Source organism: Molothrus ater, chromosome 13 (assembly GCF_012460135.2).
Source record: "Molothrus ater isolate BHLD 08-10-18 breed brown headed cowbird chromosome 13, BPBGC_Mater_1.1, whole genome shotgun sequence".
NCBI classification, from domain to species: Eukaryota; Metazoa; Chordata; class Aves; order Passeriformes; family Icteridae; genus Molothrus; species Molothrus ater.
The window spans coordinates 13,054,506-13,340,888 of NC_050490.2; the positions used below are offsets into that span (position 1 = coordinate 13,054,506).

Here is a 286,383-nt window from a genome sequence, read left to right on the forward strand (position 1 = left end):
GGGTTGTGTTTCACATTAGCTGATGCTCCTGTGTGGTTTCCAGCACTAGCCCAAATGCAGAAGCTTGTGGCAAGCAAGCTTGGATGTGCTGTAGGCATAAATCATGTCAGCCTTTCTCTGTAAGGATGGGGAGGGCCTCTTTTCACACTGCTGGGGTGATGGGGAGTTGCTGAGTGCTGAGGATTGCTCAGCCATGGGCTGGAAGGTGTGGGCACTTACCCCTTTCAGATTTACCTGCACTGAGACCTCAGGCTTTGGCTTTTCCCTGCTGGCGTGAGATGTGTCAGGGCAGGGGTGATGCAGGTGCCAGTGTGAAGGACAATATGACACACTGACCAGATGTCTCCAGGGCTTTCTGGTGTCCTCCACTGTTTTGCTGCCCTGCAGTGTGTCCCAGATGAGCACAGGGAGCTCGAGTTTGACCTTGCTGACGCCTGTCACCAGCCAAAATGACACCAGAGATCATTGCAATTATTTGGCATGCTGCTGCAAATGCCTGCAGCCCTCTTTTCCTTGGCCCCCCATGGTTCCCCCAGCTGGCTGCTTCCCACATATGTCCCTAATCCTGCAACTTGCCTGCCCTCCTCCTCTTGATCCTCCATTTTCCCTCCCTGATCCACTCCTCATCCTCCTGCAGCCTCACTGCAGGCCCCCCACCTTTGCTCACCCCACACCCTTGCCTCGGAAGGTTAAAATCAGCTCTACCTGGAGTGTGTTCAAAGGCTAATGTACATCCTCCCTTAATTATTGATCTGTTTATTGCAGACACTTTGGCAGGACGTGGCCACAGCTCACACACCAGGCTCCTGCCCTCGGTTCCCCTTGTGGCTCACAGGGACTGAGGGCAGCGTTGGGGGGGTTGACCTGGGCACCTGATGCCCCACCTTGAGGACAATCCCAGGCACACACCTGTGTGCCCCAGGGTGTCCCAGCTTAACCTCTTGAGCCTGTGGGAGCAATAAAGGGCTTTCCTTTGGAGCCCCCCTCCCAGCCCCTCTTTCTCCCTGGGTGAGCAGAGCTCCTGAGATCTCTTTCCCCCACAGCAAGGCCCCCTCCTGTAAGGTGCTGTCAGCCCCCAGGAAGTGTGGCACAGGGGATCAAAGCACAGTGATGCCACTGAGCCCCAGCTGCTGTCAGCCCTGGGCAGGGAGAGAGGAGATGCTGCATTAGTGGGGCTGTTAATGACTCTGCAAAACCCATGTCGAGAAACAAGCGTGGCAGTGCCTGGAGAGGGGGGCTCAGAGGCACAGTCCTGCTGCTGGAGCTGCTGCCAGCCTGTCACCTTCTGCTCCAGGAGCTCCAGCCTTCAGGTGATGCTGGAGAGGCATCAAAGTAGGAGAAAACAGATGCCACCAGCTGCCAAGGGGAAGCAGCTGGTGTTTGCTTGCTTTTCTCCAGGGTGAGGTGAGGTGGACGGGACAGAGTCCTTCTTGCTCAGCCCAGGGCTGCTGGCCAAGCCAGGATTTGTGAGTCCTGGTTCCTTTGGATTTGGCATGGTCACTTCTCCCTGCATGGTGCGTTGGGAGCGGGACCAGATGTCTCACTTGCACTCATTATGGGGTGAGGAGACATTTAAAGTGATTCAAGGTTTCCTGAGTCCTCTGGTGGACCAAATGACCATTTCAAGCAGCTGTTGCCCCACCTCATCCTTGGGCTGAGAGGCATAGCAGAGTATTTTGAAATGGTGCCCCTTTGGGGCCACAGCCATCTCCCCAGTCAGCTGTAGGGGCTGCAAGTCCCTCATCCCCCTGATGCTTGGGAAGGATATTAGGTAAAAGCTGCCTTCCCTACCCTGCTGTAAGGTTCACAGATTTATTTAGGAAAGCAGCACCCTACAAAAAGATTTTGGAAAATAATTTTATGAAGAGTTGTATTATATTAGTTTCTTCTCTGCTTAACCCTGCTCTGTCACCCAACAAACTCCCCAGGAAAAAAGACTTGGAGGCATTAACAGGCTGAGGAGCTTATTTGAAAGCAGTTTACCTTCCTCACAAGGGTGGATGGGGATATAGAACGCGTTTCTCTGCCCCTGTGCAGGGAAGAGCTCAGGGCAAGGAGGAATCAGTTCTCTAGTGAGCTGTGATTCAGCCTGGAGGCTTGGTGAGGGCCCGAGAGGAGCATTGTTACCTCTCTGATGAGCTGTGTGTCATGGACACTATTCCTTTTGTACAGTTGCCTCCCCAGCATGTCAGCATCAGCCCAAGTTTCCATGGACCAGGCAGGGGCTCTTGAGGGAAGCTCCCAGGGGCACAGGTGCCTGGCTGGAGGATTGGGATGCTTGGATGGAACCTCACAGTGCAAGGGAACAGGACTTGGCAGGGATGTAACTCTTCCTGCTGTTCTTAAAAACATGCTTGAAAAGAAGCTGAAGGCTTGTGGCCTAATTAATCAATTGATTTTGATGAATTTTAAAATCCAGAGCAATTTTTCTTACGCCGAGGTCCCGCAGTGGGGGATATTTCAGGCACTCTGTTATCCCACTGCAGTCCCAAATACTCCACTTGCCTGATTTAGGAATGTGGGATTTTTGAATGAACAGACTTGATTTGGGGGAAATCATGGAGGAACATGATGGATGCTTCTGCTCCTTTGTCCTGGCAAGGGTTGTGCCTTTGCCTGCGTGTCCCAGCCACTCGCATCAGGAATTTCCTGACTGGTACCCACAGGCGAGTGGCTCTGAGCTGTAAGATGCCCCGGGAGAGCTGCAGATGGCAGGACATCAGAGCAGCAATGCTGGGACTGTAATTCCCCTTATCTGCCAGCAGCATGGCCATCTCAAGTGCCTCCTGGGAGCCCTTTGCAGCTCCCTGCCCAGCTCCTCTCCCAGCAGCTGCCCCCAGGCTCTGCAGCCTGGCCCTGCCTCCCCATCCCAGGCTCAGAATTCTCCTCTTTCCTGGGGCTGGAGAGGGACTGGCTCTGCTGAGCACTGCTGCCAGATCAAAGCACTGCCTTGATTCCTTGATGGCAGCTATAATCTGCTCCATGCTATTCTTTTTCCTATTCCTTGGGTTTTCTAAGACCTTCTTCTTTTTTCTTTTTTTTTTTTTTTTTAATTTAATTGCAGACATCCTCCCCGGACCATGTCTTGGACACTGCAGCCATGACCAGCCCTTTTCCCTGGCTAGGCACATTAATTCAGGAGCTGCCTAGGTGGGAGACTGGTTCAGGTCCCAACACTGCATGCAAGCACAGCAGTATTTGTTATCTTCATGACAGAGCTGTTTCTTTAGACCTCACTTGAATATGTTTTCTCCTGATTTTTCGTTCCTGATAATTTGAGCAAACAGTCCTCAGTCAGATGATTTTCCCTACACTTTGTTATCAGCCTTGTGGAGTTTATGGACAGGACATCAGCTGGAATGGCTTCATCCTGTCCTTGTCCCCACATGTCCACAGCATGGTCAAGGTCAACCCAACTTGGAGTCTCCTACCACAGGCTGCTCTCCTGAGCTGAGACCTTGACCTTTATCCCACAGCTGTCACTGCCCAGAAATGATTGTCCCACACACCTTTCCTTGGCTCCCTTCCTGCTGCCCTTCCTGCAGGTTCCCAGGGCCATGCTGACCCAAGTTCAGGGTGTGACCTTCCCTGCTGCACAGGGGTCCTCCTGCCAAGCACTTGCAAAGCAATGCAGACATCAGATCAAAAGATGCTTCTAACCATTTCCCAGGGTGGTGGGAACAAGGAGATCCACTTCAGGGAGCAACACTTTGATGCTTGTGTGCCTGCACGGCTCAGGTGAGAGGCAAATGCCTCTTGGCTCTGCAGGGCTGATATTTCCCTCCTGCAGCCCATCTCAGTGATGCCATGGTGGATGCTGTGCCCTCAAACCAACCCTGACATCCCTCCCTGAAAGCTGACACTTTCTGCAAGCTGGACCCTCTCCAAGGTGTAGCTTTTGGGGTCTCTCTGCAAAGGGGGCACCTGAACCTGCAGTGAATTCCCAAGGCAGGGCATGCAGCCCCTCTCCCTGGCTCTCCTGCCAGAGCTCACACCCTGCCTGCTGTGCAGCTCTGCCCCGGGGCTGGCTGTCTGTCAGAGGTGTGCAAAGTGACCTCCTGTCTGCACATCTGCAGATCCTCCTGGGCGGGAGGGGGCCTAGGAAAGTGTCAGCTCATCATTTTCAGGGAGCAGGAGTGGTGTTCTGGTAAGAGGAGCGAGGCTGGGCGCGGGCCTGTGGATCAATACGGAGATCAGAGGCTCAGTGCCTGTCGGAGCTGTGATGACTGAGCAGATATCAGACATGGATCTCTCTCTTCTCATTCCTCCAGGGGCTGTGGTGTTTGCAGGCCTCAGGAGGCAAGCAGGGCATTGGGCAGCCTTTACCTGTGATGCCGGGTGGAAAGGGGAAAGCTGTCCCCAGGGGATGGCCAGCCTGAGAGTGAGAGGTTAAAGGCAGCTCTGTAGGTGGGAAGAGTGGAACCAAACCCAAACAGCTGCCTTCACCTCTGCCTGTGGTCAGGAGCTCCTCAGGCACTGCCTGACTGTGCTATTTTGTCTGGGATGAGTGTTTCAGTAGCAGTTTGTGTCCCTGTGCAGAGGGCAGCTGGGATGGGGCAGAGCTCTCTGCAGAGGAGCTTGGGTTTAGTTTTGGCCAAGTGCATCCCATGAAATTTCTGGAGGCTCCCAAGGGCCAGAGGAAACCCAGCCCCTGAGCCCCTGTGGGGCAAAGTTCTCACAGGAAGCACTGATTTCATCCTTCATGGAGATGCTTCTTGAAAGAGCAATTTGCCAGCATCCCTCACAGCAACAGCAGCAAGGCCTCTGCTTGAGATACCATCTCTGTGCTCTGACAGCCCCATCACTCATGCCCTGCTCCTGCCTCCCTCTTCCACAGGGACAGGAGTGAGGGATGGAGGCAGGGTTGGAGGCAGGAATGGCGTGTTCCCACCACGGTCAGCTCCCAACCATCCCCATCCTCTTTGGGGTCAGGGTGTGCCAATGGCAGCACTGGGCAGCAGCTCCTCTCTGCCCACGCACAGTGAGGGGTGCTGGCTTTGAGCAGGGGAACAGGACCAGGGGTTTTGAGCAAGGTGGTGGCTCATCTTCCCTCTGTGGCAGGGACTTTGCTGTCACTCACCGATCCCCCTGGCAGCCAGCACCAGCAAGAAGGAACAACCCCTGAATTTCTTTCTCCTGCCTACCTTCCCCCTGCCCTTGGGCACCCAGCTGGGGGCTCTGCTCGTCCCATTCCCCTGCTTTGCCTGGCCACGTTTCCTCAGATTTATCTGTTGGTGACAGAGGAAGATGAGGCTTGGCACAAACCCTTCTCATCTGCTGCTGAAGCAGGGCCTGCCTGACACCAGGTGGCAGAGTGGGGTGGGAAAGTCACGGGGTGGGTGGGCTCCTGTGTCCCCACACTCAGGACAGCCGACCCGAGACGCCCCCACAGCATTCTGTGGGTTAAACCTCGGCTTTGCAAGCAGAGGGCAACGCTGGTAACTAGACCTGAAAATCTCTCTGACTGTGTTTGTGCTTTGCTAGCAGTTGTACTCTGCTCCAGGCCGAGGGGTGACCCCGTGCCCTGGGGGACAGAGGGACAGGATGCTCATGTGTGCAGCCCTGGCCAAGCAGTGCCACCCTGGCACCTCCAGGGGACAGTGGCTTCCTGCAGGTCCCACTGCTGATCTGCCCACAAGAGAGCCTTGCAGGACTGCAGTGGTCCCCAGGGTGGGTGTGTGTCCCTGAATGTGTCCCCACCTGTGACTTTACCCTGTGGTGACATGCCAGGGTATGCTGATGGCCTCGCACTGGTTTTATATGGGATGGGGTGATGGATGTGAAGTGCCACAAGGAGTCTGTGACCTCACACCAGCTGCAGTTTAAAGGAAGCCCTGGTGTCATCCTGGGCACTGGTTTTGGGGGCAGTATGGCATCATTGGTGCTGCTGGGGGATGAGCCCACATGCTGAGTGGGCATTGTGGGGTGCCTGATGTTCCCCATGGGCAGGGGAATATGACATGGTACCCCAACAGTGTCCTCTGCAGTCTGTCACAGGGCTGAGCCACAAGAATGGCATCTCTCTGATACAGGTGGGGAAACTGAGGCAGGGAGTAGAAAACACACCTCAGTGTTTTCCTCTCTGGTGTTCTGGATGGGAGGTGCTTCTCATGGGAGTGGGAATCTACAAAATTCTCCCCTGTGCTCCTCTTTCTTGCAGTGCCAGGCACTCCAGTGACCTCTTCTGCTCCAGGTGTTTCACTTTGGTAATTCAGAAGAGGTGGGGCTCAGGGAGAAAACAGCCCTCCCACCTCACTATTTCTTCTCTAGCTCAATACACCTGCTTCCCCTGGGAGCCCTGGCAGGAGCAGCCCTGGTGAAATTCCTGGCACCCCAGAAGACCCTCTGGGAGCAGGACTGATGCCCTGGAATGAGCAGCTCCTTGCCCATCTCTGCCATTCCCGGGGCTCCTGGCACGGCTGGGCAGCAGTGGGTGAGGACTTGCCCAAGCAGGGGCCCTGCCCGTGTCCCACGGGCACAGGCTCCCTGCAGGGGGCCATGGGTGCACCAATCCCACTTGCAAATCCTCTCGGTGTGGTGGAGTTTTTCCCTCTTTCCCTCCAAATCCTGTAGCCCCTTCCAGAACAGGATGGTTCTGGGTGCGTGTTGGAGTCTGAAGGTGTTGGCTCAGCCGGTGCTGTCTCTCCTCCTTGTGCAAAGCACTTTACTGCCAGAAGTAGACCCTTGAAATATGTGGAGTCCTACACCTGTAATTCCTCCTTTTGCCCGTGCTCCTGCCTGCAGCACCATCCCTTTACTGCTGTGTGTCTGTGCAGAGGAGCAGAGACATGAAACTATTGGGGAGAGGAGGAGAAAAAAAAAAAAAAAGGCATGCAGAAAAGCGCTGTGGAAAAGCAGAGCAAATTAAGCAGAGCTCTGATCTGCTTGGGTTTGTGCTTGCCAAAAATGCACCATGCATCTTAATTCGCTCTGCTGTTCAGCTCGCACTCACTGCTCTCCTGATGCCATTTCGGCGCTCTGAGCTCAGCCTTTTCAACACTTCAGTCTTCCTCTTTCAGGATTTTTTTTTTTTTTTTTTTTGCATGTCTGATTGCAGAATCTGCTGCAGGAGGGAAGGGGGAAGCCAGGGGAGGGAGGACGGGAGCCCCGACCGTGGGTGCTCCTGCCTGCGCTTCCCGGCAGCCGGCTTGGTCCCCGATGCATTTTTTAGGTGCTTGGCGGGGGGGGGGTTTGCATCTTTTCTAGAAAGTCCTTCCTGGATGCTCTTCAGTCGCTTTTTTCACACCCAGCCGTCTGATCTGCCTCTCTCGCTAGGATCCTCCAAAGAAGAAAAAAAACCATTTAAATTGCTGTAATCCACACTGGCTTTTATTCTCTTCCAGTTCAGTTTAATCTCTCTCTCCTCTCCACCCTTATGTCCGGGTTGGGGGGAGGAGGGGGGGAAACCCACCCAACAACCCAGCGAAAGGCAGCATCGTCCTCCAAAAGAGCTTGAGAAAGCAGGAGCCGAGCCAAAGCCCCTCTGCTCTCCCCCACCACAAATTTAACCCCAGCTTCAACTTTTCCTCCGCTCCCGGGGCTGAGCTGGGCTCCAGCAGTGGGGTTTTTCCCCTCTCTACCCCCCTCCTCCTCCTACACTGATTTTTAGCGGAGAGGGAGGGGGGTGGGGAATCCTTTTTATTGCGGAGCCCGGTTCTCTTTGCAAGCCTTCCTCCTCCTCCTCTTCCTCCTCCCCTGCTTTTTGTGCCCGCCGCAGCAGGGCTGGCCAGGCCGGGGGAGGGAGGGAAGAGATGGGAAGGGGAGATCGCCCCCTCCTCTCCTCTCCCTCTGTCTGTTTTTTTTGCAGGTGTGTCAATTTTAATTCTGCCCAGTAGGTGGGACTTGGTGACTTTCGCACCGTTTTTGTTATTTATTTATTTCCCCGGCTGCTTCTCTCTCTCCCTCCCTTCCTCCCCTCCCATCCCTCCCTCCCCAGCCTCCCGTTGCGATCCTCCGGAGCGGCTGCGGGAGCGGCGGGCGGCCGGGCCGGCATGCATCCATCCCCGCCCGCGGCCGCGGCCGCTGCCCTAGCGGGAATTACAGCCTCTCCCAGCCAGCTGCCAGCATGATTTCATCTGCTGGAGGATTTTTGCAGCTGATCGCTTGAGGTTTTGTTGTTGTTGTTGTTTTTTTTTTTTTTGTTGTTGTTTTTTTTCTTTTTCCTCCCTCTGTCTTTGTTTCCTTCCCCCTTTCCCCCCCTTCCCCTCCCTCCATCCCCCCTTTCCTCCTCCTCCTCTTTTTTAGAAGCAGCAATCGGAGATGGATGTCTCTCTTTGCCCTACCAAGTGCACTTTCTGGAGGGTTTTTTTGCTCTGGAGCATTTGGGGAGACTATCTGCTTTCGGTGCTGGCTTGCCCTGCTAATTGTCTTTGCAGCAAGACAGACATCAATTGCAAGAAGCCGGATGATGGGAACCTCTTCCCTCTCTTGGAAGGCCAGGATTCAGGTAGCAGCAATGGCAACACGAGCATCAATATCACGGACATCTCAAGGAACATCACTTCCATGTAAGTGGGGGTCCCCCAGGGCTCCCCCTCCCCGGCAGGGTGCGGGCTGCGCTGCCCGTGCGGGGCTCAGGTGCCCCCGGCATCGCTGCACTGCCTGGGCTCAGCCCGGCTCCCCGGGCACAGGATGCAGAGCTGGCTTTTCCCTTACCCCATCCCCCCTAAAAAAAACCCCACCATAAAAAGCCCAGCAACAGTTTGGCCAAGGCTTAAGAGGAATAAAGTAAATGGGATCTGATTCCTTAGCAGGAGAGAGAGCAGCAGGCAAAAGATGCTAAAGCTGCTGCTTCCTTTAACTGTTTGCTTCTGCAAGGGGAACGGGGACGCCACAGCCACACACCGCCACATATTCACCCAAATTGGGCGAGAAAAGCAAGTTCTGAACTGCTTTTTCTTTCTTGAGACTTTGCATCCAGTTAAAATGTCATTATTTTTTACATCCCCACATCAGAAAATGCTCCCTTCCCTGCCCTGGCTGAGTGTATCAGGGGATCTGCGGTTTTGCATTTTTAAGAGGAGAAAAAAAAAAAAAATAGGAGAGTGAGATGTTCCTTAAGTAGCTTATTTAATTCACATTGTTGTAATTTTGTAACTCGTCGTGGTGCCGCGATAGGATTTGTGTGTTTTAGGTTCGGGGTGGTGGCGGCAGTGGGGAGAAGCATCGGAGCAGCGAGATATTTTTAGTTGAGCACTTTGCGTTTGTTTGCATGCTTGTTTATCTGGAAAATCAAGTTGAAGTTGCATTATCCTTGTTTGGAGAGGCAGTTAGCAAAGCCCATGTTAATCTCATCAGTGTGGAGTCAAGAAAGGAATATATTTCCCTCTTCTGAATCCATCATGCTCTTAGTGTGTGTGTGAAAAAAAAAAATTCCTCATTGCTTCCAATCTTTGCTCTTTATTTTCCAGTACATTTTTGGATGAGATGAACTCTGAGCCATTTCATTATTCTAATGCTAATTGAAATGTGAGCATTTAGGGAAATGTAGCCCCCAGAGCAAGTTGCCAGTGGGAGTTGAGCAGAGAAGAGGTGGAATCCTTTATTCTGGCAGTGAAATGCAGCAAGGTTTGAAATGAGTAATGGAGGGTTATTTATTTAATTTTTTTCACCTCGATGGTGTGGTTGCATGGAGGGAGAGGGCTTTGGGTCTCTTCCTGAGCCTGTTTTATTTGGTCACAGTGCAATTGCAGCAGAGCCATGGAGTAATTGCAGTGCCTCTCTCGCAGCTCTGCTCATCACCTTTGCTGGGTAAAGATGACGGGAGCTGCTTTCCCTGTTTGCTTACGGGTCCATGCGATGCCCAGGCAGGTTTTCAGCAGGTCACTGACCCTGAATCCACAGCCCTGTCTCCCCCCTTCCCAGCAAACCTCCATAAGAACAGCAGGAATGGGGAAAGTAGATGGGGGGGAGCTAATGTAACCCTCCCCTTCCAACTGCCCCATATTTATCCTGCGTCGTGGTGCTGGAGTGTTTTCCCTGTGATGCTGGAGGGATGAGGGTGATGCTGGGGAAGTCGGAGAAACTCGTGTTTTTCCCCTGTGCTCGCTGTTTGTTGTGGTTTAGTTTTAACCCTTTGGGGGCCGGGGAGTAGCAGGAAAGGCAGGGAAGGGTTTGGAAGCCACCAGCGTGAGCGACTGTGCGTTGTCAGATGCACAGACATCTGAACTGCTGGGAGAGGTAGTATTACACGAGCGCTTTGTGCCCAGAAAATGTCTTTGCTGCTTTGAAAATGAAAAATGCTGATAAGCAGTCTGTAAAAAGGAGTGGGGGAAAAAAAAAATGGACAGCTCCAGAAACAGATATTGGGTATTTTTTTTGGAAAGGAGCTTCTCCTAAGTTGGGGAAGGAGAAGAAGGTGCCAGCTTTTGCTGGAATTCATATGCTTCTCTGCTTCACAGTGAGCAAAGCACATTCCTCCACCCCCTGCATCTCTGCTGGACCCGTGCCTCCCTTTTTGGGCTTGGGAGGGCTGAGGCACAGGGCTGGGGTGAACCCCAAAATGCTCTCAGGGGCTGAGACTGTGCACAAATGAAAACTTTCCACAAGGGTCTGTGCTTACTGGGGAGGCAGTGGTGGTTTATAGGGGATACTTATGGGAGCAGAGGGTTGATTTCTGTGGCAGGGATGGTTCCCAGCAAAGGGGTCACTGCTGGGAGCCAGACTTGAACCATGTTCATGCTCCTGTGTGGAAGGCATCAGGTCCTGCACCCTTTCAGGCTGATGTCAGGCCTCTCCTTGCCAGCCCTGACATCATCATGGATGTTGGGGTGAGGGTGCCTAGAAGCCCAGCCTGGTCATGGCTGAATCACTGCTGGCACTGTGAGTCTGATTCAGCTGGGCAAGGAGCAGTGTTTTCCCCCTGCTTGCCATGCTCACAGGGGACTTGGCCTCTTTAGGCAGCTTGTGGGCAGCCAGGGGGCAAAAGCACCTTCTCCCCCTGGGCTGGGGGTGAGCAGGGGAGGCTTAGTCCTGTCCCAGTGGCTGAGGGATGCAGTGCCCCAGCTGGAACCTCCCCACAGGCCCAGGGAAGGTGGTGGTCCCTGCTCCATCTTGTAGCTGGTGAAAAAGCAAATGGAGTGTGGGGTGGTGAAACAACCCTGCGACCAGGCAGAGCCTTATTCACATCCAAAAGAGAGCTCAGCTTCCAAATCAGGGCTTGAATGTTGCTGATGAGAGACAGCCAGAGCCCACTCAGAGAGCTGGTTAAAAAACCAACATAGCCATCTTGGAGGGCTTGTCCATGTTGCCCCCTCGAGGGAGGGCAAGACCCTTCCATGCCAGCCCACCCCAACCCAGCACTGGGTGGAGCCATCAGGAGCTTTGGGTTTTTATCACTTTCCAGGGGCTGATGAGACCCTGTGAGGTGAGGACAACAGAAGAGGAACAGGGTACAGCCAGGCTGTAGTGCTGCCCAAGGAGGATGGTGGGGCAGGCGGGTACCTCAGTGTGATACCCCACCATCTGTTGCACCCTTCAAAGGAATGGCTTTTGCTTTAATTGGTGGTGCTTCTGGCTTCCCACACATCTTCCTTTCAGTAAAAGTCAGGGCTGGGTGGCTCCTGCCCTGGCTGGGCTGAAGGGGACAGTAACACACAACCTTGCAAATCCAGGTGGTGCCAGGTCAGTGGTGAGGCAGGGGAAAGGCAGGAGGCTCCTGCTCTGAGGAGGAGGTTGGGTTGGCTGATGTCTCTCTGCCCTTTCCCAGCATGCCCAGAAACTTACCTGATTTTGGGTTGCATCCCTGGAGATGAGACCCTGCAGACAGATCCCTGTGAGAGCTGCCAGCAGCCCTGTCTAGCCAGAGAGCCAGCTTGGACCTGGCTGAGTTTGGAGTCATGCTCTGTTCTTCCCCCTCCCAGTTTCAGGAGAGGTCACCACAGGGTCGGGGCACATCTATGCCATCGCCTTTCCTGTACAACTGGGTGGCCTTTGCTGCGTCCCCAGCCAGGTGTGACTTACAGAGACGCTCACCCCTGTGACATGAGGCTTTACTCATTGCAAGCCCAGATGCAGAACTTTGATCCTGGAGTTGCTGTGGCACAGAACCCCTTGGGCCCCTGCGTGCGTGTTTGTCACAGCGGGTCCCCAGCCCTGGCACTGTGGGGGGCTGGCAGGAGGATCCCCAGCCCTGGCACTGTGGGGGGCTGGCAGGAGGGTCCCCAGCCCTGGCACTGTGGGGGGCTGGCAGGAGGGTCTCCAGCCCTGGCACTGTGGGGGGCTGGCAGGAGGGTCCCCAGCCCTGGCACTGTGGGGGGCTGGCAGGAGGGTCCCCAGCCCTGGCACTGTGGGGGGCTGGCAGGAGGGTCCCCAGCCCTGGCACACATGAGGCTGGCCGGGTGTTGGGGTGCAGGGTGGCCGGGCTGGGGGTTCATCACCCCGCTGGCAGCGTGGGCAGCGCCTGCGTGCGCCGGCAGCGTGCGTGGGGAAGGACAGACGGAGGAGTTTGCCATCTGGGCCTCCCTACTCCTCAGCTGTTGCTATGGCACTGCGGAGATGCTGCTAGGCAGGCGGTGGTGGCCTGCGTGTGTCACCCCTGGGCTCCCTGGAGGTAGGGAGATGTCCCTTGTATATGAAGCCTCGCTCTTTAGCCAGCTTTGCCAGGGCAGAATGGGGGCTCTTATGGTAAAACACACTCAATAGGTGGATAGTCAGGGTGTATCTGTACAGCTCCTAGCTGCTTTCAACAAGGTGAGATGAATTCAGAGCAACCCAAGAGGAGGTTGGGTTGTTCCTCTATAGAGCAGGATTTTTGGGTCTTACTGGCAGGGCCAAGAGGAAACATCTTGCTCTCCTCCATAGGCTAGAAGAGCATTTTCATTCTTTCCCTTTGGGCTGTCCCAGCAGCTCCGTGCCAGGGGCTGGCCGGGGGTGGCAGCGCCACGTCAGCGCCGGGAGCTGCGGGGGGAGCGGCAGCGCAGCCCCCACTCACTGCGCGGGAGCTGGCAGCATGTGGAGAGGGGGAAGAGAGAGAGAGGGGGTGCTCAGAGCAGCAGCACCCCTTCCCTGCTGCTGCACAGAGAGCTCGGGCATGGGAAAGCTCCTCAGTGCCCGTGGCTGGGAAGGAAGCAAGAAAGAAAGGGCAGGCGTCTTCCTGGAAGGGCTGGAGGGAGCAGAACTTGCTTTGGTGACCCAAACAGCCATGAGAAAGGCTCCTGTGGTGCTCAAATTATTGACTGCTCTGCTTCAGACAGCAGGCACAAACTTTTCTCCTCTCTGTGAATCAGCCACGTTGTGCCCAGTGTGCCTCGTGTACTACTACTCTCCAGAGATGAAGGGCTCTGCATTCCCAAAGCCTTCCATCTCCTGGTCCCAGAGGCTTTGCCTGCTCCAGAGACGATCAAAAAGATCCATAATTAAATCCACCTTGGATTTGCAGGGCTCTTGCTCATGCAGAGCATCTATCCTGAAGGATGTCAGGATGGGGGAGGCGGGCACAGCACCAAGCTTTGAGGACAGAAAAGGGTGCAGAGGTATTTGAGACAAAGAGTTGGGCTGAGATATACGGTTTTGATGCTCTAGAGGTGAGTTAAGCCAGGAGCACTGATCTGTGTCCTCCCCCTTTCCTGTGGCTGGCTGTTGGCTCCTTGCCCTGCTCTTCCTGTCGATCTGTCTGCTGACCAGTCCTGGAGAGAGGCACTTTCCGGGCACAGGTGATGTCAGGTATTTCTTCAGGAAGGAGACAATTTTGGTGCCTGATAGCACTTCCCAGACTTTTTCTGAGCAAAACCTGGGGCCTGAGCTGCTGGCCTGACAGGAGGAGGTGGTGGCCAGATGGTTTAAGGGTGCATGGGATGTGTCCCAAGTCCTCATGTCCTGCAGGTTTTGAGGAGGTCTGAGTTGGTTCTGACTGATGGCTTGTCTCCTTACATTGGAGAGGTGAGAGAGAGGTGTTTCAGGTCTAGGACAGATGTTTAATGGGAGGAAGAAGAGACTGAGGAAGGACCTGCCTTGCTGTCCGTGGAGGCTTTTGTAGAGCTCAGTCAGGGAAAGCTCTCTGGATCTGCTTTGTGTTATTAGCTCACCCCTGGGAAGCAAAGCATCTTCATGTGCTTGAGGTCTCCCACAGCCCTGTGACCGGCCACGCACCCAGCCATGCTGGGCCCTGCCAGTCAGCCTCCCAAAGAGTCCCTGAGATGTCCCATGGGATCACCTTTGGGGAGCCCTGCAGGTAGAGATTGTGCCTGGTGCTGCTTCCCAGTGCCACCCTGGCACACCGGCTTGTCCTGCTTGGTGAAGAGCCCCTGCTTGGTGTTGTCCTGGAGTTTATGGCTGGGTTTGGTGGATCCCATGTAGGGGGCTGCTGACAAGTGGGAAATAAACCAAGTCCTAAGCCTGCCAGGCTTCCAACGTGAGTGTTACTGTTACTAGTGCTTGTAACTCGGAGTGTTACTGCCAGGCACTGTGGAATAGCAGGAGTTTGGTGTTTCCTGCACATGGGGTTTCGACAGGTGCTGTAGGTGCTTTCTAAGCAGGTGTTTGACAGCAGCCTGTGGGCTCTGCTCTCCCCAAATCCTCTTGCTCTCCCCTCTGCACAGCAAAGCTGTTGTCGAGGAGGTGCTGTGGGCGAGTTCCTCACTCAGAAGCTGCCCTTTGTGGTTGGATATCACAGCACTTTGTGCCCACATGAGATGAGGACCAGCAGCTTGCTCACCTCACGTGGTTCTCTAGGTTCCTGAGAGCCATGCAAGCAGCACCAGCACCACAGCTGTCCCCGTTCTCCCCCAGGGCTCCGCACCGAGGTTGTTGGTGCAGGAGCGGTGACAAGCGAGCATCCCCGTGGGTGTCCCACAGCGCCCGGCCGAGCCTTCCCCCCGTGAGCCCCGCTGGGGCTGCCGGAGCCCGGCTCATCCCGGCTCCTCCGCTCCGCTATTGCCGTCTGAAGGCGGCTGTGCCGCTAGAGGGCAAGCGGCAGCGGCAGACAGCCCGGCTCCGGGATGCGGGATGCGCGGCACAGCCCGGCTCCGGGATGCAGGATGCGCGGGCTCCGGGATGCGGGATGCGCGGGCACGGCCGGCCCCGAGCCGCAGCGGGAGCGCCGGGGAATACGGGGGCTCGGGGTCACCCCCTGCTCGCTGTCACCCCCTGCTCGGGGTCACTGCCTGCTCGCTGGCACGCTGGAAAGCCTTTGCTCTGGGTGCCCATGCTGCTGGACCCCTCCTGGGTCCAGCATCCCCATTCCTGTGTGGGCACCCGCTGGTGTTGGATGGTCCCCCAGGGGCTGAGTGGGTCGCTGGGTCGTGGCTTTCTTCTCTGTGCACTGGTCAGTGCATCCCCACCTTCCCACAGCTCTCCCAGCAGTGCTGCAGGATACAGCCCCAGGCTGTCTGTGGATTGAGGAGATTTGCAGCTTTTTGGATGGTATTGGCCCAGCCAATTTGAATGTTTTTGGCCCAGCCAAAGCAGTTGCAGTGAGAAGGTGCTGCTGGACAAGCAGTGCCTGCTCCGGGGTCATGATGTGCCCTCTGTGACCAACTTCTGGCTGTGATCCTGCCAGGAAGCCTCTGATGGGTCTGTCCTTGTTCCTGGTGGGGAAGCTGAGGCATGGAGCAGTGGTGGAGCTGGCCTGCAAGGAGCAGAGTGAGGATGGAGATCCTGTAGCTCAGCATTGGCCAGGGTTAGGAAGAGGCCAAGCATGGAGGGGGGGGGATAAACAAGGCTGTTCTGTTGGTCCTGTTGTGTTTAGCAGACATGAGAGAGGTCCATGGAGAAATCTGGAGGCAGAGACAAGAGGGCACAGGCGGAGAGCTGTCTCTGAGGGCCTCCAGAGTGGGTAAAATGTTCTTTGCTCCTTTGATTAAACCTCTGCTGCACAGGCTGGATGGAGGTCAGAGAGCTGAAGAGATCACATGTCCTTCTCCAAGGGAGGAAGGCTGAGAAGAGCCTGGTGTGAGACAGAGCAAGGGTGAGTGAGGGCAGGAATTTGGCCTTGACCCTGTAGCATCCTCCATGTGCAGCTCCTGGGATTATCTCGTTTCCCCTGGCAGCTGGGCCAAAGAGGGGCTGGTTATTTCCCTGCTGGCTACTGCCAAGGGCTGCCAGCGTGGTGGAAGGGCTGTGACACCCTGTGGTCCTGCAATGCAACAGCAAATGGGCCCCCAGCATCATGGTAGAAGCAACATTTGGGTGGGTGTGTGTTGGGGAGTGGGTGATGGATCATGGGTTAGGGCCATGATACTGCTCAGGGCCTGGCCTTTGCTTCAGTTGAACAAAGGGGGATTAAAATCTCCCTGGAGTCCCCTTGGAACACTGCACTGGAAGCAGTGCCCAGCTCACAGGGCAGCTCCACCAACCCTACTGTGCTGTGTCCTTGGGTATCCCTATCCCCATGTACCACCTGGTTTCCAGACCCCAAGGAACTGGGGTGCTTTCCCTGTTCCCCTCTGCGTGAGAGCTGGCTTGCCTGGGAGGGTGGCACCAGGAAAAGATGTGCTGCATTTTTTGGCTTGTTTTCATGTGCTGTAGCAGCTGAGGAGCTGAAGGAGAAGCCAGAGCCATGTGTACAGCCAGCTTTCCTGCAGCTGCCCCCCAGTGTTTTGGTATGGCGGACAATGGAGCCTGGTAGTGACTGTGCCCTTCCTGTACCTGCATGTGACATCACCCCCAGCTTCGGTCTGCATAAATAAAAACTGCCTTTTTAATTAAAAACAAAATTCCCAGCAGTGGAGCAGAGAGGTCAGGAAGGATTCCCAAGGGAGTTTGACAGCACATGCACAATCTTATTCCTGACTCCAGTGCTTGTTGAAGTGACAGCTAAACGGTCCTGGCATCCCAGGGAAGGATGCAGGGAGAGGCTGAGCCCAAGTGCTGCCCCTCATGCAGCCTCTTGCCTGCAGCTCCATGCTGGGGAGGGGACAGGGCACTGGTGCCTTTGCTGGCAGCTCTGCACTGTCCCTGGGGGACTTAAAAGTGGGTAGGAGCAGATGTGAGCATGGTGAACTCCCCATCCTTCTGGGTTCTGCAAGGCTGTCCCTTAACTAGTTCTCACCAGGAGGTTCCCACTAGGAAATGTTAATGTGGAAATGCTCAAACAGATGCTGGGAATCCGAGTGCTGCTGAGGACCCTGCATGCTCAGGGTTTTGGCAGGATAAATTAGGAATATGAATGCTCAGCTGAGCTGCAGAAATGCCAGGCTCTAACTCCTGACCCTGCCAGGACATGAAGCCACATGGGGGAGATCTCGGGTGCCTGCAGCTGCTGACTTTCCTTCTGCTCCTGCAGCAGCCCTGGCCTCATCCCCCATCCCAGGCTCTCCATGGAAATGCTGTGCAGTGACCTGGGCTGGGAGCAATGAGTCCTGGCTCTCCAGTGATCCAGCTGTGCAAATGCTCCCTTGGGCTGCCTGCCCTCCTCCTGCCTGTTCCCAGCCCGGGCAGGCAAGGCCAGCTTGGGCATCCCTTATGTCCCTCCCAGTGCGGCTGGGATTGCCTGTGGGGAGCTCTGTGGCTGGGAAAATCTCTCTTGTCCCCAAAGCTCTTTCCTCCAGGATGTGGATGGGTGTTCCTGGGGCAGTGAGGTGGATCCTGGCTTTGTCTCATGCCTTGCCTGTGCTCTCCCAGCCAAAATTTTCCCAGGAAAAGTAAAGTGAAGGCCCCTGAGCCATTTGCTGAGCAGCCTGTGGAGCAAACAGAGTTCAGTGGGACACAGGGTCAAGGATGCTGTGTGCTCCCAGCTCCCCTGCCTGCTGAGAGCATCCCTTCCTCCTGGGGCTCTCTTTGTGCCTGTTCAGAGAAGCTGAATCTTGCTCGGGGCTATTTCCTCTTTTGAGCCTCACATGAGCTCTGGACTTATTGGTGTCCAGGGGGACCGGGCAGAGTGGCACAGAGTGAATCAGCATCAGAGCAGCTCCCTTGGGAGGTGTTGTGACCCTCATTTCAGGCTGGGGCAGGTGCTGAAGGGTGTCCTGGGAGCACCAAAGCAAAGCCTGAGCCCGAGGAGTGTGGGCAGGGCACCCAGTGCGGGGATGGGCAACAAGGAGCTGTGCAGGGCTGGCACTGTGGGGGTTAATGGCAAGGTGCAGGATACAGCTGGAGCGGATTTGGGAGAGGCAGAGCCTAATGAGGCTGAAGAGGTATCAGGTGGAAGAGCTGAGAGATGTGGGGGGCTGTGTGGGAGGGAGGCAGCGGTCTCTGTTCCTTGCAAGGTGCTGCGTGTTGGTTTGGAGAAGAGGAGCTGGAGCAGGGATGCTCTCAGGTAAGGAGCTGGGAGGGTTCCCTGTCCTGGCTCTGGGAGGGATGTGAGTGTCTGTGGCTGGTCCCTAGAGCAGCCCTGGCTGCTGGTGGGCTGTGGGGATGTGTCTTGGTGTCTGTGACCCCAGCACTTTGTGGGTTCATCCTCTGGCATTTGGCTCCCTGCTTGTAGCTGAGACCCCATCCCAGAGCTAAGGGGAGCTGCTGTGAGCACCCCTGCCTGGAAATCTTCCTCTCTGTGCCCTGCCCTGCCTGTGCTCCCCTCCAGGGCTTGATGTGTCTGATGCTCCCAGCCTGGTGCTGCCAGTAACCCTTCCTTCCAAGAGGGATGGTGGTGGGACCCTCAAGCTCTGCCCCAGGCAGAGTGCCCAGCACCCAGCAGGTTCTGGCCCCAAGGGAAGGATCCTTGCCTTTCAAAAGGCACAGGGAGCACAGATTTATTTATTTGGAGACTTAATTAGCATCTTTAAATATTAAATAGTAAACAAACTGCGTCTAGTGGGATCAACGTTTACAAGCAGGGATTTTTATTTTTTTTTCCTGCTCTCTGGGACATGCACTTGTTTTTTAAGTGTTTGGGGAGGAGCAGCTGTGTGTGGGCTCTGGTTGATGGGTGAGGGATGGACCCACAGTGCTGCTGGTGAAGGAGGGGAGAAGATAGGGATGAAGGGGTGGGAGGGCTCAGGAAAAATGGGGCAGAGAAGCAGGGGTGTGTGCCTGGAGCATTGATGTTGGGGAATTGCTGAGCCAAGTGCTGGATTTTGGCATTTCCTGCAGGATGTGTCATTCCCTCCTGCCCAGGCACGTGGAAGGGGACAGGCAGGAGATGGAGGCTCCTGCCTCAGCACAGCTAATTGCAATCAAAAGGTGGTGGTCCCTGCAAGGGGAGGTGGTTTGCAGCTGATCTGCATCCTATTATCTCTGCAAATGGAGGCCTGCCTGGTAGCAGATTACACTGGGGGTTATTTATTGGCAAAGCACTGTACAGTTTTAATTTTTCCTTTTTGCTTATTCAGGCTTTAGCTCCAGAGGAAAATAGCCTGGGGTGGCTTTGAAATGGATTCTCTCTGCCCCATTAACTTATTCAGTGAGTTTAATGGGCCTTTTTTTCTCTGAGCCTTGAAGCCATCATTAAAAGGCAGAGATTTATAAAAGCAAAGATACTCCTGAGCTTTAGTCAAACTTTGGGGGAGCGGGAGGGGGGCACTGGTGTTGCTGCTGTCTGTGGTTCTGGTGAGGATGTGAGTTGGGTGCTGCTATTGTGCCTCTCTGGAAGTTTTACAAGGATAAGGGGAGCAGCTTGTTTGGGATGCTCCCCATGGGTCTCAGCTGAGGATCTGTGGGAGCCAAGCAGAACCCTCTGGTTCTGGGCTGAGATGAGTCCCCACCTGCAAAGGATGGGACATTGTCTGGGCTCCTACACACTGGGACATTGCCTGGTGTGACCTGTCTGGGCTGCAAAGCTGTCCAGGCTGAGATAGAGGAACTTCTCTTGCTTTGTGTAGGCTGCTCACAACTTTATTTTCATCTCTTTTATGCCATGCCAGGGCAGTGCTGATATTTTAATGGGTGTCTGTGGTCAGTGCTTGGAGCTGTTCCCCTCCATCCCTCTCTCTGCCAGTGGCATGAGTCTCATTGCACCCCCTAATTGCCCCCCTGTGCTGAGCAGCCCAGTGCTGCAAGAGGCTGGGCTTTGCAGTCCTGCAGGGATTGCACTTGTTCAGCACGTGGCCTCCTGTATCTGTTATAAAATAGGGGAGTCTGGAGAATGAGACTGAGATGAAATGTTTGAGTGATTTCCCCCTTTCTTTGGCTCTTTTAGGATCAACCTCACCACTTGTTTGGCCAGCCTCTTTTTGGGGAGTAAATGTAGGAGCATGCAAGGTGTGGGCTGGATGTCAGCTGGGGGCACCCTGCAGCTGGAATGGCTGAAGCTTTGGTCCCCAGGCCATGACGTGCTGCAAATGTCACTTCTGGAGAGGAAGCAGTGGCAGGGAAGAGCTGGGGGCAGCAGGATGTGTGTCCTGGCTCATTCCGGGACACCAAGCTGAGCTGTCACCCCCTGGGCTGGCAGAGACCAACCATGGTGTGCTCCAAAGTGGTGGTGTCACAACATGGTGGAGTTGCTGTGCTGGGACAACTTTTCCTATAAATTTCTTTCCTTTTTTTTTTTTGCTTCCTGTGCAGTGTGAGCAGGCCAGGGGTAACCCTTGTGTCTCTGTGCCCAGTCTGGCACCAGCCAACTCAGGACAGCCAGAGTTGGGATATTTGTGGTACCTGGAGACCCAAACATGCTGCCACCCTTCACATTTTGTGCTGTGTGCTGAAGAGTGTGTCCCTCTGCTGCAATTCAGGAGTGGGATCCAGATCCTTTGGGACAGGGAAAGAACCTGCTAAACCAAAGTGATGTGCTCAGGGTCATGTGTGGCGCTGACCCCAACCCCTGGCTCCTGCTGGGTGCCAGAAGCAGCTGGGAAATGGCACTGGAGAGTGGGTGATGTGACTTGTTTGTGTCTGTGCTGGTGGCCCTGGGGCTGGCGGGACAGCAGACCATGGCCCTGCCTGCCTGGCAGCCCTGAGCCTTGGCAGGGGGAGAAACCAGGGAGGGACTGTGGGGCTTGCCAGGAGGAAGGAAGGGCCCCCAGCTCCAGGAGGAGATGTCTGAGGGTTTATTTGGATCCTCTCTGGAGGCACTGACCACCAAGGCTGCCCTTGGAACGCTGCCCTGGGGTGGTGGTGGGACAAGGACAGACTGGAATGACCCAGAGGTTGTTGTGGCCAAGCAGAAAACAGCTGCAACGTGCAGCCATGCTGGGATAGGGATGATTCCCCCTGATGTGGCCTGTCTGTGACCTCCAGAAGAAGGGGGAGGCTCCTTGGAGATCCATCAGCTCCCACGTCCCTCCCCAGGTCACAGCGGTCAGGGGAAGGGGACGCTCATTTCCTAATAAAGCCCCATAAAATGCACTTCTCCCCTGCCCCTGTAAATCCTTGCCTCCCCTGTGCTACCTGCTGTGTAAATTGCTGCTGACCCTGTAAATCACCCTCTGCTTTGCTCTGCCTCCCTTGAATCCAGCCCTTCCTTGTAAATCCTCTGTCCCCATGAGTTTTCCACTGCTGACCCCCTTGCTCTGCCTGTGCTGTAAATCGTGGGCCCTGCTGAGGCTGGGGGAGGGATGGGCTGATGGAGGGCAGCTGTCCCAGGATGGGTTAATCCCTCCCACCAGCTCCTTGCCAGTGGGAGCTGGTGGAGGACATTTTGCCTGGCTGCCTGTGGAGAAGGTCATCCTTGCTCTGCAAGCAGGGCTGGGCTGTCATCCTCAGCTGGGCTGCAGCCAGCTGGCTGTAAACTGCAGGGTGTTGGTATCCCAGCCCTCAGCAGGGCTCCTGGGATAGGAAACATTTCTGAGATGTAAAAATAGCTGGGGTAAAGAGAAAAATCTCCTTTTATCCCTTGAGTGCTTGGGGTCATGCCGTAGCTTAGCTTCACCATGCCCCTGTGTAAGCTCCCTTCACTGAAGGAGCTGTGGGCAGCAGAGGTCCCTTGTGCAAGGGAGAATTGTCACCTGGGCTGCTGCTGGGTGCTGATGCCCTGCTTCTGAGCCTTGAGTTGCTGGGATGACCATGCTGTGTTTTTTTTTCCCCTCAGAAACAGCACACAGGTGTGATGGTGTTCACAAGGGTTCTTGGATAAGGGAAGAGACGAGGAATTGACTCTGTGTTTCAGAAGGCTTGATTTATTATTCTATGATAGATATTACATTAAAACTAAAAGAATAGAAGAAAAGGTTTCATCAGAAGGCTGGCTAAGAATAGAATAGCTAAGAATGATAACAAAATCTTCTGTCTCAGAGTCCAAGCTAGTTGACTGTGATTGGCCATTGATTAGAAACAACCACATGAGCCCAATCACAGATGCACCTGTTGCATTCCACAGCAGCAGATAACCATTGGTTACATTTTGTTCCTGAGGCCTCTCAGCTTCTCAGGAGGAAAACTCCTAAGGAAAGGATTTTTCATAAAAGATGTCTGGGACACACAGGAGCTAAGGCAAAGGGTCTGACAGAGACCTGACCTGGTGGAGGTGTGGGAAGCCAAACACCAGCTCAGTGCCATGACCTGGGTGTGCTGGGAGGTGTCAGTGTCTGTGGGAAAGGCTCTCTGGAGCTCATGGCTTGTCCCTGGTACAGGCTGGAAGCGCTGCTGCTTTGCTGGGGTGTGCCAAGGGTGTGCAGGCAGCTGGCACCCAGGCAGGTTTATTTGGTGTACAGACCACTGGGTCTTTCTAAACCCTGGTGAGCAGAAACCAGTGGCCCTCCAGCACAGCTCCTGAGGAGCAGGAGTGAGGGATACCCTGGAATGCAGGGGCAGCTCTGCCCTGCTCCCACAGAGGTCAGTGGAGCACAGTCACAACAGGGATGGGGTCACCCATGGGGTGTTTTGGGGTGGTGCTTTCTGCAAAGCTGCTGTGGGAACACAGGGCTTAGAGGGTTCTGCTTGGCTCACAGGGGAGGAAAACTCTTCAAGAGATCTGAGTGCCTTGTGATGTGGCTTTCTGAGTGCCTCAGTCCTCAAGGTATGAGTGGGAACGTGGGGTGCCAGCCTAGAGCAGGGGAGTGCAGCCTTTCCTGAGCCTTCTCTGCAAGTGCCAGGCCTGGAGGAGCTCCTCAGCTTCCTGAGAGCCTCAGGGTTTGGTTTACAGAAGTGCTGGCCCTGACCCAGCATGGACTGTGTGTGTTTCCCCTGGAAAGGCACTGACCTGTGTCACTTGTGGCTCAACTCTCCCTGATCACCCTGAGTGTGGCTGCCAGAAAATTTGCAAGAAAAACGTGGAGATGCTCAGGATGGCTGATTCAGGCATTAATATTAACTGTTGGTGATGCTCTGTGATGGACCTGGGCTTGACTCAGCTGGATGTTTCCTTATACCTTTCTCCTGCTGCCAAACATTTTTTTATTAGTTTTTTCTCCAGTATCTTGTGTCTGAGCTGTGTATTAACACTGGGCTTATGATGCTGCTGGGCTCTGCCTTTGGGAGGAGGATGGAGGAGATGATGTGTTTGGTGGGAGCACAGGGATGCTAAACAGCAGTGGGAAAGGCAGGGGGCAGCGGAGGAGAGCAGAGGCAGATTTTCAAAATCCATATAAATAGCAAAAATAAATTTCCAGCAAACGCTTCCAGTCCTGCAGTATTAAGAAAGTGAAGCACTAGAGGATAAGGAAAGCATGAGCAATAACAGCAGGGATTTAGAAAGAATAAATCTTGCCAGACAAACCTGATTGCTTTTTCTTTTTGATGGAATCACAAAATTAGTGGCTGAGCAGAACGTGGAAATCCTAATATATTTGGATTTAGCAAAGCATTTGATATAGTGTCTCACCAAATCTTACTCTCAAAATTAGTTCAGTTTGCCTTGGACACTGCCAAATGGACTGAGAACTGGCTTGGGGCCCTAAACTCACAGTGATGGGCTGTGTTTGGGGAGAGGGGGAGCTGTGGAAGCAGAGCTACAACCTGGCTATTCTCACTGAAAAAAAATCCAAAGCAAAACAACAGAAACCCCCAAAATAATAATAATAAAAAAAATCCAGGAATGTGGTCTGAGTTCGAGGCACCTTATTATGGGAATATTGACAAATTGGAGAGAGTTCAGAAGCAAACAGAGCGGGGGAAAAGAGGCATCAGAGGGGTCAGATTACCCGTGGAGGGAGGCTGAGAAATCCCAGGGCTGGAGGCATTTCAGGGAGGAGCAGGTGGGGGCCAGAGGGGCTGGGATGGACATTTGGGACCTGGCAGGGAGCAGGTGGGGGTCAGAGGGGCTGGGATGGACATCTGGGACCTGGCAGGGTCCCCGCACACAGAGACTCACTGAGCTCCCATTTCACAGCCCTTTCCAGATATTATGGGATAAGCTGGGGAATATTCACCGTGACTGTCAGAAAGAACATCCCTGACCAGGGAGGCTGGGCACGTTTCCTCAGGGAAAATCTGGACTCTTGGAACGAGCACGAGGAGATGGCCCTGGGTGATTTGTGTCAGTAGATGGGGATTTTCTCCGGGATTGTGGGCTTGCATGGGAAGCTGAGAGTTGATTGTAGCTGCTTTGAGGTGCTGCCTCCTGAGATATTTATCTGCACCTCATAAGGCATTTATTTATCACTGGGGAAAAGTCTGGGAAACTGCTGGCAGCAGCAGGAATGCTGTGTGTCCCCCAGGGTGGATGGCCAAGTCCCTTCATGTTTAAAGCTTCTGGAAAGGTGGTGACTCTCTGGTCACTTTGCAGAGGAAGGACAGGACAGCTTGATGTTGTTCACTGGACTTTGTGTGAGGAGTTGTCTGCAGAAACTGGGAAGGATGAGGTCTTCCAGGAGGTTCTGTCTGTCCAGCATGCCAAGCTCGAGGAGTCCTTCAGCACTCAGCTGGGGCCTGGGAGGGATGCTGAGGGTGTGGAGGTTCTTGGCATGGCTGCAAGGTTTCCACAAGGTGAGGAGACTCATGGCTGTCAGCAAAGGCTGGTTTGGATCATCTGGGTGCCACCAGGGCTATAGCCCCCACTGCCAGGGGGATGGCTTGGTAGAGCCAGGCTTTTCTGCTTGCCTTTTAAAGCAGATCAGTGCCTTTTGATGCAGCTGCAAAGAAACTTTTGGTATGGAAAATGTAGCTTGCTAGAGGGAATATTGCTTTGCATAGGGAACAGCCACCCTTGTGGGGCAGGAATTAGCTGGGATGAACCAGAGCTGGGGAGAAAGCAGAGCTCCCATGAAGGGCTCCTAGAAGATGGGGTGGCCTTGTGTTGGTGTCCTGGTCTCCCTGTGAGAGCACAGGGGTTTTTCAGCCCTGCATGGTTCTCCAAGTGATCCCCTGCTTTGCATTTCTCCCTGCCCAGAGCTGAGCCTGCTGGGATAGGGCTGAACCAGGCAAAGTTTGGGAGGTATTTTTAGCTGTTCTAATTGTGGCAAATAAATGCCATTCTTACTTGTTGGGATTGAGCTATGGCTAAATCACAACTAGTTCTAATGATGATAATTACCGGATTTCAATATTTATAGAAACGGGTGCTTCCTTCGTATTGGCAGATGCTGCTGTGCTCTCACCTTCACAGATCGAAACCCTGGCTCATTATTGCTGCACCTATTTACTTACTTGCACATTTTTTAACCCACAGATGACAGCACGTGAGAGATCTGAAAAGATGTGGGCCCAGTGCAAGTAATCTTTGGGTAGAAGCTGTGGGATAAATAGGGAAGCACCTTCTGAGGGCCTCTGGGTTGGGTTCTTGTTTTTTGGTGACTCATGGGAGATGTTCTCAGGGCTGCAGGCTTGCCTGGTTCTGCCAGGATTTAGCCTCCAAGGGTGGCTGTGCATGTTTTTGGCTGTGTTAGAGCTGGGGATGCTGCCTGGGGCTCCTGTGTGCACCAGGACCCAGACACGCTGTAACTGGGACAGAGCTGGAAGGTGAGGCTACACGCACAGCTCCAGTCCTGGGTGCTGGACTTGGAGGAGCCCATGGAAAAGGCTCTGGGAGGTTCCTGCCTGCAGCAGCAGCAGCTTCTGGATGTCCTGGTTTGGCACCATCACTCTTGACTCTGGTACTGCAGAAGGGTGGGCACCTTTAGGAGCATGTGGGAGCAGAGCTGTGCATTTGGGTGGCACATGGGCCATCCCCTAAGCCTGGGATGAAGGTGCAGATCTCCCTGGGCTGTGTCAAACCAGCCCTGCTGGGTGATTGCTGCCTGCAGATCCTCACTGGTATCCAGCCCCATACACCCATCAGGTCTGAGACTCCCTCCTTGAGCAAGGTGTAGAAAAGATTCACTTATTCAATTTGCTATCTCTCCAGTGCCACATAAGCTGTATTGATAAATTAATCTTATATTGTTGTGACTAAACAGCCCTGCAATTTTTTACACTGTGCAGTCTAATCTGTCTTGACAGCTGTATCATTAGTTTATATTTGTTGTAATCTTATTCACTGTGCTGGCTGTGGGGAGTTTTTATTTGAGGTGCTGTGCTGCTGTGCAGGCAATGGGCACAGCTCCCTGCTGGGCATCTCAGGCTGCTGTGGGGTGCAGCCACCTGGGTGCCCTCCCCAGGAGTCAGCCCCAAATTCTGCCCTAACAGCAGAATCCTCCTGGTGGCAGCATCCACAGGCCTGGCTGGGCCTCACCAAAGCGTTTGTGCTGCTGAGGTTTTGGTGGGGACCTCCAAGTTGGGGTAAAGACAGAGAAAATGTGGGTGTTGCAGGAACTGCATCTTAGGGCATCCTGAGAGTTCTGCTGTGCTATAAGAGATAAGTTGTTTGCTTGGTCTGTGGTTTAGTTCTCCATGATACAGGTTGGTCCCTGTTCTGCTGCTGGGGTTAGCTCTGGGTCACAGGGGATAAAGGGACTGTGCAGTCTGTCACCCAGGGCTTTGGAGGTGTGGCAGAGGGGATGGTGATAGGTGCTGGCTCAGTGTTGTGAGTTGGAGGTGACAGTGGCACAGAGTCATAGGTGGCTGCTCCCCTGGCCTCAGCCTGGTTTTGCTGTCCTTGGTCCAAGTGGGGCTGATTCAGGTCTCTGCTGATTTTGTAGAGTCCCTTTGCTTTGCAGGCAGCTTTGCCTGCATGTCCTTTCAATAACATCTCCCCAAAACTGTGGAGCAGAATGTTTTGGATTGGTGCAATGAGACTTCTGCCATCAAGGAGAGAGAGAGACTGCATACCCTGGGCATGGGACAGGGGAGTGGGAGGCATTTTGGCTGCTGCTTTCTCTTGAACTTGCTGAATTTGGGTGAGAAAGAACAATTACTGGAGTGCAAACTTCTTTTTTGCAGCATCTCTGACCAGGCATGGATGGTTCCGTAACAGCTCAAGTCCTAATGTCTCTCTTGAGCCCATTAGTTTGGGAGAGCATTTGGGATCTGGCAGGATGCTCCCAAAGCAGGAGTGTAGATGTGCACCCTGCAGCCTGACAGTGAAAATTGTTCTTTAGTCCTTTGAACAGGGTCATGCATCTGTAATGTGGGGTCCAGCAGTGCTCTGTGCTGTGCTCAAATCCACCCCAGGACCAGTGATGGGTGAGCCTAAGGGATGTGCCAGCTCCTGGTGCTGCCTGGGTGATTCCCCCCTTGCAGGCAGGTCTGGGAGCAGAGGGTGGGATGTGCTGTGTGACAGCTCCAGGGGATTTGTGTAGGGCTGCTGGGGGAGTGTGACCGTGTTCACAGGGGTCTGAGGATGAGGGAAGAGACGAGGATCTGACTCCATGTTGCAGAAGCCTTGATTTATTATTTTATTATATATGTTATATTTAAACTATACTAAAAGAATAGAAGAAAGGATTTCATCAGAATGCTAGCTAAGAATAGAAAAAGAAGGAATGAATAACAAAGGCTTGTGGCTCAGACAGAGTCCGAGCCAGCTGACTGTGATTGGCCATTAATTAGAAACAACCAACATGGGCCAGTCACAGATGCACCTGTTGCATTCCACAGCAGCAGATAACCACTGTTTACATTTTGTTCTTGAGGCCTCTCAGCTTCTCAGGAGGAAAAATCCTAAGGAAAGGATTTTTCATAAAAGATGTCTGTGACAGGGGAGGATGGTAAAACTTGGTGAGATCTGCGTGGTGGTATCAGCTTTGAGGGCAGGGAAACCCCTGCTCCAGGAGCCAAAAGCTTGGGAAAACATCTGCAACCTGCTCATTGCCAAGCATGCAGTGATGATGTGGAAGAGGTTTCACACGTGCCTGTCCACCATGAGTGCTGGTGGTGTAAGAGCCCACCATGCAGCCTGGGAGCTCCTTGCTGCAGCCCAGGCTGTGCCAGGTTAAACTGCCCCTCGTGATGTGATCTCTGGTTGGGAATGGCTGGGGACAGCCCTGGCAATGCTGAAACCTTGGTTTGCATTCTGCAGCTGGGAGAGCCTCCTGCAGCTGGTGACAGGGTGGCAGATGCCAGCAGGTTGAATACAGCATGGCCAGAGGCAGGAGGTGTCCACACTGTTGGTAGAGGCATCTCATCCTCCCTGTCTCCCAGCTGGGTGGGTGATGGAGATGGAGATGGGGGTCCCTGGCCCTTACCCTGAATCTGGGGTTGGTGACACTGCAGCACATCTGCCAGCACAGCGGTGGCACTTCCCTGTGCAGGGAGTGCTGCTGCCCTGCTGTCCACTCCCATGGAGAAGACGCATTTCCCACTCAGCTGGCCTCTGCTGCTTGGGGACCTCTCTCCAAGCTCTGCTGGTAAAGGATAATCCATCACCTGCAAGGGCTCTGGCAGTGTTTTCAGCAAGGGATTGACTGGAGGTGTCCAACCTGGACGCTGTGCAGCTGGGGCTCCCAGGTGGCAGGGGGTGACTCCGTGTGTGAAGTGGCTCCACTGGAGCACACAGCAATTGCCCAACTGCTGCTCTCTCTGCCACATGGAAAAGATTTCTGTTCTGCCTCCCAGCCCTCTTCACAGTGCTTGATGGCTGCTGTTCACACCCTGCTTGCTGATTAGCTTCGTGTCAGCGCTGGGAGGGCAGAGAGGGCAGGAGAGGCCTCCCTGGAGGCTGCATCAGTGGTCAGGGATAAAGCTCAGCTCTGCTCCTGCTACTCTTGTTTGGGTCATCTCCTGCTCCAAGCAAGGGTGTTGCTGGGGCCAATTGCAGCTTTTTGCTGTTTATAACCCTCTCACCCCTTAGCCAGCATGAGGGTGTTTCAATTTTCATTTTAACCTGTTTATACCTGGGTGAATTGCAAGTCCCTGCCCTTGACTCCCAGGTGGGTCTCACTCATCCATCAGTGCCAAGCTTTGCTTTAAGTTCAAGGTATTCCCTGTGCAGCTTGGAGTAACCTCCAGTGCTGCCAGGTCCTAGAACTGGTGTCAACTCCCTGGGAGCCACAGGGAGTTTTGGCCAGTGCTGCTATGCTCCACCCATACTGATGAGACTATTTCCATAGCAACTACAGGATTGTTCAAAGGGGACTTAGGGGAAAGATGTGAAAAGCCAAAACCAGCCCAGCTTAAAGCCATCAAGGGCAGAATCTGTTGGTCAGTGTTTGGGGTGGGTGGGTGCTTCAGGAGGTCTTGTATTGCCTCTCCCTCAGAAATTCTCTGGCTCTGTGTGTTTGTGTGGGATCTCGTGTGCCAGGCAGCCCAAAATGTGGAAATGGGAGCTGGTGCTTGCATTGCACAGCTAGGGAAGGTCAGGATACCCTCCTGGGGCAGCTCTGCCAGGGCTTTGGGGCTGGGAAGGGGCAGGAGTGTGCCTGGATGGCTGTGTGGAGGCAGGATGTGCTGCTGCTCTCGGGGGAGCCATGGAGGATGCTGCAGAGGCACAGAGTCATTTCCCAAGCTGTGCTCGCTGTCAGCAGGGTGATTTCAGTGGTGCTGGGGGCTGTGCCAGCTCAGGTGGGAGTCAGGAATGTCTTACACCTCTTCCTGCTTTCCTGTGGGGTCCAGAGTCCTGGGAAGGGAGCTACAGCTGTATTCTTTGTGCAGAGTGAGTTTTCCTCTCCTGATAGCCTGCTGGGCTTGAGCAGTTTGAGGATGGTGCTGGAACACTCTGGGCCCTCCAGCTGCCCAAGAGCAGAAACAAAATTTGAGTGATTCCTTGCAAAAACAAACAAAAAATATTAAAACAACATCTCCCTGGAGGGACTTTGTCTGATGATATCCTTTCTGGCTTCAAAATTCTTCCATGACCTTCAATGGCACCAAAAAGACACGTGTCCTGTTAAATACCTCTTCAGAGCAAGTGGTGAAAGGGCAAGCAATGTCAGGAGGTGAATTGTAACTCCTTGCTCCCTGCCTCTCCTCAATTAATACTGAGCAGGACCTTTGGATTCCTCAAACACCCCTGTGAGATTTTCTACCTGTCAGTTTAATGCCAGCCTCCTGGAAATCCTTCAGCAACAGGAGGCTCATTTTCAGGAGCTCAAAGCTGTTGGGCTCATCGTATTTGTGCTCATCTTGTGGATGTTGTGATGTGTCACTTAAAACTGTGCAAAGCCCCAGTGAGGAACAGCATCTTCAAGTGGTGCAAGGATTCCCTGCTCGGGCAGGGTGGGGCTGTCAGTGCTGGGGAGATGTTGGCCATGTGCTGGGCACACTGCAGTGACTCAGGTTGTGTCCTCCTGCCTTGCTCGTGGTGTAGAACAAATCTTACCTGATTAGCAGCCAGTGCAGCTCAGCAGCAGTGTTTGGACAGTGGGAGCTCGAGGATTTCACCCACCTCTGGCCCTGGTGAAGGAGGTGCCCGTGCTGAGCAAAGGGGTTTGCTTGAGAGAGGCTGGTTTTGGTGCTTTGGGAAGTTGCTTTGGGAACGTGCCAGGCAAGCAGAGGTTTCTCCATGGTTCAGCTATGCCTTTATCTAGAGGAATGGCAGATTGAGCTGAGAGAGGGGATAGAAACTGTCCCAGGATTTGCTGTTTGTGCAGGTGGATCAGCTCTAACACAACAGACTGGTTAGCAGTGTCTCTGGCTGTCAGAGTGTCTTCTGTAAGGTGTTTTGCAAGGTGCTTTATTTACATTTAAAAGAACAAAGTAGAGTGCTGGGAGAGAAGCTTTTAAAATGTCTGTTGCCTCCCTGCTCTCCTTTCTTCCCCTCCCTGCATCTCCCTGCCTGTGTCATGTTTATAGGCATGCTGGTTTGCTTTTCCTTTTCAGAGCCAGCTGACTTCCCACAAAATACCTGTTATCCTGGGAAGCCTTGAGCTCTGAGTCACCATGCCTTAATGAGTACATCCCCCTGCTCCTGAGTGATGCTTCTGTTCCTACACCTCTGCAATAAGAGCCAAGTCTGTGTGTGTGTGTCCCTTGCAGGAAAAGCTTAGTGGAGGGAAGGGGAGAAGGTTTTTTTCATGCATTTTCCTGGGAAAAAGGGGACTGAGGCCTTCTCCTGGTTGATGGAGGAGCCCCTCCACTGCTGCTGGGGAGGGTGGGCAGAGCTGGCTGTGATTTATTTGAAGAGCAGATAAAAGCCTCAGGGGGTCACGGCTGTTGGCTCAGAAATAACCTGTATGGAGAATTTATCTGGTTCTTTGGCTTTATGGGGAGCAGCTGGAAGCTGAGCAGGCTGATCTGTGATGCTGTGGAGGTAACAAGGGCCTTGGAAAGTCTCCTTTCAGGTTGGAGATACCCTGCCCATGACTGTCCTGAGGGCAGAGGGTGAGATCCTGGCCTGTGGCCAGCCCAGCTGGGCATTGCTGCCTGCTTGCCTGAGCTCCATAAACATCTGAGGAGCCAAAATGCTGGAGGATCAAAGTTCAGGCTCCTTGGGAGATGGTTGGGAAAATAAAAAACAACCCAGCAGCCTCAAAGGAGCAGGATCCAAGTGCAGAAAGATTCTCTCTCCTCTCCTCTTTCTTGGCCGGTGGCTTTCCCTGTGTTTGGGGTGTGTGGGAAAGCTGGAAATGGGACGAGCTGCAGTCTGGGGGTGGTGGAGCAGAGGAGGTCAGAGGAGGGTGGGGGACTGTGGAAGGGCCCTGGATTTGGCTGCTGGATGTCCATAACTGTGCAGAGGCTGGGGCACCCTCTGGCACCCATGGTTTGAGCTCTGGGCTCTGCTTTCTGTGCTGCTTTCAGCATCCAGGCATGGAACACTGCCCAAAAATGTGCACCTACATCAAAACAGGGTTGAGACAAAGCTCATAAGGATGTAAAACTCCCGAAATGAGGCTCACACAGCGGCTGTGGTTTTGGGAAGTGTGATTGTGGGTTTGTGTGGGTGGGTGGCAGCAGGTCTGGGTTAAGGACTGCAGCCCCCTCCAGCCATGGCACTTGTACAGCCCCATTCCTGGCTCCCACATCTGCTTTTGCTGGACTCTTGCTCCTGTCTGCTCATTCCCAGTGCCATCGATCACAGTAACAGCCAGTTTGTGGGAGATTTTATTTTCTCCTTTTCCTTCTCCATCCGTTTTCCTGTCTTCAAGCACAGCATGAAGTGCAATGAGTGCATGTGGCTGGCAGTGCTCCCTTTTGGGTCCCAGCTGAGCTACTACAGCCTACCAGAATATTGTCTTGACCATCTCCAAGGCTCTCTGTCTTTTTGGGGGGGTGTCCTTTCTACCATATGCTCTTTGGCATTGCTTTTTACCAAGAGTTATTCCTGCCAAGCTGAACTCTAGTGATCTGGTACCTTTAGTGCATCTCATTGTCTTGCTAATGTGTGTAGGCACTGTGCTTCCCAGGGGAGAAACAGCTGCCTTTGGAGTAGAGCTTGGCAGCCTTTTTTTGCCTGTATTAGTATATTACTATATAAATGTATATATACACTCTATATATAGATATATTTATCTATCTGTATATATATGTATTTATGTACCTATAAAATATATGCATATGTATATATACATATATAAAAAAATTTTAAAAATATTATAGTGTGATTTCTGAAAAGCCCCAGACCTGTTTGGAGATGGAAGTGTGAGGGAATTTGACTTCCAGTTTGAAATTGCAAGGAGGGTTTAATAAAGCAAAATGTGATTACTGAGGCCGATTTTGACCAGGGTGCTGCTTCCTCTCTAAAATGCTGTTTGATCTTTAAAGACCACAAAACGCTGCACACTGCTGGCTCTCCCTGCATATGAAATCCTACAGATAAAGCATCCCTTCCTTTGGCATGGCAGGTGCCTGGAGAGCTGATGGAAAGCAGATGCTCTTTTGCTTTACATGGGTGCAGGAGCCCAAAGGGTGCTGCTTCACCCTGAGTTTTGTGTGGTGTAAAACTCCCAGGGGAAGATTGTTTTTTTTTTTCCTTGTCCTTGGGTTGCCCTCCCATCTTAGCCGGCTGCATGGCTATTTTGGAGATGTGGTATGATTAGACATGCACAGGTTGATGTTAGCAATCCTGAGCCAGGAGTCTCTTCTCCATGTCCCCCAGATCCATGTCCAATGGTGGGAAGCACATATCTGGGCACAGAAGACTGGCTCTGTAGGTTCTCCCACCAGAGAATAATAAAAGCAATGCCCTTTTGGGGAAATATAATTGGTTTTGGCACTCAGAGAAAAAGGGGAGTGAGCTTTGGCTGATGCTGCATGTGGGGAGTGAACTCCCACTTTTGGTGATGATTCACCCAAGGTGTCTGTGTTTGTGTATTTATATTCATGTCTGCGGGACAAAACTGCTCATCCCATTTCACGCCTTCTCACTCTAGGTGGTGTTTGGGAGTGTGCAGAGGTCAGATAGTTGTGGGAATAAATAAGCAAGAGTTAGGAAGAGAAGCCTGCAGGAGCTGGGAGGTGCCAAGGTGGTGGGCAGGGAGCTGGGGCTGGACCAGGAGCTCAGCCCTTACACAGAGGTGTTTTTGTGGTGCTGTCCCCTCAGCCCTGCTTCCTGTGCAGGAGATGCTGCAGCCCTTGGGAGTTTCCTCCTGAGGCTTTTGCACTGCTGCTTGTCTCTGAAAAATGAGTTTTCTTCAGCACTTAAATGACTTTGAACGCCTCAGTCCTTGCTTGGGACCCCAGGGCTGCGCCCTTCCAGGACTAGATGAGTAATAGTGATAGAATATTGGGGCAAGTATTTGTTGTGGTGGCAGCTGTATTGCTGCCCACAGCCCTTCTTCAGCTCTGCTATCCTACTTTACACCTATTTCTTCCTTTCTGAAAATATGTGCCTGGGAATAGTTCCCTACACTGAAGATCTCTGGATGCAGTGTGTGCTAACAGGAACATAGTGCCTCCTGTGTGCTGCAGCCATCTGTCCATGCTGTGTCCAGGCAGCCTGCTGTCCTCTGCTAACACTGACACACTGTCCCTGAAAGGAATGCTCCCTGCTCCATGAGCCAGCATCCAGAGCTGGTGGAGAAAGCAGAGGCTTGAGGAGATCCTAGAAGGAAACTGGTGCATGCACAAACTTGGGGCAAAGTGAGCCCTGAGAGGATCTCCTGTCTCTGGGACAAAAGCTGAGCATGAGGTTCTGGTGGCACTGGCTCTGCTGTCTGTTTTTTATGTCCAGCTCCTGTGCGTGCTATGCAAGGTGGAATAAGTCCAGAGCCTGGGAAAAAAAAAACAAACAACCAAACCCAAACCTATTCAGCTTAAAGCTGTTTCTCAGGGCACCTTCCATTGTAGGGTGTCTCTATGTGACAATCTTTTTAGACAGTGAAGCTGTAGCAGCTCTTCTGCACCCTGTGGATGCTCCTGGCCAGCCTGGGGCCAGGCAGATGCTGTTGGGGCGAACATGAAACTTGTCTGGACTCATGTGAAAAGTGTCCTGTGGGAGAGTCCTCTCTGAATGCTTTGTGTCCTGTGACTTGCTTGTGTCTGGCACTTGGGTTCCTCCAGGAAGATTTTTGAGATGCCGCTGTGCAGTGCCTTGGGGAGCTGTATTGTTCCCACACCTTCCTCAGCTGGGGATTGGGAGCTTTCTCCTTTATTTAGCCCTCCTGGAAGGGTCTGGTTTGGACGGCTGGGTTGGATGTGGCTGGCCCATGGCTGAGTGCATCCCTGTCACACTCTGCAGCCCCCACACACCCTGGCATGACCTTGGCAGGAGCAGCAGAGCAGAGGGAGCTGTGTCACAGTGGTGTTTTATCATCCTTACCCTGACGAATCACAATTACACTGTGGAGTTATGCTCATAATTGTTTCTACAAAGTTGCATTTGCTTTCTCTACCCCCCCTTTTCCCACTGACCTCAAATTATCCTTAATGAGCCACTGCTGGGTGACTTTTCCATGCTCTTTGGGAAGGGGGAGACTGTGCTTTAAGTGGGGAAAATGTTGTCCTTGTAAGTCTTTATTCAGCTGCAATTGCCTTTAAATTTCTGTTACCAATTCACTTTTATAAATTTCATATTGAGGGAATCTAGTCCTTTGTGCCTCTAGTTATTAAATTATGTGATAAGTGCCTTATAATATTGTGAAAGATGTTTGATTTCTTTATGGCTTCCTCAGCCCCAAGTAGCGTGTGAGGGATGGATAAAAGGAGCTGGCAGTAGCCACAGTGGCTGTGCTTAGCCCTGGGTTTGTGTGGGACCTGTGCCAACTCCCAGGGCTTCCCATCAACATCTGCAGCACCTCTGCTTGGAGGAGGCAGCTCTTACTGGTCAGGGGTTCAGACAGGTCTTTCCTTTATTCCCACTGCAATCAAATTCACATTTGCATGGTCTGGAGCTGGTGTGCCAGGAGGTTTGTTTATAATGCTAAACATATCAGGTAATTGAAAGCTAATGTGTCTGTCTGGATTGCGAGGTTTAATGTGCCTGGGTGACGAATTAATTTTCCTGTTGCACTACAAGAGAGAGGAGGCAAATGCTCTGCTTGCCTTCCCTATATATATATATATATATATATATATATATATATAAATTGTGTGTGTGTTGGGGTGCTGCCTAATTGCTGGCACACAGCTTATTCACTGCCCAGCATCCAAACACGAGTGGTGGCACTTGGGACATGTCACCTGCTCAGGCACTGATTGGAGCTGATGGCATCCTTGTGAGATATCCAGTTTGGGATAGACACAGATTTGGGGAACATGTGTACACATGTTGTGTAATACTTGGTGCTTGTCAGGTGCCTTTTGTAGCTGTTGACACAATGTTTGAAAAGCTGAGAGAGGTTAGACAAATGTTGAATGAGGAGGGTGAAGGAAGGCCAGACACATTAAGTAGCCTCAAGTAAATTGCTTGGTAAATTGGCATGAGGCTGTTTCCTCACCTCTGCCTGGTGGGGTGAAATGAGCCTGGCTGTGTTTGAATCCCAGTGGATATTCCAGTCTCCCCTGCTGCATTGGCTCTGGGCTGGAAGGGGAGCATGTGAAGCTGAGCAGTCTCAAGAAGATGACACCAGTCTGTCATCTTTTTGTCAGACACAGGCACTCCTGGGAATGAAAGGAATTGCTGTTCCCACAGGTTTGTTGGCTACCAGCCCCCTTCCAGCAAGCAGGGCAAGGTCCTGGAACTTTCCAGACCTGCTGGTACCTAAACCCTGTGAGTCAGTGACCTTATGGTCAGCAAGGTCACTGATCTGTGTGATGCTGGGCCAAAGACACCTGGCTGCCTTGCTGGCTCCACAGGGGACCTGCCAGAAGGATGAGATGCTTGCAAGCTGCTGAGCTGACAAACAGGGTTTCATGCTTCACAGGTTTGCTGTGAACTGGGACACAGCACAGAGCTGGGGATTGACCACTGGTCTGGCTGCAGTGGCCTACAAGGCTTTCAACAAGTTCTAAAGCATGTCTGTGGGTACCTGAGATGTGATGCAGGGTTGGTGTCTTAAGGTTGGCTTTTGTCATGCTAAGCCTATGCCTTCCTTTGGAAAGGCAGCTGATTTCCTCAGCAAAGAGGTGACTTTGTGATGAGAGGTTGATATGATGCTGCACTACATCACAAGTGGTTTGTTTTTCTGGAGAAGGCACTGTCTGGCCCAGGTGTGCTAGGTGAAGTCTTGGTGGGAGGTGCTGAAAGATGAGAAGTGCTGAGGCTGCTTGGAGGTGATGTTGGCTCATGCTTTTATTGAGATGCTGGCACAAGAGGCAGGAGTGTGTTCATGGGCTTTGCTGCTGGAGCTGTGGGGACACAAAGTCACCTGAGGGTGGCTAACAGCTGCAGTAACAAACCCAAGAGACACTGCAATGCCACGTGGGGTCGATTGGGGTGGATATAAATGTGGGTGTAACAAGGCTAGGAAATCATGTCTGTTGGAAGTCATCTGCTGGACAGAAATGCTGGGGGCAATGCTTAATAACAGGGTAAGCACAAACCCCCTGGCTGATGGGGCTGTGATAAGGGCCAGTGTGATCTCAGGCTACAAATCACGGCTTCTTCAGTGTATCTGAGGAGCTGCTCATGCTGTTGCACAAGTGAGATCTCCTGGAGACTGCTCTGTGTTTCTGGTCACTTTTACTCAAGGAAAAGGGACTTAAACAGGCTGATAAAGCAAATGGCCATTTGCTATGTGTCTGTTGCAGTGGTTCCTCTTGCGTTGATCACCAACTGTGAGCATTAGTTGTGCTGGGTCTGAAATCAGAAACAAAACAAGCTCTCTGCCAGGACTGCCTGAGCAATATATCTGCATCACTTCTGGGACGTGAGTTAGTGTCTCTAAGGGCACTTGAGACAATTTGCCTCACACTTCACAGGTACAGATGTGCTGCCTTAGAAGACCTGGCATCATGCAGCTTGTAAATGATAGCTGGGTCGGCCTGGCTCCTGCTTGTGAAGGGGGGAGGAAGAAGTGCCAGGAAAGAAAAAGAGCTGCTTAAGCAAAGACATCTTTGACACAAGAGAAAATGGATGTAAAATGCAAGCGATTATATTTGGGTAAGGAATGAGAGGTGCAGCGTTTCAATCTGAGTTGGGAAGGAAAAGCCCTTGTTACTCCCAAGGTGGAAGTTGCTTGGTCTGTAGAAGACATGGTATAATTCAGCTCTGCAGAGCAAGCAAAGGCACTTGGACCAGCAGGACCCTTCTAACATACAAGAATTATGAGCAGGAAGTGAGTATTTAAATAAACATGTCCTACCCTCCATACTCCACCCAGAAAATAAGTGAGCAACATCATCTGTGTTAGTGATGCACCTCATATGGTCTTGATTAGAAGTTGGATGTGAGTCTAGGTGGGTCTGCACGTGGTGAGCTCCTCAGGATTTGTGAACTATGGTAATGCTCTTCAAACTATTGGAGAAGAGCAGCTTGCCTTGGTAATAACTGAGGAATGCCACAGGAATATGTACTTAGAGATGTGCAGGGAGGAGTAAGCTGTAGTCCATAGACTGTAATTCATACCTCAATGCCTGCCTGAGGAGAGCAGGGCAGGGCTGGGAGCTGTCACAGCTGTATTTGGTGTGAACCAGGCACCCGTGTTCCTGCTGGGTTAATGAACCCAGGCAGAGGAGGAGGGAAGGTCTCAGTCTTCAGCAGCAAGTGGGAGGATACAGGATTTCTAGGGCAAGCAAACCCTGGAAGGAAAAGAGGGGGGGAGCTAGTTGAGATACTGAAGGACATGAAGGGACTGAAGTTTCAGGGGTGGAGTTTCTCCGCTTGGTTGGTTTGTTTTTCTGTGCAACCACTGTCAATTTTACAATCACAGCTTGAGTCCTCGAGCTTTCAGAATAAGATGCATTTCTGTTTTGTTTTTTAAGTGGGTTCAGGTGAACACAGCCAGTGCAAAGTTACACTATTCTTTCTAAAGCAATAGGAAACCAAAGAAAATATTTTTCCTGGTGTATCTTTGAAGTACCTGTAAACCAAGACTGATTTGTCACTTCTAGGAGCAAGGGTACAACTCACCCTAAGTTGAAAAATCAGAGAGAAAAGGGGAAAAGCAATTTCTGCAAATCCCTGAGAAGGGAGGTGTGTGTTTATTTTAAAGGACTCAAAGACCCTTGCTGACCTGTGCACCTAATTACTTCCCTGCATTGCACTCTACATAAAGCAGCTGCTGGTTTGGGGGATTATCCTATAGATGTGTGTGCATGCGTTTTTCCACTGCTGTTTTTCTTGTCTCTCTATGGGTGTAGTATGTCTATGTTAAATAATGAACTAAAGTATATCTGGCTCAGGAAGCTCTTGAGCTTTTTTTGGGAGGCTGGAATACAATAGAGGTTGTGGAGCTGTGTTTGCAGTCTAGAGTCATGTCACTGGGGGGGAGTTGGGGGATGCCATGGGGAGGCCCCAAGACCCCCATGCACCAGTGCTGAGTCAGAGGAAATTCACGCCTGGGCATGTCACTGGGAACAAGCTCAGGTCTTTTTCTTTCTCTTCTAGAATGCTGCCCACATGGCTTTGAGTGTCAGGTCAAAAATAACCTTGACTTTTTTTAGCAAACACGATCAATAAAACAAGAGACAATCTGGCCGCTGCCTCCTTCCCAGCTGTGGTTGCTCCATAACTCCTGGCTTGGGGCTGTTCCATCCCGCCCTGAAGGTCATTGCTTGGATGCTGTAGCTGCAGCTTGCCCTGGTGGTAAACCAAGACCATCCCATTCCTCCTTCCCATGTCCTTTCTCTTGGAGGACCCTCACTTTGCTATGTAGGAGTTGCAGATAGGAAATGTTTTCGACCTTTGTTTCTGGCCTTGCTCAGTCCTGCAATCTCATGGCCCAGGGCCTGGGCTGGCAGCCCTGCCTTGACTCCAGAGTTTCACTGAGCTCTTGGATCTCCTGACTGACTCCTCCCAGTCTGTGTTTTGTTCTGGAAATGTTCACAGGGGCCGTAGACAATGGCAGGGAACATGAAGTGGCTGTAATAATGTCCTGTTTCTCATTCTGTCTGGGACACAGGCAGTCTCAGCTGATGAGCAGGGCATTGGGGATGAACTGTGACTTATCCTGTCGTGCAGCAGCATGTGGGAGCTTGTGCTGTGTCCTTAGCATAACCCCTCTGGGCATGCAGACAAATTCAGGAACATGTGGAAAGCAGAGGTGACTCTTGTGGGTCTCTCATTTCTTGGATCTGCATGCTGAGAGCAGAGAAATATAAGGAGATTTAGTCCAGGCTTTGTGTTTTACTTTTTTTGAGATGGATGTAATTTGGGGGGTGGCTCAAGTAGGTCCATGTATTTCCCTCATGCTAATTCACCTGTTCTTGTGCAAGCACAAGGAATAGCAAATGCTGGAGGAGGAATTTTGTGGCCCCTGTGACTGCTCTGTAAGTGGTCTACGGTCCCTCTTCTGCTTGCTCACCATGTGGGGTCCTGCAACCTTCTTGCCTAGAATCACAGCATAGTTCTCAGTGTTCTCTCATCACTCCAACCCTTCATCACTTGGAGATGTTTCCCCTCTCCAGGGCCAAGTCCAAAGCCAACTATTGCATCAAGGCAGATGTGAGCTTGGGTGCACATGTTCAGAGACTTCAAAGTTGGGCTTCTTTCACATATTGTCCAAAGGGACCTGCCAGATGTTTTCCCTCTCTCAGCTGGCTTTTAGAGAGGACTACCTCCACCTGCTTCTCAGAAAAGACCCTCTTGAAAATGTTTGTGTTTCTGGTGGGAGGGTGTCTGAGTTTAATCTGGGAGGAAGCCAGAACTGGTCGAAAGCTGCCTGGGAGATGAGGATTGAACTCCTTTCACACCACACAGCATTGCAGCCTCTTAGCAGAGGCCAGTGGCCACAGCCAGGCAGTCCAATGCTGCCAGCAGCACTCCTGTGCTGCTGATAACAGGGGACCCTGTTCTCTGGGGCTGCTGATCTGTCACCCTCTCCCACCTCTAATATTTACTGAAAGTGATCCTGTGGTGACAGATCTATTTCTGTTTTTGTTCTCTGTAACATACCTGCCAGACTGCCCCAGGCGACTGAGGAATTTGTAATAAAGGCAATGTTTCCAAACTAAGCTTGGTGCTCTCCTGCCAGCAGCGTGTCCAGCCAGAAAAGACTAGGAGCCTCTTTATCCACCCCAGCTAGAGACTGGATAAATATATGACTTTTTTTCATTTAGGCCCTAAGTTTTTGTTGAGAGGTTTTATTTGCTTTCACTCTTTTTTTGCAAGACCCGTTTCAATCGTGTCTTTGTTCACTGATGTGTGCAGGGAGGGAAATGATTTGGGCAAGGATATTCAATGGCTTGCTTGCATGTTCTGTGCTTGAAACTGTGGGTAAACCCATGTTATTTGACTTTTCCAAGAGGCTGGGAAAACCGAATGGGGCTGGGTGGTGGGGTATGACATCCTCCCTCTGTGTGCTGTCCCTGGCATGGGCTCAGCAACCATCTGGTTGTGCCACAGCTGAGCCTTTCCTTCTTCTCCACAGACACATAGAGAACTGGAAGAACTTGCAGACACTGAACGCCGTTGACATGGAGCTGTACACGGGACTCCAGAGGCTGTGAGTATGTCCTGTGCATTGGGGTGGGGACTGGGCCTGGGCAGCCCCTTCCTTCCAGCAGAGCCATGGCTTCCTTCCCTCTGCAGCCCCCATGCTGCCAGTTTAAACTGCTGGGTCTGCTGTGTTTTGCTATGGGAGTCCACAAAATGGAGATGAACTGCCTTTTGGTCTTGGCTGGGTCTGTGAGGAGGAGGACTGCTAGCTCCTGACAGCTCTGTCAACACACATCAGCCCTGACCTCTCCTCTCCCCTGCTGTTCTGGTTCTGGGCTTATGTGTTGCTCTGACTCATTCCAGCCCCACAATGTGAAATTCCAGCTGTCTCCACCAATCCTTCATTGCTGGGCTGTTGGTCCTCATTTAGTGCAGTTACCATCATGGTGGTGCTGTGCAGGAAGGGAATTGCATCTCCCTGCACAGCTCTCTGAGCATGGACAGAGGTCAGTTTTGTGCGTCATGGAGGGGAAACCGAGGTCCGTGAGGTTGAAGGGACTTTGCATATGCTTGGGAAGCCCGGCCAAGCAAGGCTGCCAGCCAGTCTTTTAATTCCCCCTCCTACATCCTCAGGATCTGTGAGCACCCTGGATGCTGCATGTGTGAGATGCAGAGTGTTGCTCAGGGCTAATCAGAGACTCTAATAATGTGTTTCACTGGGAGCTTTACATTAAGTACAGCTCCCATGTGGGCTGGAGAGCTGTATGGGGCTGAGCACTCACTAACCAAATTCCAGCAAGCTGTACTTTTAACACACAAAACCCTTGTAAGCAGGCTGGCTGTTGTTCTCTCCTCACGTAACAAAGCAGCAGAGATAGCAGATATTTACAGAATTACAGAACGTGCTGAGCTGGAAGGGATCTACAAAGATCATCAAGTTCAACTCCTGGCCCTGCACAGGACCATCCAATAGTCACACCATGTGTTCGAGAGTACTGACAAATCCTGGTTATAGTACTGATGGAACTTTTCCAAAGTAGGCTGTGAAAAGGATTATTCTCCCTTCAAGATCCAGAATTCCCTATGGAAAATACCCTTCTTTATCAGAGCTGCAAGCAGCAGGGTTTCCTCTTGGGTATGAAGGTGGGAGGTGACTTGCTGTGGTAAGTTTGCTGTGCAGTGCTGCTTGTGGAGATGGAGGGAGAGCAGAGGAGCAGGAGATGGCCTGTGCCACACCAGCAAGCCTTGGGGGATGTGGGAGCAGAGCAATTGTCTGCCTTGACTCCATTGCTGCCCTTCTGCATCTCTCCACAGGACAATCAGGAACTCAGGACTACGAAACATCCAGCCAAGAGCCTTTGCCAAGAACCCCCACCTGCACTATATGTAAGTGCCAATGGCTCCTGTCCCCTTGTGCCTTTTCTCCCTGTGGAAATGTGGTTCCCAAGGCAGATCCCCAAAGTCTCTGTGGGGGACTGCAAGGAGAGGGAAGGGGAATGCTGATGGGGAAGGGAAAGGGCAGGAGATGGAAAAGCAAAATGCACAGGGAAGTGGAATGAGCTGCAGTGCAGGATGGGGAGGGCTCCTGCTGGGAAGCTGAGGAGTTTGGGTTCCTAATGAGTGCCCTGGCTCTGATGGCAGCCCTGATGAGTGCAGCATCATCACCAGCCCCATGGCTGCTGCACATTTCCCTTTCTGCCGAGTTTGGGGGCAACCACCCACCCCAGAGCACAGCCAGAGCCTGCCTTGCTCATTACTTTTTAACCAAGGGCTGCTTTTCTGACACAAATCCTGAGGTATGGAGCTGCCAGCTCTGCTGCTAATTATTGACTTAAACTGCTGTCTGCAGGGGTGTGGGGTAGGGATGTTTTGTGCCAGAGAGGCTGGAGCCCTGTTATCCTGGGACATCACACAAGTGTCCAGCTGCCAGGGCATTGTTAGCTAGAGAGTGGTGTCATGGGGAATTTCCACATCCTTGAGGCCAAGTGCACTGGTTTCTTTTCCAAATGTGTATTTACTTTTCCCAAGGTGATAAAGCAAAGCCTGAATTTCAGGCCACTGTGCAAGGTGTTCCGTGGGCTTGAAATATTTTGTCCAAGTGACTGTGTCCAAGATCAAAGCCCTCTCTGCTCCACTGTAGATATGAAATGTGAAAAGGGTTTGGGGAGAGGCCTTGGCCTTGGGCACCAGCTGATGGGCTGAATGGGAGTGTTTATCCCTGCTTTTTGGAAAGCAGTGCTAGTGGCTTCTTCAGTGAAAAAGTGCATTCATTTGAGTGTGTGGGTGCATTGGGCCATCGATAGAGACTCGTTCCTGGGGCAAGGAGATGGATGCGACCTGCAGAGCATTTGTCTTTTGATGTCTGCTCAGAGATGATGTGAACTGAAAAACCCCAAAAGCTTCCTTTTTGGAAAACCATTTACAGTTGCTAAGTGACAGTAAAGTACTTACTAAATAGAAGATCTGCAGTACCAAAGGACATGAATAGTTGAGGGCATTGTGAACATGAACTGAGCCTTTTTGAGCTTAAAGAATTGCATATTTTCATAATGAACCCTCGTTAATTCTGACCACTGGGATATTCCCGATTTCTGCTCTTTGTTATTTTGATTTGTAGCATTTGTTTTGTGTTTTCTGTAGTTGTTTGTTCCTGGGAAGCAGTTCTCTCTGAACCACTCTGAATTGATTTTTTTTTGACGGTTGTTTGTCAATTGTGCCGTTGCTGTTTATGTATCTAGCAGATAAAATGAATAACATTTGATTCCTGATGAAATTAGTTTGGATGTTGTAGGAGTTTAGAAGGCCATGTATGCTAGCTTTGAGGCTGAATGTGCCATTAATGTGTACACAGGCAATTGTTGCTGCTTTTCCCCAAAGTGTTTGTTTTTGTCTTTTGGAATTACTTTTGTGAGTGGAAAAAACCCCACATCCATCTTCTGTCAAGAGTTAGGATTGGTACGTGGTGATGAAATATGTGTTTGTTTACTGCTTGGGCCCTGTAAAATTGATCATGTTCTTAACATCTTTCTTTCCTTGCCTTTTGGAGCTCCAGGCAAGTAAGTATATTATTTGCTTGGTGTTTGCCAGTGGGTTTTGATGCTGTTCCTGGGGCTTGGCAGTGTGGATGTTCCCCATGAGGGATGCTGGACAGCTGAGGGTGGAGACCTGGGCTTGCAGGGCTGGTGGTGGCTCCCTGCTGCTTCCCAAAGGCTCTCAGACCACGATGCCTTTGATGCTCCCTTGCAGCCAGGGTGGCTGGAGAGGCTCTGCACAGCCTGGTGCCACCTGGGATCCCCTCCATGGCCCCAGCACTCTGCCAGCACATCAAGGTGCCTCCTTGGCTGCTCTGCCTCCCTGGGAGCTCAGCTCAAAGGGAGCTGACATTTTCTGCAGCCTCTGCACGTAGGAGCCAGGGATAAAAGGATTAATGGAAATGTCACTCTGCTGTAAGTCTTGGGCTGCTGTGGTGAGGTACAGGAGTGGATGGGAGTGAAGGATACTGTCCCAATCCTCTCGTGGTGGGGCTGAGTGCAGGGCTGGGACTGTGGGATGGTGCTTAGGGCTTGTTGAGTTACTGCTACACATTCTTGCTGCCACTCAGGTTTTCTTTCTCCGTTAGTGGCTGTTTGGATGGTTGCTGGAACTGAGTCAATAAGATGACAAATGTGTCTAATAAATGAGAGTGGCTTCACTGCCAGGGAGGGTTGGCACAGAGTGGTGGGGGCCCTAGGCTGGACCTTTGCAGGGTGTTACAAGCTGTGTCTGAGCAGTTTTTTTCACTTGAAGCTCACATACAAATTCTGAGGTCTCATTAGCTTATTTCCACCCCACACACGCCTCCCTTCCCATCCTGGGTTAAATCGAAACTTCCTGCTGAACTGAGTTTTTTCCCAGTGCCTTTCATCAAGGTTTCCTCCTCTCAGATGGGCCAGATAGCTCTGCCTTCTCCCAGTAACATCTATTTCTGGCCCTTCCTCTGTGCACGCGCTTGTCTTCAGACCCCAGCTGTGCAATCACAAGCAGATCACTTATCCCAGCTCTAATTGCAGGAGCTCAGGTTTGTGAGGGTTTGGGTGAAGCTTGGCTTAATTTTTCCCCCTTCCCTACCACAGAGTCAGGAAGGAAAGGTGGGAAACCCATGAAGGGGATTTTCAGCATTCAGCTGCTCAAGTGGTAGACCTCAGGGTGCTCCAAATTGCAGCCTGGCAGGGTCATTTTAGGGTTTAGGTCCTTTTAAGGTTTGAAATTAGCTGTATTAAGTGCAAGGGGCTTGAGGCTGATGTAATCAGTGGAGGAGCAGTGGGTGTCTGTGAGCCAGAGGTGTGAATCTAGAAATAGCTTTGGTTTCCTCTTTGGCTTCCTCTTCCTTCTCCTTGAATGAGGACAATTAGGGCTCCATGGCCAGTCTGATCATTGCTGATGTGAAGCCTATCACTGCTATGGAGACAATCCAAAATATAACAGTGGGTTTTGCAGCATGGATCTGCCTCTTCTGCTGGTGGTTGAGCTGAGACAGTTCAGTCCTTCTAGAACAAATACTGGCTGGGTGCTAAATAAGGGTGGATGTGTGTCTGATCTAAGCTGGATATCTTCCAGTGTCGGGTACCCTTACTGGAGATCATCTCACTGGGAGAAGTTGCATTGGTAGGTTCCTGGTCCAATTTCTGTGCATGTTTGACAGCCCTTTGGCTATTACAGGGATGGTCCTGGACAATCTCATTCCCTGGATGTGAGGACCAACATCTCTAGGCTGTGGAAGACTGAGCCTTTGTAGCCAAGGTTTGTGGGTGTTAGTGTTAGCAGGTGATGCAGCTGAGCAGACGAAATGTTTGTGGTGACAGAAAACCTCAGTCTTTGGCTTGAGGATGTACAAGAAAACTCTAGGATGGTATGGTTCCCAAATTTGAGAAATATAAACCATCTGAATACATATTTACTGTGCTGCTGTGTTTAGCACAGCTTAGTGAGGGAAGAGCCTTGCATGCTCTCACTCTCTCTTGTCCTCTTAATGACACTGGAAACCTTTGGCCAATTTATTTTAACTTGATAGAGGGTTGCAAGTCAGGAGGTTATCAACTTCCTACACATATCATGAAACCAGGCAGAGTAAAGAGAAGTTGTTGTAGTGCCTTGTGGGGAAGAATTCAGCATTAACATGCTCCTCATGAGGCACTGGGAAGGCCACAGCAGGATTGAGCTTCACAGTGCACCAGGAACTGGTGCACAGGGGAGGACAGGACTTCCACTGGCTGTGGGACAGTAGAGCTGTGCATGCAGGAGAGCAGGGCCCCAGCAGGCTGTGCCTACAGCCAGACAGGTTGGTGTTTGCAGTGCCTGAGTCACCCTTCCCTGGGAGCAGGTATTTAAGGCTGTGATTCCCTCACAGAATGTTTTCCTGGGCGGCTGCGTACTCAACCAGCCAGTCAGGAGGCATTGCCTTGTATTTGCAGAGGTAATTGTGCACACCTTATTTATTGTGTAGTAAAGAAAACAAATTAAGGCTGTGTAATTACAGAGACAGGCATGCTTTTAAATAAGGCTTAAGTAGTCAGATTTCTATTTAGAAAATTAATAATTACCATTTCTGTCTGCATCAGAGGCTCCTCTTAAACTGTCTTCTGGAGGTTTATACATGCTCAAAATTAGTTTGTGGGCCAGCCCAGACACAGCCTCCATCAAAGAGCACTCTCTCAGTGCTGCCTGCCAGGGTTGAAGATCAAGCTTTCCCTTCCAGTCTTCACCCAAAGGTCTTAAAGATTGTGACCCTGGGCTGGCTCATGCTGTGTGTAATTCTTTTTTTGAGTATGGTGTGGTCAGATGATCAGCTTCCCAGGTGTTTTTATCTGTGTGGTCATGTTGGTCTCTTTCTCCCCAAAATGAGGATTGGGGAATAACTGGAAGGTGTTGGCAGGAATGTTGCAGGGACAGGCTTTGCCTGTTGAAAGACTGAGCTGGATGATCCATGAGCTTCTTTTCATGGACAAATTTGAGCTGTGATTAATCTGGCACTTCCCAGAATATCCTTTGTAGGCTGTGGTGTTTTCTGAGGATGGGGTTGGCTTCAGTGTTGTGGTTTGGTTCAAGGCAGTTGTGCAGTGTCAGATGGGCTGGTACCTTGGTATTGAATGTAGCTTGCAACTCTGGCGTCGGGATTCCCAGAGTTAAGTTACAGGAAAAACACAAGGCTGCATCCCCTGAAAATTAGGGTAGTATGAAGTTGGTGAGTTCTCTCTGTCCTCTTCAGTGCTGTGTCAGGACAGGATTCATAACACTCCAAAAACTGAGGCCTGTGTGCTTTCAGAGGGCTGCAGGCAACCCTCTGCAAGGCTGGCAAGCTTCACTTTCTTTGCTCTGTGTGTTTGGGAGCTTGACAGAGATCTTACACTAAATAAAGAAATAAATAAATAATCAGATGCTGAATTATTCCAAGTGGAACACTGTTTCCTCTCAGTTATGCCTTGGGGTCACTTTCCCCTGCTCAGTGTTAATAATCTGTTGTCTTGCTCTGAAAGAGCCATTCTTAGATATGAATCAGTGTTAAACTCTCTCTCTCTTACTCCATTCCACAACCAGCTTCAGGCCCTGTGCCTGCCTGCAACCCTCCACTTGATTCTGGATGTCCTGTTAGCCTTCTGCCTCCTTCCTGATGGTTTCTTCCTGCTTTGTCCTTCCACCACTGCACTGCTGTCATACCCATCCTGGCAGTCTCCTCCTAACCCAAAGTGTTGTGTTTTAATTGGCCTTGATTTCCCACCCCTGCTCCTGAATCTATGCAGCCTCACGAGGCTGTGGGTACCAGCTGGGCACAGTGCATGGCACTGGGTGAGCTCTTAGTTCACTGGGAAAGTGGAGCAAAATGCATTTACCTAAACCACCTTCTTGATAGCTTAAGGTGTTTTGTTTTGCGTTTCCTAAATAGGAGTTACATTTCTCCATGAATATAGGCAAAATAAGAACTGTGATGAAGATTTAAACAGCCTTTAAGTACTATAAGGTAAATATTTCTTTACTATCCCAAAGCAGGCAGCAGCTTGGCTACCTTTAGATTCCCGTTTGTACTCTAAGGATGTTCCTGCTCCAGCCCCTTCCAAGACCAAATCACTGTGCTGCCATTAACTCAGGGAGGCATTTTCCCCCATATGTCTCCAGCCCTATAAAATTCTGGGCATGCCTACAGCACAGCCACTAAAACAAACAGCTGTAACATCTCCTCTGCTTCCATAAACTTCCCTGTTTCCTCCCCATCTGCTTTGTCCCCTGGATGCCAGTGTAGAGCAGGTCCTTGCTGATATGCTAATCGGCAGCAGGGGTTTGATGGCATGTTTATTCCCACTTTCCTGCCGCAGGTGACTGATAAGCAGCTAACTGCAGCTTCTCCTTTCGCTGCAGTGGCAGAGGTAGGTCCTGTGTTTTACCAGCCATTGTGCACAAGGCCAGAGGAGAGACCAGCTCCCTGCAGGACTGTGGCTTCCCTTCAGGCTGGGCTGAAATCTTTTGACCTGCATTGAGAGGGCTGGGTAACAAATTCCTGGCTGCAGGCTGCCTTGCTTGGCTGTGGAGAAGGGTTTATTGTACTGTGATAGAAGGGGGAGCAGTGAGTTTGTGACTGATGTACTCTAGCAGGACCTGAGAGTTTCCAACTCAAGCACTTCATGTTTTGTGCCAAGATTTGTCCTGCTTCAGTTCCCCACCTTAAAACATGGAATAACATTTATTTTCTCTGCTTTTATTTGATCTATTTGAGGCATAACACCTTGTATGATGTCTAATGAAACCTGAGTTGTGGGATGCTGTTGCAATGTAAGATCAGTTACAATAACTCTGTCACAAATAAGTTTTGCATATTTGGGTTCTTATGTAATGTCTATGACTCTGGAACCTGGGCTCTCAGGATTTTACTCTGGGTTTGTCTCTCCTTCCTTCCTTTGAAATGTTGAGATGCTCTTTCAGTTACCTTGTCAGAGTTATTTCCCTTTCTGAAATTTGATCAATTGTCTTTTGACTGACATGTGAAATGGGCAGCTGTGGTTTTTGAAAAGGTCCTGTTTTTTCCCCATCCACTCTTTAAAAAAAAGTCTGCAGACAATGGTGGGAATGTTTAAAATGAAGCTGTTCCTACAATGATGTGAGGTTTGTTGTTTTTTGTATTTTTTTGTTTGCCTTTTTTTTTTTTTTACAAGATTTGAGTAAAATGTAACTTCAGACAAGTTGGTGGGTTTAGGGGAGTCAACTTCTGACCAAGTCTTTGCTGTGCAACAATGGCCTGATGGATGTGTTGTGGTGAGCTTCCCCTCAAAGAGAGGCACAGCATTTCTCTTGGCTGTGATTCTGAAAATGCGACGTAGTTGTACCTTGGTTAAACCTCACCACATCTCTGAGACAACCAGTAGCACAGATGGAGCTGATTTCTGGAGATTTGGCCATGACAAGGAATGGATCTTGTTTCTAGGCTTCTGAGATCACTGTAGCGTGGAGGGGCTTCAGAAAGAACCCCTGACTGTCCCTCTTGCTTCCTCTTCAAACCCTGTGCTGCAAAGCATTTCTTACCTGCCTGTTCTGGTGTGAGAGGGGCTGCAGGGGAATAGGAATCCTCCCTGGGAAGGGGGTACCTGAGGACATGGAAACCTGCTTTAAAGCTGCCAGGGGAGTGAGCAGTCATGGCAGGATGAGTGGAAGTTGAGTGACCACAGAAGTTATCTGTCCCGGGATTTGTCTTTCCATGATCCTGGTTTACTAACAGTATGGTTAGAGGGCTGGTTTTCCCTTTTTGATATACTGGCAATAAGCACCAGGGCAGAAAAATAGAAACATTAAAATCATATGGTATTTGAGCAATAAGATACGACAGGGCATGAATGATGGGACATTAATTCATGATGGTGTGTGACAAGGCAGGAATTTAAATGTCATAAGTTAGGCAGCCGTGAGTTTTATTGGAATTATAAAATTTTATTAGAATACTGGTCCAAGGGTGGAGTTTCCCACCAACCACTCCCCTTATTTGTATTTGGGAAGGGATGAGTTGTGAATTCCATTGGATGCAAGAGACTGTGTGTGACCGTGTTCAGAGGGGTCTGAGGATGAGGGAAGAGACGAGGATCTGACTCCATGTTTCAGAAGCCTTGATTTATTATTTTATTATATGTATTATATTAAAACTATACTAAAAGGATTTCATCAGAAGGCTGGCTAAGAATAGAGAAAGAATGATAACAAAAGCTTGTGGCTCGGACTCTCTGTCCGAGCCAGCTGACTGTGATTGGCCATTAATTAGAAACAACCAACACGAGCCAATCAAAGATCCACCTGTTGCATTCCACAGCAGCAGATAACCATTGGTTACATTTTGTTCCTGAGGCCTCTCAGCTTCTCAGGAGGAAAACTCCTAAGGAAAGGATTTTTCATAAAAGATGTCTGTGGCAACTGTGGGGTGTTTAGAGGGCTGCCAGTGGGAGACAGAGGTGTGTCTCCCCGGGGAGCTGTGGGTGACCGTGTTTCATGTCTGAAGCCATGCTTGGGCATTCCCGAGGCTGCTCCCCAGGGAGCTGCGCTGGTGCCCGGTGCCCTGCGCCCCGCGGGGCCGCGCTTCAGCACCACGGACAGGGCCGGCGGCTCCTCCGGTCCCTCCCGCGCTCGTCCTCCTCTCCCCGCAGCCTCCTGGCCTCTGACCCAGCTCCCTGTCTGTGCTGAAGGCTCCCGGCTTACCTGCCCTCCCTGCGGTTTGCCCCCTGCCTTTTCTGCCCTTCTCTTGGAACAAACTCCTTCACCTTCCAGCCCCAGCCTGTGCTCTCCTGGCTGCAGCTGCAGGCTGGCTCAGGGCACGGGGTGGGAGCTTGCCTGTGGGGTGTCCAGGCTGGTTTCACTGCCAGCAGTGTGTTTTTTTCTTTCATCTCTCCTGCTGTGCAGCCAGCCTGCCCAGCTGCCTCTCTGACAGCTGCAATACCTGCAATGTCCCTGGAAATGCTCAAGGCCAGGCTGGATGGGTCTCTGAGCAGCCTGACCTGGTGAAAGGTGTCCTGCCCACGGCAGGGGGTTTGGAACAATGTGATCTCCAAGATCTCTTCCAACCCAACCCTCTCTAAGATTTTGTGAATACAAACTTTCTGAGCTGCAGTGATTCCTGGCACTGACTGTGCTCTGCAGCGTGAATGGATTTGTTTTGCAGCACCACTACCCAGCTGCTGTCTGGGGGTTTCTCACATGAGTAGTTCTCTAGGACATCTGCCATCCAACCTCACTGCAACCACAATCCGTGGGCTTTGGCTAAATGTTTGCTGTATCCAGTTGTGCGTGTTGATAATTGTGGGTAATTTGCTGTCTCGGAATAATGAAGGAATGCCTGCTGCACTCTGAAGCACTCTGTGCTTTGTGGTGATTAGTCTTTTCATTGGAAAATATTCCTCACAGTGACCAGAAAAAGATACTTCTTTTTAAGTACATAATGTGTTGAGAAGAATGGGTAAAATGGAACTTTTGTGTGCAGACATTCCTGTTTATTTTGACAGAGTTAACTGTCAAAGGCAAAGTGTGTTTCTGCTTTTGGAGTGGTTATAAGTGTGCAGTGCAGCAAGCAGGCTTCACTGGGCTCTGCCTGGATTAAGTCACCACCAGTTCCCTGCTCCCCTCAGCCCAGCAATCCTCGGGCTGTCGGGAGGCACATCATGCCACGGCTCAGCTGTGGCTGCAGGCAGGTCTCTTCCCAGAGCACGATTCCAAACAGGTTTTTGGGCAGAGGTGCTCCTGTGCCCATGCTCAGGTGTGTCCCAGGCACCTGCTGTGTCTCGCTGCTTCCCATGCCCACCCCACGGACACTGTGGGGAGGCAGCAGCCTGGGGGAGGCAGGTCCTGCTCTCTGCTGTCTGTCTCCCAGGCTGGGTGTTTTTCTTGTCATCTGCTGAGGCGTAGCTGGAGCATGTCAGCCTCACCTCCTGCTGCGGCCAGGAGGCTCCGCACAGCATGGGAGGCGGCAGCTGCCATCTCTGCTGGCTGATGGCATGGGCCCTTCAGTTCCCTCGTGTTCACCTCCCCCTGCCTGTCCCCAGCTCTGCTCCCTCGTGGTGCCCAGCTGCTGCTCCCAGTGCTGGAGGTGCAGGTAGCTCTGTTCCCTGCCGAGGTGGGGCGAGTGCTGCAGGCTAATGGCAGGCTTTCTTTTCATTAGCTGCTGTAAACACAGGGCTCTGGCAGCAGCCTGCTTTTCTGAGCCCAGGAAGACCATTTTTCCTTTTATCTATAATTTAGTGAAGTGTCAAGCCGCAGAAGTTTTAATGATAATAAGCAGCAGATGAAATTTATTTATTCGCTGCAAAGGTGGGTCTCGTTCCAGGGTTGGTTTTTTACACTTCCCTCACAAGAAATGTTGGCTGCTCATGTAACCTTGCTCCCAGTGTGTCTAGGCTGCCTTCCCTGAGAAGCTCAGCACTACAGTTCCTGCTTGGCTAAATGGCTTTCCAACCCCTCTCCCAGGTATGACACTGGGGCCAAGCAAACTGGGAAAGGAGAAGCAAGGAGAAAATAGTGAGGTGGGAGCATTCATGTGCTTGGTGAGGTGTACTGGGTTTCATGAGTTTCCCATCTTCCTCCTGTTGCTGAGCATCTCTTACATCTGCTTCCCAGCCCAGCCTCTGGGATGGATTTGACTGCTGAGGAAAAGCAGGGAATGGCTTTTTTTGGGATGACATGTAGTGCTTGCCTTCTGTCAGCCTGTGAAGGTGCCAGTGCTGATTGGAGATAAAAAGTGGATTTATGTCATGTGGAGGGACCAGGGCTTCTTCCTGAGGTTCAGGAAGGCAGGGAGTGGAACTCTGGGCTGGCCAAAGAGGGGCAGGGGATGGGATGAGTTTGTGGCAGGGCCAGGGGCCAGGCTGGAGAGAGAAGGTTACAACAAGGGATTGGAGCAAGGAGTGTTTAGGGAAGACATGGACAGCAGAGGGGGGGATGGGGTGTAGGGGAGGTGACAGGGAAATGGATCTGGAGAGGAGGGGGAGGATTGACTGGGGTAGGGAAGAAGCACGTGTGTGTGGGAGATCTGAGGGTGGAAGCAAGTGCAAGGGAGAAATGGGTTTCCTAGGAAATACGTGGGAACTGTGCCTCTGAATTAACCAGAACCTTCCTCACCCCTTTCAATGTGGCTTTGGAGGCAATATTAGAATCTTCCTAATTATTTTTCTTGGACGAGTTTTGCTATCCTGATGATATTAATTATTCTTAAAGGTCAACAGCACTCACTTGAATCCCCTTCTGTTCTATCATGTAATCAGTTAATTAATTGGAAACCATTTAGCAGAGTCTGCTGAGAGCTTACCCTGCCGTATGCCCTGTTGTTTTGCTATTGCTGGAGATATATATATATATATATAGTTTTGTATTTATACCCCTTCCTTCCTTCAGAGGCTCTGCAGAGCTCTTGCTACCATCTCAGTGCATCCCAGCCTCTGGCACTCCTCCCTGAGTCAGGAAAATTGGGGCTTGGGCTCAGGCCCAGCTGTTAGTTTTCTCTTTGCTAACCCCTTCGAGGTTATTCAAGGCTCATTGATTTCTGGGCATCTGAGTAGGTGGGGATATTTGAATTTATTTTTTTTAATATCAATTTGATGTAAGAGCCCTCTAACAGCTGAGATCACAGTCCTTGTTCAGGAGGAAGAGGGAGGACCAGAACCTGTCCCAGCACATCTGTGCTCAATGAGCTGCCATTGAGGCTCTTGTGGGGACCCCATCCAGCTCTCCCAGGGTCTGCCTGGGCATTTGGAGTGACCTCCCAGCTGGGTGGTTCCTCTGATGAGCACCTGTCCCTATTGCTTCAAGGATGTTCATAGAACCATTAAGGTTGGGAAAAACCTCTGATATGATCAAAGTCCAATCACAGTGTACTCAGAGATGCTGGGAAAGGCCCTGTAGGCATCACTGTCCTTCCCATGCCATCCCCCCAAGCTGTGCCTTGCCACAGCTCTGAGCTCTTCTCTCACGTAGGGCCATGGGGTTGGCTCTGGGTTCACTGGAAATCTGTGAGCAGGAGGCATTCCCTGGTTGTTCTCTGTTCCCAGCTTGAAGAACAATGCAGTTTGAAGCAAACAGGCTTGGATAAACCCAGCCCCTTGCTGGAGCTGGCAACTGGCAACCCTTGTCCTCAGCTGGCGCACATCTCCTCTATTACTTCTGCATGCCAAAGCAGGAGGAAAGCCCAGTGTGCATTAATATTTCGGTCTAATGGATCTAGAATTGCTGCAGTTTGGGACAGAGGAGATGAGGAGGGGGCAGTGAAGCCCTGAGGACCTCTTGGCTGCAGGAGGGCAGCTGTGGGGGAAGGCTCTTGCCTGTTGCAAGTTGATTTTTCTGTTCCTTGAGCAGAAGACTGACCAGTTCTGTGGATGCTGCTGGACTCTGCCCTGCAGGGAAGCTGGCAGGCAAAGGGAAAGCAACTGCAGGGCTGACCCAGCTTTTAACCTTTCCTCAAGTCCTCTGAGAGTCCAGATGTCTTTGGAGAAGAGCAATGGAAACTGCACAACACAAGGGCAAGATGAGTGTAGTGCAGAGGGCCAGATCCCTGCATCTGCTGTGCCTCGAAGCACAGGGGACAGTGTGACCCACATCTGGTGACGCCTTCCCATCTGTACCGTGTGCTGAACTGAAACTGTGAGCAGCAATCAAGTCTGAGGGGTGTGATCTGTCTCTGAACAAAGCTTTGTGCAGCTGGGAGATGCCTCAGAAGAGATGACTTGGAGAGTGTGCAAGTGTCATGGGGCAGGAGATGGCCTTTATTTAAAATTGGGTTGGGTTGAAGGCAGCAGCAGGACATGGCTGCTGCACTGCAGAGGCATTGGGAGGAGAGGTGTGGGGCAGATGTGCTGCTGTGGGGTGGCTGTGGGAGCCCTGTGACCGAGGGGTGGAGCCTTAATGCCTTCCCACTTGCAGCTTTTGTTTTTTAATGCTTTTGTTGAAAGAACAATGCAGGAGACCAGCCATTTCTGCCTCCCTTAGCCCTGTTTCAGTGTGAGTTTGAAAATCAGGGACATGCAGCTGAGAAATGCAGAGGGCTTGGTGGTTCCTTGCTCCAGTTCCACACCTCCAGGAGCAGTGATGTGCATGTGGAATGGCAGGGTCTCTTTTTCTGTGTCACCCACCATGGTGCCTCTCTCCTCTCTGGTGCAGGGTGCTCTGAGTCTGGGAGATTATTGCAAGTTCTGACTGTAGCCCTAGAACAAGAAATAGTTTGTGGGGAATGAGATGATTATGTCATGGCACATGCTGTGTGACACATGCCTTACGAGGGAGGTACAGGGCTGAATCTGTGGACAGGAGAAAGGATAAAGTTTTGCTGCCCAAGTGCACAAAGGAAGATTGAACCTTGGAGACTTTTTGGTTCTGCTGTGTTTGGGGTCAGAAAAGCCCTGGGGGTGCTGGGGTGTTGCTTGAGGAGCAGAATGTGGGTAATGCCAGACCATGGCTGAGTTAATTGTTAATTGTCTCACTCCTCCACAGCACCAATATATGTGTCCTGGTGCTGAGCCTGCACAGGGAGCAAACCCAGGAGAGCTCCTGGCAGCCATGAAATCCCAGGCTGACCAGTCTAATGGCACATCCTGCTCTGCTCACTCTGCTTTCTGACCATCTGAGGCTTGCACGCACTTGGCAGTGCCCAGTCCTTTCCCAGGCTGTCTCAAACGTGTCCTGCTGGGACTTGGGGCTGAGCTGTTGGAAATTCCAATCAAGTCTAATATTTGCAGAGCCTGATTTGTGGGGAGGCCTGTCCTGCCACAGCTTCTGGGACTTGTTGGGGTAATTTTAGCACATTCATTAAGGGAGGAGAGTACATTTTTTCCCTTAATGAGCAAAGCTGCTTACTAAACAGGAAGAGGAGGGAGGGGGACAGGGAAGGCAGGGAGGGTACTGGGGAGTGTAACAGTGCTTTTAGAGGTCGTTGGAGCTACCTAGCAGGGATAAGCAGGCCTGAACAGAGCTGCCCCTACAGCAGCGTGTGAGGCTGTGACATTCTCCTCTCCTGTGGCCACCAGCACCCAGCTAAGGCTGCAGTGAGCTGTGAGATGATGGGAAGCACCTGTTGTGCCCAAATAGCAAGGGAGTCACATGCAGTGCCACCAGCACATCCAGCACTGGGGACCACAGCTGAGGATGTGCATCTCTCCTTGCATTGCTGCCAGGCACTCGCTCGTGCTCCCTCAGCCCCAGCTGCTCTGGCAAGTTAATCCCTCCCAGTCAGGATTTTCATAGTGGCACCATGTTATTAAAACGTGTGAAAAACTTCTCCCATGCAGAAATAAATGTGTCAGCTTGGAAACAAGGGCAAGTGGAGGATGGAGCTGCGTGGAGGAGGGACAGGTGCACAGGGTCCCTCCCCAGCAGCAGCGTTTCTGCCATTGCGTCGAGCTGAACTGCATAAAATAACTTACAGTTTAATTACAGGGGCTCCTGCTTGTTGGTGTCATTAATGAGGCAACTGGCTTAATTTAGCTGAGTAAAAATGGCTTTAATAGTGGAAACACTTTTGGCTGCTGGGTAATTAAGGGAAAGGGAAAAAAACGCTGTCTCCACTTGCATTAAAGTCCACTTGTTCTGGTCCGCACGGATCTGGGCTCCTCTTTGTTCCACCTTCACCCATCCCTTTTTTAACCCCAGGAGCTCGTTCAGGACTCCATGGGGCACTCCTTGGCCCCATCTGTCACTCATGCTATGACAAAGGTCACCTCCCCTCCCTGTCAGTCACCAAGGCAAGGTCTTGGCAGTGCCTGTGGGAGCTGTGGGAGAGTGTGTGGGACACGGTGTGTACCCCCTGAAGTGGAGGGAGAGAGCAGGAACTGGGATTTAGCTGTCACTCAGTGGTGACAGCCTGTCCCTGAGGTGTGCAGTGAGGTGCTGATGGAGAGGGCTGCTGGGGACAGGAGCAGGGCCCTGGGAGCACGGCTGCTGCAGCAGGAGGGCTGTGGAGGGGTGTTGAGCCTGAGCCATGGCTGGGTTGGGTGGCTCTGCCCTGGACCTGGTCCAGGTGAGCTCTCTCCAACCCCCTCTCCTTACTCAACTCTTTTTGGAAGCAAAAAGCACCCTGGCAGCTACTCCTAGAGACTGTCTCCATGGAAAAGAGCATCTTGTGAGTGATGGAGAAAATGTCCCATGGCAAAGAAGCACTTTGAATATGTTCCAGGAGTGCTGATGGCAGATCTGTCCTGGGAGAGACAGGCTTCTGTTCATTGCTGAGAAAAATGCAGGGAAGGCATTTTGCTTCCCTCTGCCTGTGTTTCCTTGATGTGTGATGTGCTGTGTTTTGTTACAGGTGGAACTGATGGATAGTCTGTTATAAAGGTTGTCTGGCACACTGCTACAGGACTGCTTCCACTTTCCTATAATTCTGCCAAATTTTAATTGCTCAGACTGAAGTTTTCTGTTTTGGGTGTCTGCTCCTGGCTGATTCTATTTTTTCTTATTTCTTTCTAGTTTCACATAGGAGCTTTCTCAAATGTTTGAGATGGTAGAAGGGAGGTTGGGAAAAAGCTGTTTTGTTCAAGCTAGAAAATGCTGGTGATGCTGCTGTTACAGAACATTTGTATCCACCTTTTGTGGAGGGAAAGAAATCTTGTAAAAGGGCAGATTTTGCTTGGAAGACTTGGTTTTGCTCAGAGATATCTTAGGTCAGCAGAATGGCTCTTGGTCCAGTTGGAGGGGAGAAGTTTTGCCAAGGATGTTCAGGAATGAGTAAGGGAGAGGAGTAGCAACTCCTCTTGGGGCACTGCTGTTGGTGTGGGAGGGTGTAAAAGTGGAGAAGATCATAGGAAATGTGGGCATGGATAAGGAAATTGAGGCTGAGAAATATTTGTGAGTGGTTGGAGAGCAGTGAGTAGTGCAATTCAGCCAGCTAGGAGGGAGAAGGAAATGGGTCAGGAAGGAGAGAAGCTGGCACTGCCCAGCCACAGCATAGGGTGATGGGGTCCCTGTCACACCAGTAACAGGGATTTGGAGGGCTCAACAGGCTTGGAAATGCTGCAGGAAGGCAGAATGGGCCTTTGAGAGGCCTTGATTTGGAGCTGTGAGAGGACTAGTTCTGGATGTGAGTGCCTTGATTTTCCCCAACCCTCCCCATTTGTGCTGTACAGAACACTGGGAAATTTGGTATGTGCAGCTGAGGTTTGTGACTGTGGGGAACCTTGCAATCACCAAACAGGAGTTACAAAGTGCTGGAGCTCAGAGCCTCACCTGTGGAGCCATAATTTAATCTCCTCGTGTGCATGTACTGTGATTCCATCTCTAATTACAGAATCACATGCTCCCTTCCCCAGGAAACCTGTCCCATCCAGCATGTGGGATGGATCTGTTCTGGGGAGAAATCACTGCTGTGCAGTGAAGTTTCTCTGGAGGAGCTCTATTTTCTGCAGCACAAGTCAGTAGCTGTACCCTTTTGTGTGTGGAATCCCAGTGCTGGCATCTCTGACCTTTGGAGATTTTGTGACCGAAATGGTGCATTTTTAATGTGTGTTTGTGTCTCTGTGCTGAGGTCTGTCTCTGAGCCTGAGGAAGGACCTTTGTGACGTTTTGGAGTACCCAAGGTGTCAGTTTCCAGTGACAGACATGTTCCTCCCTGTGTGTGTCCAGGCTGATCTGAAATGGAGCCGTGGGTGTGTGTGCCCCTGCCCAGCCCTGCAGAAGTTGATGGTCAGGTCAGATCAAACCCTGGCTTTGCCCTTTGAGTCTCCTGCCAGATGTGAGCAAGGGAAGAGCCATCTCCTCTGTCCCCAGTGCTTGCTGGAGGTTATTGTCTGGGGGAGGGAGGAGGTGGTAGGAGCTTGTTTCCAGGCACTGTGGGAGATGAGGAGCAGAGCACATCTGCCTGGCAAAGCCCCCTGCATTAGTGAGGATGTATCCTTTCTCCATCTCTCTGTGTCCTAAATTGTAATAACACGATCATGCTATTTTTGATTCCCTTATTTGCGTGGAAAGCCTGTTGTTTTTTCTCTTCTCTTTCAGAATCCAATTTTCTCTTGACATTTCTGCCTAATGTAGCAAAACATGACCTTTGAGAAAGGACATTCCAGCGAGATTCACTCCCTCCTCTGCATTTCTGCCTCTCTCCCACATCTTGCTGTCTCTCATGCATCCCCTTTACGCTTCCTTCTTCTCCCTGGGCTGGGGGAGGGAGTTTACTGTCTCACTTTTCAGTAACAGTGAGTTGCTCCTTCCCCTCCCACTTTTCATCTGTCTTTGCAAAATTTCCAGGTGCTCAGTGCTCTGGGGTGGATAAAGGAGGGAGTCTTGTAATATTTTTCTTCCCCCCTGCTTAGCTTTACCTGCCATTTTTGCCACCTTTGTCAGAGTCTGGAAACAGTTTGTCTACAGACGTGGGAATGGTGGGATCACAGTCATGTGAAATGAGGAACCTGTGGTTTGCTGTGGTTCCCACAGCGGGATAGTCTGATGTGAAGCAGAGCCAGAATTTAAAAAGGCAGCACTGTGCCATCATTGTGTTTGGGCTTGTTCTTCTGCCAGGCTCGTGGAGAGCCTTTGGGACAAAGCTTTGCTGTGTGAGCAGCTTCCCCACTCCTAATTGCAGACTTCTATGCAGGTGGGACAGGACCAGAATTGCTTTTCCCTTGCTGAAACTCAGTGTAAGGGAAGAAATGAATCTGTCATCCCTAATCCTCGTGCATCAGACCTGTGCCAGCAGGAGCCATTCAGGGCTTTGCTGTCTTGGTTTTAGCACTTATTTGCAAATCAAACAGGGTTTGGGGGCTGAGCCCTGCACAGCTGGACTGCCTTGGGTCATTCCTCCTATTTGGCCAGCCTAGAGCTGAACAAACCTCAGGTGATTGATGCCTCTGACTCTTCATTGCTCTTCCCTGTGGGCCAGGCTGAGGCAGAGGGGCTGCCCTGCCTGCCTGTGGCTCTCAGCAGGGATGGATTTGGTGAAGGATGTGAGGCAGCACCTCCTGTGTGTTCTGGAGGCCAGCAAAGAGATATGGGGCATATGGGGTTCTCCCAGAACTTGTGATCACCCATTCCTCTGCTCACTCACCCACGGGCTGGTCACTGGTGGCTCTCAGGCTGGCCAGGTGTCCCTGGGAAGGCTGGCCAGAACAGAATAAATTTCATTACCATCTTTTTGTGCTGTTAGAAACCAGGGGCTGTTCTCCTTCTGCTCACCCTACTCCAGACACATTTCTTCCTCTTGTTTTTATTAATTCAGTTCCTTTTACATTCTTTCATCCTCTCTGGCTTTCAGCTAAAGAGAAGATGTCTGCTGGGTTGCAAAGCTCTCCCAGGTAGATGAGATTTATGTTTTTGCAAGTTTGGGCAGATGGAGAGAGGGATGGGGAGCTGTTGGCTGCTGTAGCAGTGGTACCCCTGGGTGCAAGCAGCACACAGCCATTCTGGGACACCTGGAATGCACAGCTACTGCAGATCATATGATAACACCTTGGGTAATCATCGTGCTGTCATTTGAACCTGGCTGTTACTATTTTTAACCTGAGGTTTGTACTTAATTTTTTGTTCAAGTTCTGAAATTAGACTTGCTCTTTTCGCTTATGGTTGGTTGAGCTCCAGATTCATGGGCAAGAATCAGACATTGGAATTTTTTTTTCCTTAACATTGCAGTAGGATATAAATCACTTTTCTCCTTAAAAGGAAAAAAAAAATAAAAGAAGAGAAACTTTCATTTGGGTTTGTCCTCATTAAAATCTCTCATTATGAAATCTGAACTTGGGTTCTAAACTGCTTGACAGCCTCCCCATCGAGGAGGACGATGAGCTCTGTGGAGGTGGTAGGGCCATGTGCAGGAAGAATTATTTACAGTGACTACTTTATTATTTTTTTTTTCCCCTTAATTTTCAGAGACCTCTCCGGGAACCGGCTCACCACTCTGTCATGGCAACTCTTCCAGACACTGCGACTCTTTGAACTGTAAGTCCCGCCCTGGGGGGATTTCCTGGGAAAAGACAGGAGGCTGAGAGGAGGAACCATTTCCAAATAGAGTTATTTTGAAGCCAGTAAATAATTACCTAAAACTCCAGTGGGCAGCAGCATCCTTGGGAGGCTTTCCTGGGTATGGGAGCACCAGAGCAGAACTGCTTCTCTTTTAACTTCACAGCAGCTGGCTAATTAATGTTGGGATGATGAACAAGTCATGCTTGGAGTAGTAAATGGCTGACCAACTCTGGGAGCACATTAGAAATACTTACTAGGCCAGATTTTGAGTGAATCTCTTCAAACACTTGCTCTCATCTGTCGCAGGGTAGGGCTAACTGCTTTTCTTTAGTTGGTGCACATGCTTTACAAGACCTCCCTGCTTTTTAGGCCCATGATTCCCTTTCTCTCTAGCAATGGAGACACCTCCCAGCTCTGATGTGGGAGATGATGAGATAGTTGTGCCTCCTGGGGCACTGGTGGCCTTCAGCCTGCTGAATTATTGATAGAGCATTCAGCATCGTGCTTGAAGAATAAGTGGACACGAAATCAATGGAGCGTTGCCCTGATGACCTGTTTTGTTGAATTTTAGGAATAGTTGTTTGGTGGGTATAAAAAAAATATATATGTAGGATTTGTCCCAGAGGATCCTGGGAAGCTCCATTCATCCTCGCTGATGATCAATAGAGCTGTAAGCTAGAAGTGACTTATGAAAGAATAAAGACAGTCTTTCAAGTGGGAGTAAGTGTGTTATCACTGGTGTTACTGCAGTGTATTTCATTTCTGTCAAATTGTTAAATGAAAAATACTAATAGTGATATTAGAAAATGGAGAAACGCCCTTCTAATGGGGAAATTTGGCTTGCAGAGTTAAAATGCTGAATTCAGAATTTGTCTCCTTGCTGATTACAGCTCTAAATATTTTTCAAGCCTGGCTCGGGTTTCAAGTTTAATAGCATGAGTCATTTGTATTCTTAGACCTTTACTTATTGTCATTGCACTGTCTGGCAAAACTCAGATTGATGGTTGTTACCCAAGAGAGACCCAAGAGTGGAGGAGCAAATGGGACTGCAGTCCTGAGCTGGAGGCACTTGCAGGGCCTGGGGTAATGGTGAGCCTGCAGATTAATGGGAATACTTCCAAAGGGGGCTTGTTTTTATGTGCTTTTGCTTCATTTGGTCATATTTTGTTTCTTCAGGCACGTCCCAGGTCTGCCAGCTCCAGCCAGGCTCAAAAGACCAATACCAAGCACAAAGGGAATTGCGAAGCTGCTTTTTGGGCAGCAAAGGGTCTTTCACCTGATGAATACATCTGTGCTGTCCTGATATGATGGTCCTGGCAGGGAGCTGGTGTGCTTGGGGTGGCTTTGGATGGTGTCACCTGGGGCCAGCACTCTGCAGCTTGGCGAGCAGGAAGGAGCTGAATTACTTGGCTCCAGTTGGAGCTGTGCTCAGAGCAGCTTTCTTGGAGATAACAAATCCCAGTGAAGCAAAGAAATCGTGCACAAAGAAATGTGGGAGATCACAGGGCTGGTTGATAGGGAGCCATGGTGGGGTGGGAAAGCAGTTCTGATGTGGTGTGTGTTGTCCACAGGGAGGCTTGGCATCGTGTGGGGCAGGAGCCTCAGCTGAACCTCTCCTGCTGCAGGCTCTGGAAGGGGTCTTGGCAAAACAACCTCTGGCACCAGCTCCAGTGAGCAATTTAGACCTACAAATGTGCCTGCCCACAGGGACTGCCTTGCTGCTGGCTGGGCTGGACTAAGAGCCTGGTCAAGTTCATTTTTCCTAAAGAATTGCTTTAGGTGCCTTCTGCAAATGTTCCCCTCTGAGTAACTAAGGATCCTTCATCCACATAATCATGGCTAGGGTGGAGATTACCAGAATAATGTGTGATGCTGATCCCCAGACACAACAGGAGAGGGGCATTTTATTGGATGTCCACTGGGATGTCAGTTTTTAAGGGGCAGGGGCATGAGCCTGCAGCATCCTTCTTAGGGCCATGCTGAACCTTGGAATTGTTGGAAAGAAGGCAGCACAGAGGTGTAGCCTGAGCTATGGGCTCTGAATAATCATTCACATAAGGATGCCGGGAATTAAGGTAAACACACTTTATCTACTGTCAGGTGTTTGTAGTCCTGACTGCTAGAAGGACAGGACCTGTTGGTGAGGAAGAGCAGATCTCCACGTTGGGGAGAAATTACTAATGAATCCACAAAAGTGGGAAATACTGTATTTTTTTTTTAGAAATGCAGAGGATGGGTGAGTAAGAGACAGTTTTTTGGCACACTGAGCTCCAAGGAGGCTTCCAGAACCTGGGAAGGAGACGGAATACATGGCCCACATAAAGCGAGTGTGAAACACTGGTGCAAGCTAGAAAGGGAGTTGCAGATTGACATCAGCCAAGGACTTGAAATTGAGCCCAAAACTCTGTGGAGAGGGAGAAGGTGGTGAGCAGCAGAGGCCAATGCAGAGACACCAGCCTGAGGAAGACAGGCTGAGCAGCAGCATTTGTGCACAGCAGTGGAGAGGCCAGGAGACTTCAGGGACACAGAGAAGCTGGCCAGAATCTCTTCTCCATGTCTGTGTGGAGGGTTGGTGGAACAAGTGAGTGCAGAGGCTCACCAGAGATGCCTTATACTGAATTCCAGTGCCCCTGTGCTATCAGGAAATCATGGAAGGAAAGCCATCCAAGCCAAAACCATGACTTAGAGCGAGGCAGCTCGGAGCAGAGGAGCATGTGGTGAGGGGAGCAGTGGCAGGATTGTCTCCAGGACAGTGCTGGGAGGAGAGGAGCTACAACTGAGTGTGACATGGAGATTGCCAGGGAACGTGAGACCTGACAAAGCCACTCACAGTGAACAATGAGGAGTAAAGATCAGAAGAGTGCTGGGCAGGTGGATGGCAACTTGGGGCTTGAAATTGCTGCTTGGCTGCATCCAAGGCGTCGCAGCCTCGTGAACGTGGTAATGCTTTAAAGGAGAATTTCTTGTTCAGCAGAGCTGAGATTTTTCCCTGCTGACTCACTGAAGAAAGGATGGCAAAAATGAGGCACACTTCCAGAGAGTATTATCTCTTGCTCGTTCTGGCCAGAAACAAGGCTTGGAATTGTTTCCAGTAACTCCAGCCCTAATTCCCATGGCATGGGCTGACCTTGACCAGCAGGGCTCAGGCTAATGAGTGCACAACTCTCCTAAGTCTGAAGCTGAGTGTGTGCAGGGAAGCATCTGACACATGCAACAGCTCATAAATGTTGGACTTAGAGCCTTTCTTATCCAGAAGTCACAGCTGGTTTCCTCTGTCATGTCCTTGGCTTCCTTTGTCATATCCTCAGAGAGCTTAGAGCTGACATTTCAAGAAATTCCTTCCCGGAAAGACCTAAGACTCTGGATCCAATTACGTCTTTGGTTGTATAAAACCTTGTAGTCCTGAACATCTTGCTGCTCTGCCCAACCCATCAGCATTTCTAATACCAGCAGTCCCTGCCAAGTTGCCCTGCAGTAAATTTCTGCAATGCTACAGCAAGAGGCTTTGGTGGGGATGGGGCACAGCAGCATTTCTGTTAATGTTGTGAGACCAACTTTACATGGTCTGTGCCTCCAGCTTTGAAACTTATCACCACCAGCAGTCCCAGTAATAGAGCTGTGGCCAGACAGTGGGTGCTGCCTGCTCTCTGCATTAGCTGAACCAGCTGTCAGATAGCACACACCACTCCCTGACCCAGTCCTTCCCTTTCTATCCCAGCCCCTTCTGGCAGGGGTTCAGAAATAACAGTTTTGGTTGGTCCACCAAGAGAAGCCCTCGTTCTGGGAAATTAATAAATAAAAAAATAGATTTTATTCTCTCTCTGCTGCATGCTCTGTTTCTCAAGCTTAGGGAAGTGGCCTCAGTCCCAAGATAGGAAGAGCATTTTAATTGTAAGAGTATGAAACCTTGGCAGGAATTTCATGTGAATTGAAACAGACAGAAGAAGTGTGGCAAGGATCTCTGCTGCCCTCTGAGAGGTTTTAGCTGCAGACAGCTTTGCTTTAGCTGATGAGTAGAGAGGCATGGGACGGGGCGTGTGTCTCATTTAGCTGCCTAGTCTGGAAAAAACTGCTTGTGTGTGTGAAGTCCCTGACTGTTCCAGAACACACTGGAGTGTTGATGGCATCTGCCTCCCACACTGGTCCACCCTGGTGAAGGCTGTCCAGGCAGTTTTGGGAGATTGTGGGTACAGCTCTCTGCAAGGAGCAAAGCTGGGCTCAACCAAGCACCAGCAGCATCCGTTTTGTTGAAGAATTAATTTGATGCCTGCATGTTCTAGGGTTTCAGTTCTGATGGGTCATTGTCTCATCAAATAACAGCTCATAGCATGATTGCCACAATTTTTCTCTTTCCCAAACACAGTGTACCTGTTTGGGGAAGGGGCTGTGCCCTGAGTGCACCCTACTATCACTCTCTGCTTATAGTGCTGGTGAGTGGCTCTTTCTCAGGTGCAGGTTCAGTCCCTTTTTGGATGAACTCCTTGAGTGCCAGAGCAGCTCTGCTAGTGCAGAGAGCCCAGCTCCCTTGCAGCTGTGACATTTGCTATTTTCAGTTTTAAGGAGGGCTGAAGAAGGTGTGGGGGTGTACACAGCTCCTGAGTGCCTGCAGCCAAGCACAATTTGGCAACAATTGCAGCCTGCATGCAAAAAATGCCCTTTGGGTTTGTTTGCTCGTTCCAGGATTAAGTTGTGCTGGATGTGTCCCACAAAGGGCCCCTTGCCTTGATTCCCACTGGGGTGCTGCTGCACCCATGGTCTGCAGCCCATGGCAGTGTCCTCTGGTCCAACAGGGTGTTTTGTCCAAAGGGCACATCTTCTTGCAGGAAGAGAAGGTGCATTTATATGCAGAGGCAGGGGTTTGTAGGTAGTGGAGTTGTGTTACACAAAAGCAAGAGGAAAAGTTGGAAGCAGCTGCAATGGTCCCTGCAAGGGAAGGGAAGGGGCCTGAGGAGAGAATTGGAAGTCCAGGTTTTTGGGCAGGTTTAGGACAATGTGAGTGTGGAATTCCCTATGCACCTCTCTGGGGAGCAGAGGCAAGGAGGAAAGGGTATTTTCTGCATGTTAGGAATGCTTTAGCAATGCATGTGAGGGACAGTGGGTGTACATGTGCCCCTTCTACCCGCAGAGCTGTGCCAGCTGCCTGTGGCACTCAGCACATCCAGCCTGTGATGGGAGTTAATTTGTGCAAAGGCCCCTCTGGGGGTCTCGATTAGAGCGAGTTACACTGCTGGTGTTGGGGCAGGTTGTGGGGAAGTTCTGCCCTGAAGCCCGTGGCTCCTGTATTATTCATGGCCCTTCATGAATTAACAACGGGCCAGGAAAGCTGCTGTCTATTACTTACAGAGCTGCCCTTAAGTGCCAGGACAGCAGCTCTCCCAGCAGCCTCGTTTTGTGAGGATATTTGCAGCAGAGCAGAATTTCTCCCCCATTGCATCTGAGCTCCCCCAGCTCCCTGCCAGGTCCCAGGGTACACCCCCGGTTACCTGGCCTGCCCTTTCCCACTTGCCATCCCATGTCCTGTTGGCATCAGTGATTCTGGAGGTCTTCTCAGAAGGAGATTCATGGTTGTGTGGAATAGGATGTAAAGCCTGTGCAAAGCCCTGGCAGTACCTGTCAGAGCACGCAGGGAATGTCTCATCACTCAAATCACTGCACTAATCTGCTCTGCTCTGTTAAATTTAGTGCTTTGGCCTTTGAGTTGCTTGTCTGAGCCTTGTACCTGTGTCACAGAGGTTTATATGCTTTTGGTGGGAAAGAAATGAACTAATGAAAAGCCACAGAGTGAAGCTTAACTCAGTGTTTGCTCTGAAAAAAAAAAGGTCAGATGACATCTTGATGTATTAGAAAATGCAAAGTGGTATCATTAGGGTTCAGGTTAAGCAACCCTGGGTGCTACCAGTTCCTCCTTTTGCAGCACTGTATTGACAAAACAGCAGCTGCAGATGTTTGGAAGGTTGTTTCCAAATCCTGTTAGTGGGTGAAATTAATTTTGTAAGAGCAAGCATGAATTTTGCAGTAACACGTGGAACAGAGCAGGAAGAAGGCTTTCCTCTGTATGATGGGGGATCTAGATATCACATGAAACAATGGTTTGACCTTTGGAGATGCCCTTCTGCTTTGGGATGACTGAGCTCATCTTTGGCACTGCTGGCTCTGCTGATCCCAACTTTCTTTGCTTTGCAGTTGTGTGGGGAGATATTTTGTTTGTTCAGGGTGTATCTCCTAGTTTTGCTCAAATTATTGCAATCAGCTTTGGTAGCTCAGCCCTGGCTGAGCACTGGGCTATTCTCCCTGCTGGGACTTGGCCTTCTTGCATGTCCACAGACACCTGCAGAGCTTTAAAAATGTAAATGAAACGGTTAATAGGTTGGAAAATCAATTATAATAAACATTCCTGGTATATAAACTATGTGTAAGTGTGTTTTAAATGAAGTACATTAAAGGCAGTGCTTTTCTCCATTTCTCCTGGCCAGGTCAGCAGGGTCTCAGCACAGTGCTGATTGATTTGATTAAAATGCATGTTCCCCTGCACATTAGCTTGTGTTCTGGGTCACCAGGAACCTGTGTTTGTACAAGGAACTTGGGAGAAGAGCTGCCAGCTCCTCTGAGTGCTTGTGGGGGCTTGGATTGTGCTTTGCCCAGCAGAGTCTAGGACCACCGCTGAAGTGGGATTTGAAGGTGTAAATTGATATTTTAGGACAGTAGAGAGCTGTCTGCTCTTTTGCTGAGGGGTGAATCTTCTGAGTGTCTGGGTGATAGTGGAACCAAGCCACAGCAGTGCAGATCTTGTGGTGAGAGACAGTGACTGCACCTGGGAGCTGTAAAACCTTGTGTGCACTCATGAAGGAGACTGTGAATGCAGGGGTGTGTGACTGTGGCAAAGACAGGAATAATAAGTGCCAGAAGACCCCAGGTGGATAATGCAGAGAAGATTCTACTTCAGCTCTTACACATGCATGGTGGCTGTCCTCCCTGGGGATCCCAGAGCCAGGTGACAGCTCTGCTCATCCTTCCCCATCCCAGCATCCTCTCTCACCTCTCTCTGCCCGCAGGAGACTAGAGAGGAACCTTTTTAACTGCAGCTGTGACATCCGCTGGATCCAGCTCTGGCAGGAGAAGAGCGAGGCAAACCTGCAGTACCAGGATCTCTACTGCATGACCATGGATGCAGCCATCATCACCCTGAAGGAGATGAACATCACCCAGTGTGGTAAGGATCCCTGGGATGGACATGAGGGAGTCCTGGAGGGATCCCTGAACAATTCAGCACCTCAGCTTCAGGAACCTGATGCAGCAGGATCTCAATGGTGTGGTTGAGAACACAAGAGAAGGTTAAAGCTGGTTGGGATAGTTTGTAGATTAAAAATAGAATATCTGGGTAAATGTGAGGCTGCAATTAATGTGCTTATGAAAGGTATTGGGTGATTTGGGGCATTTTCTTCACTGCAATACTGCTGCCTGACAAAGTGTCTGTAGTGAGGCTGTGTGATGTCTTGAAAAGAGCTGTTTCATGTAGATCTTCCTGTGCCTAACGAATCCTAGAAGCAGCATATTGTTAAAAGACACTGACACAGAATCTTCTGTAATTACTCTTAGGAAATACATGTCTCTATTAATTTTCTTTTGTTTTATTTTCCAATTGAAATCCCATATCTGTGGGGAAGAGCCAGAAGTGAATTTATATCTCTTTCTATTTCCTGCTGATGTTTAAAAGAGTCCAGCGGCCCCAGGAGCAACACGAGGCATGTTCAATAGTTATCCCTTTTTCCTTCACCTTGTTCACACGTCAGCTGCCTGTTTGGTGTCAGGTTTTGCTCTGCTATTGCTATTACTGGAAAGCATCCCTTGCAGAGTAAGGAAAAAGAGATGTACCTTCCACAGAGCAATTAAACTGTCTGTACACAAGCAGCTGTCAAACTCACAGGCTGAAAAAAGGAGGAAAACCAGTTTTGTTTTTTTTTTTTTTTATATACAATCATCCTCTGTACTAGGGATTTGGGCTTGTTTCTTGTAGCAGTAGTAGACAAACAGCATGCACGTTTGGATTTGCATGACTTGGTTTTTTTGTTGTTTTGTTGGTTAGTTGGTTTTTTTTTTTTTTTTTTTTTTTTTTCCCAAGTTCACCCTGTCCCTTTAAGCTCTGGAAATTGGCCAAAGTGTGCCTTTGTGTGGATGAACTAAAAAGATTTGAGAGTGCTGTAATTTCCGCCCCACATGGGATGAATAAGCTGCAAGGATTAAACAACAACAAAAAAATCCTTAGGGATCAGGAACAGGAGAAGAGATGGCTCCATCAATAGTGGCATTAGACTATAGGGGACAGCAGGGTGCTGATTTGGGAGAAAAAATGTGCTGGTGTGCAGGGTAAGCATCTCCCCTCACCATGCAAACTCTTGGAAGGGGAGGGAGCCAGAGGGGTCTGCTTTCCTCCAGAGGAGCCCGAGCCCTTCTGTTCAAGCATTAAGACTCCAGGGATGTTGATTTATCCTTGTCCTTTGGTGCTGAGGGCAGGCATGGCTTGGTGTGGCCATGTTTGGTACCAGCTCAGCCTGGAGAAGACCATACATGTCCTTCCCATCTCTCTCTCCACTATTCCTGCCACCTACGCAGCTTTGCCAGGTTTTGACTACTGCTTTCTTTCTTCTGGCATCATCCTAATCAGTACAACGCTCCTTCCTTCCTGGTGTCACTCTCTGATTGCCATGAAAGGGTGTGTGTCCCCATCCATGACTTTGCCTTGGCGTGATGGATGCTGCTGCCCTATGGTGGGATGGGACCCCTAGTCAGTTCCTCCTGCCCTGCTTGCTCAATTTGCCTCTGAAAACCTCCCCTGTTCAAGAAAACTCTTTGGCCTTCTTGCAACCAGCACTGTCTTGTTTCCCTTCACAAGGATATTTGGTGCCTGTGGCAGCAAGCAAGGAACTGGTGTAAATCAGAGCCACCATAAATCAGTGAATCCCTGTGCTACCACTGAGGAAGAACAAGGGCACCTTCTATTAGGAGAGCTGCGGTTAATATGAGGACACATCCTTGGTCATCTTTTCTTGATTGTTATAAATTAGAGGGACACTTCCTTCACCTGGAATGCTGAGTGCTCTGTGCCTTGTCCCTGGGGGTGGGCATGCCTTGGATCCTCTCCCAGCACACACAGTTTTCTCATCCCAGGTGATTGTCCTCGTGAGCAGCTTCTGTGGGAGTAGAGAGATGGGTATGGGAGTTGTGTGAGAGGAAGAGTGGCCAGGACTGGACAGCAACTTTTGGATTCAAAGCTGATGAGAGCGTCTGCTCAGCTGGTACCTTTCCAGTGTCTACATTTTCCCCTGTCTCCAACACCCTTCCTTTTCTTGGTAGGGCATAGACATTCTGTTGCCTCATGCTACTCATCTCAGGGTGTTGGAGGCTGATTTGGAAAACAGCTTGGTGCGATCTGGGTGCACACACTTCCTGTGGCTGTCTGTAGAAAATTCTGCCCCAGACCTGAGTAGTATTTTTGGCTCCTCTAGACCTTCCTGAGATCAGTGTGAGCCACGTGAACCTGACGGTGCGGGAAGGGGAGAACGCGGTCATCACCTGCAACGGCTCAGGATCGCCGCTGCCGGACGTGGACTGGACAGTGGCTGAACTCCACTCCATCAACACCCACCAGGTAGGGGCTGCAACACCCCAGTGCTGCCTGTGCCGGTGCCAAAGCAGCCCCCAGGGTTTCCCAGGTCCCTGCATACAGGGTGGATGGTTTGAGAAAAGAAAACTTGTTGTATCCAAAGGAAAGCTGGAGCCATGCTCTAGCCACGTGAGAAGCTGGGAACCCCCAGAAGGGAGCAAAACCTTCCTTCTGTATGGCCAGAAAGTGAAGATGACAGAGCTTCAGAGCTCAGTGCTCCCTGATTGAATTAACTCATGTGTCCTCTGATGGAACTCCAGTGAAACGATCTGTTTGCAATAGCTAAGTAAGATTTTCTAGAGGCTGGCCATGTTTATCAGTGCTACAATTACATGGCTCTCCCCATTGCTGTGTTTGATCAGGTGAGGAAATACCTTCCTTCTGTCTTTGGATTTTGGGGACCTCCTCACATGGAAACTGTGATGCTCCTTTTCTGGGGATGATAGAGGGGAGTAAAGGACCCACCCAGATACCGATTTCTGTCTGTATTTGTCTCTGGGATTTTTAGACCAACCTCAACTGGACCAATGTTCATGCCATCAATTTGACCTTGGTGAACGTCACCAGCGAGGACAATGGATTCCTGCTTACCTGCATTGCTGAGAACGTGGTGGGGATGAGCAATGCCAGTGTGCTGCTCACTGTCTACTGTAAGTACCAGTGGAGAGCCCTTGTCCATGCAGAGCCCAGAGGGGCTGCCCTGGGAGCTGTTTGAATGCATGGCCACTTGCCATCTGTCATACTGGTTTTGTGGGTGAAGATTAGGAGGAGCTGAGCACAGTGAGCTGGAGGTGGATCCTCACACAGCTCTCCCTCTTAAATGTTTGATTTACTGATGCCTCCATTAATCTAGAAATGAGCACAAGAGCAGGGAAGGAACAGCAGTGCTGCAGTGGTGGTGGTGGGAGTTTCCTGCCTGTGTCTTGGAAGATTCAATAGACTAAAGGAAAGCCATAGAGGGACTAAAAATCTCTTAACAAAAGCAAAGTTTCTTGTCTTGGTGCTATGTGAAGGTTCAATGGCACCCCTGCTAAAGACAGTTTAAAACTTGCCACTAATTTCAGGGATGTTGGGGCTTCCTCTCAGATCAGATCCTACAAAGTTAAACTTCAAATGTCATATGAATGTGCACGTGTCAAATATGATCTGTTCACTTTTATCTGCAAGTAGCTCAACTTTCTTTGTGCTTTCTAATATAACAAACCCCTGACCTTAAAAGGAAGTTTACACAGCTTTGTGGTCTCAAGCAGCTGAGATTTGCTCTATTTTGCTGTGTCTGTAATATTTGCCCTTACTCTGTAGTTTGAAAATCTGCCCCCCACCTCAACCTTGCCGTATAGAGCAGAGATCCTTGTGGGATTCTGGCTACTCTTGGTAAACCTATTCATCCTGTGTGATGCTTTACTACTTTCATCTTCCTCCCAATAAGTGCTATTGATGGACTGAAGGATGGAGGTAATTAAAGCTCAGCCCAGCTCAGAGCTGACTGGTCAGCAGATGGGTGTTTTTTGCACGGTGTTTTAGCGTCTGTTCCTCCACCCTTTTGACAACACTATGCCCATGCTTATTTTCACCCGTGAAATCCTCTGAGCTGCTGACAGTTTCTGCTACCCTTGCTCTTGTTGCACAGAGCCATCACTCAGGCTGTAATTTTACACTGGAAAGATCTGGGTTTGTGCATGTAGGTGGCTGCCTGTTTTGAATCCCCTTGCCAGGAAGAGATGAACAAGCCACTTGCGGATCTGGGCTGGTGAACGAGAGAGGGTGGCTGGGACGCAACTCTGTGGTTCAGGGTAGCTGGGCGCTGCTGGGAGAATTTTGCTGAGCTCCAACCAGCTCTGCACCTTTCTCTCTTTTGTCAACTTCACTGACTTAAAAATTCACTGTCTTTTTTCACAAAGATGGGTGAAATTTGGTATGTTGGTTTTCTTCCTCGTCGATGCCTGAATGGATTGTCTTTGCAGCTGGATGGCAGCAGGAAAAGGAGAGTTTTAGGGAAGACATACATCATTGTGTCATGTATCTTTGCACAAAACTTGTTCTTCTAGTTCAGACCTTGCCAGCCTTGGGGTTTGGGACCTTAGGTGTAGGCGTTGTAAATGGGGTTTCAGAAGCTATAGCAGAGCAACATTTGAATTCTCGGCGTGTCCCAAGGGGAAGACAATGCATATGTAATAAATTGCAGGTGGAGTTTCTGCTTTTCTTATCCTTCTCCCACTCTACTCCCTTTAATTAAAACACCCCTGGAGGCTGTTCGGCGAGTGAGAACTCCTTTGGGATATTCAGGCAGTCAAAGCCCCCAAGGACAGACAGTCTCTGAGGGATGTTTGCTTCCACAGCTATGCAATCCAGAATTGCTTGGTGCGACTGGAGATCTCCCACAGGCACCTTGCACATCTGTAATCTAATGTAACAGTGCTACGTCACTGTGTCCTCCTTAATGGGGACAGGCAGTCTCCCCGGGATCCCTTGAGAGAAGGAGAGCAGAAGTAGATGTTGACAGGACAGTTTGAGCTTTATTGTTTCTGGGCTGGTGAAATTTCCATCCCTGTCTTTTATTTATACCCCAGTTTGGAAGGCCAAGAGGCCTGGCCATGGCTCAGACCCTCCTTTGAGGGAAGGTGGAGTGGTTCTCATGACAGCACTGCTTCTGTACAGGCATCCACGGGAAGAGTGGAAGGCACAAGTGATTTTGGAGGTTCTCAGTGCTCTTAGTTTCTGTGGTGTGCACAGAGTGGTGACGTTGGGTGGAGGTTGCTGTGAGCCTGCCATGTTTCTCTCTGCTAGATCCCCCTCGCATCCTTACTCTGGAGGAGCCGGTGCTGCACATGGACCACTGCATTGCGTTTGCAGTGCATGGGAACCCAGCTCCCACCCTGCACTGGCTGCACAATGGCCAGGTCCTCCGCGAGACCGAGATCATCCGCATGGAGTTCTACCAACAAGGGGAGGTGTCTGAGGGCTGCCTGCTCTTCAACAAACCCACCCACTACAACAATGGCAACTACACCATCGTGGCCACCAACCAGCTGGGCTCAGCCAACCAAACTATCAAAGGACACTTCCTTGAAAAGCCTTTTCCAGGTAGGATATTCCGTTTATCTCATCAGGGCTCCTTGCAATCCGAAGGTCTTACTATGGCCCTGCCAGGAATGCTTGCACCTCAACAAGGCCTTGACAACCCAAGTTGGCTTTGTCTGAACATCAGGTTGAAAGAGGTGACCCCTGGCAGCCTCTTCTTCTGACCAGTATGATTTTCCTCCACAATGGTGTCATATGAACTCTTCAATGCTGGGAGAGGTGCTAACTCTTTTAGATAATTTTATTTTGTAGCATATTCTGCATTAATACTTATTTAAGAGACCTTTAGGAATTTCCCTGTGAATAGGATGTAAGTTTGCTCAATTATTTTGGATCTCCTTTTGTGTGCCCCAAAGACGTTGCTGAATTTTTTCTAGAGAAAGTGTTCTGCTGTGTGGTAGTCATAAGCTATAGAAAGGAGAAGCCTTTGAAGTGATGCAGCCTGTCCCTTTGTTTCTTTTACTTCTAGCTTGCATCTGTGAAATGATTAAAGCTGGATGCAGCAGTGTCAGGATTGTTTTCTTTCCAAATGCAACATGTGCAATTCCAGGATGACAGGGCTACAAAAGATGCGACAGCTCAATTAGTCACTTTGCATCAGTTTGCTGGGATTTCTTAACTGATTGCTTGGAATTCCCTGTTGCACTCCCTGGTGATTCACAGCTAAAGTGCAGAAAAAAAAAACATTTGAGGATATGAGGATCTATCTCTGGGAAGCACTGTAGAGACTTTTGTGGTGGCCTGTCTGCTCTGTAGGAGCATCCCTGACAGTGAAATACCATGCTGGCCATCATGGAGTTAAGATCTCTGCTGCCTTCAGGAATGATGCCATGAGAAAGTGGCAGCTCTAAATTGGCCCCTGCAGCCCAAGAAAATCCAGCAAAATAGGGCGTTTGCTAAATATAGCAAAATACCAACGGTACTCTCATTTATTATTTATATCACACCATATATGTACATAGAATTTTCCCGCAGGTCAAATATCATAAATGCAAACCCAAATCTCTGCCTTGAAGATCTGACAATTGAACAAATGAGCTGATATGGATGGGAGTGGAAAATTTGTATTCTGACTTCAAGGATGCTGCCCTGTTTGACTATCTGACCTATTTATGTTTCCTTCTGTCAGGGCAGAAGAGCTTATCAAATGTAGGTGGGTGAGGAGAGGTGCACAGGTTTGCAGTCTCAGGTCTGTCAGCTCCCACCTTTGTGACTCAATTTCCCCATCTGTGAAACGAGGGCAGCTCCTGAGTGCTGGACCTGCAGGAAAGGGAGGCAGATATGCTGTTCTGGAGAGCTGAATTTGGAAAGGAATCTGAGCCACGCTGTGGTGTGAAAAAGCACATTGATGTTTGAAGAGCATCTTGTGTTAGGGGCTCTGGGAGAATGGGGTTCTGTGAATATGTGTAAAAATTGCCCTTGTGAATGCAGCTCCGCCCATGGCTCATGTTGGTGTGGGATGCTTACTGACCATGAACCATCTCTCAGCAGCAGCTGACCCATTTCCTTTATTTCTTCTGATCCAAAGTCCCAAGCCATTCCTCACCCTGGCAGACCCTGTCAGCCCAATGCAGGATGTAATTTACTTTCCTTGAAGCTTGTTGCTTTGTCCACTACCACAGCTGGCACACACATTCACTGCAGCTGACGTTTATAATTTCCCATTTGAAGGTAGATTCCTTCAGAAAATGCCACACACTGGAGGTTCCCCAGCGTGGCTCATTCAAGCCCCTTGTTGCTTACAGCAATTCACACATGCAAGGGCTTTGCTGTCACTACCCAGGGTGAGATTATTATTCTTAATTAATTAATGAAAGCACAGTGCCTGGAAGGCTTTGTCAGCAAAGAGAAGGAACAATGACCATGTATTTTAGCACTCCCTGGTCAAAAACCTCTCATTTGGTAAAAGGCCACACTCTGCTTTCCAGGCTGAGAGGAGCAAGGTGCTGTTAGAAGCTGGGATCTGCGACATGCCATATCTGCCTTCTCTCTGATGCTTTAGGGCAGTGGCTCCCAGGACAGATTTGTGTCATTTCCTGTAAAAATCTCATTGCATGTTGTCATTGGTATCTCTGCCACAGGCTACCAACTCCTTATTTAATCCACAAAGGTTAATGTACCTGTGATGAGTGTTCAGTTCTTTGAGAACTTCTCACAGAACTCAAGTTGGCTGAAATTCCTTGGCTATTTTTTATGCTTGGAAAAATAGAGTTTAATGGAAAAAGGACCTTTTTGTGCATTTCTGTTGAATTTGCTTAGTCCAGCAGAGAAAAATGGAAAGGGGAAAATGTAGAGGCAGCAAGAATTTTATGACTAGACTCTGCCTTAATAGAGAAGAAAAAGTCTCCAAATAAAATATTTTCTTTTTTTTTTTCCCCTCTTACTAGAAAAAGCCAAGGAAAGTTACTCTTTTTCTTGACTAAAAAAAAAAAAAAATTGTTCAGGTTTTTTCCCCTGGTTTGGAAAGCCATGTTTGTCACCTGGGGTTTATTTTACACTCCCCTTCCAAGCCTCACCCATGCTCCAGTGTGAGCATTCCAGCATCCTTCCAGGAGCCCTCTGCCAGCAAAGCTGTGCAAACTCCTGTTAATATCGGGCTCAGTTTCTTACGCGGGCGAGTGGATTGGAAGCTGACGTGATTCTCACTCTGTGTAAACTGAGTGTCACCGAGGGCTTTAGATCTCACTGTCTGGGGCCTCAGGCACCTCTGGAGCTGAAGGAGCTTTGCTGAACAGACTGGAGCAGCCAGCAGGCTGACAGCAGGGCCTGCTCTGCTTGTCTCAGGCGAGAGGCAGCTCTTGGACAGCCACAGCCTCGCTGTCCAGCTCAGAAGCTATCAGCTGTTCTGAGTGGCTCATCAATAGCGAGTCACAGGAGGTCTCCTCTAACTCCCAGCCCCAAGCTGGGCTCTCCTCCATGGGAGTTAGGCCTCATCCTTGAAGGATTTTATCCGTGGGTGCACACTGCCATGCAAGGCAAAACCTGTTTCTGTCCCCTCCACCTCCATCCTGCAGAGCCCTGTGTGTCTGTTGAGCTTTGCTGAAAGCAGGGGTGTTTACCAGTCATTCAAAAGTGCTACTTGTTCTTCATTTTGGCCTCAGAGTAGTATCCCTCCCTCCTCTTTCAGCCCAAGGTTCTCCATCCTGCCCTCCAGTATGTCCTGCTGGCACATCTGCTGCAATTTCCAGGAAGAGCTTCCCAAAAGGAAAAAAATATGAGAAGTTTTTTGCCTGGGTTCTTTGGGGTGGTGGAGTATATCTGAAGTGGGTGGGGAAGGAGACCCCTCTCCCTTTGCTGTGCTGCTAACTGTGTTGCTTCTCTCTTTGTCCCTCCCACAGAGAGTACGGACAGCTTTGTCTCAAGTAAGTGTCTCCTTGCCTTTTGAATACTGTGGCTGGTTTGTTTCTGTGGTTTCCCCTTCCCTTCTGTGATTTACATAGCAAAAGGGAGGAAGCCAGAAGCAGGTTGGTGGAGGCTGCACCAGCCCTGGCTTCCCTGTGCATGAACAAGATTGTTGGGGAGCTTGTGGCCAGCTTGATAATCTCATGAGACCAGGAGATGTTCATCTGCCTCCAGTGGTTCCCAAAGATGGTCCTATAAAGGAAATGATGGTTGGTTGTGCTGTAGCAAAAGGGATCTTAATTTTATGCAGATTGGGCTGTCCCTAACAACAACATCTCTCTGATGTGGGCTGGGATGAGAAGCAGGACTCAATTCTGTCTTGTTTCTTCAGCAGATTCTTCCCTCCCAAAGCACCACACACCACAAAAAGCATTCAACTTACTCTTTGTTCAGATCAAGTTCTGCTGGGGTCAGCTGTGTTTTAACCCGACTTAGCTCAGTAGATTTCTGAAAGCCAGGAAGAGGGCTCAAGGGTGGTGGGAACCTATTCCAGGACACCAGGAACCCAAATGTTTCTCATTTGTGAGGCTGGAACAACATCAGCGTAGTGCTGGTCTGTGTTTTCTCTGCTGATGTGCTCTGATGGTTGATTTGTGCCTTTTGGAACAGAAAGTTTCAGCCTCTTTTAGGGGTGAACTGAATGTCCTTCGGTCAGGCACTGCTGTTGGAATGTGCTGGGAGTCCCATGGGAGCCACACTGAGTTTTCTGTCTCTGGTGTTTTGGTTTCAGTCGGTGATTATGAAGTGAGTCCCACCCCACCCATCACTGTGACCCACAAACCAGAGGAGGACACTTTTGGGGTGAGTCCTGGTCTCTTCTCTACAGAACTGCTCAGTATTTATATTTCTCTGCTGTTTTGAGATGTTTGCAAGGGAAATCTCTTCCTTTATGACTCAAGACAGCAATCAGAAGGATTTTGTGGCTTGTGTTGGGCAGGTAAAATACTGACACAAACCATCTGATCCTCTTGGGTCTGCAGCGTGGAACCAGGGAACCCTTTGAAAATAAGGCATCCTGTGAAGTCTCTGCTGGCAGGGTCAGGAATTCTCACTCTTAAAAAGTAGCGCCCAGAGAACAAACAAGCAGGAAAATTGTGTGTTTTGGACTGTTATTGATCTGTTAAGCTTAGCCTGGTGAGGGACCTGGGTTTAGTTTGGTTCAATTCTGTCAATGTCTGTTTGCCCTCTCTCCTGCTGTGTAGGACATGCCTAAAATGAAAAAGGAAAGTAAGTCTAGGGTTTATCAAATCTCAGCATTGTCTTCTCAGAATCCTAGTAGAAAAAAGAAAAAAGTGTGTATAAGTATTAGAAGAAAAAAATTAGCACATTACACAATTGCTCTAATTCTGTGAAAGTTTTAAGATACTGAAATCTGTGAGGTGTCAACAGAATAAGCAAAGCTCAGTCCACCCTGGTTTCAGTTCTCATCTAACAGAAAACCTCCTTTAACTGAAGTGGAAGCTTTGAACAGCGAGGCTGGAGTAATAATGTGCACTGATTATTAAATATAAAGCACAGAAAACAAACTGGGGATGAAAATAGAGTGTAAATAAAAATTTAAAAATATTATAACAAATGTACCGAGAGCAGGGAAAAGGATTGCAAAATGAAATTACTTCTTCTTAGTTAAATGATGTATTTTCTATTATAGCAGAATACAGTTTTGTAAAAGGAAGCAGTCTAAATGCATCACAAGACCTAGTACAGAACAATTGGACACATGCCAGAGAAATTGTTGTTTACATCAATGCAATAAAAAGTATTTTGAGCAAAGACTTGAAGGAATAAATATTCATAAATATTAAAATGAGCCTGGGATTGCAAACCCTTTAGGGCAAGGAGGTTTTCTTTCCCTGCTTGTACACTGCCACAGTGGAACCACAGCTCCAGTGAAGGGCTTGGACATTGCTCTACTATAAATATTTACTAATAAAATTACAATCAATAAGGAACCGTTAGAGGCCTTTGGAAAACTCAGATGTTTTACAAGGAAAAACTCCTTAGTTCTACTTAATTTCTTCTGTTTTCTCTTTTGGTTGTGCTATTTTCCCTCACTCTGTCCTGAGGGATTTTTGGATGGAGGCAGAATTGTGCTTCCTGGCTGAGCTTTGAATAGCTTCAGTGTTGTGATATCATGGCAAAGAGCTGATGTCAGAAATGGAGGCTTGGGATGCCATGCAGTGAAGGGAGAGCCCAGGCATTGGAGCAGAGGCCTTTTTTCCCTGAAGATATATGGAGTGAGAGGCTGGGAAAACCTGGTACCAGAGCAGCATCACTGATGGGAAGATCCCAGACCTCCCAGTCCTGCAAAAAGCCTGCAATGCCTCCAAGCTGTGCCAGTGCCTGCTGCTTTAGCTTGTGTTTTCCTCCACAGCTGATATCCACAGGGCTGCAGCTGTGGATATCACAGCTATATATGTGCACAGATAGTGTGAGCCTGTCACTCTTGCACTGAGAATGACACAGGAACAGGCAGGAGGCAGTACAGGAGGCAGTATTGTAGAAAGAGCAAAGAAGGCTTTATTCAAGAGAACCACACAGTTTTTATAGAGTGATACATTGTATTTGATTGGTTAGTTAGCAAAAAAAATTCCTCATAAACCATCCTTGAGAAGAACAGAAAGACAAAGTAGAAAAACACCACCTGCAGATTGTTTATACTTAACAAGTTATCACATCCTTACAACTCCCTAACAATTCTCACAAGCCACTGTGAGAAACGCTGCTGTTTCTCTCTCTCTCTGTCCCATGGCATCCACGTGAGCCTGTAGAAAGGCCAAATGGTCAAGGAGGTGCTGTATTTCTGATTTAGACTCCTGAATTCCTCTGTGTTGACTCTAAGGCTTTTTCCTTCCAGGTTTCCATAGCGGTTGGGCTGGCAGCTTTTGCTTGTGTCCTCTTGGTCGTGCTCTTTATTATGATCAACAAGTATGGCCGGCGCTCCAAGTTTGGGATGAAAGGTAGGTGCAGTCGCCTTCCCCTAGCAGGAGGCACCTTCCAGGATTGCCCGGCTCTTATAGCACACATGGAAAGGTGGTGTGGCTTTATTCCTACAATGCAAAGCTCTCTAAAGGCCGTGCAGTCCTCTTCTGCTTGTTGAGAGAGTAATGGAGACAAGTGGGCTGGTGGTTCTCACCTGTGTGAGCTTCTGTGGGCACAAGTGTGGATGTGTGTTCTTTCTGAGTACATAACTGCATCTACAGGTTGTCCAGGAGAGCTTTGAGTCTGCTCCCTCCAGCCCTGCATTGTGTTCAGGACAGCATGGTCTTGGGTGAAATCTGTTTTATGGACTTGGCAGTGCACAGGCTGTGCAGGGGGGACAGAAGGATGTGAAATTGGTTTGAATTCTCTTGGGAAAGCAGGTGCAGCCACTCTGTGCCTATCTCTGAGTGAGGACTGAGATGCTGCTGTCACGTCATGTCCATACTGGGAAGGCAGTCGTGTGGAAGGTCACTTTCTGATGACTCTCTGATGAAAGGTTTTCTCCTCTGTGTCATGAATAATGACTTTAGAAATTTATTTCAAGTGTCACTGATAGTGACTGCGAAGTGAGAAGGCATTTGATGTTTGCCAGGCAGAACTGGTCTCCGTCCTAGGGACACCAGCTCTGTGGTGAGACAGAGCCAATGACAGAAGCAGATAATTCTGTGCCATCTGCTTTTTGTGACTCTGCTGGTATCTCCAGCTGGGCAGTGTTGGTGGTGCCCAGTGAAGGCTGAAGGAAGAGCTTCACATGACAAAGTAGTTCCCAGCCTAACTGGTGGCTCATGCATGCACTGTTTGAAGGCAGGCTTTGACAAACATGAGCTTCTCCTAAGGCTCCAGAATCACTGCCTATTTCCTGGCCTTGCTGTGGTCTCTGCTTCAGGGCAGGTTGATAGGTTTGGGAATGTTCCCTGCACTTGCCTAGGGCTTTGTTTTCTTCACGTAGACATTTCCTGAGTGGGTCCAGATGGGATTCTGGCTGGAGTTTCTCCTATGCATCCTATGGAGATAGAGGACAGGACATTTAATTAAATAGTGAATCTTCTACACCAGCTTAGGAATATTTAGTCCATATGTCCAATGATAAGAACCATCTGGTGGAGTGTACTGACTGGTGGGTGGAGTAGAGGAATGGAAGACATGGTTCCTGGGATCAATTCCCAGCTCTTCTACTGACTCACTTAGTGACCATAGGCAATTAGCTGTCTTAACCTCTGCCTCTGCTCTAATTTCCCCATCTGTAAAACTGGGATGATGTTATGTGCTTTCTGGAGGGATTTGTCAGAACACTTTGGAAGTGCTTGGGCATGTGCCACTGATGGAGCTTTGAGATATAAATATGAAAAGGAAAAGTAACATCTGACTCCAGTGGAAGAATCAAAGGGGAGTGAAGTGAGCCTAATGTGAGTAACAAGTCTTGGTGAACAGATGTGTGTATGTGTTTAGAGGTGTTTGGATAAGTATGTCAGTGGATATTCTGCATTCCCAGAAACCAGAGGGGGGTGCCATAATGAGCCCTTGTGTGTGAAGTTTAATGGAGGCAAAAAATTGTTTAGCTAGAAAAGTCTGCTTTCCTCTTCATGCCGTGTTTCTTCCAATTCTGATAGGAAACCACAGCCCTGCAAATTTTCTACAAGTTTTATTGGCTTTGCTTGGGCAAATGGAGTTAACAGAAGACAAATATATATATATCTTCAAAATCAGGGAGATTGAGTCACAATTGCCATGGGCACCACCATAGCCTACTCACACTGCCCAAACCCTGCTCAGTTAATTCATGGGCAGGAGACATCCTTTGTGGCACCCAGTGTGTTATCATTTACCAAGGAAAAAAAATTAAAACCAAACCCTGAATCTTTTTGGGCAAGTGCATCCCTGATTTGGAGCTGTTTGTTGCCAGCTGATATATTGCCACTTGTTGTTGAAATCCCAGCTTGGCAAGCCTGCAGGAGCAGGTTTTTCCTGTTGATTTTGTCAGATGCAGAACATTGTGTGCTCGTGTTGGACATGTTACCTAAAGCACCTCATGAGTCTTTCTGAGTACATCTTTTTCCTTCTGCTTCTCCAAGTGCTGAGCAGATGGTTTATTTCCTCGAGAGAGGTGAGCGCGGACTGACAAAGTTGGATGTCACGTTGAGTTTGAAAGGCTCCCTGGGCCAGCCTGATGGATTGCCCACCAACCTTAGAACCAAGTGTCCAACATCCCAGATGCCTTTGTGGAAAGAAAGATGCTGTGGCTTGAGGGATGTGTGATGGGAGAGGACTCTGAGGGCATGGTCTGTCCACTTTTGTCTTCTTCTGGCTGGTGGCACACCCTTGGAGCACTGCAGCAGAGCCCTGCCAGAGCCAGCCCCGGTTGCTGATCCAGGGTGGGAAGCCTGCAAAACTGAGCGTGCCTTGACTAGGCTGGAGCTCTGGCACCAACAAAAGCTCCTTTGAGAGCAGCTCTGACGTGCTGTGCTCCTCAGCTGGGCTCGCCCAGCCTGGCTCTGGGCCATCCTTCTCCCTTCCCCTGCTCCCTCCAGAGAGGGCATTCATTACCATGGCGAGGTCAGAGCCCCTTTCTGGCTGCTCTGGCTGGGAGGGAACAGGGGTGGGCTGAGGCAGCTGGGGGGAGCCGGGAGCTCACTGGAGCTGGGGTGGTGGAGGCGGCAGGGAAATGGCAAACAAAGCTCCTTTTTTGTGTGTGGAAAGTGAGCAACAGAGAGGCACTGGAGCGAAAACCACTGGGAGAAATGAATGTTAAAACTGAGGCTCGTTGAAGTTGCAGAAATGCAGCCACTTGCTGAAGGGTGTTGTATCCAGAGGAGGGGCTGGGATGCTTTTTAAAGGCCTGTGTTAGTGTGGGAAAAAGAAAAGAGTCTTACCAAGCAAGACATTGAAATTTGGAGTCCTTTGGTTTACTCTGTGTCCCAGGGGGGTGGGTTTTTTGGGATGGGGTAGACCACATGGGAATAAGGAGCCTGATATCCTGCTCTCAGTCACTACTTGCTCCAACTCGGGGGCCAGTGTCCCCTGTTCCCCGAGTGCCCACCCAAGGTGGAAAGCTTTGCACCTCACCTGCTGGGGTCAGGCTTGTCAATGCAACCCTTGTAAACAGTGTCTTCCAATCCAAGTTTAATCTCAGCAGATGACAGGAAATGAAATTTTGTAGTATAATAAAAAAGCCACATGAAAGTCCCAGGACTAAGAAAAATTAAATTTCATGAAAGAATAATAATGGCACAGAAAAGATCTGGGGCATACAAAATGTTTGGGTGGCAGAGTGATGAGACTGTAAATACTTAGGTTGATGGACTAAAATATATTCCCCTTTTAGCTGTTTTCTGTTACATTTGCAACTGCCTGGGGAGGAAGGACGTGTACTCATGCATATCTGTGATGTATCCCTGGTGCTGCACAACTTCAATAAAAACCAAATGGAGTTAGCTGAGATATGCAGAGAAAGGTGCTAGGGAAAATCTAGAGACAAGAGCACTTGTAGTTTTGCTGAGATTAACTGTTTTCCAGGCTGTGAGACTAAAAACTACTTGCATTGTCCAAACAAGGTTTTCTTCCTCGAGTGGAGCCGGTGCCAGCTGATGGTTCAGACTTGGTTACAGCTGGCAAAGACTTGATTTGGTTTTTAGTCTGATTTCCTAAAGAAATAAGGCGTGTGATCGTGCTGCCTCTCTGCTCACACACACAAGTGTGTGTGCACAGCTCTGCCTGTCTGCATTTCCCCTTTCTGTGCTGCAGCTTCTGTGTGTGCTGGCCAGTTCCACACAGAGGAGAGGGAACAGGACTTACAGATGCCTTTACAGGGATCATGGAATTAAGGGAACTTAATAGAATGACAACTCAGGTGACGTCCTGCTGCTATAAACACTTCGAGACTTTCTGGACATTGCAGAATTCATATGGAAGCTCAGCCTTGGACAGAAAACACAGGGACCAGGCTTTCACAGGGTCTGCTGTGGTGGGTGGTGTGCACGTGTGTGCACATGCATGTATGTGTTTTCTTTCAGAATAAACAGAAACAGCAAGGAGGTGGGGGAGAACTGAGTGAACAGTAAACAAATACTGCCCACGCTTTCTGTAATGTTTCAGGAATCCCATTGCTATCAGTTTATTTGATATTTGCTCTAATAGCCCTGATCAAAGTGCTGGCACTGCTGATGTGCATGTGGATGTCAGAAATACTTGCAGAGCTGTTCCATTGTAATTTAGTGTTAGTTAAAAGGTACTTAAAGCAGTTGCCTATTTGATTATGATTGGGGACCATTAACATTTTTTTCCATAAACAGATGGTTACTGTCCGCTGAGTTGATTGCAGAACAATTCCAGAGTTCTAATTCAGGAGGAGCTGCTCCTGCAAAGATATCTTGGGTGCCTGGCTTTTTGCTTTTGTTGATTTGGATTTTTAATTTCTTTTTTAGTTTTTTTACTTTTCTTTTTTTTCCTCTTTCAATATGTAATTATTGCTACAGGTTCAAAGGGGGGGAATATATATATATATATATATATATATATATACACATACATATCAGAGCCATGATCTGCCTTTCAGATGAGGCTTAATTCTGTCCCATGTTGCCTTGGCCAAGCCTGGCTGTACTCATACACTGATTTTATTTTTTTCTCCCCTGATTATTTGTTGTATAGGCGTGGACAAACCCTCTGCAGCTTGGAGAGCCTGCACATCAAGGGTTTGCTGCTCAGGAGAAATCTGTGATCAGGGCCCTTTCATTCCTTCCTCCTGGGATCCTGCCATGTAGTGGGAGCAGGAAGAAAGAGCAAAGCACTATCAATCTGGCACAGCCACAGGAGAGAAACAGCCATACATCAGCAGCCACAGCTAATTCCAGGGATTTGGGGATGTATGGCACTCCAGAGCAGTGGGCTGGAAATGGGAACCCATTGCTGCTGTGTTCTTTGAGCTGGGTGTGAGATGTGCTGAGCCCTCTGAAACATCCAAGCAGAGTGGCTGCATGGGACTGATGGAATTCAGGGGTTCTCCTTGCTGGTATCCTTCAATTTGTTTGCAAATACCCTTGATATACTTCCACTCTTCAATATTACTTGGGTTTATTTGCCTGGGAAGTGGATTGAAAGGGCATGTGGTTTCACTGGGGCTTCCTTCTATAAATACCTGCTTATGCTCTGCTGAAGTGCAAGCTGTGCTATTTTTATGTTTATTTATTTAATGCCTTCAAGGTGATAAAGCATAAAGCTCTTTGAGCTGCTGAATATTGCTTTCTATGACTGCCTGAAAGTAAGTTGTAGACTGGTGGGGTCAGTGTCAGTTTCTTCTCCCAGGTAACAAGCAACAGGCCAAGAGATCAAGGCCTCAAGCAGCACCATGGGAGGTTTAGATTGGGTATTAGGAAAAATTTCTTCACTGGTGGGGTGGTCGTGCATTGGAACTGGCTGCTCAAAGAAGGGGTGAAGGAAGGGAGCATGAAAAAAACATGGATTTTTTAATGCTTCATTAAATTAAATTTAATCATTAAAAAACCCACGGGCACTTAGGGACACATATAGTGGTAGAACTGACAGTGTTAGGTGAATGTTTGTACTTGATGATCTTAGAGATCTTTTCCTGCTTTAATGGTTTTATGGGAGGTGTCTCCCCCCTGCCATGCCATGCAGACTGTAACTGTGTGGTGGCAGCAAGGGACAGCTGCTATGAAGGCCTGGGTTCCGTGGCAAACCTTTGAGAGATCCCACCTGTCCCCTGAGCTGCTGTGACTGTGACAGGCTTCTCTTTCTTCTCTTGCATAGACAGATCCCTCTCACTCCAGCAGTTAAACGCTTGCCCCCCTTGCTCCTCAGTTCAGGTGGTGCTGGTCTGGTGAAGGTTTGGGGAGGTCACACTGAAGGGGCAGGGAGCCACCCTTGGCTGGACAGGTGCATTGAGTGACCCTGCAGGAGAAAAGGTCAGGATTTATTTAGATCTAGAAATAAAACATTTTCCCACTCCCAGAAGTATTGATAGGTTATTTATAAAGAAATGTAAAGTGCACTGACCAGCCATTATTATTTCGGTTGCTGTTACAAATCCCAGGTGTCTTTTCTAGGCCACTGCTGAAAGCAGAAAAAGAATAAATCAGTGGTGTTCAGGTGACCCAAGAAGCTCCAAGTCTCCTTCACAGCATATCCCTGCAGGCTCCCCCTCCCTGTGCTCCCCGTGCATGACCTCCCTCACTCGGGGTTTGCTCTGGTCCCTGGCTGGGTGCTCGACGCCAGGTGCACCACTCACCCTGAGGGAGCCCCAGGGCAGAGCTGGTGTGTGCCCAGGGCAGCTCAGCACCAGCAGGGTGTCCTCTCAGACTTTTATAAACACTTCTCACGTTGTGGTGTTAAGAGCTGCATGAATGACCCTCATCTTACCTGTGATTCTGCATCAGCTGAGGTGCTGGAAAGAGATTGGCACTTATTTATTTTTTTAATGCATTTTTTAAATTGAAGAGTCCTATTTCCAGCCTCAGAGCATTGGCTTTTCCACCAGCAAAGCACTATCAATTGGCAGTGCTGGGGATGCTGCTCCTTGTAGCACCGTGCAGGATATTTTGTTTAACCAACAGGACTAAGTCTGATGAAGACCCACCATCTCCACAAAACTTGTCCTCTGCATGCCCCTCTGCAGGCAGCCAAGGACCAGACAAAGGAATGCAAACTTTGATGTGCCTTTAATAAGGTGCAGGGCAGTGTTGGAAGGACCAAAGGACTTTAATTAATATTTTAGTTGTGGTTTGTACTGCACTTGTCCAGCTATTCTTTGAAAAAGATTTTGCTGCTGCTAATGCTGATAAATGGTCCTCTGGGAGGATGCCCCTGTTGAGTTTATCACCTCTTCCTCCTCATGTCTTGCTGCAGGACTGTTGTTCATTTATGTGGTATTTAGCCAGGGATGCAGAGATCTGTCACTCTGTCCTTACACCCTGGAGCAGGAGAGCTCTGCACTTTGTCAAGGGACAGGTGACTCTGATGTAAATGCAGGATTGGCAAGGGAAACCTTGGGCAGCTGTGAAGGCAAATGGAGAGAAGAAAAAGAAAAATGCTGCTTGGTTTTGAACCTGGGAGGAATGTGCTTGAAGGAATGCCTAGAAATTCAGAGGCAGTGGAATAAACTCCCAAGGGAATAGATAAGAGCTGTCACCTGGGCTGTTCAAGCTTTGACTGGTAAAAGCACTGGGGAAGCAAATTGCAGAGAGCACTGGAGCATCTGATGATCTAATGGGCTTGTTCCATCTCCAAGTTCTATTTCTTGTGGTGCAATAGAGAGCCTATCTATGTCCAGGACAGTTCCAAAAACCTCCATCAGCAGCACCAGTATTTAGCATTTGTTGATGGAAGCTGGATGCGCAGGCATCTAATTTCAATCTACAACCATGCTATTAAAAATCAATGGACCAGAAGATAATGCCTGTACACAAAAGCAGCTGGGTAGTATTTTGTGCACAGGAGAAATAAATCACATTTGGAGGCTCATATTTTGTGTCTGAGGAGCAAGGGTTATAATCCAGTTTCTGTTTGGGACAGTGGTCTTCAATTTAAGCCCCAAAAACTCATCCCAGCCTCATCATCAGCTGTCAATGTGCTCTGCTCCACAGCCAGGCTGTGTTGCAGGATCTCCCCTCTGCTCTCAGCCTTTTGGAAGGAGAAGGACTTGGAGCTGGGCATCTTCTGTGTCTCACAGTCCCACTCCTTGTATCTGCTGGAACCTGGTGGCCCCAAAAAAGCTTTACTCTGGTCCTGCACCCACAGGAGTTACAGCCTCTTCTGGAAGGGACTGTTTCACATGAGGACCCTCACACTGCAGCCCAGCATCACATGCACCTTGGTGTTGGGGAGGCTTTGTGGCTCTGCTGGCTGCACTTGGATCTTGCTGAAAGACCTGACTTTGTGACCAGCAAGGGGTTTTCCCTACCAGAAATGTGAGAAAGGCCATGTTGGATCAGATGCCCGTTTAGGAGCAGTCTCTGGGTGGGTGGTTTTGCCACATCTGCCTTCGATGTCACTCAAACTAAAGTAATGCACAGCCTCAAAAACTGCAGAGGGTGAAAAACCATACAGTTAAAGAAAGAAAAAGGATGTGTCTGCTTGGGTTTTGGATTAAAAACTCTCTGGCTTGCTTCTCATTCCATGTGAACAACCTGTAAGAACCTCCATCTTCTTTCCATGCCAGTTCATGCTTCATCCTCTCCAGCAAACCACAAGCTCTTCCCAGCCTAACACAGTCAAAAGTCAGACAAGAGGCTGTGAATTAGTGTGAGAGGAAGAACATTGTTTTCCTTCACTCTGTTTTTTCTTCATAGTACAATTCACAGGGCAGGAGCTGAGATGTGGGTGCCACAGTTCTCCAGGGTGAGCAGTGCCAGAGGGGCTCCCTGGCTCATACCTCTCCTCCTCCTCCTCCTCCTCCTGCAGGAGCCTGAACTGGCCTTTTTGTTGCTGACAACACAATTTCATCCTGGTTCTCTGAGAACTCTTGTGACATCACCAATTTTCCAGCTGGATAATGAAAAAACCTGCGAGCAGGGCGGCTTGCGAAGCGCTCGCCTGTGGAGCTGTGTCCATTGGTTTCATATCTGCTGACAGGGCTTAATAATCATTACACTGAGTGAGGCTGGCACTTGGGGAGGCAGGTAAAGACACTGCTGCCCTGGGGCTGAGACACCTTTCTCACCATTCAGAGGAGAGATGGGAATCAGACCTGGAGAGGCTCATCCTGATGGGCCAGTTTCTGCCTCTCCTTCTCCCAGGCAGTGCAGGAGATGCTGGCCAGATCTCCTCATCTCTTGCTCAGGAGCCTCTTGGCACCCTCTCCTGGCATCCAGGGATGCCCTGAGTATGACCTAGGGGCTCCCATGCTTCCACTGGGCCACTGCTTTGGAAGGAGCAAAACAGCCAAGTTTTATCCAATCAGCAGGTGCAGAGTCCATGCAAATAGCAAAGCATGTCTTTATTATAGTGGCTGTACTAATGGTATGAAAAAAAACACCTACCTATAATTTTGAGGTAACAATGGTCTAGGATCAATATTTATTCCTATTGATTTCTTAATTTCTCCAACAAGTTTCCATTTGGTTTTTGGGTAAATTCCCATGACCATCCCTGTGCACACAGCAGTGGGATGCTGCAGCAGGCCTGAGCAAGGAACCCTGGAACTGCAGGGCAGGGCAGACACTCCTGCTGCTGGTGGGGAGCAGTGCTGGGGATGTGGCTGCTGAGACCTGTCAGGAGGATGTGTGCTGAGCAGAGTCTCTGTGCTGGTCACCAAAGGTGCTCTGGGGCTGGACCCAGGGGCAGGGCAAGTTCCTGCCAGAGAACTGCCCAGTCTGTTTATTTAAGTTAACTCATTACATGCTTTTGCACCCCATCCCCCTGGCTGTTCATCCTTGGGGCTGTTGCAGCTGGCTGTTCCTGCAGCACTAAACAAGGACATGAATGCAAACCCTCCTTCATCCCAGCCGAGTCCTTCCAGCACCACCATCACATTTTTTTGTTGTTTCCCTTTGCTGAAGCTCCCTGGTGTGTGGGAGTCTCCTGTCCCTGCACCCAAAAGAGTAGAGGGTTACCCCAGGTTTGGTCCCCCAGTGCTGGATGGGGACAGCTCCTCCCTGTGCAGAGCTTGGTCCCTCTGTGCTGCTCCCCTGCAGGCTCATAACCTGTTTGCAGCCTGTGGTTGCCACCAGCCCATCTGACATTAACTGTTTTCCAGGTCCTTGCCTCCCAGTAAATTGGCAATTTACCACTAAAACTTTTTATTTCGTGTTTTTGAAGTCTGCATCTTGGTTTTCTTACTTCTGCCCGTGTTTGCTGGCTGAGGGATGCATTGCCCCTGTGACTTTGTGCTTTTGGTGACTCTTGACTTAGGAGAAGGCAGCTGAGCCACTGGGAATGAGCCAGCTCTGCTCAGTCACTGAGCCTCATCTCAGTAGTGGCTTCAGAAATTATGATGGTCCCACCTTATCCCTTAAATAGACACATATTGCCATGTAGACTGGCTTAAAGCTCTGCCATAGTTATGCCACCCAGACTGGCACTGGCAGGGAAGAACACTGTAAATCAAATTTACTGTTATATTAGTGTGAAAGTGCTCATATCCCAGCCAGTTTGAATTAATTTTTCAAGAAAGTTTTTCTCTGAGACATTATCAAAAATATTACAGTCTTCATTGACTAATTTTGTAATTCAATCAGGGGAAAATAAGGCATTGAAGGTAGTTCAGCATGATTTGTTTTTATAGACCAACTGCTTCATCCTCTTGATTCCACTATCACTTAGCCTCTTAAATATTTTTTTTCCTTTGATTTTTCACTATAAATTTAAAGTTAGGTTTATTAATTTATTCTTCACACCAGGCAGGATAACAAATATAAGTTTTATGCATATATGCGTATATAAAGAGAAAAATCTTTACAGATTTAGAGAGCTTCTGCCTTCTTGACAAGTTCTTCAGCCTGGAATTAAATTGGTTGCAGTGCCTGGAAATGAGACTTCATGCCTTTTGGGCTGCTGAGTGTTTTTCAGAGTATCCTGCTCAGGTCTATCCCTCTGTGTGGGACAAAGAAAGCAAATATTGCCGAATTTTCCAGTAATAATTTTCTTAGCTGTTTTAACCATTATTTAATTTTCTTTCCCTCTGTTTTTTATTATTTTATTTTGGTTTATGCTTTAATTATATTTAAGGAGTATTAATTCTTCTACATCCTGTTTATTCTCAATCTCCCTTGATCTAAGGAATTGTGATAGAAATTGAAATTAGATACAGCCTTTTACTTCTGAATGTCTGCAGAAATCCTATTCTACCCTCCTGCTGCAGGGCAGCTGGATTTTCGCTATTTCTTCCTTTTTTTTTTATGTTGTTATTTAATTCTTTATAACAAAACATATTGTCTGCCCTATGTTTCTTTTCTATCTAAATTCATTATGCTGGTGGTGTATTTAGGAGCAATTTGGGCTTTTTCTGTCTGCTTAAAGATTTCAAGTAATGCCTCTTGGCTGCTGCTGTCTGTTAAGGTGCTATTGGAGTTAATGGGATGTCAGCATGTGCCAAAACCCCTCATCAGCAGAGCACAGTGCTCCACTCTGGCATATTAAAGCTGAAGTCGTAAGGGTAAAGCAAGGCACTTTTTCTACCTTTTGATATGTATAGGTAAAGGCATTGATTTCAGTTCTGCTGAACCCACTGTGATCAAGTTGCACCAAAAAAGAGTCACTTCCTCCTAAATGCATCCCAGTGGAGCAGCTGGAATCCGTGTTGGGTTCTTGGGTGCTTCAGCAAAGGGCTTCTCACTTGGGTTTGCTCCTGCCAGAGCTTTGCCAGTCTCAGGTGAAGGTTCTGGGACCAGCCTCATGGGCAGGATTTGTGTTAATCTGCCAGAAAGGAATGAAGTTCTGCTTTTCTGCTAAAAGAGGAGAGAGGTGCTATTAAATTTTGTTGATTGAGTATTTTACTAGGATGTGCTACTGAGCCTTTGAATGCCTGCCAGGTGCCTCTCTTTTTTTAATACCTTGCTTTGTTATTTCATTGAGGCAAAGCCTGGCATTTATTTACCTGCTATTAGACAGCTTGCAGAAAGCTGTGTAAGCTCTCCTTTTGCAAAAGGCACATTAGTTCAAATTCCTGGTTGCTGTGCTGCTCTGCTTTGATACCTGCCTTTGGAAACCTTCCTGGATGCAGACAGGGAGGCAACATGCTGTCTGAACCTGTGCCTTGAGGATGAATCCTGGTTTCCAACCAGTGGCAGAAATGTATACACTATCCCTGGATCAGGATTTACCTTTAAATTTCTTTTTTTTTCTACAAAAACAAAATTTGTGGTTTTCAAAACCAGCAGGCTTTTGTGCAAATTCAGGATCCTCTAACATCCCCTATTCTTAGTGGAGAACCTTAAGTTTTGAACTCAGGCACTTGAGTGCTTTCCCCAAGAGCCATTTCCAAGTATTTTACTGTCAGAAGTCGGTGCTAAGCTGGCATGTACACACAAGGCTCTGTGTGCTTCAGGACCTCTGAACTCTCCTATGGCACACGAATTCTGGAGGTTTTATGGCCCTTGCACCATCAGTGTCTGCAGTGCACTATGAATACAAAAGTGTAGGGAAGTTCCAGGCAGAAGAAATGAGTGTGTGGATGGAGGAGGGAGAGGCAAAGCAGCAGTCCAGGCTCTTATTGGACAAATCCTTCATGTCACCCTTACCAAAGCAAGCAGAGAAGGAGGAAACTCCTCTCTCTTCTCCCACGGAGCACAGGCATGGAAGGGGGAGGTACAGGTGAGGAGGGGCTTTATGAAGCTTTTAATAGCTGGTGGTAAGTGCCTATTTGTCTACTTGGAGCTTCAGAGCCCAGGAGTGGCTGGAGCTCCCATTTGCCATTTGGCAGGCTCTGTAAGGATAAATAATCCTGGCTGTAATTTGCACTAATGATTTCCTAAGCACGCTGGCATGTCTTGATCAGTGGAGGAGGAGGGAAAGCAGAGCTTCTGGCTTTTTTTGGGGTGTGAATGGGGAAGGCAGGAGGAGGCTGGGGAGAGGAGGGAGCAGCAAGTGTTTCCCGTTTTGGTTAGTGGTGTGGGAGATGGAAGGTTGGTGGCTGAATTTTAATTTCTTTTATTGGTCTGGTAAGACAGTAGCTATGGGAGATGCATAACCCACGGACGTGGCTGCAGTCCTTGCAAGTTTTACTGAAAGATCTTTTCTTGATAAAGAGGTTTGGTTGATGCACAGACCAGCACAGGTCTGTCAGGTTAAATTATTGAGAAGGTATATATGACTGTCTTGATTAAGAAGGTGTAGAACAAATGCAAAATACACAAACTTATGCTAGTGCAGAGCAGGGGGAACTGTGTGTGGAAGCCCACAGTTATTAACCTCATGTCTCCATCACAGTCAGATCAAATTCAACAAAACCATCTCAGTACCTTCCTGAATTATCACAGTTGGAAGATTTGAATTTGAACTTACACATTTGGAGCCTGGAAATAGTTCAGCACACTCCTGCATGTGTTTTGAGTGAGCAGAAGCACTGCGTGCTCTGTGCTCATGCCTCGAGCTGCAGCTGTTGAAGAGCAGGGGGTCAAACACATTGTGGTACCAAGAAAAATCTTCAGCTGTAATTTCCTAGAAGCTGTAGGCCGAGGGAAATGTTTCTAGTAAATATTGGCTCCTGGAAGATAAAGAAACTGCGAGTTCTCATCTGTCTGAGGTTGTTTATCCCTGTTTCTGGGGCGTATCACAAATGCACAGATCAGGCTTTTGCTGTGGCTCTGCCTTTCCTTCTGCCTCAGACATGGGAGATGTGGGCTGGGAGGTGGGGAGATGCTGTGTGTGCACTTCTGGAGGAGTGAGCACCCAAGGATGCACCCGTGTTCCAGCCTCCATCAGCTGTGACAGCAGCTCTGAGACTTGCCATCTCAGTGGTGCTTTTTTTTTTGTTTTTTTTGTTGGGGGTGCTCCTCTCACCAGATTAGCTGAGCTTTACTGAGAAAGCAGCTGGCAGATAATTTTATTACTGGCCACCTGTTGAGAAGTACATATGTGCCAGCATTTTTCTAAGCATAGGAGTTTAAAAAGTAGCAAAGGGAATTAATAGACAAATCCTACTGAAATTCCTCTAACATCCTTTGTCAGTCCTGGGTTTAGTGTCTAACAAGTGCTGGGGTGGGTATGATGGGAACAGGGGATGGCACTTAATAAAGTTTCACTGGAGAAAAAGGGCTTTACTCACAGTAACTCAGTGGGTAAGTTTGTATGGTCTTGATGAGAAGACTGGGACTGAGACAGGCTGGGGGACTGAGACAGGCTCCTGCTGTGGCCAGCAGACCAATAACCCATCCAGAGCATGCAAAGGGCTAAGGGTCAGCCAGGTAGAAATGATGCCTTGTAGACTGTTAAAATAGCAAGGCTGGATTTTTATTTATCCTCTGCTAAAAAGTCTGCCTTGGACAGTTCATCAGTTTGATGTTGCAGGGGCTTAAGGAGAGGAATCACTGCAGACTCCCTCCACAGCCACCCAGGAGGGGTGGGCTCCTCATTAGGTGGATGCAGAAGCATTTGGAGCTGTGGCTCTCTCACCTCTGGTAGCAGAATGAGCCTCAGGACCATCCATTAGACACAGTAAAAGGCTGGGAGACCCAAAGATGGAGCATGCTGAGGGCTAAAGCATCCTGAAATGCTGTCCTGAGCATCTCCTGTGAAGGGCAGGTCTGAGTGCTGACCTCCTGCATGGCCTTCAATCAGCACAGGCTTGCCACAAAGTGGAACATGGGAGCTTTGGAAGAGGTCTAAATGTCTTTGGAGATGCATGTTCCTGGCAGATCTCTGGGGTCTGCTGGAGAAAAGTGCTTCCCGTGCTCCTTAACTGCTCTCTTTGTTGGAGATTGTTATTATTAAACTTCTTTGTTATGGTGTCAGCTAGAAGAGATGAGGTGTGAAGGAGGTTACATTATCAGAGCCTTCTGCAGGCAATAAAAGGTAGAAAGGAGAGATTAGAGATGTTTTCAGAAGATGAATAGACAAAGAGCAAAGGCCTGAACCTCAGGAAGATTTGTGGATGGGTTAGGAGAGGTTTTGGCACATAGAGGAGGATGGTGTCCAGCAAGGGGGAATTCAGGGTGTGGACTGGAGAAGTGGAGCCAGGTTTCCAAGAGGTTTTGTGTTCTATGACCCCAAGGGTCCAACGCTCTGCTGTGAAGGACAAACTCCCTGCCGAAGGTGGCAGAGGGCTCGTGTGGAACAGTACTACTGTCCATGGGGCAGAGTGGCTGTGCTAGCTCCTGCCTGCATTCTCCTCCATCCTCTCTCTCTGTTTGGAGCTTGCCTTGCTGGCTGGTCCCCTCCCCTGCCCTGTTTCCCCCTGCTGTCAGGCGCTTGGTCCAGCTTTCAGACTGGAGAATTCTCCTCACCCTTTGGGGAATTGCCCAACTCCCTTCAGTGCGAGCTCTGAGCTGCATCCCTGCTCTGGGAGCTCGCACAGCACGTTGTTGGCAGCCCCTTGGATGTTTTTCTCCTGACAAGAGCAGCATGTGTGGATTCTCTGATGCCACCCTGTGAGCTCTGGTTGTTCCCTGAGCCCGAGTTAGTTACGGCAGCTTCCAGCACGCTCTGCGTTGATCATCTCATGGTGGACGTGGGGATTTCATGCAGGAAAACTCCCTTTTTTTTTTTTTTTTTTCCTTTTTTTTTCCTGGAGAATGACTGAATTAAGCCATGTGTTTACTACCACTTGAGCAAAGTGGTCCCAGGCTGGGCTATAAGATATACGACTGGTGTTTAAAATTAAGAGAGCAAACATCAACAGAGAAAACTACAAGAGGGAAAAGGAGCCTGGGTAATGGAATTACATTACTTCCATGCTAATATGACCTTGGAGATGGTCTACTGCTCTGCAGGGATTTGGGAGAGTAATGTATTTGATAGCATCATCTGAGAGGGTGCATTTATCTGAGCATATTTATATCCAAGCTTACATATTTGTGTGTAGGTGCACGGTGCTTATTCTTTCACTTTATTCTGTTTTACCCATGTTCTACCCATGTCTTTACTCACACATCTCTCTGTGGGATCCAGGTGATGCTTTGGGGTCCTCCTGCAGTGGGTTTAGATACTAAGGAAGGCCTTAATGCCTTCTCCTTTAAACTGCCACCTGAAAAGCCAGAATAAAAAGCATTGCACCCCTTAAAGTCAATGCACAGTGGCACCCCCCTCAGGGGATCTTCACTCCTCCTTATTCTGATGGAGCCAGAAGGGCAGGGGATTTCAAAGGAAGGAGCTACTATTTGCTAATTTGCTCTCTTTGTGCCATTATTAGTGTGGAGAAGAGCAGCAGCATCCCTTTTTCTCTCAGCTCTTGGGGTACCACATTGATTACTGAGGTATCTGAGGCTCTGGCTTTGAATGGAGAGGTTTCCATTCCAATCAGAACCTTTTTGGGTACCCGTTGGTGGCCAGAGTGCTGTGGTGCTGGGCAGGCTATAAATTATTAAAATCAATCTTTTATAATCAGCAGTCACAGTAGAAGTGAGTTATAATGAAATGGGTCCAGCTGTTTACAGACAGGCAGTGTGGGAGAGGTGAGAGAAGAGCAGGATTTTCCCTGTACAAAATGATCTGTGGGGAGTTGCTTCTCTGGGTCAGGCTAACCAGAAATGTGCTTGAGTCAGGGGCATCTCACCATACCCTTCAAACTCTGTGGCACTTTGTTTTAGGCAAGAACAGTGATTTTTTTGCATTTTCAGCTTTATTTTTTGAGGTCAGTTTTTGTTCTGGAGGATGTGTTCAAATAGTCATTATATAAAAAAGAAAAATAGGCAAGTTCATGGTTTAGAGGGAGGGACAGCCTTGAGTGATGTGGGAGCTTTCTGTGTGAGGGTGGCAATTGCTCAAGGAGAGCAGGTAGCCCTTCCCAGTCTTCCTTGGAAATAAAACTGATGTGAAGGGAATGGGATGACAAAAATGAATCCTTTAATGGCTCTAGTGGCTGATGAAGCTGTGGAGTGGATGTGTTTGCTGCTGAGGCTGCTTTAGCCATTTTTTGGGGCCTTCTGCTGATGAAAATCATTGTTTGTGGCCAGTTATAACCTCACTCAGCACCCTCAGTGCAGCTGGGTTCTCTCCAGTCACCCCTCACCACTGCATGCCCCAGGTCCCTCCAGTGGTTCCTCACCTCTCAGTCCCACAGGCCCTTTCTGTGAAATGCAGCTTTTTCCCTTTTATTTTGACACAGTTTACGGTGAAAGAAGGTTGTGTATCCAATATTATGTTTAATGCTGTTGGTCTGTTGCGATGATTCTGTCACATCCTGAACCTCAGTGATCGTGAGGTGACCTCATGGAGGGATGGGCTCTGCTGCCCTCTGAGGAAGGGGCTTTGAGCTGGTCTGGGGCTGCTTTGAGCTGTTTTGGGGCTTTTTTGGGCTGTCTTTGGGCTTTTTTGAGCTGTTTTTGGGCTGCTTTGAGCTGGTTTGGGGCACCGTGGGCTCGGTACCTCCTGTGGTTGTAGGCAGCACATAGGGATGAACCTTTGCTTGCAGTCCATAAAACACACAATAGAAACTCCTATCCACATCCAGGCAATTAAAATGTCTGCTCAGTGCATAAAAATAATCTAATAATAATAATGGTGAAATTAATGAGATTTCAGATGTCTTTGTTAACCGGCCTGGGTTTTTTTGAGTTCAAAGATGCGTCGTGTTGCAGCCCCTGTGAGTTGGGGAGTTTTGTTCCCCCAAGTGCTTCAGGCTGTGATGAAAGTTGAGCATCCCTGATCAGGCAGCCTGCGTGGGGTATGCCTCATCACAAGGGAAACAGGCATTAGTCAAAATGCAGCCCGGAAGGGACAGGAACAAATTTGCAAAACACTCTGCCTGACGCCTTTTGGAAGGAATTCAGAGAAGAGCAACTAAAATGATTAAGGTTCTGCAGGGAATGTATTGTTAAAAAAAGATTAGGAAAAAGAAAAACTAAATATATAAAATGCAGCTAGACCAGATTGAAGGGAAGCAATCCCCAGCGGTGCATATTTAGAAGAGTTGAACAATGAAGAACTAAAAGGACTATTTAGGATGCTGGAAGGAAAACATGGGGTATGTAGAATCAATTAAGCAATCAAAAACCTGGGGGCTGCATATCCAGGCCCCTTTTCCAGAGGAAAGAGGCTCTTCCCTCTTTGGAGCATGGAGGAGTCTCTGAAATAGATGCTGCAGCCTTTGGAAAGTTTTCAGTTGGTCTGGGGGCAGAGGGGGAAGATGACAAGTGCTCACCACATGTCACATGGGTGGAGATGCCCTCACTGAGGTCCCTGCATGGGGGGATGTGGGTATGGAAACCTCCTGGGCCTGTTGGGCTTTTCTTTTCTCCTTAGAGAGAGTGGAGGGGTGGCTGAGCAGCCACCCAGCCCTGGACTGCCTTCTCCCTTCCCTGCTGCTGCACGAAATAGCAAAACCTGGAAGGTGTGATAGGGACAACTGGCTGCAGTCTCCCTGCCTTGGCTGATTAATTAACTCTTCAGATTAATTTCCTTCCTGATTACCGCTTGATTAATTCCTCCTAACTCTGTGAGACCTCCTCACCACTTAATCCTCTTTATAAGCCCTCAGAGTGCAATGCTTGAAGTAAACATCAAGCAGGAAAAAAAAAGCAAACACTCTGAAATGCAAACACAACAGTGCTGCCAGCAGGACCCCTCCCTGTGCCAGGAGCTGCCCCCGGGGGCTGCCCCATGGCTCCCTGCCCCAAGGGCTCCTCCACACTCCCCTCTCCTCCCAGCCCCACTTTTCTCAGCAGCTCTCCAGCGTGTCTGTAGCAAATTGCACAATTTCACTTGTTGAGCCTGATAATTAGTGACAATATCCCAGTAATTTGCAGAAGGGGCAGGAGGAGGGAGCTGTGCTCAGCTGCGTTCAGCAGCAGGAGAGGAGAGGTTTTTTTTTTTCCTCATCTCCTCATTAAAAGGAGCATCTGAACTCATGAAGCAGCTTTTGATGTAGGTTAGAACACGAGATACTGTGCTGGCCATCAGGGTTTGTGCTGTCTCACCACCCAGACTTGTGGCACTGGGCAGAGAAAGGCTGGGGATGGCAGGAGCCATCAGCTCAGAGGAGAGGGGTGAGGGGTTAGTGAGGATACCAATTTGTGGATTTTTGGTGTTGCAAGGGGAGGCAATGGGGTCAGAGAGAGAGAGGGATGATCAGGCTGAGCCTCTGCTTGTGTCTGAACAATCCACAGGCAGAAGGCAGCAATCCTGATCCTGCTGGGATTTTTAATTTCATTTTACTTTTTTTTTCTAGTCCTGGGCATCAATTCCCAAAGGCCTCTAGATGCTTTAATAAAATAGAAGCAAAAACATAACTTATGATGAGGAAAGAAATGCAGCCAAATGAATCCCCAAACAGGAACAAAAGCTTTTCCCCATCTTCCCCATTCTCAATAACCCAACGTTTACCCCTGGGAAACATAATGCTTAAAGAGCAACAGCACTTTTTTTGAGGAATGTTTTGTGGTTGGAAACAAAGCTGTAGTATGCACCAGCTAAGTTCTAGTGAACTTGTTGTTCTTGTGACCTCAGCTGCAATGGACACAGGGAGAATGTTTTGCACCCAAGAGCCAAGCTTGCTTTTTGTTTCATGGCTGTACAGCATGTGTCATCCATAAACGTGACCTAGACTAATGAATTTGGCTGAGTTTGAACCAGCAAGTGCAAAAAAAAAATAAAAATAAAGATGGTGTGTGTGTGGATAGAGTGACAGGGAATTATTTATTTCTGTGTTGATGGAAAACAAAAACAGATCTTGGAGGTTTTTGGGGCTGAGGCTGTTCTTAGTCTGCAGCCTTTGCTGTCTTGTGCTGCCCTGTGCTCCCTGGTGTCTTGCCAAAGTCATGATGTTTGAGTCTGTCTTTGGGTCTGTTGGAACCAAAGGACTCTGATGAAGGAGACTGCACACAGAGAATCCATTCTCATATCAGAGCTGCTTTAAGCACAGCCCTCCAAGGTTATTTCGGTGCACCCCATAATCTTTGGCCATGAAGTCACTTGGGCCTGAGATTGTTTTACTCTGTGTCACTGCCTCTAAAAAACACTCATTTTGGCTGTGTGAGCTGTGTGATAGGTGGCATATGACAAATTACAGCTGTGCTCTGCTGCCTCAGCTTGTGTAAGTCTGCAGCCCAGCCTGGGGTTCCCTTTGGTGCCATGTCCCAGTTCCTGAGTTGCAGGAACAGGTTAATGATCTTATTTGACTCTTTTTGAACTCGTGTGATGATATTCCTGCTGGGATAGGGTGAGGAGCTGTCCTGATAGCCTGCATCCTTGGGAGATGGCAGCATGGGAGCTGTGCAGGGCTGAGGTTTCTGGCCTGGGAAGTCCCATGTGTGAGTACATGCAGGTAGTGGTGGATTGGGAGGCCTGAATGAGCCTGAATTCAAGCCTCACTATCCCCCTTGTCATCCATTTGGAGTTGAAGCTAAGGGCACTTACAGCCCCCATGAAGCTCCCCATATTCCAGGAACTGGAGGTGCTATCATGGCCTGGACAGTGATTGTCCTTGTGTCTAAAATCTGCAGAAATCTCCTTTTGGGTGTCAACAGGCAGAGTCCTGCATGTGTGACTTTTGTGTGCTTGTCACATTGTTCATTGTAAAAAAATTCCCTTTATTTGCCTTTTAATGCTACTAATAAAGCTTTACTGCCAGCTGATCTTCAATTCCTACAAGGGATGGGGGAGAGTAAATTGGAATCTTTGATCTCCTTTGCTCTACTTTCCGTGTCCTTGTATCGTCTTTAGGGCTCTATTTCCTTGGCTGCAAAAAAAAAGTCAGCATGAAAGTAAGAGGGAAGGGGGAAAAAACCCTGAATTTATTTTGGTAGTAGTGAAGGAATTGTGGATCCAAGCAGCAGTAACAGCCTTGAACCCTGTCTGTGGATCAGAGGTGCTCCCAGATGCATGAGGAGGGGGGGATTGTGTTCTCAGGAGGGCAGCTAATGGTGGGGAGTTCTCCAGTGGTTTGTCTGGGCTAAGACTGCCGTCTGAATCAGAGGAAATTAATTTCTGAAAAGGGGGGAAAGGGGAAAAAATAGCTGTTCTTACTATTTACTGACAATCTAGCCAGAGGCAGCTGGAATAAGGCTTGGTGGAGCAGCGCTGGCACACTTTTGTGATTTCCTACGCAGCTTGGAAACAGCAGCAAGAGAGAGCTGAAAGGCAGACTTGTAAGGAAGGTGGTAAGTCTGGGAGAGAAGGGAAAGAACATACTAAAAAGGATGGATGAATTTCTAGCTCATGCAGAGCATCCAAATATGCACGTAAATGGTTGTTGAGCAATGAAACTGTAGTTTTAAATGACGCTGCTGCAAAAATCTGCAGAAAAGGTGCTTCAGTGCCAAAGGAAATTTCTCATTTTGTAAGGTGACCAGAGGGCAATTGCACAATTCTTTTGGTACCACATTGTGCAGAGCCTCCCTCTGCACACCCCCCTCCCTCCATCCCTCACCCTCGGGTGACTTCACCTCTGAAGAGATGACTTAGCACATGAGGGATGTGGAGGGATTGGATCCTAATCAGATCATCACTGCAGCTGTGAAGGAATATAATTTCCCATCCACAAGCCATCACCTCTTTCAGCATCTTCCTTATTTATTTCTAAATAATGTATATATATTTCCCCCCCATGTGATCAAAACTAAAATCACTCTGTGTAAAAGGCAAGAGAGAAGTCAATCAAGTTTAGACAGTGTGCAAAATGTTCTTTTTTCAGAACCAAACTCTTGCAAAGACCCCAGATGATTTGAAATTTCTGAGGTAGACACATGCAGTCTTTACTGCCAGATAAATATTATACCATTACATCCAGATTCCAGGTACTGAACTTGTCTGTTTAGCACAGTGGGCTTCTATGGCCAAAAGGAAACAGAAGAGATGAGAAGTGAATATATTGAAAAAAAAACCCCAAATGCATCAAAGCCCAGCACCAGTGTTGCTTTAGCAGTACAGCTTAGGACACAGGCAACACCTTTGGGTGGTGCATGTTTAGCCTAAGCTCCATCACCAGTGCACTGCTCCAGGTATTGGTGACATTTGAGAGGAACTCAAGAAAAGGTGGTTTATGAGCAGAAAGTGCAACCTTGATCACCCATAGAGCTCCTTGAGATATAGCAGAGAGCAAAGCCTTTGGTGGGTGCTTTGGCCTCCTGTCCCTCCTCTCCATTAAATCATTGCTTCCAGGCACAGCTGACTTTTGCTTAAGTCTGCACTGGTAGAGCCACTGGCACTGGTGAGTCTCAGTCCCCAGGCACCAGCTTTTTGAGTGGTGTGGAGGGCAGTGGTTGGTTTTGCTCTTTCATGCCTCTGACTTGCAGGTGGTCCCTGTGTGGTTTCAGAAGCTGCCCTGGGAAGCGTTTGAGCTGCGATGTTGTACTAATTCCATAGACAGAAGCTAAATGCTGCACGGGTGGCTGAGGAACATTATATGGTGTCAGCTATAATCTGGATGAAGCAGTTGAAGCATGACTTGTGCAGCCTTTTGGCAGACTCTGGGGTGCTGCTACCACCAGAGTTTTGGGGAAGGATTCTGACTTCCCACCCAGACTCAGGCAAAAACGTTTTCATGAGATGTTGGAGAAACTCTGGAGCAGCCAACGCTTGAGACAACATTTTTTTAAAAACTTCACAGGTGACAAAGAACTCCAAAATATCTGCTGTTGTGCAACCAGCACACCAAAAAAAGCAAAAAAGTTTGTGCAAAAGCACGAATGGGAAGACAACAATTGCATGAACCCTCTGTAGTGGCGAGTTGTCAATGCAGACTGATTGCAGGGACTTGTTCTTAATAGCCCTGCCTAAGAGCATCCAGCTTCTGGGGCTGACACTGTAGTCTTTCATGCAGAAGTCTTGCTCTGCTGGCAGTAATTTTGCATGCTGTGGCTCCATCCTGGACTGTCAAACCACAAGATCTTCTTGGTGAAAGCCTGTGTGCAGGGAGCTGCATTCATGTGTGTGTACTCTCAGGTAACTGTCTTGGAAGGGCATTGTCCTGCTAATGGAAATACAGATTTCTGTGTTTTGAGGCATCTGCTAGACAAGGTTATGGCTTTGTTTGTGTGCTTTCAAAGGACAGGAGGAGGAGGCTGGAGTGGGGAGATCCTGCTGGGTGGCTTGAGAGTACTCTGCCTGCATAGAGCTGTCTCAGCAACATCACCATTCCCCACTTGAAATGCTAAATTATTCTTCTCCTCTGTTGTGCGATTGTTTTATGTGCTTTTCTCAGCAAAATCAATCAAGAATTGATAATTTATAAGCTCCTATTTGCATTTTTTTTCCACTCTTCAAGGGGAAAAAAGAGAAGGATAAAGCAGAAGGTATTGCCACAAATAGAGGAGTGGGGGGGATGCAGAGCTGAGCACCACCTCCCTTGTCTGTGGGTTTGGAGTATGCTCATTGCTTATGCTGGTGAGGGGGTTGGTCTTTGCTGCTGACTCCTGAAAGATCTGCCCTTGCTGCCCACTGGAGAAATGGTGATATAAGGGGTGATGATAGGAGGTGTGAGCTTGCCTGTAGGGAAAAACAGGGGCTCAACCTTGAGAGGTGCCAGGCATGGTCATCCCCAGCAGAGTTATCTGAGTGTGAGTGAGAACAGAGCGTTGCCAGGTTTGTGCATTCCTGTGTGTACAGAGTGCTGTGGAAAGAGAGAGATTGGACTAGGCAGGTAGAAGGAGAAAGCTGGGTTAGCTGCCATCCCAGCTTACACTGAAAAAGAAATACCCTGTGGCAGCATATTCCACACTTCTAAGCCTGAACCCTGCCTGCTGTCACAGACATCCTCACGCACACAGGGATGAGTCCTGCCTGCCCACCTTCCCACAGCCACTGCCACCCCGTGGGCACACGTCCCATCCCCATCCCACCCCACCACCCTGAACTGCAGTGAGGACATGGGGGGAGACAGCCATGTCCCCTGGGAACTGCCCTAATTTGGGAATTTTGTGGAAAAAAGTAGCTGCATTGTCTTAAAGTAGAGATAAATATTATAGCTTTGCAGAAAGAGAAATAGAAGTAGCGAGAGACTGCTTAGATAAATAAAAGAATACATACTTTGGTACTGTAAATAACTGTGTAACATCCATCTGTGTAGGCAGATGGATGCACAACCAGCCCATAGCCATGGATGTTATAATGATGCTTCTGCACAACAGGAGACACATCAGTTATATGGCCAGGACCCTGCTCTGAACTCCTTGTCCCCTTCACCTCTGTTCCTGACAGAGGAGTCATTTGCATGGTGAGCTGCTGCTTCTTCCTGTGAAAGCTTGATTGCTAGTCTCCATACTCTGCAGCTTTCCAAACATTGCATCCTAAAGTTGGAGAGCACCCTTGGAAAAAAGAGGTTAATAAAATAATGAAAATGAATATATGAAAACAGTCCAACTCAGACCTGCCTCTGGTTGAGCTCCTGTGGTTCCTGTTCCAGCAGGACAAAGGGAGCTGAGCTGTGGGTGAACCAGCCCCAGTGGTTGTCTCTGCCCCTCCAGTGCCCAGGTATTCATGGATGCCATGGCATCTGTTGTGCTGCCTCCTCTGCCTAGCAGGGTTTCATCCTTGAGCAGATGATCTAGAAACACAAAGCAAACCCTCAGAGTGAACTGTTGACACCCTTCCTTTGTAAGGTGCTGAGAATTTTTGTCAAGTATTCTATATTTGTCCTGAGTGTTTCAAACCATGATTTGGAGAGTTTGGCTAGGGAGGTCTGGAGGATTGGCTGGCTCCCAGCATTTCCCATTAGACACTCCTGTCTCAGTTTTCAACTCTTGTTCTTCTACTCATTACCTGAAGCAAAAGCTCTGTAGTTGCTTAAATGGAGATGTGAGATTCTTGCAGTTTCCTAGAAAGACTTGGGTGTTCAGCCTGTCTTTAGAAATGGCAAAGGTGGGTGATGCATCTTCAAAGCAGTTCTGTCTTCACCTTTCTGCCAGAATGACCCTTTATCTGTCCCAGATTCCTGGTAATACCAGGTCTATCCCACTTGACTCAGTCTCTTGGAAAATAGGTGTTACTAGATGGGTCAATAGCTGATACAGTTCAAAGTATAGTCTGTGGTTGATTGAGTGATTCTGAAAGCTTCTCTTAACCTGTTATATTTCTGGCTGCAATTTAGACAATCATATAGTTTGGCAAATGAATTTATGTCCCAGTCTCTTCCTGTGTGATAAACTTTCCATTTCAGCCACTGATGCCCATCTTGAAGGAAAGCCAGCAAGGTTTTGTTAACATTTTACCAATCACCTGCTTCTTAGCAGGGAGGGCTGAGACTTGACCACACTGCTGAGAAAAGACTCCACTCCCACCTTCAAAGTTCTGACTAAAGGGTGAAAAATACTCCCGATTCTGTCATTCCAAGCTTTCTTCTGATAGGCTGCTGGCAAAGATGTGTTGGTTCATCACACTAGCAGAGACTGTGCTGAGAGCTGTGTTAAATATAGCAGAGCTGTGCACCACCCCCGAGTGCTGGACGTTCAGTCTGTTCTCGCCGCGTGCCGAAGGAGGAACGCGGGGAAGCGGCTCGCTCTTGCCTCTGTTTGGCAGAGGATGCTTCTCTATCTTTGTAGCCTTGTGAGAAGAACGTTGGTGCTGGAGAGCATGTGTGAATCCCCTGGTGAAGATTGCTCCCAGCTGTGGGAGAAAAGGCTGGGTTGATTTGTTTGGGAATTACCAGAAGCTGGGTTTTCTCTGTAATGCCCTCAGATAGTCAGTGGCCAGCAGAAACCCCTCTGCACCCACCTCTTGGTTTATGCTGCTTCTTTGACCATTCACATTAGAAAACGTGCTTTTGAAGAACTGTGTGTTTCCAGCAAAATATCTGGGGGTCTTCTGGTCCCACTTTGCCATGACTTTTGTCCCCCCACTTCCCACCCTTCTCCAAGCTCTCATTGTATCACAGCTGCAGGTGAAACGAGCAGCTCCCCGCACCGCTGCTAATGGGGCTGCAGATTGATTGCTCCTGGTTGCAGAAACACTTGTCACAGGCTTGACAAGCTGCTCAAGGTTGCCTGATGTTGCAGGGTGGAGGTGGAAGGAGGGAGCTGCCGAGCTCTGTGCTCGTGCTTTATGGCCCTCCTGGTGGGACTGGTAGGCAGCCTGGCATAGCAACCGCTCAGGGCATTTACTAAGTGATTTATGAATTTGTATATTTTCTGAGGCCCTGAAGAAAAAGTGCCTTTAATTAAATTTTTATTCTCTTCCCTCTTCCCCCCTTCCCTTGCCTTTACCCTCCCTATTTTTGTCCCTGCCTGTGGTTTGTTTACTGAGACCCAGCAAAGCTTTTGGAGAACAGGTAGGAGTCTGTGAGCGTAGCCAGGAGGAGCAGAGGATGGCAAAGCAAACAAGCAGATGGCGGATATGATAAAGCAGCCCCCGGCCTCTCTGCCAGGCTCAGAGAGGGCTCTGCAATGCAGTTCAAGGGTCCCACAGCAAGAGCTTCCTGCAGCCCTCTGCTCCAGACTCAGATTTGGCAAGGTGACCGAGACACCGATGGCCAAGCTCTCATTTGCCATGTGCTCAAATGCTGGCATTGTTTAGGGCTACCTGGAGAGTCAGGGTGCTGGGGAAGAGACAGCCTTATGTTGCTCTGCATTGCCCTGCTGCCTGTGACACACACGTGCAGCCACCCATCTCCTAGTGATGGCCCCTCCAGAGGGGGAGTACATGAACCAAAGGAAAGGAGCTTTCCAATATTATTACTTTGTTTTTCTTTGAAAGAAAGTTCTAGAAGAATAAAATGAGAAGTTGGCCTCGCCTCTGTCATCAAGGGACTAGAGGCAGCTACCCCAGGAGACGATGCCTTGGCATTGCCTAGGACTTCCCCCATCACCAGTCTTATTTTGTGATCCCTCCCCAGCCACTGACTCAGTGGCAGTGTCCTTACCCAGCCAAGCGATGTCAGTCCTGTGAATAGATTTCTATCAACCCACTCATCTCTAAAGAGCTGCAGTTAAAAGGCTCTGGAGACATAATTGTGTCTGCGTAACAGCAGCGATGATTTCCTTGAGAGGTAGGATGAAAAGTGGCTCCATTCCACTACTTCTGCAGAGACTTGATAGCTGCTTCTAGAAAGGGACTTGGTTGTGGTCCAGCAGCCCCCACCAGCACAGCTTTCCCTGCCTTGTGCTGCCTTCCAGCTGCCTGCTTGTGCTGTCTGCACACTCGAGCCATGGTCTGTGGGATGTTACCATTCCCATGGGTACTCCAAGCAGGTGAATTTGGGAATGGGTTTGGCAGGGTCTGCTGCAGGATGGTCTGGGCAGCCTGAAGTGGGCTTTCTACAAGGGGTACTTGGCCTGAATGCTAGGCAGACACGTGTTACCCTCAACCAGAAAGCCACCATCCCTGTGCAAGATCACATTTCTATTTTCCCCCCCTTATTACCATGCTGTGGGTGAGGGTGCTGTTTATCCTACTTCTTTCTGCTTCCTTGGTGGTGCAGATGGAGAAGTCACTCGACCTCCACATGTCTTCAGGTCTGGCTTCTCAGAGTGGATGTGTTGCTGTGTCACTTGTCGCGAGCTACAGAGCTGTTGAGCCAGGGATGTGTTTTGGGGGCACGGGGTGTGGAGCAGGGAGACAGCACTGACTCAAGGAGGTAAATGCTGAACGCCCCATCTTTCCCTGCCCCTGTGGCTCACAGGCTAACGTGAGGCAGCTTCCCTCCCACCTGCCTTGGGGATTTTGATGAAATAGCTGGGGGAGAAGGATGTGAAATATGTATAGAGAGACAGGGATTTGGCTGGTGGTGCTTCTTATGCACTCATGCTTTAAAAGCTGGTGGCTGAGGCTGCAAGAATCAGCAGAATCAGAAAGATTTGAGTCTGAAGATCTTTCTTTAATGTCGCTTAATATTGCCAGGTCATTGCTTGTGCCGACCATGCCCATGATGACTGTTGTGATACCAATCTCTTGCATCCACTCATGAGTCCTTTTTAACATTTTTCCCTTCTTCATGCCTCTGTACTGGCAGAAAGAAGATGTTTGTTTTATTGCCCTGCCTCCAGGGCTGGCACCACATTCAGGTGCTGCTGGTCTCACATGGGGCTTCATGTGACTTGTCCCCATTCCCCAACCACCCACTGAAGCATGTCCATGTGGTTGACTCCCACCCTTTGTTTCTTTTCCCAAGCTGCTCTGTTCCACTGGTGTCTTCCAGCAAGAAGCCACTGTCCTGGTTTTCTCCTGATGTTGTAGAGGACAGAGGTGGATCTGGGAGTGACTCCTCTTGGGGAAGCTGGGAGAGATGTGCTCTGCCCCAACCTCCACACTCATGTTGGGCACTAGCTGCTTTTTTTATCAAGCAGAATCAGTAGATGCTGCATTTCTACTTGTTTTAATTGATGATTTAGACTCTTGATGCAGAAAAATGGCTCTTGAACAGCATTAGTGTTGAGCTGACGTGGGGCAAGAGACCAAGAGTTTCTGGCTGGGCACTGAGGGAGCAGGAAGGCACTGGGAGATACAAAGCAAGCTCCTTGCAAGGTCTGTGAACAAGTCCCACCCCAGGACTGCCAGCCCAGCATTGAGGTGACAGGTGATGCATTTGTGAACATCTGTATTGAAATGCAAGTAGTATTCCTCGCTGACCTCCAACAGGAGCCACGTCCATGCCTGGAGCTCACCGGTGAGGAGGGGAGTGTGCTGTGCTCTTTAGAAAGGGAAATATCTCCAGACCTTGGAGAGGAATTAATTATTTTGTATGCTGGACTCTTGCCTTCTGACAGATCTATCTGAATTACAGATTAACTGTCAGTGTGGGGACAGAGGGAGCCATTTCAATGAATGGCTCTCTAATTTATTACAGGGGTTGTTTGGGCTGGTGGATCGACAATGCGGCAAGTTCTCTGAGTGGGGAGCTATGTTACATCCTTCTCCACATCTCCCAACCTTTTATTCCTTGCTTGTTTTATCTCCCTGTTCACAGAATCTCTCTCAAAGCTAATGAGGGTCTCAGCAAGGCCAGTGGAAACCCCAAAACTGCAACACTTTACAAATGAGCTGTCAGCCCTCAGAAAGCTGTGATTTCAGAGCCTTTCTCCAGGGACTACTTCTGTGACTTTTAAACAAAACCATCACCTTTATGACCAAGGGCTATAAATTTTGGAGAAAGGCACGACATCCTGGAAAACACCAGTGCATGGATGCAGCAGTTGGTAATAGTTGAGCCAAAAAGTATCAGTTCCTTTCCCATCAGTTCTGCCTGGAGAATGTCAAGGGCTTCCCTCTACTCTTTAAGTCTACAAAGGTTTTTGTAGAAACCTCCAAAACTCATTTCTTGTTGATTCTGGGTCTTGTAGCAAAGCTTAATACACACCCGACACTGTTATTGATGTGAGAATCCTGGGCTAGGGAGCACCAGGGCTACCTAAACCCCAGCCTTACTTCCACTTCCAGTTGTTCAGCATGAAGGAAAAAGGATTTGTTTATTTGTTCATGGATATTTCTGACATGGACTTCATATTCCAGAAGAGTCTCATAATATTACGGGAGCAGATTCGGGATTTAAACCATTATACAAGTTAAATACGTTTTGATTCTGTAAGCAACACACTATTTATCTTGGGATAGAATAAATCTGAGAGACTGATGTCACTGCTGGAGATCATCTCAAGGAGGGCTGTGGAGGGAAAAAAAAGTGCATTGACTTTTTGAGAAGCGTAAGTTTTAAATTTTCATTGCCCTCATGCATGAACTGAGGCAAACTATGAGTGCAAGGATTTTTATTATTTTTTTGACCATGTAAGGATTTATCTTTTGGCCTGAAAGCAAACATCACAAGTCTGATTTTTAATTTAAGTCTACAAATTTGCACCCTGAGTAAATGCAGCCGCCTGCTTGCTGGCAGGGACTGGACACATGAGGTGTCTGCTGGAAGTGAACTCATTGGCATCTGCAGCCTTGATGGCTGCTCAGTGTTTTCATAAAAATTCCATTTCAAAACAAAAAGGTCAAAAGTTGACCAAAAAAGCTACAGCTGAAGACTATTTTTGTTTGAAAAATTACAAGCACTATTAATTACTGCATGAGAACCAGATGGTACTGACCAGTTTACTTTCATGGTCCAAGCAGGATCTTGAAAGAAAACCAAGAAGAAAAACACACTGCAAAGACAAAACATGTGTTGTGCCAGGTACTTTACATTTTGATCACTCCTTCCATTTGAAACCTCTGAGCAATGCAAAGTAAGGCACTTTTTTTGTTTAATGGCTGATAATTTTATTTTTTTTTTAGCTTGACAGAATATTAAACCAAAACAAGGAGGCCTGAAAATTAATGTCTTTTTATGACTGCAAAATCCCCCAGTGTCTTGAGAGTCTCATAAACTGGATATTTGGAGAGGGGATGTGCAGCTCCCTGGGCTTGGAAGGATTCTGGTTACCACTGGAAAAAATAAAATCTTGGTGCAGGGGCAGCTGGGCTCCAGGGAGAAGGCAGTGGTGTCAGCACGAGGTGATGTGGCTGCAAGATAGCCTTGTCAGGCTAATTGATCTGGAGCCTTTGCCTTTCCTGCCAGGGCTGCCTGTCTCCTTACCCATAATCCCCACTTTGATGGGCTGTCAGGAATATGGGACTTGGCCCAGTTTTGCATTTATCCAATAACATTATGAAATTGATAGTGACACTTCCATTGGCACTAATTTCAGGAAGAGATTGGAGCCAGAGGACAAGCAGTTTGCTCTCATGGCAGCTAAGCTTTCCAAGTGGATCAAGATGACCCAAGACTGATCTTGCAGTGGCCAAGGCATGGGAAGGGAAGTGGTGGGAGGCGGCTGGAGGCAGCTGGTGGACTCAGAGCTAATGAGAAACACGCCTAATGCTTGTCCTCAGCCTGCAGTGGTCCTGGCTGGTGGGAAGCATATTCTGCTGCCCTGGCTTGTGCTGCAGAGCTGCTGCTGGCAGGGCTTTTGCTCCATGGATGGTGTTTATTAAGCAGCATTGGGCATCAGTCTCTGCAAAGGTCAGGTAAAGCCTCAGGCAGGAGGGCAGCAGTGGTCCCAGCTGTTTGCTTTCAGGCCTTTGGTGATTCTCACTGTTTTAAGCATTTCCTGGCACAGGGTCAGGCTCCTGCAGCATCACGCTCTTGGCTCAGGTCAGTGATCCAGCACCAAGCTGGACATGCTGGTGGTGGAGCTGCCAGCAGCCCCCTTGCCAAATATCACTGGGGGCCCTCTTGTGCTAAGGGAGCTCCACACTGACTGGGTTAGATAACACATTCCAGAGCTGGCCACAGTGTGGATGATGCAGTTGCCACAACCTTAATGCACACCATGTGCATGTTCTTAGCAACTTGGTCTAGTGGAAGGTATCCCTGCCCATGGTGGGAGGTCAGAAGTAGATGATCTTTAAGATCCCTTCCAACCCAAATCATTCTGTGATTGTATGATTAAACCACTTCTCCTTTCCTCTCTATCTGGCACCAAGGTTTGGTTTGAGGTGGAGCAAAGCATCACTTTGGTGCTGAGCTGCAGTTTGCTTAAGATGACGCCTTGGCACCTCGTCAGGCAGCCCTTTCCTCATTCTCGTGGTTCATTTGCATTTTCACCCAAGCAAAGGCTTGGGGGGAGTGTTTATCAGTTTGTCACAGTCCCCCTCTTCGGTGGCTGGAGGCCAGGAGAGAGATAAAAAGCCTTAGGCTGATGATAAATTAGAAATGCAGAAAGAAAATGTGTCTGCTCGGTGCTGAGCAGGTAGCCCTGCTCCAGGCTTGGGTCTTTGTGTGGTGTCACTCTGGATGCTCATGAGGAGGTGAAATGGCACCGGGGCCACGTGTGATAAATCCAGCCATGAGGTCCCGAGGGTGCTGCTGCCTTTCTCATGTCCCCTGTGTCAGTGGGACTGTCCCCCTCAGTGGATCTGGGCACGCCTGGCTGCCCATCAGTGTCCATCACAGCGGGGTGTGAGCGGGCGAGCATCTCCCTTCTCACAAGGGCTGATGTGACCCTGGGCTCAGCAGGTGCCACTGAGCACTGCTCTTACACAGCCACAGCAGGTTCCTCTGCGAGATCCTTTCAGAGCAGAAGGAGACCTGTGCTTTGGACCTGCAGCTCCTGAAGCTTGTCCCAGGAGGGGCCAGGAGCAAGGAAGTGGCTGCACGTGAGGGGTGCGGAAGTGCTGGAGGCTCCTGTGGAGAAGCTGTAGGAAATGCTGCAGTATATAAAGCGTGTCTCGCGAACAGAAGAGATTAGAAAGCTGATATGATGTTATTCCGATTGATTTTGCTGTTGTATTTATACCTGGAGGTAAAGAGCAGACATACTGGAAATCAATTGGCCCCATGCTCTTCCCAATCTCTCTGCAGCGCCGTTCGAATGAAATGCTTATATCATTTTTACGGTGTGTCTGTGATAGGGATGAGTGAGCCAAGAGATTAATAGATGCTGGTGAGGCCGTTGCCCAGGCACTGCCTGGCTCCTGCCTTGTGAAGCCTGTGTTGCTCTGGAGTTCAAGGTGCCCCTGAGGTGACAGCTGGGTGACTTTGCTTGGGGGGGGGAAATAAAAAGAAGCAAATCTAGTCAAGAGGAACAAAGGGTGGCAAAAGGTGAATGGCAATAAGCCTGTGATATGGGGCAGGCAGGATGTTGCTCAGCTCTGGAGCTGATGGGGCTGGTTGGAGACCTGGGAGCAGGAAATGAGATTTGCTCTTCAAAGGGAGCTGATCCCTTAGAGGGGGAATTGTGCATTGAGGATAAGGCAACAGGGATTTGTTTTGATGTACTGTAGTGTATCCAGTACCCAACAGCCACCCATCCTGCCTCACCAGCCCTTCCTGCACCTCAGCCTTGGGGCTGGGGCAGCAGGGCCATGCAGGGATGTTGGCCACACACATGCTGCATTCCTGGTGTCCCTGCTCGCTCCTCCTGCCTTATCCAGGTGCGAGTTTCTCTGCTGCTGCTGCCTCTGCCATGCCAAGATGTCATCACAGCAGCATCCATTTCTCTGCAAGAATGGATGTTTGGTTTGCAGCTGGCTCCTCCTCACAACCTGCATGGAACATGCATGCCCAGCAGTGGGAAAAACATCTTGTTACCAGCAGATGGGAGAAGATAGGTGGGAGGAATGGTGGAAGGTGACTGGGTATGGTCTGAATGCCAGCACCAGCATTGCCAGACCAAACACTATCTCCCTCCTTGCAGTGACAATTGAATAAAAATGACTTTTCTCCCTGTCCTGTTGCCTGTACTATTTGCTGGTTGTTTCACCTGATCTCAGCAGTGAAAATCTTTTTATCTTGGCAAATGAACCAACTTCCCATACGTTATAGCATGGGAGTAGGTATTGGCTTGTCAATCCCTCAGGCGTCAGCAAATCCTTGCATTGCAGGTTCTAAAATATTCTTCTGGTTATCCTGTGGTCTGTTGGCAGTTGCTTTGCTGGTCGGACACTTTCTGAGCTGAAAATGTTTGGTAACACTGGGCTGGACTTTAAGCCTAGATGAAAAAAATTCTTGCTTTGCTTTCCTGTGAGTGCTGGCTGTCTTTGCTGTTATGCTGGCTCTGGCTTGTCAGATTCCACCCTTTTTAATTACCAGATTGTATTACCATTTTTACTGTAAGCATTTTCTGTTTCTTGTTCTGCTGGATTTATGCATTTGTGCTGTCATATGCATTGACTTTATATTTTATATGATTTGATCTTAATGTTTCCATTCCTGAGTGTGAGTGCTTATAGGATTGGTGTCTAAGCTCAATAAATAAACTTGAGAAGGAGTGGTAATGGAAGGACATGGGAGGAGTGAGGGAGTTTGGACATCCTCTACAGCAGATGGAGTGATGCTCCAAAGAGGACTGCCAGGATGGCTGGAGGCTGGAAAGGGTGAAGGGAGCATGTACAGGGCTGCTGCACCTCCTCTGCCCTCATGCACTCCCTTTTGTAGCAAGAGCTGCCTTCTCCCTGCTGCAATCACCCTGAAAAAATCAGAGAAGGAAATGTCAATATGTAAAGCTGGAAAGGGGCTTCTGTAAATGGCAGTATTTTGGCAGCATTGCATCAAGAAAGAAAGTGCTTTAAGGATTGCCTGTGTAGGGATCGCCCACTGACAATGGATCTGACCGCTTTTTTTATATGATAATGCATCTGCAATGTATACGGGGCTGGAAGGTGCAAGTGTGGGAGGAGACACGTGTCCAACCCAAGCAGGGGTGGGTGCAGAGATCCCAGGCCTGTCCCTTCCTTTTACCATAAAGTTCAGAGGGATCTTCATCTCCTTGAGATCATCAGGATCTCAAACCCACCATGTTGTTGAGAAAGGAAAAGGGATTGCTGTTTGCTCCTACCTTTTTTACTGGAGGGGCTGAGGATTTGGAGTTTATCCCTTTAAGAGTTCAGATTTATGTTCTTGATGTCTTCACCTGCCTGCAAAGCTTGAGGATTTGATTTTTTGAATGTGCTGTTTCCCCAAAAGCTGATGTCAGAGTCTGTGTGCCCTGGGCTATGGCAGAGAAGGGACTGGCACCTTTGCAAGCTCCTCAGCCACCACAGTGGTGTTCAAGCAGGGGTTGTGCTGTTCCAGCCAGCCTCTGCAGCAGTGCCCTCCTGGTCCATTGGCATCATGCAGGGATAGCTGGGGGGAATTTGGGCCATGGAGATAGAATTGAGCTGTATGGATGTGGGAAATGCTACTTGGACACGGTTGAGGTGATGGCAACAAAGAGGGCGCCGAGTGCTGGAATTAGGAGGGAGGTCTGGAAAAAGCCCATTGTTTTGCACAAGTGAGGGGTTTGCTGTCGCTCAGGGGAAGAGATGCCACATGATAGACCACACTGTGGTTGGGACTGGTGTCTCTGGGGAAGAGAAGTGGCTGCTTCCCATTGTAGGAGGGCAGAGAACAAGCTGGAGCCCGTGGCAGGCTGGCTCCAAACAGGCCCCGCCTAGGCACCAAGCTCTGCCTTGGCTCCCTGCTCACATCTGTCAATAAAAATTAAGAAATTGATTTTCTTTTGTTTGCCTGAAAGGACAAGGCTCTCTTTATGAGACAGTAAATGCAATCTTGCTCTGAGCATGGCTGGATTTTTAATTGTATTTATTGTGCTTTCGCTTATTCTTTTATGAGTTTCAGTTCCTCTCATTGTTAGTGCAGAGATCAGCCCTGGGGTGTGGGTTGATTTCAGCTCCAACAAAAGGTTGGTAATTTTTTTAAGTTTCTTTTTAAACTTGTTTGTTTTCCTGATAAGCTGAAGTTTGAGGTTATTTTTACCCTTGTTTATGTGCGTGTGTGTAGCTCTGAGTTCTAAAGCTGGGCTGAGAGATGTAGCCTTGGAATCATCTACTTGCCAGTTGGTGATATGACCTTTTGAAGAAGAGAATTTAGGATTATGATTGGGGAAATATGGAAGTGCCAACAGGGGTTTGGAGTCAGAGGAGGAAGGGATTTTATATACTATATATTGGAACTTAATGAGGTCTCTGCTTGCTATACAATGCACGGTGACCCACTTTATTAGGAGAGCTTGTTTTTTTTCCCTAGTTATGGGTCATATACAGTTCCTAATTAAGTAGGTTAATTATATGGCTTCTTTCTATTACAAAGGAAAGTGGAGATGGCACAATTAGCTCTTGCAGTGATCACTTTTGATCAAAAAATGGTGTTCTGCACGACAGCTCCCAGAGGTGTGGGTGGGGAGAGGGGATTGCCCTGTGGCCCTGAGCACTCACATCACTCTGTGCCTCAGAAAAGTTGTTTTCTCTCCAGAGCTTTTGGCCTGGGATGTGCAGGGAGTTGTCCTTTCTGAAACCATGCTGGAGACCAGAGCTACACCCACAGTGCCTCTGATGCTGCCCAAACTATTCTGCAGCACTGCAGAGAGCCCTCCTTGGAATTTCTTTGGAAGCACCAGGAAGGGAAGATGTTGAGGGGCTCTGGCTCCAGGTAAAAAGTGCTGCAGCCTGTGAGGGCTCTGAGAGCATCGCTCCCTGCAGCTAAACTGTCCTTGAAAGAAGTTTCTTTAACCTCTCCCTCCCCAGCCTGGCAGTGGCTGAACCCCCACAGCATCCCTGGGTTATCTGTTCCAGTGCTCAACCAGCCATACCATGAGGCATCAGGGAGAACATTCACACTCTAATCTCCCTCAGTGCAATTTAAACCTATTATTTCTTGATTTATCCCCAGTGGACGTGGAGAACAGCTATTATATTTCTCTTTGCTGCAACCTTTTACATGTTTGAAGGCTGTTATCACGTGTCCCTTCAGTCTTCTCATCTGAACACAAAGCATAATTCTTTCAGTTTTCCCTTAGAGGTCATGTTTTCTTCACCTTCAGTTGCTTTTGTTGCTTTGCAGAGGTTACTGTAATGCCAAGCTGGAGTTTTTGTTGTTTCTTCACCTGTTTGCCTTGGGGCATTCATTCTGTTACAAATGTGTGAGAAGTGACCATTATCTTCTCTAATCTGTGGTTATTTATACAGTACCCTATATTCCTGAGCCTGTTTTATCATAAAGTATAGCTCTGAGCCTTGATAAATAATTTCCCACTATGATATGATCTTTCAAACAGGGGTCCCTAAGCTATTTATTACTATTATTATTTGCTTTATTTTTCATGAGTAACAAGCTGTTTGTATAACACTGTGAATGAACCAGGCAATTCACAGAAATGGACTGAAGGCTGTATCCCGTTCACAGAGCTTCCAGGTAAACAGGGAGGTGAAGGCAAACACCAAGCCAAACTCCAGTTTAGCCAGGGGGAACAGTGCTGAACAGAGAATGAGAGATTTTCTGAAAAGCAGAGATTTTGGGGGAATCTGGAGGAGTGTTTACAGAGATGATAATGCCAGGGTGGATGCAAAGAGGTGAGACGAGATGGAACATTTCTGGGATGGATGGATGGATGGATGGATGGATGGATGGATGGATGGATGGATGGATGGATGGATGGATGGATGGATGGATGGATGGATGGATGGAGTGCAGCCTGGCTGGGAGGCTGGGGGAGAACAGAGGGTGGAGATGAGGCTGGGAATGGTGGTGTTTGAGTGAGGTGTTTTTCTCAGGAAAGAGGAGTTGGCTGTAGGGGAGATGTGGGAGGGAAGGCAGAACAGAATTGCTGTTTGTAGCATTTCCAAAAGTAACATTTCCAAGCTGCCTCACTGCTCTTTGGTGATCATCAGATGAATTTGGTCCTGATTTCCAGGTCATTGTGGCTGACTCTCCCACTGGTGCTGTGAAGGGGCTGGAGCAGTAGCTGCTTCTTCCCTTGGGGTAACCCTGGGCAGCCCTAACATCTCCCCAGCCTTTCCTCACAGGGAAAAGGAGTGATGGAGTGCCTTCATCACTGCTGCTGGAATTGCCTCCTTGTCAGGAAAACTGCATGAGGTTAGCATGGAAAAGAGCTCAGTTGTTTCAGACTTCTTAAAGTTTTAACAAATAGATCCTTTTTATAGTTAATATCTGTGGTACGTTTGTCCATAATGCAGGCTGAGTTATTCACAAAAACAGACACTGTTCTGAAAAGCTCTGAATTATTTTATATAATGTTTTAGAATCACATGATGGTATGTTAGGAATTACTCCAAGCCACCTTTTTGTCTATTATTATACATTTTTACTATACAAAACTGTCTTCTTTTCTATCTCTCTCTGCACATTTCCCTGTCAAATGGAAAGTAAAGTTAAATCTCTAAAATCTGTACTCTCTTTTATTTTCTGCTTAATTTTTTTTTCCTTTACCCTTACCTGGAAAATGTACTGGTGAAACCAGTGAGAATTCTTCCAAATAAAGCTATTCATCAGCATTAGACATCAGAAAACTGGACCTCTTTGTCTACTTAAAAGCAAAAAAAAAAAAAAATGCTATTGCCAAGATAAATTTAAAAATTTGAAGTTTAGGTAGCTGCTTTATTTCCAGGAATTGCTAATGGCAGAGTATGTTTTGAGTCAGGGCAATAGTCACACCTATAAAAGTGATTGGTGGCTGTTTGATATCCACGATGTTTTTAAAGTGTGTCTCAGGCTTGCACAGTGAGTCCAGCACTCATCTGAGTCTCAGAGTGACAACACAGAGGCTGTGGGCTTTGAGGGAACTGGATCTCAGCAGTGACCAGCTAGAGGAAATGGGAATGGGAGAATTAATGGGATAAAGCAGCACGACTGTGGCCGTAGGAATTAATGTTGTCCAGATTTATACTCCCCCACCAAACCCAAAAACCCCACAACCTAATAGGAGAAACTTGGAGAAGTCCTCAACTGAAAATTGCCTTTAATCAAATTATATCTTTTAGAGGATATTTGGATTAATTATATGTTCTAGGGCATGTCAAATCAGTGCCTACAATCACCAGAACTGTTTTGGAAAGCTGGAAGGCTAATGCAGTGAATGTGTTGTAAGTGTTCCTTAGGACTCTTGGGACTGATTTATTTCAGTTTTTTTCAAGACCTGGAAGTACAGTTGGAGGCAGTAAACTGTCCCTGGATTACTGCAAGGGTAGAACACACTTTACATGTCGTGTTCTCCCTGTGGTGCCTCTGCCTTTGCAGTTCTTGGGGTTTCCCACTTTTGCAGAGATGTGGAGGGGTTGAGATGGAGAATCAGAGTTCAGCTCTCAGGCTTTTGAGGGTTGGCAGATCTTGTAAATTGATAAGCTTGGTGACATTGACCTGAACTGGATGACTCAGAGGCTGAGTCCATTCAGAGGACACAATGTCCATTGTGAGCATTGTGAGGAGTGAGGATGCAGCTGTGGATCAGCTGAAATGTGGTTACCTCATGCCTCAAAGATCTTGGATATGTTTGGGGCATGAAACTAAGATAACACATGAAGAAAGTCCTCCTAAGAAGTAACCCACAGAAAAAACAACAACCCTGTGGAGTGTATAGAAGGTCAAACTCTGTGTCTGTTTATTGCCTGGGAAATGGCCACAAGAACATTGGCTAATAGATGCTTGCTGTGCTTATTTTCACAAGTACCCAACTTCCTGGACTGTCCCCTGCTCTTTTAGATGTAGCTGTGCCCTTTCAACCTGCCTGTGCTAGAGGGACACTGCCATGATCTGTGTTCCCTAAAAATGAGGAGGTGCTGAGCAAGCAAGAACAGCAAGGGTCAAATGTTGGCAGGGATTTGTGAGTCTCTGAAAAGCAGATCCTCAGCAGGGTCTGTGTCAGCCTGGTGTTTGTACCATGGTTGGTTACATCCTCTTTGCTCCTTGCCACAAAGGTGGGGTTTCTGCTCTCAGAATAAAGGGCAATGAAAACTTCCTTCACACAGAAACACAGAGTGGTTTGAGTTGGAAGGGACCTTTAAGATCAGCAACTCCAACCTTCCTGCCATGGACAGGGACACATTCCATGAGACCAGTCTGCTCAAAGTCTCATCCAACCTGACTATAATTCACCAGAGAGGCCTTTCACATCCCCTTGCCTGATGAGGTGCCATTCTTTGGAGCAATGACTAGGCTTCTTAAGGAAAGCAGTAAGCCCTCAATAGCCTCTCCCACTGCAAGGAAGATCTTTACGGTCTTCCCTCAGACTATTTGCACCAGTCTATACCAGTTGATATTTTTATGATTTTTTATTTGAACTGCATTTTGAAAAGCAGAGTTCTTTCCCCTTCCCACCACAGCTGGACCAACCAGCAGTGCAGGGTGTGGCTGAAGAAATGTGCATATCATGCAAAACCGAGTCCTCCTGGTTTGTCTGCAATGAATTGACATTGCAAAGGAACAAAAGTCATTCAAACCAAAATTGCCCATTTGTCTTTTGTGTTTGGAGAAGTACACCATGTGTAGTCCCAACAGAGGCATCTTGCATCATGAGCTGAATTTTGCCTTTGCACCTCAAGAGCTGGAAAGTCACGCGGGCCCGGGGAGTAACATTAAAAAAGCCAGAACCTGCCAGAAGGAATTCACAGTAAAGGGCGAGAGCTTTCTTCCTCGTGACTAAAACACCTGTCACAGCTGCCAAGACTCTGCTAATTACACAATAACTTTATTATATCCCACTTGGAAGAACAAACAATACTTGAAGCTCCAAAAATGAGCAGCCTTTAGACTAGATTAATGCAGGCAGAATGGCTGCATGGAGCCGGTGTTCGCCTCGTCCTCCCAGTAGCTCTGAAGAGCAAAATGGCTTGAAGAGTCCCTTCTTTGTTGCCAGTGCTACATAATAAAGTAATTGTGCAATTAGAAGCACATTACTGATGGGAGATGAGCATTTTTTATGCAGTGTAGGTAAAAGGCTGGCTGCTCTGAATAAGTTGAAAGCCTAACTGCAGCATCTCTGCTCCTTTTTACTCAAGATTCTGGTAGTCCCTGGTAACATCCAGACAGGAGAAAAGGAGTGTCACTTGTTGAGTGTGGATTTTCTTCTCTTGTTAAAATATTGAAAAGGCCTCATGCAAGATTTCACAAGGTGCCTACCTTGTCCAACACCAATGCAGCAAGAATGTCTGAAACATGTATTAGAGGGTCTAATACCAAAATAAAACATAAGGCATAGAAGCCTTCCATTGCTCCTATATTGCATGCCTTACTACTTTGCTTCATTTTCTTGCCTGTCTGATGGCGCTGTGAATTTTGGGGCTCAAGAGGGTAAGGGGAAGGTGCTGCCATTTGTGGTGATGGTGGTGGGAATGAGCCTGAGCTGGGCAGGATTTGTTCCAGTACATTGTGGGTCCCTGTAAGCATCAGCCTGACTGAAGGGCTCGGTGAGTTTGCTCAGGTGAAGCTGCAGGAGAGTGAAAAGATGGGCAACGCACTGGGCAACAGACATATCACAAATATGGATTTCAGGTGAACTAACTCTTTGGGGGTGGTGTTTCTTCAGTCTAAGCCTGGTTATGATTTCTGCCAAGCTTGTGATGCCAGAGTATACAAGCACCACAGCAACTGCTCTCTCATGACAACCCTAGGAGAGGACTTTTTGCATGACTCACCTCTGATGCAGTGTCACCTGTAGCTGCTTAACCCTTTGGGATTTTTAACCTGGTACCTCAAAGCCAGGAAGGAAAACTTGAGATGTCTTTCCTATCCTGTGAGCTGCCCAAAGAAACTAAGCCCGGGGATGAGACAACTGGCAGGAACGCTAGGACAGGCTGGTGGTGGCTCATCCATGAGCACGCGATCAACAGGCCTCCCTGTCCTCTGCTGTCCCTGACGGGCGTGTGTGCTGTTTGCAGGTCCTGTGGCAGTGATCAGTGGGGAGGAGGACTCAGCCAGCCCTCTCCACCACATCAACCACGGCATCACAACGCCCTCGTCCCTGGACGCCGGCCCGGACACGGTGGTGATCGGCATGACGCGCATCCCCGTCATCGAGAACCCCCAGTACTTCCGACAAGGTCACAACTGCCACAAGCCAGACACGTGTGAGTGCCCCCACCAGGGCTCAGGGGTGGGCTGGGGGGCTGGGGGAAGGAGGGCGGGGAGGGAGAGGTTAAGAGGATGAGGAAGAAGAGAAGGAGGTTTTTGAGGAGAGTGGGTCTTGGTATGGTCCAGAAACCAAAGTGAATCTCAGGTCTCAGAAATCACAACATACATGTAGATGCTTCCAGAAAAGACTTTCCACTCTCACCTTCACCTCCCTTCACCCTCCCTCTGCCACCCACCCGTCACCTTCCCCACCCCTGCCTGAAAGTGCCATTCCAAGCCGGGCTCTTCCTCATCAGCTCCAAGCATGAGGTCCCAGGTGTGAGCAAGAGCCCCCTGGGAGCGTGGGGATGGATGTGACCCCTGCTTGGCTGGGGAAAGGACCTGCCTCCCCTTCCTCCTCCAGCAGTTTCCCAGTCATGGGGCTGCCTCTTTGGCTCCCCAAAGGGCCATGGGGAAGCTCAGGATACATGGGCATAGGTGTGGCAGATGCCTGGAGCTATCTTTGTCTCCAGGAATTTTAGATGCTGGATGTCTTGTTTTTATGGGCTTCTGTAAATCTTCTGCATCTTTCCTGTATAAATTTGGTTCATGAACTGGGCTCATTAGACTAGCAGGAGGTGATCAAGTGTCCCTCTCCATGTTGTGTTTCTAAATTCTGAGCATAAAAGAAAAGTGCTGTGTAAAAGGATGCTTTTCTGGGAGTCCTGCACCACTTCCCACGCGAGTGGTGGGATGCAGCCTTCCCCAGCATGCGGCTCACAGGCGGTAGCTGAGCTCTCCCAGGCCTCTTACCAGCTCTGACATGCAAGCTGAGCAATGCAGGAGGTTTGGGTAACATTCCTCTCTTGCTATTTTGCATCCTTTTGGTGTGTCTTGGTTCCAGGTAGAACTGGAAGAATAAAGACCCTGCAAAACAAAAGGTGAAAGGCCCTCAGCTTTTGCTATCTCTGTGGCCCAGCCAGAGGCAGGGAGTGCTGTGCTGATGTCACCTCTGCTCTTCCCTTGGCTGCTGCTGACTCATGGGGGCAGGAGACTGACCTCAGCCTCTGCAAACAGGGAGAAGGCCCATCTCCCAGCCTGCAGGAAGCCATGTGGCATTGAGTGCTCAGCTGGAGCACGCTGCTCCTGGCCTCCGTCAGGGGAAGGGGAGCTGCAGCTGCTGCTCCCATGGAGGTATCCCTTGGGCAGCCCCCACTGTGCACCCTCGTGGGTCCTGCTGGCTTGTGCCCAAGCCCTTAGCACTGTCCTTCATTTGCCAGAGCGATGGGATGTACCCAAAGAACGTGCCTGGCTTTCCCTTGATTTTCATTTCAATGTGCTAAATTTGGTCTGTTTGTAGAGAGGGGAGGAGGAGGGCGGTGATTAGGCAGGAGTGGAGAAGCTGAATGTAGCGTGGTTTTTCTGTGCTGTTAATTATATATTTTACATTTCTTATAGCACCTCATCTCAAAATGATTTACAAACTCTGATGGCTTGGGAGGGAGGGCTCCCCCGCTTTACTTTTTCTTCCTTTCCCTGCTGTGCTGTCTCAGATCTCTTTAATCTGCACGCCGACCAGTGCAAGATGTGGGTGCTCTTGAGGCTGTAGCAGAGCTTAAACCTCAAAGGATTAAGTTTTGCTCTGAGCCTTTGCCCTGTGGGACTTGTCAGAGCTGGATGGGCTGCAGGGGAAGTCACTCACAGCAGGATTTGACCTCAAAGCTTCACGGGGCTGTTTGAGTAGGATCTGAAGGGTTCACAGAGATGCTTGGGGTGGCATCTGGAGGCGCTTCTCTGTGAAGGGTGCCACGGGAGGGAATGCTCCAGGTTCTCCAGGACTGCAAGGCAGTGGGGCTGAAACCAAACCCCACAACACTGTTACTCCCTTTGGGGGATAATAAGAGGAAAACTACAGATGGGTGCTTTCATGTTAAAAACCCTAATATTTTTAGATTTGTCATTCATGGGGCAAAACCCAATCCTTGACTCCTCAGGCAGAGTTGAATTTGGTGTGTGTTTTGTATTTTAGTCCCCAGGCTTTAACTTGGTCAAAAACTTCTGACTTTACTGGTGGCTTTGCTTGAGGCTGGAAAGTTTCATAATTCACCTATTAAATTAACCATGCTTTGGGGAGCTTTTGCTGTAAGGGGTTTGTTTGATCTGATGTGCTCTACTCAACATAAGCCCGGGCTGCAGAATATTTGTTGCTCCTGTTCTCCCCGTGGTTGTCATGCTGGAGGGTTTTTCCCTTCCCCTGTGCAGAGCTTGGACACAAACACTTCTCCCTTTGCTGTCACTTCTAAAGAGAGCTCCTCTGGGCTGGGGAGTGCTTCTATGCCCAGCTGAGCCTGTACAGATGCAAACTCCTCACTCCACCACCTCCCCCAGAACTTCTGCCCAGCTGTGAGCAAAGGTGTTCCGTGACACCCAGCATCTCTCCTTTGCACTGAGCTGTTGCTAGAGCAACATCTTCAGCAAGCATTTTCCCTCTCCAGCATGAAGCTTTTCTCCTTCCTTCCTCCTGCAAGCATCTCAGTGCTCTTGGATGCTGCCTGGGTGGAGGACATGCTGATACCCTGTGCCGTGCTGCAGCGAGGGGAGCAAACTCTGTGTGCTTAATGCAGTATTAATAGTACATTGATGTGATATAGATTTCTGTCACCCTCCATACTAGCAAGCATCACTTATCACGCAGGGATGAGGGATGTTTATTCCCAGCCACTTAGCTCTGCATAATGGAATTGCAGCTGAAGTATGGAGAGCAGCTCCCTGCCCGTGGAGCTGGAGGCCTCTCGCTCCCTCTGTGCTGTGCTGTCCCATGGGATCTTCTTCTCAATGTGTCCCCAAGGAGACAGAGACCTGTTCTTCACTGGGAACGTGCTGTCCTTGTGTTGGTGGGATGAGTGGCACAGGAACCAGCCCTCACTTCTGCCTTTCTGGGAGTTTTGCAGTTGTCTCACCCTCTTTCTGTTACTGCCTGACTTAGTGCAGAGGGGGAACAAGCTTGACTCAGAATTCTTTCCTTTCCTGGGTGAGGGGTTCTCAAAGAGCCATGGAAGACACCAGAATCACTGTGTTTTCTCATGTTGAAGCATTTGTTTGTTGAGAAGATGCTCCCCCATCTCTGTGCTCTAACTCCAGGCCGTGCTGGATTTGCATCCTGTCCTTACTTCAGCTGTCCTTGGCCCTACCTGGAGGGTTAAGAAAAGAGTTCGGCAACGTTGACAGTCCAGCCACAAGTGGGTTTCAGAAGAATAGGCTAAAACTGCCTTTTTCTCCTGATCTTGTGCACGTGGAAGGGAAATCAAGTTCATATCTGCTTGGCAAAGAGCAACAGGTCGTGATGAGTTTGCACCTCTATATCTGGAAATAAACAGATCAGAAGAGAAGAATGGGACTTGTGGCAAGCGCAGTGGGCAGAGAAAGTGATGGGGATGAGAGTTTAGGACTACATAACATCAGCCAATGGTCATAGATTTTGGTAATGCAAAATATGATCTAGTCTACCCCCATTTCTGTCCAGAATGTGGCTGTTTGTCCTTCTGGGCAGGCCCATCAGTAACAGCAGCTTCTTATGTTACCTCCCTCTCTTGAAGTTCAGGATTTGAATTCCCAAAATTCAAGTTTTGCAATTATGAGTAGCTGGAGATTTCTGTGGTGAAATATTGGTAATGTTTCAGAAGAAACATTTTGGAAGGTCATTTTACTTTAATAATAGTAATTAAGTAGTAATTAATTCTAAGCACAATGCATCAGATGCAGATTAGTTCTTGGATCTGATCTCTTGAGCTTTACTCAAATGCCACAGCACAGTTTTGGAGTTGTTCAGTTCCCTTGTATTTCTCATCTAACAAAACAGGTCTTCTGGAGAATTACACAAATTGGAGACAAAAATCCAAACCCTGATGGAGAAAATTGATCTGGGGGGTAGATCCCCACCTGCATCCCAGCAGTGGATGCTCAGTTGCAACAAGTAATGTGAAGCTGAACTTTTGGGACAAATTCTTTGATTTTGGGGGAGGATTTTGCCAGCCAGGACTGGAGCTGGCTGTGTTTTCCAGGACTGGCTCAGTCTGGGGACTGGGATGCATTCTCCACACGGGTGGAGCAGCCGTCCTTTCCTAGAGTCCTAATGAGGGTTTTTTTCAACCTCATTTATTACAGGCTGCCCTGACATAATTACATATTCAAAGTTAGTAATTACATGTATTCATGCTAATTAAGTAATTAGATATAATTACACTAACTGTAAATACGTGGTAATCGGCTAAAAAGAAGTACTTCAGAAAAAAAACAAGGCAAATCACACAATAAAAGCGCCATCAGCACTCTTTCACTCAGTACCCTGTCTTTATCTTTTATTTCAGTGCAGCTTAAAAGGAACATTGTGGTCATTTCAAAAATCATAATTCTTAAACAAATAGATTTTCTTAACTCTGCTTTCAATAGATCTCCAAAACTAAAATGAAAAGGATATTTACCCTTAGAACTGTTAATTTTTTTTTATTTGCCTAGTGTGTTTTGTTCATCCTGGGCATGGGAAGATAAAAAGTATGCAGCATTTCTATTTTCGGTCAGTTCATGGTCCCACTTTTGCCAAAAACAGCAGCAACATAAAACTGAAGTCATAAGTGCTTGTAGTTTTATTGCCTAAAAAAGAAAACTGAAACAGTTGGTAGTGGAAAAGAAACTTTTCCTTTTTTTTTTTTTTCCAGGGACAAGATAATTTATCAAATATTCTTTTTATGTAATATAAATGTGGAGCTCAGGGTGAAGTGACAGCAGCACTCTGCTTCCCCATGCCCTGCCTGAGGCCAGGCTCCACAGGTTTCAGTCCCTCACACAGAGCTCTGCTGTTTCTCCAAACTATTCTTTTCCTCTTGTCTCCTCTAAAATGAAGTCCCCAGGCTCTTCTCCAGAAGGACCCAGCTCCCATTATTCTTCTGAATTAGGCACTTGTGGGTGAAGACTCTTCTGAGCTGGAGCTCTCATGGTCTCACAGTCTTGTCCTCCTCACTCAGCTCATGTGAGGTATTTTAAGGGTTTTAACGAGGACCTGTGAGTAGCTGTTTACTCATTTATGTGTGTTTTGCTGCTCTGTGCTGTGTCTCCTCACTGTTCATAGCAAAACCTGAGCTTGTGGCTGGGGGCTGTGGAGGAGCCCTGACCTCAGAGCTCAGCTGCCAACAGGTGAAGGCATCGGGGGTCTCTGCAATGACCTTCTGCCTCCAAATTTCCCTCCCTTCTGGTTTGCTGTTGGCTCTCATGGAAACTGCTCTGAGCTCCAAGGTTTGATGTGAACATCCTGCAAAAGATTTGGGTATTGAAGAAGCCTTGTGGGCTCTGGCTGGCTGCTCCCAGAGCAGGTGTTGTAGGTGTCTGAAGAAATGTGTGAGCAACCAAAATTACTGCTTCTGTCCCCCACCAGAGGAGAACTGAACTTCCCTTGTGCCCAGAATGACCTTCTTGTCCAGGCTGCAACATCTGACCAACAAGAGACACACCATGGACAGTGGGACTTGAGCCAACCTTCCCAGCTCTCAGCTTTCCTGCCTGGAGCTATTTTCTGCTCTGCATCATTTCTTCTATCCCTGAAAGAGCAAGTGGAAGAAATAGCCACATTTTCCAGAAGTCCAACCTACTTTTGCAGAAGTGGAGTGCCCATCCCACCTATTGCACCTGCACTTTGAGTTGCAGTCTCACACTTCAGACCTTCCTGCTGTGATGGTGCTGCAGAAATGAGGTTTTTTCACGATGTCCTGGAAAGGCTGGCAAGATGCATTGCCTATACCTTACCCCTCAGGCAGCTCTGGAGATGTTGTCTGTGTGGTTGTACCATGCAGGAAGAAATGCAGCGTGGCTCTGCCTGGTCTCTGCCTGCTTTAGGAGGAGCTGAAGTGCAGCCCTGCTTGCTCCAGATGGGATGGGCACCTGACTTGGTTTGAGCACAAGAAGATCACCTCCTGCTGCTGTTTGGATTTTAGATCCATTCTCTGTTGCTTTAATGTGTGTTTACTGGAGATATTTGTACCAACACCCAGAATCAAAGGGGAACCAGCAGGCTCCAGCCCTGGAATGGAGAAGTGACACTGGCAGCACAGCTGAGTGATGATACATTGGTTCCTGGTGGTGGAGATCCATGAGGAAGAGGAACCCTTAAATCAAGAAGAATGTGGCTTTGGGCTGCTGATGGAGACCAGCCTGTGGAGAGACTGCTGGATACAGACATCAAGGGCTTGACAGGGAAGTATTGTCTGGTACAAAACTCTGCTTTCTCCTCTGCCTAAAAGCATCCCCACTGGACTGTTTAATCCTGATGTCTGTGGGGCTAGGAAGCAGGGCTGGCTCACCTGGGGCAATTTCAGGAAGGGAGCTCATGATGTGTGGACTGTCAAGAACTTAACAAGCCAGATGAGAGGAGGTCCTGACCTGTTTTCCTACTGGATTTGGAGTGGCTCTAGTGCAGCAGGCTGCTCTTTTTGCCTGGCAGCCTCATCCCTGCGTCTGTTGGGTTGGACCAGAGTGCCCAAGAATGCAGCATCTCATGGAGGATGTGTATGTACACCCTGACATTCCACCTTCTATCCAGCCCCCTGCTCATCTCATACAGGGAGATGAACTCCCCACTCCTCTTGCAGCATTCCCTGGCTCCACACACACCCCACTGTCCCTGTCCACTCACCCACGGTCTGGTACAAGTCCAGGCTCATCATGGCAGGGTGAGAGGAGTGGGACACAACAGGGATAAATCCAGGTTTACACTCCCTCTGTTACCAGCTGTGTGTCTGGGTCTTGGTGCTTCTCCCTATCCATTTGTGCTTGTGGTGGGCTTAAACCTGAAGGAGGTGTCTGTGCCAGAGAGAGCAGGGCTCTGTTCACCAGCCAGCTCTCTTCATGGGGGTGGTTTCATCCCTGCAAGACAAAAGGTAGCAACACAGTGCTCCACCTGAGGCTATTGCAGACTCAGGCAGCCCAGGTGTCAGGAGTGTGCTCCTAATGGCTCATGGATTGTGTGAATTTTGCTGTGGGTCGCTGTAAAAATAGCTGGTGTGTGTATGTGTGCATGGGCTGAGTGGTGGTATTGATTAATTTTGGCCCTCATTTAAACATTTGTCTTGGTTTTGAATGAGTTTTTTTGTGGCTTATAATGATTGGCAGCTGGGGTACTTCTGCATTCCGGGAAAAGAGCACGTGCCTGTGGTACCTGGCCATGGGGTACCCTTGAAGGAACCAGGAGTTCCCAGAGTTTGCAAGGACATTGTGTTGAGATTTTTTAGTCTCCCCAGGCTCTTTGTCAGGTTTAAAATCTCTCAGAAGTGTGTGGGGCCTCACTGTGATCAGGCAGGAAGTGTCTCTCTTGTTTGGAGGTTGGAGGCTCTCATTGTTTGATCGTTGTCTGGTTAAATTGTGATTCCTAATTTAAAATAGCTGCCATTGTTTAGGAGTTGGAGCAGTTTTGCATGACCACACATACAGTAGGAACATTATTAGTGGTTCTGCCCTGTGGGACAAGAAGTACAACCCAGAATGTAGCAGAGAACTTGCACGTCAGTAGAGGTTAAAGAACCTCAAACCTGTGCTTAGTGCTGCTTTTGGGCTAAACAGCCCAAAACATCCCATTCAGTCCTGAAACTTGGGCAAAGATTCATGTAAAAAAAATATTCTGCCTAAGGAGTTTCTTGTGTGGAAGGAGGCTTTTGTTTCCCAGCCTTGTGTGGGGCTGGCTCTGAGGAGATGGGGTGGGCAGACAGAGATGGCTCCCAGCAGCACGGGGCAGGTGGAGCAGAGCACGATTGCTGCCCATAACAAAAATGCAGAAATTGTCATTTTTGATTGCTGGACACTTCCAGTCCACCTCAGCATCCTGCAGTCTGTCTTGCTCTTGGTGGGTGCAGCCAAGGAGTGTCTCAGTGGGGTGAGGAAGCTGCTCATGGAAGCTCCACTTCTGCTTGTGTGCTCCCAAAGCCCTGACCTGAAGCAGCTGCTTCTCACCGTGGCTGAGAGCAAAGCACTGTTGAACATGTTGAACAAGATGTGATTTGCTGAAGTGAACCTGCCCACTGGAGAACCCAGTGAACCCATTTCCATGTGCAGCTGATGTAAGGTTTGTATGCAAGCATCTCGAGGTGAAAAGTACATTGGAGTCACAGCATTGCTCTCAATGCCTGGGCTTGTCTCCCATTAAGGCAGGGGTTATTGCATAATCAATTTTTAGATTCCTGCACACTCATTCCTAAACACACTGCAAGTTACCTAGTGCTGAGCCTGGCTTGAATCTGTTCAAGCCCTCTCTCCCTGCCCCTCCCTGGATACATCTCTTTAAGAGATGGGAACAAGCTGAGACTCAGTGAAAGCAAGAACATTTCTGTGTGTACCACACCCAGGACCAGGCTGTCCTGCTGTCTGCAGCCAAGCCTGGTCAAGATGGGTTGCAGTACTCAAATTAAGTGATGATTTACAGTTTCATGTCGACTCAGCTTTTTCTGATGCTAAGTTCCTTTGCTGATGCTCTGCAGCAGCACCTGAAGTTTTTTGTCACCACTGTGGGTCTGTAAAAATGTCACACCTTTCTTCCAGGCCTACTAACCTATTTTTTCTCACTGAATGAGAGCACTGAGTCTGAAGGCTACTATACCTACCTATTTTTTATATATAAATCTTATATATGTGTTTGATCTATTTTAAATGCACTGGTTTATAATGTATGGACACCTGCTCTTATCTTACTTGTACTTTTAACAGGTTTTACATCATCCTTCCCTGTCCAACCACCATACTCCTTTTTTCCCTTTGTGAGATAAAAGGGAATTTTTTTTCTCCTACAACACAAACATCTCTTAAATTCAGGACAAGCAGTTTCTCTTGCTCCCATAAGTGTGACAGGAGACAGCTAAGTCTCTTAAGTATATATGGCAAATTGCAATTAGAAGAAAACACTGGAACAAAATTTCTTTAGTCCTTGTCTCCCTTCTCCCAGCCCTTCTCACCCCTCCACCTCCCTCTTGCAGGATTAAGCCAAGCTAATCCTCAGATGAGCAAGATCTTGGGAAAGCAAAGAGCCAAGGGAGGAGAAAGAAAAATCCTTCACACTCAACACTAATAAGGAAATTATAGGCATCCTACATTATGAATTGGATGAATTTTTAATGGTTAGAAATGCAGCTGATTTATAATACATCCACCCGGACTGCAGGGCCTGTTGCCAGCTAATAAATAAATGACAGGCTCTTTGTATTAAAAGTATCAGTCATTTTGTGTCTCTGCGCTGTAATTGATGAGGAGCATTGAGCAAGGGAGGTGCAGGCCAGCAGGTGTATGCAAGGGCAAGGACCTTGTGTTTCAAGCTATACCTGGGGGCTTGGCAAATCAGAAGGTTACAGCCCAGTCTTCCAAGTCTTCTCTCAGATGGGCCATGGCTCCAGCTCACATTCCATAACCAGGGAAATAAGGGACTTAGCTGGGGCTGCATGGTTTTGAAAGGTCAGTTTAAGCCCAGCTTAGGGCCCTGTTGAACATGTCTCATGCTCTAGAACAAGTTAGTTACCCTGGACAGCAGGAATGGCTCCACCTGAGGTGGCTGCCCAAAGATTCCTTCCTACATGTGGGTTGAGGTGGGAGGCTCTGGGTCTGCCTCGTGTCAGGCTCCTGGTGAGGGTGGGGGAGATTGTGCCCTCCGTTCTCTTGACAGTCCTGGCCATTGGCACAGTCAGGGTGAGACGAGCTCAGAGTCAGGGATCAGCATGAGTTCATACAAACCCAACACAAATGTTCACACTGAGGCTGTGTTAAAAATAAATTCTGGGCAAATCCCAGAGATGGGGTGGGGTGGAGTGGGACTGTTCTGCTCTTGTGCCAGATCCCAGCAGAGCCCAAATGTCAGGGGAACGTTACTGAGAGCACAGCAGGCAGCTGAATATCTGAGGCATGGGGTAGATTTTAACCTCTTAATGAGGAGAACTAACCTGGCATGTTGTATCTACAATGTTTCCTGGAAAGAGGCATTTCTCCTTCCAGCCCATCAAGGGGCTGCTGAGCATCTTCATCTCCATTTTATGGATGAGGAGAGGCAGCTGGAAAGACATCAATTTGCTCAAGGTCACGCCAGGTTGCTGACAGCTAGCAGCCTGGCCCATGTTCAGCCCACTGGACCATGTTTATGAGTCCCCACCTGAAGTCCTTTCACAGCCAGTCTTTTGGAGTCAGGGGTTTAGATGGATAAACACATCCTTGGAGCTGTCAGCTGCATATTATGATCCCAGAAAATGGCAGTTCTGAACTTTTCCTGCTCTTTTCCAGATAGCTTACATCAAATTCTTCCTTTCACCTTCATGGGGGCCATGCTACAGTCTTAATATGTTCTGCTTTGCTCTCTTGACTACTTCTGAAGAGACCTCTCCTTGCAGGTCTCATTCCACCTGGGCATTGCCTCCTCCAATCATTGGAGTGTGTTGGAACCTGAGTGCTGGGCTCAGAGGAAGAGCAGTCATTTTTCAACTTGGCTTTAGTTCCTGGCTGCAGGAATTAGGCAGGGAGGCTGGGATATGAACCTGGCTGCCCAAGGAAAGCACTGCTCTCTAAGATGCAGACTTTCATCTTGACCTGGAGGAAGAAAACGCTTATTGCCTTATTTATTACATTTCCCCATAGCAGTGTAAATACCATATCCATGATAGATATAGATCTTATTAATAATATAGAGATTTGAACTAAGTAATTGCTGTGCTTTTTTAATACAAGAGATCCTCAGTGTCGAGTGGTATTAATGATCTGTCTTGACATGGGCTCTGCAGAGGGCGATTGCAAACCCCAGTTCCGTGAGAATTTGAGAAATTGGGGGAGAAATCCTAATGTGCTGTTCATCCCCTCTGCTCCCTGTGGGACACTTCAGAACAAGTATCCTGTCTGCTGATTTTTTCTCAGCTTTCCCTAGACCCTCTAAGGACAGGAAGGCTAAGTGGGTTTTTGGGAAAACAAATCCCTTTTGTAGGCAGGCTGGGCTGGGCTGTCAGAGGAGGGAACTTTTGGAGGAAATGTAATACAAAGATCCTAGCAGCTCCCTGTGGTCACTAACAGTTCTCCAGACATTTCTAGAAGAGTAAAATGATTAGTTACAGTGAAATAGCTAAATTCAGGCGGAGGTAGTGATATTTTATGTGTCTGCTGATCTGAGCCTTGTCTCTTCTCTGTAGCTTTAATATGAAGCTCTCCTTTCCACTTGCACTCTGAAACCCTTGTGCAGCCGTGCTGCTGTGTGCTATTAAACAGGTGGCTATGTTACTATGAGAAATTCTCTATAAAGTCCACTCTTTAATGCTTTAGAATCTTTGGGGATGAATTTAAAATATTAAGAACTATAGAGATTTAACACCTTTTTTGCAATGACATTGCGGGGGAAAGGATAAGGGGATAGCAATGACAGGATGTGGTGTGAGTCACTTTGTGCCTTGCATCACTGGTGGCAGGGAGCTGGTAGTCACACTGGCTGGTCCTTCTTGCTCCCTGCTGTAGAGGTGTTGGTGTTACAGCTGCAGAGCTCCAAGGCCTCTTTAAATAAATGGAGCTGTCTGAGAAGGCTATGAATGCCTTTTCAATTTATTTTTTCCCCCCCAAACATACCACCTCAAGTCTGAGTAAGGCTGTTAACCTTTTTCATTCCTCTCTTTCAAGCCACATCCCGCTTTAAGGTTATTCTCATCCTTCTTCCACAATCACCCTTTTAACAGGAATAAGGGCAGGTGAGACCAGTGGACTTTTTAGCTCGTATTCTCACCTTGTCAGTTCAGGAGGAGCAGGTCTTGCTGAACTCTGTGGGCTGTGTGGAGCAGGGACCATGGGCTCAGATGTTTCTTTGATACAGGAATGGTAATTAACACTCTGTGCCCCCCAGATAACTTTTATTGATCATCAGTTGCTTAATCAAAAACTCTATCACAGTTAGTTTCGATTATTTTTTCCATCTCTTCATCTCTGGAGAATTGTCTTAGCCAAAGTTAATGTACTCATTATGCAGTTGGGAAACCACTGCTACAGACTGCTATGTAAATCAGGAGTATAGGAAGGTTTGTGTCCTCCTTCCCACATCTAGCAGGATGAATACAGTGGGTGCATATTCCTCTGCCTGATGGGTGAAACAGGCATGGAGGGAGTTTGGCTGAACTGGGTTTTGACCAGCCTAGGGTGGCAGAACTTGCCTCCCAGGTTGCACAGAGCCCAGGCTCCAGATCTACATGCCCACAGTCCTGGCACAGTGAGGAGCAGCCCTGCTGCTGTACCTGGTCCTGTATCTAAACAGATCTGAGCACCCCTGAAATCAGCACCCTGGGCCGTGCTGTTCTTGGGCCACAGCTGGAAACTCTGTGGACAGTGGCTTTACTCTCTTGAAAACTGTCAGAACTCTGGGGAAGGGGCTGGGAGGAAGTTATGCAGCAAGTGGCAAAAATATTTCCCAACTTTTGCCATGTCTTTAATGACCAGCCCTGAGAAGTGTCTGGCCGGTTTGAGTGGGAACACAAGAAAGAATTGGGAGGGAAGCCCCCAGACAGGAGTGCTGCTTGTTGTGCCACTTCAACTTATTTCTTACTCTAGTTATGATGGATGTCCTGATATGATTCATTTTCCTTTTGTCTTTTAATGTTTACTGCATAAAATCATTCTCCTTATTCCTATACCCTGTCAGGACTACACACTCCATGCTGGCTATGGTGTTGCAATGTCCTAATTTGATTGCAGAGGGTCGTGTCCTGTATAATGTTGTCTCATTTTCTCAGTAGTCAATACAAACTCAATTTTATTTTCTTTGAAAAGAAGGGAAGAGGAGGCAGGAGTCCAGAATCCACAGCTGAGCCTATACCTGCAGCACTTACCTTGTTGCTTGGCTGTAATGGCCCATGCAGTTCAGCTTGGATGGGACCTACGGGTTTGTTTTATTTATTTATTTTCCTGATGGTGCTGAAGGAGAGAAAGGATGGAAGCTACAGCAGAGAAGGGCCCTCATTTGTAGGTGCTGGCACTGCTGATTAGCCTCAAGGAGTCATTAATCCAACAGGCTGGACAATCTCTTGATGGAGCTTATCTCAGGAGGGGAGGGTTAGCTGTGGGCTCACCCTGTGGGCCCCGGGTGAGTGCTCAGCTTTCTCCTCTTGTCTCCAATTAGATGCTGGGTGCCCTTGTCCCACTGTGTTTCACCTGCCTCAGAGACCCTTCACCTGCCTTCCGCCTCTGCAATTCACGGGTAGCTCAGAGGGGAGAGGGAGGGTCTGCTCTCAATTTGTGTGGCTCATTTGCATGTGAAATGAGCACGTCCCTTCGGCAGAGCTGCCAGCAGCCTCCTGGCCCCGCTGCTCTCGTTCAGCACGGCTCTGACAGCTCCAAGGCTGTGGCTCGGTGAGCGGTGGCAGGGCTTGCTCATAAACTGGAAGTGTCACTGTGTTTTTGCAGAGCTCGTCCAGAAAATGGTGTTTTTCAGCAGCTCATAAAGGAGGTGTCAGCCTGGGATTTGGTCTGTGGAAAAAGAACCTGGTTTTGCGAGCTGCAGAGAGCACAAGCTCTCAGCTCTGGCTCCAGGGCCATCCCTGCTGGCTGGGATTGCTGCTGGGGCAAATTATTCAGCTGATGGTTTCATTGCTAATTTCCTCATGGGTCCTGGACTCTCTGACTCTGTTTTCATCTCAGGATATTCCTCATTCTCAGCCCTGTCTTTTCTTGTCCTGTTGGGCTTTCAGTGGGCTTTTGATAGAAAATGGATCTGTTGTGGTGAGAGAGGAGGAGTCAGAGAGGCACTGGCAGGCAAAATGCATGTAGCAGTTGAATGAATAAATCAATAGGTCTCCAGGTGTGCCACCAAACAGGCTCTCTTGTCTTGATCCAAGGATTTAGTGGGAAGAAGCCAGGCAGTGGAGTGGCAGTGGTCTCTGTGGCTGGACAAGGACCAAGAGAATAGAATTGTAAGTCTTGAGGACAGGAGGAGAGGGAGGAGACTGGACATTGGTCTCTCAAGTGATCCTCCTTGGAAGAATACCAGGTTCCATGAAGGAAGCACAAATCTAGGCCTGATTTTTTTTCTCCATTTTAAAATATTTAATCAGAGAATCAAATATGAATTCTGTTTAAGAGGAGGCTGGCACACGGCAGCTGGCTGAGTGTTGCAATCAATGTATCCGCTGTGGAATGTTTCCTGCACAAGTATTACATCCTCTCTCATTTACTTGATGATCTTTGGGGTGAATCAATCAAAAGATGCTGCACACAAATAGTTCAGCCTGTGATCTCGCGGGTGTCCATTACAGAGATATTTGCTCCATGTTAATGGACCTGTTGATTAACAAAAAACCTGCCTTTTTTAAATGGAAAGCTGTTACTTGATGGCAATTGTTAGCATTGGTTTTTCTGCCTTCCCACCTCCTCCCCAGCGCAGCTCTCATTCTGTGCCAATGCAGGTGACTGCAACAAAACCCAGGTCTGCACTGCTGGGGAGGAGAGACTCACACCTCACCCAAGCAGATACCTGAGGAGAACCTTCTCTTGGAGGCTGGGAAGGGCAGAGAGAGACTTCTCTGTACTCAGTGGGTGATTTCACCACTCTGTGTCTTGTCCTGTTAATTGTGTTTCTGCACCCATCTACCTTGGCATGTGATGTCCTGTTTGGCTTCAGGTACATCTGAAGAAGATATTCCCCTGAAATCCCCATCAGACCAAGGCTCAGCAGCTCCTTGAGGAGTCTGATTGAGTTTTACACTAGCTGAATGCATGGGAAATTTTATTTGGGTCTGTAAAACTTCTAGTCTGCTGAAGCAGAAGTGTTCATTTTGTTCCTCTACAACATGGACACTTGTCAAGTCTCCACATTTCTGGGTGAAAATGTGCCCATGCTGCAGTGTTAGCTGTTGCTTTTCTGATGCTAGATGACAAGAACCCCAGCTGGAATTTTAACCATTAGAAGATCAGGATGGTGCCTCCTGCATAGATGTCCTTACCTTTGAAAGCCAAATCTGAGCAGACACAACCCAGTGATGCTTGAAGCTATGCAAAGGAGGGAGCAGCATACCCAGTGCTGCCAGAGCTCTGGTGTGGCACTGGGAGCGCATCCCAGGCCAGAGCAGGGTGCTGAGCTGTGCGACACAGCTCCCTGCAGAGGCAGTCACACAGCAGGGCTGAGCAGCCCAAAAGGACCAGGCTGGTGCCTGTGGGCTGTGTTCAGCCTCATGCTGGTAGTTGCCAGCAGCTGTTCTGCTTTCTGGGAAGCGTGTTGGGATCTTTTCTGCTCAGCTGGAGGCTGTGAGAGCATTTGGTCCTCTCCCAGGCTGCTGGTGCAAAGCAGCCACTGTTCGGTTTGGTGGGCCAAGCGTCGCTTCAGGCTCCACTGCAGAGGGGACCAGCCCCCCCCGTGTCACTTGTTTATCTCTGTCATTTATTGCTTCAAAACAGCTCACCCAGAGCTGTCCTTTCCACAGCTGGTGGGAGTCAAAGTGCCGAGGCTGTTAGTGGATTAGGGCAGCAGAGTGAAAACCATTTGGCGTTTCTATCCTGATTCTTCTGGGTGCCTTTAATTAGCATGATTGCTCAGCACAGATTTTGCCATGTTCTTTAGCTCCCCTGGTTAGGATAATTATTCCCCCAGCTCCTTTTGTTCCAATTCCTGATCGCTTACAAAGTCTCCTGTTAAAAGCCATTAAATCCGTAATGTGAGAGTAAATGTTCAGCAGCCGTTGTGCTCTCAGCCCCACACGTGTGAGCTCCAGCTCTCGGCCCCTCTCCTGCACTCCTCTGCTCCCTGCCACGTGCTCCGTGCTGTGGCATCGCTCCTCTCTGCTTCCCTCTCACGCTTCCCCCCCGCCAGCCCACGTGTCCCACGCACAGCGGGGTCTGTGCGCGCTCTCCTGCCTTCTGATGGTGCTTTGGGCATCACTCAGCCTGGGCTCCTCTGTGCAGACTCACTCGGGCACACTCGCACACACTCAGGCACGCTCGCGCACAATCAGACACACTCACGCACACTCGGGCACACTCATGCACACCCAAGCACAATCGGACACACTCATGCACACTTGCACACACTCGGGCACACCTGGGCACAGTCAGGCACACTCATGCACAATTGCGCACACTCTGGCACTCTCGTGCACGCCCATGCACACTCAGACACACTTGCACACACTCGGGCACACCTGTGCACACTTGGGCACACTCAGACACACCCAGACACGCTCACACACACTTGGGCTCACCTGTGCACACCTGGGCACACGCAGACACACTCAGACACACTCATGCACACTTGCGCACACTCGGGCACACTCAGACACACTCGCGCACACCTGGGCATGCTCGCTCACACTTGGGCACACCCGTGCACACCTGGGCACACTCAGACACACTCGCACACACTCAGGCACACCCAGACACACCCGTGCACACTCACACACACTCAGGCACACCCAGGCACAATTGGACACACTCATGCACACTTGCGCACACCCAGACACACTCAGACACACTTGCACACACTCGGGCACACCTGGGCACACTCATGCACACTTGGGCACACCCGGGCACGCTCACACACACTTGGGCACACCTGGGCACACCTGGGCACACTCAGACACACTTGCACACACTCAGGCACACCCAGACACACCCGTGCACACTCACACACACTCAGGCACAATTGGACACACTCATGCACACTTGCGCACACCCTGGCACACTCAGACACACTTGCACACACTCAGGCACACCTGGGCACACTCATGCACACTTGGGCACACCCGGGCACGCTCGCACACACTTAGGCACACCTGGGCACACTCAGACACACTCGCACACACCCGGGCACACTCAGGCACACCCAGGCTGGTTTTGGGAGTGAGGCTGGATTCTGGGCTGTGATCTCTCACGTTTAGTTGCATGTGCAAACGTGGAGGTGCTGTTAGAGGTGTATGTTCCTCTGTGTTTTAGTCATGGTGTCAGGGAGTTGTTGCTTCAAGGAGCAGCTAAAATAGAGGGGGAGATGTCCTAGCTGTGGTGGAAAGTAGGATTTTTGTTGATAGATGATGGAGGAGAGGAAAGACTTATTTTTCTTATTTTTTAGTAAAGTTGTTTTCCTCTTTCTCAAGCATAAAAGCCTTCAGTGGAGGGAAAATAGGTTTTGGATAGCTGTGTTCCCAGGCGTTTCCATGTTGCAGTGCCTCCCCATCTGGAGGCCTGTGAGCTCCTTCACTGCCCCATCTCTGCTGATGTTTGATCAGCACATGCCAATGGCCCAAGTGGGGCAGACACACAAAGGCTTGCGCAGAGTGACGTGGTGTGAAATAAGCACTGGGCTCCAGTGCTTTAAATGCCTTGTGCATTTAGGTGAGTTGATGTGAGAGGAAGAAGGGAGAGAGGGAGACTTATTTGCAGACCCAGAATGAAACTGGGGCAGAGAAGGGTCTGGCAAATGTGTAGTTTGTTAAGCTCAGAGCTGATTGCTTGAGCAAAAATTCACAGCTAGACCACTAGCTGGAAAAAGCTTGTCAGAAAGGATTCCTGATCCTTCCTCCCTCCTTTGAATGATGACCCCTAATCAACAGCAGACACACATTTTGGGCTTAGATCTTGAATTGCTGCCCTGATGTGCTGTGCCAGACCTTCCCCACTCTGCATAGCTCACCCTCTGCTCTGGGGTGGAGTGAGGGCTTCCTTGCACAGCAGCAGCCCCCCACAGGGCTCCTCACTCACCTCATCGGTGCTTTACTGGCTGAAAGGAACTTTCCAGGCATTTCATACATTCTCTTGCAAAAACCTACCACGTTTCATGTGTGTTTGGTGGGAGCAGAGCCCCTGCTGCAGAACGAAGGCTGCCACAAATACCTGACACTCGTTTGGTTGGCACCATCCAAATAGTCCCACAGGAGCTCTGTAGTATCAGCATAAACCCATGTTTTTCTGTCTTCCCCTGGGAGAGCACAGCCTCCCTGTGCCCTGGGGTGTGTGTTTTAGAGCTTGTGAAATACTGAAAGATACCAAGACATGGTCTCAAAACAAAATCTGGAGCTCGGAGCTCTCCCTTGGGAAGTGTAATAACACCCTTTGACATATTTTGGTGCAGAAGACAACTTATTTTGAGAACCATCTATTGGGGCAATTATCAAGAGCTGAAGACCTGTGGTGGCAGCTTTGTTTCCAAAGAAATCAACAGAGCGGGAGCACTGGAGAGACACAGACAAAGAACAATAATTCTGGACAACACAGCATCCAAACAGCCTAAAAAAAATCAACAAAATCTTGTTCCTCGAAACTCCCTGCTGCTCTTGCTGTGTTTTAGCCCTCAGCTCTTCCTGTTCCCATTTACAGCTCCTCTGTAGTGCTCAGTGCCTCCTTTCCTGCTGAGATCTCCTGTGCTCCTCAGTTTCCATCCTCGGTTTGTAAACTCCACAAAATCATGTTTTCCCACAGGATGTTCTTCCTGACACTTCAGACTCTCGGGCTTGTACAGCTCCTGGGCTTCCTGGAGGGCAGCTTTGGCCTTTCTAGATGACATAAGGTGCTGCTGGAGCAGATGGCAGAGTAAAGAGACTTGAACAAGCAAGGATCTATTCTGGGCCTTGATCAGCTCCTCCCATCCTCTGAAGAGCAGGAGAGCATCCCTGGCACTGCCTGGGCTGGGGAGGTCCCAGCTGCAGGCTGCAGCAGTTGTGTGCAGTCCTGCCCACCATCTGTGTCTCTTCTTGATGTCTGCTGTGACATCCCAGCCCTCTGGCTTTACCAAGCGCTTCTGTCCCTTCCAGAGCCCAGAGCTCCTGCAGAGGATGGGAGCTGAGGCTGTTCCCTGTTGGATGTTCAGGACTGTCACTGGTTCCTTTGGAGACCTTGGAGAAAACGTGGTCCTGCTTTGTGACACCGTTTTGCCGCCTGTGTATTAAATATAACAGCTCCTTCCTCCCCAGGGACTGAGTGAGGCATAACAAATTAATGTTTATGAAGCACTTTCCAGCTAAAAGGAATTTTTGAAACAGAGCTGTTGCTGTTCTAACTCAGGGGCTTCCTTTACTGGTTGGCTCTTTGATGTGGTGATCTGTGGTACTGGTGGATCAGCTGTACCATAATTGGAATTAATCAACAATTAAGGAACACGAGCCCAAACCAGATTCTTTCCCAGTGGATATTCATTTCTGGGCACATTAGTCAGTGGTTTCAATAACTCTGTAAAATGCTTAGGGTAACTATTGCTATCTGAAGAAGCTGGGGAACAGAGGCAGTGTCACAGGGACACAGATACCTGTCAGGCAAAGTGGAAATAAGAAGCTCTTGTAGCACTGTGCACTGTGCTTAAATTGGCAACACTCCGAGGGCTGACTTGAAAAAAAAAAGTAAAAATTGATATAAGAATATATTTGAAAACCAAAGTGATGAAAATGATGTATTACTTGCTAGGATGGGATCTTTCATGCCAGGTCCCTTGGGCTTTGTGGAGTGCAGAGGCAGTGAGAGTGCATGGTGGTGAGAAGTGGAGGCCTGTGGAGGCAGGGAGACAAGTTTTTTCCTTCCAGCAGTGAGAATGGTAGAGGAGAAGGCTCCTGGATGTGTCAGTGTGAGCACAAGGGGAGGCAGAGGCAGGGGAGCAGCTGGACAATGCCCACGATGTCAGCTACCACCAACTTTGCAAACACTTTCCTGCAGCATGTTCTCATGGCTGACCTGTAACCCCTGAGAGTTTTGCCACATGTCTTTGCATGGCTGTGGGTATTTCAGGGGACAAAGGAACCATTCTCCTTGCTCAGGGACCTCCTCTGTGACCCACTGCCACTTAAATGAGGCAGAGACCAAGCTCTGCGTGTCGTGGGTGAGACTGCTGGGTGCCCAGCCTTCCCCCCTTCCCTGGTCCTCTTACAAGTCATTTCACATACTCTGGCTTCAATCTAACAAAAACAAAACTGATGAGGCCCAACTGATCTGGCTGCTTTCCATCATGCAGTGGGCCTCTGAGTGGCTTTAAATAGCTGTACCTCAGTGCAGGCTGTGCTTCTGGACAAGAGGGTAGCTTTGGCTTGAATCACAGGCCATCTCAGACCCGAAAATAGCCTTTTTTTTTTTCTTTCACCCTTGGTCTTAAATAGCTTTTTTTTTCTTTTTCATTCTTATTTTTTATTTTATACCCTGTTAAGTGCTTTCCTACTTTGGGACTTTTCCTAAGGGGGATTGGTGGGGAATCTTGGAGCTCTGCCTCTTGAACTATCAGGCTACATCATTTAGTATCTTGGAACTACTCCATCCATGAAAGAGTTCCAGAGAAAACAAACTTGTGATCCTGGCTAATACGGACATGGCCTACGTTAGTGGTGGCAGCAGTGGAAACGCAGCGGATACTGGAATTCCTCCAACCAAAGGTTTAGTGAATCTTACAAAGCCCTCAAGAGTTCACCCTGTGGAAAGCTGTGAATGCTGCCCTTTCCTCAAGGAAAAGATGTCTGGCCATTGAGTGCCTGTGGAATTCTCCTTTCCCTTCCTCTGCTCTAGCCAAACATTAGAGAAATTGATGTGGAAATGGGATCTCCTGAATACACTTGCTTCTGCTTTTCTCTTGCTCTGAGCCCATCTCCTCCTTTCCCTGCCCTCCAAAACACTCACAGTGCTGAGATCTTCTGTTTGTGATTTTGGGTTGTGGAAAAGCACAAGAAGATGGCACAAGCTGTAGCTAGAGCTCCATCTAGCACATTCCCAAGAGGCTTCCTGTGACGTCAAATCTCTTTGATTAAAGTGGGAGACTCTTATGCCAGAGGTTTAACCATGGAAAATGAAAACAGATGCAAGGTGAGCTGCTGTGGAGGAGAATAAGGACCCTGTTTACATGAAAATGAAAGAATATAAGAATTTCTCTAGCTCTCAGAGCCTTTCTAGTCTGAGAAGAGGTGTAATCTACTTGAAGATCTGCTTGAAGTCTGTGTATCAGTGTGAAATTCGTCTGTGGACTGAATCTGCTTGAGGTTCTCCATTGTGGTCAACGCTGTTGGGCTAGTGTAAATGAGAGGAGATCTGGGCTCTTTGACTTTGCCTTGAACAGCGAAGGAGATGATGTGGTTATCTGCTGCTGAGAGCATCAGGGAGAGCCTCACAGTGTGTTTCTGCTGAGCTTCTGTGACCTGCTTTGTTGTGGCAAGAGAGGCCTTAGGCTGGGTTGCATCTCACCCTGTTACATACTGTGAGAGGAAAGGAAAAAAGAGGATTTTGTTTCCTAGCCCAGCAGATGAACCCATCCATGACAGGAAGCCTGGGTTGTTGTGTTGCTTACCCCTCAGATACAGACACAGCAGTGCTGACTTTGACTAAAGGGATGGCTATTTCCTTTGCTCAGGATGTGGGCCAGGCTTGATGATTTTCATGCTTTCTTTGATGCTACTCATGCTTCATATCTGCGCAGAGAGACAGATAAAATGTACGCTGTTGTTGGAGTCTCCTACTGCTTTTCCTTTATATCATAAATTCTGCTGTAACTCAGAAGAGAGCTCAAAGCTCCTTTGCCTAATGTGAGCTGTGTGGATAGCAGAGTTATGTTTGGCCAGCTTGTTGCCCTTAATTTGCTATTTTTGTTTAACCCATTTCTGCCAGGCGTTATATAGCATCCCGTTGCTTTTCTCATCCGTTCCCACAGCAATTTATGTTGCTGTTTCAGAAGCAGTTTCCATCCCTGGGTTTCAAAACTGGTCTGCATCACTCCTGCTGTGGCAGATAGGGATGCTGTGAGGAGTAGTGCATCATTTTCTGCGTCATTCTCTCGCCTCCCCATGTGACAATCCCTGCAGCTCCTCTCAGGTGATGTGGAGCAGCCTCAGGTCTCCAAGACTTTAGAAGCAAACTCTATTTGAATAGCAGCAATTTTACCAGAAGGCACACAGGGAAGGCAAGGTGAAAAGATCTGTTTTTTCTCCTTAGTTTTGCTCTCTCAGTGGAGGAAGTGTGTTCCTGGCAGGGCACTGTCCATAGACTGGATTGGTATGGGCATGGGGCAGAGTGGCCAAAACCCACTAGCCAGGGTGTTGGGAAACATGAGACAGCTCTGGAGGACTAAGTGGATGGCCAGGGTTGAGGACAAAAACTGATTGCATGGTTTGGTTGCATTCAATTTTCTTGTCCTTTCATTGCCACATCCATCCAGCCTGCTTAGAGAAATGTCCCATCTGCTCCCTCCATCTCAAGCTGTTAGAGCTGCACAGCAAATCTGAGCTCATTCCTCCTCCCCTGTTCTCCAACACTCTCCATACATTTATTCCACTACCATACAATGGCTATTAGTAGAGACAGTATTATGTTTTAATTTAAAAAGCATTATCACTATAACTGGGAGAAGCACAAAGTTTAATTTGTCAGGCCCTTTCCAATTTTGTTGGTCTTTGGAGATGTTTTTGATTTCAATCTACAGGGTGGGGATTTTTACCTCCTTACTATTTTCAGGCTTGCATGTTGGAGTTTCCCTACAAATCTACAACCAATGTCAAAGATAGTATTTTTCCTCCCATTTTCCAGCTGGCACGGACAAATGTGAAACTCCACGAAAGTTATTGTTTTTAAAATTTCCTGAACTGTTCTAGGAAGTTGAATATTTCTATTTCTCCTTTTTTTTCATTTTGACAAGAAAAAAAAAAAAAAAAAAGTAAAGCAAAGCCCCACATTTTAAATGATATTTCCAAGCCAGTTTTTCAGAAGCTAATAGCTGTGATGGTAGATGACATTTGTCATAGCAGCATCCAAACTCTGAACCTGTTGAGATTCACCCATTTTAACCCTGGACATCTCCGTGAGCATCATCCATCTCACATGTGTCAGCGAAGACATAAACCTAGCAAGAGCCTCGTTGGTTTCTGCTCCATACAAGAGAACGGGGTTAAAGATAGCAGCACAATAGGGGAAACAGCAGTGAGGAAGAGAGAGAAAACCAGTCAGGAGAGAAGCATGTTGTTTTTCAGATTCTTTGGGGACTTTTAATAAATCAGAAGGAGAGGATGCCAAAAGGACCGGTGCTGCCTTGCTCTCCCAAGCCAGCGGGGATGTGTGTTCAGCCCTTCAGCTCCAGAAACGTGGGCTGTCCTCCTGCCATGCTCCTCGTCGTCCCTCGGCAGCCCCTGCATGTCAGTGGTGGGCTAACACCACCGCAAAAACCCTGCTGTCACTGGGATTCACAGCACAGAGAGCAAAGCCCTTGGAGTCCCCAGCCTTAAGTCTTGCTGATCTTTCACATGTCCCTTCGCTGGGGCTGTGTGTCCCCAGTGGGTTTTTAGGTCTGTTGGATGTGGCCCGGCAGAAGTGAAATTGCCTTAATTTAGCAGAGCTAAGAAACGCAAGGAAAATAAAGCAGACAGGAGTTCTCCTTGGAGATACTTGGTATTGTTGAGGATAGACTTTCCCAGCTATCCTTTGGCAGCCATAAAATGTATTTATATTATGAAAAACAAAACACGATAAATAGTGACGTTCAGGGATGCCATGTTTATTTGTGTCCCAGTGACTCTGATCACTTTAAACCATGAGAGTTGAGCTGGGCTCTTTTTCACTCTCATTTCGTTTACTAATGATATTTCATCACTTGGAATTTGCCTATGAATCTTGTTTATGACACATGAACCAGAGCTGAGCCTGGCTTACTCTCCCATGTGGATCAGCCCTTAAGGGCCGCTGAGAATAACAGATAGTTTCCCCCAAACAAGTTAAACAGTTCCAAACCAAACAAACAGCTTTTGTCTGCATCCCCAGGTCCATCAAAGGAAATGTGTTTGATGTGCAGATGGAGTAAGATAGTGCAGTGGAGAAACATAAACTGATATAAAGACAAAATAGAAAGAAGAAATAGGAAAAGAAAAATCTTCTGGCTGGTGCACTTTTGGTGTGAGAAAATTTCCTAGCCTGTTTGAAAATACTCTTCCTATTGAGATCAATTCTTAATGGCATCCAAGCTGCTCCATGCTGCCCTAGTGATGCCAGACTTGAATTAACTTAGCTGATTAGTTCAGGATCCTGTGACTGTATGAGGCGCAGGAGTATTTTCTAAATCTTAGAGCAGTTATGTAGACAAGACATCCCAGTAGTATCTTGGAAAAACCCTTTAAACCCTATGAGAATTTGCTAGAGATGAGAGAAATCCCCAAGATCCTGCCATGCATGTCTTGGTTGTGGCAAAGAAGTGAATTTCCCTCACTGGGGCATCCCAAGGCAGATACATTCTGAGGAGATGTTTGATACAACCCTTTAAAACATTATATTTGCCCTTTAAGTTTGTTGGACTGAAGGAAGGAGCTTGCCTATGATCTCTGCTCCCCTTATTTTTCTTTCTCATCTGGCCAGTGTTCCTGGCTAATCCTAATCAGATTTTTTAGAGAGGTGGGGTTGTGTGAGGAGAAGATGCCTCCAGCATGCAGGGTTTGGTGTAGATGGGACACCTGGGGTGAAGAAAAGTCTGTGGGGTTATGAGAGTCAGGTGTCCCCAGCCTTGAAATGGTACTTTTTGGCTTCAAGAATGTTGTGCCAGATTAGATAAATCCTGAGAGAGAAGTGGGCACAGGAAGGAGCCTCCCTATTCCTCACTGTCTGCCTAGGGAAAAGATGGACTAGGTAGGAATTTGGACTTAATGGGAACCTCTGGAAAAGAGTTGTTCCCAGTTGTCTGTCCAGACCTCTTGCATGCCCCTTGTCCTCAGAGCACTCGTGCCTGCACACTCCACATGAAATGATTGCCTGTTCTTTATGGAAAGACAGAGTGAGGCAGCCCTGCCTGGAGAGGACATTTTGGCTTTAATTTAATGGCAGCCGTTTGCTAGTTATTCATTTGGTTCTTTTTTATATAATCACATGTGTGTCGATATCTCTCTCTTTTTTTCTAGTTTTGCTCTTTTTTGTTTTTTCGTTTACTTTATTTTGCTTTTTTCTTTTTTCTGTTTTTTTTCCCCCTTTAGGTTTCAGAGAAATTATGTTGAATCCAATAAGCCTCCCTGGACATTCCAAACCTCTTAACCAAGGCATTTATGTTGAGGATGTCAGTGTTTATTTCAGCAAAGGACGTCATGGCTTTTAAAAACTCCTTAAAAGTCCCTGTTCTGATGTCAAGTTTATAGGCTGTGCCCTCAAAATGGTGGGAAGCAGTAAGCGTGGTCTGTATGGATTGAGGTCTCCTCCTAATAGGACTCTACAGCCCTGCCTGTACACACGTTAAAGCCAACTGAAACTGTGGTTTTCTGTCACCAGATAACAGGGTTGTTCTTTTCCTCCAATGGTCGCTGTGTTCGTTAAATATTCCTGCAAGGCACAACAGCAGCAATGAGAGCAAAAATAAAGAGAATTAAAACCCAATTGAAAGGAGTCATCCTAATAACACAGTAAATAATTGTACTTTTGCTTTAAAATAAAACACAAAACTAAAAAAAACCAAACAAACAAACAAAAAAAAAAAAAACCAACCAAGCCAACCAAACTGACATCTTTAGTCATGTCCTCCCTGCTTGGAGTTTTCCTTGTAAGCTTGTGTCTTCGCAACACCCAGTGAATGCTGCCATCACCTCTTACGTGGCACCGCCATGGGAGGTCTCCCAGAGCGAGCCGAGGCGGGGAGCCTGGAAGAAACTAAAGCAGAATGAAGACTTTTGGTAAGAACAAAGGCAGCCCCGCTCCCAGTTCTTGCACAGAAAAAAATGTTGGAAGGAATGAGGATGGAAAGAGGAGAAAAAAAAAAAAAAAAGTATCTTACTTCTCTGACAGGAAAGAGGTGGTTATCTTGAAGTGCACATATTCTAGGAGGCTTCTCTTGTTTGTCTGTCTGTCTGTGTGTGTTAGAGCGGCTCGTTGGATCTGACTATCTTGTTGTCGTACTCTGGTCTCTCCCTGCTGCTTAAATGATGAGCTTTATCTGAGGAGTTGCCTGCACTTCCCACATGGATGGAGAATCCATAGCGCAGGAGGGTCTGTGTCCTTGCCAGGACTAGAGCAGTAAGCAAAGTGGAAAAGCATATCAGACACACGCAGGTCCCATTGCTGGGCCTTCTCCAGCCCCATTTAGCTCTCCCCTCTATTCCCACCCTGCTAGAGATTGATTGTAACCCAGTTGCATACCTAGAACCATCAGCTCGAGGCTGGCTGACTGAAGGAGAGGAAAAAAAAAGTATTCTATTGCTTCTTCTCTGGCAAAAACAGGAGTATCAGTCCTGTTCTGGCCAATATTTGTATTCTCTCCCCCTCTCCTATCCCACTGTTGTCTTACTTCATCCAAAATCTCTCAGATGGAAAAGTAAACCCTTTCATCCTGTCCTTAAGAGAAGCCAGCTGCCCTCGTGGCAATTTGTAGGGCTTTCCTTGGACTCTGTGGATGTCACGTGTACGGGAAGTACAGATTTGCTCACACATATCAGTGATAACCTATAAGCAAAGCAAATTTTCTCTAGGGGACAAAAAATATTCCAAAAGCTTCAGGTGTGGCCAGATCCTTTTGAGAGAAATATTGGACCAGGAGCTTGCTCACCAGCCACTCAGCTTTGCTTGCCTTCTTGGTGGCCTGAGGTGACCTTATCACATCAGGGGTGTCTCTAAATCACCAGCCCTCAAGGGTCACTGCCACTGGAAAGAGTCACAGTCCCTCTCCACCAGAACTGGGCAGAAGCCTCAGAATGGATGTTCTGCTTCATCCTGCCTTTACAGGTGACCTGCATGAACCACCCTGGAGGTTGCCAGGAGGTTTTATTATCAGCTGTCCCATAGGGATATCGCTGGGAATATTCCATTCTCTTGCTTCTTCTCCTGGTTCGTTTGCATAAAAAGGTAAAGTGCAATAGAAGAGTACTGGAGAGATGGTGGCAGATTGCTTTAAGTTAATGGACATGCCTTAGGGGGGCATCTGCGTTAGCACGAGGAGACCTGGCTCAGGTTGGATGGCTTCAGAAACCATGACCAAATCTCCCAACAACGTTTCCTGCCCGCATCGGAGCTGGAAATGCCAGAGGTGCACTGCCAGAGAGGACCTGCGGCCGTGTGCCATGGACACCTCAATTCTGCAGATTCACAGAGTGAGGAGGAGCTTCGCCGAGCGTGTGAATCACTGGGTGCTTGTCTGAACTGAATTTCCCCATCTCCTGGAAGTTGCCCACCTGACCTGGGGATGTCTTGTCCGTCTGAACTGTCTCCTCTCCCTAGCACTGTTCAGGGGACTCTGCTCTCAACTGTGTGTATCAGTCGTAGAGAAGCATCTGTGGGCCTGGACCAGAAGCCTATATCCAAACACCCTAGCAGAGGAAGGGTTGAATTTTGCAGCTCAGGTCCATCTCTGCTTAGAAGAAATCCTCCGGACTGTACAACATAATTAAAAGCAGTTCTCCCCACTGTGATCGATGTCTCAATTTGTTTAACACCAATTAAAGTCTCTGGTTCCTCACTGCTGAAAACGAAAGCCAGTCGTGGCTGTTTGCGATTGGTGGCTTTAAGTAGCAAGTCTAAGGATGTTTCTTTTTTAAATTTTATTTTATTTTTAATTATTGTAAATCATTACCTCATTTTCTGTCAATGAGATTCCTCCATCTTTGAGCATTCTTATCTTGCCATAACTATCATCCTGTGCTAATGGGAAATGGGACGGTCCCTTTTCACAGAGACTATAGGGGTGTTCAATGTCTAGTTTCTTAATAAACACTTTATTTTCTAACGAAACAGCTGCACCAGGCCTCTTCTTTGAAGACAAAATAAATAAATGTTCAGAATGACATGTCCTATAGTCTACTTCTTCATGAAATGATCCACGTGTGGGGAGTTTGGTTTGTTTTCTTCTTTGGCGGGTGCAGAGGGTGGGATTTACAGTTGTGATGGGAACATTGCTCAGGTGTAGCTCTTGCTTCTGTCACTCTCATCAGGCACAAAGATATTTTCTTGCCTGGGAGCTTAGCTGCTAATGGTCTCAGTTGACAACCTGTTGGTTTTTGTAGCATAAAATGGTCATATTCTCAGGGACAAGCTGGTACTGCAGGAGATTGTGTCAGGATTTGCCAAGACAAGTTTCTATAGTTAGTGGAAAAAGTTTTATTAGAAGCCTTATCTCTCAGGGAGCCTGACAGTAAAAGATTGTTCTGGCTGAAATGCTTTTGTTTCAGGATATGCTGTTGCTTCGGGTCTCCTTGCTTGGCTGTGCAAATTGACAAAAACCAGCAAAATTGGCTGTTGGGTGTTGGATTGTTGTGCTCTCCTCAGGAACAATTCACCTCATGTTAAGCTCTCAAGGGCGTGTTTGCTGTAGAGGCAGTGGGGTACAGGTGAGCACTGTGTTCAGGTTCCTCATTAGAAATTCATGTCCAGGTGGTTGGATGCTCCAGGAGGAGAGAGGAACCATCCTGCAGTGTGGGGGACTTGGCACGAGGGTGTGTCTTAGTTGTGTCTTAAGGTTGTTCACAGGAGATGTCACTGATGTAACTAAAAGCTGCTGTGCCAACCTGCAGGTGACAGTGGGCATGAGGACGGGGGTGTGTTTGAGCACATATTGGTGGATGGTGCTGGAACCCTCTTAGAAAACCTGGTGAGAGTTTTGATGAGCAAATTAAAAACATGTTTTCCAGCATCCTTCTGTTCCTATAACTTTCTGGCATGACTTTCAAGCAAATGTCTTAAAATGATGCTGTGGGTGAATTTCCGCATGACCTTCCCTTCTAATGAGCGCGTCTCTAGCAGTGATGGGGTGCTGTGGTTCACAGGATTAGGTGATGGCTGAGATCTTAACCTTTTCAGGAATGTCTGCAGTGCCCAAGACAAATGTCTGTCTTCTAGCATAGCCTTACACAAGGCATGAGCAGCTGGGCTGCATTGGATTCCATCCCTGTTTCCTTTTTCTTTCTGAGGTGTGGGAAACAAACATGGGGTTTAGAAGCTCTGTCTTTTCTCCTCCACTTCTGCAGGGTCTGTTATGAGATTTCACAGCCCAGAAACATTGCAAACAGTGGTTGATTAGCCAATTACTCAGCCTGCTGCTATGGTCAGCTTTGGTTCACTTTGCTTTGTGTTTCAGGGCAACTGACTTCTTACGTATGAGTTCCCATAATACTTTTAATGCTGTCAGTTCAAAAGGAGCTGGTTTAGCTAAGGGCCCTGACAGGCATCACAGAAGGGTTGGGTTGTTTCTTCTTGTTCTTTCTTCTTGGCTGTCTCTGTTGCCTGATGTACCCATGTGAAGGCTCCATGCTCTTTGTGACAGCTGGACCATGGGCTGATAATGCTGTGCTGCTCTCTCTCCCCACTCTGGCTGCACATGACTCTGCAAATAAAGAGTTATTACTGAAGGAGCTTGGGATGCTGGCTTGGTAGGGTTGGGGCAGAGGACCTCTAGCAGGAATGATCAGCTCCTCCTGAACATCACAACCCTGCCTCCTCAGGGCTTGTAGAGTGTGGAGCCCGTGTGTGAATAAGCAGAGAAACAAAGCTTTGGCTCATTGTACTTTGACTCTAAAAAGATGGAGTCACCTTTCTTTCAGCTCCTGCTTGGAGGGAGCACGATGGGCACAGTGTGTTTCTGGCACTCTAGCTCTCTCCAGGATGGAGTCATTGTGTGGGACCTTGGGCTCAGATTTGCTGCAGGGTGTGTGGGATGCTGTAGGTCATGATTGGGGTATATTGAGTTTCTGCAGCTGCTCATCCATATTGTACTGAGTCCTGATGTTCTTTGCTGCTCTTTTGTCTATTTAGATATGCTTTTGAGGAGTCATGCCTTCTCTCCCAAGAGGCTTGAGCTTGTTTTGAACGGTGGTGCTTTGGTGTTTCTTTCTACCATCAGGCCTTTGTCCTTTCCCTGTGTCCATGTCCTGCTGTCCAGGGAATTCCTGGGAGCTGTGGGGAGTCAGAGGAAGCTGCTTCTGCTGATTCAGCTCTGCTCTGATTTGTACCCAGAACAAGCTGCAGATCCTCAGGGTTAAGCCTGGCATTAGCAGAGGATAAAGAGGCCTAGACACAGTAGTAAAGCTAAAAACCACAGGTTTGGAGGAGCAGCAGCAAAGAGAGCACACAAGAAATCAATGCTGAGTGATTTCATTTTTTTTTCTTAACATTTGGAAGCACTTCTGGTGCTGTTTGTGCAATAAGTCAAAGAGTCCATATTAACCATGCATTTACCAGTGCCTGCAGAGTCTGAACAGTTGGAAGAAAATTTAACAAACTGTGGGGAAGTGCATATAGCTGCTTTGAAGGTGTGGGTGTAGTTTGATGAGAGACCTGCCCACTCTCAGCCGGAAAAGGTGCTTTACCTGGTGAAGCAATGATGTATCTTCTGCTGTTGTGCTGCATTTTGCTTTGCCTTTATCTTCTGTGGTTTCTCCAGTGCTGTCCCCACTACTTTCTTTAAGACAGGCAGGCTCCTTGGTGGTGCCAGCATGTGGTCTGATGGCACAGAGCTAGAATAAATCCCAACCCACACACCAGTAAATAACTGCAGGAGGATTCCTTCGCAAAGAGATGATGATAGTTTCTCCAGCAGTAAAGCAGAGTGCAACTGCAAGACAGCTACATTTGAATTTTGGTATTATTTTGAACTTGTGAGTGTAATTGCTGACTAATCAGCAGGAATAAATTTTGGTTGTTCTATACAAAGTGGAGGGATTTGTTCTAAGTGCTGGTTAAGTGATTTACTCTGCTGTTAGTGACTCATTTGTGATCTGTGCCTGATTCCTGCAGAGAAGTTGACTTTTTGTAAGCATTTGTTTATTATTTCAGAGTATTTGGCCTTTTTTCTCCAAGATTTTGCTTCAAATATTCATGTTGTGTGATGGGTGTTGGTTTTGCTCTTGGATTGGGTGAGTGAATGTTTCAGACAGGTAGTTAGAAATGTAACATGCAGAGATACCCTTCAATCATCTGTTATTTGGGGTTGTCCCCAACCCCATGTTTCTTTTTCATATGTTGGGATTAGTACCATCCTGACAGGTCTTTCAGCAGGCAAGAAAAACTGTCATTGTCTGGGCCTCTGGAACAGTTAAGAGCTTGTTTTCAGAGCAAGTATCTTTCCTGGCTCCAGTCAGAATCCTGGGAGCAGCCTGTGTCTGACCTGTGTGTGGGTTTCCATCCACTGGTGGCAGAGCAGCCACTGCTGGAGGTCAGGCTCATTGATGAGGAGTCAGGGAGAGCCAGACTGGAGCTGCATTAGGCTCAGTAAACTGCCAGGATGTCTGAATAAACTGATTTTGGCCAGGTCATCATTATCTTAAGTGAGTCAGAGATGTGACCAGGCTGTTTATTAAGATAATTAGGAGAGGGAAGGAGGGAGGGATGCTTACAGTCCATGGACTAGGCTGGTGAGGTGGTGGAGTATATTACAACATCTGATACAAGAGAGAGAGCTCCTGGCCTTGCAGGATGATGTATCCAAGGCCTGATCCTGCCAGGATTCAGTCCCTGGTGCCACAGTCAGGCATGTGCAGTGACATCATGCTAATGCACATTTCAAACATCACTGATGTGAGCTCATCTTGCCAGGCTGAAGAGTCATACCTCTGCTCAGGTTTCCTCATGAGGCCTTGTTGCCTGGCAATTTTAGAGATATTCTGGATCAACAGAGCATTTTGGGTTTGCTGTATCAGTGCCAGGCACTATGTGGGGATGAGAGGAGCAGCTGTGCACGGTCACTTTTTTCTTGACAGTGCCTGGTCCAGCCTCCTGTAGGCTTCTGAAGGTGGCTGCAGGTTTGCTTTGAGCTTTCTGGACACGTTGGTGTGACAGTGTTCACAGGGGTCTGAGGATGAGGGAAGAGACGAGGATCTGACTCCATGTTTCAGAAGGCTTGATTTATTATTTTATTATATATATCTTATATTAAAACTGTACTAAAAGAATACAAGAAAGGATTTCATCAGAAGGCTGGCTAAGAATAGAAAAAGAATGATAACAAAGGCTTGTCACAGCTGACTGTGATTGGCCATTAATTAGAAACAACCACATGGACCAATCACAGATGCACCTGTTGCATTCCACAGCAGCAGATAACCACTGTTTACATTTTGTTCCTGAGGCCTCTCAGCTTCTCAGGAGGAAAACTCCTAAGGAAAGGATTTTTCATAAAAGATGTCTGTGACACGTTGGTTTATTGGGTGGTCCCAGAGGGTTTGGAAGTTTAAGTGTTTAAGCTCCAGTGACATGCTCAGCACTGCTGGAACACCTGCAGAGGTACGAGTCCCCAAAGCCAGCATGTCTCACCACCCTCAGGCGTTGCAGGAGACTGAGAAGGGCCTCCCTTAAAGACAGGTAAGTGCCAATTTTTCTCCTTCTAGGGAGCTATTGTGTGTAATGTGCTGGATTCAGACCTCTAGCAGGAGTTATTTTGATGTATCTGCTCTAAATGCATCAATGATAACTGACTGCATTAGACACTATCAGTGGGAAACTGTCAGTCCCTGCTCAAGAGAAGGCAGGGGCTCTTCTGGCTGGAAGTGCTGCAGGTCTGGCACTGTGTGGGAGTGGAAAACCAGAAGAGCCAAGTGCTCCTGGGGGCCAGGGCTGCCACCCACAGCTGCTCCTGTTTGGCCACCAGGTCAGCTGTGGTGAAGGAGGATGCAGCCCAAATGCCAGTAGGTATGGCAGAGCTGTGGGAGGTGTTTGGCATAGCTGCTGACTCCTTTACAAAACCTGAGAGCACAGAACTGCAAGGGTGGCTATTTGATGATAGTGCCAGTCTCATTTTCATTAGCAATCAGCCAGAGAAAGGCTGTGGTGTGCCTTAACCCTCCTGCCCAGGGCCAACAAGAGAATGCCTTTTCTGCAGCCATGTGACACGCTTGCCACTCAATCCCAACAGAAGATCTTATAGCCATGGCTTCAGAAGAAGGTAACAAAATCCCTGACAGTGTATCTTGGATGAAAGTATCATCCTGTGACTAGACTGAGCTCAGTTTAATCCTGTTAACCTCACAGTGGACTACTGGGAGTTGGGTAAAATTTTCTGTAGGTCCTTAAGCTTCTCTCCATGGCTGTAATGTGTAAAGCATCTCATGTTTTGCCAAATTTCCTTCTCTGGATTCAGTGGTGCTGGCATGAACCTCAAAAAAAAGGAAAAAAGGGCAGAATGATATCAATAGCAGTGTCACAAGGGAAGGCAAATATCTCTCACCAAAAAGACAGAGTCATTCTTAGAAAACAAAGAAGACTCCTCAGCATGAAAGATATTGCCATATACACCCAAATAGGTAAGGATTGACAATGTCCCTTCCAAGGAAGATCTCTAAGACTCAAAGAGCAAGGAAATGTGGTGATCATGAGCTGTAGATACAGCACAGACTGAAACCTGTCTCTTTGATCTGAAAGGGCCACTGAAATCAAAGGGCTGCACAGGAATCTGTTTGGATGATGCCTTGAAGGGCTGGTTCAAGCCTTTGGGGCATATCTGTGCCCTTAGTTAATAGCAGTGTGCTGCTCAGTCTGTCATCCAGCTGGGCTCTTGGTGTGCCAGCACAGGGAGGGAGCCATCCACAGCTTGCTGGACATGATCCACTGAGGGCTCCAGCCCTCCCTCTCTGAAACCTCTCCACCTCTCATTTCCCTGTGCTCCCTGCTGAGTAAGAGCATGTCCCCACTGGTTGGAGCTTTCACCAGGTCTCACCCAGCCCCATGCTTAGGTTCCTCAACAAGAAGCCAGAGGATGGTCATCTCTGCAGTGGGAAAGGAAATGCCTTTGGCATAAGAGCCCTGGAGCTGTCCCGAGTGGTGTCCTTGTCTGGAGAAGTAAGTAGATGCCTGCTGACCATGATGCAGGGGGTTGTGTATGTTTGTGTTTGTGTGTGTAGTAGGAATCAAATATTCATGTTGGAAAGGTGGTGTTGGATTTCCAAGGGAAGAAACACATTCATTAAATGTGATCCACAGCCCAAGGCAAAGGACTGGAGGTCGGGATGGTAGAGCCTTGAGGGGATTAGGCTGTGACATGGAGGTAAGTTTTTGCTGCAGTTCTGTATAAATGATTTAAGTCCCCACAGTCCACTGGCAGTGTCCATGCACTGAGACTGCCAGGGATGGATGAGAACAGCCTGGCTCTGAGCTGGGTGTGATTCCACACAGCAGCTCTGGAGACCCTCAGCAGCACATCCCTGTGTCCTAGAGACTGAGCTGGGGTCTCTCACAGAGCTCAGCTGCAAGCTCAGAACAGCTGCTCGGGTTTGAGAAGAAACAGGGAGACACAAGGGTCCTCTCCCAAGGGACATCCAAGCCCAAGTGCAGGCAGCACACATGCTTCTCCCTGCTCCCTTAAAACCCCCTGAAAAAAAGACTCTTTGGTCTAGGAGATATAGATTATATATATTTTAAGGCTCCATGAATCATTCATAGCCCAAAGATAAAACTGAGCATCAGAGCCAAGGAAAGGCTGGGGCTGTGAGGCGAAGCAAGGAGCCTTCCATTATGTATTGTACTCAGACTTGACCTGGCAGTACCTCCTTGAAATCTTGCCTTGGCTTTGAGAAGCCCTCTTTTCTCCTAAAAATCTGAACTACTCACCTAGTTTCAGTAGATAATTGTAGGAGGAGCATAATCAGCTGCTTCCCTTGCTGTGCAGCTTGATGGTTGGTTTTTGAAGAGTTAAAGTGTATGTCCAAGTGAGCATGTGAGAGCACAGTGGGGCTGTCAGGAAAAGCAGGGATGTGTTGGCTTGGAAGGAGAATGAAAGAATCCTAGGGATGCTATGGGATCAAGCAGGGTTTAAGGATTAACAGTTAGCCTGGCAAACAGTGTCAGGTAGGGATTATTGAATGGCTTGGGAAGAGAGTCTGGGTGTTTTCTGACTGAGCCAAGCACTTCCAAGCTCACTGTGGCACAAGCCAGCTGTGAATAAGGGCTCCTGCTTGCTTGTGGTCACTTGGTGGTCAGCATGAAATGAGTTTGTGAGTGTGAGCCTCGTGCCTGGCGGGCAGATGTCCTTAGCCCAGAAAACATCTCTGGCTTCTTGGATGGAAGCAAATGCTGATGATTAAATCCAGAGTGTAGCTGTATGGCAGTGATTTGTGGTGTCCTGACCTCTTGGCAAAAATAAATGTACAACACAACCTGTGTGGATAGCAGCAGAACTCACAGCCAAAAGGGTGGAAAGCGAGGAAGAGGGACTGGTTGGTTGGTTTATTTTCTTTGTGCTTTGCTGTTGTTGTCTGTTTGATTCTGTAATCTACGAGAAGGGCTGGAAGTTGAGCTTTCACTTTAGCAGATCATGGTTTTCTTTCCTATATCAGTTGTATTACAGTAAAAATTCATGTTCTTCATGTCCTGATTAAATGGCAAAATGTTATACCAGAGCAGCAGGAAACTCCCATGTTGCTTTGCTATTTCCTTTTTAATTACTCTCACCAATTCATTGGCAAGAGTAATCTTATTGCTCAGAGCTAGAGACACCTTCCCTTTCCATTGCTATACAGCCCCAGGGCCTGTAAAATGCACTTTTGGCAGTAAGGTGAAATAAAGAGTACTTCATTTATTTGCTGCATTTCATTTATGCCAGCACAAGAGCTTATGAGGCCACAGTCTAGCCTGAGTAGCTGGTATTGTCCAAGTTAAAAATAACCCCACTTTTCTCGCTCAAAAGTTGTTTTTCACCCAAAACTTTTCAGGGTACTGCTTGGCCAGACAGCAGTGACAGAATTAGGGAGAGAATGGCCAGGGGTGGGGTGGGGTGACAGGCACCCCACAAGGTCAGGTAAGTGGCTGAATCAGAGCATCAGGGCTGGCAGCTGATGGTTTGCAGCAAGCAAGCACCATGACATGCAAGATGTCTGCTGCAAAAACTGGGAGAGAAATTATTTGGAAACACGTGCTCTTTCTAAAGCTTTTATTTTTTAATAGAGAAAACCTTTCAGGCCCCTTTTTAATTCATAATAAAGAGCAGGTTGAAAAGAAGGAGAGGGCAAATGAAGACAGTGAGGCTTGCTAACTTCCTTTAAAGTTGGAAGGTCACCTTTAAAAATGGATGAATGCAGCATTTGGAAGAAGCTCCAAGGCAGCAGGCCTGGGGTTCAGCACTAGAATAGGAGGCAGAACAAAGATGAAAAGAAGAATCCAGTTGGGATCTAGGAATAGCTGCAGAGCTGCAGATCCCCGTGGTGGACTGGGGTGGAGGCGGTGTTTGAGGGAGCTTCTCTTTCCCTGCCTGCTCTGGGAAAGCTGCAGTGGTGCGTGGTGATGTGCTGGGAAAGTTAAATTTGGAGCTGGATAGCCAGCTGGACTGCACAGGGGCACATGGATGGGTGCTAGCACTGTGGGAGTGAGATTGGGATCTGGGATAAAATTAAAGCACTGCCTGCCCATTTGCATTCAGGGATGCTGGGTAGCTCTACAGCTGCCTTGCCTGGTTTGGCTGTGTCCCTGATGACTTTTCCCCTTTCCTGGGACTCTTCAGGGAGTGGGAAAAGGGTGATCACAGCAGGAATGCTGGTGATGGCGTCCTGCTTCCCAGTGCCAGCCCTTCCCACCTCTCCTTGACACAGCCTGGGAGCTGTCTGGTGGGTACAGGACATTAGGGGAGGGGTGGTGGCTGTATTGAGTGACCCTGGTGTTGGTCTCAGCTGTGTCTGCCCTGGGCAGAAGTTCTCTATGTCAGGGGAACAGTTCTGAGGATTCAGCTAAGTACTGAACACATTTCATATTTAAGCAATTGCCTGTCTTTCCCTCTGAGCCACGACGCAGGGGCATCAGACACATGCTATCTATTGCTTATTAAGTGGTTTAACAAGCCCAGCTAATTACAATGTACTCAAGGATTTTGTAGCTTACGAAGGCAGTCCCTGTTTGTTTGTGTCAGTGCTTTAATACATTAATTCACCAATTAAGCCTCGGGAGGTGTGTGTGCTCACACAGCTTTACATATGGGGAAGCATGTTGATGGTTTTCATGTCAGCTGGGGCTTCTCTGGCTCTTGCAGCTTCAGCTCTGAAGGGATGCTTGTGGTTTTACAGCCTTGTCACTGGAGGAACATGCATCCCCTACATAAAAACATTGTTCTCCCTGCCCAGAAATATGTTGTTTTACAAGACTCAGGCAGACATGGGCACTCTGTTATTAAGGTTTCCTTCTCTCAGACAGGCCTTGGAGATTTCTTGGTCTCTTTCCTTCTCAGTGCTGATAATACAGGCAATTTGTGCCTGAAAGTGTTGTCTTCTCTGCCTCAGTTAGTCCTGAGAGGTCAGCAGTGGGAGGTGCTGCCTGTGACACATGCATTTGTTTGCAAAGGGCCCAGCACATTCATTAAGCCACATGGTAACGAGCAATAATCAGTGCAGAAGGAGCCCAGCGTGAGCCAGTGCAGGGATGGGCTGGAGCAGGCAGAGAGGGTCAGAGGTAAAAACCTCCTCAGAGCACTCACAGCTCAATGAAAAGAAAGCAGTCATGGGGGGAGGAGAAGGAGAAATAACAGATTAAAGGAAATTGAGCAACTGTAATAAATACACTTGAAATTGAAGTGATTATATTCCCTGTGGAGCTGAAGTGCTGAGGAGGGTCTGCAGAAAGGGCAGCCACACAAAACCAGTGGCCTTTTGGAGAGCTGGCTTACAGGGAATGCAAAATGAGTGGAGGAAAGATGGCTGGGCTTTAATGCAGGTCTTTCAGACACAGTTGGGAAGGCTGCCCTAAACATTCAGTCTGGTAGAAATAAAGATAATAAAAGGCAGGATGATGGGACTGACATACACCAGGCTGGCTAAGCCAGAGACTGGAACCATAATGGAGCACTGCTGAAGTATCACAATGAAAGGAGAGGGGAGGAAGAAGTGTGCAGGAGAAAACAAAGGGGTAGAAAGCAGCAGCCATACAGATGCTGAGGGTGTATTTCTGGCAGGGAAGTCCTTTTGCACATAAACATCTCAGAGACAACAAAACTAGCCTCACATCAAGGAGGGGTTTGGGGTTTTGAGGAAAACAGGGATCTGGTGCAGAGGATGTGGAGAAGAAAGTGTTTATCTTGAGAGTGATATATGGAGTACTTACACTGATGACAGAACAAAAGCCAGCCTGAATCAGTGATAAGAGGAGAGAAAGATTATTAAATATTTTTCATCTGCCAAAATTGCATCCAGCTTTATGGAGGATGAAGAGTTCATATCAGTGACCAGCTGTTCAAGGGCACGGGACCAGGTGAGCATCCTCTACAGATGGAGAGCACATCCTGACGGTATGCACACAACTCGCCAAGCTCTTTGCTGACATTTTAATTTGCCTGTTTAAAATTGGGCAGATGGATGACAGTTGGAAAGTGCTGGACATAATGGGGACAAGAGACAGACCAGTGAGTTTGGTGTTTGCACTGGGAAATTCTTGGGAAACTTCTTAAACTTTAAAGGACGTTGTGGGAGAACACCTGGAAAGCGAAGCTTTGTGAAGGCCAAAGAAATGTGGCTTGAAGGGGTGGGAGGTCACACTCAGCTAATCCTGAGGAGCTCACTGCCACCATATCTGAGGGAAATTCAGTGGATAAAGTACATTGAGGCGTTCCACAAGTATGTGACAAGAACCAGGCATCTGAAATTAATGACTAGGGGTAGAAGCATTGACAAATGCATCGACAAAACAAAGAACCCGTGTAGAAATCTGCCCTAAGAGCAAGAGACAGAAAAGAGATGTTGCTAAAAGTGTTTCCAATTGGAAACAGGCAGAAAGTGATGTGTCCTGGAAGTCACTGTTAATCACCTGTGTTTTTCTTGATGTTTGCTAATGATCTGGAAGAAAATGCTGAAGGCAGGACCCAGAGTCCTCTCTGCTGTAGCATCGTGGACTGAGGGATTTTTCACCAGCATGGACTGTGCTCAGGGTCCCAAACACAGCCAGAGCCTCCCCTGATTTGGGATGTGTTTGAGAGAGGAATCTCTAGAGAGAGAGATTTATGCAATTTATGCCACAGAGAAACAGCACTGTCCATTAAGAAAGGATAAATGAAGCAAACTGGGCAGAGTAGGAATTTTTGGTTTGTGGAACTCTTTCCAGAAATGCAGATGTGATTTTTAACAGCTCGGTAATTATTCATTCCTTCTTTATTTTTTTCTTCTCTCTCTACAAATCCAGTTTCTAGTTTGGAGACCTCAGATGACTTGATGTGAGCTCTGTTTGCAGGAGAATTGCAGCCTGGCTGTGTAAATGCAAGTCTGAGTGAAGTTTTGAACTCTGGGTGCTCATATGCACTCAGATATTGATCTGGGTATGTTTTCCTACTACCTGCTTAAAAAAATCTCTGCCCTGGGAAAAGGTTAAAAGACTTGATTTAAACTCTGATTGATAAAGAAAAGACTTCAAGGTGACCTTTTCAATACAGGCTGAATTTGGGGTCACTTTCCAAGCTCAGATTGCAATAAGAAAACAGGATTTGTAGGGAGATTGATGGATTGGATTAGTGGCCTCTCATTTTGCCATGTTACCCTCCCAATATCTGATACTGGCCCTTCAATTAAGGCAGTTCAGGAAAACAACCTATATAGTCTTGTTCAAGGTATTTTTGGATGAAATGAGACCTGTCCTAGGCTAGTGAGGAGAAACAGCTTAAGGTATTGAAGATCTTTCCACCATTATACCCCACTCAGTGCTCTGCAGCATCACCTACATATATTCATCTACAAATTGCTGTTGCCAGCTTTGGGAAGTTCTTTTTATGCCTCTGCATCCTCAAGTAATTGAAAACAGTATTACTCTTTCCCACCTTCCCCAGAAATCTTGCTGATTTTGGGCCTTTCCGCTAGCAGTATGTTCTTGCTGTAAAACTTCATAATACACATTTAAATTTAAGCTGTTAAGCCATATATGACATATATAAAAAGTATATGTGTGTGTGTGTGTATATATATATATATATATAATATCTTGGTTTTGTAGCTGAAGATCCTCATAGGTTGCCTTCCCCATGTGCCTTGAATACCAACTTAAGAATCATCCAGTCTTCAAACAGAGTTCAGTTAAAGCTGAACGTGCACCTTTTCACCATCTGCAATTAATCATGTCTTCTGAGGCTACCAGCACTGCAGAATGTTTTCTTGAGTCTCACCAGGGCCTTTAAGAAGAATTAACTGGGTATATTTCCTCTGGTGCAGACACTGATGTTTGGCCACAGGAGAAAACTGTAGGATTCTTTTTGTTTTTTCCCCCTCTTGTACTCATTGAAATTTGTGCAGGATTTTGTGAAAATTCACCCCAACCATCTGGCTCGTAATCGTGTGAGACATTGCTGAAGGATGACAGACAGAAAAATGGACAAATATATATTGTTTTATCACCCTGTGTTCTCCCCGTGCTGGGTGTCAGAGACAATAACCCAGGATGGATTCTCCTTTATAACCACAATAAGGGATAGAGTGAAGCAATCAGGGAAGGATGCTCTAACAAGAGCATGTGGTTCCTTAACCAGTGCTGACCTCCTGGTGATGAGGGATTTTCAAAGCCTAACCCAAGGAGACCTGTTTCTGGTTCAGCTCTCACTTCTCAGAGAGGTTGGTTTGTGCTAAGGAGAGGAAGGTTGTGCTGGCTGGACAGTGCTTCTGCACAGCCATTGCCTGGGGAACAAGTTGGATCCCACAATGGAACAGCTTTGGAGTCAATGCACAGATGAGCTGCTGCCTTTAGGGATCCTCTTCTGCAGGATGGACTCAGGGTGCCGGTGGGCTCCTTTCTCCCCTCTTTTTTTTTTCCTACAGCAAGGGGAACCTTGGAGGAAAAGTGGATTTCTCTTGGTGTGCAGCCTCACAGAAGCACCAGCACAAAATTAGTTGCTACTTGTGAGTCAGGCGCAGGGCAAGGAGCACAATCATGCACAGACCTGGAGGGTTAAATGAGGACCAGCTGCTCTCCCCATCAGATTAGTAATTCCTTTGTATGATCCTCCTCCTCTTTATCCCTCTCTGCATAATTTGCTACCTCTTAACAATAGCCTAAATCACCCAAACCACAGTAATTTTAGAGCCCAGCAGGCAGAGCTGTCTCACATTACTCCTCCTTCAGGGGTTTCCTTCTTCAGGAGGAGCTGCTGAGATGGAAAAAGGGATGTGCAGACAGAACAAGCCAGGGAAACCTCAGGCAGAAACAAAGACAGAGCAAGGTCCATTCGGGGTGGTAGGAAAACGTGGATCTGAGGGAACACCTCATCAAGGCACAGACATAAAAACAGCTCCTGTGTCGGTCCTGTGAGAAAGGGAGTCGGAGGAGGTGGGAAGCAAGGAGAGAGATGGAAATTGGGCAAACTAGAGAGAGACTTTCTAACAAAATCATAACTTGAGTCTGAGATCTGTCTCTCAACACCTCATGTTTTTGCTCCATATGGCCTCACTTCTGGAATTTTCTTGTTCCATGGGTTTGGCTGCATTAGCCACTCATTTAATGACCACCAAGCAAAGTTGTTGGTGGGAAAATGACTGGACATGGGGCAAAAAGTGATATTACTACCTGGAGTTTATAGACACACACACAAAAAAAACCCAGATGATGCTACATTTCTTTCAAATTGTCCTTTTCCTTTTTTTCTTTGTGATGGTGGTGAGGACAGCAACAATCAGCAGCACTTCCAACCTGCCTGGAGCTCTAGCTGGAAAATGCAGAACACAAGGCTCTTTCACCAAATTTTCTGCTTTGAGACGGTCCAGGAATTCTGTCACAACAGATTTTTCTGAAAGTCTTTATGCAGTTCCACATCTGGAGGAAACTGCACTTTGTCTAAAAATACTTCTTCATTTTGCACCCAGCTTTGGGGTCAGCTCTTGTTCTGTACTTTATAATGGAGATCACAGTTTTAGTTTGAACCATTACCAAGCCATACTTCTTTCTTTAGTGCCACCCTTCTAATAGTCACATATTTTCCAGAACATATTCAATATATCTGGAATTTTTTTTAGCAATTATGGTGCAGGCTAGATCCTTCAAACTGTGAATAAGGGCAGTGACTGAACAACACTGAAACAGCAGTATCAAAACTCCCTAAATCTTCAAAATTAGAAGGAAAATCTTAATGCTGTGACCTGAACCTGTGCTGCAATATCTGCATGGGTGTGCAAACAGGCACTGAGGTTGATGGCTGGGATGGGAATGACAGCAGCAAGATCTGGCTGCTGAGGCCAAAAAGGGCAATGATTGACCAGGGGATGTCTGTAGGGCTCAGTACTGGCTGGGCTGAGCTCTGCTGGTACCTTTTGGAGAGAGCAGTGGTGGTGACTGGGACACTTTTGTGTCTGCTTGGGGTGAGGGGGAATGCAGTCTAATCAAGGCTGTTGCAGAGATACGTGAGATTTTCAGTGCTGCTCCCAAACCAAGGAGTGTGAAGAGCCAGTACAGGGACAATGGCTGGGACAAAGTCTCATGTGGCACCAGTTAAGCCAGCCCTGTGTGGCTATCTGCCTGCTGGGACACTGTGGGGATACAAAAGCCAAAAGCCAAAGCTCAGGCTGAGTTCAATGTTAGCAAACTCCTCCCTTCAAAGGACCCAGGAAGTCATTTCTGGCCCTGCAGCAGCTCAGCCATGGAGGGGCTTCTCCCTGGAGTCTGCTCCATCTCTGCTGGCTGGGGAAATGTGAGGCACTGGACTCTGCTCCATCTCTGCAGTGGAGCTCTGGCTGGGGAAACGTGAGGCTGCACGCTGCTGAGAGCAGATTCTGCCAGGCTCCTGGCCCTGCTGTAGCAGGCAGAGCCATTCAGTCAGCTCCCAGGCTGGGCAGTCCATAGCCCTGAGCCCCTGTGACTCGGGGGTGGAAGGTAAGGCTCTGTGCTCCTGCTGGCAGACGTTCCCCAAGCTGCCAGGCTGCTGCTGAGCCCCGGACACTTCCCACTTTCTTGTGATTATCCATCTCGGCAGTAGGATGCTGATAAGTGTCTGATTACTGTGTTGTGGAAGCCTTAAGCCTGAAATCTGACTATCACGTGGTGCCTCGAGGGGCAGCCAATCCCCCTCCAACCCTCCACCAGTAATCCTTCCTTTGCCCTGGAAAAATAGTAAAACAGAAAGACAAGTGGTATCTGTCTGCAGCAGCACTTTCCAATCAAGTGAAAACTAGCTGGAAAATCAAATCAGCTGGTAAGTTGCTGCAAAACACAACTCTATCTCCTTAAAATCTCCTGTTTTCAAGGGATGAGCTGAACAGCAATAGCTGCTGATGTAAAACAAGCCATTATGCCTCCTATCTCCTCTCCAAGCCCCCTCCCTGCAGACGTATGAGTCTGAAGGAGGCAGATGCTCTCTGAAGACTATTTTCCTCTGTTAAATAAATTCACTTTCAAATAATGTGTAATTAAATGTGTGGTATTGAATTAATGTTTTATTCTGAGTGCTTTGGCAGCAGGGGACCTAGGCCCCTGTTTCCAAGAGCTGCTGGAGTGTATCAATGAGTTGGTGAGGACAATGCTTTGTGTAAGATCCCTTTTGTGATACGTTGTCATGGGGCTCTTGGGCATTCACCCAGTGCAAAGACCTCTGCAGCCCACTCCTTTCCCCCCTCTACCCATGTCTTGATATTCTTAGTCTTCGTCCTCAGAAGGTGCCAGCTGTCTGCTAACCTTGTATACAAAAGGCAGAGCCTGAGTGTCCCCTCAGGATGAGAAGCTGGTGCTGGGTGCCTAAGGAGACAGAAGCTGCTGAAGCTGGAAAGGAAATTTATCCTTCCAGCCTAGTGGCAGACAGAAATCAGGAAGGTCCAGATGATGTTGGGAATCACTGGATGGTTTTTAAGCCTTTACCTGGAATGTTAGTAAGGTTTTGGTCCCATCATCTGTGTTTGGTGTTCCCCTGGGAGCCAGCTGAGGAGTTGGTGCATGCAGAGACATTGTCAAGCACAGGGTGAACCTGTCCCCAGGCTTTGCAGGGGTGACAATAGCAAGGGGGACCAGAGGGACTGTCTTAACCTGAGAGGATCTTGAAATGTGTCTTTAGCATAAGCAGTTTAAGCAGAGACTGAGTTGGGGCACAACTGGGAGCCCATTTACAGCTGCCTGCTGCCTAACCCCAACCCTGGCAGCCACAGGGAGCCTTGGGAGCATTGGGTTTCTTCTGGTAAAGTCTTCAAGGTCTCCATACTAAAGGACATTTTAGTCATTGACAACAGCTCAGGTGAAGAGATTTACCTTGTTGGATCAAGGGAAGGTCCTGTTGATATTAACTCTTGCTTGACTAATTCCAGATAGTCATAAATCTGCAGGAAGAGGAGGAGATGGATTCTGACTCAAAGGCAAGAACCCACTGCTGTGCAAGGCATGGATGTGCTGAAGGGTTCTTTCATTTGCTGCTGTGGTCATTGTCAGGCTGGGGGTGATGTTCAGGATCCTTCCTCTTGCTTTTTCTCCTTTTGTTTAGATCTCCCCAGGATAACTTGGTTCTGCAGTTGGTTCTGCAGGACTGTGCAGTGTTGTGCTTCCTGGTTGAGACTGCTCAGCATCCATGAGACACTTTGTATTGCTCTCTTCATAAAATAATTGCTAAGTGGTTTGTACTCAGATTTATGGGACTGAAATGGATGAGAAGGGCTTGAAGTTGTGTGTTTTTTCTAATAGGAATGTCAGGTGGTTTAAGGTCAGAGAGAAGTTTTTGCTTAAAAAATGAGCGTGGAATAGTGCCGAGTGCATTCTAACTTTATTATTTTTCAGATTTTTTTTTTCCATGAAGTAAATGAGAATTTGCTTTGGTTTGGGTTTAAACTTTGCAGGTTTGTCACACCAGGTAATGTCACCTGCTTCCAGGTGGTTGTCAGGGTGTTTTGCTGAGGGAGCCTGGTGGGCTCTGGAGTTGCTTCTGATGAGTTGTTGGTTTAAGGGGTGCTTGTGCTTTGCCTTTCTATCAGTTCTTTTACACACACCACACACACACACACAAAAACTCCCTTTCCATTTCCCTACAGCTCCAAGAGCACTGTACATGAGCACTGTTGTTGGTGGTGGTCTCTGTGTGTGGCTGCTTTTGGAGCTGGTGCTGCAGCTCAGAGGGTGCTAATCCAGTCACTGGATTAGCTGCAAATCACACCCCTCTGTGCTGCTTGAGGGCTGTTCTGCAGCATCTCTCCCTCAAATCAGGGCTGGCTGGACTCAGCTGGAAACTGAAAGGCAGCACTTTGGGCCAGGGCTTCCTCTCCATCTGCTATTGCAGCAGCAAAAGCCAGAGGAGCTGGTGATGTCCTGATTGCCAGAGGTATGCTTGGAAATGGTGGATGTCAGGTATTTCCAAAGCTCCAGAGATCTGGCATGCAGAGGTTGCTCCTCTCCAGTTTCCCTGAGCTCAATTGCACTGAACTTTAGCTCCTGGTGTAGATTGGTATAACTGGATCATTCTTTTAGCCAAGATTGTCCAGCTAAGTGCGTCAAGGCCTGTTATTTTTTACCAAGGTCCATTTAGCAGCATGTAGTGCATTAGCTCTGGGTCTGCTGGGTCAGCTGAGCAATAAAGCCTCCTTCCCACCTGGGAGCTGCACTCATGCCTTGTGCTGCTCCCAAGGAATGAAGGGGATAGTGAGAAAATGAAAAGAACTGCAGAAACATAAAATAGCTCTCTCTTAAAGTCTTTATGAAGGAGTACGATCGTTAACTGAGCTGAAGGCTGTGGTTGCTCTACCAAGGTCCCAGAGATTGAGATACGCTTTACATAAATCTCTATGATTTGTGTCAGAACTGCTTGGTGCTTATAATCATGACTTTTTTGAGTCCAAGTCCTTGAAGGGTGCCTTACAGAGGAGCTTGGCAAAGACCCAGTGTCTGGGCACCGTGCCGAGTTGTTGGAACGTGTACCTGGGCCCTTTCCCAGAGGTGGCTCATGTCAGAGCTGGGACAGAAGCCACCAGAAGTGAAGGGCTACCTACTTGGAGTCCAGGCAGAGATAAGAAACAGCCTGTTTATGTCTCCATTTTTTAAAATGATGTGGGACTGATTCTCCCTTTGTTTACATGTACTTCACAGCAGTCCATGATTGAAATCAATATCCTCCATTGACTTTGATGGATTTGCACCAGTTGAGGAGGGAGACTCAGGCTCTGTGCAGCCCGCCTATGTGTTATCCTCTCTCCCTGTGAGACAAATCTGTGAGAGAATGCCTTGCCAGCCCTCCAGTGGCAGGGCTTTTTAATCTGGTCCTGCCCAATGCGCTCGCTCTACCCTGGTCAGGGTACATTGGATAACTCATTGAGTTTGGTTCCCATCCAGGCTGTGATTGACTGCCCGACATGAAGGGCCCTCTGCTTGGTACTTACATGTGGTGGTGACAAGATTTCCAGTGTAAATTTTAAGCTTTGTTTATTTGATTTTAATTGTGGTGGAGCAGCGGAGCTGTGCAGCATTTATTCACAAGAGTTATTCCAGCAGTGTCGAGGAAGAAATGAATGAATCACATTGACTAAGTGAGAACTTTGCTACCTTTTTGTGGACAACTTATGTAGAAAGAAAAGAGAAAATTCTTTGGCATAAATTAGTTGTTACAGCAAATGACTCAGCCACTGCTGGAAAATGTCATTGTTGTTATCATTTATAAAGTGCTGTTGATGCAAATGAGGCATTAGCAGCTTATGAAAATCAAGACCATATCTACAAAGAGCCCAGGATCAGACCCAAATCAGGATACCCTAGAAACAGATCTAAAATAAGTCAGGTTTAAAACAGGGCTTGAGCAGCAAGAGGGGCAAAAAATAGAGAAGAAGAAACAGAGAGAAGAAATGCCATGAAGTGAAAAAGCAAAAGGAGGGAGGAGCTGGTGATGGAGAGGTGCAGGAAAGAACCTACCTTTAGGAAAAACAGAGTCACATATTGGGGGAGGTGAAAAATTTATAGAAAATTGATATTGGTCTTTTCTAGGCAAGAAGAGGAATCTTCCAGTAAAGAGGGCAGCAAAAGTAAAAGTGGAAATGTCTATAATTTTGGTCTATTCCACCAGCAAGCTACAGGTTGCTTGTGAATTAATAGTCCAGGGTCAGAAAACCCACTAGAAATACAAGAAGACAGACTGCTAGCTATTTGGGAGTTTGAAAGATGATGTGAGGAATTAATTGAAATTAATTTAACAATTGAAACTGACCTGGTGTAAATGATCCAGCATTAGTAGTTTTGCAGTTTGCTCTAACTTAACTACTGGCACTGCTCAGGCACTGCTCATGGTTTACTCTGGAGATTGATTTGTCCATTTTCCTCCCACTGTAGTCATCTGTGACCAAACACAATCATGTGCATTCAAGATTATTAGTAAACCATGGTTTCAAAGATGCTGGTTGTGATGGGAATTTGAAATGCAGAATTTGCAGTGTCACTGAACCCATCTCTTCTTCATCTGATGCCCAGGACTGATTTAGAAATGAGACAGTAATTGGAAAATTAGATTCATGAAATGTACTCATACAGCTTCCCAATATCTGCTCATGTGATTGAAAAGTGGTGGTTATTCAAAACAAGGTGTTTCCATTGCACACAGTCTATTGCCAGCTCAATATGCTCTACCTGGAATTTGGAGGTTGAGTCAGGGTCTTTTTGTCTTGACCTTGCCTTAAGATAGAGAGACTCTGCAATATGAGAGTAAAAGATGGGAGAAGAATCATTGAATCAGTGATGGAAGTAGAAAAGTTCTGATTTTTCCAGGCTCTGTCGCAAGGACCAGTGCAGAAGTGACCCATTGGGACATGGCAGACTGATGTTTGAGGAAAGCAGAATTAATCTTGTTCCCTCTTCTTCTTCCCCAGTATCCCATGGCTGTGTTGGGTTCACAAGTTTAGCAAACCAGAAGGTGTTTGTCTCGAGGAGAGGAACAGACATGACTAAGGACACGTGGGAGCAAGTGATGGGGAGGAAGAAGTTTCTGGTTTCAGACAGTCACTTTTCTAACTAAATTCACTTTAAGCACAGATCAAATCATCTGTCCTGCAAAAGGTTCAGAGGTGGTTAGGTAAAGATCCCTTTGCAGATCCAAAGCTGCCATCCTTCTGCCTTGGCTTTTCCAGAGAAAGGAAAACTTTCTGCATGTGTAAAAGTGGGTCCCAGACTTACATTTGTTAATGCTCTAACCTACCCCCATGCTGCCATCATTGAGCTAAAGCCATGGGCCATTTCCAACTAGCTGCAGGTCAGGTGCTTTCTGATGTGGTTAATGGGCTACTCAGAACAAAATTGAAGGCAAAAGTTTGAAACACCTTCTCGGTGTGTTAAATCTTGATGGACAAGAAGGAAGGTGGGGAATCTGCCCAAATTTTCTTCTGTGTCATGAAAAAATATACTGGACTATAAAAGGACTGGAAGGTGTTTCATTGTAAAGTGGAACTACTTCAGTGTCAGGCACTCACATCCTTCCTGTAGGTACAGCATGGCTTTGAATGAGTTCACATCATGCTGTCAATTCTGCTTATTTTCCTGTCAGATCTTGCTTTGGCTTCTGCATAGGATCTTCTTATGAATTGTCTTGTTGTCTTGTTTTTATAAGTAAATAGTACACGGGGAGGAAAAAAATAAAAAGAGTGGTTCTTCGGGAGAGGCAGTTTGCATACACCTTGTCTACAGGGCTGACTGCAACACAGCCGAGACAGATTAGCACAGCACTGCCTGCCTAAAACAAATAAACACCAGCTGTTTATCAGACAGGGCCTGGCTTCCTCCAGGAGCAGGTAAACAGATTTATGCAGATGAACCTCTGAGGTGCCCTTGCAGCACAGCATCTTTCATGGCCATTTGGCCTTCCTCGTGAGTTACAGCCAGGGTGGGTGAGCACAGTGGTGCAAGGTGAGCACAATAACGCTGCTGGCCACGGGGGTTTGTCACTGCCTTGTGGTTAAACCTGTCTTTTATAGTGGGTTAGAATTAATCATAGTGCTGATCTCGCCGTGAAGGGAAGAATTTGATCTAAACTTCACTACTTTAGGCCTCTAGCATGTGGAAAAGCAATTTATTATAACTCACTTATTATTCCATTTGTGCCTAAAATACCATGAAGCAAAATTTATGTCTATTTGAGGTTGAGAGAAATTGCCATCAGGAAATGTACTTTTCTGATTCTACATTAAGATTGTCCAGTTGCTGTCAAACTACTTAACTTCATGACCCTTTTATTTTTATTGCCACCCAAGTTAACTTTCAATCCAACAGTGCAACACAAGTCCACCACTGCAAAAGAATTGCTTCTCCCTCAATTTAACTCTGTCTGCCGTAATACCACATTTAATTCTTCATATGAATTTTCCCTGAAACTTCTCAGGTGACTCTTAAGAACTAGCTGTAAAATCTGGTCTCAGAGAGAGATGGGATATTATTTTAATAATATAGATATAATTACACAGTTTGGATGCCAGCTCTCAGAAATGTCTGATAATTTATTAAGATGTTATTGGGAGGAAACATTGGGAGCTGAAAGTTTTGGACAATACCCTGGAGAGTTTAGAAAGAGAGGTTTGCCTCAGTTCTCATGGTGTTACTCATCAGAAGTATAAAAATTCTTAAATAGTATTGCTGTTTTTTCTGAGACTGTTTCCTATTTAACTTCATCTCACACCAAATGGGACAATCCTATTGTAATCGCTACATTTCTGAGTTTTTAAAAATATCCTTGAGCTCCTCTTAGTACAAGATCATTCCTCACAGCTTTCTTGATTGCTGCTATTTGGGAGACCAAGAATGCAAATATGTGGTTTGACAACACAGTAAGACCAAGGTAATGTAGTGGTGAGTGCTATAGAAATGCTTGCCAAGCCAAAGAGGATAAACCCCTTTTCCTCTACTCTATTAAGTAAATTGGTGCCATTTGAGCTCTTCTTATATTAGGAATTTCCTCACCCAAGTTCATTGCTTTACATTTCAACACATTATATCTCAGATTTCTCCAGGTAATCCTTAAACACTCAGCTAAACCAGGTGGAGAAGGCAAAGTCCACGTGTGATTTGTTCTCCCTGGCTGCCACTGCAGGTTTAAAACCAAAGTCATTTTGGATGTGCCTACCAACATGGGCCTTAATGTTACTAATATTATTAATATCGGTAAGAAACAGTTTTCAGCCTATTGAACAATTAAGAAAGGTCAATGGGAATTCCCAGAGAGGTGTCTTTCATTACAAGGCCCATTGCTTGTGCAATCTTGCAGCATCCATCTTCCCAAGCAAGCCAAGGGCCCAGGGATGGCAGCTCCATAAACCTGCCTCTGAGCTCCTAATTAAAAAGCTTAATTGCATGAAAGTCATTAGGATCCTTGTGTTCCATTAGCTTTTTGATGCATTAAGTGGTACCTCTGTGATCCCTCAGGTTGATACAGGTGCTTGCTCAGGTGCCTGGGTGGCAGGAGCTGGTGGCAGATTGTGATGTGTCCCTGCAGCCAGTCTGAAACCCAGAGTTAGTCACTTCCACCTCCTTCATCTGCAGAGAAACCTACCTAATCTAAGGACACATACCTTTACAGCTCCTGTGGCATAAGGAAGAGATGGAAAAGGATCAAAAGTGGTCAGGTTTGTGAGCAAATAGATTCAGGGTTATGAACAACCCACAGGAGTGGAAAGAGGGCACTGTCCCATGTAATGAGGAGACCTCTCATACATCAGCTTTTGCTAACTGGGCACTGGAGAGGAGTGCACAACTCTCCACTGGCCTTCAAAACCATCAGGCTGAGGCTGTGAGTGGTCTGTGCTGCCACAATTCTCATGGTGATGGAAAGCTCCACTGAAGGACAGTTCATAGAGATGAAGTTTTGGCTGCTGTCCCTTCAGAAAATGCTGTAGTGGCTGTGTATCTCTAACTTCTTCTACAGTTCATTCCAAGCATTAAAAAAACTCTTTTTTTATTGCTGAGGAATTCTAGGGGTGCTGTGATGCCACAAAGGTGCTTGGAGGTTTGCTGTGCCTTAGTGCTGTCCTCAGAAGAGAGCAAGTTCTCCCAGCAACCTGTGACATTTGATGATGGCACAGAGTCAGTGGATATCCCACAGTCACTAACCTGCCCCTGTAGGTGCGTGGTATCTGGGCAGATTTAATCCTCAGGAATGACCTGTTAGCTGAGCAAACCACTTTTCATTGGCCTCTGTACCTCTGGTAAATTAAAGCTACTGCTCTTGTGATTCTTCCTGAATCCTTGGTTGCTATTCTCTGTCAGTGCTCGCTGTCCTAAATGTCAGTGGAAAGGATCATTGAAATGAATGGGTTCAGCTCATCTGTTGTGCCAGTGATGGTATCCTGGGATGACCTCCTTTCTGAGGGAGCACTCATGTAGGGGAAGGCTGCAGGGTCAGGGTCCTGCCATGGGGCATTTCCAGCACTTCCAGCCAGCTCCTGCTAATGCCCTAAGGAATGTTGGGGTCACTGCTCCTCCTCCTCCCAGGAATGCTTTGACTTATCAAGCTTCAGCCTCAAAAATCTGTCATGTTTGAGTTTAAACTAATCCCAGTTGAAATACAAAATGCAACAGGGCCTTCTAATCTCACCTGGCCTTTCATTGGAAGGATGTGACCTTTGCTACACCTCACAGGAGATAGATTATTTCCAGAATCATTCCAAAGAGATTCAAGTCTTTGTAGCAGAATTTACCCCTGAGTACAAGCTTGCCATGAGCTTGTCATGAGAACTGATAAACCTCAAGTACTTTCCTCACAGATGTTTTGCATGAGACTAACTCCATCACAGAGATGGCTGCCTTCTGTGGGTGGGTAAAAAGATCCCCGTAGATATTTTTGCGAAACAATTTCAGTTCCCTTGCAGCTTGCAAGAAAATTGAATTAGTTGTTTTCCATTCGCTGAATTAACCCTGATTCATTCTTCCCCTCAACCCTCTCCCTCTTCCTCCCCTCCCTCCAACAGATGTCCAGCATATTAAGAGGAGAGACATCGTTTTGAAGAGGGAGCTGGGAGAAGGTGCCTTTGGGAAGGTGTTCTTGGCCGAGTGTTACAACCTCAGCCCCACCAACGACAAAATGCTGGTGGCAGTGAAGGTAAATGCTAAGGGCAAGAGAGAAGGGCAGGGGCTGGCCAGTGAAGGGAGCCTGGATGAGCCTGTGTGGGAAAGGGAAGCAGGGGAGGGCTGGGGGCCAGGGGTGGAGATTTATCTGATGCTGGAGATTGTGGTAAATCCAATTAGTCACACAAAGTTTCAGTGTTTCACTTCAAGGTTGTCTGTTCTCAGCAGTGCCAAAGCCGCCCTTCCTGCTGACACGGCCAGGAGACAGACAGGGAGGAGAGGCTGGGCTGGGAGCTGTGAGCTCCTGTGCAGCTGCAGCAGCGCACTGTGGATCCAACTCCCTCCAGCAGGCACTGCGGCCCTGCTCCTTCTGGATTTTATCTTTTTGTGTAACACGCAGAAGCTAAAACATAAAAAAGCCTCAGCAGAAATGAGCAATGAAAGCTAAGCATGATGAGCCAATTTTCTGGGATCAATTTGCTGCAAGATGGGCAAAGCAACTCGGCTTGGCTCCACTCTGATTAGCCACAGGTTGCTCCTGTTTTGAGTATTTTAAGCCAACACGAGTTCAGCTTGGCTTGTGCTGTGCTGCTTGCATCCTTGTGATATTCCTGGTGGGAGCTGTGCCCCATCAGTGTGGCTCAGGGCAGAGGAGAACACTCAGTGCAGAACTGTGCTCTCCTCTCAAGTGGCACCAGTTGGCAGAGCCACACTTTAATCCCTTGGATTTAACCAATGCTTCCTAGCTCCTTGGAACAAGGTCTGCATTTGAACCGATGCTCTGCAGGGAGGAAGGATCCAGCACTGTCTCCAAAGTGCTGGAGGCATCCAGTTACTTGTGACTAGTTCTAATCATTGGCAGCTCAAGCCTTTATTTTTTAGCTCAGATGTCCCCTTTTACTCCAGCAGTGAAGTGCAAGATTGCACCTTTCACCTCTGAGAGTGGTTAAAGCCGAGGACATGCAGACACCCACGTGATTAATTGTTTGATTACAGGGTTGGTACCTGCCTGTCAGTGCCAGCCATCCCCCAGCAAGCCTGGCTCCCGAGTCTCTTCAGAGTTTCATTTGCATGTAGGCAGGAACAGCATCCGAACTTGTTTCTGTTAATTGCTACTATGAGCTTACATCTCCAGAGTGCCTTTCATCCTGCAAGATCATACAGCTCCAGCTCTGGAGCAGGGCCCTGCAATCTGGCTTCTTGCCAGCTCTGGGAGTGGCAGGGAAAAAAATCCCTCTAATTTGGGCCACGTTAGAAGTCTGAGGGGAAGAAAAGGGAAAAAAAAAAAAAAGAAAAAAGGCAGGAATAAAGGCTTTACATATTAAGTTGAGATTTGGCTGCAATTCCTGAAGATCTCATGCCCCCAGCTGAGGCTGAGAGCTACCTCCCCAGTCACTGCAGCTCAGGGCAGCAGCAGGACTCTCTGGTTAGGGGCAGCTGAGTCCACAGCCCAGAGCCTGCCTCTGCCCTGCTCCCAGAGACTCTCTCCCAGGGCCAAAGGAAGGAGCTGTGTTACTCTCTCGCTTAAATGGACTCAGATTTTTAGCAGATCTAAAGGTTGCAGCCCTGCAGATAAACTGAGTTTTGATGTGAAGGCATGGACAAGCTTCCTGTTTTATTCAGCTTGCTTCTAAAAGCATCCTAAGAAATGCACAAACACTATATCCAGCAGAGTGTTAAGGTGACAAAGTCAAGTACTAGAAATGATGGAGGGGCTGTGTTCAGGGCTTGTCCTCTGAACACCTTATTTTTCATTTTTCTGTGGCTGCTCCATTGTGGGGATCACTCCTGTGCTGGAACTTCCCTAGATGTGAGTGTACCCATTTTCACAGCCTCCCAGCAGGTTACTGGGGTTGTATCATCCCCTTTTTCAGAGGGCAGAAGAATGAAAACTGAAGAGATCTGCTTTAGGTGAAGGATGGAGTTACCAACCTCTCTCTCTCCAGCCCCATGGACAGCAGATACCTGACTGAGAGTGAGCCCTGCTGCGGCAATAAACACATGGTGCTTGTGGAAGCCTGGCCCTGAGGCTGCATAAGAGGGGATTTTCCAAGTAATATTAGAACAACTGGCACTTCATGATGACAGCTGCAACCTGCAAATGCTCAGGGACCTGCCAGAATTTATGGAGGAATTGTGTGATGGAGACACACACAAAAAAAAATAATCTACCCTGAACCTTCCTGAGAGAGGCATTCCACTGATTTTACTGAGACATCCCTTCTCTTTCTTTGGTTCTGGTCTTCTTTCCCTGTTCTATCCCTTCCAGCTCCCTCCTTTCCAAATGCTTGGCTTTGCAACCTTAGCAATGAGGAGGGGGTTAAGCATTTTTTTTTGGTGTGTGAGATCAACAAACTTACTTACAATCTTAACACCTTATAAAAATGATTATGTGTGAAGGAGATGAAACCTATACTCACTGCATCTTGAAATATTATGTGCAACCACAGGAAAAAGGGGGGAAAAAGAGTCATGGGGGAAGGGACTATTTTCCTGCAGAAAAATAGGGTGGCATCAACATTATGAAGATATTAAATGACTAAAAGTAATTGGGTGCCTGAGATAAGGATGGATGCTTTGTCATCTGCACCATGTAACTAACATTCATCTAAATATCTCTAGTCAAGCTATCCCAAAGGGCAAAGAATTAAAATAGATTTATTCCATGTGAATAGCACTTTGGGGGCAGAATCAGATGAGGCAGTGTCCTAAGGCTTGGGGAAAAGCCTCACAGCAGGTGTGCTCCAAGGGGAAAAGCACTTTCTCTGCAGGAATCTCTAGAGGCAGCAGCACCATGGGCCAGCCCAGGTGCAGTAACAGAGTGCTGGGCTCCTCTCTCCATGCACAGCTTTCTGATATTTAGCACCCCTTTCTGCACAGAAATTGCAGCCTGCAGCTGCTCAGGCCACCTCTGCTGTCTGTATGGGGAGATTCAAGGCATGGGGAAAGGGGGAAGCTCTATTTGTGTGTAGGTAAAGGGAGAGCTGCCCAGTGCCCCCACCACTGAAGGGCAACTGGTGCACATCAGACTAACACAGGGTAAGTGGAACAAGTTTCTTTGAGTCCTTTTCAGGATTTGAGTCCTTTTCAGGATTTGAGTCCTTTTCAGCTCCTGTGAGGTTGCACAGTTAAAGCCAGAATTGGTCCTAAACAGTCCTGGCGTGTGGAGGATGCAGAGAATAAGAGGCACAACCAGCAACTCAAAACCAGGCTCTTCATTTTCTTAAATTTTTGCAAAGATTGTGCTGATTCTTGTGGCCATTTCATCTTGTCAAATGGTCTGGACTTAAACTTTTTTATCAAGTCCCCTCCCTTGATACCCTGAGATGACAACAAGCTGCTTCCAGACTAACTCTCCAATGCAGCTGCACAAAAATGCACAGACAAGCCAGAACCCAGCCCTGGAGAATCCTCCCTTGTCATCATCTACAGCCACAGCAGCATCTTCATGACAACTCTGCAATGTAGGGCTGGCCCACACCACCTAAATCCTGCAAGCTGCCTTGCAATGGTAAAACGGCATTCTCAAATTGTGGGAGATGAGATATTCTCAATAAGGATACTGATTTCAGCATCAGTCTGCCAGGGGAGTTGTTATAAACAGCAGGGAATAAAAACATGATTTTAAAAATTATGAGAAAAGACTTGACAGTGTCCTTCTTCAGAGGCAGTTTGAAAAATCCACACAATAACTGCACAGCCAGGCAAATCCATCTTCTGAATAAAGGCAGTGTAGTCAGCTATTTCAAAATAAAAGACAGATAGCAAGGACTGGCTGGCTCAGGAATTTAATAATAATGAGATATGAAGCCATTCACCCCTAGGTCACCAGTATAAATTCTGCCCAAGCTGGGAATAATTGGAAGCTATTACCCTCTGAGGTATGTTTGCTGCTGCCTAGGAAATGAGTTGGGGAGCCCAGTGGGACAGTAGCTACAGGAATGCCACACAAACATGGTGCCACCAGCACAACTGGGTGGTTCCTCTCCCCTCCTTTCCTCATCAGCTCCTGGCAGATGCTGTGACCCCGTTGTTTTGGGTTTTCCCCCACCTGAGCCCACTCTGTGTGTGTGCATCTCTCAGGAGTTTAGTTGTTAATTGCAGTCTCAAGATATGTGAAAAGTCTCTGTTTCGGCCCGCACGTCCGAAGAACGAGTCAGAGCTCTTCAGTTTTTGGTCTTGAAGTTGTTTATTAAATCTTATCTTTAAAATTTTCCTCCTGCCCAGCCGAGGTCTGCTCTGCAGGGCAGCCAGAGGCACTCTGACCGTCCTCGGGACAGTGTTGTCTTTTTATACTACAAACCTAATAACATATTTACGATTACTTTCCAATACCTATCACCTATGTTAGACAGTGCACTTCTGTTCTAAACCAATCCCAAAGTGCCAGCATCACAGCAGAACATGGAGGTAGAGAAGAAGAAGGACTGGACACGCCCAAGTTCCTCCATCTTGTCCCCAAAACCCCCATACTAAAAATCGCAAAATCTATCTTTTCATCCAGTGATAATTTTACTATTACATTATTTAAACTTCTGTGACTTTCATGTCCTCATGCAAAGCTGGTAATTTGCTCCAGGGGTCATAATCAAATCCCCAGGTGCTCTGGGCTGCGTGCCAGGGTCTCTGAGCCCCCCGGCAGGGTCCCAGGCAGCTCTGGACACCCAGAGGGATGTGCTGAGTTCCCACACTCATCCTTCATTGCAGGCTCTGAAGGACCCCACGCTGGCAGCCCGCAAGGATTTCCAGCGGGAGGCAGAGCTGCTCACCAACCTGCAGCACGAGCACATCGTCAAGTTCTACGGCGTCTGCGGCGACGGCGACCCGCTCATCATGGTCTTCGAGTACATGAAGCACGGGGACCTCAACAAATTCCTCAGGTCTGTGTCAATGAGGGCAGGGGAGATGCTGTGGGGATGCCCCACAGCCTCGGGGAAACCTGTTGTAGCTCAGTGGTGCACCAGTGGTGCCATTATTCAGTGGGGGATGGTTGTTCCAAGCGCAGCTTGGAGGAGGTGATGGTTCTCACCAGATTTAGGGCTTTGGTAGCCCTATCCCAACATTTTCTCTTAGGCAATCTCAGGAGATGTGGAAATCAGGGTTTTCTTCTCCCACCTCGGCAAGTTTGAAGCTGCAGGGAGTATGGCTGTGATCCTTCTCTGCCCTGTGGGGATGGAAGGACATGAAGCCAACAGCTCCAAGTGCTGCACATCAGGCAAATCCATGTCCCACTGAAGCAGGAAAGCCACTTGCCATCACTCCCTCAGCCACTGGTCTCCTGCTTCAACAGCACAAGAACCAAAATATTCAAAACATTCCTTTGAGAAATTTGTTGGTGTCCTTGATCTGATCTGCATCCCGAGCATTTACTGGTCACTGGTTCTCATTCCTGCATGTGCAGTAATTACCTTCTCTGTCTCTAGAGAGATGCAAATCACCAGAGCTCCCAGTGCCCCCCATCATCGTTCAACCATTCCACCAGCCTGAGGCAGATCACTTGTGTGCTCTGCATCCAGCAGCAGCAAGGGCCAGGGAGCAGCTGTGGGAGGATGCTTATGGTGCTCTTCTGCCACAAAACAGAAATTCCACTCTGAAACCTGTGTGCAAGTGGAGTGGTACTTACCTCTTGAAATAATTAGTAGCTTTATTTCCCAATATTTAGAAAATTGGACCCTTGATATTTTCCTGTTTTGACTGCTAAGTGTGGATATGATTGCAGGGGGAACAAGAATCTTGTGCATGGCAGGTCTAGCTCTGGGGTTGGGATACACTCACTGAGAAAAATATTTCTGCCAACACAGTTTCTGACCAGGAAGCACAAGCTTTTCCCTGAGGTTTTCACCTCTAAGCAATCACCCACACCAGAAGAATATAAGTTAGGATCCTAGAGATTTCTTCTTTCCTCTGCCAAGTAGTGCCAACCTGTCTCCAGCTTTGGGGCATTTGCAGGGCAGTGGGTGAGCTGGGAACCTCCCTGCATTGATTTTCATCCTCATTTTGGTATAGCTGTGGGTAGATTGAATAGGATTTTATGGCTCAGTCTCTGTCTCAAGCTCTGGATAGATCCAAGACGTCTTTGTCAAGGTAGGATGAGTGAAGGCTGTTGGCTTTACAGAGCTCCTCAGACCCTCATTCAAGGGGAAGCAGCCTTGCTTACCTGAGACCTTCTTTTGTCATACTTGGAGGCCTCAGCGACCTCCCAGCAGCAGCAGATTGAGCTCTGCCACCAGCATGAAACCAGGAGCTGGGCTGAGAGGGTGTTTTAGCCCAGATTGGTGATGCAGTGTTAAGGACAATGCCTCAGCCTTGTGACTGAAGGCAGGCAGTCTGAAAAGAGGCTGAGAGATGTTGCTCTTCAAGTGCTTCACAAAGGAAAACTCCAAATTGACCTATCCTTTTTCCTGGCAGAGCCACCAACCTTATTTGCTTAGAGGAGTCAGATATTACAGCTAAGGAACAACCTCTCTCACTGCTCTAGTTAACCTCCCAAAGAGTACAGAGCAAAACAGGCTCTCTCAGTGTCTCAGAAAGGTGTCATGTGCCCACTGCCTGATGGAATTGCTTCACTCAGCAGTGTGTTCCTAAGGCTGAAATCATGCTGGAGCCATGAACCTCTCACTCCCATGTCCCAACTCTTTCTTGGGACATGTCTGAGAAACACTCATGCCTGATGAAATTCATCTCCAGTCTCATTGGAAAAGAAAGCTTGTTGTATTATCTTTGGCCTTTATGAAGGAAAAGAAACTTTTCAAGGTGTGTGGTCCCTGGGCCTGCAGCTTCTCATCTTCCAGCTGTGTTTAGCTGCCAGCTTCTCCTTCCTGTGCAGCCTTGGAAAAAGCAGCTCTGTGCTCCTTTGCCTGCATGCTTGAATGTGGCAGGCAGTGAAAAAGCCCTTTGTGTCCCAAAGGAAGATGGCTTTGGGGACAAGGGAGCTTAGACCCTGCAAAGAGACACTCAAAATGCCTAAGGAAATGTCATATGAAAAGAGATTTGGGCTTTTTCAGGTAAGGTGTCTGCTGGTGGGGAATGGGGGCTGGAAGGGGATCAGGAAGGGTTGATGATGCAGAGCTGCTTGGGATCCCTCAGCAAGCAGCAGTTTTTATTGTGGAATAATTCCCCCAGCCCACAGCAGGAGACAGTGACTCCCAGACACTGAAGGCCAGGGACACTGGGAGTCTGTAAGACGCTCAGATGGACTTTTCCTCGTTTAACTGCAGAAATTGGAAAAACAGTAAAATGGAAGAGACTCACTTTAGACCCAGTTTCCTAGAGAAAAGCACAATAAATAAATTCCCCTCAGTGTTGTTAGACCTTTGCGTGCTTCCCAGAGAACAGTGAGTTTTAGTGGCCTGAAACATCAACTGGTGTGGCAAGGGGAAGCACAGGATCAGCAGGTACCTGCTGGGTTAGTGGTGGTGTGTGCTGGCATGGCTCCTCGTGCCTCCCAAAGCCACAAGGCTGGTGGTGCCACAACAAACCCTGATGTCTGCACCAGGACAGGCTGCAATGGGGCTGTCCTGCCTCAGAAAATACTGATAGAAAAGGTCTTGGCATGGGGAAATGCAGGCACGGCCTTCCAGGGAGCATCCCTAGGAATGGTGAGCACAGGAGTCCGCCTGCAGGTTGGGTGGGGGGCAAGGCTGGGTGTTCCTGGCACAAGCCCCACTGCCTTGGGGTCTGCAGTGACCACATCTGCCACTAAGGGTGTCCATCACTTCCCCCTTTTCCTCTGGTTACTGGTTTTCCAGCTTTTGTTTCCTGTCAGCAGCAGTTTTGAAATAGGGGTAATGGCACATTGCCATTGTGCAGCCTGCAATAAGTTGTTGCCATTTGCTGTTAGCTCAAACAGACAACAGGGTTTGTTAGAAAACTTGCAGAGTTCTGGTGTTCCCCTTCCTGTGAAGCAGCACCACAGTCAGACTGTCATGGGACAGAAAAGGAATTTCAGAAGAGGAAGCCAGAATGGTGACTTTTTCCCCCCAAAGCCTCAACATCCTGGTTTTTCTCAAGCCTTTCTCTGTTCCTTTCCACTGGAGCTGTGTGTCTGTCCTCACAGTGCAGAGCTGGGGGCTGTCTCCATCCAGCAAGAGCAGTGACTGTGTGGGATTCCTGTCTCCTGGTCACTCCTGAGACCCAACCCTGTGCTTTTTGCTTTTTCTTCCCTCTAGGGCACACGGCCCAGATGCAATGATCCTGGTGGATGGGCAGCCTCGACAAGCCAAAGGGGAGCTAGGGCTATCCCAGATGCTCCACATTGCCAGCCAGATTGCCTCTGGAATGGTGTACCTTGCCTCCCAGCACTTTGTGCACAGAGACCTGGCCACCAGGAACTGCTTGGTTGGAGCCAACCTGCTGGTGAAGATTGGAGACTTTGGGATGTCAAGAGATGTCTACAGCACTGATTACTACAGGGTAAGGCAGCTGCAGTGGCATTCTGGTGCTCAGAGCAAAGGGAGATGGGAAATGTTACAGTAAATCAGTTTTTGGAGCCCTTGGGCTCACTTGCTTGGTTATTACCTCATTGAAACACAGAAGTTGATCAGGCATCCCTAAACCACTGTCCTTACTCCTGCTCACTCATGGCCATGCTTGTAGTTCAGACACCCATGCAGATGCCTACACACAGACTCTGTGATACCCCAGCACACAGTCACATGCTTTTGGATGGCTCTGAAATCATTCCATCCTTACTGCCTATTTTTATTCCTTGTTTTTTGAAGACATTGACAAATTAAAGGTAATCCAGAGAGATGATAAATACTACAGGCTGTGACCTCTGATGTTAGATTAAAGAAACTTAATACAGGGACCCAGAGGGAAGGCAACTGAAAGACTGACTGATAAGTGCATAAAATATGGAAGAGGAAATAATAGTCAATTTAGGTTTGACCTCAGAACATTTTTTTTTCCAGCAGGGTCATAATTTAAACAATGGAATAATTTGCCAGGGGTAGGTTGCTGAAAGCCTGTCATTAAAGAAGTTCAGGAAGCAAGTAGACAAAAATGCCTGGGTTTAGTGTAGAGGCTAATCCTGTACTCATCTCTAGGGAGAGACTCAATGAGCCAGGAGTGCCTTTCCAGCCTTTTCTCCTGTGATTTGTGCTCACACTGTTCCCTTGTCTTGCACACTCCCTCTGTACCTGTCTGCGCTGTCCTGCCTGCCTGATGGCAGCATTCCTGGGGGAACAGCATTTTTCCCTTCCCAGCTGCAGGAGAGATGTGATGTGAGAACTGTTTGGAGCACACTGCAGTAGGAGTTTGTCTCTGGACCATCCACCAGCAGGGAAAGGCTTCTCAGGCTAGGGAGCCATGGTTTCTAGCCTGATGCTTGCACAGGGCTGATTTATTTCTGCTTACAACATGTGTGTTTGGCATGGAGGATGATTTCCCCCAGCTACCCAGAAAGGGGTGGCCTATTGTCTTGATCGAATTCAGGAAGTTTTCATGATGTGATGGCTGCCAAGTGCAGTTACTGCGCTGGGGAGGAGGGAAAACCTGATCAGATTTGTGCTGAGATGCATCACCCCTCCCAGGCCACAGCACTGGATTGCCTCTGGGTTTAATTACCAGTGAGGCAACCAATCCTCACTGTGCAGCAGAAAAGCCCCTGCTGGGAAAAGGTCTCAGTGCAGTTACTGGGCAGTGATGAGGAAAGAGAGGTGATGTGGTCCCATAACTGCTGAAACTTCAGGAAGGAACAAGCAGGAAAGAGAAGAGCCCAGGGCAGGATGAGAAGCAGCACATGTGATTACCCAAGTTCTTGCCTGCCTTCTTCCCTTCAGCCCTGCTAATCCTGCCCCAGCCACAGGCAGTGTCACACTGCTAGACACAATCCCAGCTGAGCTCATGCTCCTGCAGCCCCAAGAGCCCTCTGTGCAAGGGCAGAAATTGCTGGCTGCTGCCACAGCTGGGAGGGCTGAGCTGATCTCCACAGGCCAGTCTATTGTTGTGGGGTTTTTTGTCTTCTCTGTGGTGGTGTCCTGTAGCCCTCATCCTGTCTGTGCAAAGTGCTTTGCTGAGGACTGCTCTGTGCTGTCTCATGCAGTGTGCTAAGGCTCTTCATTGAACTTTTCTCTGCATACACAAATTGCCAAATATGACTAAAGTAGTAAACAGTTATCACCTACCTGCCAGAGCAAGAACTGAGTTTCAGACCATCACAGCCTTTTGTTCTTAGTTGATTTTCCTTTCTTTGTTGTTGCTTACTTTCAGTATGTTTAAAATTTTGATCATGAAGTTAATTCTGTGTTATATCTATTAAAGTCCAAAGAAGGTTTCTAGCAAAATAAGGTTCTGATTGCCCACATTTACACTGGTGGCATGAAGGGCAGAGGGTTTACATCACCTGCCCAAGGCCAAAGCAGGAATTGGTGACAGAGCTGGGAAGCCTCTCCAGGCCAGCAAGAGCAAAATTCTAGGGACCAGGTGTCCTTCATTCCCCCCTCCAGGCACAGTCCAGCCACAATCCTCCCAGAGAATGAGCAAACAAGCTCAAGTGAGAGAACCAAACTGCTCCTTGCACTCAGCTCTGAAAGCTGGAGGTTTGGCTGGAGAATTGAACTTTCAAAGTCTTCAGTGCTGTCCCTGGTCACACCCATGATCTGCCTGGTGACGTTTCCAAGTCTGTTTCCCAGTGTTTGTGCATGGCAGCTTTCCCCTTTAGACAGCTGCCATTGCCAGCAGTGGGATCTGGAGCAAAGTTCTGCTGCAGTTGGTTCCAGAAAATACTGCTTGGTGTGTCCAATCTACAGCCCTGGGAGAAGCTGTAACTTGTCATCTTCTGGAAACACAGGGAGAAATCCCCCCCTCAAGTGACACAAAGTGAGAGGACTGGAGCTCTCTGCAAGCACTCTCTTCAGTCTGCTGGGTCTCTGTGTTTGCTCCTGCCCAGGCCCTGCAAGCCTGGATTGCTGGGTATGTGGCTGTATTACCGTGTTCCAGGCTGAGGATTAGTTCCTAGCCATTTCCTTTCTTCCCCATTTTTTAATCTTTTAAGACAAAGAAAGTACACCATCTGGCTCCTGCGTTTGTGGGATGCGAAATTGCTTTAACAAAGGTGAGCGGATTAATTTTCTGTTACGCATTTGGGTACAGAAAACAAACATTTGTGTGACAAAAACAGCAGAGAGGCTTGTTCCCCCTCTCCACAAGCTCTCCATGCTCTGCCTGAAGACTGATGCATCCTCTTCCTCCTCCATCACAGAGGGATCCCATCAGCTGCTGCCTTTTAACCTCCTTTTGAGAAGACAGCATGGACAGAAAATGATTGTGGAGGTGGAAGTGGAGAGGGGAGGTGGAGCAGCATCTGAGTGGAGAGAGGAGGAAAGTGGAGGAACTGGGGAGCCAGGGAGAAGTTGCCCAGCTCCTGTGAGCAGAGGGAAGGAGGGGCTGCTGGAGGAGCATTTCTGTGCTGTGTTGTGTAACGTGCTGTGCAAGCTTTGGTGTGGGTCTCTGTGGGAAGGCGGGATGGAATATATCCACGCTGGAGAGGAAAGGTTTGGGCGGATTTCATTTTCCTTGTTGTTTTCTCTGAAAATCCGTGTGGGTAGGTGATTTTTTTGAGGTATGACTCAGGACTGTGACAGCAGGTGGTGGGACGCTGCAGGTCAGGGACACGGTGCCTCAGCCAAGCCGAGGGTGGCGTGGAGACTGCAGCAAGTGAGGCACTGGGGGCCTGCCCAGTGCTGTCCTGGAGGATGTCTCAGTGGCTCTGGGGGAATGTCAGAGCTGGGGGCATCACCAGGGCTGAGATCAGAACCCCCAGCTGCTCTTTCACCCTGCACACTGGGGTTTCGTTGCTCCAAGAGCCCTTCTGTGGCTCTGGACCCACCCAAGCTCCAGTAATACCAAAATAATTTTCCATTTTTTCCCCCCAAAATGTGTCATTCAGGTCCAAAACAAAAATCACGTGGCAGCTGTCTAGGGACAGGGCAGTATTTCTTCATCTTCAGATGAGAACACAGTCTTAAATTGTACTCAAGACTCCTTAATAACTCCCAAGGGGATGTCCTGACATGGGTGGGACATCAGCAGTGAAGTCACATGCCAAAGAGAGGAAGGATTTATGTAGACATTAAACCTCATGAAGACATTCCTCTGTCCGTATTTCCTCTGTCCTACTCTTCTGGCATCCTGCTCCAAATCCTGGGCTGGGCTTGACCCTTCTAAGGGATTTAGCTCCATCCTTTCACAGACATCAGTCCTGAGTGTTCTCCTGGTCATTTCATCATGCAGAGCACTCCTGCTTGCAAAAAAAGACATATGCAGGACTTGAAAAGGGCTCTGGAATATTATTATTATTATTATTATTAGTAGTAGTAGTAGTAGTAGTAGTAGTAGTATTAGTATTAGTATTATTATTATTAGTATTATTATTAGTATTATTATTATTATTATTATTATATTTCTAGCGATGCAGAGATAATTATAATGACAAAAATGCTCCCTGTTTCTGTGTCCTCATCACTCTGGAGCATTGTTTGGATTTGGGAGAAAAAAGGTTTGCAGGAAGAAGCAATATCTTTTAATAGAACATGTGATATTGTTGGAAGGGGGAGAAAAAATGAATTTTAGGTGAAAAAACCCTCTCTGAGTTCTTATTTTTTATTGTTATTTTCTGTTGTATCAGTTGGTTTAATAAAAGATTAATATCTCTTCCCATGAACCTTGGCTCTCACACCCTTAGACCATCAGAACCAAAAAATTTCTGCTATGACTTTGGCCTTAGGTCAGTGTTCCTTGAAAAGCCTGGGATCCCTCCTCCTCTGAAGCATGAAGGTTTACTGTGCAAACAATTTATTTCTTCTCTTTCTTTGAAATGGCCAGCAAACCCCCCATATTCTTGATAATTTTCAGTACCCATTTAAGGTTGCTTTCCGATGACCATCCCCCATGTTGACCATCTCTTACTTTTCCTCTGCAATTCAAGATTGGCTTCTTTCTCATGGATACAGCCAGTTATTTTTCCACTGAGGTTTCCCTGTGTGCAATAGGTCACTGAGATTTAGCAGCTGCCTGGGTCGTGCTCCTTTGGAGGCTCATCCAGCATGGTGGGTAGCAATAACAGACAAACCTTGCATTGGAACTGGATTTAATCTGACCCACAGTTTTCTCCTTAGATGGCTCCAAAATAATCACAGCATCACTGGTGCTCTGCTCCCAGCAGCAATGAGCTCTGTGCAGAGGGTCAGCTGGACTCTCCCAGGTCTGCCTTTTTGTGCAGACTTGTCAGAGCCCCTTTAGAGCTCCTGTGGATCCCTCAGCTGCACAAACACCCACTGCCAGCCCCTGGTGTTTTCTTTGTGGTTTTTGCTGTGCAGCTCATGCAGTGTGGATCCCAGCACAGGGGAACAGCTGCCCAGCCCTGTCAGCACCAGGATGGAGCCCTGTGATGAGCGTGCTGGGGCTCTGAACCATCACCTGCTAAGGGAAATGCCAACAGGCACAGGGGAGGAAAACTCCCTCTGAATTCCTAGCTGGGATGTGGTACTACCTCACTTTGGGAGGGAGAATAAGCTGCCACTCTCAGATTTTATGGTAGAGCCAGTGTATACAGTAAGTCAGCTGTGGACAGAGAATGAGCCAGGTGTGCACTCAGACAGTGTCCTCAGGCTCAGCTCAGTGCTGATGGGGGGCAGCAAGCTCAGCCCCTGGCCACACTGGGTGTTGGGGGGGATCTGTTGTAGAAGATAAAATGTGTGTGTCACATTCAACCTCACAATCAGCACCTTTCCCAGCACATCAGTGCTGTGCAGATGCATCTGTGCACCACCTTTTCCTCTTCCAGCCCTTCTCTGAGGAGGAAAATGTGATGTGCTGCTCTCTCTACATCCTTTCTGCTCAGGTTTTGGGAAGGTTTCATATCTACAAATGTATGTTCTATTAGGAAGAGGACTTAGAAGTGAAAAGTGTTTTAATTTTCTCCTTCTTATCTGGGATTATGGAAATATATCTTGCTTTGTCAGACCTACAAGAGTAGGGGAAAAAAGGTCTCATAGTGACCTGGAGATGTGACTGATACAGCCAAGCAGAGCCACAGTCCTCCTATGTGCAAGAGTCTGTGTTTGAAAGTATTTATGCCCTTCTCAACATCTGTTTATCCCATGTATCCCATCACCCCAACCCCTGATTTATTTCTTTCCTTGTTCTTATTGCCACCACTCCTCCTAGATGACATCTGTATGCCTTTTTAGGTGTGGGTGGCTCATGCCATGGTGCCTCACAACTGTCCTGATTGGGGTTTTGGGTGCAGAGAAACCAGACTGCTCCTAAGCTGCAGTAGGGTTGGCAAGGGGAGGTGAGGGAATGGCTCTCAATGTGGGTGTGTGGGTGAAGTGTCTCTGTGCCTGTCCTGGTGTGCTCTGCGTGCAGGAAAAGTCACTGTGATATTGAACGTGCTGGTCTTTGATATCTCTGTGGCTCCTATAAAAACCTCTGCAAATTGAGTTTGTGGCACAGCTCCTTATCTCCTGAAAGGAAGATGTAACAGCATCATCTTGTGTTTTAGCCAGACATTTTCCCTCAACACTTCCCCATTTCTACACTGAGGGAAAAACAAATGTTGAGTCTTTTTTTTTTTTTTCCTCCTGTTTGGAACCTTAAGAGCCCTTCACACAAAGCAGCTCAAGTGCAGAAGAATTAATTGGGGAAATTAGGTTGTGCTGTATTCCTGGCATTTCCTCAGAAACGGTAATTGCCCTAATTCTCCACCCTGTCAAGACCTGCATCTGCACCCTGTTTTCTCCCTCCCTTTTTTCTCAATGTCTACCTGTTGTTCTCCTGCTTGAGTTGCTGTTTTCATGCTGTTGCCATTTATTTCATTCCAGTAATGAGAGGGATGTGGCAGGGGAAGCTCTCTCACAATCTGGTGACATCTTCTTTGAAGCACAGGCACAAAAGAGCAGTTTGTTTTTGGGAGATAAAAACTCACTCCCTGTTCTGGTACTTGACCTCCGCGCTCACCTCTTCTCCTGCTTGGGGTATGTTGCTGCTGTCACTGCAAGTCATTTGGCTCAGAGTTTTTGTTTAATACAGTCTCAATATTCACCTAAACACTGACCTCCAGCTAAATCCCTGTGTTCTTCCCAAACCCTCACATACCTACTGAGAGCTTATCAAACTTAGGATCTTTCAATCAAAGCTCAGCCCCATTTCCCAGGCATTCGAATTGAGGCTTTTGATTTCTCCCAAACATCAGGCTGAGATCCAGAGGACTGGGAGTTCAAAGCCTTTCATTTTAGCTTCCTGATGGTTTTTAACCTTCCATTTGCAGAGGTCAAAGATGTAGCCAAACAGGGAGGAATTGTTTGTTGTTCAGTATTTCCTGACCTAAAACACCTGAGGATGTCTAGGACAAGTTTGGATTCAACAGAGACGATTCTTCCAGTCCATGTCCTGCTGACTGGACTTTGGCTGCTCTTAAAAGCTGTCCAGGCTGATCTCTGCTTTCCTGGGATCTGGGGAGAGTCCTGGGAGTAACCAGTCAAGTGCTGGAGCCATCCCTGGGGTAGTGACACCATTCCCATAAGTTAGAGTCAGTTCAGTTCAGAAAGCTGGGGCTGTTTCTCAATGCAGCCAAACTACCCAAGCCTCTCACCTCTGCTGTAAAAACTTGAAATAGCAAATTTCCTGCAGGGAAGTTCAGGGACCCTTTCCTTCAAAGCAATTCCCTTTGCATAAAACTTTACTATGGAGGGCAGGACTCTTTTCTATTTTCAGTGTTCCCTGGCTGCAGCCAACAGATCTAGAGAGACAAGAGAAGCTACTTGTGATCCCTATCCATCCTTTAGTTTTTCCCTTCCCCCTGACTGTGAGACTGTTTTTCTTTCTCCTCTTTTAATTTGTTTTGTCCAAGTGTGGTTCCCAACACCTACTAGAGGTTGCCTGCATGCAGTGTGCTCTCTTCCTTCTCCTGTCCCCATTTGGAACATCCCATTAGCCTGAAAGCTGTGACAGACAGGGAAAAGAGCTCAATGCCTCCTTTTAAGCAAGATAGACTCTCCCTTGGTGGAGATCCATCCACAATGAGTTTCACTGTGGTGTCACCAGAAACAAGAAAGGATTTTGTACACAGTAGGTCAGAAACTCTGATGGTTCTGGGTTTTATCAAGGTGGGTACAAATTTAAACTGTATTTAAATTTAAACTGATTTTAACTGCAGCTAGAGCAGGAGAAGGTAGAGAACCTTATGCCAGCATATTATTCCAGCTCCATGAATCCAGAACAGGTGGACCAGAAAAAGTGTGGGTCCTGAACTGTTCATGCTTTGGGAGGAGCACTGCCACTTACAGTCCAGCAAGACTGGAATGTACAAATGTAAAACCTTCCCCTCTCATCTTGTCTAGGTTGTTAAACCCATTTCCTCACTGCAGTCCAGCTGGCCAGTGGCCTCTTCCTGCCTTCCCACCTGCAGGACCATGATCTCAGCTCTCCTTTACCATGGGTGCAGCCAAGAGGTCTTTTGTGTGGTGACACACTGATCAGGAAAGGTGGGGAGCACCCCCAAACCTCAGTGTGATCAGCAAAGAAACTGGAGGCAGAGAAGTTTAGTGAGATCATGGATAAATTATGCTTTGCTTCATGACAAACTGAAGGCCTCTCTGAAAAAATTAAAATGCAAGTGTCTTCATCCACATCCCTAATTAAGATGCTTGTATGGAAGGAAACCACTGCTTTTCTTTTTTTCCTGCTGGTTCCTGCATAGTCAGAGTTTCTCCAGGCTTTCCCCTCCTGATCCCCCAATTTCATAGTCCTGCCTCTCCCAGCTCCTTCTGCCCTCTATCTGGATGGAGAAAGGCCCTATTTTGAAAGCAGCTTTAATACCCAGGGCTGTTTAGGGCTCTGCTGTCAAAGAGAGCCTGTTCAATGTACAATCAAGGGGCAGCGATGCACAAAATTGCACACACACACGGAATGGGAATCTTTTCTCAGTGCGTGTTGAGCTTTGAACGCTTAAGTGATTCCACCTCTCTCTTCCCCATCCAATTATGTGGGCGACACATGATAAGATTGCTAAAGGCATTAGTGAGGGAAATCTTTATACTGCCTAATCAATAGTGTTCTGCTCAGCAGAAGGCATCTCCCCACTCTGGCCTCAGCCTTGCTCCTGTTTGCCTTCTGAAAGCACCTGGAGTTCACCTCCTCTCTATTTGGGCTGAGGAGACCAGGAGTTAAAGCAGCAGTGTATCTGTTGAGAATGGTTGTAGTTAAAAGAGTTTCTTTCTTTCTTTAAAAAACCCCAACAAAACAAAAAACCCAACAAATATATATAGAGAACCCTGCCAAACTCACATATCAGAGTTTTTGGAAATGTTTGCTGCAGAGGGACCTTCTGCCCCTTTCTGCTGTATGGTCCTTACAGGAATGGCCAAAAACCTTATAAGCAAAAGAGCTGGATGATAATTTTTCTGAGCATCACTGAGGCAAGACGCCAGATTTTATGGGCCACTAGACAGATCCAATATAGCAAATCCTCTGTTCCACTGTGGATTCTGAGACCAAATTATCAATTAATGTGAAGCATTAAAAAATCCAAATCCCTTTTAGTTCCCTGCAGTCATTAGTGACAAGATACAATATCTATAGCTCAAATGCTGTGCCAGCATCCCCTGGCAGCAAGGCAGAAACTTCACTCCTATTTTTTCCAACATATATGAAAAAACATATGAGATCAGTGGTTTTTACACTCAAATTCGGCTGCCTCTACATATTTACTTAGATGGAGAAATAAATCAGGTTTGGGTTACTCTCTGGGTTAGTTATTTGTTATTGGAATAAATGCATGGTAATAGATCTGACAGAGGGAGATGTTTCCCTTTCAGCTCTGTGTTTGAGGTAGAATTTGCTTTGTTCTGCACTATATTATATTGATGTTTTTCCCCCACTGCTGGATGACTTCATTTGCTCTACTTCTTTCCAACATCCGTGCCTCTGCCACAGCTGGCTTTAGGATGCAGTTTTATGCACAGACTTCTCTTTTGTTTTCCCCCAACTGTAACACAGAGACAACTTAAACAACCATCATGAAACGATTTTCTAAGCCTTTCCTCCCCCCAGTTCCTACCTCAACTTTTTGGGAAGGGAGGTGAGTCAGTCATCCAATGGGCAATTCCCCAAGCAGAATGAGCTGTCAGCTACATTCAGCAGCTCAGTCTCCACTGCTGATGCAGGGTGGCCAGGTGCCCAGGGCAATGACCAGCTGGACACACTCTGAGGCTATATTTGAGGTATTCCCCAGGTAGTTCTCAGCCTGAGTTCCTCAGTAGCACAGTTAGGAGTGTACCCCCAAACCACTGTGTTCACCAACTGCCTTTCCATCTTGGAATTTTGTCCTCGTGGGAACACAAACATCTCACTGGAAAGTCAGCAGACTTTATGCCTCTCATTCACTCCTAATGTGCTCACTGAGATCCCTACCCCTTTTCCTCGCTCCTATTCTGCAAATCTTTCCTACTTTGCTGCAGAGGAAAATGTAGTGCTGTATTTCCTGCCCCAGAATTTTTCTTTCCCCATCCCTTTCTAAACTTCAGGTTTCTGATTGCTGGCAGGTTTGTGGGTGATTTGGAGCTGTGGGATCAGCTATTTTCTTCCCCAGCCTGTGACAGTACTGATGGGACAAAGACTTTTGGGCCAGTGTAGGGTGATGAGTGAGATGCTTCACTGGGACATTTGGCCAAAAATACCCTTAACTCTGGCTGGTCTGAGCTTATTCAGTGAAGATATCAGGCCTAGGCCTTATTCTGCTGGCAGAGGCAGATGAGTCCCTGCACCATGCTCAGGAGGGCTGGCAATGAGCAAGAAGTAGGATGCTGAAGTACCAGATACAGAGCAAGTGTCAAGCATCCGAAAATTTCTCTTGTCTGGAGAAGAATTCTGGGTCCGCCAAGGGATGACATTCTGTGTGAGCATTCTATGTGGCCTCACAGTCCAAGAAGAAGTTTCAGGAGGCTGAGTGCCCTTGACTCATGCCCAGTTCACCCTCTCTGTGCACTGGTGCAGGTGTGGGGAGCGAGGTGGTGGCCACAGGGGCCAGAGGGTCTCACCTGCACCACGCCCTCACAGCAAAGGCTGAGCAGCGTTGGGATGTTGCAGCCAGCAAAAGCCTTTTGGTTCAGTTAAAGACACACCCTTTCCCTTCTTGTCCCCTTGCTTCATCCCCCCCATCCCTCCCTCCCTCTCTCACCCTTCCCTTCTCTTTTGTTTGTCTCCTTCCCTTGTTCTCACCCATTCACTGTCAGGAAGGGCCGCGTCTGAAGGGCCAGCTCAGCGCAGCGTGGCAGCGACAGAGACTGGCACCGTCGGCAGCTGCAACAGTGAGTGCATCCCATACCCTGCAAGTGGGGGACTGCTGCTGCTTGGGCATGAAATGACTCCTGGGGCGGAGGGGTTTTGGGAACAGCTCGGGTTTTGTGCGTTTGGCAGTGAAGGGGCTCTGGACTGTGATGGGAACTGCACACACGTCTGCTGTAGCGGCTCTCTGGGGCTCCTCTGGATGGTGAGGTAATATGGGATGAGTGCAGGAGTCCCCAGTGCCACCTTCCTGTGGGGGTGTTCAGGATGTGTCTGCACTAGTGGACAGTGTGGGCTGGCCTCTGATGGCAGCAAGTACAGCGCGGTTTGTCTCTGTGCAGCTAAACCACCCTGCGGCTCCAAGCAGGGTGGCATTTGCACTGCTCGCTGGGACTGTCCCTGACCCGTGTTATCCTCTGAACAGCTGCTTGGACAGTCAGACTGGGTGGTTGGATTGTCACATGCCAGCCCTGACAGCTTTTGTGTGCTGGTCTGAGCACACTCCGGGTGTCTGCAGCTGTGATTGAGTGGATGCACCCAACACTTCCCACTGCTGCTCCCATCCCTTGGCCAGAGGGGTTGCTGTGAGTTTGAAGCTCTGACAGAGCAAAGGAGTTTGGTTCTGCCAAGGGTGTGGCTGATGGGAGCCATGTGAGCTGTGTGAGCCCGCTGAGGGTTGGTGACTCCTCTGTTCACCCTGCCCTCCTCCCACAGAGCAAAGCCAGCATCCCGTGGTGCTCTCTGCAGGATCCTCAGCTCAGTGTCCCCTCCAAGAAGCTGCAGGGCTGCTGAGGCTGAGCTGCAGGAGCCTGAGACAGGAGCAAACATCCAGCTTGGTTGTCCTGTGGGATTTTTCTGCTGGCATACAAGGAAATGCTCTATTGATCCAGAAAGTTAGGGAGTCTTTGCTTGAGTCTGTTTTGGAAGTGGATGGAGCTAATCCACCCTAAGACACTGAACAGAGCAGTTATGACCCTTCATGGTTTAAGGCAGGAAAGTGATGACTTCCACACTTTATTTCCCAATAACTTCCCTGTGCCAGCAGTCCCAGAGATGGGCATAAATATTTGCAAAGTAGACATGTCTGGGATAAATCACCTGGGTCCAGTTACTGCAGCCTCCCTGTGGACTTTGAGGGGAGGTGTTTGCTCCTGGCCAGGTGATGCAGGATGAGTGTAAGGACCCCTCCTCCTGCTCCAGAGAACACCTACAATAGCTGAATGGATCCTGCAAATCCTTCCTGGGGTCTGTGACACAGCAAGGCTCTGGCACTTCCTGACTGTTGCCAGAACCAAATGGGAGTGTGAGTTTAGATATTGCTGATTTTGCAGAGGGTATGTCAGCAGATAAGAAGATTTGCCACTGAAAGGTGATTTTGTTACGCTTATGCCTTTCTGAGCCAAAATTGAATTGTGGGGTGTGGATGGGAATTTAGTTCTAAGCACTGATGTAATTTTGTATCCTTGGCCCTGAAGGCAGTTTTAAAAAAATTATTTTCCCCTGTGCCCTGACACTATTTTGTTGCCTTTGAATCATGTCCTTATGACAGAACAGATACTGGGGTTGACCTTTGCAATGTGACATAATAATATGTGACTTCTTCATAGCTCTTTTCATTCAAAATGCTTGGCACACTATGAATCTGATCTTGCAACCACTTGCCACTGGGCCTAGCACTCACTGCTCCAAGCAATCCCTGGGGAAGCCAGAGGAGCACAGAATTGCTACACCTGGTATTACTTGCAGGATCAGGCCCTGGAGAAATGCAGCACATCTGTGAATAACCACATCTTGGAGAGAGAAAGCCTTACCCTCCCATTTATCATTTTTATTCACTATCAGAATGCCATGCCCAGCACTAACATGACAGCCTCCCCTTGGCTACAGTGTCATGGCAGGTGATGCTGGGGCAGTATTCATAGCTATTATCTACCAACCCTCTTGGCTTTTTTTTATTATTTTTTTCCCATCTCTAAAAGCCTGTTAATTAATTAATTCCTTTAGCTTATCCTGCACCATTTGATCCTGCAGAAATCACAGCATTTTATCTTATTAGCAAGTGGGAATTAAAGAATTAAAACTACTAGGGGGGAAAAAAGAACATTATCACTTTCCCTGGGCATCACTTCTGAAAAAACCTTGCCCTGTACCTTCAAAAACCCCAAGCTCAGCCCCCAGGGCTTGACAAAGGATGGGAATCTCAGATCAGTGAATGCTTGGGCAGAAAAGTGCTTTGTGCTCTGCTCTGCCTGTTTTGAAAGGGAGGGCAGAGCCAGGCACAGGGACAAAAGCCCAGCAGTGAGATCCCAGACCTGCACTGTGCTGCAGGTCCCTTTCCTGCCACCATAGGAAATTACATTAGTTCTCCTATGCCTCAGTTTGCCATTGTTAAAGAGTGATCTCTGTTTGTGCTCACCAAGGATATTCACATTAAATAAGATTGCAAGGGACACACTGCAGCATTGGGAAACAGGTAAGTACCTTAGGAATATGTAGGCAGTCTGTGAGCTGAGACATTTGAGGTACTGTTTTACAGAGAGTGAATTTTGGGAGTACTCAGTGGCTGGAAAATGCAAAGAAGGAAGCAGGTAGGATCCTTGCACCCACCTCTGCTTGGTTTGCTCTAGATCAGTAGAATCAGGAAAGATAACTGCTCCATCCTCTTCTTGATGAGAATTGGTTAAATCTGGGGATGGGGACCCACTAACCATCACCAGGTAACTACACTCTTCACCACTGTTTGCCACCAGCAGAACACTGCATCCCCACCACACCCTTAAAAACTGCTTTGAATAATTACTTCATTAGGAGTAAAGAGATCTGGAAAGGATTCCCTGGATCATCAAATCCAATCCCCTGTTGCATCAATCACATCAGATTTATCTTTTTCATAATCAAGCACCACTATTAACTGTGCTCCTAAGGGGAAGAAGACAGTCCCAGAATCTCATTGCTTTAAATCATAGCTGCCCCTGATTTCCAGTCTATGCTTAGTCATGGCCCATTTGTTAAACAGCAGGTACCTGGCGTGGAAGCAAGAAATTTAACACAGTTTTATTAAAATATCCACCCAGAAATCCTCACCACAAAAAAATGCTGAGGCTGCAGAAGAGAACGTGCAAGGTCAGGTAATGATAAGGGGGAGGCCTGAGCTCAGTCTTGCCTCTGCCTTGTAGAACAGACTTCACATCATCTCTTGAGTGGTCAGGTGAGGAACAAGGCAAAAGTACTCTCAGCACAAAGGAACCTTGTTGCTATTCTTCACCATCATATTCATTGTGTAACCCTCTGTCTCTCTTGCCAGGTATAACTAATGCTGAGCTAAACATTTGGCTATTTTTTTCCTTTTGCTGACAGGCTTTTCCCTGCCATTTATAGCTTCACTGTGCAAGCCATTACCTGCACAGCATTTTTGAGAAGTCAGTGAGTTCACAGAATCATGAGATTGTTTGGATTGAAAGGGACATTAAAGACATCCAGTACCTCTCCCTTGCAGGAGAGGGAACACCTTCCACTGGACCAGGTTGCTCAAAGCCTCATCCAGCCTGGTCTGGAACATTTCCAAGGGTGGAGTTTCATTGTCCTGTTTTGCAGATTAGGAAAGGAATTCCAGAGTTATCAGCCACAACAACCCATGGTGCTTCAAGGGCAACTTTTCCCCTCCAAAATGCTCCTGCTTTGTCCAGTGCAGTCTGACTGACTCCAAACCATGCTGGTGCTGCCCAGGCAGAGGAAGGCGCCTGGTGCAGGAGCCTGCAGTGTACATTTCATGCCATGAAAATTATGGGAGGCTCTAAACTCGTGATTTATCCAGTTAGTTCATCTTCATACACAATGGATAATAATACAATGAATGGAGAAATTGGTGAGCACAGGCTCAAGTGTAAAAACTCAGTGTAACCCATCAGGTGTGGTGACCCAGGCCAGCTGTGACCTGGTGGCACATGGAGGTGGTGCTTAGCTCAGGCCACTGCTGCACAGAATGGCCAGAGTGACTAAGGAGGAGGGTCCTTTGCCAAAACCAGGTTTGGAACTAGGACACTGCAATCCCATGTTTGCTTATTTAACTTGGCAGGTATTCAAGTGAAACAGGCACAGAGGGGAGGTATCAGAGCTGATCTCAGTACCCACATGTGGGATTTTAAGTTTCTATTTCAGTGCTCATGCTTGGAAAAGAAATGCAAGCAGACCCCCTCACCCTCCTTTTTCCTTTTTCTTTTTTTTAAAGCACTATTTAAATGTCATAATAATCATATAGTGCCCACCTTAATGTGCTGAACAAATTAAAATATTTTATTAGTCTATAATCTGAAAATCATTACTGTGCTTACCATAAAAAACTGCAGGTCTTCAGAGGGAATGATGTCAAAGAGTCTGAATTGAATGCAAATATATTTTGTTGCTGTGAAGGTAGCAGGGGTCAGACAGGCAGCCCCCAGCCCCAGGGCAGCAGGCTGTTAGCAGGAGAGGGAATGAAATGCCTCTCACAGTGGGGAGGGAGAAAATGGATCTCTTGGCTGATTTTCCTGGAGTTTTGTGGGGTGAATGCCTGGGTCTGGGCCTGGCTGGTTGGGATGGTTTCAGAGGAAAGCTTTGGTGCTGCTCCCACCCACCTGCCTGGGGTAAGAAGGTGCCCCAGACAGCTCATCCCAGCATGGCTGAGCTGCTCAGAACCTCTGGCTCCATCCTGCTTCCACTGACAGCCCAGGTTCCTGTTCCCCTCAGGCATCCACATGCCCCTGGTGCCCCCTTCCTTCTGCAGATGATTCTGGATGTGTTTCTCCAAATAACTGCTGTGTCTCTTCAAAACACAGCTCTTCCAGCCCCAGGAAAGCAGCCTGTTCCCACAGCAGCCTCTGGCAGCTGGCTCCCAGAGAGGCCAGGTGACAAGGCAGTCCCTGCTTTGGCCAGGTGACCCTGGACACTCCAGAGCAGTGGCTCCTGAGTCCCTTGCCCTGCACAGAGCCAGTGGGCTTCCGCTGGTTATTCCTCACTCGCCTTGGGCGAGTGTCAGATGGTTCAAAGATTAATTACCTTTTAACTGGCTGTATTTCCATCTCTGCAGAAGGCTGCAGCTGAAAAGACAGGAGTTCTGGGATCATTTACCCTGGTATTACACAGCAGATTACCCTGTACTTACGAGGTCACCAGTTACTGTGTAATTAGACCTCCAACGCAGGGAAGTCTGTGATAGGCTTCCACACCACTCTTCTTCCTGGTGCCAGAGAAGCAGAGGGATGGCAGCAAAGTGCAGGCTGAAGCCTCATTAGGTGCATTTAAAGCTGTTAAATAGTTTAAAATTCAGGTTGGGGGAGGTGCAATGAGAGGGTAGCAAGGCCACCTGTACCTGTCAGAGAAAGGGAGCAAAAAAAAAACCAAAAAAACCCAGAGCAGTTTGTCTAAGAAATGCAGGAAAGCTAAAACAGAAAGGAGGGCTGTGAGGGTGATCCACGTGCCAGGTAGCTGAAAGGCAAAAAGCTCTTCACGTGTCACCAGGGACAGCTTTGCCAGTGGTGAAGGACTCTGCTGAGCCTGAGACCCTGTCCATGTCCCTGGCCATGGTGTGGGATGGTGTCCATGGAGCCATGGAGGATGCTGCAGTGCATCAGGACAATGCCTCTTGCTCCAGATTGCTCTCCCCCACTTCTCACGTGCACCCAAATCAAACACCTACTCACAGAGCATTTGGAAGAATGACAAATGCCTTTGATTGTCAAGCACAAATTCCAGTGGCAGCACATTGCATCTCTTGAGTGGCTAATAAAGCAGCAAGCCCATTCTGATCAATATACAGCAAGTAGTGCTGTAAAGTGAGGTTGTGCCTGCCCCAGGCCACGTTGCATTTTGTCTTTTTAAACCATGTCCTCTTCAAGCCAAGCACAGTCTCTTTTCAGTGGCAGCTCCCTAGAATTTCTGGCTTTCAGTGAGCCAGTGAAACAAATGCTGTTCTGAAGCCCCTCCATGTAAAGAACCCAAGTTAAAGAGCAAAGTGTTTCTACAGCAATCATTAGTTTAAATACTCTTTTATTACATGGTCACATGTCTCCAATTCATCCCCACAAAGAGCATCCATACAGTCAACAGCTTCTGAAGAGGTGAAGCAGAAACAAAGACAGTGTGAAGCCATTGATTACTGAGGATAGAAAGGGCAGTATGTAAATAATTTGTCTGAAGGATGACCAGAGTGGGGAGATGTGTTACCTGATTGCAAATATTTACAAAGTTGTGAGCTTGAAGGTTAGAAAATGTTGAGAGAAGTGTATAGAAGTTAGCACAGGGATAATGTGGTGAGGATGAGTGGGGAAAATCAGTGTGGCAAGCAGGAAATTTCCGTCGTGTAGGCAAGATTTGTTCGTGATTTCCTGAGGGAGGCTGTGGGTTGTTCACTTGGTTATATATGGATTGGCACCCATCAATACCTTAGCAAATCCTTTAGGGCCTGCTCTCACAAAGGAAAGGGAGAAGAATGAAATTTAGTGGATGTTTTTTTCAGCTCTACTCTCCCCCTGTAAAGCCTTTTCCTAGGCAGGTGTGTGTCATTGTGGGGGCATGGCGCACACACACCCCTAACACTCCTGGACTGGAGGGGATTATCCAAAAGAGTGAAAGCGCCAGGGCTTTAAACCCAGCATCTGTAGTCACGTTTATCCTTGAAGTAAATGCTCCAGCAGTGACATAATTGAGGGCTGTCCTGGCTGCTCAGCATATGTCTGCAGGGGTCATTCATCCTTTCTGACACTGCAGAACATTAGCGGTTTTTAGACTCACTTTCTCCTTCCGTCCTTCCGCTTGTGGCTAACCCTAATGGAGAGCTGGTGGCTAGAGACTCCTCTAGGAAAACTGGCCTGTTTGGAGAGTTGACTGTCTTGGAGCAGTCCTAAGTTAGGGCAAAACCAGGCAGATGTGTCCTACTGGGTGCTGGGTTTGTGCAATGGCCCCAGCGGGGCTGGTTGGGGTGGAGGGTCTGGCTGGCTGCAGGAAGGGGAGCAGAAGGCAACTGGTGATATCTGTGATGGCCACTTAGTGCTCGAGGGCTCTAATGGCATCTGGGAACCAGGTTCCTGTGTTTGTGGGTTTGCTTATTTATTTATGCTCCTGACTAAATAAAGTAGGGAGGAAGAATTTTAACACAGTGGTTGAATTGCATGGGACTGCAGCAGCTCTGTCCTACTCAAGGGCATCCAAGCAACTTGATAGAGAATGGAGGGAACTTCAATGCACAGAAAGTCTTAGGTGGAAAAATAGAGAAGAGAATGCAAAGCTTGATTCCTTCAAATTTTTAAAATTTATCTTGTTTTCCAGCAGAATCCTGCAGCCCAACCCCAGCCTCACCATTTGCACATCACATTTTATTTATTCCCCTTCCTGGTGCCACTGCTGCTCCCCCATGACAGCAGTGCTGAGGTGCTGTCTCTGTCCTCTCCTGTGCCTGTCCCTTTGGGGCTGTTGCCACCATCTGCAGCCTCTCCCCTGCTTGCCACACCAGCTTTGGGCAGGGATGCTTGAGGCAGGCACAGAAAGGAGATGTCCATGGCAACTTCCCCTAGTTTAGGTCTCAATAAGTTTAGCCAAGACCATCCTTGTCCCCAGTGTGTCCCTACAGTGCTCTGACTGATGGAGGGTGGGGGGTTCAGGTTGGGGTTTGCCCTGCTGTGAAATGCAGGGCTTCATTCAGCAGTGCCAGAGCTGGCACAGCTTTCCCACCGGCGCTGATGGGTTTAATCACATCATTAGTAGGTGTGACACTGCAGCCTCCGATGATGAGCTCTTTATTCTAACACAGCTTTCAGCGTGTTTATCTGAGATACCATCTGTGCCTGCACTGCCTTCATTAGGAGAGAAAGCCTCTGTATCTTCTGACATTGGTCTGTATTTCTGTGATGTTTCCCTGCTGAGAAACCACTGTTCAACTAGAGGGTGAGAACCCACACCTGAAGGAAAGCAATATTACCCAAAATGCCTAAATGGGCCAAATAGACCATTAGGAAGTGCGCTGTTTGGAGGAATCCTCAACTGGTACACAAAACTGGCTACAAGAAATGATCCAGCTGTTTTATTCCTGAAAAATTTTCATCTTGGTAAAGCATTTATGCCCCATGCTTAATCTAAAGTGCTGTAAGTTTTCAGGCGAGCAAAGAACAGATTTTAATTTTTAAAATACTTTCTATTTTTGTACCTCCATACCATGCTTGCACATAGAAGTTTTTGGGTTGCTTGTCCAGGTTTTAGATACAAAATCATTAAGATTTGTGGGTGCAGATCTGAGTATCTAGCCTTCCCCCTTAAAAACTCCATGGTATATGTTGTATATATTATTAACTCTATACAATATATGCAGCTATATATTTTTGCAGCTGTCGATTGATCAACAAAGTGGCAGCATGGTGTGCTCATGGTGTTCTACTGCTCTTGACAAGATTCACAAAACACAAACCAGGCAGGAGCTGCCACATCACAGTCTATCTACACATAGAAAAAGGGAATGCTTCCATAGAGAGGTGGCATGCCCTGGCTTGTATCAGTTTTCTGTCTGCATGCTGCCAGGCCGATGCTCAGCGAATCTGACATTAACAAAAAGTAGATTTCCAAACAATCTTGCCTAATGAATTTTGAATATTATTATGATTAATGCTAAGGCAGTTGAACTGATTATCCAGTATCCAGAAGTAATGGAGCCTTATCTACATCTTGTGTAGTCCTCAGTCAGGAATGGCTTTGGCTGCAGACAAAGATGAGTGTTGTTGGTTACCCAGAGGGGAGGCACTGGCAGGACAGAGATGGAAGGGAGATGATGAGATACCCATCTGAAAGCATTTCAGCACGGAGTGATCACACATGCAGGTTCTTTATTGCTGCTATTTCCTAAGCTACATTTCTCAGGCCATTTTCAGACTTGACTTTTTTACCATCAGGTTAAGATTTATTGGGCAAATATTTTTCCTCCTTCCCAAAGCCAGAAACTGGGTTGATTTTCATTCTCTGCATCACCAAAAGAACAGAATCCTGATGGATGTGTTTCTTGCATCATGATGGTTTAACTTGACTTCTATCCTATTAGCTTTTGAGCTATTAAACATCTTTTGTAGCATTACCAGCGAAATGATAATGCAGATCATCCATGGACAGCTTCTGTTGGCACAAGCAGTCTTTGCAGACTCCAGATCCCCCTTAAAGCTGGACCCAGCAGAGAGCTGCATTGTCTCATGGGTATTACATGTCTCTGAGCTGGCCTGTCCTAAGAAAGTGTGTTCTGATGGAAGGGTCTCCAGCCTTGTGAAGACAGCTGATAAATCTGTGAGGTGCCTGACAAACTATCTGGAGGCTGTAGTTTGAATAGCTTTTGGTGGCATTCCCAGCCTCTGCTGTTATCTGGGCAGTGACCATGGGAAAGGTAGCTTTTGATCAGCTGTGATGTGTGCCCATCATGTTGTGTCTGTGACGCAGAGGACTTCAGAGGCCACCACTGGCACACACAGGTCCACAGCTGCCCTGTGCCCACCCACAGCTGAGCAGGGAACTCCAGACTCTCCTGGAGAGCTGACCAGAGAATCCTCCCCCAGGGCTTTGCTCTCTGAGTTCCCAGTGTGGGGCTGTGTCATTCTGGACCACCAGAAGGTCTCAGTAGGTGGCCCAGGGAATCAGTTTGGCCATGTCTCCTCCACCTGGGAAGGCTCTGGCAGCAATCTTTAGGAGAAGGGTTCAGGACCTGCTAGGAGCTGGTGCTGCCCTTGCTGACCTTTTTACTACAGGTTTTACAAACTACAGCTCCTCTGCTCCCATAGCCCCCCCTGGCTGGATAAGGCATGGGGGGGGGTTTCTCACAGTTCATATCCTGGTGTTGGAGATCATGGCTTTTGGAGCTTTTACTCAGATGAACATGGAACTGGCCATCCCTCTGCAGGCTGGTTGTGCAGCTGTTTGCAAGCAGTGAGTGCAGATGCTTTGAGTGTTGGGAAGAAAAGGTGAAGAGTGAGTTGTAGTAAGGTGCACACCAAGCAGATTACTGGCAAACACAATTAAAAATATATGTGCAATTTCTCCTCTGTTTCCCTTGTCTTAGCCATCTTCTGCATTACCTCTGGCATTTTTAGACAGTAGATAATATGGCTGAGAGGACTCTTGGGCACAGGCAGCTCTTAGAGCAGCAGTGATTTATCTCAGACCATTTTGAGGTAGAAGAATTTACCTCTAGCTACAGCCACCCCTCCATGTCTGCCCTCCCTCATTTGCATAAGTAATTGGCAGCTTGTTAATGGCTCATTAAGAATGCTGAAAACCGTGGGATTAAAACACACTCAGTGGAGCAGAGATGAGGGGTAGGGGGGGAAAGGTTGCTGTCCCTGCTTGCAAATTACACTGCTTGATTCAACGTGATTCAGAATTACAGGTCATAAAGCAACTAGATTGTTAAATGAAGTAAGAAAAAACAATGCCAATGGCAGGTTTTATTTTTAGACTCATGTTTAAACACAGTATGTGCATCTAGGGGGAACAAACAGTCCCTTGCCAAACAGTCCTACTGACAGCAGGAAGCTCTCACCCCTGTCTCGGTTTCACATTAACCCTGCCTGGTCAGTGTTTCCTGCTCCTGAACCAGTCCATCTGGCTCCTTACATCACCTCGTGGCAGGGACATTTGGTTCCTTTTCCCATGTTCTCTCTGGGTAAATCCAACCTTCTCACCTCTAGCAGCAGGCAACCAGCATGTTCCTTTCCTTGGGCACGACTGGGACACCCAGCACAGCTCCATGCAAGTAGGAGAAACAGCTCCAGGTTGCTTTGTGTGTTCTGTACATCTCAAAAATCCCTAGAAAACTGCTGTGAGATGTCTTTGGTTGCTGACACGCAGGGAGGCAGGCAGGCAGCCTTTTGCTGTGGCACTGCCAGAGCCTGCAATGCAGGAGATGGTTGGTGTTGCCAGTGAGAATTGTCAGAGGATCACATCTGCTGTTCCTGGAGAGTGGGGTGTGCTGAGGACACAGCCAAGTCAGTTGAAAAGTTTGATGGAAGCTGTTTGCTGACTGTTTAATCTCCCTTTCAGCACTGGCTATGGCAGCAGTGACTGCAAAGACACAAGAGGTGAAGGCAAGGACAGGGCTATGATGGCTTTTGAGTCACTTTGAGGAGGCTCAGCCCATGGGCTGGGGCAGCCACAGCACACCATGCCTTTCCATCAGGAGAACACCCTGGGGATTTTTGGAGGCCAAGGTGATTCTGGCAATGGTTCAGTCTCAGCTACAGCTAGGACCCTTCTTCCTGGATAAGCTGAAAGGAAATTACAGATAAAACACTTGGGAATCACATCCAGTCATAATTTGCAGTTAAATTCAGCAACCTCTGATCTAAACTTGGGTACTTAAGAGCCTACTAAGGTGACAGTTGAAACCATGAAGTGGGGACAGCTAAGGTCAGCAAAGCTCAGCTCTGTCTGGCATGTCAGAGTTAATCCCTCTGCTTTGTAAAAGGTGCCCAGGAATCTGTCAGGACTCACAGAGGCAAAATACTGGCACATCTGAAAAATTTCTCAGTGCAGCTGGATCCAGGCTGAGGGCAAGGAAGGAGTGTGTTCTCCTGGATCCCCAGCCAGCAGCATGTGCTGCTCTTTGCATCACCCTGAGAAGTCACCTCCTTGTGCCCCAACCTGAACTGACAAACATTGACTCACAAAGGCACAATCTACATCAGCTTTGTTTGTTGTTCTCCAAGAGCTCAACTTAGCCAAACAGAGCAGCTTTTCCTCCTTCTTGCTTTCATTGCTTTTTTTTTTTTCTGCCCTTACATCCTCTCAGATGACCCTGAGAGCCACCTGTGGCTCTTATTCATACAAGGCTGTCCAGAGCTGCTGAATTAACAGCACATCCTGCTTGCAGCAGGAATCAGCATGTCCTGATGGGGACTTACAGCTGGCTGCTGGGGAAGGCTCAGAGCTGCATCACCCAGCTCCTTCAGTTGAGCTCTAAAGGACATAAGATTTACTGTGGTCCAGGCTGGGATGGCATCCAGGCCTGCAGGGAAAGAAGATCCCAGGTCACCCCTTCCTACAGCAGCAGGAACAGAGATGGCAATCAGAGAATGTGTGTCTTATCACTAGGTTGAGTGGAATTTCCTGGAGAGGAATGGTGCCAAGGTCTCCACAACTGCTATGTGATTCTGTACAAGCTCAAATGTCTCTGCTTCCTGCACAAAAATGGAAAGTTCAAATAATGCTGCATGATGCAAAGACGTCTACAGTGGTTCTTGTGATCTTCCCAAGGCAGGAGCAGAGCCTCCATCAAGTGTGCCAGGAGCAGGAGGAAAGGTGTCAAATGACCTTGGAAAGCAAATGTCAAATGACCAAGGAAAACAGAAGCACTGGGGTTTTTTTTTGTTGTTGTTGTTTGTTTCTTTCTTTCTTTCTTTGGTTGGTTTGGTTTTTATTTCAACATTGCAAAGGAAACTGCACAAAACCAAAAATAAGACACAGGCTAAGAACATGCAGGAGACAAATCCCGTTCTGAGCTGAGATCCACGGAGGTGCCTTCCAGCTGTGGGTGTAGAAAAGATGGCTCAGTAGTTCCCCTTTGAATGCTGTTTTTGACTACAGCCTTGATATGTGAGCTGGGAAGGGGGAAAACAGTGTTTCCCACCAAAAGCTGCCTTTAATGTGCTAGTATCTGTATTCCCACCAGTCCTAAATTTGCATGAGGGTTTTTCAGCCCTACTCTGGTTTTGATTTCCAGGTTATCTCTGCTGGTGGCCCAAACTGTGGATTTATTGCACAGTCTTTGCTGAACACTGCTGCTCCACTACCTGCTGCTGTACTGCCAGACTCACCAGGGGATAACATGTCATCTTTTCCTTTCCTAATCAGCTGGATGTCATTCAGGAAGCTGGGACAAGGAGAACTTTTCCCCCAGACACCAGCTTTCCTTGGTAGCAGACAAACCTCAAGCCTTATAATACTACATGTACATAGAACTTATATAGCTTTACATCCTCAAAGTGCTGTACCAGCATTAAGTAATTATCTCTCTCCCTAATGGCCATTAATGCTGGCCTTTCATGAACCTCCCCCAGCTCCCTGAGGTTCATATCTAATCCAGCAATAAGCTGCTCAGAGGGAGGGGCTGGATATCTTGCAAGTCCAAGGTTTTGGATGTGTAATGAGGCTTCAGAGCAGGGGCCAGGTGCCCTGGAGTATCAGAAACACAGAGCTGTGGACCAGGTCATGACCCTGGGAGCATCCACTGGAAAGGGATGGAATCAAGTAGGTGATACTGTGATCTTGAAATGGAGAGGAAGAAAACTTTGGCTGCTCAGAGGATGTGCACTGATTGCTCTATTTATTACCAGGATAGCATTGTGAAGAGAAAGAGCAGAGCAGTGGGAATAGCGTGTCAGTGTGGGCATGGGGAGTTGATCTAGGGAGAGAAAGTTAGCTAAAAATGTCAAACAAAGCTAGACAGCCATGGCAATGGGATAAAGAGGCCAGTCTGCAGATCTGTGAAGCATTAAAATAACAAGGCAAAAGGGCAAGCTGGGCAGCATCATAGGATTTAAAGAGAGGAGCAGAAGAGGATTTACTTGTCTTATTTGCTTGCAAGCAGAGCCCTCTTCCAAGCTATGGAGTGTCTCCAGGGGAGATGTTGTAATGCCACTGTTTCAGGACATTTTACCCTTGGGGAAGGGGAGGCTCCCTGTTAGCAGGGCTCTCCTTGCCCTAGCTCCCAAATGGAGAAGATGCTGTCAGAAGAGGACATGGCTGTTTCAGAGAAGTCCCAGAAGTAGCACCTCTTAACAAACACCAGTTCTGCATGATCACTTATTTCTGAAGCCTGCTAGACCCAGCTCTGAGCAAGCAGAGGCTGAAATAAACTTTCACCTTCTCCCTAAAGGCATGGTAATGATTCTTGCCAAAGCCAAGGCTATGCCTTGTAAGCAGGCTTTGCAAAAGAAGAAAACAGCACCCATTTTTTCAGCCTGATTTAATAGCATCATTTTGGTTTTATGCTTCTGGCAATGGCTGGTCCTGTAAAACAAGTGTGTAGCTGTGGGAATCACGTGCCAGTCTACAGTGGCAGAACACAGCTCACAATCACTACATGTTGTGCAAAGGATTTCTGTCACCCTGGACACACTCTGCTTCCTGTGGCATCACTGGCGCAATCCCTCTGTGCTCAGCTCTAAATCATTTTGCTACATCATCAAATAACAGGGTATGGCTGACTGCAGGCCAGGAGGACTTGGTGTTCATTTTCTGCACAGCTTCAGAGCAGGGCCTTCCCCTGCTCTTCCTGCATCTGTTTTCTCATCTGTGAAATGGGAATTTTAATCCTAATCAGTTTGCAAGGGAAGCAGTAAGGGATAGTCAAAGGCAATCCTTTAAAGGGTAATAGCCAGTCTTATGTGCTGGGTTAGACATTGGAGTGGGTTTATGGTAGAGTTTAATTGATGCCTGTTCTGCTTATGGCTGGTAAGTGCAAGGCTTAATCTTTGCTTTTGAAAATGTGGCACCCTGTTTGAGATGCAAAGGATGCCTCTGCAAGGAACACCTCATCTCTGAGCATAGCTGGGCCGGGTTTTGGGACCCACAAATTTCTGGGCATTGCTTGTTTGAATTTTCGCTCCCAAATTAATTTGATTATTAATTGTTACCAGATTAATTTGTAGTAAAAGCTGTGTCTCACATGGCTGGGAGGAATGCTTTGGCTGTTCCTGAACTTCAACCTATGAGCTAAGCCAAGATTGTGTAGTCACATCCTTGGGACAGCTCTTGGCTGTGTATGTCATTTTGCTGGCAGGTCGTCACCAGAGTGTGTCTAGAGGTGACCAAAGCCCTTGACTTTATTTTAGCTTTATTTTAGTGCTTAGAGATGGCACTACTGGCTTCTCTGCTCTGTTTCCAGGGCCAGACCCTTGAGTGGTGTAAATCAGGATCCTCCCTTTTGAGCAGTGCTGCTGTGATACTGTCTGTGTAAGCTGAGGACCTGGTTCACACATTCTGAGCTGCTCTGAGATCTCTTCAAAAGGGAGTTGACTGTGCTCCGTGTGTTGTACTGCCTGTAATCACAAATGATCTTGCAAGATTCAGGATATTGCAAGCGTAGACAGCTTTTCAGCAAGTAATCATTTTGAGATTGCTGGAAAACTGAAGAGTTAGTGCTACTTAAAGGAGAATAAAATAAGCATTAGCACAAAACAGTTTTTGCAACAATCAAGTTTGGTGTATGTCCTGTTCTGCTCATTACATTTCCTCAGAGCCCTTTGCAAGAAGGGGAAGCAACCTGTAAAAGCTGGGAATGTAGAAAAGAACTAAATTTGCGGCCAGGGTTTTGAAGGAACAAACAAAGAAAAACATATTTCCATTTCCATTACAGAAGAACATTCTTGGGAGTTCAGAGCAGCAAGCTGAGAACACACCAGCCAAGCCACCTCAAAACAGGAGGTGTGGAGCTGCAATGATCTTTTTATCCTCAAGCATCTGCACTTAGGAAAGAAAGATCTTCCTGAGACTTTTAAAAATCCTCTTTTTTTGAGGGAGGGTCTGTTTCAGAGTAAGGGAAAGGGCTGGTTTGCAGCCCTCTGAATACAACCCTTCAAACCTGAGTTTAAACTCTTCCGAGAGAAATCTGAACCACTCCATGCAGAAAGCCAGTGGAGCATCCTACCCCTTTCACACCCCATTCCAACACACCTCCCTCTTGCTTCCAAGCACTGCAATGTCCCTGTACTGACCCTTCCCCACACCAGCTCTGCTTCAATCAGTCAAAGAGACCTGTGGAAAAACCGGCAGCTCAGAGGAGAGCTTTTGTTTGTAGAAGAAATGTTTTCATCTGAGCGAGCACAACAATCTCATTACTTGGAATTGGCACACATATGCTGGAATCCTAGACAGCAGACACTGTCTCCCCTCATCCTTCGTAGGACCAGAAAGATTTCTGCCTGTTTGATTCAGCTGCAGTGCTACAAAGTTATTAGCATTGCTTTTTTGGTGTCCCTAATGAGACAAGCATCTTCCAAGCAGCTTCACAAAAGCACTTTTCTCATCACTGCTAAAGCCTTGGACACTTTACCCTCAGCAGAAAAAAGTGTGGAGATTTGCAGCCCTGCTGCTTCCAGCACTGGTTGGTCATAGCAATTAGCTCTTTTCCCACAGATGGAGCTTCTTGTGCAGAAAGACAGCACAGAGAAAAACTTGTCCTGCTCAGAGAAACTTATTTAGGAATCTCTAGTGAATCTGAAGGTAAATCCATCCATTTTGGAACTGTTTGCATGTATCCTGCAAGCCTCCTGTGTGCCTGCTGGATTCATGTGCCTCACAGGAGGGCTGACTCTTACCTGAGGAACTGCCTTTCCCTGGCTTGACATACCCCAATTTTATACACCCAGTTCCAAACTCTCCAAAGGGGTTGGCTTTCCTTCCTCCATTAATTGATGGGCATATCCCTGCCTGAAAGAGCCTGTTCTATACCTACAGACCACATTTTGCAGGGTGGTCTTGCAGTTATTTACATAGGAAAAGCAGTCTCTGAAAAGGCTTGTAGCACAGTTTTGTGAGCATAAAACCTTTCATGCAATTAGGTGATGTACAGATGCTTTTAGAGAACCTTTCGAAGAGGGACAGCCCTCATGCTGTATCTCTGGTGGATGCCTTAGAGTACTGAGGCCCTGAAATGCTTTGCTGAGCATTCTTGCTCTGTGTCCAGGTTCACCAGACTGTGGGGCTGGAGTATGTTCTTGGCATTTGGCATTTGATTGCCTTACCAGCCCATTTTGGGTGGAGAGGATGTAATTCATCTTGGTACATTTCACTCCCTGTGCATCATGTTAACCAGGTGGGATTGCTGGGTAAACCCATGAGTGGTGGGGGGGGACAAGAGCCAGCCCAGCCTTTTGGAACGGTTCCTTGGTGCTGTAGTTCACAGGGAGGCCCTGATTTTGTGCACATCATGTCACAGCTGACATGACAAGGGGTGCTCAGGCACCGGAGCAGGCTCCACAGGGAAGTACTCACTTTCAAGTAGCATTTCGACAATGCTCTCAGGAACATTTGTGTGATTATTGGGGTGTCCTGCACAGGGCCAGGAGATTGACTCAATGATCTAATTGTATGACCCCTTCCTCAGGACTGTCACCACTGAGATTTCGCTGTGCCTTTGTCCTCACCCAGGTTGGAGGACACACCATGCTGCCTATCCGCTGGATGCCTCCTGAGAGCATCATGTACAGGAAATTCACCACAGAGAGCGATGTCTGGAGCTTCGGGGTGATCCTCTGGGAGATTTTCACGTATGGGAAGCAGCCCTGGTTCCAGCTCTCAAACACAGAGGTACAACAGTGCTGAGACACCTCAGCTGAAAACTGCATTTTTTGCTGTCTCTCCTTTCCAGGTGGTTTGCAATGAAATTTGTACATGGATGGCCCCCTCCTTGGAACTCCCATGGTGAAGCCATAGGAAAAGTGTCATTTTCTCAGTTTAAGAGCTGGGAAAAACTGAGGCCTGCAGGAATCAAAGAGCTCTGCCAAAGCCACGTGCTGGCTAATCCTCAGCCCCTTGCTGCTAAGTTCCTGACGTATCTTTCATATCTTATAAACTCTTGGGGTGCTGCCAGAACTGGGGATACCCAGATTACTGCTGGGATCTAAGTCATGCCTTGAATTTCCCTGGTTTCTCCTTTTGCAGCTAAAGCTCACTGCAAGCTCCACTTTGTGAAAAATTGTTTTAAGCTTGATGTATCTCGTGTGGCACGTTTCCTTGGGGTTTTTGCCTTTGGGATATCTATAATATGGTTTGCCCCAGTTCACTGAGGGTGGAACCCATGGAGGTTGTCTGCCCTTGTTATTTCTTTGACTAGCAAAAGTTGCAGCCCACCAGGACAGGGCTGGCCTGTAAAAATGTTGAGGGAAGGCTAGCTGGGATTAACTGGGTATCACTGCTGAGGTTTGAGGCACATCAGCAGAAATGCATTGGAAAATTTTTGCTTGGAATAGCAGGAGGTATTATAGAAGAGGAAAAAGATGCTTTGACATAGCAGTGTGTGGGAACCTTGAACATTTTTATCCTACTGTGTATCTAATGGATTTCAGAAATTTCACCTTTTGTAATGAAAAATGTGCATTTTCTGCTTTCTGGATACAGATCCCTTAATTAAGTGAGTTGCAGAGATGGCAAATCCAAGGTGTTGCTTTACAGCTCTAATGCTTGCCCATTGGTGTGCTCAATGGGGCCTGACTGTACATCCCAAAGCAGCACACGCAAACATTTTAGAGGCACAAACAACGGAATCGACAGCGACACAAGTTATTTGTCACGCTATTTAATGAGCTGCTCTTGCATTTCCCTGTGAGGGCAAACACAAATACACACAAATGAGCACATGGAGCTTGAACACGGCAGCAGGCACGCTGGAGTGTGACAGCTCAGCTTTGCCCGTTCATTCTGCCTCAGTTTCCTTTGCAGGGCAGTAGGGCTGTAAACAACCACCCTTAATCTTGAGAGTGTATGGGTTTTCTACCATCCCTGGGATAAAATATGATCCCTGCCTTACCTCTTGGTGTATCCAAGAGGATCCACTTCTTTCTGCCTGCTGACCACAGTATCCTGGTGGAATACTCCTGTGGGAGGGAGCCACATTAGCTCCCATCAGTATTATTTTTCACAGTTTGTGAAGGGATGGGCAGAGCCTGTGTAGCTGCAGAGGACTGACACCTCCACCAGCTCCTGGATGCTGTGGCATCAGAGCAAATCCCTGTGGTGGTCCAGATGCAGTGCCAGAGCCCCATGGAGAGGCAGAGCCCATGGAGGGACAGGTCAATGCCAAGCTCCTGGCTGCCAGGACTGGACCAGGAGCAAGCACCAGGCTGGCTGAGCATCCCCCCTGCTGGGTGATGGCATCGGCAAGGCTGGGATGCCCACTCCCTCCTGTGCCACCTGCATGGCCTCATACCCCCACAGCATTTTCAGCAGGTTGTTCCAAGGCTGGGAGAAACCCTCTCTGAGCAGAGGAATGAGGCAGGGCACCACTCAGCCAGTCCATTAACTTCTCTCTGTGCCTTTCCTTTGCCCTGGAGAGACAGAGCCCAGCACAGGGCTCCTGTGCACGTCCAGCATGTCTTGGCAGGAACCATAACTCACCCCCTCCTCCCCACTGTGAGCGTCCAGCAGCTCTGTGGCAATGCAGGCTTCTCTTCATGCTGTGCCTTGCTCTCCTTGCTTTCAGCTGGTCCTAATCTCTGCCCTCTGTATTTATATGCAAACAGCACAGTGATAAGTATCCCTTGAGCTGCGTGGTGGGACCATTACTATTCATAAATGATAAACTCCAAACACCTCTTGCTGGGTGGCTTCCCTCCACACGCTGCCTGGGACTGGTGTTTATCTGCAGAGCGTGGCAGGCTGCTCACACACTGCAATGCTGGGACTCATCAGCCCCAACCGAGGAGGCCAGGCAGTAATAGCAGCTCTCTGGAAACTCATATTTCCCTCTCCTTTTCATTCATTCCTCCAGTAAACAATACACAAAGAGACTCTTAGGGGAGTCCTTTCCAATGGCATCCCTCTGAAGAGACTTTACTGTTATCCAGGACCTCACATTTTTCTCATTAGCAGCACCAATCTGACCCAGAATAGAGTGATAGCACTGTAAATTTTTTTTCTCCTTCACAGATGTGATTTGACATGAAATTTCATTATTTTAGTTGCTTTTCTGTGTCAGAAAGAGGGAAAGTATGTAGGAAAAGATGCTCTGAACTCTTCCTTATAAACCTCTCCTGGGCTTTGCAATGGAACGGACTCTTGGTTTTCAGACAAGAAAAATATCATTTCAGCTGTGCAAAATATTGCTGCACTGTGGAGACTTTAAGACTTTTTTCCTTCTTCATTTAGCAGGAAAAACTCACATCAAAAATTAAAACCTATTTCATTTGCTTGTGACCTCCTCTTTGGAGAGTGCATTGAGGTAGGTAGTGTCAAACAGGGAAGGTTTTTGAGATCTGAAAAGCCGCAGCTGGAGGCAAACTTTTCATGGTAAAATCATCATTAGCAACAAACAGGTGATCATTGAGGATGTGCAGATCTGAGATTTGGCTTCTCAGTGCTCCCCTTGACTAAATGGTGCCACATCAGCCAAGCAGTATCAGGCACAGGACATCCTCCATAAACTGCCCAGCTGGTATTCAATGTTTCTTTTCTTTCTTTCTTTCTTTCAGGTCATTGAGTGCATTACCCAAGGCCGAGTTTTGGAGAGGCCCCGAGTCTGCCCCAAGGAGGTTTACGACATCATGTTGGGCTGCTGGCAGAGGGAACCTCAGCAAAGGCTCAACATCAAGGAGATCTACAAGATCCTCCATGCTCTGGGCAAGGCCACACCAATCTACCTGGACATCCTTGGCTAGCAGTGGCCACTTGTTGGAAGTCCCTGCTCCTCCCTCCCATCCTTCCTTCCCTCTCCCCCTCCCAAACCCTTTTCCCCTCAGCTCCCAAGCAAACATCTTCATATAAACTCAAGTGCCTGCTACACATACAACACTGAAAACAAAAAAAAAGCAAAACAAAAAGCAAACCAACAAAAAACCCACAGAACAACAACCTGTAAAGCAGTTTGGCTTATATATATTTATAGATATCTCTCTCTATATAACTTCCACACCAATACAGAAAGAAGCTGCTGTTACAGAAAATTGTGAGACTATATATAAAAAAAAAAGAAACAAAAAAAGGGAGAAAAAGTACTTAAAAATATATATATAATTAAAAAGAAAAAAAAAAAAAAGAGAAAGAAAGGAGAAGGTATCTTTCCCCCGAGCAACCAAGCAGTGAAATGTAACCCTGCTGTGAGTATGGTTCGGGCAGCTGGGCAGGGCTCTAGACTGGCTATGGCAGCAATGCCATCCTGGGTAGGAGCTGCAGGAAGAAAGCCTTGCCCTGGTTGTATGATATGCACTGAATGTGTGAAATCAGTCCTCCCTTTTCGTCCTTGCCTCCCTCCCTCCTTGCCAGCCCGCAGGTGATGGGCACAAAGCCAGGGCAGTGCCCCTGGATGAACTCTCTTTTACCACCCCCTTCCTCTTAGTCCCTCCTCATCCCTTTCTGCCTTCCTGCCCTTTTCCTCCCTCCAACATTTCAGGACAATTTTTCTAATTTGCTGATTCTTAAATGTATAGGCTCTAGGCTTTTGAACACACAGTCAAAGGATTGTGGCACCTACGGGTAAAACACACCGGGTAAAACACACATGGGGGAGCAGCCACCCTCCTGCAGGCTGCAGGCTCCTGCCCCAGCCCTCCTCTGCCCCAGCCCTCTGCCAGTGCTGGGAGAGCAGCAGGACCAAAGCAGCTGTGCCTGGGACTCAAGGCGGGGTCCTGGGGACCTGGTCCTGAATCATCCCCAACCCACTCCAGTGTGTGAGACAGGAGTGCTGCTCACCCAGGGCATCACTTTGGAGGAACAGCCCCACTCCTCCCTGCCCTTATGGCTGTCAGTGGCCATGGGGTTGGTTAGTGGCCATGGGGTTGTTCCCCTGCCCTCAGCTGTCTGCACCAGGGCCAAATTGGCCCCCGGTGTAAACTTTTAGTGAGCAGGGTTGGATCCTTGCTCTCCTCATGGGGGAAAGGCAACAGGGTGCAGACAGCTGGGAACAGGCCTGCAACCCTGCTGGGCATTCGGTGGGGTCAGCATATCCCAGTGCTCTTCCCCCCCTCATCCTCTCCCCTTCCCCATTCCTGCCCCATGCCTCAGCCCAAGCCTCAGGCACAAGCCAGCGGGGGACAGGGAGGGGGACCAGGCTCGTGAGATGGCTGGGAACCTACCAACACCTGCCTGCAGCTCCCTTGCCATTCTCCTCACGTCCCCATCCCCTGAAAGGATTGATGCATCTGCCTTTGAGCTGTTGTGAAATGCAGAGGCTGAAGAATAGCTCCACAGGCAGCCCCGGGAGGAGGGGGGAAGGAGGGGAAGGTGCCTCCAGGAGCAGACGGCTCAGCGGATGGCCACAGCAGGCCAGCCTTGCATCTCAATGAGGAGAAAGGCCTGACAGGCAGCAGCAGGGCGTGCTGGGGACAGCCAGGGAGAGACAGCAGCATCCTCAGTGTGGCTGATCTCCCCGGAGCAGAAAATAATCCTGGCCTGGGGAAATACTCAGTCAGATGCTGGATCCTGCTTGTCCGGACTGGGCTGAGAATGCAAAACCTTTCTGGGCCTTTTTTTCATATGGGTAATGGAGGATGAGGGGGAACCTCAGCTTGGCAGCTGCTCTCAGGAGGCAGGGAACGGGCGGCACAGGCATTGTCAAGGCGATTTTGAGAAGGCAACAACTGCCAGCACAAAAATAGCCTGCTCGGATGTGGCACTTGTGGAAGGCAATGCAGATGGGGGAAGAGGGGACAGAGAAGAGATCTTGGTTCCTTCCCCATGGCCAGAGTAATTCATGTCCAGGATGCAAGGGGAGCTAGGTGGCTTGCTATGGCTTGCACTGAAAGGGAAGATCTTGCATCGTCTCCCCATTCCCCATGTCTCCTGACAATCAATATCTCTCACTCATGGCAGTGGCATGGCCTGTCTGATGGTTTCAGATAGAGGCAAGAGACACTGCTAAAGGAGGATTGTGGTGGCAACAGCAGCTGTAGGTTTATTCTGTGTCTGTGTAATGAGCAGTGAGAGCCTGGGGTGGGAGATGGTGGGTGGCAGTAGCCACGTGGGAGTGAGGACACAACCTTCCTCTGCCTGTTAGAGAGATCTGGGCTAGTGGGACAGACTCGTGCCCGTGGGGCCTGGACAGACTGCCACTGAACAGGCACCAGGTGCTCACAGCATCACCAGTGATGGCATGGTCATGGAAAGGCTTTGGGTCAGCACCAGGACTCCACACATAGGAACGCTGTACCATGCTGCCTCTCCATAGCAGGACCTTGCTCTTTTGGAAGAGGGTATCCTGTCTATTTAGGTCCAACTTTGAAAGGGGAAAAGACTGGTTAAAAAGTTGCTGGCCCCAGCCTGGTTCCCTTTTTGTGCAGTCTGCTTGGCTGAAAGGGTTGGAGATTCAGCACAGGGAGAGAACAAGCATGGCTACTAATTGTCCAGCATCTCCAGAAGAAAACCCTTTCCTAGAGCAGCCTGTCTCTTACCCCAAGTGGTTTCTTGCTCTGGTGGCTCCCAGGCAGTGTGCCAGGTTGTGCAAGGCCACAGTTATGTCCACCCCTCTCTCTCACTCCCACGTTGTCATTTATTTTTTGGCTTTTACACTACAAAGTCACCTACAGACACTGGTTCCCAGCTGATGAGATTCCCTCCTCACAGCAGCTACATCCTCCCCTCCTCACTTTCCTCCTTCCCCTCTCCCCAGCACCACCACCTTGTCCCCTTCACCACCTCTTTGTACTGGCACAATGACAAGGTGAGCTCAGGAGCCAAGGGTGACACTGAGCCTTGATGCTGCATGTTTAGGATTAGGTGGCCTCTGAAGAGAGCTTATGTGTCCCCAGAAGATGGCAAGTGGCTGAAGAAGGTGGTGAGATGCTCAGGCTCTGGCTGCTTTGCTCTAAGCCCCACCACGGGCAGGGACTGCCTTGGAGAAAAGTCCTTTTATCAGAGTTAATTGTGAACTGTTGCTCAGAAGAGCTGGATAAGCTGCACTTCTGTGCTGTGACATCTGCTCTGTTGCTGCTCTGGCCCCCTTGGCCTGTCATTGTTGGATGGAGATTTGTTGGGAGCAAGGAGAAGATTGCTTTGTGTTCAAAGACATGACAGAAACTGCTGCATCCCTTTTTGGCATGACAGTTTTGGAGGGGAAGAGGGAAAGCAGCTGTGCTGCATTCCTGGTGAACACCCTGAGACCTCGTTTCCAGAACCACCTTTCCTTGAGCAGAAGAGAGCTTCCATCAGCATGGACTGGGGATCTTCCCTGTAGGAAGAGGGGCTCTGCAATGAGGCTATGTGTGAGGAGAAGAAAAGCAGATTTTGGGGGAAATTCTCACACAGTATCAACATCTGAGTGTTTGGAGTCAAAGAGAAATGATTTCATGCTTCTTTATTTCTCAGAGAGATACTTTGCTATGCCCTGCCTCTACTCAGAGCAGAGAGCTATCTCTGCTGCCTGGGAACACGTCTCACCCAGCTCTGGGGCAAGCCAGGCCAGATTCCCAGCACATCCAGGCAGACCTTCCCACCACCCAGCCCCTTCCATCTGCAGTTTTCTCAAGGGACTTGTGAAAGGGAGCTGGAAGGAACACCAGTCTGAGCACAGCTGAGAAGGGGCCATAGGGTCTTCCCTGTCCCAGCTCCATGCTGCTCCCTAAAAATTAAAACTGTTTGCACCAACTCAGTCACCCAAGGGTGTCACTGAAGTGATGCTTTCTTGGAAGTGCAGGTGCTATTTTGGTGCATGGTACAGGTGGAAATTTTGTGCCAGGGCTGCAAACTGCAGGCAGTGAATGTGGCTCCAGCCTCAGGGTCTCATCAGTGACCTGGTTTGTTTTCTCCTGCCATTATTTTTCTTTCCACCCTAGTCTGTCAGGTTGCAAGACAGAAGCTGAAATGTAGCAAAGGGAAGATATGCAGAGATCTGCCAGACTGAAAGTCCATCCTGTCTCCCTTGCCCATCTGGCCTTTTTAGATGTCCCTCAGGGCATGGATTTTCGGGGGGTGAAAAAGTCTGAACTGCCTGTCCTTGGGTCTGCAGGGTGTTGAGCTGCAGCTGGGTGACTCTGGGAACTGTGCTGCCCAGACCAATGTGGAAACTGTGGAATGCCTTTAAAGAGGGTGCTTGCTTGAGAGACACCTCAAGCTTAGAGACACCTCACCTTAGCTCTGAGCTGCTTGCTTGTCCCAAGGAGTGGGTGGGACAAGGTGAGAAAACGTGTGGAGGAATAAAAGAGGCAGGGAAAGGGAAAAGCTGGTTTTAGAAGGCAACTGAGTATCTTGGGTTGGGAAATCAAGACAGATTTGGGGAGTGTGGTGTAGAATTTTAAGTAGCACAATGGATACAAGCAAAACCAAAAGAAAATAGCAACGTACTGCAGCTCCAGGAAAAGTTAGCTATGAAACTGGGCAAATACTGGTTTAAAAAGGAGGCAGAAACCAATAAAATCAAGGGACCGATTATGCAGGTGGGAAACAAAATCACTAGGCTTTGTGCTTTCCTGTGATTTTTTTTTTCCTCAACTTTTTCTCAAAAGTTCTGCTGTTTCAGGGGCACAGACAGAAGTATCATATGAGCTGTTTCCTTTCACGTGAAAGGCTCTTATTTCCCAGAACTCAAATGTGTAGGTTTTCTTACTTCAGGATATGGGTTGAAGAATGCAGACATGTTCACCACAAGCCCCCAAACCCAGAGGTAGTTTGGAACACTTGATCAGCATTCATTTGTGTGCCAGTCTGTGTGAAAACTGTTCAGCATACTATCCTAAAAAGTTTTTTAAAAATCTTTCTAATTTCCTCCCTCCCTGTGGAGTATTTACACCCTTTCCTGATCTGGCCAGGAATCAGCTGAAGCACTACAGCCATGGCTTGTACCCAATGTTTTTGTAACAGCTCTAGGTGTGTTGTCTGGTTGTAAGGCAATGATGAGAATAAGCAAGGGGAATAAAGGAGATCCTGGCTGTGATACCACGCTGTGGTGGATCCTCTGATAGCTGGAAGGCTCTGGACATCAACAGGGCTCCTCTATGGGAGGAGCTATGGGAGCTATGGGACTCAGAGGCACGGCCATGTCTTGGTGCAACACAAAGATTTTGTTCTCCATTTACATTCAATGGCTTTCTGATGAATGGTGGGCTCATGGAGCCTTGGCATATGGTGGTGCATCCAAATGAGTACCAAAAGCAGAAGAAGAGAAAATTGCCCCCTCAGCGCTGCTTTTCAGGAGTGGATAGACTTGCTTAACTCTAAGGTAGCTTCTCCACTCCCGCACCAAGGCATCTCTTACATCAGTACCCATTTAATGTTTACATAGCTGCTAAATCCTAAAAACTCTTTTCCCTTTGCTGCTGTCCTTGAAAGTACAGATATTGAGTTTCAAGCCTGGAGAAAGCAGGTGTTTTCAAAACATCTGTTCTGGCTGGCAGTGTCATAAATGACAAAGGCAGAGATGTCAGTCGCTGCTCTGGCAGGAATGGAGGAGCATTCCAACTCTCCTGTTCCTCTTTTTCCTTTCCAATGCAATACTGAGCCATGAAACTGCTCCCTGAGAGAAGTGGAGTCCTATTGCTTGCAATTTTGAAAAAGTGAACCGAGGAAAGAGATAAGAGACTGAAGAGAAGGAAGGATAAAATATTCCAGCTTTCCCCAACAGTTAAGTAAGCTGGTAGGTTGGTTTCATGTTGGTGGCTTGGGTTTCTCACAGACCCAATCCGAGAGCTCTTTTCAAACTAAAGGAATGACCATTGATTCCTCCTCCCTTCTGCTAGTCCCACAATTTTAGCATCTGTGCAAGGGGAAGAGGCATCACAAATCTAACCATTGCTTCCCCACACTGTCAGGAGTCCTCCACAGGAACTGCCCTCCCTCCCAGCACAAGTGACTGATCCCACTGCTGAAAACTGGAACAGTTCTTCTGAGGGGGAGTTTAACTGCTGAACTACTGGCAGCTTAGGACAAGGTCCCAGCAGGGAAGGGCTGAAATACCTCTAAAGAAAATCATAGCTCTGGGCGGTCCAAATGTCTTCTTGCATGTTTTCTCTTGCTCTCTGCTGGCTTCCAGCCTCTCCAGTCTTTGCTGCTTGATACTCAGAGAACTGAGTTTCTGCATTCCCTCCCTTTACTGAGCTCAGAGGATTGGTGAAGCAGTTTGATTTCGACGCGGTAGGTGAGATCAGATTTCTCCCTCCATGCCCTCTTCTTTTTCTCCCTGTGCAGCTCCTGTCCTTGCAGTTCTCAGGACTTGACTAGCAGAGTTTTTAAATGAAGTGAAAGTCTTAATGTGAGGTGAATCCCAAGACCACAAACAGTTTGGACTTCAAACAGTGAGAAAATTGGCGCCGGATGATTCCGCACACAAAGCAGAAAACTTTCATTTCCTGCAGGCAGGATGGAATTGACTGTTATATTAAGACTTCAGAAGGAGCACTGCCCTGGAGTAATTTCACTGCTGTCAGGCAGTGTTGACATCTAGATTAACCTCTGTGCAGTGAATTTTACAGCAACGCTCATTGTAATGCATGTGGGGTATCTCCTGTAAATCCCAGCTGAAGCCCACAGTGTCCCACCCTTCTGCACAGGAGGAAGGGTTGGGGAGCAGCTGCTATCATTTTTGACCCCAGCAAAGCGTGACTCCAACCTCATCCAGGCCAGTTCTGCTGAAACTGATTTTCTGCTGTGCTAAAGTGACAATAGCTCCAGCCCGTATTTTTTTTTCCTTCTAATTCCCCAAAGAGGTTTACATCACAAGGCTGAAATTTTTGCCAGTGACAAACAGCTCCCTTCATGTATCCAGCCAGCAGTACAGTCCTAATTAAAAGGCACTAGTTAACTAGAGGCAATTAGCTGCTTGCACTGATTAATTCCAAGACATACAATCCCCAAACACAAAGCTCTGATCAGATGTGATCTAAATGGCAGACAAACTCCCAGCTGATGTGAGATGGTGGCATCCAATCCTACTCACCAGCACACAGGCACACAGTGAATGCTGCCTACCAAACCAAAACTGCATGAATTTAAGAAATTCACACAGTTGACTCAGTGCAAGTCAGAGGACATTGCAAAAGAAGCCCTTTGGCTCCAGAAATGAATGCTCCTGCAGAGAAGTTGAAAGCATTGGCCTGACCCCAAGTCCTTCTGTCTTTTGCTGTAGGAGGAGATTGAACAGTGGTATTTCCCAGGCAGGACCACAACAGCTTCTTCACTTTTGTGCTGGCAGAGACAATCCTGTCTGTGGTTCTTGAGATGCATCTCTGAGATTCACTTTGTGAAAAAAAAGCACTAGCATGTAAAAAAATATGGAAAAGGAAGGGAAGGGTTCTTTGTGTGTTTTTGCCACACCTGCTTATTGATATATTTATTTTCCTACTCAGTTGTTGCTCTGCAGTCATCTGCAGGAGGTTCTAGGCAAGAGAAAAGCTATCAGGTGCTGAAGAGATCAACCACTAGCCCTAAGGGCAAAACCCCAATAGAAATCTCTTTCAGAGCCCATCTCTCCTCTCACCCACACCTCTTCACAGTAGCCTTACCATTCTATTTGCCAAAGGTTTTGAACAGCCTGTGAAGAGGTGACATATCTTCAGTTTCTCCTCATCTTCAGGAGGAATTGCGACATTTCTGTAATTTGACCCATCAGGAAGATTCCTTCAAACTAACATTTATTATCTCCAATCAGAATACAGCTGAAAAGGCTACCCAAGGTTATAGAAAAGGTCAAGCTCTTGCTTTGGACTGGAGTTTGCTTTGGAAGGAATTTGATGGACCAATTTAACCACCACAGCACATCAAAACCTGGTGGCTTCATTTAAAAAGTAATCAGTATTGTATTTCGCTTTAGACATCCGTGCATTAGTGTTCTGCAAATATGATTTCCTCTTTGTTTGCATTATTGATGCCATAAAATGTCAGACACATTAAAGAAAAAAAAAAAAAAGAGGCCAGCCTTTGGGGTTTGGAATGATTCTAGCTGAATTGCAGTTGGGTTACTTTCCTTTTTATTTCCCATGGCAGCGATGCACTGTTACTCATTCTGCTATTGTTTTACAAAGAGTTCTCAGTAAGTGTGTTTATTCAGCCAACCATATTTCAGGAAACACATAACCTTGATATTTTTTCCTGTATGTGGCAGTGTGTGTGAATGTGTGTTGGGGAGAGGAGGGGAGGTGGAGCTTTTGACAAGAGCCCTCCCATGTCTGGTAGTGTGTTGGCTTTGTGCAATGCTGCATGAATCCCTCCTGCTCAGGTGTCTGGCTTGATTTAACCTCAAGAACTGACTTTTGTAATCAGGATTTGAGGTCTTCTGCTTTAGCACTGCCCAGAATCTGTCATCTGCTCTCACCATTCAGCAGCCATCTGCTATCCAGAGAGGTTCCTAGATGTCTATGCCACAGAGATTACACAGTAATTGAGTCTCAGGCATGCAATAGAGGAGTTTTAGCTCATTCTGATCCTGGACCAGCAGCAAGTTTGCTGATTTAGCTTGGTTCCCACCCAAGGTTCACTGAATACAGTTCCCAAGACAAATACTCTTAGCTGCTCAGTGCTGTTTCTCACAGACCATTACAAGTACAGGCCTTGGAGGCTGTAGCTCTCTGCCTCACCTCTCTATAATGAATGTGGATCCATTTTTCAGTGATCCTGGGAATTTTTTTTAAAGGATATTCTCCCTCCTAAAATCTAAGAAATTCTCAAGCATTCTGTCTTGTTGAAAAGTGAAGAAATGAGGTGGAAATATCTCCCCTGTGTAGAGATTTTGATCAGTGGTAAAATTTCAGCTTTTCCTCCCAGTGACAGCAAGACTTGGGTGCAGGAGGAGAAGAATACAGTGGAGCAGTCTAGACTCAGCTAGGACCTGGATTGAAAAGTCATCTGTTCACCTACTGGGCCACGGCCAGTTTCATACAGGAAGAGATCCCCAGCTTTTCTTGAGCTTCAGATTCCTGCCCAGCTCTCTTGTTCCTACTCCAGTTCTGAGGAATGACTGTCAGATCACCTTCAGATCTCCTTATCTTCACAGATCCTTCCCAGGGCTATCCAAACAGCCCAAAGAAGTGATGACAGGGGCTGAATGGGTGTGTAATTCAGTGTCTTTCTCTCCCTTTTTCATCAGGGGCACAGATAGTGAAAGTGACAGAAGAGAAAAATTATTTTCCCCAACAGCAGTGATCCAGTTTCCTTTTAAACTCTGATATTTAAGATGCCATACAGCAGTACCTATAAATATGCCTTGAAATGTTGAATGAGCACACGAGTATATTTGATTTTGTTTTTATGCCTATAATTTCTCTCACCAAGAATTCAGCTGTTACTCAGCTCCCAGCAGGTTGTTCTGATTGCTGGAGAGATGGTTGGGATTGATTCCGGCTGTGACCTGCTCCAGTCCAGCCTCATTCTTATGTAGCTAGATTGAAACAATAGAAATCAGCAAGAGACTGAATTGTTGTTCCTGTGAAACTGAACCCTCTGTGCAACTCCAGGCTAAATGTAGAAGGCGTTGATGACCCACAACTTTGAACTCAGTAAAGGCTGCAGGTACTGAGAGGCACTGAACAGAGGTTAGGAACAGAACGGCGGGAGAGAGAGAAATGCTACAAGAGGAAAAAAAAAACCAAATCAACAAACATTACATCAGAAAAGACAGTGGTTGGTTGACAATATAAGAAAATCCACTGCTGTACATGAGAAAAGACACAGAATACTCACCCTGGTAACCAAGAACATTGGCCACCAGGACAAGAGCAGCTCAAACCTCCTCTCACTTTTAATTTCCTTTTTCTCCTTCTTCTGCTAATACAGAACAAATCCTGGCTTATGGCCTTCCAGGAAACTGAAATTAAGAGGCAGATTTGGGAGAGGATGAGTGGGACTGGATCGTGCTGGATTGTACAACAGCTTTATAGCCCAGCACCTCTCAGTAGCAAGTGCCTGGTCTGCCCTGTCTGCCCTTTCTTTGATTTTTTTTTTTTAATTATAACCCTTAATTGCTTCAAGTAGTGTTCACAAACAGCCTACAATAGTTCAGTCCCCAATCTCTTGGTAAGATGGAGATTTCAGCAGACGGACAGACGTCGTGAGCGGCGTCCCTGCAGATCAGCACCGCGGACAGCGGCACCGGCCCGGCCGCCGCTGGAGCAGGAACCCCGCCTTCCATGGGGGAGCACCACTTCTGAAGGAATCGTGCCCACACTGCCCAGGGAACTGCTGTCCCACCCTTCGTTCCTTTCTCCCATGTCTTTTTCCAGTGTGAAATCATTATCTGGGATCTTGTTTTCCAGTGATGGAGGAGGGATGGTTTAAAACACAAACCAATCAGTCCGACGCAAGAGAGAACCATTTTTTCCTTCAGAGTTAAACTCTCTGCCCCACTTTTTCCTGCACTGGTGTTCCACCTGCGAAGGCTCCATCTCTAATTTGGATTGTGAAAGGTTCTTATCTTCTCATCCATTGAGACAGTTTGACAAATGGAGAGATATTACGCTGGTAGCCCTTTAGAAACAGAATCCTTATTTTATTGGAAGCATCATGTGATTGAGATTTCAGCCATCAATTGCATTTACTGTTGGTAAAGGGCAAACAGACAAATCTCTTGGAAAATTGCAAGTAAGGGACATATAAATGACACTGTGGCCACTGGAAGTTATGTTCACAAAAAAAAAGAAAAACGAAGAAGCCACATTACTGAATAGTAGAGGGTTGTCAGAATCATAGAATGGTTTGGGTAGGAAGAAACCTTAAAAATCACCTAGTTTCAACACCCCTACCATGGACAGGCATATTTTCCACCCAACTAGGTTGCACAAAGCCCTGTCCATCCTGGCCTTGAAGAGACAGACAAAGATGAAGAGCTACAAAGACACCAACAGGCAGAGCCCCAAATGGAGAAGCAGTCTTATTTCACAGATTAAAAAAAGGAAAGTGTCTCAGCACTCATCTTGCTCAGCCTGCATATTTGGGAATTCATTCCACAGGTATTCCTGGATCACACTAAGGAAGCTATACCCTCAAATTAGGGTTGAATATCTCCTGGACCTATCCATCCTGGTGAGAAGCTGTTGGGCAGGAGCATGCAGGCTCATTAACATGCCTGAAAAATTTAGTGTGAAGAAGAAGAGCCAGAAAAGTAGGCCAGAAAGTTGGGCTATTCCCCCCACTCAACATATGCTGCTTTCTAGAAGCACTTTTCTCTGTATCCCACCTCCCACACACTCCCCAGCTGTGACTGGAAGTTACTACAATGGGACATGTGGATGGACACTCAGAGACAGAGAGGACTGGAAGTGTCTGAGACACAAGTCTTCAAAACTTGTAAGTAGCAATACTGAAAATGAGGGGTTAAGGCCAGACTTGTGGTGCTTAGGGCTGTCTGGGAGTCAGAAAGGATAAGCTTGCAAGGGATGGCAAAGATAATTTAATAAGGGGCTTGGAGAACAAATGATGCTAAGATGAGGGATCAAAGAATCCTACTGGGACACAGGGAGAAGAAGGAAATGGACAAGGACTTGATTGCCAGTGAAGGGTCAGTGATCAAGAGGGTGGTGAAAGTCAGATAGGACCTGTGGTGAAGCAGAGGACAGCCCTGGTTGGGGAAGAACTATAGATGTGAGGAAAGAGTCCCTACAGAATGATGTGTGCTCATCTGAGTGGGTCCTGAAGGTTTCTCCAAACCTTCAGTTCTGCTGGGCTTCCTCCAGGCCCACAATTTCTGCTTCAAACCCAACAAACACCATAAGTTTAACTGCATTCATTTTGCTCTCTGACAGCTCTGGTTTCAGTACTAACAGTCTAAATTGTTTTAGTTCCCCCCAATCCTCCTGTTCAACCCCCACAACCAGCTAATTCCTTGTGTGAAGGAGAATTGGCTTTTTTTTTAAGTTTTCTATTATTTTTTCCCAGAAGTGTCCATTAAATTTTCAGCTAAACTGGAAGGCAATTTTTTGCATGAGAGCTTTACATTGATAGGCTTAAAGCAGAAAAAAAAAAAAAAGACACTAAATTACCTCCCCCTCCCCCACCATGTCTTAATGAAGTGCTGTTTTACATAAGTTATTTCAAGAGAAATGAAGTATTTTTGGGCAGGCAAGAAATCAACATTTATTTAGGTTTCCAGGAGCGTTGCAACTCCCTCTGAATCTTCTGAGTCAGGCAAGGAGGCAAGTTTTCCCCAGGTAAAGACTGAGGGTACACAACCTTCTTGGCTGAAGGCTGTCTTGGGGTCTTCAGGCTGTGCTTGGGAATGTTTTTAGGGGCTGCACTGGTTCCTTGCCTCTGGTAATTTCTCTAAGGTTTGTGTATTGAAGCAGTGCTGTCTATCAGGGGGTTGTGTGGCAGCGTGATGGCCTAGGCAGAAAAATCACTCTGATTTCTTGTGCTGGCTTCAAAAAAAACCCCATGCACCTTCCAGAAATCTGCAAGGGTAGACTTAATTTCCAGGCAACTGCTCCTCCTCCCAGCTGAAGTGCCCTTCAGCAGTGCAGGCAGGCCTGGCCCCAGAAGGTGCAGCTCCAGAGCTCACTCTGGCAGGTACCAGAGTACCTCTCTGGTACTGAGACGGGGATGGGGCTACAGCTCAGAGCAAAGACATTTTGATGGCATTTGTGTTGTTACTATTATTTAAACCAGCTTATTTTAATCTCTGCTAATGTCACGGAAAGACTGCATGAGCAGAGAACAATCCCTCTGGTGATCTATATGTTGAATTGATTTCTATTTTTTTGGCATACTTTTTTTACACTATGCACCAATCCACATTTGCTTAGTCTGGGGCTTCTTTTGCACCTTTTGAGTCGTATTTGCCATTTTGCAAGTGAATTGATGGTTCTCAACCTTCTCCAAACTGCAGTTTCCCCTTCTCCAAAGCAAAATTCACCATTTTCTCCTGCTGGGAACAAGCCAGGTTATCCCTTCAGGGAGAATCTGGTGAGAGCAAGAAAGCTGTGATCTCTGCCTGCCCACCCCACCTCCACTGGCTCCAACTCAGAGGATGAGGAACTCTGACCTGAGTTTTGGCCAAGGTAGGGTCCCTGCTTGTCCCTTACCTGCCACATCATGTTCATCGAGCTACCCTGGAAGGGGATGACTGATACAGCTTTAGTCACACTGACATGAAGAGTTTTTAAATTAAGAATTTGCAGTGAGGTCCAGGGACCTGTTAAAGTGCTGAGGTATTTACCCTCCCCAGACCTTCCCTTCCTTCCTGCCCTGCTTTGGCCCTCCTCTCTCCCCAGCCTTGAAATGAAACAGAAAATTATTTTTTTAAAACTGTGTCAATAATTTATGTTTAGTATAAAGGATGATTTAATGGCATCACCAAAGGTCATTTTTTTCATCTCCATGTTACTACCCCAGCCCCAGAGGCTGTGCATCCCCTCTTTCCCATAACTCCACTGCCCTCCCTTTCATCCACCTCACCCATCCTCTGTCACCACCCACCCCAGCGTTCCACTCTCCCGACACCCGCTTCAGGTTCAGCCGATGGAGAACAGAGATTTCAAACTGAAACCTCCACTCCAGACCACCCCCAACTGAAACCATCTCCACCCTGAAAACAGTCAGTTGCTGCAAACGACAGGCAGACTCATTTCTTGAACTATGTAAGGTTTTTTTTAAAGCCTTTTATACCTATTTCCGTGTGCGCGTGCGTGCACCGAGTGTGCACAGTGGTACCTGTGTGCACAGAGGCACACGAATCTCTCTCTCAAGTATAAATATATTGTATGTTAGAGCTGTAAATACTCCTTGGTCATGTGTCTATGTCTTCTTCAAGGTATCATATCCTCAGTGTTACGTTAACAACTCCATTTATTGATTGATGAAACTATGTGTAGACCTGTACCCTCCTGACATAGTTTATGTAGCTCTCTCTTCTCAAATAAAGTACAAAACTACCACCAGCAGGTCCTCCTCTCCTCTTTGTTCTGTGTTGAGCATTCAGCTTTAATTCATAGAAGCCTGACACTTAAAATTTATGCAGTTTTCAGATATCCCAAGAGTACAGAAACTGTCACATGATGTTTTAGGAATTTTATTTGCTGGTCAGGCCAGTAGGTACAATGCTGTCCCACCTGCAGTAAATGATGATCTCTGTACTGATCCGATTCATCCTTCCCACCTACCTCCAGCTGCAGTCTGCACCAATCACAGCTCCCTTCATCCTGGTAGAGACAGCAGGAGTCCATCCTCCTCCTCCCCTTTTGGTGGATCTCTGCACCATTACATCAACCAGCCCTCTCAGAGGGCAGAAATTTCCTCTTGGCTTAGAAGGACCCTGTCTCTTCCCTGTCATGTTGTTGGCTTGTTGCTGCTTGGATTGCTCAGCACCCAAACTCAGCTCCAATCTTGGGGCTAGGAACAAATCTCAGGATTATGGCAAAATCCACTGCTGTCATTTGTTTCCCCTTGATTCCAGGCTTCATGCTGAAATCACAGGAACCAGAGGATATTTACCATTGCAAGCTGAAAAAATGCCTCTTTGCACAGATACACTTACTGTAAAAAACTATAAAGATGATTTGTGAAGTAACACTTAATTTACTGCAACTGACACCAGACTCCAGATGCCAGAAATTTGACTGACAATTTCTATTTATTTATATCCTGCTATACAATATCTGCCTTAATGCTGTAAATTTTTCTGATTGGAATTTCACAGTGTCTGCCTGGATATTTATTGATCATAAAATAATCTGCACAACCCGTTAAAGTCAAGGCAGGGAGGATGGATGCCAGAGAAATCACTCGACGGGATCTGGGTACCAGTGCCCAGGTAACAGGAGATGCTCAGATGCTACTTTTACAGCTTTCTGTATCACTGAGAGCCAGTCATTTGAACTGCTTTTCTGTTGTTTCTCGAAAACCCCTTCTGAAATGCTTCCAAGAGCCTGGTATTGAGTTCCTACCAGCAACTCCATATGGACTCTGCAACATGCCTCATTTGCAGCTCCTCACCGTTGAGAAATCCCACCTTTACAGTGAAATCTGGTGTTTTCACAACTGCTCTTTCAGACAGCCCATGAGAGAAATGTTTGGCTCTTCCTGCAGCAGTAAGACCACTTTTTTTTCAACTATTATTTTTGGCAGGCAAAGACAGAAGCATTCAATTTCTGCCCACGAGGGAAAAAAATGTGAAACTTGGTCCCAGCTGGGAGTTTCCGTATTGCCTGGTGAGGAGAGTCTCTTACTTCATTCACAGCTTCAACCATGCAGCTTTCCAGTATCTCCAATGCATTTTGCCTTCTGAGTTTGGACTTTTTTTAAATTATTTTTTTGTTTCATTTTGGTTTTTATTCTCCTAAGGGACACCTATTCTACCCTATGGAAATTAGAAGTGTGTGCTCTCCACGTGTGGGTGAACACAAAGGCATATTTTGGTCATAGCTAAATCCACCCATTCTCCCAAAAGTCAGCACATCCCACCCCCAATCCAGCACACACCCACTTTCTCACCAGTAGCCTCCCAGTGTGACACCCCTCCCTACCCTGTGCACACATACCCCTACTCCAGCCCACCATTCTTCTGCCTTCTCCTGCTCTTGTTCAACAGGAATTTGCTCCCTTCCCTGGAAATGTGGCCCCTGCCATTCATTCCTGCTGCTTTTTGGGGTCCCAAACCAGGCCTCACTCATCAAACACAGCTCCCTTTCCTTTCTCAGCATCAGAATAATAAGCCAGCAGCTGAAATGCAATAAAGAAAAAAAAAAATCCCAGTTTGACCCACTTCCCTTGGAGTCACCCTGTTGTGCCTGCTCCCAGGACCTGCTGCAATTTGCCTTTGCCTATCCAGGATGAGGTGGTTTCAGGAGCATGCAGCAGCTGGTGGAGCATCTAATGGGCTGCAAATAAAACTCCACCAAAATAAAGAGCAGCCCAGGAGGCTGTCAGGCCCCAGGCACTTGCCCCAGACTGGACAGCATCCCTGTGGGAAGTGGACAATGGAAGGACTCGATCGGCTCAGGGCTCCCCATGACCTTTTCAAGCTCCATAAAACCCTTCACAGATCACCCTTCAGAAAGCAGGGAAGGCAAGCAGACCCCTGCATGGCCTCTGGGCAGGGGCAAGGGAGAGGTCCTGGCCTCCCCCCAGGTTGCAGTGAGAGTCAGATGAAAGGTTAACAACAAGATGTAATCACAAAGTAAAAGCACAGGGCAGGAATGGGACAAATAATTTCCTGTTGAGTTGTGGCTTCTGTTATTCCCAGAGAAAAGCAGCAGGTATTCAGGAGCTTCTCATTAGCCAGCATGATTTCCATTAGGCTTTCCATTAACATCTTGTGGTCATAATAAACACCTACATGATTAACACACAAAAAAAGGAGCCTATTCCAGTTGCCACAACAAGCTGGGAATGGCACAGGTAGGTCAGTTCCTGTCTGGAACATTCTTCTTGCAAAGGAGTTGCTCTTTACACTTACCTAGGACAATTCCCTTGCAAAGAATTAAGTTTTAATGCTTCTGTCCTCCTGCTTTAGTCTAGGAGGACACCTACCTCTGCTTTGCAGCTGGGAAAAAAAAAAAAAAAAAAAAAAAGAAAAAATGAGAGAATATGGTAGAAATTGTCCCTGGAGAGATTCAGGACACTCCAGTATTCCCTAGTCCTTTGTCATGGCTCTGAGGAGTCTTTTCCTACTGAAAACTGACAGGGAAAGAAATCCTTTAGGAACACATGCATGATCCCAGACAGCAGATAAGCCCCAGGAGCTCTTCAAAGTCCCCATGGAAAGAAGATGGAGCCACTACAACCTGGGCTTGTTTTAACCATGAAGCACACCAGCACTTTATGTCCTCTGAGAACTGATGAATTATGGGGAAAAAAAATAGACACAGAGCTAAAACATGACCTTCCCAATGCCAAGTTACAGGCTCTCCATGCTTTATCCATCCTGCTAAGGGCATGCACATCATTTCTGAGCATGGAACCCACAGTGAGAGCTCACAGGTAGCTCTGGCTCCTCCCCAGCCCTCGCCCTCCTTGCCCATTGCCAAAGGTACCACTGCCAAACCTGTGCCCAGGAGATTGAGGACATGTCATTTTGACAGGGCTGCCTGTCCCCCCTCCTCATTTCAGACTCCTGCTGCTAAGAATTTGTGTGCCCTTTATCGTAGCTCTGAAATACAGAGAGACACTTTGGAATTCAATTAGTCAAACAGTTGCCACAGCAACAAAAACATATAAACCTAAATGATTTATACTCACAGACACCACTTCAAATAGGAATAAATTTAATACAGCAGCTGGGAATGAAATGCATTGTACAATAAGAAAATTGTATTTTTTCTCTCCCTGATGATAGGCCTCAAGGTCTTAATGCAATATAGATGAAAAAAGATATTTGGGCAGAAGGAAGCAGAATCTGTTGTGCTGTATTTACAATGCCTGCTTGGAGAGTATAACACATAATGAGCATGTACATCTAATCACAGAGCTGTGATGCTGCTTGCAGACAGCCACAGATCAAAGATTGAAGATACCAAGTTGACTGCTTGGTTTCACTTTCTTTCTTTGTGTCTCTTCATCTCATAAAACTTCTCCTGTTGGTCTCTTCCCAGGTGAAAAACAAATCTACCCTCATTCCAGCAGATTCTCCATCCCCTACAGTGCCAGGTCCCCACCTGGTAAAGTGAGATTGTGCTTTTTTTCTAAAAGAATAAAAATTGCTTTAATTCAAATGTAGTCCTGGGACTCAGAGCAGAAATTAATTTCAAGAAATATGCAGGAAATATTTTCCTCTGCAACATCATTGCAAAACCTTGCAAGAAAATCCAGGATAGTCATTCAAGTGATGGTCACCTGCAGTATTTTTTTCCATAAAAGACTGAACATGAAGTGAATGCCACAGTTCCTACAGTTCTCCTTTGACTCTAAGATTCCCTGGAGAGAACTACAGGTACATGGGATGTGAGATCACAGAGAAGATAATGTGATAATGATAATGTACAAACCTCTGGCATTAGCACAGTTTCAGTGCATCCTCATTCCAAAGCATTCAAATATATCTTTTTCCAACCAGCAAAGGTTTCACAGAATGAAAGTGATGTAGGAGCTTAGAGGAGACTTATGGTTAGTTTCAGCAAACAGGAATTGTCCAGAGGTTTTGCAGAAACTGCGTCATTCCTTTCTAAAGGCACAGCAGCTGGTTTAACTCAGAACTGTGGAAAGTTGTGTGCTTGTAGCTCATCTGCCTTTGTTGAGGTGCCAAAGCCAGCTGCCTTGGCAGTGCCTGGGCCAGAAACAGCCAAGCAGTGCCTAGACTGCAAAAGAAAGTGGAAACCCAACCACTGGCTCTTCATTTTCCCCTAAGCAGGAGTTAGCCTGACATGCAAGGAGGTATTTTGGAATTCGTCACCTGCCTCCACAAAGCCTGATCAGCAGGGCCAACCACTCCCATCAGTGGGAGCTGAGGCTGCCAACACCCTTGGAGGGCTCAACACTACGAGCAATTGTATGAGATCTCTCATCTGACCTGCTCCACTAGACAGCGTTTATGGTGGGAATAAGAGCTTTATTTCCTGTCCAGATCGTGCTCATAACACCTTCTCCTGCACTTCACAAGAACTCAAACAGGACGAGTCTCACGCACCTCGGGGGCCTTTGTGCAGAGAGGCAACCTCTCTGGCTCAGCCCGTGTTTTGAGTAAACACTGCAGATCCAAGAGCAAGAGGGAAAAGCCAGAAAAGCACCTTTGAGACAAACCCAATACTTTTGTCTAAGTACAAACAAACAAAACCACAGAGGCCACAGCTCTAACAGAGCTTACTGGCTCCTCAGCGTAAAAAAATTACAGGGGTGAGTTTTCATGGGTTGTTTTAGGCAGGAGGTCAAGAGTGCTGCTCATTATTAGAGTTGGCAGGTGGGGTAGAGAGTTCAGGATGCTTTGGGTGCAAATTGAGATCAACACCTGCAATTCTCTTTGGCAGTTTGGGAAAGGAAAGCACACAGATGCACAACAACAACTAAACAAAGCTAATAATGAAATCATATTTATGTAGGCAGGAAGGAAGCTCAATTGCCAGGAGAGTACTAAAGTCTACAAGTGTAAATACATACCAAATAAGTCAGCTTGATGAGATGCCAAGTTTGTTCAGCAGAGTATGGCACTTCACTGCTGAAGTGTTCCTGCAGGAGGGAAACCAGGAAAATGTCAAAAAGGTCATTGGGTGAAATGTGTGGCTCCACCAGAAAACTGCAAACAAGCTCATGTCACTAGATTCAGTGGTGTCTTGCAAAGCCCCTGTTGGCGCCGTCACATTGAAGCACAAGCATTTGGCTCCTGAGCTGATCTAGAGCTCACTGCTCTCTCCACGTGGCAAAGCAGAAACCACCACAATATATGGGTCAGATGTACTGCATTTCCCCCTTGAAGGTTCTGGATTTCGAGTACAAAATCAGGGAAAAAATACTGACATCCTGAGGGATATGGTGGGGCAAGTGTGTGAGGATTTGTAGGACTTATATGGCTAATATTTGACAATGAAAGATCCAAGACAATAAAGGAAACGAGCAGCTTTACAACATCTCTGAGCCTCACTCTCAGACCAGACTATTCACATATTCTGAGTCAAGAGGGGAAAAAAACCCTACAAAACAAGAACAAATAGTGCAAAGTATCTCTGGAGATGTTTTTAGAGTGGAAATCAGAGACATCACAATATTTAGATCCTGGATCAATCTTCCACAGACGTTGCAAAAGGCAAAATCCTTAACAGCTGAAAGATGGAGCTGAGCCAAAAGTATTCAACCTGTGACAGCAAAAGTCTTGACTTGGCTGGAGAGTCCCCTTCATCTCCCTTTCCCTGTGAAGGTAACATCTGTTCTTCTCTTTGCCTGTTCAATTGCTCTTTGGTAGGATGGCACAGAGAACAGCAGGCTGGTGTGTCCATTCCCGCTCCATTCCTTCTGGATTAGGGGATGCAGCAGTTCAGCAACCAGCTCCCCAAGCCACAAACTACATTTATCATCATCTTTACACGCCTTTACACAGCTGGCTCTCCTGATGATAATGTGTTCTACAGTTTCCCTTGCTGGCGTGGCTTATGTTAATACTCCATTAACATTGCTAATCAGAGACAGACTTCTGGCAGCATCTCCAGGGGATGAGCAAATGTTGTCCTATTCCTTTCAGTTTAGGAGATCAGACTTTCAGATGAAATCCATTCCCAACATCTCTGATTTCAGCAATTAAATGGAGCTGCAGCATGTGGGAGCTGTTCAATGCTGGATGCATGTGGTTCCTACTGCTCCAAAGTAAGACCTTTTATATGCCAGTCCTCAGATATGTGACATTTGGAACTTTTATTCACTTGGGAAATCAAAGACTGCTGGAAAGATGAGATGGATTCAAATCAAAGATAAAAGGTACAGAGGTCCTGAAGGTCTAACAGTGCATGATCCCAGTTCAGCTTACCCCATCCAGAAATCTATACTTTAGTTTGATCTATTCCTTCTCACATTTCAGGAGCACATCCAAATCCACTTTAGCTGTACAAAAGGAGTCGACTTTTATTTGGATTGAGTAGAGTCACCGTGATACATTTGATCTCAAGAAAATGTCTGGAAGTTCTGCTTGTGTTGGTAAAAGGAAAACAACTGCTCATTAATGCAATTTTCAAGTCACCTCAGATTTTAGGTGGGCTGGCATTCTCTACAGGATTCAGAAAGATTATAAAATTAACATTTGTCAAACAAAGCCTACACTGTGGAAATAAACTTATTTCCAATCCAAATATCATAAATGAGGCAGAATGAAGCACAACTTTTGAAAGGAGATGCAAAGCCTTTATCCTCCCCAACTCCTTCAACAACTAGAAACAGCTGAGCAGGAGGATGATGCAGTTGAGCCAGTGAAACAGTGAGTCTGCTCAGCAAATTTATACTCTCATTCAAACAGATGCACCAATCCAGTCAAAATTAGGACAGGCTTCTTCTCTCCTTTTCCCTTTCCTCTCCTCTTGTAGTCTCCCTAATAACACCTCATGCCTTGTTGCCTGGAATGGGAGGCACTTCCATGGCAGGAAGCGATGCCTGCTGCTGCTCCTCACTGATACAGACACGAGGAAGAGCAGCTCAGTTTGAGCAAGCAGCTGCAGACCAGTTACATCTGACAACAAAGCCAGTGCTTGCCTTTCCCCCCAAAAAACCCCAATTCAATTTACAGAAACAAAAGGAGAACTCAGAAACAAACAATGCACATCAGTATACCTAAATGATGAAGTGGTATGTGACTCACAGCCATTTGGAAAGGCTTCTCCAAAGCCCTAGGGAGCTCACCAGAAGCTATTTAGATCCACAGCTCAGACATGCAGTAGATGCAGAGTTTATTTCAGACACCTCAGGAGTGTGGCTCCTATGCCCACTCACTTTGAAGGTCTGAATTCCAAATTCAGTTAACGATGTACCACACTCACTGAAGATGGAGAAAACTGTGGGCATTCGTGCAAGGTCCATGGCACATGGATATGACCTTCAGCCACTTGTTGGAAGTGATTTATAATGCATCAGCTCATTGCTATAATGATGTGCTTTGGAGCCATTAATTAACTTGCTGCTCTCTGAGGAAATTCTCCTTTCCTCCATCATTCATATCTGCTTGGAAGAGCTGCAGACCTGCAAAAGCTACGTGTGAAAGCCTGAGATGTGTGGGATGCAGCCGAGCAGACCGTGGGCAGGTGCTATGAAAACTTCCTCATACAGTGAGTGCCTCAGTGCAGCTCCATCACATCCCACAGCACCAGAATGATGCTGCCACAGCAGCCCTGCCAGGCCCCAGAATCACTGCTGCTGGGACATCCCAAATCTCAGCTCTGCCATCTTTGGCTCTCCAGCCTCCTATTCTACCTTAGTGGAAAATGCCAATAAATGGAAGATGAATAAAAATTGTGAAAATATTTACTTGTTTCTTCTTGGCATAAATTGTCATCTCTCTCCTATTTATTCATTATTCAAATATTTTCACAAGGCTGATTATGGATTTTTACCTTCTTGGACTAGATGCAGGTAGTTGAATACATATTCTCCATATTCAGTGCCAGAGCATGAATGAAGAGCCAGTCCACAGATACTGCAACCCTCCCCTGGTAGGATGAGGCTTAGCTGCCTTGACTGAGGACTGAGACCCAAAAAATAAAGATGATATGTGCCTCCTGTGCTGTTCTACAATATTAACTATTCTGCAGTTCACTTCTGTTTTGTTTCAGCAGCTTCCCTCACTGAATCATCAGAGAGCAAAATTGCCTCCAAATAATAACCAGCTACATGGAGTGTTGTTTGGCAAGGGAAAGAGCAGAGTTTGACTCTAGATTTACATAAATCTCAGCTCACACATTTCAATTGCCAAGTTAAGTGTTCAGACACCTCTTTCTTCAGAGCCAGCACCTTGGGAACCCACCTTCCCAGCCTGATCTCTGCTTCCTCTCTTTACAGAAGAAACACCCTCACTTATGTAACACAGATATCACTTCTGAAAAGACTTTCAGCTCAGGAAGGCAATTTTTCCAGGTTAGGACAGTAATGAATGGATTTTAGGCCAACTCAGGTCCCAGACACCCCATTTAATATCGTGGGGCTGCTGCAGGTTAGTACTTCTGAAACCCATAATTGACTGGTCCTGTCAAAGCACATAACATCTCTGGCTCTGACTAACGTCACTGCACACTCTGGAGCAGCTCTATCCAGTGGAGAGAATGTACATTTGTCAGATTTCCACTGCACTTGTCTCTCTCTTTCGCGCACACAAACGAGTCTTAAAGTACAGATTAATATTTAAACAACCAGGGCTGCAAATATCTCCCAACCTTCCTGGGCAAGAAAGTTCTTGTGTGGAAAAACAGAGTGGGGAAAATGCACAGAGGAGGGAAAAAAGCTCAAGTGGGAATTTGCTTTTCATTTCTGCTCCCTTTGATATAACCAGGATTAACTGCATTTCATCCCTTTCTAAAGGACAGGTTGGGTCTCCAGCTGTTTTTCCACTATCAATCCCAGGAGAACAAAGCTTAGGAAGTTAAACGAGCTTGGGAATCTCATCTTCACTTTTAATTAATTTGAAATGAATGCATGCTAATGACAGCACCACAGCAAGATTGCCAAAACTTTCCCCATTGTGTAAGAAAGTGGTGAACACCAAAGAGCTTGGGACCTCACCAACAGCTTTAACCCTTGCTTGCTGCAACTACAGCCAAAACCTTTGGGCAGAACAGGTTCTGAAGGGTTCAGTGATTTTCATCTCCATGTGCACCATGGAGACATCCTGACTACCTCCACTCCAAGCAGAGAAGCCCAGTCCTGCTGGCTGTCAGAGTCTCTGCCAAAAGGATGACAGTCAGAAATGCATCTTGGTGGGTTCAGACTGTGAGGAGCAGAACTGCTGTTTCCCTGTTCAGAGTCACACTTGCAGCTCCTACTCTTGGCTTTACATGAATTATAAAACTACAAATGCACTTCAAGTTCCTCATGTGGAAAAAAAAAAAGACAGAAAACAGCCTGGTGGACTTATTTTCTTACCATTATTGTCACTCATGGGTAGCTTTACCAGTGGCATATTAGAAGAAGGTTATTTGCAGATTTTTAAAGGCAGAGAGTGGGGTCAGGTTGAAACAATGAGTGTTAGGTTGCTCCTAGTGCTGACAAGGTGAGCTATGGCAGGAATGAGTGCTGGGCCAGGGATGCTGGAAATCTGTGTGTGAAACTGGAGGCTGTTAAATCTGAGAACAGCTAACTCCAGTTTTGGCACAGAGCTCACAGAGGTTGGGGAAACCATTCTGCAGAGACCACAGCCCCAGCTGTCAGGAGTAATAAAAGCTCAGCTCAAGCTGTGATGCAGACATGGTTGAGGGGAAGGACAAGCTGAAAAGTGGACTGGATTTGCTGATCTTACTAGAAGATTTGTTTATAGTCACCCCTGATAAAATGGAAAATAAAACAGGGAGTCAGGCAGCCAAATGAGAAGAGAGTGCAATGTGAAAGGAAGGATTTGTACCCATCAATATATGTTAAGGGTCTTCAGGGGAGACCTTAAGAACATTGTAGAGGGCAAGGAATGAGTTTAAACAGAGCGGCTCCCACTGTCCCAGTTCACTGGGAGCCATTCATCCATCACAGCTCTGGTTGGCCTCTCTCATTTTGAGCCTACAGCTTTGCAGGAATTAGGCTCAGGACATCTACCAGTGTCTCCTTGCTTCCCTGGAGAGCTTCTGTGTCCAGGCTCCTCCTCCAGACCCCAGCTTGTCCATCTTCTCAGTGTCACTGTAAATACAGAGCACTCCTTGCTGTCCTTAAGAGGAAGGCTGCCAAAACAATGAGGTTCAGCATGGGAACATGGGTTACAGAGACAAAGATTACCACAGATAGGAAGGAGGTGAAGCAGTTCATTAAGCAAGATTTGATATCTCCCTGCTCTGGACCCTGTATGTGTTATGTAGTGGAGCCAGATATAGGCACACACATTTTGTAACCATAAACATTTAAAAATACCATGCCCAGAGGAGGCTTTTGTTCAGTTAAGACCTAAGGCATTAAGGATCTGAATCTGTGATCTGAATCTGTGCAGGTAACCACCCTGCACTCTGAGGTTAACATTAGAGTGCCTTTACAGATGAAGGAAGCAATTACCTCATTTAAATTAAACAAAGATTCCTAAAGCTGCTGTTGTGCAGTGCTTTCCCTTCTGTAACTGAGCACCAGCATATTTACACGGGGGCTTTTGTGGTTGGGCATAAGACATTTGCAAGATATTTTTACTGCTTGCAGGAAATCTATGAAAAAGGATGAGGCAGAATGTCTTGGAATGCAAAGTACCAAGCTGGATTTTAACCACTGCACAACAGCAAATGGGTTATGCTTGGCTTTTTTACTATTCAGCTGGTAGCAATAAAACAGTGCTTGGCTTACTCCTTTACAGAGCCAAGTTCTTTATCTTGAAAGAACAATAGTGAAAAAAGGCCTGTAGAGGAAGGAGGCAGCCTTCTGAAAAGTCCCCTTAGGACTTCCTCAGAGCTGAACACAGAAGGCTTAACTCCTACAGCTCCAGCCCCCTGGCACAGCTCTCCTGGTTCCTCAGTGCTCCCAGGGTGGGAAAAGATGCAGCTCAGCCTTGTCTCTGCTGAGGGAGATAAGCACATTCACAGCTCCCTGTCTTAGGGGAACAGGGGGGACAACTTCAGCTGCTTCTCAAGGCAGTGCTCAGCCATAAAGTGCAGAGGAACAGCCCTTCCAGGTGATCAGGGTGTGCAGCTTTGCCTCGGCACTCCGGGAGCTCTCCTTGCTGCCTGCATCACTGCAGCACAGGTATCTGCAAGGATGATGATGCTCTCCCAGAGGCTCCTAATCATAGCATCCACTTAAAGGCAGAGAAGAGACAGGCCTCAACAGCAATGAATAGAAAGGGCTCCTTAATTAAGACTGATGGTCACAGACAGATCCTCTGGTGCTCTGCTCCGCCAGCTCCCAGATCCATATCAGCACCACGTACATTATATGGTTGTCTCCCTTCTTGGCCAGGGACACAGCCATGGCTCAGGGTTTTAATTAGCCCACTCCAGGCTGTCTTGGGCATAAAGGCTCGCAGAGAGGAAGATAAACATTATGCAGAAATCACGTTCATTTATAAAAGATTCAATTAAAGAAAACAAACAGCATAAACTAAGATCGTCAGAGCGAGATGACAGGGAAACCATCCTGCTGGGAGTCAGCTGCCTCTGGCCTTGGGCAGGCAAATATGGTGCTCCTCTGCACTTCTTGCACCACAAGGGGCCAGGGAGAACAGGACCACCTGGGAGGTGAAGTTAAGAATTTGTCCTGCAGAATATGTCCTGTTTTGACAGCTGAGCCCAGGGCCCCTTCACCCCTTCAGGGATCAAAACACTTGCCTTCCCCTCATATTTTCTTCAAGGCAAGGAGAGGCACATTCCACCTCATTTTCATTAATATGCAGCAAAATTCTGTCATTTTAAAGCCCAGTCCCACCATTTTCAGTTCAGTATCTGTAAACTGCTGAAATGCAAAGCTGACTCAAGGGCTTCTCTTGCACTCACACCAAACTGTGACCTTTGAACCCTGCTGAGGAAGGACTATTTTCTAATGGGATGTGTGAAATGAGAAAGAGGATGCTGGGAATGAGAGCAGCAGCATGTTCTGCCCCCAGGGTTGGGCACACAGCTGCGGGAGCAGCAACTACATTCAAGGCTGGATCTCATAAAGGAAATGAGGAGTGGAGAAAATCACAGCATTTAGGGATGGAAAGGTCCATTTGCTGTCTTTCCTAGCCCAACAGTGACAGATCCCTCCCCTGTGCTTTGCAATGAGTGTAATGACCCAAGCAACCAGGGCTTCTAGTCACTCTCTCAGGAACAGCTCCACAGCTTCAGGAATCTCCATGACAGCAAAGCTGAAGAGGCACAGCCTGGGTTTACCTCAGTTAAAAAAATGGGGTGGAAACTAGGTTTGAGGTTAAATATTGCCTTTAGCCAGTTCTGTACATCTGGGGTACTTGGGCCAGGTTTGCACCAGACCTCCCACCATTAGTGCTCCAGTGAAGTCCTTCTCAGCAAGCTGCATCTCAGCTGAGAGCTCAGCAGCCATGCCATGGGCACTGGCCTCCTTTCCTGGTAGCCTGTGAAAACAGAATCCTCCTCCATGTGCCCATGCTTGTGTTGTTGGCCCTTGGCATTTCTCTGGCACCTTTTCCCAGCCTTTTTCCTGCAGGGCCATTGTTGCTTTCAGGGAGGGGAAGGAGGCAGTGACCCTGTGAGTGTTACAAACCATTAAGCCTCACCCTGGGGAGTGGAGGGACAGGACTTCTCTGGCCTCAGTAAGTTGTGTTGCTATCTGAGATTCTCATTATCTCCAATGGGAGCTCTGATTTGTTTCTCAGTTCTCATTTCTCTTTGTACACAGTTGCCTCTCCTCTTCAAGGCAGCTTTTTGTGGGAGCTCTAGCCTCAAAGGTTCCTTTTTCTTCATGTGTGAATTACAGATGTCACAAACACCTCCGACATGGTGCAGGATTCCTCATTCAAATGCAGACTAGCTGAGGGGGAAAACAAGTCTTTAGATCTATAGCATCCCCTGGGGATATCAGCATAGGACACATGCATGCCAGTGATAAGCCAAACTAGACACTGGATGTCACCAGCACTCCACTGGAAACACAGAGGAGGGAGCAGGTATCTGGCAGTAAAAACCTCCACTCTTAAAGCAAGCACTCTGGTTAGCTAAAGGAAGGGTTGGCTGGGCATGAATGAACAAGGATCATCTAACATGCTCTAGAACCAGAATAAATCCAGCAAAAGACATCCAGGTGAGGAGGTGAAGGAAGGGATGGAAGGAAGTTGCTATCCCAACTTGGAAGGAAAAGCAAGACCAAGGATGATGTAGGTCTCCCAGATGGCCACCAGCCCACAAACCTTAACAACTGCCAAGGAAAAGAAGTGGTGGGATGGAGAAGGCTGCTCCTCCTCTGGCAAATCCTGAATACCAACATGCCTGAAGGGCTCTGCATGCCAGTATAAATGAGAAATACCTGGCAGCTAAATGGACATCTCCCAGTAAAGAATGACTTCCAACACACATGAGCACCTGGAATTCCATGCTCACAGAATCCTTTCACTTCCTTTCACCTGACCAAACACTCTTCTACCCCAAGGCCCTGTGAGAGAAGAGCAACCTTGACAAGATCCCAACCTGGCTGCTGTTCAAATCCCAGTGAGGGAGAAGAGAAGACTTTGGGAAAGACCCAACTCTTTCTCAACCAGACCTTTGCTCTGAGGGACACAGAGAGGAAAAAAAGTGCTTGAGGAGAAGAGGAGGTGCTACACATGTAGTATCCCAGACCAGCTGCTCAATCCACAATAGCACATTCAAACTATGTCTGATGGTTTCTGGAAGGGTCCCCACCTCACAAACACACGTTGCATAGTTGATCTGGTTGCTTCCTGCAGAAATAACTGGAATTACAGAGTGTGCAGCACCTTGAGTAGACATGACCCAGGCTGGGCTGCCAGACATATGGAACTCCTGGACAGATACAAATAATGGACCTCCCTGTTAGTCTGCAGGCAGAATCCTCCAAGAGAGCTTAATGTTCCAAAATGCTGTGCAGAAACATGGATTCACACCTTTCTGTGTACATTGACAACATTCCCTCTGGATAGAAACAGCACAACTGGGTGGAAAGAAGCAGCTCAACTGCCTGTCATAGACTCAGCCCTGCCAATAGGCAGAGTGGAGTCCCTCATGAGTGGGCTGTGTTTTGGCAGAAAAAAGTGGGATTTTGATCCACACCTCCCTCCCAGCTCTGCAGCAAGGATTTGGGTGGAGGCTGTGAAATACAATGCAAAACTTGGGATGGTGATGGCTTTATTCCAGTCTGGGAAGGAAAGGCTCCCACCACACTTTTCCTAACATGAAGAGCTCCCGCCTGGCTGCATGATTATACTGCTGTGCCCAAGATGCTTTGTTTGTTGCTTGTTTTAAGATCTCCTCTGTTTAATACCTGGCTTTGCTGGAGCACTGAGGGAAACAGGCACTTGAACCGACTGCCACCCTGCTTTCTCTCTCCATAAATGAAAGCATGGGAGTGCTTCACTGACCTTCTAAATACAGAGGCTTCAAATTAAATTATAACATTGCTGATAATCAGCAGACCAGGGATTAAACTGATTGGGGCCCTGCCAGACCAGATTTAGCTTTCATTAAGTTCTGCCCACAAATCAGACTTACCCATACCCTCGCTCTTGAAGTTATAATGGGCACAAATGCACAGAGGGAGAGCAAATCCAAAGTACTTTACTGTTTAGAATTCTAATCCTTTCAAGGTCTGGAAATACCTGGGGTCCAGCTACCACGTTGTCTATCCACATCTGCTGTCAGAAGTAAAAACGTGAAAGCAAGTCATTTACATGAGGGTTTAAGAGAGAAATGACAAGAGCAGGGATGTAATCACTAGCACAGGGAAAGTCTAAAAGGAGCTTGTCGATCCCTATGAAATAGAGCAAGAGGCTTATATATTTTTTTTTTCTTTGTGTGTGTAAATTTCCTAAACAGCTGACCTAAATGAGTTCTTACCACGATCAGATGGCCTGGGACAACAGAGTAATCCTTCTAATAGGATTACAGGCTGTGCTAAAGGAGACTTCAGGCTTCTCTGCTCTGCATTGCAACACGTACACACAGAGATGGACCTGGTACCTGTAAACCCAGTTTTCCCCATTCACCCCCTGCATTACCCAGCCCTTCTCACCCCACTGCCTGCTCTCTCCACAATTGCTGTAAAGTAGTCACCAATATTGGATTGGAAAAGGAGGAAGGAATAAGTCAAAGAGCTGAAATCATAACACTGGACAGATGGAAGTGTGGGGAAATTGGCAACCAAAAAGTCTAGTTTCACTCTAATTCCAGGAGTATTGCCTGGTGCCAGTCAGCCTTTCCAGTGCTGTTCAGCTAGGCAGCATAAAAATCCCTGCCATTGAGATTTAGAGACAACACAAAAGCTGGTGAGGAAGCACACAGCAATTCAGCAGGAGGCTCCACGGAGCTTTGCAGACCTCCTGGTATGCTGGATCTGTCCAAGCCAAACACCTTAATGGATGTAAACACAGAGCTATATGCAAACAAAGCAGGAAGATCTATGTCCCAGCTGTGGGTGGAAAGCTGTAGGGAAGTGTGAGGGAGTGTCTGTGCCCTGAGAACAAGAAAAGAAAGCAAAGCACACACAGCAAAAGGAGCTATTTCCTAATAAAGAAGTAACTGACTGTGAGCTCCCAGAGAAGGTTGTAGTCAGTAGTGTCTGGTGCAGCCTTTAGTCACATGCAAAGGGATGGAGAATGTGCCTTGTAACTTCAGACTGCCTGAGTGAAACCAATGCTGGTGTGCTGATAACAGCTCTCACAAATACATTTTTCAAAGGTTGCTAAGAAGCACTTAGAGATGGTGCTGGAGAGAATTACAAAAACCACCAGATACAGTGGGGAAAATGCCTGGCTGCAAGGGACTAAGAGGAGCTCAATTCTCTTTATCAAAAAGATAGTTATGGGGGATAACAACTTCCAGCAGGAAAGATCTCAAATATTAGAGAGGTATCTGCTCACACACAGAAAGGCATAGTGAGAACCAATGGCAGCTGAAAGATGAAGGCAGATGAAGCCAAATGGGAAATCAAACATACATTTGCAATAATGAGGAACAAGAAGGAACTACATGCTCTCTCTCTCCCTCTCTCTCTCTTCCCACACACCCCTTTTTTTATAACGCCTTTAAATTAAAACTTGGAAGACACTTGGAATTATCCCTGGGAGGCATCTTTCAGTCAAACACGTTCCTGCAATCAATGCAGGAGAAAGGAAATAAAAGGCACTGCCCATCAGTACTCCAGAGTGCAGCCTCGACCAGGTGGAGCTCTCTGGACCTGTCTGTGCTTCAGTGTGACTCCATCCCTCCTGCCCTTCCCTGGGAGTGCTGGTCCAGGCAGAAACATCCCAGCCAAACACCCTGCTGGAACAAATGTCTCCTCCTGTGTTCATGCATGGACAGACAGAGCAGCCCAGCCCTTTTGGAGGGTCCATCTCTTCTGAACACAGGCTGAGATGTGCTCCTCACTCACATCCTCACTCACACATGTGCCCCTCTACTCACAGCAGCTGCCACAGCTGTGGCTCAGAGCAGGTGTCCCAGGCCTGGGGGAGCCCTGAGGTGGTATCCCAGTGCTGAAGGCACACCTGAAGAGCTGGTTCTGTTCACAGCTCCTGTTTTGGGCTCTCCCTGGCAGGACACGTGCCAGTCTTCCAGGAGTTGTGCTCATCAGCCAGGTCACCTGCACTGGACCCTCTGCCAGCTCCCAGGCAGCACCCCCTCACCCAGAGATGGAGGAGCTGGGCTCCTCCACCTGTTACCAACCAGAACTGGCTCTGCAGAGAGGCTGATTTTTATTATAGTCACTTATTTTTAAAGAGAAAATTGGTGAAAAGCACCAAAACAGATTCTGCATTTCTTTCAATGTCCTGGACTTCACTTGCCTGGAACCAAAACGAGATCTCACAGCAAAGCAAAGGGCTGGCAGATGAAAAGTTAATCCCAAAACCATCAGGAAAGGGAAAGAGGTTTGAAAGATTTAGAAGTGACTTGTTGCTTGACCTGGAAAGAAGATGCTGGAGCCCTGGGTCAGCAGCTCTCCTGGGCCTGTGATTGAGTAGGTGACATAATACAGATGACTGTGACTGAAAATTAATTGATGTTACATCCCTTATAAATCTGGACTACCTGGCCAAAGCATAATGCTTTCAGAGTGACTGAGACCTGCTGAAATATTTATAAGATTGAGATATTACTTTGGCTTAGCTGGAGCAGAGGATTAACTTCATCACTCCCTCCTTTCTCTTCCCTTCTCCTAAAAACACGAAAGCTGCTTCAAAAGAAGGAAGCAAAACTTTCCGGTATCCACTTGAACAAAATGTTATTTTGAAATTAGAATGAATTTCACTTTTTGGAAGTATGAAATCCCTGTGAGACATACATATATATATACACACACACAAACACACATATATATCTATATCTATATCTATATCTATATATATATATATCCCACACAGTGTGCCTGCAGTATATAACTAAAACACAGGCTGGTTCCCCTCATGTCCCTCACAGAACTCTACACCTGACCTCCCCCAGCAGCAGGACCATCCTAATAGAATTCCTTTTGAAGGAGAAAACTACAGGAAGGTCTGGGATCCCTTTTGCAGCCCTAATAAGCCCCAGGATCCTTTCTGGTGGCTCCAATCAGTAAGAGGTCAATCACAGGAAGGGTTATTGTCAAAATATCCCTTTTCCCATTGTCTGGGGCTCTTCCACAGTTCAGAGCCACACAAAAGCTGCTGGCTGGGAGGATGACAGGGCCAGGTGAAAAGCTGTCCTGCCCCTCTGTGTGACGGGCTCCACGTCCAGCAGGATCAGCACCTCAATAGCAATGCAGGGAATTTTTAAAGACGTTTGTTTATCACGGCCATGTGCCACCACTTGATTGCCTGAAAAGCCCAGGAGGGCACCTCAGCACAAAATCTCCCAGGGAGTGACAGTCAGGGCAGGCGTCAGCTGGAATTAAACAGACACCTTCAATACAGCTGGAAAGGACTACAAAAGAAGCATTAAAAGAGCAGTTACATCCCTCCCTTGCCCGTGGTCCCTGTTTCAACTGCTCAGGCTGTCATTAGGGACTGCCAGGGGGGACAGTGTCACAAACGAGCAGCACAGGCAGGCACAGCAGAGAGCAGCTCCTGCTGCAGCAGGGAGAGCCTCCACAGCAGCACAGGGCACACCTGCAGCTACACCTGCATCAGCCAGAGACCTCCCTTCTTCCCTGGAGCTGATGGTAACACATGGAGAAGGAGGTTGCCCAGTGTAAGGTAGGATAGGAATTATTGTAAGCTTACTTTGGGATTTCTCTCACTGTTCCTAAAATGCACCTGTTCCCAGTTGCTCTTGTTGGGAAAGACATGATGGTTTCAGCTTCTGACTACAGCTTATAAAGCCAAAATTTTAAGTCCATGCTACTTCTCCAGAGAGCTGCCCACCCACCCCACCCCAGTTTGTCAGTATTATTTTCCAAGAGAAACCAAAGACAGGAAAATTATTTTATACCAAATTAGAGATTTCGCCCTTCTCCTCTGCTGCTTGGATGGAGAGAAAACACCAGAAAATTCTCAACTGTCCAAATGAAAAACATATTCCTCTTATGAACACTCTGGGATGGTTTAAAGCAAGGGAAAAAAAATCTTCAAAATCTGCAGACTGTCAGAACTCCTCACAGAGTCATTTTGACAAGCTCAAACCATAAACCCCGTAAGGTTCACTGCCCATTAATATTCTCGGATGATTCCTTTCTCTATTTGATTGTCACCAAATGCAAATATCAGTTCTTCCAGACATTATCATGTCTTGTAATGAACAAAGAAAAAAAAAGTAACGTAGAAAAATAATCCGAATATCCAAAATCTTGCAAACGAGCACTCAATCTGCCTATAACTCGATTTTCTAAGTTCATCATCCTTCCTGACAACTCTGCACAGATAAACAAAATGTATTTTCACTGTTTTGCACGAGGAATTTTGCACACAGTGAAATAGAACTCATGAGGGCATCTACCCCTCCAGCTTTTAGCATGACATACCTAAGCTTGCCCCACCAAAATGGACAGGGAGCCAGTGTCCCTGCACCAGAGTCACAGGGATCCCCCAGAGGGATCTTCTCATCCAGGCTGTCTGGCTAAGGAAACATCCAGCGAGTCCCACCAGCTCATCTGATCCCATGAGAGCTCCTGGAAGGGCCCTGTTGCACCACCTGGAAATATTTATAGATAAGAACAGTGCTTTTCCCCTGTGCCTGAAGATCTATGCTTTGCTCTCCCAGGCACTTTTGGGCAGTGTGGATGGCTGCAGGATGGACCAGGAGTAGCACAAGTCCCTCCTGAGCCCTGGCCTGTGCTCCCCTGGGAGGTTTGGCTGCCAGCCTCAGACAGCAGCATAGATCAGCAAGGCTCTGCACTCCTGTGACACTACATCAATAAATGTGCAGCTGAGACAAGGAAGTGCAGGGACATAAATATATATGATTGGATTCCCATTGGTTTGAAATTTTCCCCACAGAGTCTGCCTCTGGGCTGCACCTCCCCAGCTCAGTTGGAGCAACACTGTCAGGGCTTTGATATATTAAAGCCAGGAGGTGTCTGAGTGCACTCTAATCCTCTTCACATGGCTCATTTTTAACCAGGCTTTCTCACAGAAGCCATCCCAAGGACACCTCCTCCAGCTGAGTAGGGGGACTGGCATGTCTGCAATGCACCAATGATGGAAAACTGAGGGAATTGTGCAGAAAAATGCCTTTTCCTCTCTCTCCCTTCCCAAACACCACCCATGACTGACTGCTGCCACTGCAGCTCCAGTCCATTTGTGCAAACACTAGACCTGATCTGGCTGGGAAGAGATACTGCCTCGATGCTGCAGGAACAGATGGAAATTTCACCTGGAAGAGCAGTGCATAAATAAAACTGATAAAAAGTTTTAGGACTTGTGGAACGTGCATAATGTGCTTTATCAGAGATATCAGCTCCCATGCTTAAACACTGCCAGTGGCTGCCAGGGAAAAAAAAAAATGAAAGGTCTCTTATAAAATTATTATCCTGTCACTTAAGTCAACAGCAGTGATACCACGATAGAAGCCAGCAGTTATGTCACATTGTTTTATCACTGTAATTACATCAAGAACACAGTAACTGTCTGTGAGAGATAAGATGATGGAAACAGCTCTGCTGAAGCTTCCTGCTCACAGTGCTGGGATTTGCAGGCTGGTTTGGGGTTTGGACATTACATTCAATTACTGTCCTTGAGTGCTGAAGAGCCATGTCAGTGAAGAAATACAACCCAGAGAGCTCCCCTGGCTCCTCCTGCTGCAGGTGGGGTTGTAGGAGTTATCAGGGTCAGTCTGAGGATCACAGAGGACCAAATTAATGGAAATTGGCCTCTGGAGGATCCCTGGGTTTCACAGGCTGCTCAGGCTCCTAAAAATGTACAGCAGGGTGACAAGAGCACTCCCACAAATTGGTGGAGGAGAGGATGTAGCCACATTTGCTGAGCAGGAATCGATCGACTTTTCCCCAGGCAGAAGGAATATATACTAGAAAAAAAAAACCATTTTGTAGGCTAAGAAAGGACTTGGCATGAGAAAGGTAAGCAATTCTGTGCAGCTTGTAGAGTTTCAGGAAAAGGTGCTGAAAACTCTTCTGCTGACCCCATAATGCCCTGCAGTCCTTGATGCAAAGTGGCATAATCCCTATGGAACCCACTAAATTCCCAAAAAACTGACACCCTCCAAATCCTTCCTTCAAACTGGTAAATTCCTAATGCATCACGAGGTTGTCACTATTTGATGTTTTTTCCATCCCACTTTCCCCCTTGCTCAGTGAAGGGAGCAAGTGAGCAAGTGCAGTGAAGTTCCTTCAGGAACCCAGAACACTCCTTGCTCCTCTCTCTTGGCAGAAACCCACCTGTTTCTGTCCCTCTTTCCCATGGATTCTGTGCTTATTGTAAGTTGTTCTGAGGCAGCACTGCAAACAGCATGCAGTACAATGGAGCCTGGGAAGCTGCAGTTGTGGCAGCTTCTGATTGTCAGGTGAAAAAACATTTGTGAAAACAAATAGTAAAAGTGAGCTTCAGAGAGTGAGTAGTTGTGTGGGTTTTTTTACATGGAAAAGACAAGCTAGGTCACAGATACTTGTAAAAAGAGAGAAGGTGCCAGACCAGCCTCAAACCTGTTTTCCTACCATCCCAACCTGCCTCTTACTCAGAAATGCATGGACTCATCCAGTTCTTAGACCTTCCCAGACTTGGACATACAGGATTCAGGCAAGGAGTACACACAAAACTCCTCCTGCATTCACTGCAAGTGTGCTTTGATTTCCTCTGCTTACAGCAGGGAATGACCCTCACCATGGCACTGCCCCTGTTATTCCAGAGCCACTGCTTCTCAGGGCTGGCTGGACCATGACAACTCCTCAGTCCCCTACAGAACAAGCACTTTTCAGCACTTCATTGCTATTATTGCAGGCTGCAGAGAAGTCCTAAGGGAACCTCAGCACTGTAAGATGGATGCAGGGACCATCTTCTCTGCCAGACAATGCAGAGGAAGATGATGCTGGGGAAAACAAAACTGTTTACTGTTTACTACTCTTCCCACAATAGCTTGAAATAAAATATCCTCTTGTCTGCAGCCAGGAGCAGCAGTGCCATTAAGGATGATCCCTCATGCCACAGAACTTTATCAGGGTAATTACATCAGGAACAAGTTTACCATTTGAGAAAGAAGAAAGATTACAAGAAGCAATCCACCAAAACTGCTGCAGTGTCACAGCTGAGAGATATGCAGAGAAGAGAAATGCATTACACAGGAGCAGTTGAGAGTGAATTCCAGGTGGGAAGGGCTGTGAGTTCATGGATTGTGTTTAGAGCACTGGGGGAACGATGCTTGCAGCCACGTGATCAGTGGTCCTGCAAGCACAGGATTTTCATTTGCATGTGCAACTTTTGCTAATCATGCAAATGGGTTTCCAGAGGGCCTTCAGAGAAACACAGAATCACCCATGGCTTTTTCAAGATTCCCAAAGAAATTAGCCTAATCAAAGTCCAACACAGGCTGGAACTGGCACAGATCAAGGGAAGACTGCTTGCATGTCCCTTGACATCTCACATTCACTGCACAGCCATCAGCCTGAATGCTTCACCTGCCAGCAGCTCAGGGAAAGGACTTCTGCTGTTCCAAAGCCTTGTGGAAAGACACAGGGGATGCTAAATTGAGATCTTGTGTGTGGAGCCTGTTGCCAGTATGGCAGGAACAGACACCAATGAGAAAACATCCTTTCTTTCCTGCAGAGCAAGGGTCACGTATCACAAGCAAAAATACCTTTTTTTTTTTCTTCCTTCTTTTTGACTCATCAAATTATTGAGGGGGAGCATCACATCACCCTCCTGAGAGAAAATGAAGGTCATTACAGCCATTACCATTACAGTGCTAAGCTCCCAGCAGCAATATCATTCAAGGCTGTTTCCTCTAGCCTGGAGTCACTCTGATGTCTTGCCCATCCCAGAAACCTGCCCTGCTCACACGTGCTCTCCTGTTATGTAGGAGAGAGATTTGGAGTGAATGGCTAAGAGGGAAAACACCAAAACAACTGAGAAAGAGCAGGATGAGAGAGCACAAATTGCTGCTTTCACAAGGAGATCCCTGTTCACACAGGTCATGGGTTGGACAGTCATTGGCAGGGCATGTGCCCTCACCTTCCTGGCACAGGCCTGGACAAAACTGTCCTACAGCCTGCAACAAATTATCAGCCCAATCATAAAGATTGCCCTCTTTTCTTTATGCCAGCCCTGACCTAACTCTCTAAGCAACTCCAAACAACACACACACATCAGTCAGCAGACTCCAGCCTCACCTGCTGACTGCTGTGATCCTGGATCCTTTCCAGACCAGCTCCAGGCCACGGCACAACACAGAGAAAACACCCATTGCTGGGGAAATTGTGCTATTATTGTGACAGATGGGTTCACTTATAGTCCTCCAGCTTGATATTTCCATGGTGTCTCTAAACACTGGTCAGCCAAGGATTCCCAGCTCTTCCGAGTGCCCAGGAATGCTCCCTGCCATGGGATCCATCCTAATCAGAGCTACAAAGACTCATCCCCTCTGATCTTCAAAGCACTTTATCTCAGTGCCTAGGCAGAGCTCAGGGTGTGCAGATGCAGGCATTCACTTCTGCAAAAGCAGCATCTGGAGGAAGGCACAGAAACACGGAGCTCCTATGTGATAGAAATGCCACTGAACTGGAAGCTGAGCCAGGGCCCAGTTTGCCCAGGAAAAAAGCCCAACAGCCATTTCATCCTCTCACTGGGAAGCCTTTGTTGATGCTATTGCAAGTAACACTTTGATAGTTATGAGAAAGCCCTTCAAAGGTGTTCTAATTGGTGGTAATAACTTTTAGATGCCCAAAGAAGTTGGTAGAAAAACAGAGAGGTTAGGAATAGAGTCAGGACAGGTGGGAGGGAAGTTTTAGGGGTAAATTGCAAAGGACAAATATTTTGCTTTGGTTATTGCATAACATTCTATTTAAAAATCATCATCAGGGAAAGTGCATTCTGAATATGTGTGTGTTCGCAGAGGATGTAGAAAGTCAGCTCCCCGGCAGGATGGCTGCACTGTTCATTTATTAAACACATGGTAGACTGAGGGAGGATGTTACACCAGGTGTAAAATAAGTTGAGAGAGTAAGACACCAACCAGCTTTCAAAGTCATTTAAGAAAAGGTACCCATGACAACAACAAAATGAAGATGAGGGACCAGTTCTCTAATAATCAAGCTTCAATTATGGTACCCTGCCCCAAAATGTAGTTCCCCCACCTCTGTGAGCAAACCACTGCTACAGTTGTGGCTGGGTTCAGGTTATAGCTGGAGCTCTGCCGAAATCCTGATGTGCCCTGAGGGACAGCTCAAGGGCTGGGGCTTTATCTCCATGCCTGTATTTCCCAGACAAATGCTCAGCAGTGTTTCTAAGGTGTCATCACCCCCAGCACAGGGCTCTTGGAGCATTGGGCAGGTACTGCTTGCTGGGGCAGAGGGGAGAGCAGATTTTCTACAGAATTTTGTTTGAGTGGCAGGTGAAGAACTTATCCAGTCATGACATGTGCTTGTAAAGCCATCACTGTGTTCACCCAAGCATTCAGATGGGTGAACACTGAAGAAACGGATAAACACCTGCCACAAAAATGGTTTCTGCTTCTTCAAAAAATCAGATCTGTCCAACACAGCAGAGGCTCCACTGCAGACTGAGTTACAGCAACACCAGGACACCAGGGTCTCTGCTCTGCCTGCATCTGTCTGTGAGGGACAGATCCAAAGTTTATGAAGCCTTTCTTGTCTTCAGTGCTTTCTATCTCAAGCACTTAGCTTCTACAGTCCATCGAGCTTGCAAACACAATGTCATATCCCCCATAACAACATCACTTGGACTAACCAACACTGTCCTGGCAGCCTCTGGTCAGGGCCCAGGCAGGCTGGCAATATTCTTCCCATGCACATCCTTTGACAAAAACAGAAGCAATCAGTACCCAGGGCTTTCAAGCCGATACTTTCACTCTAGCTTTAATCTCCAAAATCAATTAAAAGCAAAGCAAATAAACCCAAGAGATCATCTCCCCCCCCACCCTGTTTCTTTCAGCTTCACAGGCAGGAGAAAAAAATTATCCTTCATGATATTGCATTGAAAGCACGTACCACAGATGGCTGTCACTCAGTCATTAAGTGCAGTTTTGCAATTCCACCTATCACTCCATGAACCAGGATGATTTGTGCATACTCGATGCATGAGAAACATACAGGAGCCATCCTGCAAGAAAAGTCATTATAGATAAAACAGCCAGATCCCTGATAAGGCTTCAAAGGGGCTGGGAGTGCATTGCCTTCAAAAACATTGCCAGTCCCTCCTGAGATAAGTCCTGCTTGAACCTGACTTGCACCCAGGCTCAGCCAAGCTCGACTTCACACTCCAGAGCTCTGCCTCTCTCTGCTGTGGCTAAACAAACAATCTTGTCTGCAAAGCAAGGATGTCTGAACAGGGCAGAGGGAGAGCCCTTACAGCAAAATGCCTCTTGAGTCACGCACCAAGCAGACTTTTGTGACCTCAGGATGCAAAGGCAGAGGTTGTCAGAGCTGGTGGATTTCCACCTGACACTGAGCTGAGTCATTTTACCTCATTCTTCACCTTTGGGTGCTGCCAGGCACCATCTCCTGGGTAGTTTGCATGCAATGCTGCAAGATAGCAGTGTTGAGTCATCCCATTCATTGCACCTTATGCTGTGACCAGCCTGCTGAATTTTTTATTTGTGTGGATGCCTGTCCAATGAGTCTGTGAGTCACCACTCACAGAGCTGCCAGCCCCAACTACGAGGAGCATCTCATCCAAAAAGATGAAGACTATTTCTTGCTACAAGAGAATGATCAACCAAACCTCATTGCATATCAAGTGCTGGAGGAGAGAAGAGTTTAACACAAGAAAGTTGATAGCAAGGCTTCTTTTTTGGCATGGTTTTGTTGGCATGTTTTATAAGAAACCATAATAATTCAGCAATATTTTAGATATCTAATATTTTATGAAAGGAGCCACAGTAACAAAACCCCCATCCTCCTTAACACATCCATAACACATTTCTGAGCATTCCCTCAAACCAGAGCCGCAGAGACACCAGCTTGTTAATTATATTAAGATAAAGGGGAAATTTGGCAATTAAGCTCCCATTTTTTTGCATATGTCCCTGGTAGGCTTCTGATAGCACTGTCTGCTGCCTGAAGGCAGCATTCCCCCACACGAGGTTTCCTGGAGACCCGCTGCTATGACTAAGCCTTCCATCACTGCCGTGTAATCACGAGCTCTCACCAGGAGGTGAAGCTGCTCAGACTGTGGCTGCCATTGTGACTTGAACTTTTCTCACAGGGCATCTTAGGATGGGTTTCTCTGCTGCTGAAAGCTCAGCAAAGCAGATTTTAATGACTCTGCCAGCAGGAGCTGGTGGGGTTTTTTTGGCCCTTCATCTAAGGGAGGTGATTCTCAAGGACCTGTATGTGTGTGTTGGCTCTGGTAGTTGCTAAGGCTTGATCACTGGAACAGGAGAGGAGACAGAAAAGAGCAAAGCCAGTAATTTCATTCTGCTCACATGCACCCTGACCTCCCTGAGCACACATGAACAAGCAGTTAAGTGTCCAGCACATGCTGATTCCACTTCTGCCAGCACATCCCTATCCAAGTTTAATTCTGAGACCATAAAAGTGACCTGAGTATGGTATTTAAGCACTGCTGTACTTTTGCCAGCAAAGGCCAGCCAAGCACAGAGGGCAGTGTGGGCAAAGAAAGATGCCCAGTAGGGATGGGACACAGCAAAACCCCTTTCCATTTCCAGTCCCTACCATGGGCTTCCCAATAAAAGAAAGCAAACTCTGAACTGAGGCAATGGGGCTTCGATGAAATGTGAGCCAAAGTGATGGTTAAACCTCTCCACATCCCAATAACACTAAAGACTTGTTGCCTGTGTAATTCCACATAAGGTTTCATGGTAAAGCATCAGCAGCATGGTTTGTTTCACCAGCCCAGCAAAGCAAAAGTCTGTTTCTCAGTTTATTACCTCCACCCATGTGCCAACCCTCACCAACAGCTCAGAGACAAGGAAATGTTCCTTTCATTACTGCAGAGTATTCCCCAGACACATTGCCTTACCTCAAACAGTATTTCAGCATTAAGCTAGTTGCATCTCTTGTCTGTGTGTGGAAGGTTGACTTTTCCTCTGCTCAGATGAATTAAATGGCTTTTGCTGCTCTTCCTGCCCTCCAAATCCTCACAAGCAAACAATCAAATTTCTGAAGAGCTCATCTTTTCTGTTGGCTTCACCTGAATAAATTCTGAAGTTTGAAGCTTCTCCTGAAATCTGACCTCAGAGACAAGTGGCAAGTGAGGCTGAGGAGAATGTAGGGAAAACAGGCTTAATTAAATGAACTTAGAAATATCAAGCATCATGATCAGAAGGTGAGATTTATTCTTTTCTAAAGATTAGGAGAAAGAGGACGGAGAAAGTAAAAGAAGAGATAAAGGCTTTTGGTATTGAACAAAGTGGCCATCAAGAGACCCAACTAAATTTTCATTATACCTTGGTAGTAACTATAAAAGGAGAGGGAATTCACCATCCCAGAATAATGAGGAAAAACACTCAATTTGAATTGTCCATAAATACCCTGCGCTTGGAGGCTTTGCACTTCTCAACATTTAAATGGCAGTTTAAAAAGAAAATAAAGACATGAAGGAGAAGGGAAGAAGTACCCTTAGGGAAAAAAAAGCAGGAAAACAAAGATCTTTGTATCCATTCGACTTGATGTAAGCATTTGCCCTATCAAGAACTAATTAGCAGTGGAAAAATAAGCATCGGGTTGCCTGTAAACTGGTGGTTTGTTACAAGCACCATTTATTACGGAGAGATTTGACTACACTAGAGTCTGTCAAGCACAAGCCTGATCCACCACCTTGGTGCTGCACAGGCTGCTGCTTCCAGCGGGGTTCAGACGCCTCTGCTCACTCGAACCCAGCGGCACTCGAGAGCCCCCGCTGGGATCAGGGGCAGGTGCACAAAGCTTTGTACAAAAACTCCACAAGGAGCGCTCCTTGTTCACGAGCAGTCAGCCAAACAGGCAGAGCAGACAAAGGCAGGAGGAAAACTATCATGATCCCTATTTCTTGTACAAGGAGCTGAGCCACAGAGAGGTGAGCGTGTGCTTGGAGCTCGTGTGCTGTGTCAGTGATACAACCAACATGCCTTTCTTGTTTACCTGTACGTGCTAGGAGGTCCTGATGCCCTAGTAATTCCCTGGGTTAACTGCACAGGCTCCCAGGACTGTATTTGTTCACATTTAACAGCAAGCAGCAGCCCCAGCACCCCCACACTCACGTGATTGCCACACCACCAGTGACTGTTGGAAAGCCAGCTAAATCAGAATTGAAACACACCAGTGACATCTAAACAAATACACAAGCCTTTGTACTCAGAGCAGAAATGAATCCTTAAATTGTTCTTCAACTCTGTCCATATTAAAATTCTCTCTGAAAGACAGCTATGGCATCCTGCTGCCCTGATGGGGAGTAAAACTGGGCTGTTCTGGGATGTGCTGAGCAGAGATTTTCCAGCAGTCACCTACCATTTACCCATCAGGGGATCACATTTTCCCAGTCTAAGCATCTCTTGGGGAGCATCACAAGTGGGACAGGCTCCATTTGCAAGTTTCGGGACATTTTTGCATCACAGGTCACACACACACACACACACACACACACAGAGATCAGCATCTTGTCTGTGAACTGTGATGCTGCACACCCTGGTACAAAGCAGCTTAAAGGCAACTTCGAATTTACTGCATGAGAATGTCCTGCTCAACCTGCTGGAAGGAAAAAGCCTCTCCTCTCTCATGTAAGGACACAAGGAGCTACTTGACCCTTGCAGGGTGCCCTCCTATAAATCAGGCTCTAGATGACATGTTGTGTGGTGCAAACAGGCTCTTTAGCCATGACTTGAAATGGGGCCAAAGTCATCAGACTTGAAAGGGATGAAAAGTATTTCCTCTGTAGCAGATTTATTCTTGATATGTCTCCTCACAACCTTCCATTTCATTACATTTGCACCAAGGAGTTCTCCCACAAAAGTCTCAGCTGCAGAACCCATGTAAAGAAACAAATCTGTCACTGCATTCATCTGTGCTGATACTTGCAGCTAATTCCTTCCTCTCCCATATCCTCACATTGTTCAAGGGACAGTAAAGCAGCCCTCGAGATCTTAGAGGTGCATTTCCCCCAGGAAAAGAGAAGCCTTGCACAAAGTTCAGCCCAGGACTCATGAACCAGCCCTCCTTCCACAGCCTCCAACCACATCAAAAGCTTCACATAACTGGGAATACCCAGGAGAGCCGATAGGTCTAATAATCAGTCTCACCTTTCTTGCAATTACTGGAGGAGTCAGGGGCTCTTATCAAGCTCAGCTCTACCTTATCACCCCCTCACTGCCTCCCTCTTGCTTCTGACATCCTCTCCTGGAGGTGTTTCACTGTCAGCTTCTCCAAGCCAGATACTTCACAGACCTAATAGGAGCAGACAAACAACGTCTCTGTCTGAATGATTAGCTGATAATCACAGACATTGTCTTTGCCAAGTTTTTTGAATAGAGAAGCCCAGTTCAGCCTCCCTTCACCCCAGCATCCCTCTGCCAAAGCCCACAAATCACATCAGCGTTAGGGACGGGTGGAAAACAAAACCCAGCCCATATTGTCTGCCATCAAAAAGCTGCTAAATAATGCAAAGAAATGAAAACAATTTGGTTTGGATGATTGATTACAGGGAAATTGCTCATACCTCCAAAACGTGGCACTTCCAATCACATCTTTGTTTCATTTGTCAGCAAGGAAATTAAGTTCCTCTGCTGGCACAGGGCCTGTGCTGTCCTGTTAGCTGCCTTTGGCACACTGCATCCCTTTGCAGCAGTTTCTTGTCCCTCTTTGACACCTCACCTTGCCCCACCTGAGCTGCCAAGCTGTGACCCTCTGGGCCATGAGGTTTGGCTCCAGTTTATCAGAGTACAGTGGCTCAGCTCTTCACTGAGGCAGCTCTCCCAGCTGCTCACATTAACCCCAAATGGCACTGACCCAATCAGCACAAAGTGCAGCCTAGGAAAAGTCAAGAGGACACCCAGCAACTGAGGATTTGCAGTTCTCTCCTAGAAGGTCTTCCCAAAGTTGGAGTTCCCTCCTTCACCTTAATGCAATTATGTAGTTTTAAACAGAGATTGACCTTCAGATCTTGAAAGGAATGTCAGTAACTGCCTCACACATGAAAAAGCAGAGGGATGAAAGAGACACATTTGTGTCAATAAAGAGCAGAAAACAGTCCCACTGGCACAAAAAATACTTCTCTTCCTCTCAGCTCCTAAAATCCAGCAACAAAAGGGATCTCCTAGTCCTGCACTGTGCTATGACAGGCAGTAGTTCTCTATATCCTTTGAATTAATTTAGCAAGCTCTATTTTAAAAACAAGTTCTGATATTTGCCTCTAGCATTCCCATTATGAAAGGCTGTTTCAGAACATTGCTGTTCTGACAGTTCGAAACTTTCTTTCAATTTCCTGCCTAATTTATGCCTGGCCAGTTTTATACTCATGTTGTTACAGCAGTGCTGTTCTTTGGTTTAAAGAGTTCCTTCTCCTCCTGATGTTTGCTCCACAATGATATATGAAAAGAGCTGTCACATAAGGCACGTTCAACCTAGTTTTACCACTAAAAGATGAAGACTTTATCTATTTATAGATGGGTTTTTAACTCCTCCAGGAAACGTCTGTGTTTTTATATTGGGCTTAATTATAGATACATATGGCAGAAAGGCATTCTGTGGGATCATAAGAGGGAGGATCAAATATATTTAAATAACTTAAATAATAGTTGTTTGTCAAATATACTTAAATAACAGTTTTTTGTCTAGCCTGTTCCTAAAACTCACTAGGAAAGGAGATGCCACATCTTTCCTAGGCAGCCTGTTTTAGAGTTTTACCTCTCTAGGGATTAGAAGGGTTTTCCTAATAAACATCTTAAATCTTCACCACAAATCCAATCACCTTCTTTTTCTTACACCAGCAACCATGGAAAATGACTCATCATCAGCCTTTTTATAAGTCCTCCTCCTGTGAGGAAGACTGACTGCATCCCATTTCCATGGCTTCTCTCTTGAAATGAACTGATGTGGTGCCTTCAATCTTTGTCCACAGGACTTGTTTGCCTGACCTCTTATCATTCACTTGATTTGTTGAAGGCTTTTCTTCCTCCTGGTCTCTCCAAATTCCTTAATGGGTGCAGAAAAAATTCGACATCAGTTCTGGACACCCACACTTGACTGAAGCCCTGTCAGCCCCAAGCAGGTTGTAATCATTGCCTCACAGGTCTGGCAAAGAGCACTCTTGTTAATACAATCTTGGATACAATGAGGTGTTTTGCAGCAGCCTTGCAGGGTTGATTCATATTCTACTTGTGAACCAGAGCAACCCCAGCCCTCTCCAGATGCCTCATTGTGTATTCCCTGTTTTGTGTTTGTGTATTCTGCTTTGCCTGCCCCAGAGGAGTGCTTTGCACTTGTCTTAATTTCATCTCTTTTGCTTTCAGGCAGGATCTCTCATTTGTAAGGATTGTTGTAAGGGCTGAGCCTCCCTCTCAGGGTCCTGTATTTACCTGGCACAATGACAGGCAGTGTTTAAGACCCCTGAATGAGGCACCCTGCCCTTCCAGCACAGCTCAGCCAAGATATGGATGCAATCTCCACAGCTAGTTACATTGCTCTTCCAATATTATTGTTACTAATATTGAGTAAACTTTTCTTATTCTTGATCTTTAGAGATTATTTCCCCCAAAATAATCACAGGAAAAAACCTCTGCATGATCCCTGTGGCCAGGGAACAAGTAAAGTAAATGCTCTCACCACCCGCCCACTTTTGTTTGCTTTACATAAACCCGGTTTTCCCCTCCCAGCCACCTCCCAGTTCAATTTTGTCAGGAGGGACAAAGGCCTTTAAAGCTGCTAAGTTGTGAAGGGCAAAACTTTCTGGATACCATTTCCCTGAAGGACATGGCAGTGTCCTGGCATGCTTTCACAGGAGGATTTTCAGTCACAGAACTGTTACCTCCCATGGCACTGTGCTGAGGGGCAATCCAGGCTGTGTGTGAGGCATGGAGAGGCTGCCTCATGTTTTGGAGGCATGGGACCAGCAGAAAGCTGCTGAGGGCCCAGCTTACAGGGCCCTTACTCAGAACCAGAACGAGTGTGGCACCAGATTTAGGGCGGAACACAATACAGGTTGTTAGATCCCTTGGGAATGGCTGTGTGCTGGGGAACTGGGGGAGATAGAGGCTGGGTAATTGCATCCTTGCACCTCTTGGAGAGCCCTTCTCCACTCAATGAGAGTCACTGTCCTTCCCTGGAGGCTGTCAGATGCTTATCAATGAAATGACAAAACAAAAACCACAATCTTAGCGCAGCTGGGCACTGGTGCTGCAGTGAGGGAGAGTGAGCAGTGTATCAGCAGGAGCGCTGGGCTAAAGGGAGCAAATTGAAATCAGGTGGAGCTGCTGCTCCTCCTAAAAGGGATCCTTCAGGGTTTGGCTGGAAAGCTGTTCCAAACCGCTGCCATGGACAGAATGCTGATTCCAAGCCCAGCTCTGAGCCATTGACATTTTCCAAATGGCATTTTCTTGTGCTTGCTCAGGCGTGGAGCAATCCTTCCCCCCTTCCCTGTTCTCGCTCTCACGTCTGCTCCCCATTGGTGCTAACGTAGGGCAGGATCTTTCCTGCTTGCCAGAGGTGTGAAGCCAATGTAAATTACTTTCCTTTTTGCATTGAGGGAAAGTCTTATTATCAACCTGTCAGATCCAGACAGTTGCCAAGATGCTTTATAAGAAGAATTAAATCAGGCTCAATCTCAACAGATAGATTCTTGTTCCTCTTTGGGGGCCCCATGCAGGGCTCTGGCCTTTGCCAGCAGCAGCAATGCACATCAGCAGTGGTTTTTTGTTTTGGTTTTTTTTTTTTTTTTCTCTCTCAGCTGAGCTTTATCAGTCAAAGCCAAGCATATGGGGGAGACTGCAGCAGCATAAAACAGTCCACTATCATCAAAGAGTAGGCCATAAGAAAATTGTTTCCCAGGCTTTTAGCCAGGGACATATCACAATGAGCTGACAGAGGAATTACTTGGTTTCATCCTTGAAATAGAGCCCTCACCATTATTAGAAATTGATGGTCAGTAGGGACCAGCACAGCCCCCAAAGCAGTGGCATGCCAGAAGGGAAGACTGTATCTGTCACAGATAAAATAAATGAAGTGGGAATTTTGCAAAAAAGAATGGGATTATCTGTTTATAATCCAGCCAAGACGAACACAGCCCCTCTCTGGCTTGCTAGGTTCCCTCCATGGGTTGTGAACTCTGGGTCACAGTGGAAGTGGCAGTCCTGGTACTGCTGTGGCAGTGGCCAGGTACGCTAGAACTTGTTCTGAGGGAGGCTCATTGTCACAGCTGACTTTTCCAGCGCTGAGTATCAATATTTTTCTTGTGTCCTGAGGCTTGATGAGTTCCCAAGTCACAGTTATGAGGATGGCATTCAAATCCATGTGAAATTCAGCAGCCTCCAGGCTCCATAAGCTCTGTGCATGTTGTCTTTCTCCATAGGGGTGGAAAAATATATTTTAAAGGCAACAAATAAAACTAATAGCTCCTCAGATCCTTCTCATTCATCTCCTATCTTCCAAGACTCTACAATTTGCATGCTGCCACTAACTGGCAGTGTAGGAGACTTGATTTAATAGTGACAAATCACTTGTCTCTCTGAGCATGGAGTCCTCCAGACGTGGCATCCCTGGATGGCACGGATACATGGTGAGGGCAAGACTTCGGACAGAAGATCCACTTCATGCCACCATTCCTCTTTCCCTGCTTCTGCAATCATCCCTAGTCACCTCTGCATTTCCTCTTCCCAAGGGGGAACAGCCTCCTGTCTCCTCAGTGTGAAAACCTTTGAGACAAAGAGAAGTTGCAGAAACAAAAATAATACAAACATAAAAATTTTCTCTCTAAAAACACCCAAATGACAATTTATAGCCAACTTTTATGATGGGAAATGAAAGCTCTTATTTGAATACCTTATGTTCACTGCCTTTGCTGGTTGCTGCTCCGTGGGGGAAGGTTTTGTTAAATTCAGAAATGATGAAGGCAGTGAAAATTAGAAGGTAGCAAGAGTCCTTCCTCGTCTCATCATTCCCATCCTGTTCCTACAGCCCACAAACTGGGATATGGCAATGCATTGTCCCAGCTGCATTAAATAGCTCTGGTGCCAGTCAGAGACGCTCACACTCCCAAGCAAACGTGCTCCTGGGCCACGCTGATGAATTGTCTCATGCAGAACTGACACATTTTAAGATCTAATTATGATGACACAGCTCTAAACAGTGTGGAGCAGACTCTCAGCCTTTGCTCATCAGTGCCCAACTGCTCTCACTGATTCCTTCTCTTGGAGCAGCAGGTTGTTAGCTGCAGGAACCGTCTGTTGTTTTCAGCCTGGGAACTAAAAAAACTTGAAGATGTTCAACCCAGGATTTGATTTCTGCCTGCCAGAAGCTGAAATTTTGATGCCCAGAGCAGAGACCATGACATTCTGGGTGTTTGGGTTCCAGTTCCTTGTGAGCCAGTCAGCTCATGGCCTGGAAGGTTACAATTCTGCCAGGGATCAGTGGCTTTTCAAATGGGATCAGGTAACTGCATGCAGACAAAACCAATCCCACATTCCTTTCTTCTGCTTTATACATAAATAGCCACTGTTCCATAAACCGTGCTGCCAGGAAGGCCTGCAGCAGTGCTCTCAGAAGGAAGCATAATCAGTTTGTCCTTTAGCAGGGGTGCCAAAGCATCTTGGATTCCTCCAGAGCTGCTGTTCCCTTTGAGCTGGCAGGATTAGGACGGTCTTGAAAAAGCAACAGTTCATCTATAGGATTTATAGGCCAAGAATAATAGGAAGTGTCTCCTTGCCAGGCTGCTCTAAGGAGTCTGCAAGACATCAGCCTCCATCCAGGCTGGCTGGAAGCTTCTCCAAAATCAGCCTACACACCTTGGCAGAACGGCCTGTCACTGATCCCTAGGAAACAACCACCTTTGGGAGCTAAAAATAGATGCTATTTTTAAAAACAGCGAATTAATAACCCCTAAATTCCTGCATATTAAAACAATTAAGTCTCTACTTAACAGCTGCACTCAAATTGGCTTTTCCCCTTCATTTACCTGTTTCCACACACCTCCGTTCTGGCAGAGACTGGCACATCCATAGAATGTCTGCAAGTCAAGTGAGCTGTGAACCTTCTGGAGCCACAGGCAGAGGAACACAAAGGCTGTGTGCAGACACTTTGTGCCATCAGTTTGTTGCTCGCAGATGAGCGACCCCAGCTGGAACAAAACCATTCAGCATAACCAAGCACCAAGGAATAAATTGTTGGGTATTTCAGCACATCACATTCATGCCTCTTCCCCTTGTTAAATCTGTCTTTTTCCCATTGTCATGGGCAGCACTGAGGTCTTTGTAACAGTTTAAAACACAACAGAATTTCATGCACTGAAAATCTGGAGGGGAAAGGCACGAATAACACATAAAATTGTTCTCATGACAACACACTAGTATTGCCTGGCAATATGACTTTTTTTTTCTCTTTTTTTCTTTCACAGAAATCTTGTTCATTAAGTACTTCTCATACTTTTAGCAGAAGCATTCCTGGTTTTAGAAGCGTGGGACTAATTTACTTCTCTGCTACTTTCAGTTTAGCTTTCACAGTGTGGAAAAAGAATGGGACCTAAAAGTTAAGGATGTTTCCACTGAAATCAATGTGTTTGCCCCAGTGAGAAATGACCTTGGATCAAGTCACAACCAATCTATTAATCATCACAAAAAGAACATTTTGGTGAGAAGCATCTCCATTAGGGTCACGCCAGCTTTCCCTTAAATGAAAAGATACCTGTGATATCATGAAAATTTGGATCTGGTCTGCAACAAAAAGCTCTTCCCATCCAGCTGCAGGAACACAGGTCAAATCTTTGGGACTTTATAATTTCATTGCAAAGTGTCACTTTACCTATAATGCATCTTCCCTTCCCTTGTGATTCTTTGAGGCCCCCCAGCTCCCAAGATGTCAGGTAGAACATCCTTATACTTGGCTGACATTTCTGAATTTGGTTGGAGATTAAAGGCTGGGGAGAAAAAAAAAAAAAAAAAAAGAGGAAAATAATTTCTTATTTGAAATTCAGCTATGGTACAATTACAGCCTGGGGTAAAAGCTCAGGTTGGTTTTATTTTATCTCAATGGCTTATTTCTTCTTTCAGCTGCCCTCCTGTCCTTGCACCTTTTCTATAGTTATATAGAAATCAAGAAGGCCTTGAATCTGCAGTCCCTCATTAAACAAGACTCAGAGGCCTTTCAGACCAAACACAGATGTCTCTTTATTTAAAAGCATCCATGTACAGTGGGGCCCAGTGACTTCAATCAGCACCATGGCACTACAATAAAGATCATAAATTAAAGAATATTTTTGAACCCGGCCTCGATTCCCTATGATAAAAAAGCACAAGTTTAAAAAGGTGAAGAAACACTCAGTGCACTCTGTTGCTATCATCAGGCAATCCCTCCAGCTCAGCAGTCTTGGGTTTTATCACACACACACAGAGCTCACAAGATAGTAATCAATTTTTGCTAAAGCATTTAGTCAGAATGGGAACATCTGGAGTTGTGATTCAATTGTCCAGAACTTGCTGCCTGTTAATTAATATTCCTTCAAATGGCTCTTCTATCAAGGTGTCCCTCTAATTTCCAGCCATTCCCCTGTGGCTTGGAAATGCTCCTGAGTTATTGCTCATCCCCCAGCCCAAGACTTGCATAGGAACAGGGGAAACAGATGAGATGGAGGACTTATGTTTCAGCATTGCCTCAGGCACATCCACCAGACTATGCATGAAAAATGTCACCTCACTCCAACAGCAACAAGGAAGAAAACACTTGGGGAAATGTTCCAGGAAATAAATTTGTATTGCCTCAATGGGACAAGTGCAAGGAGGATGGATTCACCATCCCCAGATCTCACCTCCAGTTCCAATATCTGTGTTTTATAACTCTAAAGAGGCAAATCCTTCAACGGCCTTTGAGCCATGCCCTGGTGCAACTCAGAAATGCAGCTTTTGCCATCACTAGGCTAAGCTCTGTATCTCTGTCTATCTCACATGTGCAAATTCAGGCTTTTCAGGCATAAACTGACATAATTGTTCCACACTTGAGTGGTGGTTGCTGCTCTTTAATTCAGCCCTAAAATCCTGTCCAATAGAATTATTAGCATTTCACTCTCCCATCAAGTCTGTGCAGCCAGGGAATCCTTCAGCTGTCTGAAAAATGTCTTATTTCTATGAAATTTTGCTTTCTAGTTGCAGGGAAACAAACTAACTAGACTGGAGAGAATGCATAGACCCTACATCAAGCAGGATTGTGCTCATAAATATTGATAGATCATATGCTGAGTACTGGTAATGAGCAGCTGGATATCTTTACCTAAGAAACTCTTGGTACTTCTCAACTTTACCTGAGTTAGTTTGTTATTTTCTTGCCTTAATTTTGCCTCAAACAATCTCCACCTAGCAGGTCCACCTGCATGCTGGTTTAGAGCCCAGTCCCATCTTCTCAAATCTGTCTGAGGGCATCTTTGATGTCTTCATTGAGCTCTGCCCCAGAGAAGGGTAAGAAAAATCAAAATGCCTACACAGTCTGCAAGTCCAGCTCCGTCTATTTGGTTTCAAGTACGTTTCCAATCTCTTTAAGCTTCCAACAGGGAGAAAGGGATCTGATTCTATGCAATCTCATTCACACCTCTTCTCCTGCTGCTGAGGAGGCATGATGTTGACTTTTCAGCAAACAGAGCCTCATTCCTCAGGGTCTCTGCACTGCTTGCTTAGCTGAGCCCCATCAAATTATGCTCAAATCACACTAAGACAAGAGAAAAATCAGAATATGCCCTTTTCATACCTGGCTTTTGTATTTATTTGCCTCTAATAGAATTTATCACCTGGAGGAATTTCTGTTTTTACAGAGCTGCTTCTTTTTCCCCTCTGTGATTTGGGTCAAATCCTATCACCAAGCTCTGCTGAATTTGTTGCATTGCTGTCCCCAGCCTGGGGGGGACATGACAAGCAAGCATTGCTGAGCTGTGCTCCAAATCCAAGCTAAGGACACCAAAAGGACTGCAGAAAAGAGCTGAGACATCCCAGCCCAGCTCCAGGGAATTTGATGAAGCAGGAACACAGCAAGTAAGGCCCAGACCTTGCAGGGGGAAGTAGTGAAGGAGCAGCCCCATCAAACTCCATATTTCCAGGCACTGACAGAGAAACTCTTCTGGATGTCCTGCTCTCCTTTTGAGGGATGTGCTGGAGCCATCAGTTTCTAAATCAGAGCAGACATCAGGCCAGAAAGAAATAGAGGATGACTACAGAAGGTCAAATGGACAGGGGAAGTAAAATCACAAGGAAATAAAGAGAAATGAGGCTTTTTATTGGACCTGTTCTGATGATGCACAGGTAGGAACATAACAAGAGCTGCTCTGACATGTAATTCAGGCTGACTGTTGTTTAGAAATGGTTGCTTCTCCAAAAAGAAAGCCTGCTGTCCTCATTTCTGGCTGTGGAAAAGAAAGTGGCCAGAACACATCACCTACATAGGCCAAGAGGTTGGAACTTTGAAACAAAAGGAGGAACAGCTCAGGTCACCTCATGGAACACACTTGTGGGTAACTGCACATTTCACCATGATCTTCTACCTCCCCTTGTTCATTCAAAGAAACTACAGCTTTAAATAAGCATCTTCAGCATGGAAAGTGAATCCCCAAGGATACATCAGAGAGCAAATGGGAAGGAAACAGTTCCTTGTAGCAAGGATACCACCTTCACTTTCACCTCAGCTCATTCCCTTTCTCCTTCCTCCCCAAGGTCTTTTTTTGTACCCTCAGCCCCTGCCACATCCACCATCAGCTCCCAGAGGGTCTCTCTGCTCCCTGGGGCTCCCCAGCTCAGGAAGCCCCTGTGCTTTTTGTGAGAGCATTCCTCCATGGATTGTGCTGCATCCCTTGGCAGCTGAGGGCTAGTGTGGGTTACAGTGCCTTTAAATCTCCCCTGGCATTTAAACCCATTTGAAAGCTCCCTGGGGTGTTGAAATGGCTCCTGCAGTCTGTGCAGAATGCACACCTTGGGGCATATGGCCCATGTGCTGACTAACGCTGTGGATAATGGCAGTAAGGATGCTCCACAGCACACAGGAGCCAGGCTGCAGCTCCAGTCAGGAGATCAGTGCAGGCCTGGGTTGTATTTTTAATGTGTAACATAAAAATAAAGATATAATGGGTTTCTGTTTTCAAACAAGCTTCCAACTGTGCCACCTGGAAGTCAAGGAGATGTGGGAGGACAAAAACCAAGCCATTAGGTTATAAAAACTTCTGGAGAAAGCCAGATAGCATTGATAACATAGGTCTCTGTTCTTCAAGGTGATGCTTCTGAGGACATCCTCCAATCTATGGGACACTCAGGGTTTATTCCTCTGAATTGCTACATCCAGTGAGTTTTCCTGCTCTCAGAGTGGGCTCAACACATTGCCTTTTGGTAGGGAATAACAATTCCTGAAGGCAAACCAACAACTGCACCTCACACCTCAGCCCTGTGAGGCTGTATTTATTTTCTGTATCAGTCCTGGAGCTGAGACTCACAGGTATCCTGCTCTTACCCCTCACAGCAGAGCAGATTTGCATCTCACAGGAGGGATACCCGACTTGTGGGTTGATTTGTAGCTGGAATTTTGTGGTGTGTAGTGAAGAGAGACTAGTGGAAGACACTTGGCAAAGTGATTTGCACAAACCAGCCAACAGATAGTCTTCTCCCTTTCACAGCCCCTAATGAGCCCTTTGCTCCTTATCAGAACAGCAGGGGAACAGACATCCCTCCAGCACATAACCAGCCCCTCTCTGAGGACCAGGAGATGAAACCATCGGCAAGGAGTTACAAACATGGAGTATTTCTGAACTCATTTGTCTGTGATAGGATTCAGGCCTTATTCCAACCTGTAAATGGGATGTGCTTCACTAGTTTTAAATCACTCAGCAGGTGATAAGTGGTTAATGCCTGGAGCCCTGACGTGCCTTCAAAACATAATTGCTTATTAAAATAAAACAATAATTAAGTGGGAGACACAGAACCTTGTGACTTCTGAAAACTGGATCGTTTTCTATAATGAATCTCTGAGGCTGGGAGCAGAAAAGGGAGAAGGGCTAAGTCAGAGACCTGAGGGCATACACTGTTTTGAGGAAGGGAAGAAGTGAGAGGGCTTGAAAGAACCATGGAAAGGATGCTCCAGGTGCCAGCACAGCAAAGACACAGCTGCATTTGATGAGCAGGGAATGACATTTAGGTTTCTGTCAGGGGCAGAAAAACTTCATACTCAAAAGGTCTGAAATCCAGAAAACTGTGGCTCATTTTCAAGCTGTTGGAGGAAGAGGAAGGAGTTTGCTTGGTGACAACTCCTGTCTTGTCATGTGGCAATGGCCTTGATAATATGGATGGAAGGTCATAGCTTCTCAATTCCCTACAGTTAAATTGTCCCAATAACTATCTCCTAGATCAGGCTCTGCTGGAGTCAGCATATAAAACAAGTTTCTCACCTTCCTAGCACCATCCACCAGTGATTGGTCATGCCTGTGTGGAGATCTGTGGGCCAGAAACTCAAACAGCACATCCCTCACAGAGTTTTTGACATCTGGGGTGCAGGAGATAGTTTCTGTTCTTGTATTCCCCCTTCCTTCTCTCCCTTCTCTCCTTGCAAGTACAGAGACCAGAAATCTCCATCTCTTTCAGGCAAGATCTGACAAACATTGCCCACCCCAAGAGCTTTGATTAGTCAGAGTAAAAACCACTGCATTAACTGTTCAGTAAGTAAATACCTGATTGTTTTCATCCTTTTCACACCACAGTATGAGCTGCATAGTTTTAATCATGCCTTTGGGCTTAATCCTGATTATTTCCTTGCAAACTGCAAGAACATATCATTACTTACAGTGCCATTCTAGGCTTGAGTCAGTCCTTCAGGTCAGCAGGTGATGAGGGAATCATCATGTGGTAGCAGCTCTCTGTGCCCCTGCTTCTCAAATGGTGGCAAACTCCTGCAAGCCCTGAGTGGAGAATTAATGAGAAAGCATCTGTGTAGTAATTTAGGTCCTAAATTTTCAACCCTTCCAGCTTTGCATGCTCTTTGCAGATATAATCCCACAGGAGAGGAGCAGGGCTAGACAAAGGGTTGCCATATAACCCTCCAAACACATAATTTGTTGTACAAGTTCACCAGGTAACAGGGAATTGGTGACACATGCAGGAGGCTGTCCCCTACACCAGGCAGAGTATCAGGCTCAGTTTGCCTGTAGTGTAGCAGCAAATATTTGAATATTTTGAAATATTGAAAATATTTTATCTTGATCCAGCTCCAGGTGCCAGGTTACAAAATTAACCAGTATTAATTAGCCCTTCATTAACAAGCTCAGTAGAGAGGCAAGGCTGGAACTGAGAATGAAGAAGTTGTCTCCAGAGTGAACTTCTTACCCTCTCCTTCCAGGCCAGGGTGAAGAGAAATCCAGACTCCAGTGTCTGCCCTCCAGCTGTCCCCAGAGCTCCCCATACTGGCAGGAGATGCCAGACAATTTTGGCTTCCAAACATTTCCACATTACAAATGACTGCCAGCACTTCAAGCGATCTCCGGCCTCAGCAAGCAGGAAGGAGGCAGCACACAGCTATTTTTAACCTGGGCTCATTTCTTAGGGAAGAAATCATTCACAACCTGTAGGCATGCAGTGCATTGCATGCAAGGCAGGCTGGGCTGCAAGCACTCATTCATGGAGCTGCCAGCTCCCCCTATCTGCACTGGGCAGTGGGGGCTTGTGATGGTGATCACGGGGGTCTCAGGTTGAGGGAAGAGATGAGGATCTGACTCCATGTTTCAGAAGGTTTGATTTATTATTTTATGATATATATTACATTAAAAACCATACTAAAAGAATAGAAGAAAGGATTTCATCAGAAGGCTGGCTAAGAATAGAATAGGAAAGAATGATAACAAAGGTTTGTGGCTCGGACAGAGTCCGAGCCAGCTGGGCTGTGATTTGCCATTAATTAGAAACAACTAACATGGGCTAATCAAAGATTTACCTGTTGCATTCTACAGCAGCAGATAATCAATGTTTACATTTTGTTCCTTTCAGCTTCTCAGGAGAAAAAATCTTAAGGAAAGGATTTTTCATAAAAGATGTCTGCAGCAGGGGCTCTTGGCTCTGTCCTACAAAAGATCACAGGGAAACACTAAGGTGTGAGTTTACCTGCTCTGTGCCCACCTCTGCAGTGGTAGGAGGGGAAGCAGGGGCTTCAAGCCACATCAGAATTTTGGCATTAGCAGCCCATCTCTCATTTCATCCTCACTCATGCTCAGAGCCCATCCTTGTTGGAACTCCTGCTCCTGCTCCCTTCAGCCATACCATGAACACACAGAGTCCTGCACGTCCTGGGGAGGTTCTCTTCTGACACACAGACCTAGCTTAGCCTAAGGCAATTCAGGAGTCTCTCCAGTCTTCTCTACATGGGGAAAGTGCAGGTTTCCTGAACTTGAAGCTGTTCTCTTGCAGCCCTGTCACTTCTCCTAACACTTACATCCTTTGCCATAATCAGTGGTCAAATGCTTCTGGCCCAGCAAGGCACAGATCCCTCTGAACTGCAGTTCTGATAATTGGGTTTGGCAGGCAATATTTGGCCCTGAGACCTTTCTCATCTCTTTGATTTCACTTTTACATGCTCAAGGATTTCAACTCTGAAGGTAAAAAAGACTGTTATGATCTTCTAATCTGACCTCCCACTTAGCTCAGGGTGTAAAAATTCACCTGGTGGTCCTATACTAAGCTCAGGAACTTGTAGTTAAGCTGGAATGTCACTTTCAGAAAAGTGATATGAACTTGATATATTGGATTTAAGTAACAGAGAGCTTGCCTCATCCCTCAGGCAACTGCTCCAGGGGTTCATCATCCCATTGTTAAAAACATCTAGCTCATTTTACAATTGGAAATCAATGTTAGACAAACAGAGACATTGGATCTTGTTACATCACTTTCACCACTAGTCTAAAAAGCCTCTAACACTTAGTATTGTTGTGGTTTTCCCCCCTCAAATTGGGAACAAGCTGTTCCTAGAATCTGCAGTGTGCCAGCTTCAGAGCAGAGTACACGTAACAGATACACAGCAGCTTTAAAATACATCAGCAGCAGTCTCAGCCTGAGCAGTTTGGCTTTCCAGTGTTTTTCTGCTTGGAGAGCCCCACTCCCATGCCTGTCCCTATGATCAGAGGGCTTCTTTCATGCCCTCACATCTCAGCCAACTCAGAGGTGCTACATTCCCCTCACCTCCTCCTAAAAACTCCTTTTCTCACATTAAACATGAGGGCCAGGTTAACAAATGTGGTTTTGGGTTGTATGAGCTTAACCCTCCTGCTGTGTTTCAGCCTCCAAAAAGCTTGCAACATACGGTTCAGTTTAGCTGTTTAAAATTAGGCTGTGAATCTCCAGGCCCCTTGGGATGGGTGCATGCTTTGGGGAGAAGAGGAAAAAAGAGAAAGAGACAAAGCTCAGAAGTCGGCCAAAATACTCAGGCTCTGAGCTTGGCTCACAAACAACTGCAGACCAAGTTTTCAATCCGCTGCCTGAGGACTCCAGGGATCCGCAGACCACTTCTAAGGGCTCTCAACAGGTAGTTATGAGAGCAACAAAGCCATAAATTCTTGCAAGAAAATTCGTCATGCCACTCAAAAACTTTTGGGGCCCATGTAGCAAGTGGGGATGAAAGCTACTGATTACAGGGTAAGGGTGTAACAAGCTGAAGAGGAGCTTGGGCTCCTTTTCCTCCATGACAAAGAGCATCACTCCTCAGTTAAGAAAGCACAGGCACTCCAGCCATCCCCAGAAAGCAATTGGAAAACTAAATGTGTTTCACTAGAATGCAGCTCTTGCTAGTTGCTCACACCAGACCTACAGTCCTCACATGCAACTCCCCCCAGGAATAGCACGAAAGAGAAAGAAAACCATCACAGGCAATACAGAGGAAGTTATTTGAAGGGGATCAAAGCCAGCAACACATCTTAAAGTGAGATAGAGTTTGGGGGGAAATCTACCCCAAAACCCAATCAAAAAACCCCGTCTGTTTACCCCAGCAACTCTAAACCACAGATCCTCCTGCACAGGACTTTTCAGTGAGCAGAGGAGGATGAGGGGAGGGATGGAGTGGTCCCAGCAGCTGGGTCACTTTGCTGGTGTGCCAGTCCCTGCCCTCAGCTGAGCAGCTGTGTGTCCTCTCCTGGGCAGCTGCCCCTTCTCCCCAAATTTATTCAATGAGCTCTTTCCTTCAGTAACCAGAAATACACCACATATTGAACTTGCTGTTCTGTGGAAGGAGAGAGTACAGGTAGGAGGGATTGCAAGAATATAAATAAATGGTGCACCAAAACAATCGGAATAAAAACAGATCTGTATCATAAGGTCTTAAAACCTCTCCTTTCTCTCTTCAGATAGTGTGATGTGTGCACACGTAGTTCTTTCCCATGGCTGTGAGTCCCACGCTGCCAGTGCCTGAAACCTCTTTTCCTGTAAAGAAATATGAGAATATGAAGCAAGTCCTTTTTTTTTTTTTTTTTGTGTAGAAATAGGACAGAACAATCTTCCTATGATTCCCTAAAGCACGGCTTCTATGATCCCCCCATCTGCTTTCCCACTGGATGGCACGTATTTACAAAGCACCCCTTGGAGGCAAGAGAAAAGGAGGAGAGAAAGAAAATTGCCATGAAAAAATCCAAACTGATGGGAAGATCTTAGGGAAGCTGCTGTAATGTATAATCAGCCCATTTAATACAGAACACTAATGCACAGCTGCTGAAAATCTTGCCCAGTATGCTTCTGCAACAGCAAAAAAGGCCTCTGAGGTCATCCTGGTGCCTACATTATGCTACAAAGAAATCGTCTAATTGCAGGAACTTGTGTAGTCTTCAGTGTTAACCTTTGTCTCCACAGCCAGCCAAGCTACACAGATCTCTTGTTTAGAAAGCCTCAAACCAGACAACCAAAAGAAAATGGATTAATAAATCCAACATGAAAAGTCTGTTACTGTTGATCCTAGATTTGTATTGGGAATAATCTGTTTTTTCCCCTGAGCTGAGTATACTAGGCTAATGACACAGAGCAGGACTCACCTTTAGACTCAGAATGCTTCAAGCTCCTTTTCCCATCTAATTTGTCTGTCTCTGCCATGAAGAAGTCTCAGGCTCATTGTGTAGGGGCTGAACCTGTAAATTCCCTTGGCCAGTGTGTTTCCGTGGTTTTAATGCCTTATGTTCTCAGACCAGAAGGACCTTGATCCTGCAGGTGAAACATGAGAAACTTCAAGGAGGGATGAGGACAAGGCAGAAAAGAGTGAGAAAAGCCCAAGAAAGTACTGGAGTATTTGGGCAGAGCATGCACACAAGAGCCCAGGGCTTTAAGGCACCATTTAATCCTTCTATGCAGGGCACTGGATGGTGGTATAGGAAATGGAATGGAAACTATTAGTAAAGCAGCCCAGGGTCTCTGGAGAAGCCATAAAGCTTGCAAAGTAACTTGGAGAGATGGCTAAGGAGAGCATTGAGCAGGAGTTACTCCTTGTTTCTAAAACATCATCACCACAAGCTGAAATGAAGTGACTTGTGACTCAGAAGTCCAGGAGGTACCTGAAAACCTGAGGTTATGTGCAAATGAGCTCCAGCTAACAGCCAGATCCCAGAGGAAAAAGCAGTGAGAGAGCTGTAATTTCAGTTCTTGGGCACCTACATGAGAATTTCAGTTCTCAGGGCTTTCACTTTGCAAAAGTCTGCATCTCTGAAAACGGTGTCTGAAACAGGCTTCAACGCTCGCTCGTAACTTCCACAACCTGCCTGGCACCCCCCCAGCCCCACAAACCCTCGCTGCTTCTCTTAAAATTTGGCCCAGAAAACACAAATCCCAGCTTCAGGCCAAGTGAACACTTTGTGAACCATTCTGTGAGTCTGGCCTGAGTTCAGCGTGCAGATGATGTGTTTTCTGTGGGAAGAGGCTAAGCCAGACTCATCCACACAAAGTGCAGGCTGGTTGAAGGTAAAGCTGGAGCAGCTTGTCAGTGCCCAAAGGCATGAGAAGTTTGGGACTGCTCAGGAAATGTTGTCACTGGCTGCTGACAATCTTTAAAAGCAATCACCTCTGCATGGAAGGTAAAGCTTGAAATTTTAGTTACAAGCATACTAAATAAATTTAAAGCATTAAATAATCTTATGTGTGTCAGGTAGTATTGTAAAGCAGTCTCACAAAAATACCAAATTTCATAGTAACCTTCCATAAGCCTCTGCAAGAGAACAAAAATGCAGATTGTTAATTGTTAATCAGAAAAGGACGAACAGCTATGTCTGAGCAGCCACCAGCCACAAAGCCTTTGCCAATTAAAAGCAAGATGGTCATGTCAAGGATAAAGCAGAGGTTTCCATGGTGTTTGATCTTGTCTAATTAGCAACTGCTAAGAACCAGTGGGCATTTTGATTTGGAGGAGTTTGGAAAGCTGTACACAAACAAAACCATATTAGAAATTGAAATTATTCCAAGAGATCATGCAATAGAAGCACATAATTACATTAATAGCTCAATCTGGAAGAGCCTAACTCTTCCCTGCTGGAATTAGGTATCAACCCATGGAACATATTCAGTTGCATTGGGACAGTTAAAGTGTGACACTTTAAAATGAGGGGAGTTTAAATCATAAATCTACTAAATCATTCCTGTTGTCTGTTTTGTGGTCTTATGTTTGGGTTGAGGTCACCAGAACAGTTTTGACTTTTTTTTTTGCTGAAGCTGCTCCCTCTAACACACCCAACCCCTTGGCTCATTCAGTCCCTGCTAAGCACTGTGGGGCTCTTTCTTTTTGATCCCTGCCTGTAACAGCCATTGATAGAAAGATTGTTATTTATTTTTACTTTTACTTGTATCTGATTTGTTGTTCTCTGGTTGAATATTTACTTTGTGTTTGTGATCCCAGGTTTTAGTTTGACCCCTCAGAGTCTGCAATAATACTCCAGTATTAGCCCAGCCTGGGTTTGTCCTCCAAGCTCTGGACTGACTGCAGGCAGTTTGGTGAGGCCATAGGTGGTTGTGCCACTACAAGGCTCACACTTGCAGTTATTTTCCTAGCTACAAGAGGGTGACATTGTCACACACAGCTCGGCATTAATGACACTTTGCCAGAGGAGGACATGTCCCCTGGCTCAATTTTCTCATGGTACTTAGGAACTTGGAAGTTTCAGAAGGAAGGTTCTCTGTTGTACCAGCGCTTCTAAAATTCACCTCCTTCTTTTTGACCATTGTGGCAATGGTTTTATTTCAAATTCCAGTAACTTGTGGGATAATTCAATCTGTTAGTTTTCCTTTTGAAATACAGCTACATCCACAAACTAAGTATGTTATGCCTGGGCACTTTACTCTTATTTCTGGCAGCAGCTATCAATTTTGTCCTGATAGATTTTTGGCTCTGTTGTACAACAAAAAAAAAAGTCAAGAGAAAAGCATCTTTAATTCTTCACCTCTATGAATCAAAACATTCTCATTCGAATGTCACAGCAAAAGCCCCAAAACCAGAAGAACAAGGATCATTTTACAGATAATGGTAGGTGAAGAAGCTGAAAACAGGATTTTGTGGAACCACTTTAGAGAGGATATGAAATTTCCATGGGGAATTTATTAAAGCCAACAATGCGGCTATTCTGTAGCTTTTTGAGGCAAACAGAGGATCAGGTCTTCAGTCTCCTTCAAGCTTGTTTCCTCACTTGAAATTGTACTTGTTATCCACAAAACTGGCTACAATTACTGTGCCAGAACAGGTTGGGCCGTGACTGACTAGATCTCTGTACACTCAGCCTTAGGGAAACCAAATGCAAATGCAGACTGATTCATTTTGCACATGAAAATTGGAGTTTTCTATCAAAAATTGTGATTCTTACTGCCTCTCCCACTAAGTTAGCCAGTTTGGAGTGTGAAGTGAGGATCAAAAAATGGATCATCTATGGCTGCTTCTTCCTTCTTCTTTATTGTCTTTCTTGTACTTCAATCTGGACATAAGAAAATGTTACTGCTCAGTAATTCATGACAACTTTATTTACGTCTGCAGAAAGATGCTGCAATTATCTGAGTTTGATTTCTCCTCCATTCCTTTCTTTGGTCCTTTTATTTTTGTCTTTATCTTCTCTTGTTTTCACCCACATTTCACCTGTTTCCTCCTTTCTGCGTCTGTTCCCTAGAGTGGAAAGGGCAGATTTGAAGCAGAGAGCATCAGTGTCCCTGCAAGCACAGTTTGTCTCTGACTCCTTTCCAGCCAAGCCTGCAGCAGTTGTCCCACCCTTCCCCTTGGAACCCACTCACACATCTCAGGCAGCAAGCTCTAGGTGTGCTGTTGGGATGCCATTCCTCAGAACTATTATGTATTTTCTTTCTGTAGTTGAAATCCTGGTTCAAATCCACCACAATTTCCAATTTTACAAAAATAGCTGTTATTACTTTCTCCCAGTAGCACATAATTTATCTTTGAATCCTTCTGCAACAAGTTTCTGTGTGAGTATGGATTTCACTTATTTTTAAAAGTGTTTTTTGTATTTGTTTTATCTAAATCAGCTAACAGTGAGCTGTGGAGCAGTGAGCTGTCATATACAGCATTGATGTTTATTCCTTCATTTTCTCCATATTCATTCAGGTGTAACACAAGAGGCAAACAGATTCCTCCATCGCTTTTCGTTCCTTGTGCTAATATTTCTCCACTGTGTTTTTTATTAGAATTTATGGTAATATTTTTTTTTAAGCTTTTTCATGATAGCAGTGGTCTGTCTTCATCTTCCCAGATCAGATATGTTCATCCTAGCACAGCCAAGTCATGGTGGAGCCCACTGACCGTTAAAGCACCAATTCATATTTATTAGCTTGAAATGTCCAGCCATGCCCCAGGAGCTGGGGCAGGAGTGGGACCCTGCTGTGCTGAGCCCTGTGTGCTAACACAAGCCCAAGGGCAGGACACAGTGCTCCAGACCCTGCTCAGGCCCTGCCACAATTTCAAAGTGTTAAAGGCCTGATATAATTTGTGAACTCACCTCAGTTTATATGAGCACTGAGAGAGTTAAAGCCAGCAGTTTGTTTCGGTTGTATTTTTTTCATAGTGACTGCACACTTCTCAATTTCTGCATTATTCACACCTCAGCAAATCTTATTTCATTAGATTTTTGGAACTACAATGGTAATTTTGGTGATTAACTTTAAATTGAGGATAATACACGAGCACATATTAACATAATGTCAAAACAATTTTGTACAATTGTTACTTAACCTCGGTCAAATCATTTCCACCCCCAGCATCCTCCCAAATGGACTTTTATTAACATGACACAGGCAAACATAAGAGAACCCTGGGCTTTATGCAGGGAAATGATTAAACGAGAACACTTATCAGAAATGATCATGCAGGGTGACAAGGCAGCAGGGCAAATCTCTGAATTCTCAGATTCTTAAGGCTGCCTCTGGCCTTTAGAGGAATTACATGAATGAGCCCTCACCTGGAGGCTTGTTGTGCCTGGGTGACAACTAGCTCAGCAGCAACATGTTTAGCTCCTTGCATTTATTATACACAGCTGATTTTAAAGGTGATGGATGGATATTAATTACTGTGAAGACCAAAGATCTTCATTTCTGTCTTGATATCAGCTGTACCTAAGAAAATCCATTTTTTTAGGGCTGATGGAGAGTTCATTGTCTGTGACCTCTTCAGTCAATGGACAGACCAGAAAAAGAAAAAAACAAGGAAAAAAAAAAAGAAGGAAAAATCCACGAGAGGAGTGATGAGTCAGAAACAGAGTGACAGAGTGGTGCCTCACACAGCCCGGGGATCTGTTTAATCCCATGAAGTCTGCTACCTCTTCCTTGCAGGAGGCTGCTCCCATGTGCTCTGTTCATCACTGCACAGGAACCACATTCCCATCCTACTCCACGACTGGCAAAGAATCCTCCTGGGCTTTCCTCTCATTACCTGCCAGGGGAAAGGGAAAACATTCAGCTGCGTGTCCGATTTTCAGTCTCACTGGATTTCCTAGGACTTCATCTTGCAATTCCCAGAGCTTTTTTTGCAATCAGTAGACTGGCTCCCACAGGCATCATGTGGAGTGGGATAAATCCCTTGCCACTGAAGCAAGGATAAATGAGTGCTGGGCTTGTTGGAGCTGTGTTGGGGGACTGGCAGGCCAGGTATCTATTTTGCACATGTACTTGCTTCAACAATCACTTCCTAACCACAGCAAACATTGGAAATTTGCTGAAATCTGTGGCTGGAGCCATCATATGAAATACAGAATAAATGGAGAGAAAAGACCCTTAATTTGTCAGCATACCGGCTTTTATCCCAAGCTCCACCATGGACACTGGTTCTATGGCAGAAGAACTCCCCTTTGCCATCTAGCTGAGATGCTTCTGAGCAATTTGATGTTAATTTGCACAGTCCCACATCCTTGGAGAAGAAATTCTTCCCACAGCCTCTGCTTGGTGCAACACCTGGCAGCCTTTCAGGTCTGAGCTGTGGAGACGTTCTCATCAGCATCATCAAGCTCTGAAAATGAAAGGTATATCCACCTATACATGTCAAGCCCTAGACACAGATCCCTGAGACAGGAAGGAGCAGGTAATCACTTTGTAATCACTGGGAATGAATCCACAAATCACCTCCTAAATTCGCTCACAAGAACCTTAATTTAAATACTCAAACTTTGAAATATTCAAGACCGATTTCACAATGTTGACTTAAATTAAGTCTGACACTTATTCCAAATGTCAGGTGAAAGAGAAAAATAAAGGAAGAAAATATATATAGACTTTTTGGTTTGGTTTGGTTTCGTTCATGATTTTCTGGAGATTTTTTTTCCCCCCACATAACCAGTCTGAATGGAACACAATAAATCTGAGAAGGTAATAAACAGCTCATAAAAATAACTTTTCAAACTGTTGCTAAAACAACCTCACAACAGTTGGTGCACTAATGGCTCACTGGAGGGATCAGAGAAAGCTTAGGTGAGCCATGAGCTTCAGGGTACAAAAAGTGCTAGCTGTTAGCACAGTGCCATGGCTTTACATAAGGAAAAGTCAGTATCAGAGCATGTAGAACCTGTGGGGTAACCATTAGGATCTGTTTGCTCTTTCTTTCCCTTTGGTCTCTCATTTTTCTCTGTAATACTCCACAGTTTGAAAGGTTTTGTCTTTTCTACACAAGGTCCAAGTTTATTGTGAGGTCTTGCAGGGCGGCATTTTGTAGCTTGCAGCAGGTAGAGGATATGGCACAGATGTTCTGGGGAATCATCTGGACTGAACATCTGCTGAGGGCTTGGCAGTGGTGTGAGGAACAGGATTTGATGCTCCCCTCCATTGTGTTAATAGCTCCTTTTTCATTTGGAGGCCTTTTCTGTTTCAGACAGCTGTGACCACTGCATCTGCATTTACTGCATCGGCATTTTACCAAAAAACACATTTCTTAGAGGAAAAAGAAGATATTTATCCAACCTTTAATGGCAAAATAGCGTTTGGTTGAGGAGAAGCCCTTGCTGGAGCCAAACCTCACTGCAACAAGAAGCCCTCAAATAGAGAATAAACAAAGAATTGTGTTTCTGCAACCACCAGCTTGAGGAAGAAGGGACAAAGCATGAGTCACTGTGACGTGCACAAGCGGAATTATGAATGATAAGCTAAAAATAAAATGCTTTCAAATATAGTTGTGTTCCTGCTTCTGACTGAGGAGCAGATTCCTCCAGGGGGGATGACACCTTCCCAGTTCAGCTGGGCAGCTCTGTCAGCCACACGCAGAGACCCAAAGCAAGCAGCCCCCACAGCGCCCTGCAGCTGCAGCACAGGAGTTTGAGCCTGATGGATGATGGCAGCCAGGCCGTTCCTCAGGATGGGGCACTCCAGAATTGTGGCATCATCACTCTGCAGCCCTTCCATGGCCAGACATCACCCATTCAAAGGCACCATGATGCCTCTAGAAGGACACACAGCATCTTGTGAGACTGTCAAAACATAACATCTTGAGCCTGCACAGAACTGAGCCAAAAGTTCAACATTAAACACCACTGATGATAGACTTTTTCTCTGATAGGTGCTGTGAGTAGCTGATAAGAACACATGAGCCACACTGTCAATGCAATGAGGCTCCTCCTGAGCTTTTTAGTGCACTGATATTTCACAATGTGAATCACTTCATCCTGAGAAATGTTCCAGCAATGCAATAATATGAGTGCATAAATTCTAAGGTCCTTGCTTGGTGGTTTTCACAGATTTTCCACGGTGCTTTGCCACCTTGCCAGGGTAAGGGCAGGGTAAAGCCTAGACAGTGGCTTTTGGTCAGTGCCTATGCAGCTGAAAGTCTTGGTAGCTCTTGGTAACACTTCCAAGTCTATAGTAGCCCCTGCTGGATGTTACCCAGAAGGGGAAGAAGAAAAAAGACAAGGTAAGCTCTCTTAAAGCCTTTTTGCAAGCTTGAACACTTCTCTGTCGTTTTGTCTATTTGTGTAAAAAAGGGGGAATTCTGAAATACTCCATGCAGTACAGTACCAGCTCAGACTAGGTTCCCACCACCAAGATTCTGGTGAATATTTGGAATAAAACTGTGTCAGGCTGATGTACAAACCTCAGCAACTCTGAGGGAGAGGAAGCAGAACACCACAAGCACAGAATCGGGCAGGAGTGGATCCACCTTGAAGTAGGGGAGGAAAGAGCATCAGCAGGTGAGTTGCCAGAGTGTACAGCTGCTTTTCCAGGTAGAGTGGGAACACTGAGAAAGCAGGGAATGAGCCCAGAGCTCATTAAGTGATTCCTGAACATCTTCAGATATTATCACAGCACACAGGAGTCCAGGACACTTCTGAGGCTGTGAGACAGACCTCAGTGGAGAGGACAGCTTTGCCTTGATTTTGAAGACTAAATGCTGCTAAGCTCCATGGGCTGGGAAGGGGATGGCTCTCATCTTTAAAGGGAACAACAGAGGTATCTGATTTATCTTCTCTTGCTAATGAGCTATTAGAAATTGTTTTTGAGCCATACTCTTTGGCCTCATTATAACTGTGCTCCCATAAGCTCTGACTGTTATAATGAGGAGAAATCTGGACTGATGCACAGTTTTAATGAGATCCAGTGTAGATGTAAACCAGAAAGTCTTATATGTGAAGTCAGACCTCAAAGTGCAGTAACAGAAAGAGGTAAAGGGTTTACCTCAACAGAGAATCCTGGGTGGGAGAAGAGGAATCAACAATTTTCATGTCACAGGCAGAACAGAAAAAACTTGGCCCACACAAATCAAATATGAATTCAAGAGCTGATATCTAGAAGGATGTAATTCACCAAGGAGAAAGGAGTGAAGCTAAAAAGAGATCCAGCAGCTAATGACTTCTAAGAGTTGAATGGTGAAAGGAAATGCTCACTGTCGACAACACCAGTAAGGAATGAAACAGCCAGCAGAACATTTCTTTTGTTCTTGCCTCATTTCTTTTCATGAAAATTAAAAGGGCAGTTTTCACAGCTGTTGAAGGACTTTTTTCCCCCTTCACTCTGCCATCTGATGCTCCACTTTGAAAACAGCAAATTTATGCCTGAAGCTGAACAGGTAAAAATTGGACTCAGTTGCCTGTGGGTATTTTGCCATGAAGAGCAGCAGGACCTGATGAGAGGTTTCATCTAGATCAAATCAAAGAATATTCAACAATGTCTTTGTTTGCACAGGAGACTTCCAAGCAGCAAGAGGGAGGCAGGGCTCAGCTGGGTGTACCCCAGGATGCCCAGGGCAGTCTGTGCTGTGAAGGGAAGTGAATGGGGTGAGACTCTCAGCTTTTTGCCTACATTCTCTGAACTCAATGAGCCAGAGTGAGAGATCTCCAGCCTGAACCCAGAGGGGAGGATTTCTTCACCATGCCATTATGTAATGTCTCATGAGGCTAAGAAGCAGGGCTAAAACCTGTGTGAACTCCCACCTTCTCAACAGAGCTCTGTCTGATGGTGCTCTGCCAGTGCACAGCACTGTCCTCTTCTCTTTGTTAGCATCATGTTTCTCCTGGAAAGATCAGGAGTAAACATCCACCAGGAATTACCCTGAGATTATTCCTGTCAGGTCTTGGGTTTTGAAACAAGTAGGGAGAAATCTTTCTTTCAGGAGTAACTTTTCAAGAGTTACTGTGCCTTTTTTCTGAGTCATTTTTGTGGCTGTTTATTTGAGCTGTGCATAAGCATATTCATATGGAGAGCATTACAGTGGCCATTCTCAAAAGATGACTTGCAGCCATAAAGACTAGAGATTTCTGATATTATCTTCAATGAAATTTTAAGCACTGCAAATACTGATATGGCTGGCTCAGCACCCAAGTTCTGAATAACTCATTCAGCCTCTGGCTGTGCCTCCAAATGGCTGAGTCCCTATGTGTATCCCTGAGAAGCTTTCTGTCCTGGGATGACCATGATCTTCAGAAAATCCCATGTGTGAAGGGGTTTGTTCCCCAAACCCTAAAACTGCTCTGTCCCTGACTGTACTAAACCATGGCCAGATTTCTGTAGCTTCTGCTTAGGAGAGAGGAAGCACAAGCATTAAATGCAAGGTTCTTTCTGCAGTGCCAGGCTGGCTGCAGCTCTCAGTCCCAGAAGCCTGTAGTGATGTATTCCCCAGCCTCTGTGCCTCCCAGGACTAGGAATTGCTCTGCTGTGACAGTGGCTCTTATTTTACAGTAGGACTGGCAACATGATGGTTTTATACCAAGAGGAGAGTGCTGTCCCTTCACACACTGCTTGGAAACTGCAGGATTGCTGTGGTTTATTTTTGATCATTAGATGTCAAGGATTCAACACTGAACACTAAAGGGTTTTGTTATTGCAGATGCTGTTGGTTTGAGACGGAAAAGCTATGCTCTGCTTCTCTACATCCCACCTGGAACGAGCTGGAGGAAGCAGACAAGGAGAATGCTGCTTTTTTTACTAATTTCTCCCCCATTAGCAGTCATCAGAGCAGCCACTGGCTGGAAGTTGGTGCATGCACTGGGGATGGTGCACACATGGCACAGCCTGTGTGAACTCAGGGTCAGTGCTTGCATATGTAACTTCTTGAACTGTGATTCAGGTGACAGATCATAAATATGGAAATGATTTGAGGTAGGAGGTACCTGTGTGAGTGTGGGTACCCCTGAAATGCCTCTAACTTGCTGTGTTAGTCCTGTGTTTGTGTAAGTGTGTGCACCCAAAAAGGAGGAGAAGAATGATGAAGAGTCCCTTTGGGTTTAAGAAAGGGTCACTATTGCTGCCTTCCAGGGGTAGACATGTATGTTCAGATATGTAGAAATGTATGTTCAGAGGGAAGGGTGCTTCCTAAGGCCACTTTGCTTGCACAGGCCTGAAGGTCTGAAGTGCTGGATGTCTTGTAAAGCCTGCATGTGGCACAGAAGGGGTGAGGTAGGGATAGACCTAAATCCAGTTAAATAGAGGGGTTGGGCAACTTTGCAACACTGACTGTCTTGTGTGACCCAGGAATATGTGTCATGCACTGTTGATGGGGCTAAACTGCCTTGCCCAGTGACAAATCCCCTTTAGTAGAGCTCTGACCCCCTTCAGATCCCCTGGGGTGATATTTGTCAGGTCTTGCAGCATGGTCTGGATGTGGTTACCCATTCAGTTCTGGAGCATTTCCACTCTTGGCAAGAAGCTGTTAAAAAATAAAGGGGTGGCAGGGAGGGGGAATGTATCACCTAATTGATTAGCTCTGTGAATCACAGAGATGCCAGCCTGTCAAAGAGTAAATCACTGGAGCTGTCTTTGATGTCTCCTTTGGTCAAGGACACTCCAGCCTGCTAAAAGTGTTGCCTTTCCTTTAATGTGCTTTCTCTCCCCTCTCTCTCTCCCTAGTCTTGTGTATGTGCATGCAGGGATGTTTTTCCACTGGATGCCTGCAGCTGCCATACTTTGTATTTTGATTTCTTCGGCAATTACTGGCTAGGGAGGCCAGCCCTGTAGGACAGGCCTGCAGAGGAGTGATTACTAAAGAATGGAAAATGCAAAGAGGGGTATTAGAGGCCCCTCAAGGGATCTCTCTTCCTCCCACCACAGTGCTGTCACTCACTTTGAAAAATACCTCCCACTGCAAATAATCATCCTGAAAGTAATGGGGACCTCCAGTTAATCCCATCTTGTGGTAGTTGGGGGAGAGGGGAAATGTAAATGGGGGTGGCTGTTGGCAGAAACACATGGTCTTTTTGCACTATCTAAAAAGCTATTTGTTGTTTTTTTCCCATTTCCAGCATGGCTGGAGATTCACTAACAGTCATGTGGTGCTGAAAGACTATAATAAAAAGCTAAGTGATGAGGCAGCTTTTGTGATGGAATTTCAGCACTCCCAACAGGAGCTGAAGCCAGATCCCACATACACAAAAAAAGAGAAGTGCTATTCAGACAAAACAGAACAAGCTAACCAAATTTCTCTAAATTTCAAGCCTGAACTAGTTCCAGAGCTTCAGAAACTGTTATAAGGCACATCTGATCTCGCTGCCAATAGGCACCACATCTCCTGTCACGTGCCACCTCGGATGGAAGACTGCTCCCCAGGAGTGAGCTGCTTGCCTTGGTTCCTTGCCAATGCCACCTGGCTGACTCTGCCTAGGTAAGGCACAGTGCTAGTGAGCATTGGCTCAGGCAGACGCTCGGATCTGGGCCAGGCTGGAGATGGCCTGTTAGTAGCTGTCGCTCGCTTGGCTGGCTTGGTTTGTGGTGCTGGGAGAGGGCTCAGCACTCGGAGGCTTCTGCCAAGATTTTCTGCATGACAGCACCCTCCTTACCGCGGTCTGCGGCTGGACTGTGCTTCTTCCTGCACTTCCCAAGAGTGGGCCTGTGGAGGAAAGGAATTCTGACGTTTCCAGGCTGTTCTCCTCGGAGGTCCCTGCAAACACAAGCTGCTCCCTGTCGCGGTGCATGCAGCCCATGTGTTAACAGCACTGAACTACTCTGGCCACACAGGCAGAGAGAGAGAGGGGCTCTGGTGCTCACTTCCTTCCTCACAAGGTAGCCTGACCCCAAAAATGTTCATGGGAGACTGGCAAGCAGAGAATGGTGCTCCCAGAACATGCCTTGCTGTCATTGCTTCTCGCTCCACCTCCCAGTAAAGCAGCTCAGGGAATGTCATCACTCAGCAGGCTTAGGACAAGCCCAAAGTGTCAAAAACAAATGAAAGAAACCACTCAGGGGTTGAAACAGCAACAAAGGTGCTAGTGAAGAAGGACGAGATAAGCAGTTTTGATGGAAGGATGTTTTATGCTAAATGCACTAAAATTCACTGTCTAGCTCTTATCTCAGGCTGTTTCTGTCTTCCAGCAAGAGTTTATTGCCACAATGCTTCTCATGCAAGAATTTCCAAATTGTCTCCAAGTCAGCCAATCAGCCGGCCCCTGGTAAGGTACCTGGGTGGAGATTTGAGTCTAAGGTGACATCTCTTGTCTTTGGAACAATTATTAAAGCTTTTTATTGCTTGCCTTTTTTTTTTTTTTTCCCCGAAGCACTTTTCATTTGCCAACAGCTTTCTTGAACTGTAAAATTCAGCACATGGCACAGCTTTCTAGAGTGGACACCTGCCTGTAGTTAATGTCACCTCATTCCTCCTACTCTTCTTCCTCTCTGCCATCAGCCTGTTGCCACAGAAGAGGGCTGAAAAGAGCAAAAATACATGTGCCACCCTGACATTGCTCATGGATTGGTGTTTCTGAGAGCTGGAAATACCAGTCCTTGGAGGTTACACATGGAAACATTCAGTGCTTTCCCTTTTCATTCCCCATCTCCATTTTGCACTGTCAGGATTAAACCCGCTTCACCCATGCCATGTGAGCGCTGCTTTGTTCTAAATTCCTCCTCAAAATGACATGCTTCCCATGGCAATCTTGTTATCATTACCAACCAAGCATGTAATTTTCTCCTCTTCTCCTCTCCCCAAAAGTATATGATCTTAGTTTATTAGATTCTATATCTATAAAACAAGCCATGGTAGGAGGCACAATGAAAATATAAAGAAAGGTGATGAGGCATTTTGCTACCACCTCTGAATTCTGACTGGCTTTAAGGATACAGAAGGCATTAAGCCATCATTCAGAATAAACATGTTAATCCCTCTTTAAATCCTCGCTGCCAAAGCAGAGGTGACCACCGGTGGCTTTTGAAGGGCATAATGCTGTTGGTCTTAGCGGGGATGCAGCGATTTCCTTGTGTATCTTTAGTGAGAAGCCCTGACAGGGAGCTAATGGCTGGATTCATCTGGAGAAGAGGTGATTACTAGAAATGTGGAGATGATGGTTTAACATTACGGCCATATATGGAACTTCTCTTTCTTGGGCTTGAGATCTTAAAGAACCTCTCAGAGGCAATCAATGGCACTTTAGTACCCTTTGAAGCTTTTATTCACAACATTTGCATGGTACTTTGTGACACATTGACTTTACTATTTTCCTTCAATTTTACACAAAATTGTTCCAGACCTGCATTTAAGTTGCTGTAAATGCGGTGATCTGTCAGCTTCAATCACACACTGCATCTGGGGCTCCCTTTCTGCGGTAAAATCTTGGGTCATCATTACATTTTCCTATGCTCTAGGATGGCAATGGGCTAATTGTTTAACTCTGCACCTGCCCTCCTGTGAACTGAGACCCTGCACCTCGAAAGAACTCAACAGGATTGGCATTGACCTAGCAGAGAATTACAGTGCTGGAACACCAAATTGATATAACACTAAAATAAACTGGGCTCCAAGGCTCTGAATGGGCAATATTGTATATGCTAAGTGAATGAGGGCTGAATGTTCAAACAGCTTCTTTAAAAATTCAAGAGCAATTTCCTAATTTTAAGTCTGCACATATATTTGGGGGTTGATTTGGGACCTAAAACAGGTGCTTTTTTTTTTTTTTAATCTACAGCTTTGATCTCATACAGCCACATGAGCTTATCAGTGTCAGAAACAAACTCTATATAGAAAAAGTCAAAGACAATTTATACCTCATGGATATAAATTGGAAAAGTGCACTTTTAAAAAGATATCAAAAAGTATAATGTATTCATCTGCCTGGAAAATGCCATGAATCTCTCATTCCTCCATATCTTATATTCAGCCAAGCCCTTTCCTACAGCTGGCACTGTGCAGGCTCCTCTCCTTGCAGCTCAAAAGGTTGGAATTAACCTGACTCCAAGTAAAACAGCTTTCCACACAAAAAATGCAAGAAAGACCATGGAGAGTTCAGAAATCAGCACCCCAAAGTTGTGGATGGCCCAGGCTGAATTTGGTGATGCCATTCCCTCCAACCGGGAGCACTAAAAGTTTGGCATGAGGCGTGAAATATTCACCCAGGCTGCCACTATGTGAGAACGATCGTGAGTGCTTGAGCAGAACATCTGTCAGAGGGGTGGCAGCTGGCAGAGCCCGGCAAGGATTTTCTGGGGAGAAATGGGCATAGTTTCCTAATTTTGTTGCAATGCTGAGCTGCGTGGGAGGGTGAGGGGAGCAGGTGTGAGTGAGAGTGCTGCTTGCTCGATGAAGAGACAGAACAAGTGCCCTGAGGAAGCACGTTTGAGAGGGCAGACATGAGTGCTGCAGCGTGGGAGAGGAGATGGGGAGCAGTGGGCTCAGCAGGTGGCTCCTTGAGGCCCAGGAAATGGCCTCTGATTGCTGCAGGCTTCTCCCAGCCTGGGTCTGTCAGCAAACCACCATCCCAGACTTCTTTCCACGCAGGATGGGAGCTTTTTGCATGTGTAAGTGTCTAACTCAAGGCCTTTCAGAAGGGCACACCTGCAGCAAGGTGAGTGTTTTCCCATGGGCCCAAGCCCTGGTCTTGGTGCTCTCAGTGCAGATGGGATTGAACAGCTCAGTCCTTGGCAGGTATCCAAACCCAGCTCAGCACAAGGAAAGAGATTTGGGTCCAAACATCTTCCAACCTGGTCTGGGGAGAGATGGGCCTGACATTGCTCTCCCATTTGTCCTCCGACTGCTTTCAAAGGAGTTTTATTTGACCTTCCCCAGGAGCAGACTTTGGATGTCCCATCACTGGCTTCTCACTTCCCTCTTCTCCCTAAACTGACCTCACAGTAGGAAGGTGAGTCTGGTAGAGGTGTGAGGCTGGAGGGAGGCAAACACAGAGCCTGAAACCAGCTTTGAGAGGGAGCAGGCTTACCTGTGAGG

The 286,383-nt window shown here is 47.4% G+C and overlaps 1 protein-coding gene across 3 annotated transcripts; it reads left to right on the forward strand.

Moving 5' to 3' along the window:
• Positions 1-7,745: 7,745 nt before the first annotated feature.
• NTRK3 (neurotrophic receptor tyrosine kinase 3) lies at positions 7,746-226,256 on the forward strand. 3 transcript variants are annotated; one of them, XM_036389613.2, is made up of 18 exons: positions 7,746-8,507; positions 40,845-40,919; positions 42,167-42,238; positions 60,683-60,751; positions 67,828-67,985; positions 70,279-70,421; positions 70,945-71,086; positions 73,224-73,520; positions 76,856-76,879; positions 77,650-77,720; positions 79,777-79,879; positions 120,525-120,713; positions 172,374-172,504; positions 177,178-177,350; positions 180,639-180,882; positions 191,706-191,780; positions 208,906-209,064; positions 211,944-226,256. In XM_036389613.2, exons 1-18 carry the CDS (start codon positions 8,260-8,262, stop codon positions 212,127-212,129), a joined length of 2,559 nt encoding a protein of 852 aa, XP_036245506.1. In that variant the 5' UTR covers positions 7,746-8,259; the 3' UTR covers positions 212,130-226,256. The 3 variants fall into 3 exon arrangements, with proteins under 3 accessions (XP_036245506.1, XP_036245507.1, XP_036245508.1); XM_036389614.2 differs by lacking the exon at positions 191,706-191,780 and having other exon boundaries at positions 7,747-8,507; XM_036389615.2 differs by lacking the exons at positions 172,374-172,504; positions 177,178-177,350; positions 180,639-180,882; ... (1 more) ...; positions 208,906-209,064; positions 211,944-226,256 and adding an exon at positions 145,614-146,087 and having other exon boundaries at positions 7,784-8,507.
• Positions 226,257-286,383: the final 60,127 nt, after the last annotated feature.

Bases quoted from the DNA above. Each gene is read 5' to 3' on its own strand.
- NTRK3 (XM_036389613.2), top strand. From the start codon at position 8,260: ATGGATGTCTCTCTTTGCCCTACCAAGTGCACTTTCTGGAGGGTTTTT. The intron at 120,714-172,373 runs GTGAGTGCCCCC...TCCCTCCAACAG, and splicing joins CTGCCACAAGCCAGACACGT to ATGTCCAGCATATTAAGAGG. The intron at 180,883-191,705 runs GTAAGGCAGCTG...ATTCACTGTCAG, and splicing joins ACAGCACTGATTACTACAGG to GAAGGGCCGCGTCTGAAGGG.